The following is a 247,531-nucleotide window of genomic DNA, read 5'->3' as shown; positions in this document are numbered from 1 at the left end:
ACTTATGAACTGCCCACATCATTGGGCCCAGTGCCAGGATTCCAGGTGGTCAACAGCTGTTTTGCAAAGAGTGGGATTCTGGAAGAATCGCTCCCACCTCAATGCCCCATTACCTTTCTGCTTCCTCAAATTTGCAACTTGCTACCAGGCATTTTCTGAGCAGAATGCTTTGTCTGCATAAATCCAACCCCTTCCCTTGGCTTAAACCAGCAATCATTGAAGCCTCCACGTGGCCCACTCTGGTCTGGGATGAAGGAGTGCCCAGCTCAGGCTGCCTGCCTGTCCCTGAGGGTAGACACAGAGGCCAAGCCAACACAAGGAGACAGGAGTCCAGCAGGGAAGACTGGTGTTGAGTTCAGGAGTTTTGCTAAATAAATTTTAGAGCTGGTGCCTCTGAGAAAACCCTTTCATAGAGAGCCTCTTTCCTGGAAGGAGAGTGACTGAAACTGCAGTGGAGCTGACTTTCCAGCCAAAGTAAAAAGCAGGCCAGCATCCCAGCAGAGCCAGATTCTGCTAAGTAATGCTTGCTCTCAATCTTTGCTCTGCGGCTACAGCTTTGAAGAGAAAAACTGTCCCATCACATGACTTACAGAGTTTATTGTGACATGACAGTTTCTGTTGTGTCTTGGTTATTCATCAGAAACACTGAGCTCAGTGGGGAAAGCCCCCATGTGACCAGGGCACACGGGCCAAATCACGTGACCAGAGGTGCCTGTGAGCCAAGCATTTCTGCGGATGACATCACACCCTTGCTGATTGCCCAGGTGTTTCACAGCCTCCCAGGGCTGACACGGAACTTGCATCATTTCTGATGCTTGGCTCTTTAATTTGTTTGTTTTTGGTAAATAGTAAACCTGGACTGGAGTTGGGGGAAGTTTCTGAGACAACCAGATTATAAACATGTTCTACAGAGAACTTCGCAGGACTTAGACCTGGCGCCATCTCATTTCTTCCAGGCTGACACCCTGAGGCAGAGGAAATGTTGGTGTCCAGCTCCTCTTGCGTCAGTCCCGGAACATACTTAAGATTCTGACCCTCTTTGGATCAGCCACAAAGGCCCAGGGCCAGGCCCTGCTACCTCATATGCTTTTGTGTACCTCTTTCCCCATTCCCTTCTTCAGAGGGCTTTGGTGCTGGGGGACCCTGATTCCCCTCCTTCCCTCTGCTTGTGTCCATTTATTTTCCTGGAATCAGAGCACAGCCTTCCACCCACATACTCACTTTGGATCCATGAGCAAATCATTTCACAGGCCTATGGAGGGCCAGGTCTGGGGTGCCTGCAGAGCTCCCACCTCCTCCATGACCTCACAGGAGAGGAGACCAAGGCTGGCAGGGCAACTTCCCCAAGTACCCAGAATGAACTACTTAACCCTGGACAGGGCTCTGGAACGCTCTACTTCAGCCTACACATTGAACATGAACTTGGGCTGGACCATCAATGGTTTCTGAGCAGGAGTACAGGGACCAGAGCTGTGTGTTAGAAAGTAGATTCTGGCCCTGCATGGAGGAGGACCGAGGGGACAGAGCCAGGAGGCAGAGACTAGTTAGGCGCTGCCTGTGGAAGACATTCCTAGGCTACAGTCGACAGGTCTTTGTCACCGATGGGCTGGGAGCAAGGAGGAAGAGAGAGGCAACACAGTTTTCTCACGTCAAGACCCCACGGGGCCTGTGCAAGATGTGGCCAAGGGCGCTGGCTATGGGGAAAGAAAGGGAGGCCCCTGTGAGAGGTTGGCTGTCTGAGACTCCTTAGACATTAGCAACAGGCTGGATATAGAGAATTGCTTTAACCTGGAATGCTGTCGGTGCTTTGGGGAAGGAGAGACATTTGGTATGGGGGTTGAGTGTGCTTAATCTCAGGGGCGGGTGGGATATATTGATGTCAGGATGCTCAGTTGGTCATTCCACAGTGTAACGTGTATCAAAACACCACACTGGCCAGCACAATGGTGTGCACCTGTGGTCCTAGCTGCTCGGGAGCCTGAAGCAGGAGGATCGCTTGAGCCCAGGAGTTTCAGGCTGTAGTGAGCCATGAAGACACCACTGCCCTCCAGCCTGGGTGACAGAGCAAGACCCCAACTCAAAACAAAAATCACATTGTACCCCATAAATAGATGTAATTATTTGTCAATTAAAAATTTAGTTTAATTTTTTTTTAATATGCAAGCCAAGTGCCCGAGATGGAAAGTGCCCATTATGCACTGGAAGGGTGCAAGCAAAGTCTGTAGAACTGACAGTCAGGCAGAGAAGGCTGAGATGGCCGAACCTGCAAAGAATGCAGTGCCCTGGCCCCCGGCAGTCACCCCAGGACCCAGATTGTGCACATGAGCTTGGTGCCACACTTGGTTCGGGCTTGCTGGGGAATGGAAAATTCTGGTCCATTCCACCAAACCCTGTCCCCTCCCAGAACCTACATCCCGACTACTTCCCTACTGATTCCTGTGATTCCCGATCTATGCTAGGACTGGGACCCAACAGAACTGTTCCCGTATGTGCCCTACCTGCTAGCAGACCAGCTCCTTTCTGAGCCTGGGGCCCTGTCCCCCTTCTTCTAATTCCCCACAATGACCAGGACAGAGCCCACATGGTGTGTAGCGGAGGTCGGTAAGAAAGTGCTGGGGGCAAGCGCACCACGGGATACTCAGAATGTCCAGACAGGGTGCCTGAGGCCCCATTTCCTCCTACCAGGAATTTGTGCTAGGTCCTGCCAGCATAGACAGTGACTTCCCTAACTTCCTAGTTTGGACAAGGTCAGTCAGTTCAGGTAGCTGCATGATTCCCCCCAGGCTATTTACCTAACCAGCTGCAAATAGACCAGATGCCTGGATTCTGGGTGAAGGGGCAGGAAAGAATTGTTTTTATTCAGACCTCTCAGCCCACCTGTCCCAGAGGCTCCATTTTATCAAATGTTTTCCAGTTCCTATGGCGACCAAATCACAGAACCAGGATTTGTTATTGTTCCAGGGAGAAAAGGGAAGGGCCACACCATAGGGCTGACGTCCATTTGTCCGTGTCAGCCAGGTGCTGAGTCACCCAGCCATGGTCTGGTGCATCCACGCAGTCACTTCCCTGTGGTCTGAGGCTCCCACTGGTCTCTCTTTGGCAAGAGGTGGGTCCCCTGTCCATGACTTTCAGCAAGCATGCAACAGAGCACTCCTGCTGTGCCACATGCTGCCCTGGGCACTCCAGGGCAGCTAGCAGGGTGGGAGGGAAGCCACTGAGGGGGGCACAGTCCTGCCTTTAGGGAGTGAGAGCTTATAGGGAGGCATGGTCCCTGTCCTTTCAGAGCACACATACATATTCACAGACAGTTTCTAGGGCTCCCTGTCAATTGGCTTACTCAATGACCTCAGCCAAGCCCCTTGACCTCTCTAAACTTCATCTCTTTATGCACAAAATAGGGAAAGTCGTACTATCTCATCAGATGGCTATGGGAAAGAAATGAGAGTGCCAGTGAACTGCATACCACCGTATCCAGCATTCTACAAAGCGCTCAACAAATAGCCATGTATGGTTATTGCTGACGGGTAGACCCTGGCCACACATCTCTGGACTGCCTGGAGGTAAAGCAGAGGAAGCTCCTGCTACTCCCCAAACACATGTGCCACCCACCTCACCTGCAGGGCAGCCATGGGAGGCCACAATGCACACAGCCAGCCCCATCGCCCACCACCAGAACTTGAAATAGAAAGCTTCTGTCCTTCAGACAGAGACAAGGATAGAACAAGAAATTTGACGGGTCAGCCAAAGGGGCGGGTCAGCGCAGGTGGTGGGGACAAAGGCAGGCATCTCAGGAGCACCATGGAGAGGTGCTCAGGCCTCCCAGGCATGCAGCAGGTATCTCCGGGAGTCTCCCAGCTCCCTTGCTCCAGGACTGTGCTGGCCACGCACCTTCTGATGACAGTTTGGCTTTCTGGGTAGAATTCCCTACCAAAGAACAGGTGCTGGTGGGTGAACGCAGCCCACTGGGTGGCTGGATCCTCACCGGGAGCGACTGACTCAGCACTCTGATATTTACACTTGGGCTGCAGTGTGAGTCACCCTGAACGCAGCCACCTCCAAGGCTCCTAACCAACTTGGATTCCTAGGCCTACAAAGTGGAAAACTGGCCCCTGGAATGTGATGACTACAGGAAGAAAATGCCCTCTGGGGGATCCCCCCCAAGAGGAGCCCAGCCTTTCCCAAGGGGAGCCTCAGAATGCACACAGGGCCATTTTTCTTACTGACCTCTGCTACACACCATAGCCAGCCCAACTAAGGCCACTCACACTGGGCTGGCCCTAATGCAATGCCTTTCAGACTGCGGATCAAGACCCATAAGTGGGTCATGGAGTCAGTTCAGTGGGTAGGATGAGCATTCCTTAAAAAGTTGACAGAGTAACATATTAGAGGCGGGGCATGGTGGCTCATGCTATAATCACAGCACTTTGGGAAGCAGAGGCAGGTGGATCACCTGAGGCCAGGAGTTCAAGAGCAGCCTGGCCAACATGGTGAAACCCATGCTAATACAAAAATTAGCTGGGCGTGGTAACAAACACCTGTAATCCCAGCTACTCGGGAGGCTGAGGGAGGAGAATCACTTGAACCCCGGAAGGTGGCGTTGCAGTGAGCTGAGATCACACCATTGCATGCCAACCTAAACAACAAGAATGAAACTCCCTCTCAAAAAAGAAAAGAATAACATATTAAGAGTGTCTCACAGGGAGTAAGGGTGAGTATTACTTCATGAAATATTGGTGTGTGTATATATATACATATATGTGTATATGTGTGTGCGTTGTGTGTGTTTATGTACACAGTACCTGGATACATTTGAGCCAATGCCCCTGAATAAAAAAACAGCACATTCTAATTGAATAGTGTCTCGGAGCATCTGATAGACACTATTTACAAAAATGGGACAGGATGTAGGTAAATCATAAGGGACAGTGGGGCTTTCTAAACACCTTTAGGCTTGAAGGCTTTAAGGAGGGAAGTGCTTCCAGAACTTGGAGACGGAGAGAATGATGTGGAAAGAGCGGCGATCATCAGGTGAGGGATCAGCCAGCCTATGGCAACGCCACTGGGGAGTAAATACCTCCCCCTCCCTCTCTCTGCAGTCCTGCCAGGCCTGCTCCTCACTGAACCCAAGGGAAGCTGAGAGCAGGGGAGCCAGCAAGGAGGTCCTTAGGTGGAAACGTCTGGTATATAATGTGTGCGCGGGATGCAGGGTAAAGTGCAAGGGTTTTCACTATGGGTTTCAGTTAATGACTTTTTTTTTTTTTTTGAGACGCTATTTTGCTCTTGTTGCCCAGGCTGGAGAGCAATGATGAAATCTTGGCTCACTGCTACCTCCGCCGCCCAGGTGCAAGCGATTCTCCTGCCTCAGCCTCCCAAATAGCTCGGATTACAGGCACACACCACTGCGCCTGGCTAATTTTTGTATTTTTAGTAGAGATGGGGTTTCATCATGTTGGTCAGGCTGGTTTTGAACTCCTGACCTCAAGCGATCCACCTGCCTCGGCCTCCCAAAGTGCTGGGATGGCAGGCGTGAGCCACACTGTACCTGGCCATTTAATGACATTTTAAAAGCAATACCCTACAGGCACATGTCTGACACTGAAATTACCGCCAGAAAGAAGCCAGGCACTTCTGAATGCCCCAGGTCAGGGTCAGCCACACTCAGCAAGGCTTTGGGTGGCTAATGGCAGCTAGGAAATGGCAGCGGAGAGGGAGCTCAGCACCACATTCTCCAGATGTGCCAGCGCTGAGCAGTCACCTTCACCCAGACACACACAATGGCACTGAGTCCCGCCCACGGTCTCCACGGGGCCAGGGGCCGAGGGTCACAGATGCGAGGAAGGAGCGGGAGGGTGAGTAGGAGAGAGGAACAAAGGGGCCTGTGGTCACCAACACCCACGCCACGCCGGGCAGTTACCTCAGCTCCTCAAGGACAAAGGGCAGAGTTCTATTTCTGGCTCCCTGGAGGAGCAGGAGAAAATGACGCCCTTGTGTTCCGCACACTTGCGGTTGGCCCACCAATCCTTGGGCTACGGGTTGTGGTTCTGGACTCCCACAATACGGTCTCTAAGCCTTCGTGTTCACAGCCCACATGGCTGCTTGAGGCTTGGTCACATGCTGGGGATCTCACGTGTTCCTGACCAAGCGTGGCCAGGCTCAAAGGCTGAATCAGCTGGTGCCAGTAGCTGGACCCAAAAACATGTGTGACTGGAGAATCTTAGACCATCAACCACAAGTCCACTTCATACCCTTGCCAGGCGGCCCAGTCTAGAGCTGGGTATGGAAGGACCACAGAAGAGAGACTCTTCTGGAAAGGAAATAATTTCCTCTAATGATTAAAAAAAGGGAGGGGGGAAACGAGTAATCCGTGTTCAGGATAACAGAGAAATCTCATTTTCCCGTGCTGTTTCCTGGGGAAATAGAATGCAATTCTGCCCTTTATAGAGTCGGGTTCCTCCTGGGTTACTCATCTGTCCTTAAGGATGAGTTGTTTATTCAAGAGTTAATAAAGCTGAGAGCTTTTTGCCCTTTGAACATTCCTCCTCCTTCAGGATCTCTTGGTTTCCCTCTGCCATGCTCCTGTCGCTGGTCAGGGCTGGAAGGAGCCTCAGGTCCATAGGTAAAGGTGGCTCCTGGACTGTGTCCTCTCCTCCCCTGAAACCCACAGGGCCTTGGGCTGGATCCTCCAGCTAGATCCTGAAGATGCCCTGAGGAAATGGCTCACCCACGCCAGGTTTTTGAAGTCAACCAAACAGAAAGTAGTTGCTTTACTACTTAATGAATCTTAACAAAGACTGGAATAAACAGTATAGGAAGGGAAGAGAGAAAGCTCAAGAGGACCAGCCTCTTCCGGTTGCTTGTTCATCAGCTTTGACCAATGACCCACTGGAACCAGAGTGTCCATGTCAACATCTGGCTCGCATCACTTATTACCGCCCCACCTCATTCTTCCCTGCTCTGCCATGATCCGAGCGGTACAAACTCCCTCTCTGTACCTTCCACCTCCCTCTCTGCACCCACCACACATGATCCCTCCACGTGGTCCGTCTGCCCCAGTAAATTGGAGAGACCCATCAGACGGCAGCAGCTTTCCTTCTTCATTTCATCTTGTCCCTGTCATCCGCAGCAGTGCCTGGGCTGTGATAGAGGCACTGTGAAATATGTACACGGTGGGCAGGGTGAGATGGCTCATGCCTGTAATCCCAGCACGTTCGGAGGCTGAGGCAGGCGGATCACTTGAGGTCAGGAGTTCAAGACCGCCTGACCAACATGGTCTCTACAAAATACAAAAATACAAAAATTAGCCCGGCATGGTGGTGCACGCCTGTAATCCCAGCTACTCGGGAGGCTAGGTAGAATTGCTTGTACCCAGGAGGCAGAGGTTACAGCGAGCCTAGATCTCACCAGTGTACTCCAGCCTGGGCAACAGAGAGAGACTCCATCTCAAAAAAAAGAAAAATGTACAGGATGAAAGAATTAGTTAAATATTCATTACAGCTAAGTTTTTCCATGAAAAGAGGGAAAAAAAATGAAGAGTCAGCCTGCTTTCAAAATTTTCATTTTTTTGACAGTGCAAAACTTTCCTTTCATGCACAGCTGGATTTTTATAAAACAAACAAAACAAAACAAAATGCCTTTCTTATTCCAAGAAAATCTAACCTAAGACCCAAAATAATTTTTTTTCCTTTTTTTTCTTTCCTTTTTTGAGATGGAGTCTTACTCTGTTGCCCATGCTGGAGTGTGGTGGTGCAGTCTCGGCTCACTGCAACCTCTACCTCCCAGGTTCAAGTGAATCTCCTGCCTCAGCCTCTTGAGTAGCTGGGATTACAGGCACCCGCCACCACACCCGGCTAATTTTTTTCTCTTTTTAGTAGAGACAAGGTTTTGTCACGTTGGGCAGGCTGGTCTCAAACTCCTGACCTCAAATAATCCGCCCACCTTGGCCTCCCACAGTACTGGGATTACAGGCGTGAGACACCACACCCAGTCTAAGACTCAATTTTTTTTTTTTTTTTTTTTGAGACGGAGTTTCGCTCTTGTTACCCAGGCCGGAGTGCAATGGCGCGATCTCGGCTCACCGCAACCTCTGCCTCCTGGGTTCAGGCAATTCTCCTGCCTCAGCCTCCCGAGTAGCTGGGATTACAGGCACACGCCACCATGCCCAGCTAATTTTTTGTATTTTTAGTAGAGACAGGGTTTCACCATGTTGACCAGGATGGTCTCGATCTCTTGACCTCATGATCCACCCACCTCGGCCTCCCAAAGTGCTGGGATTACAGGCGTGAGCCACCACGCCCGGCCAGACTCAAATTTTTAAAAAGCAGCATACTCAAGCAAGGTTGCCACATTTAGCAAATAAAAATACAGGATGAAAGGAAAAACAGAACGGTTCCTCTACTCACATAACACTTCTGACATCAAATGTGTGAGGTTTTCACACCAAGCAATTCTCTAAGTCTCTGAGGACACTGAGTGTCCTACAGTTTAATTCAATTCTGACACTACTCAAAGTCAGCACAGATCCCACAGGTTAAGGACTCAGTCCCACAAGACTGCCCCCGCTTCCGACACCAATCACAACTACTGGGTCCCTAGCTTATCCACACTTCCGTCCAACTTGGCTGCAAGTCAGGAGTTCCCACAACCCCTTCTTCAGCTTCAATAATTTGCTACGTTGGCCCACCGAACTCAGGGAAACACTTTACTTACTACAGTGGGTTTATTATAAAGGATATTATAAAGGATACAAATGAACAGCCAGATGAAGAGGTGCTGGATATATCATCTCAGCTACTCAGGAGGCTGAGGCCGAAGCATACCTTGAGGCCAGGAGTTCAAAACCAGTCTGGGCAACATAGCAAGACCCCATCTCAAAACAAAAAAAAAAAAAAAAAGAGGAGGGAAGTACTGTACATAGCGGGAGGTCCAGGGTCCCAAGCACAGAAGCTTCCATTCCATGGAATTGGGCTGCACCACCTCCCAGCATGTAGAGGCATTCACCAACCCAGAAGCTCTCTGAGCTCTCTCATCTAGGGTTTTTATTTCCATTATGCAGGCATGACTGGTAAAAATCATGGACCATTGTTGACTAATACAATCTCTAGCCCCTATCCCCTTCCCAGATTTGGGAGGGAACTGAAAATTCTAATCATTCTTTGGTCTTTCTGGTGACTGTCTCCCATCCTGAAGCTTTCTAGGGGCCCCCAGCCACCGGTTATCCCATTAACATACAAAAAGACAGGCATCCCTCTGGAGGTTTCAAGGGTCTTAGAAGCTTTGTGTTAGGAATTGGGAATTGAGACCAAATAGTGTAACAAGAGATGCTCCTATCTCCCCAATCACTCAAGAAATTACAAGGGTTTAGGAGCTCTGTCCAGGAACTGGGGATGAAGACCAAATATCTATTTCTTATTATATCACAAAATCACCCAGGACATCCAGTTAAGTTTGAATTTTTTCAAAAATAATTTGTAAAGATCCCAAATATTGCATGGGGCCTATTTATACTAAAACTTTGTCTGATTTTCAAATGTCACTGAGTGTCCTCTGTTTTGTCTGACAGCCCCTCCACCCAGGACTGTGCACACCTGGGGTCCCAGAGGTTCCCGGGGTCTGTGCAGTCCAGTTTCTAAACCACAGTTTTAGGAAAAAGTGTGGCTCTCTCATTGTGCTTCCCTCTCCTGTCCCTGGAGCTGTTCTGCTTCTAAGCAGAGCTAAGGCTTCCTTCCCCAGCAGGAATGCCTGAGACCCCAGCATCTGTGTGGACTTCCAGTTGAGGAAAGTCTGTGAAGCAATGGATTCGGTTTCCTGAAGCGCTGGAGTGTTTCCTTCTTTTTTCTTCCTGAGACAGGGGCTCACTCTATCAGCCATGCTAGAGTGCTGTGATGCGATCCCAGCTTACTACAGCCTCGACCTCCCGGGCTCAAGAGATCCTCCCACCTCAGCTTCCCAAGTAGCTGGGACTACAGGTATGAGCCACTGCGCCTGGCTGGAGTGTTTCATAAGGGTCAAAATAACTCCATATGCAGCCAACATTTATGACAAACAACTGTATCAGTTCACACAATCACTTCAAGCCAAACAGATTGCTTCATACCCTGTTTCCATGAAGTCCCCCTTCTCCCTGATGGGCATCTGCCTGTCCTGGGCAGGCACATTATAAAACCGCAGCTGCCTTGCTTTCCCCTTCCTGCTCCCCAGCCCTCTGCTTCTGGGGTGAACAGAGGAATGACCATGCCAAGCCATTCACTCTGGTTCTGTTGTGTGGATACTGGTGACTTCTGTGGCAACCAGTGCTAGAGAGGACGGGGCAACTGACACACCTCTCTCTCTTCACTCCCCTCACCCCAAAAAAGCAGCAAAGGGACTTCCTGGATAATCAAATGAACTCCAGAGTGCCGTCCAGAATGAGCTTATTCTAGAGAGGGGACCTGTGAATCTCCGTAGAGGACATCTGTTGATTTTTGTCTGCCCACATTTGAGTCCCTCCAATGTGAGGGAGTTCCCCAGGGGGTGGTCTCGGCAGGAAGCGGACAGTCTTCTAGAGCCCACGTGTGACCCAGGCTCAGCCCACGGGATGTTCATGCTGGAGGCTTTGACTCTCGAGGGAGAGACGGGCAGTTAGAGGTGGTGCACACCTGTAGTCCCAGCTACTCAGAAGGCTAAGGTGGAAGGATTGCTTGAGCCTGGAGGTCAAGCCATGGTAATGGGGTAAAGAGTCCAGCAGTCCATGGCAATTGGTAGCAGCACTCATACGGGCATCCTGACCCCGAGGCTAGTGGCTGTCACTAGGTTCTTAGCTACCTGGCCTTCAGGGTGTTCCCTGCCCATTTTCCCAAACCTGGTTTGCCAGACACGAATCAGTTCTGTAAACCATCCAATATTCTTTCTCATCAGCTCGTTCTTAGCTTGAGTTAGCCAGAGTGAGTTCCTGCTGTTTGCAGCAAGAGCACTCACAGATACTATCTACAGGTTGCCACACTTCACCCCTCTCATTCACTGCCCCGCTCCATGGTGATGTTAAACAAAATGTATAGGAGCCCATTGTTTTGGACCGAGGTCCTGCACTAGGCCCCAACAGACCAAGTCAAAACAGAGTCACTCATGCTAAGTGTTGCATAATCAAAATGAAATTTTAAGGAAGCAGGAAAATCCCCTAACAGACCAGGTTTTCCTAAAAACAGGAGATTTACAGCAACCAATCGGAAAGGGCCCAGTCAACCTGAGCTGGCATGATAAGGCAGTCCTCTTTCCTTTAATCCTTATAAGGAAAGCAACCTGATGTTAACCCATCTGCTTTTTTGTGGTATTCTGTTTCCTTGTTCCTGCTCAAAGCTACCTTACAAAACCAATGGATCTGTCGTGCCCAGTGGAACTCCCTCTATTTCAGAAGAGAGGGCATCTGATTCCTGATCTCTAATAAAAGCCAGTTAGGGCTGGGCATAGTGGCGCATGCCTGCAGTCCCAGCTACTCAGGAAGCTGAGGCGAGAGGATCACTTAAGCCCAGGAGTTCAAGATTGCAGTGAGCTATGATTGCACCATTGCACTGCAGCCTAGACAACAAGGTGAGACCTTGTCTCAATTAAAAAAAAAAAAAAAGTTGGGTGTGGTAGCTCAGGCCGGTAATTCCAGCAATTTGAGAGGCCACGGCTGGCAGATCACTTGAGCGCAGAAGTTCAAGACCAGCCTGGGCAACATGGCAAAATCCCGTCTTCTACAAAAGAAATAGCTGGGCCTTGTGGTGTGCACCTGTAGTCCCAGCTACTCAGGAGACTAAGATGGGAGGATCGCTTGAGACTGGGAGGTCAAGGCTGCAGTGAGCCAAGATCGCACCACTGCACTCCAGCCTGGATGACAGAGCAAGACCCTGTCTCAAAAAAAGAAAGAAACACCAATTAGATGTTTCACTGTGTTGAAATTTTATTTTTTTAACAGTGCCCTTGGTTGGTCAGCTCTGTACATAAGAGTGAAGATGGCGTGGCAGATGCCAAGAGACCCGCAAAGGGGCCGTGCAGCATTCGGGGAGTGAGGTGCAGGGGTGTTGGAAAGTTCAGGGCGAGAGGAGCAGGAAGTCTGGGCCAGCCCAAGCCGGATGCTTGCCTAACTCTACTGCTCTCTAGTGGCCAGAGTCGGGAAGCTGGGCAAACCTTTCAGCTTTCCTCCTTAGAACAATGTCAGAGCAAGTGGGAGCACAGAGGAGAAGCTCCCTGCTCTACAGGTCAGAGGACACAGTGCTTCCACTGAGTGTCATAATTCTTTATAAAGGGACCAGCCCAGCTGGCAGGGCAGTGAAAGGCAAGGCACAGAAAATGCATGGGCAAAAGCTTGGAGACTTGAAACTGTATTGTACCATCAGAGGATGAAAGTTATTTGCTAGGACCAGAAGGTAGAGTGTGGAGAGGGTGGTGAAGAACGGGTCTGAGAGGTGGGCTGAGGCTTTGCCTTGAAGGGAGTTTGAAATGCATCATTGACCATGGAAAGCCTTCCAAAGGCTTAAGCAGGGGCATAATATAGGGATTCCTCCTAGAAAGTAACATTATCAACTTTGCACTTTGGATCACGCCTGTAATCCCAGCACTTTGAGAGGCCGAGGCAGGCAGATCACGAGGTCAGGAAATGGAGACCATCCTGGCCAACATGGTGAAACCCGGTTTCTACTAAAAATACAAAAATTAGCTGAGCATGGTGGCATGTGCCTATAATCTCAGCTACTCAGGAGGAAGAGGCAGGAGAACTGCTTCAACCAGGGAATCGGAGGTTGCAGTGAGCCCAGATCGCACCACTGCACTCCAGCCTGGCGACAGCATGGTATTTCGCCTCAAAAAAAAGAAAAAAGAAAGATCATTCTAGCAAGAGTGTGCAGTATGGAATAGAGAGGCTAGTAGCTGAGGCCCTGCCTTAAGCAATGTCAGTGGAGACAGAGGAAAGAGACCTATTCATTCAAGACATAGGCTGGGCATGCTGAAATTGCAAAGCTGCACACGGAAACCCACATTCTCTCCTTTCTGCACAACATAGAAGAAACCCACTGACCTGCCCACACACTTGGAGGCCCAAAATCTTGACCAGCGCTGGCGAGAGTCGGAGCCTGATTTGTGTGGGTAGTTCAGCTGCCTTCTTTTTTAGCATCGATAACTGGCATACTGATTAGGTAACAACTCCAAGAATTGAATACTATTACATCCCCATGTTATAGGAATAAGGAAATTGAGGCATAGCCAGGCAGATTCCACCCAAGGCCAGCTGGCTCCCGAGTCTATCCTCTTAACCATTTGCTGTTTCTGCCTCTTTGTGCCGATCACACAGCAATGCTCACAATGCTCAAAACCACTTTGGGGAGTGTTTTGCCTCTAACTGACCTCTACCTTGCTCTCTAGCCTCATTCAACCTGTTTCCTGCTCCCTGGAAGTCATTTGATGGCTAAATAAATCCCAGTGAAATGTTAACTCTGAAGAGAGGCACCTCCTTCCTTCTCCCCTGAACCCCTCTTTCTGCTCAGAGTCCTGGTGTTTGCCACAGTGTCTGTGGAAGGTTCATGGGTGCAGGGTCCCACATTAGGACTCACAGGGAGGGCTTAGCCTCTGACCTCGGAAAATTCAGTCCCCAGGGGGAGTTGAGACAGATGAACTATTCAGTCTGTTCCTTCTTCTAGCTATTAGCATCTTCAGCAAAACTGGTGTTTTTTAATGTAGTTTGAGATTCTCTAAATTGTTTTCATGACCCACTAACCAGCATCTCAAATCACATTTTATTTAAATGAAATTGAATAAATACAAAATATCAAGTGTGTTACATATAGTACAATTAAGAATTGTTTCAAGAAAATTTGTTTTAGTTGTGTGTATCTGAGTGTGTGTGTATGTGTACATACTTGATTACAATATAAAATATATATTTTACTGTGGGTCCAGTCAAAAAGTTAAACATTTCTAAATGTTTTCTTCCTCTGGCTTCACAATAATTGTTTGCAGCAGTTTTACAAACAAAATGCTTTGTTCAAGGAAAAATGCAAAAAGAGTTTTGACCCGCAGACTGCACCCCCTGTGAAGGAGCAGAGGAGCCAGGCTAAGCCAGTGCACAGAGGAGAGCGCTGGCTCCCGACGCTGCAGCAGAGCCAGGGCTGCCCAAAGCGCTACATGGACAATAACTGGCTCACACTGAGGGCCCCGCTCCTCACCTGCCTATCTTTTTTTTTTTTGAGACGGAGTTTCGCTCTTGTTACCCAGGCCGGAGTGCAATGGCGCGATCTCGGCTCACCGCAACCTCCGCCTCCTGGGTTCAGGCAATTCTCCTGCCTCAGCCTCCTGAGTAGCTGGGATTACAGGCACGCAACACCATGCCCAGCTAATTTTTTGTATTTTTAGTAGAGACGGGGTTTCACCATGTTGACCAGGATGGTTTCTATCTCTTGACCTCGTGATCCACCCGCCTCAGCCTCCCAAAGTGCTGGGATTACAGGCTTGAGCCACCGCTCCCGGCCTACCTGCCTGTCTTAAGCCACCTCCGCTTCTCTCTCTCTCTCTCTTTTTTTTTTTTCAATAGAGATGACGTCTCACTATGTTGCCCAAGCTGATCTCAAAACTCCTGCCCTCAAGCGATCCTCTCGTCTCAACCTCCCGAACAAAGTGCTAGGATTACAGGCATGAGCCACTGCATCTGGCCCAGTCACCTGTTCATTAAAACCCCAAGGCCCGCTTCTACTCAACCCGAGGTCAAGACTGGCCAGAAGGCGTGCAGATGCCCTCTTGCCTATTCAGCTGTTGCCTACTGAAGCCTGGTCTGCAGCTCCCACTGCACCACTCAGGCCACTGAATGGGGAGGAAAAACCACGGAGTGGTCTTAAGCTGTTCTTCTGCAGGCTCTTAAGCATTTATCTCTAACCAAGCAGGCCTGGCATATTTATTGAATTTATTTATTTATCATTACTGTTGTTATTTTAGAGTTGGAGGTCTTGCTATGTTGCCCAGGCTGGTCTGGAATCCTCCCACCCATTGCTTAGACTAGCTGGCAGCCCACGGGTATACCTCAAGCGATCATCCTGCCTCAGCCTGCCCAAGTACTGGGATTACAGGCGTGAGCCCTGCGCCTGGCCTTGAATGCATTGAACTTCTTCTTCTGTGTGTCCCAGGCACGGACCCACTTGCTGTGAATGGGAGAGTCTGGCCACGGCTCACTGGCCTGTGGGTTAGCAGAACTGATTTGGCTGCTTCTCAGAGGCCCCTCCAACCAGAGCTGCACCTTCCTTCAGGGAAGATGACCTTCTTCCAAAGGGCCCCTCTCAGACCCTGCAATCACAGGGATGCCTCTGTGTGGAAACCACATGAATGCACTCATCTTTCCTCCACAAAACTGACACTCCTGAGCCCTCCATCTGGGCAGAGTAGATTTGCTCTTATCCAAGAAGCAAATATTCTAGAAGTTAGAGAGAGTGGGGCCTCAAATAGGCAGCCTGGACTGTCATCTCAGATCTGCTTACGAAAGAACGCCTGTGGACAGGCTGTTTAGCATCCCCAGCATCCATGGCCTGACCTGTAAAGCGGAAGACAATAATAGCTCCTATTTTGGCAGGTTACCATGAGAATAAAATGAGCTAATACAGGGAGGCAGGTAACCCAATACTCAGCATATAATACTCAGTAAGTGCTCACTAAATACTACCTACCATCATGTAATGACTATGGTTATTATGACAGGCTCCAGGCAGCCCCAGAGTGGCCATAGGTCTGAAAATCCCACAGAGCCCCTCCTGGTTGATTCCCCAAATCCACGTCTCCATCACCCTCACTGACCTTCTCCCACTGTGAGGCCTCTTGACTCCCACAGGGCCTGCCTGCTGTCTTACCTCTTTGTAGCTCACCTCTCTTCTCTACTCCAAGGCTGGCTTTGAGGAACTCTGGCCCCACAGTCCCTGCCACAGTATGAACAAGATAACGTGGGGTCTGGCATGAAAGGACCTGAGTTCAAGTCCTTGCTTGGCTGCTGCCTGTAGGGAGGCATGGCTGTATCCTTCAAGTAAATCAGGACAGGACGGAGATGGGTACCAGGTCTGAGACCTCACCAATGAGGATGGTCTCACCCATCAGGCAGGGCCCAGGGCCTAAGGTCTGTGGCCCTGGCTCCTTGATGCAGGTGGAAGTAGCAGCTGGGTGTCCAGTAGGCAGAAGGATGCATCCTGGAGCCTGGGCGTGGAACCGGGAGCAGGCAGGCAGCCTCTGTCCATCTCCTGGATAGGGCTCAAGGGACCCACAATGGAAGCAGGACCTCAGATTGAGGGAACTGAGGCTGGAGCCCAGACACACAATCTGGGCGAGAGAGTTTCTGTGATGTCTTGTTTTTGTGGAAAAGTCTTGGACACACACACTGGTAGCTGAAGGTTCACCATCTGCAGAATCCACATGGGGACAGTCTGTGAGCACCAGTGATGATGAGCCCAATTCGGGGATTCGCTGCAGTGACCCACCTGGGCCCTGAGCCCTGGTCAGCCTGAAGGGGCTGGACCCTTCCCTTCTAAGGCTGCTGTGTAGGGAGAGGCTGTGCTGGTCCTGGGGGCTTCCTGCCTGCAGATGGTTGTGGGCCAGTCAGGACAGAGCCTGCAGCTGGCTCCACAGTCCTGGAGCTAGGAGGTGGGCATGGGAAATGGGCTCACTGAATACTCACCGTATACTGAGAGACATTTGTCTCCTGAGCACCCTTTTACTCCTCTAGAAGGTGAGAATGGCATGTCGCTGAGATGAATACAAGGAGTGTTTTGCAAACAGCTGAACTGGCATTCTCATAGTGTCATTAATTATCCCTGGGGTAAGTACACAAACCCTTTTCATGTTAAAGATTTTACAAGAATTGCTACAATCTAAAAAGAATACAACAAACTGGGAAAGTTACAAAGGTTTCTGAAATCAGAAAAGGCTTCTGAGCAAGAACAGCATTGATGATTACTCCGGCCATGGTGGGGATGAGTGTCTACATTGGGAGAAAGAATGATTTTGGCTCCAAACTGGCAACAAAACGGGGCTTTGAGTTCTTCTGAACCAGGTGACTGCCTGCCCCAGGGCTTGGCCAGTGTTCGGGGATGGGGTCTCAGTGGTTAGTCAGGACCACAGCCTGAGACCTCCCTGCTCTGAGCTAATCCTAGGGCACCTGGGGAAGGCCTTCGGCCAACATGGGCAAGGTCGACAGTGGAGCAGGAGAGCTGGCTCCACACCACCCTTGGGGTTAAATGAGCTGAGGCAGGGAAATGGCATCAAGCCAGCGTGGCTTGTACGTTGCAGAGAATCTTGTGACGTTGCAGTGTTTCTATATCCCCCCATGCCTTCCATCCTCTCAACTAGTCTGCCCAGTTATTACCTCATATTTATTTATTTATTTATTTATTTATTTTTGAGACACAGTTTCACTCTGTCACCCAGGTTGGAGTGCAGTGGCACGATCTTGGCTCACTGCAACCTCTACCTCCCGGATTCAAACAATTCTCGCACCTCAGCCTCTCAAGTAGCTAAGCTTACAGGTGCCCATCACCATGCCCGGCTAATTTTTGTATTTTTTGTAGAGACAGGGTTTCACCATGTTGGCCAAGCTGGTCTCAAACTCCTGACCTCAGGTGATCCACTCGCCTGGGCTTCCCAAAGTGCTGGGATTACAGGCATGAGCCACCACTTTCTGCCCTATTGTCTTGTTTTTAACGGAAGAGACAAATAAGACTCGGACAGAGTGATTTGCCTAAGGGTACACAGCAAGCTTAGGGCCACGTTAGGAGACCCTCTTTCTGTGGTGTTTGGAGGGACAGAGTCCCAGGACGGGGGCAGGAATAGACCCGGGCTGCAGCTAGGAGCTCAGTTGAGTTCAATGAACCAGAGCCTGGCAGGTCCGACCCCAAAGGTAAATGGAAAATATCTCACTAGATTAATACAGCATCTGGTGTTGGCACGTGGGAGATATGTCCTTTCTTTTTATAGTTTTCTGTATTGATCTGAAATTTTGTATAAGCGAGATTTACATTTACAATTAGACAAAATAATCGGATTACAATCCAGGAGTTGAGCGGCTGGAGATCCCACCCACATGTGGCTAAGGTAGGGCCCCTCACCCACCAGCTGCTGCCCTCGTGGGCAGGTCTCCGGTCTCATCATACCGGAGCCCCCCTGAACGCCCTTTCCCGGAATTGATTTCCAACCTCCAGTTCTCTCGGCTCAGCCTCCCTTTTGGCAGTCACGGCTGCCCTCCCTCATCCCTCGAGGGTTTTCCAGAGATCCTTTGCACACAGTTCCTTGGCAGAGATTGGGGGATCACATGGCTGAGTGACCGTGTTTTCTGACTCATGGAATGGAAAGAAACCCTACACACAAAAGCAGCACACAGGGCCTCTGTTGCGAGTTGAGATAACTACTCAGTGTGGGAAGTGATTCATCCGAGACTGCCCGGTGAATGCGCGTGCTTGCCGGGCAAGGGCAACACTGGGCTTCTCAGGCCGTGCCCCTCCCAGGCAGACCAATGAGCCCGGCAGCGCTGCCCGAAAGGTCTGGGGCTGCCATGGACTCATGGAGAGGTGAATGAGGAGGTCGCAGACAGTGGCTGGGGATGGAAGGTGAAAAAGTTAGAAGATCCAGGTTGGGAGAATTTGAGGAAGAAAGTAGTCAGACGGGAGTGGGAAGACTAGGATCCCAGGACACAGGCTCCGACTTCACACCACACCCAGGCCCACCAGGTACAGCAGACACGTGCTCGCCATTGTCGGAAAGGATCTAATAAAACATTGATTTATTATTAATACAAAGGTCAGGTACTATCTAAGTCCTTGACCTGTGCTATCCCACTTGATCATCCCAACAGTCTGAAATTCTGTCCAGAAACATGAAATAACTTGCCCAAGATCACACACCTACTAAAGAAAATTCTAACCCAAATCATCTGGCTCCAGAGTCTGTGCTTTAAACACAATCCCTCTCCACAATGCCGCCTAGAGAGCTCCTGCTGTGGGCCAGACACTGCCCTTCACATTCATTACTGATTTAATCCTCACAGCAACAATGCAAGCAAAGTATTATTGCCCCATTTTATTTTATTTTTTTATTTTATTTTACGTAATTTTTTGTTTATTTGTTTCTGAGAAGGAGTCTTGCTCTGTCACCCAGTCTGGAGTGCAGTGGTGCCATCTCAGTTCACTGTAACCTCCACCTCCCAGGTACAAGAGATTCTCCTTCCTCAGCCTCCCGAGTAGCTGGGACTACAGGCACCCGCCATCATGCCTAGCTAATTTTTTTTGTATTTTTAGTAGAGATGGGTTTCACCATGTTGGCCAGGCTGGTCTCGAACTCCTTACCTCAGGTGATCCGCCTGCCTCAACTTCCCAAAGTGCTGGGATTACAAGTGTGAGCCATTGTGCCCAGCTACCCCATTTTACAGATAAGAAAACTGAAGTTCAGGCTGGGCACAGTGGCTCATGCCTGTAATCTCAGCACGTTGGGAGGCTGAGGCGGGTGGATCACCTGAGGTTAGGAGTTCAAGACCAGCCTGGCCAACATGGCGAAACCCCATTTCTACTAAAAACACAAAAATTATCTGGGCGTGGAGGCACATGCCTGTAATCATAGCTACTCGGGAGGCTGAGGCAGAAGAATCACTTAAACCCAGAAGGTGGAGGTTGCAGCGAGCCACGATCATGCCACTTCACTCCAGCCTGGGCAACAGAGTGAGACTCCATCTCAAAAAAACAAAACAAACAAAGAAAACTGAAGTTCAGAAAAGTTAAGTAGGTTACCCAAAGCCACCCAGCTAGTAAGTGGTGACGTGGGGACTCATCCAACTCATGTAAAGTCCGTGATCTTCACCACAGCATCTGTGTTCCTGTCATTTTCTGGGACGGTGCTCCTCTTTTCTGAGTCCTCCACCAACTCACCTGTGGTTTGAATTGGTTGGAGTTTAACTGAATAGTAACGGCCACTTGCTTGTTTTCCATGGCCTGGTACGTGCTGTAGCTAGTAGAGGACTGTCCGTGTCCGTGAGAACCAGAGGACCTTCAGGAGAGAAATCGGCCACTGCCACACCCCAGCCCGTTAGGAGGGAGCCAAGCTGCTGACAAAGGGACCTCACACCCCTCCCTCACATTGCCTGGACCAGCTGGCAGCCTACTGGGGTGGCTTCAGGCAGCCTCCCCAGCAAGAAGGAGAGGGATGGAGGGCTGGCTGGAGGAGCACATGCGGAGCACTCCTCAAATGCTTCCTAGAGGTCATGCAGCCAGTGCCAGAACCAGTTCCTATTAACCCAGAGGAAGAGACTTCTGGGAGGGGGAGAGATGCCTGGGGACAGAGTGGCCTTTTATCTTTCAGGTCACTCTGCTGCAGGGTCCTCACTCCAGCTTTCTCACCAATCCTCCCCCTACACCAAAAGATCATCTCTGGGTTCAGGTCACCCACCTAATTCCACTGATGGATTTGGGCTCATTTAATCCAAACTCAACTCTATTTCAGCCAGAACCAGGCACCTCTAGCAAGGTAGCTTTGCAGCAAACAAAAATGTACGAAGCCAAATAATGCAATCCACATTAAGAGAGCTGGCTTGAGATTACCTGAGCTGGGTTATCCCAGTCATTGATGCCCCCATGCATGGAAAATTAACCCCTGAGTGTGTGATGTGGACTGTCACCTGGCAATGCATGTTAACAGGCACGCCTGCAGGTAGAATGACACTTAAACACAGTTCTTGGCTTTCCCACATTAGGAATTCTTATGGGGCCAGAGGCTATTGGTGAGCAGGGAAAACTTTCCTTTTCTTTGTACATTTGTTGTTTGCACTTTTTTTCCCCTGTGATCAGCTATGACTTGTATAATGCAAAGATATTTCTAAGGCTCCTGACAGAGGCAGCAGCCCAGGGTGCACGTGCAGCCTGCGGCTCGCTGATCTCCAAACCCCTGGGTCTTAGCAAGGCTGACAGGCCTTCTGTAGGGAGGATGGGGGAGAAAGCAGCCTAGGAAGGAACTGCACATCTGCGACTCCCTCCTGGGACCTGCGAACCCACCCTTTTGCATTCCTTTGCAGGTCACCCTAACTGCCACATCCAGTCCTGATCTGCCATCTGCTTCTTTTCCATTTCTTGTGGGGCATTTCCCAGCCCACAATGTAATGTAAGCTCCTCCTGAGTCAAAGTTTCCCCTCTTCCGGGCCTCCTGCCCAGCTGACGTCCTGGGCCAGGCAGGCCACCCTCGTTCCACTTCCCCTGGGAAGACACCTGGGTCTCGCGCCTGCCCTGGATTAGGGTGGGCAAATTAGTTCATCCAGGACTAGAAGAGTGGAAATAAACAGACTTGTGTCTTGGGGCTGCCTCTAAAAGGCCCAGTGTTATGCCCAGCAGAAAAGCTCACCTTCCCCTGAAGCCCCTGGAGCCATCTCAGGATGCCGAGGACCACCTATTCCATTCCTGACAAAACCCTAAATGCCCACACACTGCCCAGGTTGGTAGGTCTGGCCACGCTACCATTTGGATGTGGGTTGTCCCAGCCAAAACCCATGTTGAAATTGGATCCCCAGTGTGGTGGTGTTAGTGGGAGGTGTTTGGGTCGTGGGGCAGATGCTTCATGAATAGGTTCATGAGTGCGTTCTGACGCTCAAGATAATAGATTGGTTCCCGAAACAGGGTTGCTGAAAAGAGTCTTGCTTCCTCCGTTTCTCTCTCTTGCTTCCTCTCTCTCCATGTGATCTCTGTGCACACACTCCCCTTTCACTTTCCCCATGAGTTGAAGCAGCCTGAGGCTTTCACCAGTGCAGCTGCCCAATCTTGAGCCTTCCAGCCACCAGAATTGTGAGCCAAATAAGCCTCTTTTTTAAAAAAATAAATTTCCCAGCCACGGGTGCTCTGTCATAGCAACACAAAATGGACCAAGACAGGCCAGGACCTCCCAAGCAAACTCTGCCCATGCCTACGTTGGTGACTGTCCCATTCTTCTCAAGCTCAGCCCAGAAGCACCAGGCCAGGGGCTGCCCCAATACCCCAGGAGAGCCCTGACCTGGCGACTGTGAGCAGAGCCACAGCAGCACCTTGCGTGTCAACAGCACTCATCGGTTTTCAGAGCACACTGGCAGCTTCACGGTATAACCCAGTGAGGAAGGAGGAGCAGGGGTGTTACCTCCATGGGTCCCATGGCTGGTGAGTGGAAGCCAGATTGGAGCCCGTGCCTTTGGACTCCTAGGTAAAGGCTCTTTCCTTCAGAAAGTGGCACTTCCTGGTGTACATCATGTATCTGGAATCCCCAACTTCCCGGGTCTGAGGCCAGGGAAGCACCAGCGGCCCATCTCTCCACTCCCTTTCAGCGTGGCTCGCGTGAACGCTTGCAGCCTTGAGCTAGCCCTGGACACTGCCTTCTCCAACTGGCGACAAGCAGAGGCTCAAGTCTGGATTCCTGCAGAGACATGGCCACTGGGGTCCCAGCTTCTGGAAGGTGATCCTGGGCTCCTCCCTCCAACCCTCCAGCCCCTGGTTGACAGCTGTGAGTATGGCAGGAACAGAAGGAGGCTGTAGGTTTAGAATAGGGTGAAGGTGTTCTAAGCTTTGAAGCCACAGAAGCACATTTTTCAAATGCAACTAAGTACAACAGCCCAATCAAATTGGAGGAGCTGCTTGACTGATGTAGGTTAGGGGCTGGGCCCTGCCTCCCCAACCCCCAGCAGGAGTCACCTGCAAGGAATCCCTAGGCCACGTCATCAACGCATAGTTTGAAAACCATCCCAGAATGCTCCTGGCTGAGAGCTCCCTGCCTTGGGGGAGCTGTTTTTTTTAGGTTCAACAGCTCCTCTCCGCTAATCAGAGTCCTCGAAAGCGCATTTGGGGTGGCCTCCCTGGGCAAACCAGACTGCAGTGGGAGAAAGACAGAAAGTCAGAGAGTGGGGAGGGGGCAGCTCTCTAATTCTTCTCCTCCAGAAATCCTGCCTGGGGCCCAAGATGTCCCTTTACCTGTGACTTCAGGACAGTCAGTCAGGACCATAGATCAAATGTCCAGAGGGAGGAAAAGAAATGATCCTTGCCCCTAGGAAGCTCCAATGAGGACTGATGGAGAGTATGCACACACACACACACACACACACACACACAGGCACACACACACGCCAGTTCAAACAAGAAATCCATCGAAGCAAGCCCAGACCCCAGAGCCTGCAGGGCAACAGGCCTCAGCGAGGGGCTGCTGACGCAAAGGCAGGGGCCGAGTCTTCAAGGAGGATGCATGCAGTGAGGAAAGAAGATGCCTGAAGCCACCCCGGCTACCAGGAAGGGAGGTGCTACAAGTGGCCAGGGCCACAGCGTGCCAGGCAGAGTGTGCCCTGTGCCAGGGATGGGGCGGGGCACTTTCCAGGAGGTATCCAAAATGATCCCAGTTGGGATGTGTGAGGGGCAGCCGTGGGAGACAGGGAAGCTAGCCAGAAGGGACCCACAAGCGAAGGCATTTATCTGGGGGAGGAACTCACTTGCGATCAGCCCCTGGCATGTAGTAAATGTGAATAAAATGATGTTTGAATGAGAGAAAGCAGAGAGGGAGGGAGGGAATGGCTTCCTTAGCCAGATAATCCTTGTCCTTGAGGGAGGGAAGGACGAAATGAAACCATTGTCAATGAGGATTTATTTTTTCTGAATGACTTTACTGAATAAAGCTGTTTGGAGCTTGTAAAGATGAAACGCTTTAAAAGAGACAGAAGGGAGAATTCTGGAGAAATGAGTTCAGGGAGCTTCCCTTTTGGTGTCAGTTCCCTGCAGCTTCTGAGTAAGCACCTCACTCTCCCCAGAGGATACCCAAAACCCAGTGACAAGGGCTTCCCAGACGAGCCACCCCTTTCCTCCCACACAGGTAGCTGGGGGAAGGGTAGACAGGAATCCGAGCTTCCCACAGAGGACAGGCCTCACATGTCCCCGGAGGCACTGACTGTCAGAACTTGTATGCATTGACTGGGTGGCTCAGAATCCCTCTTCCCAAGATCAGCTCTGGCGCCGTCTTACCCTCACACCTCCTTCCTTCTCAGCGCTGGGAAGGCCCTAGTCTGCCTGGGAGCCAGTCCTCAGCACTGCCTGGCTGGGACCCATGTCCTCCTTTGAGCTTCCTGGAGAAAGAATGTTCCCTATGACCTCTGTTTATCTACTTTCAGAGCAGGCTGGCTCAGGTAGAAAATGAGGGGTCCAGTCAAACTTGGGGTGTTCCTAAGGGCAAGAGACCGCACTGTGCCTTACAGAGAGCATCGTGGGTTAGGTAAGCTTCGTTCAGGCATGAGTTATGGTCCAGCAATCATGAGCCAACAATAGAGAGTAAATGAGGTGTCTTTACATGGAAACTCACAAAGCAAGGTTAGGTGTTGATGAGTAGTTAGTATCTTCCCGGCTCCACCTCACAGGCTGTGCCTAATGCTCCTTCTGGGCCACTCCCCATCCTCACTGCAGCTGGACCTGCTGGGACAGGGCAAACAAGAGTGTCTGAGGCAGGGGCAGGGTGTTCAGCCACCTGGTCATTCTTAGGCACGCATGGATCGGGGAAGAACGAGGGCTGCTCAACACACACGTTCCCAGTGGGGATGGAACAAGGCCCGCTAGCCCACTGGCTTCAGCTCTCACACCGCAAACAAGTATGCTTTTTGCGGGCTATTTGGTGCCACGTTTTTCCTGTTTTTGTGCTTTGTGTTGGCAATTTCCCTGTTGAAAATGTCCCCTAAGCACATTCGAAGCAACCTGGACGAGACTGGACACTATTATTCTAAGTCAAGTGAGTCAGGAATGGAAAACCAAACATTGGATGTTCTTACTCATAAGTGGGAGCTGAGCTATGAGGACTCAACAATAGAGAGTAAAAAACGTGTCTTTAATAGAAACACACATAAAACAAGGCTATGTATTGGTTGTAACCAGAGGCAAACAGGAATCTAACCCTGTGTTTCCCCTAGGAGCAAAGGTTCAGTATCTGCTAATTCAGTGTTCACAGAGACTTTATAAAACATAACTACTGTGAAGAATGAGAATTGACTCTACAGATACCTGTGCACCTGGGCTCACCTGGATTTAGTGAGCCAGAATTCCCTGGGCTCGGGCCCTGGCACCTGAGCTTCTCAATGTTTCACAGGCAATTCTGATGCTGGGCTCGCATGGGAACCGCCACAGTCCAACCTCAGAACAGTCTGCGGGTCCCTGGACAGAGGAAGATGATGATCTCAAAGCATAACTTGTGGCCACAACAGTGAGGTGGTGTGTAACACAATGTTGTGTGGTGAGCACAGGGCTGACTCAGTGTTAGGGATCTGGAGACTCTTAGTGACCTCAAGCAAGTCATCCGACATTCAGGGCCTCAGTTTCCCCACCCACAACATGAGGATAACAACACCTGTGCACAGTGGGGTGTTTGCACAGGGGAGATTCTGGCACATCTTATGGGCTGGGATCCCAGGAGTCCACTGGTGTGAGAGACTAAGGATGAGAAATAGTTCATCCCAAGAGAAAGACAAGAGGTCTTGGTCCAAGAGTGTTGAGAGCCTCTCTGGGGAGGTCCAGGAGGAAGGACAGCTTGGAGGACCACTTGGTGCAGGTCACTCAGGTCAGCCTCTAGCCTAGTCCTTGAAGGCTTGAGCCTAAGGAAGTGACAGGGAAGGCTGCTCACCCAAGAATCTTGGTGAGACCCGGGGAGAACATGGCCACTCAGCGTCAGAACTGACACGTGGCCCAAGGCAGACACAGGTGTCTCCCCTCCAAGGAGGGCACCATGTACCACGGCTGTCCGGGACACTCTGTCAGGGAGGAAATCTTCATGGGCGGCATACCTCCCTCCATCTGTGCTGTAGCACCTTCTCGAGCTCTAGAGGCACTGAGGGCAGCTGCTGCAGATGCCACCCCCGATCGCAGGAGTTGGGCAGGTGAGGAGTGAGCTCAGGTAGAATGCTTGCTGGGAACATCCCAAAAGGGAGACCCAGAGGCCCTATTCAGAGGCTGGGGCAAATGCAAAGCCTGAGAAAGACTGTAGTTCCATTTATGTGACCGGTTTCTACCCCAGACATGTATGGCTGGGGAGTAGGGGTCAGAATCAGCCACCATTCAGCTCTGATTCACTTATTTCCACCTGATAGCTTTAATAGCTGTGCTGATCACTATCAGAGAGTTTTTAAACGGTGCAGAGAGAACCAGACACAGGGGCATTTTATATCAGTCCTTTCAGACACACCTCTGGCAGAACAGGCAGAATTGACAGCAGGCTCTGAACTCCCACTGGTGGGGCTGGGTCCCACTGCCTCCCTCTGCAAACCAGAACCAGGTGGGACCTATGGGGGTCTGCAAAGCACTGACAAATTCTCCCAGTGAGGCTGGTCCTGGCAGAAGAGGTGTGCCCGGTTCTCTCAGAAGCCTGATCTGTGCTGTGTGCCAGCCATTGTTTATCCTCCCAGCCTGCCTTTCTGTCAACACTTGTATTTTGCACAATGTTTCTTTGTTTGCTTTGGGTTGAGAAAGTGTATTTTTTCTTATTCACAATAGTCAAGATATGGAAATAACCCAAATATCCGTCCATCAACAGATGAATAGGTAAAGAAAATGTGACAAATACACACCACGGAATATTATTCGGCCTTAAAAAAGAAGGAAATCCTGCCAATGGCAACAATGTGAGGAACCGAGAGGGTATTATACTAAGTGAAAAAAGCCAGACGCGGAACGACAAATACCGCATGATTCCACTTAAATGGGGTATCAAAATAGTCAGACTCACAGAAGCAGAGAATAGAATGGCAGTTTCCAGGGGCTGGGCGAAGGGGAACTGGAGAAATTTTGCTCAATGGGTATAAAATTTGGTTATGCGAGATGAGTAAGTTCTAGAGTTCGGCTGAACAACACGGTGCCTGCAGTTAACGATACAGAATTTGCACCCTTTAAAATATGTTAAGAGGACCGATCTCATACTTAGTGTTCCTACTACCAAAAAAAACCCACCGAAACGCAAAAGAAACTTTTTGGAGGTGATGCATATTTTGGAGGAAATTTTTGGCGGTGATGGATATGCTTAATACCTGAATTTTGGTGATAGTATCACAGGTGTATGCGTATATCCAAACTCATCAAGATGTACTCTTTATATGTATGTGATTTTTTTGTATGTCTATTATACCTCAGTAAAGCTTTAAAAATGATCTAAACAAAAAGAAACTGTGTTCCCCCCCACACCACCCCAATCCAAACACAGAAGAGTTAGGCAAAAGGAAAATCTATAGTGGCAGGGAACTGCCATGATTCTGCCTGGTGGGCCACGTGCTTTGTGAAAGTTTTGACACATAGTGTTCATTACTCTTTCTTCTAAGACCCTTCCCCTCCCCCTCCTCACCTGTGCCCCCATCACCCGGAGTTGCTCAATCAGTCCTCAAGGACTACATGTGTGCGGGGCTCCCAGCACTGTCCTGCCACATAGCAGGTCCTCAGTGGATGCTGGGTTCCTTGTCCTTTCTTTCCTTTTCTTTCTTGGGTTCACCTTGCAAAAGGGAACCAGTCCTCAAGCCTGTAATCCCAGCACTTTGGGAGGCCGAGGCGGGTGGATCACAAGGTCAAGAGATCGAGACCATCCTGGTCAACACGGTGAAACCCCGTCTCTACTAAAAATACAAAAAATTAGCTGGGCACGGTGGCGCGTGCCTGTAATCCCAGCTACTCAGGAGGCTGAGGCAGGAGAATTGCCTGAACCCAGGAGGCGGAGGTTGCAGTGAGCCGAGATCGCGCCATTGCACTCCAGCCTGGGCAACAAGAGCGAAACTCTGTCTCAAAAAAATAAAAAAAAAAAAAAGACATCTGAGGTGGGGTTGCCTGCCGGCTGGTGTTGACCTCAGAGTTGGGGGTGATGAAATTAGTTCTACAAGTGTTAGAAAGACTGTAAACTGGATTTAGCTGCTGCCAGGGGAAGGAACTGCTGCTGCCGGGGTGAAGTACCACCCGAACCGCTTACAAGAACAGGAAGTAAACAAGAAAAAGACGGCTTCCCTCCAGCTTTCCAGTATTCTTCTAGCACCCCCTACCGGCTGAATCTAACAGGAAGCAGCTGCCAAAGCCAAAAGTGGCTTGCCAAATCCCAGCCCTACCATCACAGAAGAGAGAATAGAAGACAGACAAGTGTGCCGGGAGCTGAAGCCTGAGCCTGCTCTCATGCACACATGTGTGTGGACACGCCCACACATACTCACAGGTATACCCGCACCTGGACCACAAGCACCCTCCCCACAGACTTGATTGTGGGTCCTACACCTTGGGTGTCACAGCAAAGTCAGCAAACCTCAAGGCACTGACTGCAGAGACCTTTCTGATTCTGAACCTCCAGCCTCAAACATCACCCATCATCGCCCCATCCCCAAAGAGCCACCAGTTTGAGTCTTTTCTATGAAAAGGAAGCTCCAAGTTCTCCATCTCTGGAGAGATACCTGGGCTTTCAGGTAGAAAATGTCAACAGCGGCCACCCCATGTCCTGGAGGGGACTCCAGCAGAGGACCAGTGCAAAGCAAGCTCTGCACTCAACTGCCCAGCGTGTAGTGAACACAACAGAGCTCATTTACCAACAGGAGGCACAGGCTAAAACCATTCTTCTGGTCTCTGTTAAATCCCGGCTTATTCCGTCTTATTAGGTCCCTCTGCCGTCCCGTTGTTTTCCATCACTGTGCATAGGTGTGCCCTTCAGAGCACATGTCACAGGGTGCAGTGTTGTTTTTCTCTTCATAATTTGCTGACTGCCAATCTCCTCCTCTAGATTGGTAACTCACAAGAGCAGAGCCATGCCAGCTTCTTCCACCCCTGCAGACTCAGGGCCTGGCACAAGTGTTTGTCAAGTGAATCTATTAAGAAAATAGAAAATGGCTCTAGAGGCATTGAGATAAATGGACAGGTGATTGATCTATAGATTGGAGCGCATGTGGCATAACAAACTCTGAGGACTGTTGTGGAAGGCCATTGCTCTCCTGTCCTACAAACCATCTCCAGGTAAAGAGGACAGCAGGCAGGATGAGTGCTCTGCCATCGTGGTGTTTCTGCTGTGCTTGTGGCCCTGTATGGCCCTGTACACCCGTGGGGATTAGGGCCTGAACCCAAGATTCTCCCCTCATCCCAAGTTCACTTCCACTTCTTGGAAGGCATGGGGCTCATTGAGTGTTAGAGCTGGTGGAACCCCAGAGATTACAGAGGTGGCTCCGTATCACCATCACCTGGGGAACGCTTAAAAACCCCAGTGTCTGGACACTACCACTAGTTTCCGATTCTTTGAGGTCCACAGTTCAGTGCAGCATAGTGGATGCCCAGAAACATGAACTCAAGTCCTAACTCTGCCACACACACCGTACGATCTTGGCCAAGTTACTTGACTTCTCTCTGCCTTGATTTCTGTAAAATGGAGATAGCAATATCAGTCTCATAGGCATGTTGTGATGTCAAAGTCAACTCTGTATGTGAAGCTCTTGATGCAATGCCTGGCTCAGAGTAAATACTAAATAAATGTAGCTATTATTGAAATTATTATCTCACAACTACTTAGCGGCTGGCGTGGGACGAGCCTCCTGATCCTGGATCCAGTGTTCTTTCCAACACGTCACTCTGAATGTGCACACAGCCTTCCCTCTGAGGTCAGACTCGGCAAAGCCAACATATAGTTGCTATCCCTGGGACCCTTTAATCAAACCAAATGGAACAGAGAACTGTCCCTGAGAACGAAAGAGCAGATCTGACCCCTGGGAAGCAGAGAGCTAGAGGACACAGGAGTTTGGCAGTGCAGCTTTCAGGTCCTTTGGGAAGCCATTTGGCTGCTCCTGTTAGCATTTCATTATGGAAATACTGGGAACCAAAAATAGAAGTTCTTGAGGGAGCTTAATCCTCTGGGCTTTACAAAACAGCTGCTGGAGCATTTCAGGAATCGACCACCAGGGGGCACTGTCGTCCCATGCAGGCAGCTGCTGGTGGGTCAGACCAGGACAGAAGTTTCCAAGAAAAACCCAACACTCTTCAGCAATCTACCCTAGCCTGCCTTGCTCAGGCCTCTGTGGCTGCGATCCCTGTAGATCTCTACAGCTCCTGGTCCTAGAGAAACCACTTTGCAACTCAGCCCACCGTTCTCCTCTTTGGGAACCCGTAAGAGCAGAGCAGTTTCCTGCATTTATTTTAATCAATTCTTCCTCCCACCTCACCCCAACACCAGGACCTAGGGCAGTGATGGACATATAATAAGCATGAAATATGCATCTGCTTTGTTGATGGATGGATATGTGAAATCAGATGTGACAGACAAATTGTGGGACATATCAAAGAACAAAATTTCAATAAATTGAATTTTAACGGTCTAATCTGCCTTTATTAACAATTCATGAACTGGGCAGCATCCAGTCTACAAAATAAAAAGGAACTCCCATAAGCTGAGCTAAGGGCTGAGCTGTATAGGCAGAAAAGGCTGAAGAAAGCCAAAACAAGGAATAAGATGCAGATGGGCCATTTCAAAGTTACTTTTCTTATTGAGGATCTTGATCTTGCTAGCTTAATGGGATATGACTATCAACTCTATTCTGATTTCTCAGAAGCTCAGATCTTACAAGTAAATAGCTTCGTTTTTGGTTTCGTGGTGTGGAATCTTAGTGTGAGTGACTCCATTTTGGATGCGTCTGTTGGAGCCTAATGCAGGAGCTCAGTCCAAATAATAGCCTCCCATATATTTTATTTAACAGAAGGAAACTGCTTGATCTTTGAAGGAATGGCAGAGAGAGTGGAGTGGTATGAATCAGACAGAGGTTATGAGTGACAATTAAGGGGAGGGTCATGCATAAATGTGAAAGGGGAAGAAGTGAGAGGACTCAGGCAGGAAGGCAACAGATTTATTTCAGGGATCCTGAGTAGGAAGAGAGTCCTCAATGCCGAGGCCAAATCCAGAAACATGGGGGAGATGAGACAAAGGAGTCCCAGGCACAGCTCACATAGCCTGGCTCTTATAATGTCCATCAGGACCCACTTAGACGAGAGGCAGGCTGGGGCAGCGAGGCAGAAAGTCGGCTTCAGCTGGGAGGGCGAGGACAGGGTGGAGGTAACCGCAGCCCCGGGGATGCAGCGAACTCAATATTCCAGGAGGTGGGGGGATGGCAGGGGAGCAAAAGCCGGCAGCAGCCTGGCTGATGAGGCTACCCTGAGATAGCTGCACCCACCACCACCCCCACTGGAGACCTTAGGCTTCCGCTCCCTGACACCTCAGGGTCACACTCCAGGCTCTGCCTCCAGTCCCGCTTATGTCTCAGCTGCTGGACTTTCCCTCTCTCAGGATCTCCTAGAGCCTGGCTTGGTGACCCTACAGAGAGAGTGAGGGGGTGGCAGCCCAGGGACTGACAGGGACAGATGGTCTGGGCTGATGGGGCAGCTTCTCCAGCCTGTTAATTTCTCTTTGGGCTTCAGAGCAGGTGGTCTCTGGGAAGCCATGAGGCTAGGCAAGGCAGGTCAGAGGTCACCCTGGCCAGCCAAGATTCAGAGAGTGAGCAGTGAGGATGGCGTTTGTTTTCCTCCCAGCCTCGAGGCTTTCCTGGGCTGCCCACCCTGGTTACCATTTGCTGTGGTGGTTGCCAGGGGAACCACTTACTATTTTTATGTATTCCCCAGATGATGAGGCTGCGGAAAAACTCAGGCGAAGTTGGTCCAGGAGTAATCCTGGAAGCGATGCCCAGGCAGACTCTGCTGGAGACTTGGATGGAGGGTAGGGAGCCGCTCTGATGCTTCAGGAATCAAATGCACATCCGTGAGTAAGGAGTGGAAGAGGGCTGCAAAGAAGGCATGTGCCCTGGGTGAGGGAGCACCAATCCATTGGCTCATTCATTCACCACTTGTTCATTTGCCCATTCATTCATTTTATCACACATCAAAGGTGCTGGGCTTGTGCTACATGATACAGCTGTGAATGGGGCAAGTGCATCCCAGCCTGAACAATTACAGTTCAGTGGGATCTGACACCACAAGGCATGCCGCCTCGGAAGGGAGGCCTCTGAGAAAGCTTCCTTGAGGAAGTGCTATCTAAGCCAAGATAGGGTTTTACATGCAATGTAGGCAAGTGGGAAGAATAATCCAGGCAGAGGAACAATAGCATGAACAAAGACCCAGGGGAGACTGTGAATACGGCACCTTCTGGAACCAAAGTCACTTAACTTCTGGAGTCAGGGATAGGGCCCAACCCAGGGGAAGTGGAAAGCTGTAGAGACCCAAACCGTCAGGGAGTAGGGGGTAAGACAAGCTGCACCACAGTGGTACGCCCAGGCACACCTGCTATTAGGCCACCGGCAGCAAGACTGCAGTCCCAGCAAGGTCCCTGGGGGAGAGGAGCAGGCTTCCCCATTGCCCTTGGGACTCTGCGAGAAGCTATAGGGCATCTGGGAAACCCGAGACTCTGAAGCTGTGTGAGGGAGTCTTCCATCAGAGGAGCCGGGTTAATGTTCTCAGTTCTGGGCTGGGCAGGATGCATCCAGCGATGAGGAAGAGAGAGGGCACTGCGGCTGCTCATCCAGACTTCTTCCAAACTCCAGCCTGTTGCCAAGACCCTGGACACGTCCCTAAACGCTTTCTGCTCACCTGTGTCCCTGCACCTGCTGGGAAGTCCAAGATGCCCATCAGTGCAGGAGGTGGGAAGTGGGATGGAGAAAAAAAGGAAGAAACAGGGAGAAGCTGAGCGCCCCGCAGGTGTCAGGAGCCTGCTGGGCATATCACACACACGACTGCACCGCATTCTAGCACCAGCAAAAGAAATGAGTATTTTTGCCCTCATTGTAAAGATCAGGAAACTGGGGCTCAGAGAAGCTAAATTACTTCTCCGTGATCATACAGGTACTGAGTGATGAAACCAGGATTCAAACGCAGATCACTCTGACCCTAAGACCTGTCTCTGTCCATAAGGCAAATGTGATTTGCTGCATGCACACCTGCTACTTGACCGAAGCACTGCAGATTCAAAGATTAGACGCAGTCTCTTTTGTGAGACTCAAAGGAGATAACGTGGGAAGTAACCATGGTAGGTTGTATTTTCCCAGAATGGCCCCATGCCCCCTGACCTGAGGTGGGACTCTATGCTTGCCTGCCTTGGTGAGTAGAAATGATGCTGTCAGACTTCAGAGGCTGAGGAGGGACAGTCCTGCCACCATGCTGTGAGAGTCACCCAGGGAGAGGAGTAGAGCTTCTGGCAGCCAGCAGCACTCGCCAGAAATGTGAGTGAGCCCTCATCATTCCATCTGACACCCAACACAGACATCAGGGGCAGACAGGCTGTGCCCACTGCACCCTCTCATTCCCTGGCATGCAAAATCTCTGAGCATAATGAGTGGCTCCATCCTGAGTGATGTCATCATAGTGACGCTACTAAGTTCTGGGGCAAGTGGTTACACAGCTATAGTAGCTGGAATGAGAACTTTAGAAACTGTAAACTGCTGTCCACATGTAAAATGCTATTAGTAAACCTGAGTTTGGCACAACAGGATTGTGTCGGTATCTGAGGAAGTCAACTTGTGTCTCAGGCTGAGTTCCTCCCAAAAGCGGAAACTGCAGCAGAGGTTTGTGTGCAGGAACACACGTTTATGAAAGACCCACGGGCTCAGGCATAGGGAACTGAGAAGAACGAAGCTGGGAAGGAGACTCAGCCAGTCCAAGGCTGTGTTGTTGAGCTGACACCGCTGTGGACAGCTGAGGCTCAGTATCATTAGAGGCCTTCTGAGGAACCTGCAGAATGAGCCTCAGGGCTGTGGGGAGAACGTGTCTACTCATCCCCTATTAGCTGCAGGTGCCCCCAGAGCATGTTAATTCCTTGCACCTGCCGCTCTGCAGCTATCCCAGAACAGCTTGAGCAGCTCTGCCCAGCAGAGGAGCCCAGGGAAGAAAGCTAAATCGGGCACTGAGAGATTACAGTTGGGCTGACAGGCTGTGAAATGGAGCATGAAAGATGACCGACACAACATGGCATTAAATAATCCTCCAGGCAGTGATTGCATTTGATGTCCTGGATAGAGGCCCACAGGGCTAACTTCTGCCTGGTCGGTCACTTTGCCCACTAGCCTGCCCAGGCCTCTCCAGTTCAGCCTGTGCAGTTCCAGGCCTGCCTGAGCAAGGCCCTAGTGTGCTGGAAGCTATCATCCAGCAGAGGGACCAGCTGCATTCTCTGGGCCCTGCAGGTCATCTCTGGTCATCACAGTGATCCAGGGGAGGACCTGGAACCAGGGCACTCACTGCCGCTCAGGGGCCAGGTTCCAGCAGTGGATTTCCAGCTTCAGCCCCTCAAAGCAGCATCTCTGGAGGCTGGCAGTGCCCAGAGGACCATGCTTTTTGGAGATTGGGGCTTGAAAAGCAGCCTTCTGAAGGAAGACAATGTAAAGGGTGAGTTTGCTTTGTTCAGACCCCTGGGTGGTGGTGGTGAGGAAACCCACTGGAGCAGGTGCCTGAAGGTATGGGCTGAGCGTCTAGAGGTCTTGGGTCCAGGATAGGGCTGAGGCCTGGCCCGACCTTAGGCCAGATGACCTCTGCACAGCCTGTATCTCTAGGGACCTGGTCTGCTGGTCAGACCCCTCTGCCCTGCTCTTCTTTGAGACAGTCAACTCCATCACTAACCCTCTGGGACATTTAATTCTTAGCAGTTTTTTGGTTTTTTTTGAGACAGAGTCTCATTCTGTTGTGCAATGGCATGATCTCAGCTCACTGCAACCTCCGTCTCCCAGGTTCAAGTGATTCTCATGCCTCAGCCTCCTGAGTAGCTGGAATTACAGGTGCATGCCACCGTGCCTGGCTAATTTTTGTATTTTTTAGTGGAGATGGGGTTTCACCATGTTGGCCAGGCTGGTCTCGAACTCCTGACCTCAGGTGATCCACCCACCTCGGCCTCCCAAAGTGCTGGGATTACAGGCATGAGCCACCACGACCGGCCCTTAGCAGTCTTATCTCAATGGTTTGAAATACAGAAGCAGTACCACACAGGAGAACCTCATTTCTTTTTCTTTCCTGTTATATGGCATGAGGGCTTCCCCAACTGCAAGCGGGGAAGGCTCTGTGTCCCAGGCCCCAGGAGCTCAGAGAGGGAAGGGTACTGATCAGCATTCTGGGGTGCAAGGAAACACGTTTCCTGTGAGAGAGCAGGGAGGGGCTACACCTCAGCAGAAGAAATTTAAATGTGGAGAACTTCACAAATTACACCCATATCAACAACCGAGCACCAATGCAGACCAGGCATTGAGCTTCCTGTTGGAGATGTTGAATTGGAACTTGCAGGGACTAGCTAAGAACCCAACCCCCTGCGCTCTTCCGACATCCTCCCTCCTTCTTCATCCCAGCGGGGCACATGGCCCTCAGCTGGGAGGAGGCCTTGACTCTGCACCGGTGCCGATCGTTCTTAGGTTTGCCCAGGACAGAGGGGTTTTGTCTTCCAGGATAAGGGACTTTCAGTGCTAAAACCAGGAAAGTCCCAGGCAAATCAGAAAGTTTGGTCACTGTAGGAGAGTGTGCTGGGCCCTCAAGACGCTCCTGTTTGAAGGAGACAGGCTCACAAACAGCAATCACAGCAAAGCAGGTGAGTCTAGGCTAAGGGGCTCACACAGGAGGGAAGGCTTCCTGGTACGGGTGCACCTAGACTGAGTCTTAAAAGCAGGATATGAACCTTCAGAGAAAAGAAACCATTATAAAAAGTCATAGGAGCAGGGGGCACACGAGGCAGACACTTCGGGCCTCCCAGGATCTAGTGAGACTTTCTTCAGGCCCTGCAGACCTCAGTGATGCAGATTCTCAGGCCGGCCTGTGCCCCCTCCCCTGGGGTTGCACCCATCCTTTCTGGAACCCACATAGGCTGCCAATTTCTTGCACACTGTCCAGGTCGGCTGGCAGCCTTTGATGTGCACTCAGGGAACTAGGCAGGGTTATCCTGGGAGGGGTGGTGAGCCTGAGACCACGAGGGAAATCTGCTTTCTTGGGGGAAGAGGTGGGTGTGGGGCAAACAGTGGTGTTGGAAAGTTCCCAGAGCCTGAATTTGGAGACCTTGACCCACTGCAGAAATCTGTGCCTAAGGAGGGGAATTCTAGCCACCCTCCCACCCCCACATTACACGGTGATGTAGGGAGTGGTGGGCACATAAGTCAAAGAAGTCAGCTCTCAGCTGTCCCCAAGGACTTGTACGCCATTTGTATTTACTTGTACATCCTGGTTTGGAGCAAAATGTCCTGGTACAGACAACCTTGGCTGCATGAGCAACTTCTAGAATTCTAGGCCAAAAGTCCTAACTGATAAGTTCCAGCCACGTTACTCTTGGATGCTCATCAAGCTCTCATCTTCTTGAGCGCGACCCAGAGGTTCACCTTTAGACTCCCCAGCCCTGGAACACATTATAGGTCAAAGCTGGTCCTCAAAAAGGATCAGAGTTCTCCTCGCGATGACTGATAAGGCATAAGGTGGTGTCTCAATGTGTGCCTGAGCCTGTCTGTATCACAACTTCCTGAGCAGCTCACTATAAGCACTGTTCCAAACCATGTTCTAGAAACGCTGAATCGTAAGCGCTAGGGGTGGAATCCACATTTTGAACAATCACCTTAACATATTCTGCTTAATGTGAAAATTCTCTCTTGGGGGCAGTTGCTATCTATTTTAATAAAATACAAGCTTTGTGTCAAGGAAATTAATCTCCACTGTAAACTGTCCAGGATCTGTCTAACACACGTTTCTCAGCCTCAGCATGAGTGAGATTTCAGACCAGATGGTTTTGTCCTGTGCATTACAGAATGTTGACCAGCATCCCTGGCCTCTAGACGCCAGTAGCACCCTGCAATCATGACAACCAAATATTTAAAAAAATGTTGCGAGACATTGCCCAGTGTCCCCAGAGGGAAAAATCCGCCCCCTCTAACAAAAGGAACTTCCTCCTAAAATCTGACCTCAGTCCAGCATAAGGAGGGTGCCTCCCCGTTCTTGGAATGACCTCCACCAGGTTCTGCCCACGCTGACTCCGGCCCTCGTCACCAATCTCCAGCTGCACATGCACTGAAGCCAGTTCCCACCCTCACTCCGGCCCTCACTCCAGCTGGGTCTCCTGGCTCCCTTCCCATCGCCCGCCCTCGCACCTCATCACTCTCCATTCCTGCCCCATTGCCTCAACACCTCCTGCCAGCCAGCCCCGGCAGGACTATGGGAGAACACAGCCCACCCACTTCCAGGGAGTACTGATGGGGCTCCAAGGAGATGGCCTCTGGGGAAGAATTCTCCTTTTGTAAAAATGAGACGTTTATTTTTGTTTTGATTATAAAGTGAACATGGTCATGGTTGAAAATTTGACAAGTACAGAAAAGCATAAAGTAAAGGTTGCACAAATTCCACTGCCCAGCCAGCCGATGCTGACATCTAGGAGGCATCCTACTTTGGCTTTTACTGACCCCTGGTGTGAGGGCAGGGGTCCCCGGGTAGACAGAACCCTGACTAAGGACAACAGGAGGCATTCGCTCTTCTAGGGTATCTGTTTTATTCATATCTGGGTGGCTCAGGGGCTCCAGGTGGCCTGTTTTTCAGGAGATTCAGCATGTAGTGTCTTCCTGCCTCCCTCCCAAGAATCTGCTCCTGCAGGTGGAACATCAGAACTCATCCTTGATGTCAAAATGGGGCTGGTCTTCAGGCTTGAAGTCCAGGTTGGGGCTGCCGTCCTCATTGAGAATTCTCCGGGCCGTGTAGCCGACGATGGGGTATTTGGCTTTGTACACTTTGGTGAAGATGTCATCCAGGGCCTCCAGTTCCATGGCTGTGAGACCCGTCTTGGGGAGAAAAGCCCAAGAAAGACAGGGGAAGGGGTAAGTGGATGGTGTCTGGCACTGGCCTTGCTCCATCCCTGCCATGCCCTCCCACATCCCTAACGCAAGAGAAAGGATATCTCAACAAACCAAATAACGGACAAATGACCTAAGAGACACTGCTTTGTGTGTGCTGGGGCGGGGGGTCGTATAATGTAAGGGGAGCAATGCTTCATCACACATGGCGGTTTGACTGATCAGGGATGAAGGACTCCAGAGAGCACCGTGACCATGCTGGGGTGGGGCGGGGCGTGCCCTCCTGCCTCTGCATTCCCCTCCTCTCCCCTGATTAAGCCTCCCTCTCTCTACACTCCTCCCATTATACGTTTGGCACCTCCCCCTTTCTTCAGTTCTTCATTTGTTTTTGTAATGTTGTGGCTTATGAGTTTGGCTCATCTCAATTTATCTCAATGTCAGTTTGATGTTGAATACAGTTGGGGGAAATTCCAGCCTTACTGTTGGGATTATTTAGACCTTGAATAGGTTTTAAAAAAAAATTTTTTTTTTTTTTTGAGACAGAGTCTCTCTCTGTCGACCAGGCTTGAGTGTAGTGGCGCTATCTCGACTTACTGCAACCTCCACATCCCGGATTCGAGCAATTCTCCTGCCTCAGCCTCCCAAGTAGCTGGAATTTCAGGCACGTGCCACCATGCTCAGCTAGTTTTTGTATTTTTAGTAGAGGCACAGTTTCTCCATGCTGGCCTGGCTGGTCTTGAACTCCTGATCTCAGGTGATCTTCCCACCTCAGCCTCCCAAAGTGCTGGGATTACAGGCATGAGCCACCACGTCTGGCCTAAAAATTTTTTTAATGCTATTTTCTCCTTCACAGAAATATGAGCATAGAGGGAGCCCTTTCTTCCCAACCCAGTTCATCCACGAAGCTACCAAGCATGGCAAGGGGAATGGGTCTCAGAGACTAACAGCAAGGCTGTAAGGGGCTGAGGGGACCGGGTGGCAGGAGCAGACCACAAGGAGCATTAGGCTGTAAAGCAGGTTGAGGCCAAATTGTGATGATCATTGAGTTGGATCACAAGTTCATAAGAGTTTGGACTTGACTCTAGGCCACAGACAGCCACGGAAGGTTTCTGAGTAGGGATGACACAGTCGGATAATCTATTTCAAGAAAATGGCTGGCCACCACACCAAGCAGACTGAAGGGCAAATAGGCTAGTTAGGAAGGCTTGCTCTTGCCCAGAGGAAAGAAAAGAAAAGGAAGAGAGGAGGGGAGGGGAGGGGAGGGAAGGGAGAGAGAAAAGAAAGAAAGGAAAGAAGAAAGAAAGAGAAAGCAAGCAAGCAATGGACAAGGAGGTAGAGCGCCTTGCCAAAGGCTTATAATCTGGCTCACAGTGTCATGTGTGAGATCTGCAGGATCCAAGGACATCTTGGCTACCCCTCTAGTGGAGTCCTTCCCGGTTAAGGCATTGTAGGGGGCGCCTCGTCCATAAAACTCTGTAATAGGGAGGAAGGAAGAGACATGAGCATGGGTTTACATGCCGAGTAACCAGGCGCCGCCACATGGGTTGCTCCCAAGGCCCTCACCCAGTCCTAAAAAAGGCTGCAGGCCCATGGAGAGGCAAATCAATGGTGACACAAAGTCCAGTAAGCCACCCCAGCAATTAGGTTAGATGCCGCTCATTCTAAATGTGGAATAAGTCACACATGGAGGCTGAGCGGGGATTTTCAGAAAATACAGAATGACAATAGTACCCCCCAACCTCTTTTTTTTTTTTTGAGACGGGTCTCTCTTGCCCAGGTTGGAGTGCAGTGGCACGATCATGGCTCACTGCAATCTCCACCTCCCAGGTTCAAGCGATTCTCCCACCTCAGCCTCCAGAGTAGCTGGGACTACAGGCAAGCACTACCATGCTCAGCTATTTTTTGTATTTTTTGTGTAGAGATGGGGTTTCACCCTGTTGCCCAGGCTGGTCTTGAACTCCTGAGTTCACATGATCCGCCCACCTTGGCCTCCCAACACGCTGGGATTACAGGTATGAGCCCCTGTGCCCAGACCCCTCTCTAGCTCTTTTTTTTTTTTTTTAAACATAAGTGTTAATAATGAGAAAATAGTCTCTTAAAAATATTAAAGATGCAGGCTGGGCGCAGAGGCTCACACCTGTAATCCCAGCACTTTGGGAAGCCAAAGCAGGAGGATCGTTTGAGGTCAGGAGTTGAGCCCAGCCTAGCCGACGTGGTGAAATCCCACCTCTACTAAAAATACAAAAAATTAGCTGGGTATCTTGGAGTGCCCCTCCACGATGGTGCATGACTGTAATCCCAGTTACTTGGGGGCAGAGGCAGGAGAATCACTTGAACCCGTTGAACCCAGCAGGTGAAGGAGGTCACATTACTACACTCTAGACTGGGCGACAGAACAAGACTCTGTCTCCAAAAAAAAAAAAAAATACAAACAAGAAAAATGTTGCATCTTCTTAAATATTGGTGGAAGCCAAGTCTATTTCCATTCAGCATGTTTGTTATCAAATAATAGATGAACCACTACAAAACTACCTCCAAGATACTATTTGTAGTTACATTAAATGGCACTAAAATGTTCTGTGATGTTCTATAATGCCAAGTCTTCACTAAAGAACACTTCTCTAATTGCTTCAACTAGGGTAAATCATCATTTGAATTTGATTCTACCCAGGCACTGGAAAGCCATGGAAGGCTTTTAAGTAGGAGTATGTCATAATCAGGGGGAAAAAACGCTGCTGAAGTAAAACACTGACAAAGATTAATTCAGTCTGCTCACTTAAAATAGAAGGAAGGCCGGGTGTGGTGGCTCATGCCTGTAATCCCAGCACTTTGGGAGGCCAAGGTGGGTAGATCACAAGGTCAGGAGTTCAAGACCAGCTTGGTCAAGATGATGAAACCCCATCTCTACTAAAAATACAAAAAAATTAGCCAGGTGTGGTGGCAGGCACCTGTAATCTCAGCTACTTGGGAGGCTGAGGCAGGAGAATCACTTGAACCTGGGAGGCGGAGGTTGCAGTGAGCCAAGATCACGCCACTGCACTCTAGCCTGGGTAACAGAGCTAGACTCTGTCTCAAAAGTAAATAAATAAAATAAAATAAAATAAAATGGAAGGAAAAGGACTTGCCCAACATTCCCTCCCTTTCCTTACACCTCCAAGTGCTGCTCACTCTGGCTTCTGTGCTCCCTGGAAATAAAATTCAAAATGTCACAGCACTTACCCTTTCCGGAGGTGACATCAAACACCACTCCCTTCACTGCCAAGTAGATGGGCTGATCTTCCTAGAAAGCAGGGGAGAAGCTGTGAAGAGGAGGGGAAGAGCTGGCTCTTCCAGTGTAAGTTAGTAAATTCTCCTCCCATCACAAGCTGAGCAAAGAGCAGGGGGTCAAGTCCCAGTGGCCTTCTGTTAAGCCTGGTCCTTGGCAAGCTCACCACCTGCCTGGGCAGCATCATGCCCACACACAGGAATTTGGAAAAGTCATAAAGTCTCATGACAAGAATGTGGCAATCCCCTCCTTTATAAAGAAAATCAGGGACCAGGTGTGGTGACTGATGCCTGTAATCCCAGCACTCTAGGAGGCTGAGGCAGACAGACTATCTGAGGTCAGGAGTTCAAGACCAGCCTGGCCAACATGAGGAAACTTCATCTCTACTAAAAATACAAAAATTATCTGGGTGTAGTGGCACATGCCTGAATCCCACCTTCAGGAGGCTGAAGCTGGAGAATCGCTTGAACTCCGGAGGTGGAAGTTGTAGTGAGCCAAGATCGTGCCACTATACTCCAGCCTGGGCAACAGAGCAAGACTCTGCCTCCAAAAAAAAAAAAAAGAAAAGAAAGAAACTGAAGCAACTTCATAGAGATGAAAATTCAAAAGAACAATAAATGAATTACTTATCAGTCCAAATTTGCTTTATCAATGTACATACACAAATGTAACTGATACGAGTGTGATCTATTTATATTTTGCTTCTTATAGGTAACATTCCTTCATATAAACATTGCCACCGAAATGACTGTCACTTAAACAGCTCCATGGGGCCCCATCTTTTTTTTTTTGAGATGGAGTTTCACTCTTGTTGCCGGCTGGAGTGCAATAGCACAATGTTGGCTCACTGCAACTTCCGCCTTCCAGGTTCAAGCGCTTCTCCTGACTCAGCCTCCTGAGCAGCTGGAATTATAGGCACCCGCCACCATGCCCGGCTAATTTTTTGTATTTTTAGAAGAGATGCGGTTTCATCATGTTGGCCAGGCTGGTCTCAAACTCCTAACCTCAGGTGATCCACCTGCTTTGGGCTCGCAAAATGCTGGGATTACTGGCATGAGCCACCACACCCGGCCTAGGGACCCATCTTATATTAGTAATATCGTGTACTTATTTGTTTAGGTAGCTTTCTATTTTGGGCATTTGGGTGGTTTCCAATCCTTAGAACTATAAATGGTAGCATTGTGAATACTATGTTTCTATAAATTACTTTCTAATTTGGTGACTTATTTCATTGAGGCTTTTATTAAAAATTTCTCTCCACCCAGTCAGTGCATAGGAAAGTGACCTATTTCAATATATGGAATTCCTGGGTCTAAGTATATGAACAACTTAATCACTGTTTATATTTTATTAGTTTGTCCTGTGACAACATTAAGCCATTTGTAGTGCTAGAGATATGTAAGCAATGCTGTTTCCCCACCGTTCTACTAACAATGGGCTTTAGACTCTTTTATGGCTCTATCAGCAGGCATAAAATGTTACCTCTGAATTTCCCCACCAAGAGTGAGTAACACAGAAACAGATGGAAGTTTTCTAACTTCCATCAAGTTGGGCTCAGGCTGGGACAATGGGTACAGTCCCAAGACACCCAAGACCAGATCTCTCTTTTGTCTTGGTGACATCAGAGGTGCAGGGGCATCAGCCAGGTGGCTTACAGCCCAGGCGAGAGTGGGAGTCGAAGCTGGCTCCACAGGAATCTCAGGCTCTGCAAGCACCTGCTGCTTGGCCTTCTCTTTAGTGGGGGAGCAGTTTAGGGTTCTTGCTCTTGTGGAGCTTACAGTGAAGGGTCTTCATGACCCCGTTTAACAGACAGAGGAACTGAGGCTCAGAGAAGCTAAGCAACTTGCCCAAGGAAACACACCTGACTGCCTCATAACCTGTCATATGAGGGGCCTGCTTCTCTACCTGTCATATGAGGGTAACACCTACTTGCCTCAAGGGAATGCTGAGGAAAACAGTGAATGTAGCACCTAGCAGGCAAAACAAAGGAACTCAGTAGAAAGTTGCCTTTTATTATTCCCAAACTGGCCCCTAAAAACAGGCCCTAGAGGACTGCCATTGACTCTGGACACTTGCTCCACCTCACCCAACAAGGGTCATTTGAAATGGCCTATCTTTCCTTCACCGGGAGTCCTTGTTCCTCAGTTTTGATTGCTTATCAAGTGGTGTTATGTATTTACATCAATTTAAAAAATATATTATAGCTATCATTTAACACCAGTATTTCGTCATACTTCCATTCTGTGGCTTTTTCCTTGATACTTCTTTTATTTTTTTCTTTTTTGAGACAGAGTCTTGCTCTGTCACCCAGACTGGAGTACAATAGCACAATTTCAGCTCACTGCAACCTCTGCCTTCCCAGTTCAAGTGATTCTCCTGCCTCAGACTCCTGAGTAGTGGGGATTACAGGCACATGCCAACATGCCCGGCTAATTTTTGTATTTTTTGTAGAGACAGGGTTTCGCCATGATGGCCAGGCTGGTCTCAAACTCCTGACCTCAAGTGATCCACCCACCTCGGCCTCCCAAAGTGCTGGGATTATAGGCGTAAGCCATTGTGCCCAGCCGATACTTATTTTCTATGTGCAAAGAGCCATACAAATATAACATTCACATACATAAGATAAACAAAAACATGCATCTTATTACCACTCTTTTTTTTTTTTTTTTTTGAGACAAAGTCTCACTCCTTTGCCCAGGCTGCACAATCTCGGCTCACTGCAGCCTCCGCCTCCCAGGCTCAAGTGATTCTCCTGCCTCAGCTGGAATTACAGGCGTGTGCTACCACACCCTGCTAATTTTTTTTTTTTTTGTATTTTTAGTAGAGATGGATTTTCACCATGTTAGCCAGGCTGGTGTAGAACTCCTGACCTCAGGCAATCCACCTGCCTCGGCATCCCAAAGTGCTGAGATTACCGGTTTGAGCCACTGCGCCCAGCCAACACTCTCCTTTTTCGGGGGGTAGGGGGATGGAGTGTCACTCTATTGCCAAGATGGAGTGCAGTGGCACGATCTCGGCTCACTGCAACCTCTGCCTTCAGGGTTTGATTCTCCTACCTCAGCCTCCTGAGTAGCTGGGACTACAGGTGCCCACCACCACCAAGCTGGCTAACTTTCTGTATTTTAGTAGAGACGGGGTTTCACCACGTTGGCCACGATGGTCTCAATCTCCTGACCTTGTGAACCGCCCGCCTCAGCCTCCCAAAGTGCTGAGATTATAGACATGAGCCACTGAGTCTGGCCCACTCTCCTTTTTCTAACAGTAAAATCTTTATCTCCTCCTTAAACTAATTACTTTAAGGTGTAAGCACTAAGAGAAGTCAAATTAAAGGGGAAGAAAAGAATGTTTAGCATTTTTGAGGCCTCCGAGTTACATAAATACCCTGCATGCCATGCAGAGGAATGGCATTATCAGTAAACAGAGCTTTATCAGTAAACAGAGCATGCTGTGGTTGTGAGTTCTGACCCCATGTAGATGGACATCCATGGACAGCACAGCCCACAGGCACAGACTCTCAGGCCCAGGAAATGGCAACTCAGAAGGTGGAGGGTGGGAATAGAAGTGATACAGAGACAGCAGGCACAGTGGCTCACACCTGTAATCCCAGCACTTTGGGAGGCTGAGGTGGGTGAATCACTTGAGGTCAGAAGTTCAAGACCAGCCTGGCCTTGGTGAAAGGTGAAACATGATGAAAACATGTCTCTACTAAAAATACAAAAATTAGCTGGATGTGGTGGCAAGCACCTGTAATCCCTGCTACTCGGGAGGCTGAGGCAGGAGAATTGCTTTAGCTCAGGGGGCAGAGGTTGCAGTGAGCCAAGATCAAGGCATTGCACCCCAGCCTTGATGACAGAGCAAGATTCTGTCTCCAAAAAAAAAACACACACACACAAAACAAAACAAAATTAGCCACTGCACTCCAGCCTAGGTGACAGCAAGACTTTGTCTCAAAAACTAAATTTAAATAAAATAAAATGACTTTGTGAGGCAGGTATTACTATACCCATTTTTTACTACAAGCTGCAAAAGGTTGGCGTTCAAGTTTTCAATAAGGAAGAATTGCCCTAGGAAGGGCATAGGCTTAGAATCAGACAGGTGTGAGTCTGAATCCTGACTTTTTATTTACCAGCAGAGAAACCGTTGACAGGTTATGTAGACTCTAAGCCTCAGTTTCTTCACCTGTAATCCCAGCTACTCAAGAGACTAGGGCAGAAGAATTGCTTGAACCTGAGAGGTGGAGATTCCAGTGAGCCAAGATCGTGCCACTGCATTCCAGCCTGGGCAACAGAGTGAGGCTCCGTCTCAAAACAAAAAAAAAAAACCAAGGGTCTTTTCTCAGTCCTCATCTTGCAGTTCTGGCACTACTGCCGTAACCTCAGTGGTGAACTCTCTCTTTCCTTAGATTTTGTGCCAGTGGTCCCAAAGATCATCGGGTCAGTTGGAGAGTCCCTAGAAGGAAGATTCCAAGAACTCAGCATATAGTCTACTCACAGCTGGGAAGGAAAAAGAGGTAGAATCTAGGTGAATCTACGTGCAGGCTTCCTATGCTCTCTCCCTCCCATGAGGGGTCGCACAGAGCACACACTTCCCGCCTCCAACAAAACTTGGCAATGTGTGCCATCCTTCTGGCAGAACATTCTTCTGCTAGAGAAGCCCATTATAGTCAGCACCCAAGGTTTTCACTGGAAGCTGGTCACACAGGGAACCCTCTGCCTAGCATGTACAGTGTTCAATGCTACCCACACCATCTGTATATACAGCCTAGGCAAGTGAGCCACCCGTATTGGGTAGAGAAGGGTGAGAAATCCAGACACCAGACAAGTCCCACCCTTGCAAGCAGGCTTTTCTAAGGACAGCAGGCCTGTCATGTTAACTCTTTTTTGCACAGATGCCCAGACTCTGAACCATCTGGTTCCCTCTGCTACCCCCCAAAAGGCACCTCTTAACATCCTCACATCCCAGTCATGTCTCCCTCCCTCCGTGTCCTCACTGACTGACTCATGGTTCTAATCGGCCTCTTCACAAATGATGCCCAAACTGGCATCATTGCCTAAAGGCTAGGTTTCTGATACCCCCTTGCAATCCTAGTCCGTATAAATCCAATTAACTCAGGAATTAGGGAGACCAGGCCAGAGGGTTTTGAAATACATAGGGCCTCTTCCTGCTCTACCACTAACAGGGGACAGGTCTGTTTCCTTATCTGTAAAAGCAGGAGATATGTTCCTGCCGTCTCTGAAATGCTATGGTACTATGACCTCCCCTAGTTCCGTTCCCCTGCTCTGCATATAGTATCAGCCCCCCTGTGGTCCTTGTCATGAGCAGCATCTTGTTGTCACATGACACAGCCATCGTACTGGTCCCCACCAACCCAGGTGGACAGGTGGTTCTGAGTTTTCTGGACGCCTCTAGACTATTGATTGACGTGTGTGGGTATGGTGGGGGAGATCTCTAACCTCCAGTTCCCCCTCTGCGCTGGCCTCCAGCTTTGGCTGAGCCCCAGGACACAGGCACTGAAAGTGGGTTTGAGGAGTCCGATGCAGAGGAGGCCTGGGATACAGAGGCAGGAAAAGGAAGTGCAGGCAAAGACTGGTTTATCCCAGGACCTTCCCCAAGTCCCACCTAACCCAGGGAGCGGGCTTTGCTTCCCTCCCTCGGTCCCCCGCCACTCCTCACTATACGTGGGCACAGTAAATGCCTCGGCTGATACTAACATGAAAACCAAAAAGTTCTGAGGTCTGTACGCAGATCATCAACGTAAAGGCAGCTAGAAGGGGAATTTCACAGGGACCGAGGGGGAAGCTCAGGGTAGGGTGTGCGGGCAAAGCGGGGCGCTCCAACTGTTGAGGACTCTCCCTCACCCCTGGGCCATCCGTCCGGGCCTGGAGAGAGGAGGCCCAGCGGGCCCGAGCAAAGCGCGGAGCCAAGGCTCCGGGAGGGGGCGCTCGCCGCGGGCCGCGCGTCCCCCAGGCTTCCTCAGCCGCGGGGGCCTCCCAGGTCTTCGCCCGGCTCGCCACAGACCGGATGCGACCCCGGGCACCTCGGCCCGCGCCGCCCTCGCCTACCTCCTCCCCGCCATAGCGGGCCAGCTCCTCCTCGGTGAAGAGCCGCACCGGGGGCCCCCGCTCGGCAGGGCGCGGCGTCTGCCCGGCCCGGGCTGTGGGCAGCCCCGGGGCCAGCGCCAGAACCAGGGTCAGCGCTGCCAGCGGCCGCAGCCGCCGGCCCGGCGCGGGGCCCGCCATGGTGAGCACGCAGCGCAAAGAAAGGGCAGCCAGGGCGGCGGGGCCGGAGCACGCCCGCCCTGCGGCCCAGAGTCCCGCCCCAAACCCAGAGCAGTCCCGAGGGCGGGGAACCGAGAACCCCCGACGTCCGCGAGCCTCCTGCGCCCCGGGGCGGGGCCGGCCGGGCTGCTCGGGCCGCGCAGCTGGAAACCTGGGAACTGGGATTTTACCCCTAACTCCTAAATCCAAACTACAGACTAGAAGTTACCAAAAAATGTCACAGCAGTTCCTTAATCGGGTACAAAGATGACAGAGCCCGACATACCAGCACCTAGGAATGTATATTTCTAAAATAGGACCTCAACTGTATTAATTTGCTTTTATTTTTGGCTGATTTTTTTCTTCCTAGTTGTGTTTAAGTTTCTGGTTCCCAAGAGATTTTTGCAAAGAGTAGGGTGCTATCACCGATATGCCCTGAAATAATAACAGCTAACATTTGTGCAAAACTTTGCTCATTACTTTATGCAACAGATATTTTTTGAGTACCTCCATGTACCAGGTCACTGGGGACTCATCGCTGAACAAGACAGATCCATGCCCACGTGGAGCTTACATTGTATACGCAGATAGACAATAAGTAAGATGCTAAGTAGTATGTTAGATGGTGTGAATACTAGGGAGAAAAAACAGAGCAAAGAGATAGGGAACACTGGCATGGCCGTTTTATTTTTTTATTATTATTTATTTTTGAGACGGAGTCTGTCGCCTAGGCTGGAGTGCAGTGGCGCAATCTCCGCCCACTGCAACCTCCACCTCCCGGGTTCAAGTGATTCTCCTGCCTCAGCCTCCAGAGTAGTTGGGATTACAGGCACCCACCACCATGCCCAGCTAACTTTTTTTTTTTTTTTTTTTTTTTTTTTAGCAGAGATGGGGTTTCACTGTATGTTGGCCAGGCTGGTTTTGAACTCCTGACCTCAAGTGAACCATCCATCTTGGCCTCCCAAAATTCTGGGATTACAGGTGTGAGCAATGATGCACGGAAATTGAATGGTTATTTTAAATAGGCAGATTAGGAAAGGCCTCACTGAGAACATGGTATTTATATAAAAATCTATGGGAGGCAAAGGAGAGGGTCTAGAGGGAAGAGCACTTTGGTCAAAGGATCAAGCACATAACGAGGGTGCCCAGCTTGCTGGGGGAACAAGGGAAGGGAAGAGGGTAAGGGGGTGGGGTGGATCTTAGGGGGCCTCGTAGGTTATTTTCAAGACTGGCTTTTACCCTCAGTAAATGTAATAGAAGAATTAACAGAAAACAGGTCTCATTCCAGACCTGAGAGCAGGTTCTTAGATCTCCACAGGAAAGAATCAGGGCAAGTCACAGAGTATAGTAGTTAAAATAGTTTATTAGAAACTACTCCGTTTCTAATAATAGTACTACTCTATATCTGAGTAGCATCCTTGCTTGGAAGTAGTACTAAGCAAGTAATGCTTGTATAGGAGCACCCCTGCCTTACATGTAATGCTTGCCTTTATAGGGCTAAAGCTAGTGTACTTTATTACAAAGGCCTATGATCAGCTTGTGACAGACTATTAGTATTGTTATTCTCTTGTGTAACTTGATTTCAGGGAGACTTTATGGGTGTACTGTTATCTTTAGAGTGAAACTGAGTTTAAACTTAGTTTTAACTTAGTTTTAAATCAAGAATCCCTTTTTCCATTTTCTCATTTCCTCAACCATAAACATCTTGTGATGAAGAGTGCCCTAACTTCCTGGGAAAGTCGCCCCGCAGGTTTGGCTTTATCTGGCCTTTATTCAAGTTGGAGTCATTCTGGTTAGGACACTTCTTACATAATTCCCTCCTCCTTTATACAAGGAGACCCTTAATCCTAAGGGGTGCAGAGGGACAGAGATCCATCTTCAGTAACTTCTTCAAGCTGAACAGAAGCAATGATATTCCTGCCTAACCATTAGGATCCCTTTGCCTAAAGTAGAGAGATAGCCAGTCAGAAAGCACCTGTATGGTGAAGACCAATCATACATAATTCTAAGTCCCGGACAAAGGTGAAACCTAGAAAATTATTATGTTAAATTTAAAGAAGCATTGAGTGAGCTTAACTTTTATTCCTACATAAAAAAGTACGATTCAGTATATTCCACAGCAACAAAACAGAATGAATAGAATTATCCCAAGCATGCTAAACAAAAAAAGTTTCCCCAGGACTAGGCAGTTGTTAGAACCAAGCTGATACGGGGTCAACTGACAATGGCAGTGGCAGAGATGTGGATGTCTAATTCTTGTGAGATATGCACAACTGACAGTGTCAATGGCAGAGATATGGATGTCTAAGTCTTTTGTGGCCTGAGTAATATTATGTGAATAGTCTGGAATATATACATAACATTGCTTTGATTACAAGTTCCCCCTTTGCGCTGCTGTTAACATGTCCAGAGCCATACAGTTTCATAAGGCTATCTGTCTAATTTGAAATGTTTCTTCAGTCGAGAGGGTAAGGGCATGGCCTGTATTATTGAAAACTGTAGCTGTGTTTAACTACGGCTTTGGCTTGAAGCTCAATGTCAATTGTGGCTGCCTGTGGGGTGAAGATAGCCAATGGGTAAAACCACCAAGAAGCCTGCTTTTGTCACTTATGATGAGCTCTTACAGTTTGCCAGTTAGAGGAGAGATTCTAATCTAGTGAGGGAGGATATATCCTGGGAGATGAGGATGACCCCATGTACATCTTCCAGTCCAATTATAAGGCATGTATGGCCAACCATGTGGCCCACATGCCCTTAATCAACCTCAAGGAGAAATATAAGCACTTAGCCATGAAGACTCATCTTGCCATCCCACCCGCATTTGGCTAGGTACAAGAAGGGTGCAATTATAGTGTTGGGGTAGTGACCATTCCATATTACAGGTTTCAGTGTGGCAATCACTGCTATCGTGTCTTTGAAAGCATAGGGACACTGTGCCTAATACCTGAACTTAGACAGCTGTCATCCATTCGTCATGTACAGTATAACTTAAAGTCAGAGTGGAGTTTAATTTTTTAATTGAATAAAAAAGGGGCTTCTTTGTTTCACTGTGGGAAGGGAAACACTGGTCCCTGTGTTTCTTTAGTAAAAGGGAAAAAGGGTCGTTTGTTTACCCCAATCGTAATAATTTCCCCATATGCTCATAATGGCTGGCAGGATGTGCCAGGGCAGCCTGAGGTGGAGGAGGCATTAGTTCCCTGCATATTCAGCAGTTAGTTTTGTTGTGTAGGGAGGCTAAAATTTGTGCCCATTTGGCAAAGAGATTGCTTCTTAGCTGATTCCAATACATGCGCAGAATTAAGATGTTAATCCAGATCTTTAAGTTATTCGTCCTTCTTGTTTCTTCTGAGCAGGCACCGGAGATCAGTGCTTGGTAATCAGGAATAAGTGAGATCAGTCTGTGTTCTGGCAGCCCTGTGGGACTTCATAAGAAATGGGTTTAATTTGAGAACAATGAACCCAGCTGCTTATTCCTTGAAGTGTAATTACAGTTGGGGTACTAAGGAGTACTTGGTAGGGTACTTTGTACAAATACTTTGGGGAAAGTTGATCTACTGGAGACCCTTCCTTCCAAGTTTTTAATAGAACCCAGTTTCCTGGCTGGATTATAACATGATTTTCTTCCTTAGGTGGGGGGAGGAACTCTCTGATTTCCATATTCAAGAAGAGCTTTTTGCACCTGACCTAAGTTAATAACATAGTTCTGTAATTTGAAGGTATCTATATTTACTAGGAAGTCTGCAGTTAAGAAAGGACTTCCATACATTATTTCAAAAGAGCTGAGCTGCAAGTTTCCCTTAGGGGCAGCCAAAACTAGCAACAAGGCCACAGGCAATAGAGACAAATAGGTTTCTGATGTTTCCTGGTATAACTTGGCAAGAAACTCTTTAAAATTTGATTGGCCCTTTCTGCTTTTCCTGCAGACTGAGGCCTCCATGCTGAATGAAGGCGACACTGAATTCCTAGAGCTAATGATATACTTTAGGTTCTTGGTGCTGTGAAAAATGGGTCATTGTCACTCTGTAAGTTTCTAGGCAGCCCAAACCTAGGGATTATTCCCTTTAATAAAAATTTAGAAACATCAGTTGCCTTTTCAGACCAGGTAGGAAAAGCTTCAATCCAACTGGTAGAGGTATCAATGAATATTAATAAATATTTGAATCCTGGCCAGGCGTGATGGCTCACACCAGTAATCCCAGCACTTTGGGAGGCTGAGGCGGGTGGATTAACTAAGGTCGGAAGTTCAAGACCAGCCTGACCAACATGGAGAAACCCCGTTTCTACTAAAAATACAAAATTAGCTGGGTGTGGTGGTGCCCGCCTGTAATCCCAGCTACTCGGGAGGCTGATGCAGGAGAATCGCTTGAACCCAGGAGGCAGAAGTTTTGGTGAGCCAAGGTCACGCCATTGCACTCCGACCTGGACAAGAACAAAACTCTATCTCAAAAAAAAAAAAAAATTGGAATCCGTCTCATGGGGGTATTTTAGTAGAGTCTATTTGCCAATCTTCACCTAGGTATGTTCCCCTGTGCCAAACGGGCTTTACTAAAGGAGGAGGTAAAGGTTGATTATTTGGGTTATTTTGGACACATAGTTCACAGGCCCAAGTCCCTTGTTTTACTGTTTTAAGAAGGTCTTTTCCTATAAAAAGACAAGACATTAATTGAAATAGTCATTTGGGAAGACTCTCTTCTACTTCTCATGAGTAGAGTCATGCACATGTTTAACTACTTTCCATTGATCAGCTTTTTAGTATGCACATGTTTAACTACTTTTTTAGATACTTTTTAACTACTTTTTAGATACTTTTTAAGATACTTTCTAAAATACTTTTTTAGTATGCACATTTAACTACTTTCCATTGATCAGTACATATAGCCTGTCATTTTCATCAGTTAGCCATCTGGAAGTATTTAAAGTTAATCCATGGGTTTTAGCTCATTCCTGTTCTTCTTTCATATACTCTGGCGTTATCATCACCAGGGCAGTGGATATCAACATGCCCACAAAGTTGATTGGCTCCCTTAATGCAGCTGCAAAAGAATTCCCTTTTATTATAGTGACATCTCCTTTCTGATGCCCCCTACAGTGACTCTCTGCAACCTCCTTTGATAGCAGAATGGCATCTAGTAGATTTTAGATTTCCAAGTGGTATTTCACAGGGGAACCCTTAGCAGTTTGGAATACCTGTTCCTTCCAAATGATAACATGAGCATGATGACCAGAAAGGCATACTTGGGGTCAGTATAAATGTTCATTCTTAAATCATTTCCCAATTGAAGGACTATGGTAGGAGCCATTAACTGCTTTTTATTTTTTGAGATGGAGTCTCGCTCTGTCCCCCAGGCTAGAGTGCAATGGTGCAATCTTGGCTCACTGTAACCTCTGTCTCCCAGGTTCAAGCGATTCTCCTGCCTCAGCTTCCCAAGTAGCTGGAATTATAGGCACCTGCCACCATGCCAAGCTAATTTTTGTATTTGTAGTAGAGATGAGGTTTCATCATGTTGGTCAGGCTGGTCTCAAACTCCTGACTTCAGGTCATCCACTTGCCTCAGTCTCCCAAAGTGCTAGGATTACAGGCGTGAGCCACTGCACCCACCCATTAACTGCTTTCTGAGCTGAGCTAGAAGCTGGTAGAGCCTGGGCTTCGATTACCTCATGCTGGCTGACAACAGCCTACCTGGCTCTCCAGTTTCCCTGATACATAAAACCATTTGTAAACCATTCTATTTCAGGATTGTCTAGTGGCTCATCTTTTAAGTCTGGCTGGCTGGAATAAATTTGCTCCATAAATAAATTTGCTTCATAAGTTTGCATGCAAGAATGACCTAGAGGGTCCACAGACTCAGGTAGATAGGTAGCCGGGTTTAAGGTTTGGCGTACTTTAAGAGTAATATCAGAAGTGTCTAAGCAATAAAGCCTGATACTTTAATAAGTATCTCTTGGTTATTCATAGGTATCCTTTAGCTTCTGCAACCTCTTGTACTTGGTGTGGGGTCAAAACCTCCAGATGTTGTCATAAAGTTAATTTGTTAACTTCATCTGCCAGAAAAGCAGTTGCTGCAACTGCTCTGGGACTTCTGGGCCATCCTGAAGCCACATGGTGTAATTGCTTAGAAAAGTATGCCATCAGTTATATTATTGTGGAGTTTCCTTTCTGATCTCCTAGTTCTGGACAGGAATGTGCAGGGCTGTTTGTTGTTTTTCAGCCACATAAAGGAAGACTGGTTTATCAAGACTGGGGATTCCTAAGGCTGGAGATGTACTCTTAGTATTAAAAGCACGTTTATAATTGTTATCCCAATCAGAAAGATCTGAGTCTGCTCCTTGTAGAGCCTCATCTGCCCAAATCTGGGTACCCATAAATGGCAGAATCCTGCCATCCCTAGGAAAACCCGTAATTGTTTTCTAGTTTGGTGTTCTGGAACACCCAAAATAGATTCTTTTTGTACCAGGGCTATTTCCCAGGTGACAGGAGTTAAGATGTATCCCAAATACTTAATTTTTTGAGTTGAAATCTGGGCCTTGGCTGGGTGTAATGGTTCACACCTGTAATCTCAACACTTTGGGAGACTGAGGTGGGAGGATCATTTGAGCTCAGGAGTTCAAGACCAGTCTGGGCAATATGGCAAAATCATGTTTCTAAAAAAAAAAAACAACTTTTTTTAAAATTAGCTGGGTGTAGTGGTATGCACCTGTGGTCCCAGCTACTTGGAAGACTGAGGTAGGAGGATTGTTTGAGCCCAGGTGGTGGAGGTTGCAGTGAGCTGAGGTTGTGCCACTGCACTCCAGCCTGGGCAATAGAGCCAGACCCTGTCTCAAACAAATAAAAAGAAATATAAGCCTTGTGCAGCGAGACTCTATATACCCATTAGTTCTCAGAAAATTTAACAGCATAATGGTGTTATTGTCTGAGTCCCTTTTGGTTGGGCTAGCAATAAGCAGATCATTAAGTACTGAATAATGGTGCCCTCATCCAATCATAACATTTTAAATTCTTTAGCCAATGCATTTTCAAATAAATGAGGGCTATCTTCAAACCCCTGGGGAGGAACTGTCCAAGTTAATTGAGAAACTAAATGACTATGTGGGTCAGTCCATTCAAAAGCAAAGATGGATTGTGAGTCAGGGTGCACCAAAATACAGAAAAAGGCTTCCTTAAGATCTAAAATTGTAAACCAGTTAGCATCCCCAGGGACCTGGGCTAACAGCCTGTAGGGATTGTATATTATAGGAGGTATGGGAACAATACCTTCCTTGACAATCAGGAGGTCTTGAACAAATCTATAGTCTCCATTTGTCTTTTTAATTGGCAAGATTGGGGTATTACAGGGAGACTCAGAGTCTCAGCAAACCAAATTGCAGAAAGTTAGTTATTAATGGCTGGATTCCTCTTTGTGCCTCTGGTCTCAGAGGATATTGTCTTTTCTAGGGAATATGGGACACCAGATTTAAGTTAAATACAAACTGGAGGATATTTAATGCCCTCCCCAGAACTGAAATGTCCCAAATCATAGGATCTACTTGGGAGGTTACTACAACATGCAAGCTAGCTGAATCTCTATTAATTTTTCTCCTTTGTCATGGAGAGAATTAAAGCAATTCCTCATCCACCTTGTGATCTCTGAAAGAGACTACAGTTTGAAGCCGGGTTAATAAATTTCTTCCCAACAGAGAGGCAGGGCATTCAGGCATTAAAAGAAAAGCATTGCATTAAAAAATCATCTAGAATATCTAAGTATTTTTCCTCTTTTGCTTTCATTACATATGCACATGCACATGCTTGTTATAAGTTTTATCCTGACTAAGCAATAAAAATGCTTGAACATTGAAGTATACTATTAAAGGCTGTAGTTCTATTAGGTGGCCATTTTTCTTGACTTTCCAAATAACATTATTATTTTGAATAATAACATTATTATTTGGCCCCATTAGAGACAAACAATATTATATAAAAATATAAATTTCTTTTTCCTAAGCCCACCTAATTTAAATTGGTCCCAATACTCTAATATGTACCCTAGAGGTAAACTTTTTAGGATTAAGGCTGTGTTACCCATAAGGGGAGCAGGTAAAGGGGAAAGTAGAGATCTTCATGAATGAGGTTGTACTGCCACTGGCCGAGCTCCACGAAAAGGATGAAAGAGATTTCAGAGCCAAATGAGCAAGGGAAAATGAGCATGTGGTCACAATTTTTTTTTTTTTTTTAAGTAAAAATAGAGACAGTGTCTTGCTATGTTGCCCAGGCTGGTCTTGAACTCCTGAGCTCAAACAATCCTCCTGCCTTGGCCTCCCAAAGTGCGAGGATTACAGATGTGAGCCACTACACCCGGCCCCTGTGGTCACTTTAATTCAGCTATTCATATTACCCAAATAAGGTAAATGAGAGAGACCATAATAGGAGACGTGACAAAAGAAATGTCTCACTAAGGGAAATGACACAGAACCAGAAAGGAATGTCCAGGCTCAGGACAGTGACGGACAGAGGGTGAGACTTACATGATTTTGATGTAAGTCTCTCTCTCTCTTACTATCCATAACCAAGAAGTAAAGGTCATTTGATTGGTGAGCAGATAAAAAGGAACTGCTCAAAACAAATCTCCAATTCCCTATCCTAGAGCAAGAAAAATGGAAAGTATTCTTTTATTTATTTATTTATTTTTATTTTGAGATGGAGTCTCACTCTGTCACTGGGCTGGAGTGCAGTGGCACAATCTCCATTGCCTGCAACCTCTGCCTCCCAGGTTCAAACAATTCCCCTGCCTCTGCCTCTCAAGTAACTGGGATTACAGGCACCTGCCACTACACCCAGCTCATTTTTTGTATTTTTAGTAGAGATGGGGGGGTGTCACCATGTTGATCAGGATGGTCTCGAACTCCTGACCTCGTGATTCACTCGTCTCCGCCTCCCAAAGTGTTGGGATTATAGGCGTGAGCCACTGCACCCTTTTCTTTCTTTTTAAATTTAATTTTATTTTAAGTTCCAAGATACATGTGCAGAAAATGTGCAGGTTTGTTACATAAGTAAGGGTGTGTCACAGTGGTTTGCTGCATCTATCAACCCATCACCTGTTTATGCTCTGTCTCTCCACACTAGCATGAAAGAGCCACAAAAGCCAGGACCCAAGGGTACCTTATTCATTTCTGTATCCCAGTACCCAGCACATTATATTTGTTAAGCTATGTTTTATATTTTATTAGCCAGTATCTCCTTCAAATGTGGGAGCCCATAATTTTCCAGTTTGGTCTTACCAACAAAGACTAGAGAAGAATGATAGGGTTGGAATAGAATTCTCTGGTTCCTTCTAGCTCTAATATTCTATGATCGCGTGAACTTGTTCTATCAAGTACCCTTGTATTAACACAATAAGGAATTTAATTAGTGGTCTGCTGTTGTTGATTTGTTTTGGTAAACAACTGTTAAATGAAATGGCTGGAATCAGTGTTCCATTCATAAATTTAACAAACATTTGTTGAGTACCTACAATGTGTTAGGCACTATGTATATTGTCCCATATAACAGATGTAAGAGCAGAAGGCCTGGGATAGGGGTGAGTGTTCAGGAGAGGTGATGGGTACCTCCCATTGCTAATGCTCCAGGAGGTCCAGGGTTCTTTGATATGGCTGGCGCTACTCTGCTTATCACTGAGGAGGGAAGAGGCTCCCAGTGGCCTGAGTGGAGGGGTTACCAAGCTGCAGCTGCAAGGGACACAGAGCAGCATTCACGGAGGCACAACAAGCAGCCTCTATCTGCTTCACCACAAGCAGCTGAGGGCCCCCACACAACAGCTGTTTCAGGCAGTGGGAGGAGAGGAAGATGTGGTCTTCAGGTCCACCCTGCCACAGTGCCAACACCAGATTTTAGGCCACATTTAGGGCTTGAGGCTTCTTCTGTGGCTGAACAGTGCCTTTGGGCTTTCTCTGCACGATCTTTTCTTTTTGCTTACATAGGCCTTGTCAGGCAGGGCAGGGTTTAGCAGTTGCATTCTAAGGCAAGGAGAGGAGGGCTTAGAGTATTGCAAGACCTAATGGTGAAGGTCAGAGCCAGGACAGGAACCTAGAGGTACTCCTGCCCTTGGAATAATGGAGAGAACATAGGCTCTGTAGTCTACCCCTGGATGAAATAATCTTCACTTGATTACCTCTCCACCCACATCCTTTCTGAAACAAAGTACCTCAGTTTCTTCATTTGTAAAAGAGGGAGAAAAATGTCCTCCTACAGGGTTCCTTGCAGAATCAAGGGCATAATGTGAGTGAGAGTGCTTTGTAACATACAAAGTGCTCTCCAGACATTTATTACGGTTCTAAACTGCCAGGCCAAGCTTCCTCTTGCAATTATAGTTTAGGGGCTTCTACTCACCTCTCATCTGACTTTGTTCCACTTTCTACTCCTCTTCTCCGTCCCTCCCCCTCCAACAAAGAGAGGAAGTGAGAGACGCAGAGGCAAACGTCTAAGGACCAGTTTAGCTGGCCCAGGGTCACAGGCAAGCTTTGCCGCCCCTAGGGGTGTAAGGGACGCTTCCACTCAGAACTACATTTCCCAGCAACCCTTTCGCGGCTCCTGGGCGGCAGCGGCCAGGCGCATGCGCCGAGTACCGCCACGCCTGGTCTCCGGGACGCCCTTCTGGACCGGTTTCGCCTCGCGGAGCCCGCAGGTCCAGGTGCAGCGGCCGCAGTGCTGCCTCCCTGCGCCGCGGGCAGTGGCGGTCCCAGGTGTGCCGAAGCTCTGGTCAGTGCCATGATCCGGCAGGAGCGCTCCACATCCTACCAGGAGGTAGGAGGTTGTGAGAGACGGAAGGGAAGTTTCCTGTGAGGCGGAGGAGCAGGGTCCCGGGGGTCTGGGCGGATGCGGGGCGGGGGCGTCGGGGCTGCGCGGCCGAGGGCTCTTCGGAGGGACCGGCGGGTGCGTCTGTAGAGGGTTCCGGGGGTGCAGAGGAGCGGCCCAGGGACAGGAAGGAAGCGAGGTGGCGAAGCGGGCGCCCAGCCTCCTCCGGATGCTGCGGGTCGTTTGGCCGAGGGCCGGAGTAGGGTCCCTGGCGCCGCGACCCGTAAACAGCAGGTGAATGATTAAAGCTACCTCAGGTCCAGCTTTCCGCGCTCCCGGCCAGAGCGGCAGGCTGGTGGCCCCGAGGAACCCGGCGTTCTTCGCAACAAGTGGAGCGCCCGCGCCCTCCTCCCGGCGAGAGCAGATGCGCGGTTGGCGTCGTGGGCATCCTCCCCCTCCAAGCCCAAGACCTCGCGGTCTCCGCGGCTGGTGACAGGATTGATTACCTGTTTTTTTGGTGACCGCCTAACTGTGAAAAAGTGCCTTCATGGACTTTGCTGGTGCTCGTTCCTCTCCGTCTCTCCCTCCAGTCTCACCTCCTCCCACGACTTTACCACTTTTCCAGTTCTTTGTCTTTTCTCTGTCCTGCGCTGCAGGCTTTCCGTCCAGCGCTTCCTTCAGGCCAGCCCTGCCTCCTGACTTCTCCAGCTGTAATTAGTGAAACTGCTCTCCTCCTCCTCCTCCTCTTCTCGGGCCCCAGACCTTGGTCATCTTTGGCAACCGTCCTCTTCTGTGCCCCTCCACCGTGCCCCCACACTGGCCAAGGGCAGGCACTGGTCCTCCTCCAGTTTGTGTCCCTGTGTTTGCTGTAACCTCTGAGTGTGATACTGTGTTACCATCGTTCCCTTCAATCTCTTATGCTCTCCAGATTTGGCTGGAGGCCCTGCCTTGACCTCGGAGCATTCCTTTTTTCTCAGACCTGACGTTGCCCTTGGTCTCCCTAGAACAGTCCAGACTTCTCAGCAAGCTCCCAAAGCCCCGTGCAGCGTTAGCGGCCATGTCTCTCATTACCTTTGCCACCTCCTCACCCATCTAGGCTCTGGCCACGGTGGAAACTCAGTTTTAAAATGTGCTCCTGCTTCTGTGCATGTGCTCACACCATTTTTTTCACCAACCCACTGCCAAACTTCACTGGGTAAAACGCCCCCATAAGTCAAAGGCTACTTCAAGTTCCATGTGCTCCTTGGGGGTTGACTTTCCACACTGGTCTGGCGTTCTGTTTGTCCTTCTCATATGAACTTGCTGCCTTCTGCCTTAGTCAATAGTTACTGCTGTACATATCTCCCTTTGTAAAAAGATTGTGATTCACAGAAGGGCTTTGTGGACTACATAAAGCAGGTGACTTAGCTCTACAGTGGAGGGGGAAGCCAAGTTGAAGGCAGATAAGATTTGCCTAAGGCCTGCCATTTTTTAGTGTAGGATCTTGGCTGGAATCTGGCCTTGGACAGATTTCTGTATTTCTCCTCCCATCCTCTTTATTCCATCTGTTTTCCTTGTCCGAAAGGAGTCTGAGGGATTTTAACCAATGTTGTGGATTCCATGGCCCCTAGATCCTGCACCCTAAACAGTGGGGGAATCCTGGGGAATGAGATGTGTCTGAAAGTTTTTTGGTTGATAGGCACAGTGGACAAATACTAGGGATTTCAAGTCAGAAAGCCCACATCCCCGTCTTGGTTTTGTCTCTCGCCATTTGTGTGACTTTTATCAAGTCACATAAGTTTCCGAGCCTCAGTTTCTTTGTCTGGAAGATGAAGATTAATAAAAGTCTCTATCTCCTAGGGTTGGTTGGGGATTAGATAAGTTGGTGTGGAAAGTGCTTGGCTCAGTGCCTGGCAGATAGTGACCCCACAGTGAATGATAGCTCTTGTTAACAGCGTGTGGGCAGCTCCTGCGTCTAGGGTGCTTTGGGGTCCTAGCTAAGCAGGAACATGAGCCTCACCATCCACACGTAGCCAGCCGTATCTCCTCACCTAGCAGGGCTCATAAAATATTTATTAAAATGTAGGCACTTATCCCGCTTGCAGGGCCGAGGCCCAGGGTGGACTTAGTTTCTCTTCGGAGGCATCTCCATGGTGGAAAGCACTGGAAGGGTCCCTTCCCCTTGCCTTCTTCGAGGCCTGTTCCATACCACCTGTCTCTTCCTTCTTCAAAGAAAGGGGCCACCCAGATAATGTCCAGCATCTTTCTTGCCTGAACCATTCTGTGAGTGTACCTAGCTGTGAGTAGGTTTATTTACTGAGGAGGGGATTTTGCCTTAGGGAGAGTGGGATATACTGAGAATTTGGCCAGGGGCAGGCAAGGAGGTAGGCTGCTTATGGCTGTGGGTAATCAGGGAACTAACTCCCTGGGAGAGTGTTAGCACCTGAAGCTGGGTGAGGCTTGGATTAGGGAACTTTGAGACTTCCTAGAACTGACATCCTTCTCTCCCTTTGGCCAGTGAAACCTCTGGGGACTTCTTTATCTGTGCTCCCACTACTGGCTTATATCTCTTGGTGCCTTCGCCAGCCTCCCTACCCCTTTCCCACTGGTTGCTTTCCGTTTTTTTTTTTTTTTTTTTGAGATGGGGTTTCATTTTTGTCGCCCAGGCTGGAGTGCAATGGTGCGATACTGTCTCACTGCAACCTCTGCCTCTGAGGTTCAAGAGATTCTCCTGCCTCAGCCTCCCAGGTAGCTGGCACTACAGGTGTATACTACCATGTCCAGCTAATTTTCGTATTTTTTAGTAGAGATGGAATTTCACCATGTTGACCAGACTTGTCTCGAACTCCTGATCTCAAGAGATTCGCCCACCTCAGCCTCCCAAAGTGCTCAAATTACAGGCATGAGCCACCACGCCAAGCCCCACACTCAGCCTTTTCTTTTATGCTTGGAGGGCTTTAAACTGGAGGTTTTGCCTGATTATAATGGGCTGGAGTGGAGTCGTGGGGAGGGAGATAGAAAAACAGATGCATAAGAGCTGTTTTTCACTCCTCTCTTGGAGGTGAGTTTTTAATGAAAATGTCTTGAAACCTTAAACACTGATGCTGTGAGCCTGAAAAAATGCTTGAGAAAGCTGTCCCCTCTCCCTTCCAATTCAGGGATGACGTCCCTTCTAAGCTCTAGTCTTAACCTCTCTTGCCTTCCTCCTTCATCTTGCAGAGACTTGTTGATTATCATGGTATCCTTTCCATCCTTCTATGCTTCTCAGTGGTATAATTTCCCCATTTGACAGGTGAGACCACTAATGAAGTGAGGTTGAGGTTGCCGGCTACCAGGTTGCTGATTATAATTAGCACCTAGCCCTGTGATGGACTGCCTGCCTCTCCTGCTTTGTTCTGCTATTTGCAGCCCAAGTTGGTGGACTTCAGCCAGAGTGCCAGAGAGAGCTCTGACACCACCTTCACTGTTCCCTATTCTCTTTCAGCAGACTCTAAGCCACATTTCCTCTTCCTTTGGGAAGTGGTTAAGACCATAGGCTTTGGAACTAGACCAACTTGGATTTGACTCCTGGCTGTATCTTTCCCTGGCTTTGTGGTCGTTGAGTTGTGTTTCCTTAAAAAAGACATGTTGAGCCGGGCGCGGTGGCTCAAGCCTGTAATTCCAGCACTTTGGGAGGCCGAGGCGGGTGGATCACGAGGTCAAGAGATCGAGACCATCCTGGTCAACACGGTGAAACCCCGTCTCTACTAATACAAAAAAATTAGCTGGGCATGGTGGCGCACGCCTGTAATCCCAGCTACTCAGGAGGCTGAGGCAGGAGAATTGCCTGAACCCAGGAGGCGGAGGTTGCAGTGAGCTGAGATCACGCCATTGCACTCCAGCCTGGGTAACAAGAGTGAAACTCCGTCTCAAAAAAACAAAACAAAACAAAAAAAAGCCATGTTGAAGTCCCAATCCCAGGTACCTCAGATTGTGACCTTGTTTGGAAATGGGGTCATTGCAGGTGTAATTAGTTAAGATGAGGACATACAGGAGTAGGGTGGGCCCCTAATCCAACATGGCTGGTGTCCTTAAAGACGATGACCATGTGAAGACACACAGAGAGAACACCTTATGAAGATGGCAGCAGAGAGCAGAAATTGGATGCCTCTACAAGCCAATGAATGCCAAGATTGCTGGCTGTCACCAGAAGCCAGGAGAGAGGCATGGAACAGATTCCCTCACCACTCGCAGAAGGAACCAACCCTGCCAACACCTTGACTTAGACTTCTAGCCTCCAGAACTGTGAGAGAAGACATTTCTGTTACTTTAAGCTGTTCAGTTTGTGGTACTTGCTACAGTAGTCCTAGAAACACAGCGGGCAGAAAGTTTCTTGAGCTTTCTGAGCTTTAGTGTCCTCATCTGTAAAATTGCTGTAATGCACTCTACATCATGTGGTTTTTGGTAACAATTAAGTGAGAAGCAGCTTCTGCTTTCTTATTCTAGTCTAGAAAAGCAAGGCTGACATAGTTGACTCAGTTTTACTATCTTTGCTTCTTCCTTTAGCTGAGTGAGGAGTTGGACCAGGTGGTTGAGAACTCAGAGCTGGCAGACGAGCAGTACGAGGAGACAGTCAAAGTCCAAGGTCCAGATGTCTTACCAGGTGAGTGGGTTTGGTGCTTCGCTCTGCTGTTGCTGCAGTTGGACGCCCCAGTCCAGGCGCCTTGCCAACTGTGGAAGAGGAGGAGCCCCCTGCCCTGCACCCTGGTGTCAGATCTCAAGAATTGCCCTAGTTTTAAAGCTATACATATTTAACCAGCTTTGGAACAGAGGCTGTGTCTAGGCTGGTATCTGTTCTTAACTCCAATTTGAGCCAGTTCCTGAGGCCAGGTCATGGCATACAATGGCAAATGCTTGGATCTTGGTTCTTCTGTTCCTCTTTCCCTTGAAGCTGCTAACAGGTGAGCCTCTAATATCCAAGTCAAAGAAACTCTAATAGGCCCCACCTTTCAGATACCAGGTCTATCCAGTGATGCTGCTAAGTTGGGTAAGCAGGGTCCTGTCAGTCACTTGGCATCTTATGGAGCCTTACAGCAATGTTTGATACTGCTGACTACTTCTTCCTCCCGGATACACGCTGCCCCCTTAGCTTCTGTGATGGAGCATTTCTCAGGCCACTCCTTCCAGGCTCCGTTACGGTTACTCTCACCAGCTCTTAGGCATTCAGTGTTGGTTGCAGGCCCCTTTCTCTTACTCTCATAGGCAGCTCCCCTCAGGCCTGCTCCCCTGCTTCAGCCACACGTGCTCACATGTGTCCCCCATGTTTACATCTCTAGCCCAGAGGTTACCTACAAACTCCAAACTTACATATCCTGTATTTCCAGCTGCCCAGGTGATAGTTCTGCTTGGATTTCCCATAGGTTCCCTCAACTCCACCTGTCCAAAATTGACCTCATGATCTTCTCAGTCCCAGCTTGGTCCTCTTCCAGTATTTCCTGTTTCCAGGAGTGGAATTGCCACTTACTCAGCTGAACTTCAGAGTCACTCTCCCTTCCTTCCTTCCCCTCATCCATCCCCTTTTTCTTTCTCTTTCTTTCTTTCTTTGTGAGAGAAAGAAAGAAAGAGAAAGAAAAAGGGGGAGAGAGAACAGGATTCTTGCTCTATTGCCCGGGCTGGAATGCAATCTAAAAATAGGTATTAAAAACCTCTTTTATGCTGATAATTGTGCTTAGCAACGAAGACAGGAAGGAATAAGGGAAGAAAATAACAAACAAACAGCCAACCAATATTTCATTTAAGTCTGTGAAATGCTATGCAAATGCTGAAGAGTGATTTACTTCCAATTATGTAGTCACTTTCAAAATAGGTATAATATGATACTGAGAAAAATGTATGTTCTGTGGACCTGGGGTGGAGAATTCTATAAATATTCACTAAGTTTGCTTATTCCGGGTCTAAGTTTAAATCATAGATATCCCTATTAATTTTCTATGTCGTTGATCCTTCGAATATTAACAATGTGGTGTCAAAATCTTCCGCTATTATTGTGCGGGAGTCCAGGTCTCTTTATAAGTCATTGAGAACATGTATCTGGGTGCTCCTGTATTGGGTGCATATATATTTATAATCATTAACTCCTATTGTTGCATTGATCTTTTTACCATTATGTAATGTCCTTCTTTGTTTCTTTTAGTCTTTATTACTATTAAAGTCTATTTTGTATCCATCCCCTTTTTCTCTGGCCCTCAGCCATGCTGATCTTTTTAAATTTAGGCTTCATTCCCTTTAACCATAGGGCGTTTTTGTTGTTTATTTCTCTGCTTGGAATTCACTTTCCTTCTTCACATAGTTAATGCCTAATCATTCTTCAGCTTTCAGTTCTCTCATTTTTTTCTACAGAGCCTTCTCTAACCTTCTGGCCAGACTACCTCCCCCCTTCCAGCACTGTCTCGTAGTCCATGTGCCTCTCCTTTCCAGCTGTTGCTGTTGGAGTGGTGCATTTGTTTGTAGTGACTAGTATCTGTCTGTTCTACTACAGCAGTCCCCAACCTTTTTGACACCAGGGACTGGTTTGTGGAAGGAAATTTTTCCACAAATGGAGGTTGGGGGATGGTTTCAGTCTGAAACTGTTCCGCCTCAGATTATCAGGCATAGTTAGATTTTCATAAGGAGTGCACAGCCTAGATCCCTTGTATGCACAGTTCACAATAGGGTTTGCACTCCTGTGAGAATATAATACTACAGCTGATCTGACAGGAGGTGGAGCTCAGGCAGTAATGCTTGTTCACTGCTCACCTCCTACTGTGTGGCCCAGTTCCTAACAGGCCATGAACCCGTATTGGTCTGTGGCCTGAGTTTGGGGACCCCTGTTCTACTAGAATGAAGCTCCCTGAGGACAGAAGACCAGTCTGTTTTGCTCACCACCCTAGCCTTGACCATGTAATAAAGATTTATTGAGTGAATGAATGAAGTCCCAGCCTGACTTCAGCTTCTTGGGTGGGTCCCATCTATTTGTGGGAGAGGGAACAGGACAGGAACTAATGTGATTCTGCCTGCTCCTTAGAGAAGACTGCATGGAAGGGACTGGGCATGGTGCCTCATGCCTGTAATCCCAGCACTTTGGGAGGCCTAGGCGGGTGGATCACCTGAGATCAGGAGTTCGAGATCAGCCTGGCCAACATGGTAAAACCCCATATCTACTAAAAAATGCAAAAATTAGCCAGGTGTGGTGGCATGTGCCTGTAATCTCGGCTACTCGGGAGGCGGAAGCAGGAGAATCACTTGAACCCAGGAGGTGGAGTTCACAATAAGACGAGATCATGCCACTGCACTCTAGCCTGGGTGACAAGATTGAGACTCTGTCTCAAAAAAAAAAAAAAAAAGATTACATGGAAGGAAGGAGGCTGGAAGGGCAGCTAGCATTTCCTGACTGCTTCCCCTGTGCCAGGATCTGTCCTACCCCATTTGCCCCATTTAATTCTCACATCAACCCTGTGAGGTGGTTATCCCTCTTTTACAGATGAGGTCTCCAGGGTCAGGGAGGTTGAGTAAAGCACAGGGAGGTCATACAGCTGGAAAACACAGACTGAATTAAGCTCCACCCAACCCTAAACTTATTCTACTACACCAGTGGTTTTTAAACATTATTTTAAGTGGTGGTAATCCCAATACTTTGGGAAGCCAAGATGGGAGGATCTATTGAGGTCAGGACTAGCCTCAACAACAAAGCAAGATCCTGTCTCTACCAAACAGACAAAAACCAAAAATGCTCATGCAAAACAATATTTTAAGCATTTTTTATTAAAGCCCAATATGTAAAAGATAGTGGCATGGCTAACATTCCCTCTGACACCAGGCATTGCCTCTAAAGCCCTAAGGCTCCAGGGAGAACAATTTGAAAGCCCTGTATATTAGTTTTGTACTGTTTCTATAATAAATTACAAACTTAGTGGCTTAAAAAAACACAAATTTATTATCTTACAGTTCTGGAGGTCAGGAGTCCAAAATGGGTCTCACTGGGTGAAAATTAAACTGTTGGCAGGCCTGAATTCCTTTCTAGGGGCTCAAGGAGAGAACTTGGTCTTTGCCTTTTCTAGCTTCTGGAGGCCTCTTGCATTCCTTGACTTGTGGCCTCTTCTTCCAGCTTCAAAAGCAGCAGTGGCTGGTCAAGTCTTTCTCACATCACATCACTCTGACGCGGACTCTCCTGCCCCCTTTTTCCATGTTTAAAGGGCCTTTGTGATCACATTGGGCCCACCCAGATAACCCAGGAAAATCTCTCTGCTTTAAAGTCAGTTGATTAACAGCCTTAGTCTCATCTGCTGCCTTAATTCCCCTTTTCCGTGCAACTTGACATGTTTATAGGCTGTAAGGATTAACACTTGGACATCTTTGGGAGCCTTTATTTTGCCTCCCACACCTTGCACTACCCTCTTGTCCCCAACCAGAGAGCATAGATGGAGGCGGGAGGAAGAAGAGGAAGGAGGCCAGACTTGAAGTGATGAGCCTTGCCTTTGTGTTTCCTTTCATAGAGAAGTGTCCAGGTAAATTAGGAGGTGGCCCTGATGACCTTGGACCTTAGCAGCCTCTCTTTTGCCTCAGATTCCTGGAGCTGCAAAGCCTGAGATCAATCAGAATAGGAAGCCAGGCCTCAGGCAGAGCAAATTTTGGGTAGTTCATCAACTGGCAAGAGCCTTCCCAGTTGCTTTGGGGGAACCAGATGAGCTGGGCTCACTTTCTAAACCACAGAAGATTCAGATCTCAGTCCATTTGGCTGTCCTAATAGTGAATTGGCTCAAATTTGATGGACTGACACAACTCTCAGAGCTCATTTCCTGCCTCTGAGTGTTTTTTTGTTTTTGTTTTTTTTGTTTTTTTGAGACTGAGTCTTGCTGTGTCACCCAGGCTACAGCGCAGTGGCACGATCTCAGCTTGCTGCACTCACCACCTCCTGAGTTCAAGCAATCCTCATGCCTCAGCCCCTCGAGTAGCTGAGATTACAGGCATTTGGAATCACTCTTGGCTAATTTTTGTATTTTTAGTAGAGGCCAGGCTGGTCTCGAACTCCTGACCTCAAGTGATCCGCCTGCCTCAGCCTCTCAAAATCCTAGGATTATAGATGTGAGCCACTGCACTCGGCCCCTTTGAGTCTTCTAATAGTAATCAAAATAATGGTAATGATGATAATGGTTGCCATTTTGAGGGTGCTTTCATGTACTAGGCCTGTGTAGGGCTCTTGTTTTTTTTAAGATGGGGCCTTGCTTTGTGGACCAGGCTACAGTGCAGTGGTGTGATCATGGCTCACCTCAGCCTCCCAAGGAGTTGGGACTGCAGGCCTGCACCACCATACCCGGCGAATTGTTAAATTTTTTTTAAGAGACAAGCTTATGCAGTGTTGCCCAGGCTGATCTCAAACTCCTGAGCTCAAGCCTGCCTTGACCTCCCGAAGTGCTGAGAGAACTTGGTCTCTTACAGGGGTGAGGTACTGCTCCCAGCCTGTAGGGCTTTTATTTTTTTTTTTTTTGAGAGACAGAGTTTTGCTCTTGTCACTCACTGCAACCTCTGCCTTCTGGGTTAAAGCGATTCTCCTGCCTCAGCCTCCCAAGTAGCTGGGATTACTGGTGCCTGCCACCACGCCCAGCTGATTTTTTGCATTTTTTTTAAGTAGAGATGGACACCATGTTGCTCAGACTGGTCTCGAACTCCTGACCTCAGACAATCCACCTGCCTTGGCCTCCCAAAGTGCTGGGATTATAGGCATGAGCCACTGCACCCGGCCTATAGGGCTTTTTGTATACACTTTATCCCATAATCTTCACAGCCACTCTGCGAGGCAAATGGTTGGTTATTCCTAGTTAATAGCTGAGGAACCCAAGGCACAGACATTAAGGAACATGCTCAGAGCTCATGAGTGGCAGGGCTCAAATTTGCTATCTCCCAGGGTGATCTGCTCTGTCACCTGCTATCTCCCAAGGTCATCTGCTCCAAAAGTATTCTGACTCTGGCTCAGTTGTTCCTAGATGAGAGCTTTCCTGCTTCAAATTCTCCCTTCCCTCTAGCAGATCACTTACGGACTGCTTCACCTGTTATGTGCCAAGTACTAACACCACAAAGAGGGTGAGTAAGAGCCTTCCTTGACTTCCCTGATGAGGTCCTTTTCTCCCTGTGATATGCTTTCCTTTGTAACACTTAGCACAGTTGATAGGTCACATTTATTGAGTGTAATTATTCAGTTAATTGTTATCCACTCCTTGGCATTGCCCTGCAAGTTCTGTGAGGCACACAGATTTTGTCTTCTCCTTTACCGTAACTCCAGTGCCTGGTATGGAGTGTATTATGGAAGTGTGACTCCATAGAAGTCAGAGTTCTGTGGAGTATCAGTACTGTAGGAACTCAGTACCTGTTTGTTCTCTGGGGAAGAGCAGTGGGATTTAAAGTAGGATATATCTCATCTGGGAGCAACTGAGCCACCTGGAATGAATGAATGAGGGTCAAATAAATGGTAGAATCAGGTGCTTCAAAATGAATAAAGGGGCCAGCCGCAGTGGCTCACACTTGAAGGGGCTCATGCTGTGTCTCATCTCAGCACTTTAGGAGGCCGAAGGGAGCAGATTACCTGAGGTCAGGAGTTCAAGACCTGGCTAACATTGGAGATTCAAGTTAAGCACCCAAACGTGTACGGTTGTATTCCAGTTTTATTCTCTGGAATACATAATTCCATACCATAAATGCAGTAAAAACTATTCATTTCCTGTCTATCAAGTGAATGAGAACCACTTTCTGTTCAAAGGGAGAAATGACACCAGACATGCTAATTGAATAAGCAGTTTCTTATTCCAGAGATGTAATCAAACTGAGGAAAACCCTTGGTTAATTAGTCATTATAATCAGTTCTCCCTGGAAACAACTGTATATAATAGGATAGACAAAAAATTCATACATTGGACCTTACCAAAATGAAAACATTGGCTGAGCATGGTGGCTTGCAGCTGTAATTCTAGCACTTTGGGAAGCCGAGGCAGGTGGATAATCTGAGGTCAGGATTTCAAGACCAGCCTGGCCAACATAGTGAAACCCCACCTCTACTAAAAACACAAAGTTAGCCAGGTGTGGTGGCTCATGCCTGTAATTCCAGCTACTCAGAAGACTGAGGCAGAAAAATTGCTTGAACCTGGGAGGTGGAGGTTGTAGTGCGCTGAGATCCTGCCATTGCACTCCAGTCTGGGTCACAGAGTGAGACTCCATCCCCCTCCCCCACAAAAAGAAAACCTTTTGTGTATCAAAGAACACTATCAAGAAAGTGAAAAGACAGCCCACAGAGTGGGAAAAAATATTTGCAAATTATACATCTGATAAGGGACTGGTATTTAGAATATATAAAGAACTCTTGCAATTCAACAATAAAGACAAATAATTTAAAAATGGGCAAAGAGGCCGGGTGTGGTGGCTCAAGCCTGTAATCCCAGCACTTTGGGAGGCCGAGGCGGGTGGATCACGAGGTCAAGAGATCGAGACCATCCTGGTCAACACGGTGAAACCCTGTCTCTACTAATACAAAAAATTAGCTGGGCATGGTGGCACGTGCCTGTAATCCCAGCTACTCAGGAGGCTGAGGCAGGAGAATTGCCTGAACCCAGGAGGCGGAGGTTGCAGTGAGCCGAGATCGTGCCATTGCACTCCAGCCTGGGTAACAAGAGCGAAACTCCGTCTCAAAAAAAAAAAAAAATGGGCAAAGAATCTGAATAGACATTACTCCAAAGAAGATATACAAACCACTAGTAAGTACATGACATAATGGTCAACATCATTAGTCATCAGGGAAATGCAAATCTAAATCACGTTGAGATACCACTTCACATCCACTAGGATGGCTATAAATTTTAAAAAATGGATAATAAGTTTTGGCAAGGATGTAGAGGAATTGGAACCCCCATACGTTGTTGGTGGGAATGTGAAATGGTGTAGCTGCTGTGGAAAATTAGTCTGGCAGTTCCTCAAAAGGTTAACTCCAGAGTTACCCTATGATCCAGCAATTCCACTCCTAGGTATATATTCATGAGAAATGAATACTTATGTCCATATGAAAACTTACATCTCCAACAAACATGTACATGAGTGTTCATAGCAGCTTTATTTGTAATGGCCAAAAGGTGGAAATAAGCCAAATGACTGTCAGCTGATGAATGGATAGGTAAATTGGTACATTCACTCAATAGAATATTATTTGGAATAAAAGAATGAGAAACTGATGCATGCTATAACTTGGATGAATCTTTTTTTTTTTCACTGTAGCCTCCACCTCCCAGGTTCAAGCGATTCTTCTGCCTCAGCCTCTAGAGTAGCTGGGATTATAGGTGCCTGCCACCACGCCTGGCTAACTTTTGTATTTTTAGTGGAGACTGGGTTTTGCCATGTTGACCAGGCTGGTTTTGAACTCCTGACCTTAGGTGATCCACCTGCCTCAGCTTCCCAAGGTGTTGGGATTACAGGCGTGAGCCACTGTGCCCAGCTGAATCTCGAAAACATATTAAGTGAGAGATGTCAGACACAGCCACATATATGATGCCCTTTATGTGAAATGTCCAGAACAGGCAAATCCATAGGGACAGAAAGTAGATTAGTGGTTGCCAGGGAAGGGGAAGTAACTACTCTTGGGTATGGAGTTTCTTTTTGGGTAATAAAAATTTTCTGTAATTAGTGGTGGTGATTATACATCTTGTGAATATACTAAAAACTGCTGAATATATTTACTTTAAAAGGGTAAATTATATGGTATGTAAATTACATCTAAAAAAGAAGAAACAGAACTTACCACACTAAACAAACAAAAAAGGTAGGCAAAGAATTCAGAATGCCTCTTAGCCCAATGCTTCCTGCAAGGTGGAGTTTCACAGGATTACGGCAGACAGCTAAGCCCTTTCCTCTGAGTAGAGGTTCCATGGTATTCTCAGAAACTGAATTGCCCATCACAGATCCCCTTAGTGGATAGACTAGCATTCTGGGGCAAGTTTGGGGTTTTGAAGGAATTCTGTCATGGGTTTTACAAAGCATATAAACTACCTTTCCCAGCAAAATCTTGTGCATTATTTTTGTCTTCCTACTACCCCGAGTTTGCATTCATTTAAAGGATGTATACTTTTAAAGCACATTCATCCAGTTTGCCACAAAAAGCCAGCATTCCGTTTTCTCACTACAGAGTGCGTGGGACATTTTATCAAATATCCAGCACCTTTTTTTTTTTTTATGATAAAGTGTCTAGTTTCAGAATTGGAGTGTTACTTATAGCAAGTGTGGAGGATAAGTAAATAGTTTTACAGTTTTTATTTAGATCACACGCCTATTTGTGGATCTAGGAAAGGCCTGTAAAGAAGCTAAACTTGGCTTCTGTGAGTAAAACAGAAGATAAGACTTTTGGTCAATGGTCCCACAAGAGTAATTGTTTCTAAGTACCTCTACCAGATGAATTACAGTGCTAGAATGAGCACGTGACCTTTTTGTTTTATGCCTATTTTTAGAATTTTCAAAAACATGTAGGGAGAACTTTCTTTCCCTAACCAAGGCTATCATGAAGGCAAAACATTTCAAATCATGTTTAACTGGCTTAATGCAGAGTGAACACACCTGTCTACAAATGCCAATTATTGTTCATCTTTATTATATTCTTCAGCCTGGATGTAGTACAGTTTGTCTTAAAATTTTGCCGGGCCAGGTGCAGTGGCTCATGCCTATAATCCCACCACTTTGGGAGGCCAAGGCAGGCAGATCACCTGAAGTCAGGAGTTCAAGACCAGCCTGGCTAACATGGTGAAACCTTATTTCTACTAAAAATACAAAAAATTATCTGGGCATGGTGGCGTGTGCCTGTGATCCCAGCTACTCAGCGAAGCTGAGGCAGGAGAATTGCTTGAACCCGGGAGGTGAAGGTTGCAGTGAGCAAGATTGCATCCTTGCACTCTAGCTTGGGCAACAAGAGTGAAACTCCGTCTCAAAAAAAAAAAAAGAAGAAGTTTTCCAGGTCAGGTGCTCATGCCTGTAATCTCAGCATTTTAGGAGCCGAGGCAGGTGGATCACTTGAGTCCAGGAGTTCGAGACTAGCCTGGGTGACATGGTGAAAACCCATCTCTACAAAAAATACAAAAATTAGCTGGGCATTGTGGCACATGCCTGTAGTCCCAGCCGCTCGGGAGGCTGAGTTGGGAGGATTGATTGAGCCTGGGAGGTGGAGGTTGCAGTGAGCAAAAATCATGCCACTACACTCTAGCCTGAGTGACAGAGCGAGACCCCACTTGAACCCAGAAGTTCAAGGCTGCAGTGAGCTATGATCACACCAGTGCCCTCCAGCCTGAGTGACAGAGTGACACCCTGTCTCTTAAAAAAAAAAAAAGTATTTCAGACTTCTCTACTTGTTATGAAGTTCTGTTCTTTCAATTAGATCTTCTTTTATTAATGACTGATTCTAAATATTAATCCTTACAGTTGTATAGGGAAAGAGCATTGGGCTAGGAGTCAGGACTCTAAGACTCTCATCTGATTGTGCCAGTTACTGGCTGTGGGATATGGATTGTTGTACAAAGAATGGAGTTGGGCCAGATGGCCTTTTAGGTCCCTATCAACTCTTAAAAATTAGATTCAGATGTTATGCACCAAATCAGTCACTTCAGACTTCCTTCAGTTTTATCTTATAATCTTTTCAAACCCCATTAGAATGTAGTAAGCTGGTACTCATTGCTGCTGCAGTTAATGAGCAGCTCATATATACCCATGGTCCCATTTGGACCATGGGAGTTGGTTGTACTTTCCAAGCTAAATAGCTGTGGGTAGGTTCCTGTACATAGATCCTGTGGTCCTGCAGCCCAGCTACAGCTGACTGCTCAGGGATCAGCACTCAAGAAAGGGAAGCCATCCATAGACTGGGCATAAAGGAGGTCAGTGTCTTGTGAGGTATCCAGTGGAACACCCTATATAGGATACTCCCTGGGGGAGAATTTGAATGCAAGACTCATGGAGAAGGACTTAGTAAAGTGCAGCAGGGTCATGAGAGAAACATGGAAAGAAGGATAGCAAAGCTATGAAGGAGCAGAAATTGACACAGTGTCTAATAACAGTAGGTAGAGGAGAAAGTGGAATCAGGCACAAAAGAAGTTGAGATGAGAAAGAATTGCTTTAATTTCTTTTGGACAACTAGAGCTGCTTTGGACCTTGGTAGCTTAGCTCTCAGCTACCCATTGGGTTTCCCTGGTTCTCACTTCTTGTACCTATAGAATAAACCTCCACTGCCCACAGTAACCTGTTCCTTACAACTTAAAGGGGCCTCACTGACAGTTCTGGAAATTTGCACTCCTGTGTAAAGTAAAAACTTTCTAAAGTATTTTGCCAATAAAACAGCAAGGAACATTACTTGGTTTATAGCTGTACATGGTTTATAGCTGTACATGGTTTATAGCTGTACAAGGAACATTACTTTGTTTATAGCTGTACATGCTTGATTGCACTAGTATTCTCTGACAGATTGAGTTAGCGTGGCAAGACTTAGTTCATCTATTATTTGGGTTATTCATTCATTTGACAGACATGGAAACATTACCTACTATATGAAAGACAGTATATTCTGCCCTCCCTCCATTTTATTTTCAGCATATATTTTTTCAGTTTTATTTTTCAAAAGAGATTATAGTTCTGTGATCTTTATTTTTTCTATTTTCATAATAGAGCACTTCATTTTTTGAAGGGTAGAGGATGCTTTCTGTTTCTTTGGTACCAGTAATTGTTAACCATTGAGCAGGCACTATGTAATGCATTTTGCAACATTCTCTCATTTACTTCTCTCAAAAATCCTGTAAAATGAGATTATTTCAATTTTACATGAAAAATGTAAGGCTTTAGGTACATTGAGTAACTTGTCTAGGACCATGGAGTAGTTAGTAGCAAAGCTGCAGCTGAAGCTCACAACTCTGACTCTAAAGTTCATGCTAAGTCTTAACCACTGTGCAGTACTCTTTCAGTTCAGAAAATAAATGAATAATGAAAACCAAATTATTTCTTTCTTAAGAGTCTCTTTGTAGTTTAGGTGCAGAACTAACATGACCACCTCTACAGAGTCTTTGCTGATAACTGCCACTCTCCCTGTGCTTCCCATTTTTCCTCCAGTTGAAGGAAACCTTATGTTTTATATCCTCACATCTTTCCAAATTCTGTAGTAATCCAAATTTTGGATTACAGTCCATCAGTCCTCCTTTCTTGATATCTCCCTGAAGCACCTAGTACAAAATCTTGCATGTAGAGGTGGTGCTTGACCTTGTGGAAGTAAAGAATGAATTATTTTCTTGTCTTTACCAACCCAGGAGACTGATAGTTTTGTGCTGATTCTGCTTTTGTGCTTTTAAATGAAGTAAAATGAAATAATGATGAGCAGATTTTCTTTTGTGTCTTTGTATTTAAAATCCATTTCCTATCAAAGCATATGGTTGGGTTTGGTTTTTAAACCAGGCTGACGGTCTCTGCTTTTTAATTGAACTGTTTAGTCCATTTACATTTGATGTAATTATTAATATGGCTGGATTTGGCTCTACCACTTTGCTGTTTTTGTCTTTCTGAGGTTTTTTGTTTGTTTGTTTCCCTGTTTTTCTTTTTTGCAAGTTGTAAACTTTACTGTGGAGTAATTTCTGCTATAGGTAGTCGTAATTTTTTTAAGTAGTTTTTTGTTTCACTCAGTTAATGTTTTCAATGCTCTTTACATCTGAGAGTTACCATCTAGTGTCAATTCCTTTTACCTTTCAGAATTTTTGTTAGCATGCATTGTAATGCAGGTCTGCTAGTGATGAATTCTCTCAGCCATTGTGTTTGAAAGTATTTTATCTTCATTTTTGAAGTTTTGCTGGATAGAGAATTACTACTGGTAGACAAAATTTTTTTTCTTTCAGCATTTGAAGATGCTCCATTGTCTTTTGGTCTCCATTGTTTCTGTTCAGAAATTAGTTGTCATTAGTATCAGTGCTCTATATGTGATATATATATATATATATATGTACATGTACACACATATATACATACATTCTTTTTTTAATTTTTCCTCACCCCCTTCAAGATTTTTCTCTTTCCTTTAATTAACAGTTTGACTATGACTTGCCTCAGGATGGTCTTTTTTTACTTATCCTGGTTGGCATTTATTGAGCTTCTTGGATCTGTAAGTTAATGTCTTTCTCCAGTTTTGAGCCATTGTTTTTTTCAGATACTTTTTGTGAGGCATTTTCTGTCTCCAGTTACATGTCATTACACTGCTAGATACTGTAACAATTATCTTGGCTCCATTAGGGGTTTTTTTTCCTTTAATATTTTCTTCAGATTGGATAGTTGCTGTTTATTTAACTTAAAGCCCACCGGCTCTTTTCTGCCACCTTTTGCTATCAAGCCTATAGAGTGAACTTTTTATTTCATTTATTTCTTGTCAGATCTAGAATTTCCATCTATTTTTTTAAATTTAATGAAACGTTGTTATAGTGGTTAGATACACATAATGTAAAACTCATCATCTTAACCATTAAGTATATAGTTCAGTGATATTAAGTACATTGACATTGCTGTGCAACCATTCATCTCCAAAACGGTTTTTCATCCTGCAAAACTGAAATTCTATGTATTTGGCTCTTGTTATTAGTTTCTGTTTCTCTATTGATCTTGTCTTTATTCCTTATCCAGGTGTTTTCCTTTAAGTGCTGTAAAGTACCTCTCTGCTAAATTGCAACACTGGGTCATCTTGGTGTTGGTTTTAGATTGCTTTTTTCTTGAGTACAGGTCACATTTTCTTGTTTCTTAGCATGTCTCGTGATTTTTGATGGAACACTGGACATTATGAATGATGTAGAGATTCTGGATTCTGTTGTGATCTTCAGAAGAATTTTCTTTTTGGCATGTAGTTAATACGGCAAGATTTAAGCTCTGAACTATCTCCACTGCATTAGCGGTAGTTAAAATCTCCATGCAGTTCTTTCAGTTTCCAATTGTTACTTTTTTACTGGCCCCTGTGAGTTCTCCAGCCTGAACATATATTTAGTTGCAGACTTGGGAGGTTCACCACTATGTGGCTCCCTCCCTTTCACGGTTTCTTCTTAACTTTCTGGCTACCCTTCCAGTCCTGAACTTTGTCCTGTCACTCTGAACCATGCCTTACAGGGATTGGCATGTATTCTTAGACAAAAAGCTACAGATTTATAAATCTCACCAAGTACAGTTCTTCTCTTTCAAGGGTAGACTCTCTTTCAATTTCTCCCTGCTTTTGATCATTTCTCCAGTGCCTTCAAATAATTTAAAATATGTTGTCCAAAGTTTATAATTGTTTTCTGAGGAAGGGTGGTGTGACCATGCTACTTTGTCACTGTTGGAAGCCAGATGCCTTTTGGGGCTTACGTTCAGATGCTTCCCTTGTTCTCAGCCTTTTGCTCAGCTGGGCTGTGGAGGACGTAGGGCTTCTTCTCAGGGAGCCCCATCTTCAGCTGAGGAGCAGAGAGGGCACAGGGAGCCCTGTGGGAGTATCTTAGTCAGCTTGGACTGCTGTTAACAAAATGCCACAGGCTGAGTGGCATAAACAACAGACATTTATTTCTCACAGTTCTGGAAGGGAGAAGTCTAATATCAAGGTGCCAGCAGCATTGGTTTCTGGTGAGGCCTCTCTCCTTGGCTTGCAGACAGCTGCCTTCTCATTGTGTCTTTTCTTTTTTCCTGTATGCATGTGCTGCTAGTGTCTCTTCCTCCTTTTATAAGGATTCTGGTCCTGTTGGATCAGGGCCCCATCCTATGGCCACATTTAACCTCAATTATATCCTTAAAGGCCCTGTCTCTAAATATAGTCACATTGAATGTTAGGGCTTCAACATGAATTTGGGCATAGGGGATACAGTTCCATGCATAACAGAGATTAATCTAGCTTCTAGCCTCATGATTTTATGAGGGAGGTAGGGGAGACAGAGTTGTGTTGTACCAATGGCATCAGGACGTGTTTAATCAGTCACTATGTAAATGCAGAATGTTCCAGGCACAGCATGAAGGGCTAAAGATTCAGTTATGGATAAGACTGGCCCCATCCCTGCCCTCAGGGAACTCACAGCCTAGGGGAATAAAAGATGTATAGACATGACATTGCAGAGTGATGAAGTAGGGGACATATAGGGCTCTCTGGGAACACTGAAGAAGGGGTCCCTAAATAAAGGTTAGGAGTTAGGAGAGGCATCCTCAAGGAAATGCCTTTTTTTTTTGGAGACAGTTTGACTCTTGTTGCCCAGGTTGGGGTGTAATGGCGTGATCTCGGCTCACCGCAACCTCCACCTCCTGGATTCAAGCGATTCTCCTGCCTCAGTCTCCTGAGCAGCTGGGATCACAGGCATGCACCACCACGCCTGGCTAATTTTGTAATTTTAGTAGAGACGTGGTTTCTCCATGTTGGTCAGTCTGGTCTTGAATGCTTGACCTTGCTGATCTGCCCGCCTCGGCTTCTCAAAGTGCTGGGATTACAGGTGTGAGCCACTGTGCCCGGCCGAGAAAATGTCTTTCTAAATTAAAATGCTTCCATGGAAGGATGGTGTGACCAAGCTACTCTGTCACTGTTGGAAGCCAGATGCCAAGTAGATACCTTTTGGGGCTTAGGATGAGTGAGGCGTCAGCTGTGAAAGAAAAAAATCAAGCAGAGGGAATGGTAAATGTGAGAGGCTCCTGGCTTGAGAAGGGCATGCCAGAAGAACAGAAAGTCAATGAGTACAGCTAGAGCTGGGAGAATTGAGGAAGTGGAGTGGTGAGGGGTAAGGCCAGAGAGGTAGCTTGAGGTCAGGTCACTTGTTGGATTGTTACTTCCTATCCCTCTAGAGAGGCAACTCCTTTTTCTGTTCTTTTTTTTTTTTTTTTTTTCATTTTTTGTTTTGTTTTGCTTTTAAAATTTTTATTATTTTTTATCTTTTATCTTTTGAGAGTAAACTCCTTAAAGACAGTGAATAAGTCTCCTTCAGCTTGGTGTCCTCTGCCTGGCAGAGATGCTGTGTAGTAAATGTTTACATACCCTTTGCTATGACTTGTGGGGTAAGGTGGAAAGGTTGGGCATGCAGGTGAGGTGAGGTAGGCAAGGGTCTTGAAGTTGCTGGCCATCTCTGGCTGTACCTTGTCCCTGTGTCCTGAGTCACATGGTATTTTGTTGTTGTCAGGCCTGGACAGTGAGTCTGCCTCCAGCAGCATCCGCTTCAGCAAGGCCTGCCTGAAGAACGTCTTCTCGGTCCTTCTCATCTTCATCTACCTGCTGCTCATGGCTGTGGCTGTCTTCCTGGTCTACCAGACCATCACAGACTTCCGTGAGAAACTCAAGCACCCTGTCATGTCTGTGTCTTACAAGGAGGTGGATCGCTATGATGCCCCAGGTAGAGCCTGCCCCTGGACCAGGCTTCAGGGCCCCGGATCTGGGTGTCAGCTGGCAGATACTCCCTGAGCCGCCATTGTATTTGTGGCACTATGGGCAGGGCAAAGGAGCCCAAGCATAGTCTAGGTATAGAGTTCACTCCCAAACAGCTGCCACTGGGAGCTTATTATGTGCTGAGGAGAGAAATAGACAGAGCCTGGAGTAGCTACTGCAGGCTACTGGAGGGGTCAGGGAAAGCTTGGCAGAGAGGTAAGGTTTGAGCTGGGCTTTGAATAGCACATAGCTAGGCAGAGACTGTCTTTGGGATGAGGATCAGCAGAGCTAAAGGTGTGTAGAAGGCAGAGGGCTTCTCTGGAGAGAATGAGACTAACTTGTCTGGGGCCAGAGGACAGGGATAAGGAGAAGCAGGAGTCAAGGCTGGACTGTAGGGTGAGGAGATGGCAGGGGAGGTGAGGCCATTCAAGGTAGGCAGGAATCCTGCCTGAAGAGGGACTCCCAGGCCACACCATATATACCTTTCTTGCCCCACTGGGGTGTCTGGTCCCTGAGTCGGGGAGTCCGCTCTGCTACAGAGCAAGCCATCTGCTACAGGCTACAGGGCTGGCACTGGATGTTCTGGGGGCTGTAGAGTAAATGGGGAAGCATGAGCTGTGTGACGGGCCCTGGCCACCCAGTGTGTGCCATCTGCTCTGTCCACAGATGCCCCTGCATCACCCGTGGGAGGACCTGCTCACACGGCAGAGCCAGAGTCCAGGTGCCCTCTCTCTGGGGCTTCCTGCCAGCCTCCAACAGTCAGGTGTGCTGGTCATGGCTCCTCTACCTGTCCCTTCCTGTCTTGTGTTTGTCCCTCTTCTCTGTGTGTCTGCTTCAGTCTCTGTATCTGTGGGTTTTACTTTGTCTGGTCTCGTAGTCTCTGAAGTCTGTCTGTCTCTGATGCCATGTGCTGCTGTCTTAGCATTGCTCCCCTTGAGGTTGCACAGTTGCTGTCAGTAGAGGTGCCTGGGCTGAGAAGAGGGAGGACTCTTGGGATGTGACTTGCACACTGGGGGCTCCCAGTCTAAGAGACAAAATGAGTTCTGAGGAATTCCACAGCTTAGAGCCTCCCACCGATTCTGCAGGTAGGACTTGGCCCGGAGGGATGACACAGCAGGGCTCAGTCAAGGGACACTCCCTCGGAGGGTGTGGAGCAGGGCTCTGAGGTAGAGCAGGTTTTGATGTGGGCATCAGGGTGGCTGTATCCCAGGATGGCCAGGGGCTGACTGAGGAGGGGCTTGTGCCCTCTGCTAGAGTGGGGCTTCTGAGGCCAGGGGATGTGGCTGCCCACCCTCTGAAACCCTTTTCTTCTCCCTTCCCTGTAGTCATCCAGGGAATCCAGAACACTGGTTGTTGGTAGGTGTGAGATGATTTCAGGGATGTGGTCAGGACTGATTTCTGACACTCGCTTTTCCTGTTTATGCCCCCAGGTATTGCCCTGTACCCCGGTCAAGCCCAGTTGCTCAGCTGCAAGCACCATTACGAGGTCATTCCTCCTCTCACAAGCCCTGGCCAGCCGGGTGACATGAATTGCACCACCCAGAGGATCAACTACACGGACCCCTTCTCCAATCAGACTGTGGTAATTCCCATCTGCCTGAGCTGGGTCTGGGCAGCTGCTCCGTTAGCCCCGCACTCCAAGGGCCCAAGTTTCCTTCTTCCCAGGAGTCCTTCTTCCACTTACTCAATGTGGGGCCTTGGTCCCCAAGCAGACATGTGGCTGTGCCAGGTGGGCGCTTGGCTGTGATTGTCTCGCCTGCATTCAGGGAGGACAGTGGGGCCTCCAGCCTTTGCTGAGTAATGCTCAGGGATTTCTGACAGTGTGGTGAGACCCTGTCCCTGATGGAAGAATGACAGGGTGGGGCTGGTTGATGTAGCGAACTGGGTCCCATACCTGTCTGCTTGACAGAATTGCCAGGATACTTTTTGAAAATATGAATTCCCAGGTTCCATGTGAAGCCAACTGAATCAAAATTTCTGAGGTGGGGGCCTAGGAATCCATAGTTTGAAATAAATATGCCAGTGTAAAGGAGCACCGGTCTGGGGACAAGGACTCCTGGGCTCTGTCCTGGCCGTACTGTCAGGCACAGCACAGTACAGATGGGAACAATGACTGTGGGATGGAGTTCAGAGTGCCTGGAGGAGTGGCACTGCACAGGGTTTCGAAGGCAGGGTAGGAGTTTTGTGTTGATTTATATCTCATCTTTTTCATTTTGTATCCTTGCTTCAGAAAGGATTGAAAGGGGCTACAATGAAGTTTACCAGATCAAATGGCAAAGGAAAGGTTTTCTAGGCAGAGGAAGTCCCACCATGACCTAAAGAGAAGAGAGGACATATTGTACTTGTGCTCCTGGGCACAATTGCAGTTGGTGGGGAGATGTTTCATAGGGTCAGGAGCCCTGGAAGACTGATGGGAGATGAAGCTGTGGACAGAATAATGGCCAGATGAGAAGGCACGTGCATCATGCTGTAGAGCCACACTTGCTCCCTTGGGTAACAGGGAACTGTTAGTGTATTTTAAGATGAAATCACACTAATTTTTTTTGTTAATATGTGTACGCTAGGCTCCCTCCTAAAATCCTACTGAAATGATTCCTGCAAGGAATGGGATAGAACAGACTAGAACATCAGTAATAGCTTTGTACACGAAGAAAGGATATCACCAGTGGACCAGACATTTTGAGGAGCTGGTATAAAGTATAAAAAACAGCTTGGGCCAGATTGGTGGAATAAATAAATTAGAGAAAACCCCTAACCCAAAACAGATGCAGGAGAGACCTGCTGTAGAGGTACAGTCTTTCCTTCCAAACCCCCAGCTTGGAATCAGCACCTTCAGAGAGCAGGGTAGTCATTACTGGACTGCCTGTTGGCTGGGCCAGATGCACCCTATACCCTAACCAGATATGCAGAGCCACTGGGGATGGTTGCTTCTGGGTAAAAGACCCTGGAACCATTCTCTACAGAAGCTAAGGGAAGGTTCTCTGCTTAGGCATAGGAAACAGAGCAGACTTACAATTGAAAAGGAGAGAGAACTAAAGGAAAGGACTCTCCCCAGAGTGAAACACACTGGAGTAATCAGTGTGCTTCCACAGAGCATACTTAGCTTTCCCATGCAAGGGAGAGGCCTATTAGAGAAACTGAAATTTACTACTTTGGAAGAAACCAAAACCCCGGACCTATACTAGTCAAACTAATCCTTCATTCATAAATAAGAATGGAGAATTAATGGTCTCCAGACATTTGCATGAAACCAGTGACCTAAAAGGACCAAGATGAACAAATAGAATGGACTCTAGAATAGGGAAATGAAAGCTAATTAAAACAAAAAGGAAAACAACTTTTAAACAGTTCTACTGTGGAGTTATATGTATAATGGAAGCTCTCTGTATTCGCAACTCTCTTCTTCCCTCTGTAAAACACACTAATGAACACTCGAGGCTGCTTCTGTCCCACCAAGTGCCTACTCTCTGTATGCCCTCCTCTCCCCCAGTTGAAGGGTATATGCTTAGGAGGAGTCAGTGAGGGTCATTTCCAAACCTGTGTAGGCCAGTTGCACTTGTTACAATAGTTACATAATTCGACTACATTTTGTAAAACCCTTGAAATAAGGGCGCAGAAAGAGAGTTGTTTTTATGGAAATGAAGTTGAATGCAGCTACTGCCCTCAGCTCTGAGTAATGGTTCGTCTCCTCCATCACTTCCTTGAATTCAAGGAACAAGCTATAAACAAGCTTGTTCATAAACAAGCTATTCATAAACAAGCTATAAACTAACAGAAGTTATCTCCTCCCTATCCCTCAAGTTTCCTACCCAAACCAGCGTATAGCAGTGGAGGAAGAATAAGATGAGAGCAGTAGACCTCCGATTTGGAAAAGGAAGAAGAAGGGCTCGCAGCTCTGCCTGGCAGCAGTAGTGGAACCCTGCGGGTTGGGACTGGTGAGATGCCTTCTTGGCATGAAGTAAGCTCCTTGGTTTGAACCTGTTGCTACCCTCAGAAAGAGACTCCTGTGTTCTCTGGCCTTGTCTGCTGGAAGGTTCTGCCTTGGTAGTAGTGCTCTGTGGCGATATCTGAAGTGGACATTAGAAAATACGCCTTCCCTGGGGGCTGCACAGCTTGTGCCACTCACTTCCTGCTTGTGTGGTTTTGGAAGCGGCTTTAGGGCTAAACAATCGCAAACTTGGAGGGTAACTACCTTTGTTTGCAGTGAGATTTCAGAAATGTGTAGGCTTCTGGCTGTTTGTATCCAATCAAGTCCATATAAAAGTGACCCCAGTCGAGGGTCTTATCCTGTTATATTTGTAAAATCTTAAGAATTTTGCTAATTTTCTGGTGCTTTCTTTCATGCTCTCAATTTAATGGTAGTTAATTTTTACCAAATGCTCTGGTCCGGCACAAGAATGTGCACCACCTTTCCAGCCTGCAGGATCCTTATCTGTTTCCTTACTGCCCGCCATTTTCCCACCACCCAAATGTTTGGCTGATGCCTCATTTTTAGGTTTTTTGCAACCATAAAACACTTCAGTGTCAGCTAACAAATTGTTTATTAGTCAGAGTATAGGCTAAGCTATCAATAAAAACAAAACCCGCAAATACAGTGGCTGAGATGAGGGAGAAGGACTGAGAACAGTCCTGGCATGCAGGCTCTGTGACATAGTGGGCAGTGCTGCCTCAAAGGATGATCCAGCCATGACTTTTGTCTTGTCACTATGCTGTCTCCTGGGCATTGTTCTGGTCCACGTGGACTGTGTTTGTGTATGGGTGTGTGCGGTTGTGCACACACCCACACCTGGAAAGGTAAGACGTGGAGGGCAAGCAGTTCCCTTTTTTTTATTTATTTATTTTTTAATAATAGAAACAGGGTCTCGCTATGTTGCCCAGGCTGGAGTGCAGTGGCTCTTCACAGGCGCAGTCCCACTACTGATCAGCACAGGAGTTTTGACCTGCTCCGTTTCCAGCCTGGGCTGGTTCACCCCTCCTTAGGCAACCTGGTGGTCCCCTGCTCCCGGAAGGTCACCATATTGATGCCAAACTTAGTGCGGACACCTGATCAGCATAGTGCACGACGGCCCAGAACTCCTGGACTCAAGCTATCCTCCAGCCTCAGCCTTCCGAGTAGCTGGGACTACAGGCACATGCTACCACACCCAGCTAGCAGTTGCCTTTTCGAGAAATGGCATGGAGTTGAATGAGTCTCCTTTTCTTTCACACATTAGGAACTTCATTGCATGGCCACATTTGAGGCCAGAAATGAGGCTCCAGCAGGGCTAGTGGATTCTGCTGAAATCTGAGTTGGGAAAGCCGTTCTAGTACTAAAGGAATAAATGGATCGTGGAAACTGGGGACAGTGCTCTCTGCTGCACACTTAAAACAAAATGGCACAGAAATATTGAAAAATAAATAGATGGACAAAGCTGTCTTGGGAAAATACAACAAAAACCAGAAATGACAATATTAATAGTGTGGAATTCCATGTGCAAAGGTTGAAAGAAGGATGTTTAACATTGATAAGAGGTTCAACTCCATAATCCCCATTAAGATGACTGAACAGTTCCAAAACCTTATGTACAAAACAGCATGCCATTTATATATTTTAAGCAAAACCCATTAGAAGTAAAAAAATCATCATTTTAGAACACGATTTAAACACCCCTCTCAGAAATTCACAGATCAAATAGACGAAAACTAGAAAGGATAAGAATTGAATAGTACAGTTAATAAATTTAGAGTATGTATGGTATGTGTGGGTATACATGTGGGGGCACAAAACTTTGTAACTGACAATGTATTCACTCTTTCAAATATTTGTAGAGCATTTATAAAAGTTAATGTAAAAGATATTTTTTCTAAAATTAATATATAAATTCAGTTTCCATCACAGTTAAAAGTTTCAATGAAGTTTTTTATGGAACTAAGCAGGCTAGTTTTAAAGCATTCTTAGAAGAACACATGTTCAGAAATAACCAAGACAAGTTTGAGGATGGAGAAGAGTAGTAGGGAGGGCACCTGCCCAGATCTCAGAACAGTGGAAAACCACAGGAATCAAACTGGTACAGTACTGGACGAAGACAGACAAATGTGTGGGCTCTGCTAGGGCCAGGAGCAGACACAGATATTGGTTCTATATTGAATTTAGTATAGGATAAAGGAGGAAGGGGAAGAGGCTTTAAAACCTGTCTCTATCCATTGTTTGGGAAGTAGCAGTTAAATCCCTATTTCATACCATATTCAGAGCTTAAAGCCAGGTAGTTTCTAGAAAAGGTTAAAAAGTGCTATAAAGAAAGAGAGAAGAATATTGATAGAATTTTGGCTTTCCTCAGCAAGCAAAACCCAAAGCCATAAAGAAAAGGATTTATAGGTTTCACTACATTAAAGTTTCCATATGACAAATGACACTGGCAACAAAGTTAAAAGAAAAATGACAGACTGGAAGAAAAGATTTGCACACATAACAAATGGAAGTGAACATCCTCGCTAAATTAAGAGCTTCCATAACTCAACCAATGAGAAAAGTGGACAGAGGATGAGCTGCATTCAGCTCTGGTGCAGGGAAGACTCCCCAGGAATGAGCATGCATCCCAGCCTGCACCTGCTCTCACCTGAACACGAGGGTCTGGCCAGTAGTCCCTTTGGAGACCACTGGGCGAGGAGCTATGGGCTTTCCAGTCAGTGCTTCTGCCCTCAGACCTAGAGGCCTCTGTGTGCTCTCACAGGACTGAGATTCTGTCTTTTGTTTCTCTGCAGAAATCTGCCCTGATTGTCCAGGGGCCCCGGGAAGTGAAAAAGCGGGAGCTGGTCTTCCTCCAGTTCCGCCTGAACAAGAGTAGTGAGGACTTCAGCGCCATTGACTACCTCCTCTTCTCTTCTTTCCAGGAGTTCCTGCAAAGGTGGCCTTTTAGAGTTCACAGTAGGCTTGTTGTCTGCTTTTTATCTCATTTCAGCCTTGCACATCTCTGGGCTAGAGACGGAGGGGTAAGGGCAGGGAAGGGAAGGGGAATTCCCAGATGACCCATTGGCCCAGGAAGAGACCTCATGAGCTCGACCAGTCCACTCAACATCTTACCACAAAGTTAAGCAAGTCTGGTGTGGAGGAGCACGCTGGCTCTCCATGTACTTAGTGCTGGCTGGTTCTGGAGAGATCATATGGTCTGGCCCGTTGCCTGGGGCTGCTGAAGAGTAAGGGAAGCTGCCATTGATTTGTAAGCCCCCATGAGGGCAAGTTCTTGTCTCATTCCTTGGTTTCTCCGCAGCGTGCACGGGAACTATGTCTTGCCCTTAGCGAGGGCTCAGTGTGTGTTTGCTTGAAAAAAATACAGTTGGCCCTTGAACAACTTGGGGTTTGGAGTTACCAAACTTAACCACTCTTGCCTGTCCAGTCAAAAATTTGTGTATAACTTTTGATTCTCCCAAAACTTAACTACTAACAGCCTACTATTGACAGAAGCCTTGCCAATAACATAAACAACACATATTTTGTGTGTTATATGTATCATAAACTGTATTCTTATGATAAACTAGAGAAAAGAAAATGTTATTAAGAAAATCATAAGGAAGAGAAAATATACTTACTATTCATTAAGTGGAAGTGATCATTGTAAAGGCCTTCATCCTCATCGCCTTCATGTTGAGTAGGCTGAGGAGGAGGGTGTTGGTCTTGCTGCCTTAGGAGTAGCAGAGGCGGAAGAAAATCTGTTTGTAAGTGGACCCGCCCAGTTCAAACCTGTGTTGTTCAAGCATTTACTGCATCTCTAGGATGAGGATGTAAGCTCTGCCACCTCTCTTAGTCTTTAATTTACAGTGATGAATGTCCACTGACTATCAGGAAGTTCCTGTCTGCTCCATACACACTGCTTTGGGGTCACACCGTGGAGCCTAGAGGGCAGGAGCATGTTCTTCACGTGCCTGAGCTGAGAGGGACTTAGTTCCTACCAGGTCCTGCTGAGCCCAGAGGCTCCATTCAGAGCAAGCAGGGAGGCTGCTCCCCAGTTGCACATGCAGCAAGCTTTCTCCATTCCACACCACCACTTCTTTGTTCTTCCACCCCAGAGCCTGGAGCCTCTGCCTTAGCATCTTCCACCCTTTCTACCACCTATAATTCCCTCTCCCTTGTCTTCCTTCCTCCTGGAAGACTTTCCCTGGGATCTAGACCCCACTCCACGCTCCTTTCGTGAGCTTCCTCAGTACACTGCTGCAGTTTTTACTTGTTTTTATGTTTGCTTTGACTTTGCTGCATCTACACTGTCTTGGGGCTGACGTTATAGGTGTCCCACCTGGCTGAGCGCTCCCCAAGGAACCCTATTCCCCTCTTTGGGCCTTCCAGAGGGAACTGATGGGCCAGTGAGGGCTTCCCCAGGCTCTGCTCAAGTTCAGAGTTCTCTGAGGAGCCGTGAGCGCCGTGTTCTGGGGAGCGTCTGCCAACTTCATTGCCAACAGTTTTGGTAGCAGTTGATAGGAATGATGGGAAGACAGAGGAGGATTTCTCCCATTGGGAGCTTCAGGGATCATGTTCCTGCCTTGAGGCCAGTGACAAGTCCCCCTCCATTTGGAAACCAAATGGAGAGAAAACCGGGATGGCCCTTGCTTTTGTTGGTGACTGACAAACAGCCCTATTGAGGCAGACACAATTTGGAGAGGAGGCAGGGAGTGGGCAGCATCCTGGTTGTCCCAGCAAAGAAACCAGCGTGCACTGTCCTGCTGCCTGCTGCCAAAGCTGGATTGACCTGGATCTTCCTTCTTCTTTCCTTCCTCCAAGCCCAAACAGGGTAGGCTTCATGCAGGCCTGTGAGAGTGCCTATTCCAGCTGGAAGTTCTCTGGGGGCTTCCGCACCTGGGTCAAGATGTCACTGGTGAAGACCAAGGAGGAGGATGGGCGGGAAGCAGTGGAGTTCCGGCAGGAGGTAGGTGGCTCTGGGTTTGCTCAAAACTGCTGGTGACTTTTCCACGTTCGAGTCTGAAGTGGAGGGAAGCTTTGCAGAGAAGGGTCCTTTGAGCAGGGCCTTGAGGGTGATTAGGCATTGGCTGGGATGAGAAGGGACCCCCATGGAGGGCTTCTTATGCCATGCCAGGGAGTCTGTTCTGCAGGCAGCGCACATACCGGCCAGTCTTCACAGAATGCATGTGTGGGGCAGAGATCACTGCGGCTTGCAGTGAGGTCAGTAACTCACCCAGCCATGTCTGATGTCCTGCATCTGGCAGCACTGTGAGAGGCTGGCAGTGGCATAGCAGATTGATTATTTGCAGGGAAGTGAGAGTAAGACACAGTGGTCCCAAGTGTGCATGTTGATCCTTTTCCTAAGATCCTCTTCAGCTCTCACGGGCATCATAGCAAGAGATATCAGGCATATCTTCTGGCCTCTAGGCCAGTGGGCTAAAAACTTTTTGATCAGATTTCCCGTGAGTAAAAACTTTTTGAGCATATACTCCATATACATATAACTTTGCAGGTGATCAGTGTGTAAGTGGACCCGCCCACTTCAAACTTGTGTTGTTCAAGGGTCTACTGCATCTCTAGTATGAGGATACTCTAGTATGAGGATACATCTCTAGAACACACTATTATTGTTCTAATGTTATATACATTTTAACATTCAAAAATAGAAATGTTAAAAGGATGAGATAAAAATAAATACTAAAAAAAGCTAGTCTTTTCCTCCTGCATCCCAGTGGCTCATGATGTGCATTTCAAGCAGAAGGACACACTCCAGCCAACCAGGCCATCACTGGCCAGAAGTTAGGCAGGAGGGGACTGTGTTGGGTTAGTCTTAAACAGGGCCCTTTCATGAGTCCTAGCTCCTCAGTCTGGATACTTGGAAGAGGATCAAAGCCAGTTTTCTTCAAGGAAGTGAAGCTATTTTTTCTGCTTTGGGAAGTGACAACCCCCTCTGGTGATTGGACCTTAAAATATTCCTATTTTGTAAGATAACTGTCATCTCCAAGATTTTTATTTCCAAATTTGCTCCAAGATTCAAGTCCTTATTCAAGTCTTATCTGTCTTATCTGGCCTTTTCTGTCTTACCTGATTCAGGTCTTATCTGGCCCCACAACAGCTCTGAGAAAGGAGACTGTGTTCATTTACCTTACAATTAAGTGCAACCCCATCTACCCTGGCTCTCCTGGTAGCTCCCACTGTGACCCAAAACCAAAGGTTGAAAACCCTTGGGAACCTATACATTTAAGAAATTTTGGCCGGGCGCGGTGGCTCAAGCCTGTAATCCCAGCACTTTGGGAGGCCGAGGCGGGTGGATCACAAGGTCAAGAGATCGAGACCATCCTGGTCAACATGGTGAAACCCCGTCTCTACTAATACAAAAAATTAGCTGGGCACGGTGGCGCGTGCCTGTAATCCCAGCTACTCAGGAGGCTGAGGCAGGAGAATTGCCTGAACCCAGGAGGCGGAGATTGCGGTGAGCCGAGATCGCGCCATTGCGTTCCAGCCTGGGTATCAAGAGCAAAACTCCGTCTCAAAAAAAAAAAAAGAAATTTTAATGCCTTTTATTACTGTCTACATTGGAAGTCTTGATGGTGTTATGGGCGCTTTTGAACAAAACTAAAAATGTGTTTTTAAATCACATTTTAGAGTTTAGAATGCTCTCACATAGGTATTTCCCCATACTGTAGTGACATAGGCATTTTGTTCCATTTTGCGGGTGGCAAAGCTGAGGCTCAGCTCTGATGATGGATACGAGTCTCTGGGTGGAGCTGGTTTCTGCCTCTGTAACCTGTCTGCTCTCCATTACACCACACAGCCTCTTTAGTAATTGACAACCAGATCTCACCAAGCACATCTAAGTCTTTACAGGAAATGCTCAGCTTTGTGGATCTATGCGGCTGTGCTTTGTCCCTGTAAAATTCAAGGATTGAAACAAGGGTTGAAAGTTCAAATACTTGGTTTGAAAACCAAGTATTTTGAAATTTAGAATTTTTATTGCTTTTAATTGTGAGACTTACATGGTAGTTTGAATATGGCTTATTTTTTATTTATTTATTTTTTTTGGAGGCAGAATCTTGCTCTATCTCCCAGGTTGGAGTGCAGTGGTGCGATCTTGGCTCACTGTGACCTCTGCCTCCCAGGTTCAAGTGGTTCTCCTGCCTCAGCCTCCCAAATAGCTGGGATTACAGGTGCCTACCACCACGCCCAGCTAATTTTTGTATTTTTAGTAGAGTCAGGTCTTAACCATGTTGGCCAGGCTGGTCTCGAACTCCTGACCTCAGGTGATCTGCCTGCCTTGACCTCGCAAAGTGCTGGGATTATAGGCGTGAGCCACCATGCCTGCCCTGAATATGGTTTAATTGTGAGTACAGATACCTAGTGACAAATTTCAGTGACAATCCAAAACACCTATAGTATATCACAGATCCCATTTCCCCAGAGAACCATGTAAACCAAGGTAAAGCCTTGGCTCTGCTACCAGTGTTCAGGATCTTGTATATATGAGATTTTTGCCATTTTCTCTCCAAAAGATAGTGTGAGAGAACCACAGTCTACGATCCCCTTCCTACTCTCTCACATTTCCCTGGGAACAGGTGAGGGAAGGGTGCACAGAGGTGGTAACACTGCTTTTTCTCCTCCATATCCAGACAAGTGTGGTTAACTACATTGATCAGAGGCCAGCTGCCGAAAAAAGTGCTCAGTTGTTTTTTGTGGTCTTTGAATGGAAAGATCCTTTCATCCAGAAAGTCCAAGATGTGAGTATTATTTAAGATTATGATAGCAAAACCCCCTTCCCTGAAGCATTTTGGCTCATTCTTGTAGACTGATAAGTCTACCTACCTGTCCTCATCTTTTTTCATAGCACAAATCAGTTCGTAATTTATATTTATGACATTAGTGTTATATATTCTTTGTGTTTGGTCTTGTCTTCATCACTAGACTTTCTCCGTGAAGGAGGGAAACTTTCGTTTTGCTCACCATAATTTATCTGGTATATAGCAGAGTGCTTAGTGCAGAGTAGCTGCTTAGTAGTAACGTTCATTGAATAAATTGAGTAGAAAGCATTAAGTTACTACTATACAGGTTACTGCAGTTGCACGTTGTTCTTTTTCTAAACGGTTCTCTGTAGGATAAATACCTACTACTTGTAGTAAGTCAGAGCAGAACAGCACAAATAAATAACTAGCAAAGCATTAATGCCTTATTTTTAATAAATTGATACACAATGTACCTATTTATGTGGTACATGTAATATTTTGATACATGCATACAAGGTCTAATGATCAAATCAGGGTAGTTGGGTTATCCATCATCTCAAATATTTATCATTTCCTTGCATTGAGAACATTCTTCTAGCTATTTTGAAATATATAATATGTTCTTGTTAAGTATAACTGCTCGACTGTACTATCATATCATCTAACTGTATTTTTGTACCCGTTAACCAGTTTCTGTTAATCTCCTGCTTTCCCCAACCCTTCCCTGCCTCTGGTAACCACCATTTTACTCACTACCTCCATGAGACTAATTTTTTTAATTCCCACATGAGTGTGAACATGTGATACTTGTTTTTCTGTGCCTGGCTTACTTCACTTAACATAATGTTCTCCGGTTTTGTTCATGTTGCTACAAATGACAGGATTTCATTCTTTTTATAGCTGAGTAATATTCCATTGTGTCTGTATACCACATTTTCCTTATCCATTCATCCTAAGTTGTTGATGGACACTTGAGTTGATTCCATATACTGGCTGTTGTAAATACTGCTACATTAAACATGGGAGTGCAGATATCTCTTTGATACACTGATTTCCTTTCTTTCCTCTTTTTTTTTTTTTATTTCATCTTCTTTTTTTTTGGATACACACCCAGCAATGAGATTGCTGGATCATATGGTAGTTTTTCTAGCTTTTTGAGGGAACCTCTATACTGTTTTTTCATAGTGACTTTAATAATTTACATTCCTACCAATAGTATACAAGCATTCCCCTTTCTCCATGTCTTCACCGGCATCTGTAACTGTCTTTTTGATAGTGGTCATTTTAACTGAGGGGAGGTGATACCTTATTTTGGATTTGATTTGCATTTCCCTGATTGATTAGTGTTTTTGAGCATATTTTCATATGCCTTTTGGCCATTTGAATGTCATCTTTTGGGATAAATGTCTCTTCAGAATTCTTGCCCATTTAAAATTGGATTATTTGGCTTTTTTACTATTGAGTTGTTTGAGCTCCTTATATAGTCTGGTTACTAATCCCTTGTTGGATGCATAGTTTGCAAATAATTTCTCCCATTCTGTAGGTTGTCTCTTAACTTTGTTGTTTCCTTTGCTGAACTGAAGCTTTTTAGATTAATGTAATCCTGTTTTCTGTTTTTGCCTTTGTTGCCTGTGCTTTTGAGGTCTTACCAAAAAGATCTTGGTCCAAACCAATGTCCTAAAGCATTAACCTAGTGTTTGCTTCTAGTTTTATAATTTCAAGTCTTAGATTTAAGTCTTTAATCCATTTTGACTGGACTTTTCTAGATAGTGAGAGATAGGGTCTAGTTTCATTCTTCTGCGTATGGATATCCAATTCTCCCAGCACCATTTATTGAAGAGACTCTGCTTTCTCAATTGTATTTTCTTGGTGTCTTTGTCAAAAATGAGTTGGTTGCATATACATAGATTTATTTCTGGATTCTCTGTTCTGTTCCATTGGTCTGTGTGTCTGTTTTTATGCCAATACCATGCTACTTTGTTTACTATAACTTTATAGAATATTTTGAAGTCAGGTAGTGTGATGCCTTCAGCTTTGTTCTTCTTGCCCAGGATTGGTTTGGCTATTTAGTGTTTTTTTGTGGTTCCATACAGAATTTAGGACTTTTTTTCTACTTCTGTAAAGAATGTCATTGGTATTTTATAGGACTTGCATTCAGTCTGTAGATTGCTTTGGGTAGTGTGGACATTTCAACAATGCTAGTTCTTCCAATCCATGAACATGGGCTATTTATCCATTTTTTGTGTCTTCAATTTTTTCATCTGTATTTTACAGTTTTCATCATAGAGATCTTTTATATAAAATTTATATAAAATTTTATATTTTTTATAGCTATTGTAAATGGGATCGCTCCTTTATTATTCATTTTATTCTTGCATTGCTGTAACTTTATTTTAGATTGTTCACAGTTAGCATATAGAAATACTCCTGATTTGGGGGTGTTGATTTTGTGTCCTGTGACTTTACTGAATTTATCAGTTCTACCAGTTTTTTGGTGGAGTGTTTATGTTTTTCAAAATATAAGATCACATCATTTGCAAACAAAGAAAGAGTTTGACTTCTTCTCAATTTGGATTCCCTTTATTTCTTTCTCTTGTCTAATTGCTCTGGCTAGAACTTCCAATATTATGTTGAACAAAAATGATGAAAGTAGGCATCCTTGTCTTGTTCCAGATCTTAGAAGAAAGGCTTTCAATTTTTCCCCATATGATGTTAGCTGTGGGTTTGTCATATATGACCTTTATTATTTTGAGGTATGTTCCTTCTATGCTCAGTTTGTTGAGTTGTTTGAGAGTTTTATTTATTTATTTTTTTAAAGACACAGTTTCATTCTGTTGTCCAGGCTGGAGTGCAGTGGCATGATCTCAGCTTACTACAACCTCTGCCTCCCAGGTTCAAGTGATTCTAGTGCTTCAGCCTCCCAAGTAGCTGGGATTATAGGTGCACATCACCATGCCCAGCTAAATTTTGTATGTTTAGTGGAGATGAGGTTTCACTGTGTTGGCCAGGCTCGTCTCAAACTCCTGACCTCAAGTGATCTGCTCGCCTCAGCCTCCCAAAGTGCTGGAATTACAGTCATGAGCCACCACACCCAGCCCATTAAGAGTTTTTATCATGACAGTATGTTGAATTTTTTCAAATGCTTTTTTACCATCTATTAAAATGATTACATGCTTTTTGTTCTCGATTCTGTTAATAAGATGTATTATGTTTATCGGTTTACATATGTTGAATCATCCTTGCATCTCTGGGATGAATCCCACTTGATAATGGTGAATGATCTTTTTAATGTATTACTAAATTTGGTTTGCTGTTATTTTGTTGAGGACTTTTGCATCTATGTTGATCAGGGATATTGGTCTGTAGTTTTCATTTTTTATTGTGTCTTTGTCTTGTTTTAGTATCAGGGTAATGCTGGCCTTGCAGAACAAGTTTGGAAATATTCTTCAATTTTTTGGAATAGTTTGAGTAGAATTGCTGTTAGTTTTTTTAAATGTTTGATAAAATTTAGCAATGAAGCCATCAGGTGCTGGGCTTTTCTTTGATGGAAGACGTTTTATTACTGCTTCTATCTTGTTACTCATTTTGGTCTGTTCAGGTTTTCTATTTCTTCATGGTTCAATCTTGGTAGACTATGTATCCAGGAATTTTTCCACTTTTAGGTTTTCCTTTATTGGCATATAGTTGTTCATAAGTCTCTAACGATCCTTTGTATTACCATGGCATCAATTGTAATGTCTTTTTTTTTTTTTTTTTGGTCTGATTTTATTTATTTGGGTCTTCATTCTGTTTTTCTTAGTCTGGCTGAAGGTTTATTGATTTTGTTTATCTTTTCAAACAACTAACTTTTCATTTGAGTTTCAGTTTCATTTATTTCTTTTGATCATTATTCTGATAAATTTGGGTTTGGTTTGTCCTTTTCTAGTTCTTTGAGGTGATCATTAGCTTATTTGAAATCACTACCTTTTTTGATGTAGGCATTTATTATAAACTTCCCTTTTAGTACTGCTTTTGCTGATCTCATAGGCTTATATTTTTTCCATTTTCATTTGTTCAATAAATTTTAAAATTTCCTTCTTAATTTCTTCATTGACCTTTGGTCACTAAGGAGCATCATGTTTAATTTCCATGTATTTGTACAGTTTCCAAAATTCCTCATTATTGATTTCTACTTTTATTTCATTGTGGTCAGACAAGATACTTGATATGATTTTGATTTTTCTGAATTAGTTGAGACTTGTTTTGTGGCCCAACATATGATCTTCCCTGGAGAATGTTCCATGTGCTGATGAGAAAAATATGTATTTTGTAGCAGTTGTATGAAATGTTCTGTAAATGTCAGTTAAGTCCATTTGGTCTAGAGTATAGTTTAATTCCAATGTTTGTTTGTTGATTTTCTGTCTAGATAATCTGTCCATTGCTATAATTGGGACACTGATGTCCCCTACTATTATTGATTGCAGTCTGTCTCTCCCTTTAGATTTATTAATATTGGCTTTATGTATTTGGTTGCTCTGATGATGTTGAGTGCATATATATTTATGGTTGTTATATCTTCTTGTTGAATTGACTCCTTTATAATAATTATCTTTGTCCCTTTTTCCAGCTTTTGACTTGAAGTCTATTCTATCTGCTGTAGGTATAGTTACACCTGTTTTTTGTTGTTTTTTTTAAACGTTTGTGTAGGATGTCTTTTTCTATCCCTTCACTTTTTTTTTTTTCCCCCTGAGATGGAGTCTTGCTCTCTCGCCCAGGCTGGAGTGCAGTGGCACGATCTTGACTCATTGCAACCTCCACCTCCCAGGTTCAAGCAATTCTTCTGCCTCAGCCTCTTGACTGGTGGGATTACAGGCATATGCCACCACATCTGGCTTATTTTTGTATTTTTAGTAGAGAAGGGGTTTTGCCATGTTGGCGAGGCTGGTCTCAAACTCCTGATCTCAGGTGATCCACCCACCTTGGCCTCCCAAAGTGCTGGGATTATAGGTGTGAGCTACTGTGCCTGGCCTATCTCTTCACTTTCAATCTGTGTGTCTTTATAGGTGAAGTATATGCTGTCTGGCAGCATACAGTTGGGTCTGGTTTTTAAATAAATTCAGCCACTATGTCTTTTAGTTGAATTTGGTCGATTTACAGTCAATATTATTATTGATAGAGAAGGACTTACTACTGCTATTTTGTTTTCTGTTTTCTGGTTTTGTAACTTCATTCTTCTTATTGTCTTTGTGGATAAATGATTGTTTCTTTAAATTCCTTGCTTTTTATTTTTAATTCCTTCCATTATAGGTCTTTGCTTTATGGTTGCCATAAGGCTTATAAAAAACACCTTGCAATTAAAACAAGTTATTTTAAACTGAGGACAACTTAACTTTGATCACAAAGAAATAAAGAAAAAATTTTTAAAACTACACTTCAGCCTGGGCACGGTGGCTCATGCCTGTAATCCCAGCACTTTGGGAGGCCTAGGTGGGTGGATCACAAGGTCAGGAGATCAAGACCAGCTGGGCCAACTTGGTGAAACCCCATCTCTACTAAAAATACAAAAAAATTAGCTGGGCGTGGTGGTGCACACCTGTAGTCCCAGCTAATCAGGAGGCTGAGGCAGGAGAATTGCTTGAACCCAGGAGGCGGAGGTTGCAGTGAGCCGAGATCACACCACTGCACTACAGCCTGGGCAACAGTGGGATACTCTGTCTCAAAAAAAGGGAAAAAAACTACATTTAAACTCTATTTTGACTTTTTATTATATCTATTTATATTTTTATATTGCCTGTCTCTTAACAGATTGTTGCAGTTATTATTTTTGATCCATCTTTTAGTCTTCATACTAAAGATATGGTTTATATACCCCAGTTACAGGATTCTGATTTGTCTGTGTACTTAACTTTTACCAGTGAGTTTTATACCTTCAGATGATTTCTTGTTGCATGTTAGTGTCCTTTTATTTCAGATTGAAGAACTGCCTTTAGATTTTCTCATAAGAGTTCTAGTGGTGATTAATTTCCTCAGATTTTGTCTGGGAAAGTATTTCTACTTCATGTTTGAATGATTCAGTAGCTTTGCTGGGTACAGTATTCTCGGTTGGCAGTATTTTTTTCTTCCCGCTTCAGCACTTTGAATATGTCATCCCACTTCTTCCTGACATGTAAGGTTTCCATTGAGAAATCTGCTGCCAGATGTATCAGAGCTCCTTTATCTTGTCTGCTGCTTTTCTTTTACTGCTTTTAGGATCCTTTCTTTGCTCTGGCCTTTGAGAGTTTGATTATTATATACTTTAGTGTAGTCTTATTTGGGTTGAATCTACTTGGTATTCTTTGACCTTCATGTACCTGGAATATTCATATCCTTCTCTAGACCCTCTTGTACCTGGATATTCATATCTTTCTCTAGCTTTGGAAACTTCTCTGCTATTATTTCTTTGACTAAACTTTTTACCCCTATCTCTTTCTCTACTCCCTTTTTTAAGACCGTTGACTCTTGATTTGCCCTTTTGAGGCTATTTTCTAGACCTTGTGAATGTTCTTCGTTCTTTTCATTTTTTTTCATTTGTGTATTTTCAAATAACTTGCCTTTAAGCTCACTAATTCTTTCTTCTGCTTGATCAGTTCTGTGTTTGAGACACTGATGCATTTTTCAGTTTGTTAATTGTACTTTTCAGCTCTAGGATTTCTATTTGAATTTTTAAAAATTATTTTAATTTGTTGCATTTCTCTGATAAATTTCTGAATTGAGTCTTTGTGTTTCATTGAAGTTCCTGGAGTTTCCTCAGGACAGCTTTTTTAATTCCCTGAGCAGTCACACATCTCTGTCTCTTCCAGATTGGTCACTGGCACCTTATTTAGTCTTTTGATGAGGTCATATTTCTCTGAATTTTTCTAGTGTTCATGGGCATTGATGACTTAGGTATTTATTTCAGTCTTCACAGTCTGCCCTTGTGTATACCCATCTGTTTCAGAGGGTTTTCTACAAAATGAAAAGGGACTGATTATGAGTTCCCTAAGTGTGTGGTCACTGCAGCTGTTGCAGCACTAGAGGGCAGTCTAAGCCAAGTTACACTGTGACTATCTTGCAGACTTCTAGATACCCAGTCTGATGTATGTGGGGAGGATGAGAGAGAATACCTGGGGGTTCCCAGGCAAAGTCCCTTGCTTCCTTTGATCTCTTTCCCTCAAGGGGAAGGAGTTTCTCTCTGCTCTGAGCTGCCTGGAGTTAGGGAGGGGTAAGGCCGGTACTCCCATGGCTCCTAGACCAATGTAATACTGGGGTTTGCCTAAGGCCACTTCAGTCATCCAGTGATGAAGCTGGCTGGGGTTTGGGTCCATCCCACTAGAGTGGCAGATTGCCTCTTGGCCATGGTGGGTTTAGAAGTGCTGTTTGGGAGCAATGGCTTATAATTAGGGGATTCAGGATTCTTCCTAGTGCTGTGTTTTTTACTGTGGCAGGGCTGGTACTAGGTTCCAAGGCAAAGTCCCTCATAGTCTTCCCTCTCCTTTGCCCAAGCAGGAGTGTTTCACCATGCCGTACTGCCTGGATTTGAGGCAGCTTGTGGATCATATCTCAGACCTATAGATTCCCATACCAGTGCAGCACCAGGGCTGTGATTGCTGTGGCCTAGCTGCCATTGAAATTATCTGGGGCCCAAAGCCACTTTATTGTAAAGTGGGTCCAGACTTGGTTTCCTCCCACTGGAGTGACAGATGTCGCTCTGATCTGGGGTGGGCCTGATACTCTTTTCACGGGCTCTAGCCTGGAATCAGGACCTCGGAATTCTGCCTGGTGCTGTGTGCCCCTGTGGAATTCCGATGCAAAGTCCTAGACTCACTTCCCTCTCCCAAGCTCACAGGTTGTCTCTGCTGCGCTGCCTAGGGTTGGGGAAGGGGTGTGTAGGAAATGTGAGACGCTCCTTTCTATCTTCTTCAGTGTGTCTTTTCCTGTTACTATACTAAGACAGATACTGTGATCTCTCACCTGATTTTTTGGCTCTTATTTAGATACTTTTTTATATGGATAGTTCAATTTGGTGTTTCTGCAGAGAACTATGGCTAGAGGGTTCTCTTTAGCCATCTCTGGCTCCACATCCTCTAATGTCAAATTCTGACTCATGATCTTGGAAGGGCAGGAATAATTGGACAGCTTTGCTAAAGGAGCATTCATGACACACTGTCCACCAGAGCCAGGCCCAAATCTAGTATTAACTGGCATTCAGGTCATCACAATATGTCCTGATGTGATCATGGCTTATGGAAAACAGTTTCATAGCTGAGACCCAAACATGTTAGTTTCCAGCCCCAGGCGGGGATTCTGTGATATGGTTGTGTTTGTTCCACTATCACCCACTAACTGCCACTATTATGGATTGGCAAGGCTGTGTATGCAGAGGGATGTGCAGAGACTTACTGAATCAAGACTAGGGAAATGAGCTTGCAGCTTGTTGTGTAAATGTGTGATGAACCATTTTTTAACCTTCTATATTCAGTATGAGGTACCTACTATGGGCCAACTGGAGCCCAGTACCTGAGGCATGCTTTACTCAGCTTCACAACAGTCCTATAAACACTGGTAGTGTCACCATTTTGCATATGTGAACACTGAAGAGCATACTAAGGTCACCCTGCTAAATTGAGCTTATAAGTATTTTATTTGGGAGACCAAGGTGGGTGGATCACAAGGTCAAGAGATCAAGACCATGATGGCCAACATGATGAAACCCCATCCCTACTAAAAATACAAAAAATTAGCTGGGTGTGGTGGTGTGCGGCCTGTAGTCCCAGCTACTCGGGAGACTGAAGCAGGAGAATCGCTTGAACCCAGGAGGTAGAGGTTGCAGTGAGCTGAGATGGCACCATTGTACTCTAGCCTAGGGACAGAGCAAGACTCTGTCAAAAAAAAAAAAAAAAGCATTTTATTTTTACCAGATAGTGGTAGAAGTCAGAAACCAAAGATAAGACCTCTGCCTTAAAGAGTTTAACATTTAGTGAGAGAACAATCCTCTTGCTTTAAATTATTGATTCCAGACTAGTTTAAATGATAGGATAGGAGTTCATAGGATAAATAGCTCTGCTGAAATCCAGCAAGGGTTTTAGCTTAGTGTTTAGGGAAAGCTCTGAGACTTTGAAGGATGAGTAAATCTAGACAGGAGGAAAGCATCACAGATGGGGAATAGGAGTAAAGGCCTGGAGGCAGGAATCCTCCTCTCAGTTTGGAAGGAAAGATAGCCATTGGACTAGAAACAAGGAAATACTTGAAACTAAGGTAACCATGAGATGGGAACAAGAGGAGCTGACCTTCTAATGGATTGAGTATAGTTGTGGGGAAATTTGTCTCAAATCAAGGTCACATATGGTTGGATTAGGCCACAAAATTAAATATTGCATATCTTATTTGTGCAGAGCTTTTTTGAAAAACAGCTTTCTTTCAGAATCACTTTATCATAGGGAGGGGATAGTATTTTTCTCCTCAAACTGAGCTATAGACATTAAAAGTATAGTCTGAATGAAGTATAGAGTTCTCACAGTTTCAGAACGTGAGTAATTTTCTTACAGTCCTAATAATTTGGGAAGGGCTCTTGACAATAACACTGTAACTTAAGAATCAAGACTGAAGCAAACCAATAATTCTATGTTTGTTTCTGTTTGCCTCACAGATAATCACTGCCAATCCTTGGAACACAATTGCTCTTCTCTGTGGGGCCTTCTTGGCATTATTTAAAGCAGCAGAGTTTGCCAAACTGAGTATAAAATGGATGATCAAAATTAGAAAGAGATACCTTAAAAGAAGAGGTCAGGCAACAAACCACATAAGCTGAAGTCACCTTGTAATGTTTACAGAACTGCCCACATCAATGGGAGTTGTCATCACTTCCACTTTATAAACTGAGCTATCAACAATCCTGTACTCACTTGAAGAAATGGAGCCTTGCTTGGAGGAACAACATGTCAAACTGGAACTTCTAACCTGGCCCCCAAAGAGACTGTGTAGAGCCTAATAGAAAAGACCTAATGGATAACCTGAAAGTTAGTTAAAATTTAAATTATTAATGAACTTTTTAAAGAGCTGGCCAATGACTTTTGAATAGAGTTTGTGGAAGATGCCTTTCTTCCTGTTTGGTTCATTGTATTTTATTAGGTTAAGCTCTAATAGGATAATGAAGGCTCTACTTTTCACCTTTTAAAAGTGGACAGAAGAGTGTGATTTTCTTTTTCCAAAAATCCTGACTATCAAGATGTGCAGGTCATGCTTTGGAGCATATGCACTGTACGCAAAGGCAAAAGCCTGTAACTCTGGCATCATCTGCCATTGATGTCCAGCCTCTGATATGCTCTTTGATTTGTTAAAGGTTAAATGAGACTTTAAACTACTTGAAACTAGTAATTAAGTTTCTTAATGGACTGACTAGCCACCTACTTGTCTGGCTAGAATGTTTGTTGATGTATGAGTTTAGATTAACGTTCAAAAACACTAGGACAGATGTACATAGTAGGTGCCTACTTAGCGTATTTTGATGATTTCATTAACAGGTAAATAAAAGGTTAATACAAAAGGAATGAGTGTGACAGTATGAATATCTACTAAATCATCAGGCACCAATACTCTCATTTGGTGACTTCCAAAAACAAAAAGCTAGTGTGAGTCTGGACTCCCAAGATGGATGGATCTGACTCTCAAGGTATGTTCTAACTGCTTCCAGGGAAGGGTTTATTGGGCATGGCAACTGATGGCAGGTGTCCAGGAAGAGTGACCTGGTGCCCTCTGAGTAAGCTTGGTTAACTCTTTACTGTGTTTACAAAACCACCCATCATCTGAGGAAGGGGCACACACAGTATGACTCTGAAAGCTTTTAGCCTAGCCTTTGACAGGGATGAGTATGCATTTTTAAAAAAGTCTAGATTATTTTTTACATTAAGATTCTAAAAATTGTTTCCAGAGTTTTAAATTGTTTATGTACCTGTTATCTCAAAGATGACTTGGTAGCATTTTCTAAATTTTGTAATCTGGCTTCTGATAATCCAAAGGGAATAACTCAAATGTATGAATAGACATTTTAAATTGTCTTGCATCCAGGAAGAAACTTTTTTGGTTGAATGATTACTAGTGAACTGTGTAAAGAAATATTCCCTGCCACTTTTCTGCTCAACAGAGGCATGAGAATTCGGGTTTTAGCCTAGGTCTCTTTATAAAATCTTATTTTAGCAGGGCAAATGCAAAGCCAGGCATAAAAGCTTACATTAACAGTACTGACAAAAAGGGAGCCGTGTTTTTTTAAAGCATGTCTAACAGTGTTATGTCACTTTTTTTTTTTTTGAGACAGTGTCATTCACTCTGTCGCCCAAGCTGGAGTGCAGTGGTGCGATCTCAGCTCACTGCAACCTCTGCCTCCTGGGTTCAAGTGTTCTCCTGCCTCAGCCTCCCGAGAAGCTGGGATTACAGGCACGTGCCACCACGTCTGGCTAATTTTTGTATTTTTAGTAGAGATGGGGTTTTACCACATTGTCCAAGCTGGTCTCCAACTCCTGAGCTCAAGTAATCCACCTGCCTCAGCCTCCCAAAGTGCTGGGATTACAAGCATGAGCCACTGTGCCTGGCCAATGACTTTAATATTACTTAAATATCTAATAAAATTTGTTTCAATGAACATACTATATTTTCTATATTGTAGAAAGTTGAGGTCAGGTGTGGTGGGTCATGCCTGTAATCCTAGCACTTTGGGAGGCTGAGGCAGGTGGATCACCTGAGGTCAGGAGTTCAAGATCAGCCTGACCAACATGGTGAAACCCCATCTCTATTAAAAATTCAAAAATTAGCCACTGTGGTGGCACATGCCTGTAATCCCAGCTACTCGGGAGGCTGAGGCAGGAGAATTGCTTGAACCTAGGAGGCAGAGGTTGCAGTGAGCTAAGATCACACCACTGCACTCCAGCCAGGGCAATAGAGTGCGACTCCATCTCAAAAAAAAAAAAGGTGAGAGACCTACTAAATGTGCTTTCATGTAAGTACATAATTAGGAAGTGATCGATTTTTACCTTTTCAGAGAAAAAAACCTTTATTGGCTATAACCTCTCAAAATCTACTCTGGCTTCTCTTTCAGTAAAAGAAATATACCTAAACCTTCTACAGAATAGATATTTAGACCTAACCTTCACTTTCCGGAAAGGCAGGTGCTTGCCTTTTCCTTCTCTTTTGTGTAGGATCATCCTTTTAATCACCCAGCTGTGCTGTCGCCAGCTGTCAGCAATACTGGCTGGCTCTGCGTGAGTGTAGAGAATCTGGAAGGAACACCTTAACCTGATGGCCATGACAAGGTGACTCTACAATATCTATTACTTGAGAACAATAAAATAGAAGCCTTTGTACCTTTAAAAGGAAGAATTCTGGTCATCTTCCTTTTGGTACAGTGCTTTCATGATGACCTGGGAGTAGTGTGCAGACCCTATGCTAGAGTTTTTAACTGATATTAAAGAAAGCAGAAGTAAACATCAGTAGTGGATAACACTTTGTTACAGTAATGTCTGCTTTCTTTCTCTCTCTCTGGACAGAGTCTCGCTGTGTCACCCAGGCTGGAGTGCAGTGGCACAATATTGGATCACTGCAACCTCAGCCTCCTGGGTTCTAGTGATTCTCATGCCTCAGCCTCCCAAGTAGCTGGTATTACAGGCGCCAACCACCATGCCTGGCTAATTTTTGTATTTTTAGTAGAGACAGGGTTTTACCATGTTGGCCAGGCTGGTCAACTCCTGACCTCAGGTGATCCACCCGCCTCGGCCTCCCAAAGCGCTGGGATTACAGGCTGAGCCACCACGTCTGGCCAAGAATGTCTGATTTCTAACTGTGCCACAGGCTCCCTGGTCTTCATTAAAAGTGCTATTTATTATGGTTTATGAAAAACTAGCTTCAAAGTAAATCAAACCTATCCTCTAAACATACAAGGACATAAAGATGATGGAGGGATACCCTAGAACTTAGAATTTCCTACAAATATTCTGTAAAACAGGTATTTTCATAAAAGGCTAGAACACTCAACCTTGGCACACAGTCTTCCTATTTTTAAATTAGACTTCATCCCACAATTTGTCTTAAAAGTTTCTATAAATATATGTATGTATGTATATAAAAAAGGGGGGCAGGCTTCTCAGTGTATGCCTAAGCTTAGAGCTAAAAGAAGCAAAGATGACGTAAGGCAAAATACAAACATAGACTTTATTAAATGCTGCTCAATCCCCCAATGAAGATCTTTCATTACAAAACAGTTTTCCACACAACTGCAAGTTAAGAGATTGGAATGGTACTCTGATAACAAAAGATGTGAGAAATACTTGACCAAGTAAAAACATAAAGACCTCTATATAGTCAGCCTTTTCAGAGCTCTACAGAGGAAACCTACTGCATTTCCTTTAAATAAAGCCAGGCAGTGACAACTAGTGCTCTGTATCACCACACTATGGGATTCAAAAAGTCTCCATCCCTGGGTCAAGAGGGACTAGGTGAAGGGCAGGTCCTGAGGACTGGAAAGGCCCTGCCTTCAGCCTTTGAGAGGAAGAGGAGGAATGAACTGGGAGGCAAGCTAAGTAATTTACCTGACCTGCCTCTACCCATCTGTTACCACTGTGGGGAATTGCAGAGGAAGGGGGATATTCATGAGGAACAATCTAAAGAATTCTGGTTTACTTTCCCAGCTTTTATTTATATGTTGTGCTTTAAAAAGCCTGGAGATAGCCGGGCGCGGTGGCTCACGCCTGTAATCCCAGCACTTTGGGAGTCCAAGGCGGGTGGATCATGAGGTCAAGAGATCGAGACCATCCTGGTCAACATGGTGAAACCCCGTCTCTACTAAAAATACAAAAAAATTAGCTGGGCATGGTGGCGCGTGCCTGTAATCCCAGCTACTCAGGAGGCTGAGGCAGGAGAATTGCCTGAACCCAGGAGGCGGAGGTTGCGGTGAGCCGAGATCGCACCATTGCACTCCAGCCTGGGTAACAAGAGCAAAACTCCGTCTCAAAAAAAAAAAAAAAAAAGCCTGGAGATTTAAGGTTTTGCCTAAATTCCAGAGTACAGTAATATCTTTATTGAGGGAGGGGTTAGTGCAGGTAATTCCCCCCATCATATTTCTGGGTGAGACAGAGAGGGGTAAGGATGATACCTTAGTTTTATTTTAGGAAGTATTCTTTTTCCTAAGCTGTAACTAAGGTTTGCAGCAGTGTGAAAAGCACATTATAAAAGGGAAAAATATACAGAGCAGACTACCATACCTATGTGCAACACAATCAAGAATTCAAGTCATAATTCTTACCACTCCCATAATTATCTCACTCATATCATAGATGATAAAATTCATTTCTGTGAAACTTCAGAAGTGACACAATAAATCCAATGATTAGACAAAGGTTACAATACACTGTGGCCATGATACAGCACAGGGCTATGTTTAGTCCATATATTTTTCCATTTACAGTTGCCAGAAAAAAATTGGCCTTTTAATTATACTGATGAGGTTTGTTTTATAATTTTTACATATTTCAAAAAAAGCATACAAAACTGTGCCTATCTGGCAGAGGTGGAAGGATTTTTTTTTATTCGGCACTTGTATTGCTGAGAATACTGTGCATGTTGTAAGCACTATTCTGTTTTTCTAGAGCTTTCTTTAGCTTTAGCTCCTCTAATTTTTTCCATAATTCTTCACGTTCCAATTCCTTCTTTTTCTCTCTGTAGATAAATCAAAATTTTTGTGATCAGAAATTATTTCAGAACCCAAAAAGAGGTGCTGTTTGACAATTTACTGGAGAACACAGGACTCACCCACATTTCACTTAAATCCCTCTGCTAAAGCTTGAGTCCACTTACCTGGAGCACCTAAACTTCTTCCTGTCAGTCTCCTAAATGTACTGAGTCTATGCCCCTCCTGTACCAACTAGATGTTACCATTTGCTTTGTGTCCCCTACACATTATCACTACCATGACACTGTACTTTATAGTCAACAAAGTATTTATATGCTAATTTTCTCACGTAAACATCTTGCGGTTGCTGTAATTAGTCCCATCACTATTACGAAGGCTGAAAGGGCTGGCCGCTAGGTCAGTAGGAAGCACGTCCTTCACCACACCAGGCAGAAGCCACATCCTTTTGCCACTAACAGCCACATCTCTAACCACTAACCAGTTTGTATCTTACTCTCTGTCTTTTACATGTCAAATGAAAACTTTAGTTTCAGTAGTCTCTCTCTAAAACAAAATGAAAGTCAAAATATTTCATATGTCGTTTCAACTACTTAATTTCAGTTCTTTTTTTTTTTTTTTTTTTTTTTTTTGAGACGGAGTTTCGCTCTTGATACCCAGGCTGGAGTGCAGTGGCGCGATCTCGGCTCACCGCAACCTCCGCCTCCTGGGTTCAGGCAATTCTCCTGCCTCAGCCTCCTGAGTAGCTGGGATTACAGGCACGCGCCACCGTGCCCAGCTAATTTTTTGTATTAGTAGAGACGGGGTTTCACCATGTTGACCAGGATGGTCTCGATCTATTGACCTCGTGATCCACCCGCCTCGGCCTCCCAAAGTGCTGGGATTACAGGCTTGAGCCACCGCACCCGGCCTCTTAATTTCAGTTCTAAGGAAAACATTTCTGAATAACTTGAACCAGACTATTCTGAAAGGCTACATGAACATGTAAAACATAGGCTTGTAATTCTACAGTTACAAGTTAAAAGGACAAATCCTTTTAAAGGATTTGCTGATTTATGCAGATAAGAAATAATAATTATATTCTTAGTCATGTGAAATACATATTTTTGATATACAAGTTTCTTATGATCCTTGTCATCTTATTTTTCTTCCCATTGCTTCCTGAGGCTCAAAATGTGGACTTAATTTCTATTCCTGCCTGAATGCTGCTATTTAAAGGAAATAATGCACTGAGTTAGTTATTAATGGACTAGATGGCTTTGAAGAAAGGCTATCCATTTTCTACTTTAAGATAACCATAACTAGGAACTTGTCAAAATAGATCAGCTTTTCTAAACAGAACAGGTAATACGCTTATTAGAAGTAAATGGTAACTATTATCCCCAAATGCTGAGTGGGCTCAGGTACACTGGTCACTAATCACTTAAGTTTAAGACAGCCCTTCTTGAGGTTGAAATAAATATATGAGAAGGAAGTAATTCTTGAGATTATTTTATAGTAATTTATGAAATTCTCAAAAAAGAGGTAATCACTAAGCCATGTTCCTAAAGGCTGATATGTGCTAACATTTATACTGTAAAATACATATTACCGCAAGAACAACATATTAATAGTACCCTAAGCCATAAATATATCATTATGTGACTTCTCTCCTCCCAAAGGAGAACTATGCTGACTTTAAAATACCACCTCTGATAATCTACAAGGTAAGAATTACCTACTGCTAACAAAGAACAGCTGAAGAGGAAAGCTCACTTTGGAAGCCCATGTGGACAAAAAGGATTTTTGTAAATGTAGGGATAAAAAAATCAAATTGATATTTAAAATTCAGCATAAATTATATTTCATATGCAGATGCTAACAGACTGAGGAAATCTAAGGCTCAGAATGAGATAAACAGAGGATTTATGATCCACATTAAAATCATAATCTAACCATTAGGCGAAGTAAATTATGTAACCACCCTCAAAAATAAATGTTACTGCTTTTTCTGCTTTAACAAATTTATAAAAATACTGGGGCTACTTTATCTGGAAATGACTTATGTGTTAAAAAACACTTTCACACTGTAATGTTTACTATAAGGTAATTAACTTCTTAAATATGAAAATTTGAACTTAGGGAAGATACCTTCCTGAACTGAATCACATTCAACTAACATAAAATGTATAGATAATTTTGTAATTCAAAATATCAAATACCTCTGTCTTTCAGCTTTGTATGAGCTAGTAAGGTCATCGAAAAGCTTGCCGTTCATTTCCATTAGGGTTTTCAGCACATTGTATACCAGTGCTACAATGGTCCTGAAATGAAAATGAGCCAGTCCTGAGTTATAATACTGCTAACAGAGAGGAAATGTAACACTATGATCTCAAAAATGGGTTAAAGACTGGCTAATTCATTTAATCAATTTTAGAGATGATAAAACTGAGGTTCAAGAGGTTTGTAATGTGCTCAAGGTCATATAGCAAGTGGCGGTAGAGACAATCTAAGAAAATAAATCCTTTCCACTTTAATGCGTACGTTAAACTTTAAAACATTCGTAGTTATCTTCATTTCTACTCTACAGTCTCATGTCTGAAATCTTGAGTAACAACATTAAAAGAAGACGACAAAGATCCAATTACAAAAACTTGAAGTAGAAGGCAGTTTAAGGATGTTAAAGAAGTTAGAATATATATTACCCTTAGCACTTCAGCTTTCCCCTGGGACAGTGCTATTTATAGAAGTGAGACTGTATACTGGGAGCAAATCAACACAACTCTGCATCAACAGAGTAGTTTGTGCGTCCTCCGAAAATGTTCAGTTGGTCCTCCCAACAGGCTTTGACCACATTCTGGTGCAGAATGGCATACCAGATAGTTCAACCTCCAGGGAGATTTGCAATCTTAAATTGACGTTAAGGCTGGGCACAGTGGTTCATGCCTATAATCTCAGCACTTTGGGAGGCCAAGATGAGATGATCGCTTGAGCCCAGGAGTTTCAATCCAGCCTGGGCAATATAGTGAGACCTCATCTGCCCAAAAAAAAAAAAATAAAAATTAGCTGGGTGTGGTGGTGCACACCTGTGGTCCCAGCTACTCAGGAGGCTGAGGCAGGACTGTGTGAACCCAGGAGTTTGAGGCTACAATGAGCTATGATCACATCATTGCATTCCAGCTTGGGCAACAGAGCAAGACGCTATATCCAAAAAATTTAAAAAATAAACTGATATTAGGACCACATACTGAAGAACACACACACATATTTGTAACTTAATATATTATATATAAAATACAAAACAGAATAAAACTGTGATGTTAACCTTGGAGTAAGTTCTAAATCTATAATAGATTTCATGTATGAGTTAGGAAATCAATGACAAAAAGGTTAAAAGACAAAAAACAAAAAAAAAAAAATATGACCAATACAAAAGATACTTACGGATTCCAGTGTTCTTTGGAAATTTTGTACAAACTGGCAAACATAATTGGTAGAATTTTATCAATGTTCTCCTCAATCAAACTAAGAATATATTCATTATTCCAGAAGTACAGTGCCCTTTCTGCAACCTAAAAAAGACATTTAGAGAAATGTCAAAACTAAAATAGGAAAGAAATAATAGTATAAAATAAAAATGGCTAAACTGAAAACATCATACCTGAAAATGAGAACTGGATACACACTTCGATATCTGCTTGAAAAGTGGCTCTTCAATTTTTTTGAACTGTGTTGGTTCAATGACATCTAAGATTTCTTCAATTTCTCCTAAAAACATCACCTAGGTTAAAAAAATTTTATTTTAAGAAACATGATAAATTATTGAAACTAATATTGAAACCATACAAATGAGAAGGTTAATCTACAGAGTATACAATGGGGAAAAAATGTCTGGATGGCACAGAGTTTACTCTAGCACAGGTCTTCTACCAAGCCTCTGTACATCTTCCGCTCTTCAGCAGCAACGATACAGCCAGCCCAAAGCAAAATGGTTTATAGCCCTGGGATCGACAAGTTCTAGCAAAATGCACTACATTTAGTGAACAAAACTCACCTCTTTCTGACTGCAGGTTTTTGGCCAAAATTTCAGCAGTCCTCTGATCACCTGCAAAAAAGAAAAAGTTTAGTATGAATTAAATGATGAAGCTAGTTAATCCCAGGGTATTTTCCACAGCTGTGATTTTTATCAACACTGATTCCAAAGAAAATCAATACTGCTTAATATATGTGTTTAAGTAGACTTTCTGCTCAGCTTTAGAATTTTATTAATTCAATAAATACTTACTGAGTGCCATTATGTACCAGATACTGTTTTAGATGCTAGGGACACACTAATGTACAAGACAGATGAGGTCTCTGGTTTTCAAGGAACTTAAATTCTAATGGAGGAAGACCAATTCAAGTGATCGATTAAATACATAAATAAAACAATTTTAATACTATGTGCTACTTCTAAGAAAATAAAGGAAAATATAACTTGGGGGGTGACAGAGGGAGGTTATTTTAGGGAGAAACCTTAAGGAACAGATGATTCCTGTTATTTAAACCATTATGAAGCACAAAAAAAGCCAGACAGCTTCCCAGTCTATTTCATGGCTAGCACAATCTTCATAACCAAAATACATGAAACAGAAGAGACTATTTTTATTTTTTGAGATGGAGTCTTGCTCTGTTGCCCAGGCTGGAGTACACTGGCATGATCTCAGCTCACTGCAACCTCTGTCTCCTGGCTTCAAGCAATTCTCTGCCTCAGCCTCCCAAGTAGCTGGGATTACAGGCACACACCACCACACCAAGCTAATATTTTATTTTTTATTTTTATTTTTTAGTAGAGATGGGGTTTCACCACATTGGTCAAGCTGGTCTTGAACTCCCGACCTCAGGTAATCCGCCTGCCTCAGCCTCCCAAAGTGCTAGAATTACAGGCATGAACTACCGTGCCCAGCCTCTATCTTTCATTCTTTAAAAAGCAATTGCCTATCTTCCTTATCTACCCGAAATTAATTTAGTAAAATTTTATTTGTATACTATTTACCAAGCATGAACCATGACTTCTCAATACGTATTGTTATGGGTTTTCTTTTTCTCAATTCTAATGGGAGTTATCATGGATTAAGGTTTTAAGACAGAGTATCACTCTGTTGCCCATGCTGGAGTGCACTGGTACGAGCTCAGATCACTGCAACCTATGTCTCCTGGATTCAAGCAATTCCTGTGCCCTAGCTACCTGAGTAGCTGGGACTGTAGGCTGGGCACACGCCTAATTTTTGTATTTTAACTAGAGACAGGGTTTCGCCCTGTTGGCCAGGCTGGCCTTAAACTCCTGGCCTCAGGTTACCTCCCTGCCTCAGCCTTCCAAAGTGGTGGGACTACGGTTGTGAGCCACCGCACCCAGCCAAGTTTTAATCAACTTAAGAGGTTTATATGGTTTCATGTGTAAATACATGGCTTCTAATTCTTCTGAATTGTCTTTTAAAACTGTTTACAGCTGTTTCTAGAAAAGACTGTGAATCTAAAAGTCAAAAAACTCAAAAGATTAAGGAGTGGAAAAATGTCTTTTGTTCCATTACACAAAGTTCAAATGAAAGGGAGAACACTAAGTATTTAATTTTTTCAAGTATCCTTAGGGATAGTCTGAGACAGTTCATAATATAGGAAGTATATATACTTTAGTTTTAATCCTTCAAACCCTTTGCCTTAACTATGTATCAGGTTGCTGCTAAAGTAATTGTGGGTTTTGCCATTCTAAGTAATGGCAAAAGCTGCAATCACTTTTGCACCAACCTAATACTAGGTAAATATTTAGATTTAACAGGCCTAGAAAGCATTCTCTTCAAATACTTCACCAAGGTTAAAATGTTTTCTATGCTTTTATACTTTTCTGTTTCACCCTACTTCATCTTTTGTTTTTCTTGAATCCTCGGTAAATTTTCATAACTAATTATATTTTCATTCTCTACTGAATTTTCATTCTACAGGCAAATAACAGTAGAATTCAAAGACTTAAACTGCCTTGCTGGTTCATAATCAACCTTTATTCCAATATTACATCATATCTTAATCACCAAAGGCAAGGAAATGTTTTCTATCCCTATTAAGTGGTTTATCATTAATGAGAGGCAAAAATTCAATTACTAAAGACAAAACAAAATTCAAGGGAGTAGTAGTTTTGGGACCCTCAAAGTATGTTTTAATTCCAAAAGGTGAATGAAGATTTAAGAGATTACTGGTGAAGACACTATGCATATAAAATTTCACTGTGGTCATCTGATCCTACCATCACACATCTTAACTATTACATATTAATAGTAGTCTGTATGTTGGTTATTCAAGACATAACTCATGAGAACTCTCCCTTCCTAACTCCTTCTTTGAATGCAGAATTAATCTCACATTTCTTCTTCTAAATGATTTTAGCTCAAGGTACATTCTTACTTCTATTTAATAACTATAAAAGCTATAAAAAGCTACAATGAAATGCTATTAATGGAGACCAAAAACATGAAAATAAATAGAACACTTACTGGCTCTGTTAGTGTTGTATCTTTCTCCAGGAACTGTACGACACAATATGCTAGCTAAAAGGTAAGGGACAATTTACAAATATTACTGAATGAAATAACATTTAATAAGTAGGATTTTTTATACTTAGCCAATATTTTTTAGACTACCTCATTTTGATGAATTATTTCAATATATAAAAATATACTCACAATTGTGAAATTGTGAAATACCTCAATTGTGAAAATATACTCACAGTTGTCTAACTTTTTAGCCTCGAAAGTAACTTCAAGTTCAAAAAAGAGTTTTTAGTAGTAATTTCTGACTATAAAGTTAACTGAAATAAGACTGGAGCTAACAATTTAGTTTTTCAACATGTTTCTACATGTATGCCTACGCTGATATGTTACTCTCTAAATATTAATAGAAGAGACCAAAATCTCTCTTAAGTCTAGGTTATTGCAGCTAGAAGAAACCATTCGGTAGATATGTGGGATTTATTCAAAGTCACATAATTAGGTCAAGGCCTGGACTTAAATATAAGTGTATATCTTACACTTAAAGTATAAGTGTAAATATAGAAGTAATTGGTCTTAATAATGCAATATTTTAAAATGATAATAAAAATTTGGGTAATTTTATAAGCAAATTGCTTAATTATACTTAAAACTGTCACCTCAATATTTTTCAATTTCTCTGCCTTTATATTTGCCTTTGAAATAATATTCATTTCATTTGAAATTTTTCTGAAACTTACCTGAGCATGAAACAAAGCTAATCCTTTTGCAGTATGCATAGGAATAAGAACCTTCATTAGAAATTGTTTATGTTCTGCTTTCAGTGGCAATGCAAAGCCATTGATAATACTGGAGGGAAAGAAAGGCAGGGGAAGGGTTAAGTAGTTACTACTTTGTTTCTAAAAGTTGTCATATCCATGAGTACATAAGGAACAGTGCTCTGCTTCAATCCTGGTGTTGTATGACTGTTCATCTTCAAACTACTTTAGGAAGACTATTTCTATGAAGTCTGTTCCTCTAAGTCATGTGATTCCAAAAGAAAATTAGGACTGTCAATTAATTCCCCAGTAATTTCTATCTTCATTTTCTATCATTTTTTGTCAAACCTGTCACTTTATGCATTGTCACCTTTATTGTTCCCCCAAAGCCCTAGGAGAGTCAATATCACCATATTGTTAGAATGTTCAGTATTTTCTGAAGTACATGGGTAGTTTTTTTTTTACTTTGTTGGATAATCTGAAATTAAGAAGTAGTTCTCTCCACAGTCATTTTCTACTATTAATAAAGGAAACTGAAATCATTCTCTAAATAGTAACAGAGCAGTCTAAAATTCTCTTGTTAACACTGATATGTAGTGAATAAGGAAGGCAAAGTGTTATGGCAAAAGGTGTAAGAATTCAATTGAGACTGGGCATGGTGGCTCACGCCTGTAATTCCAGCACTTTCGGAGGCCTAGGCGGGTGGATTGCCTGAGGTCAGGAGTTCGAGACCAGACTGGCCAACATGGTGAAACCCTGTCTCTTCTAAAAATACAAAAAAAAATTAGCTGGGCACCTGTAATCCCAGCTACTCCAGAGGCTGAGGCAGGAGTATCACTTGAACCCAGGAGGCAGAGGTTGCAGTGAGCCAAGATCACGCCATTGCACTCTATAGAGCCTGGGCAACAAGAGCAAAACTCCATCTCAAAAAAAAAAAAAAGAATCCAGCTGAGAAACTATGTGCTCTATGTTTAAACTCTAAAATATGAAATAATTCCTCCAACCCCAGCTAAGATTTAATACATAAAACATTAAAGTTACTTAATTCTTAAAAAGAACAAAAAAACCTGACCTACCTTCCTAATATTTCAAGAAGTTCAGCAACACCATTGAAATGTTCTGTTTCATATATAAACCTAAATTTAAAATAAAGATAGATGTAATGAAAATGAAACTTCAGAAAACTAAGAGAAACAGGCAGGAAGGTGAAAAAAATCAATCCAAAGGACAGCTATTAGAAACACACAAGCATGCTGTGGGTTTTCTTATAAGCTGTTTTGCCCCAAATCATCAGTTAATTTATACGAATCTTACAAAAGATCTATTTTCTACTGACTACATATGCCTTTGCCAAAACTCGCCATATGTGAAGATAACAGAATATCATTTCACCTGGAATATTCAACTTAATAATTTATAAGAAAGGTAAGTTTTCTCAAAGAAATACTTTTCAAAATAAGAAACCTCTAATTACAGGGAAATCCAAGAGAAAAAGATCCATATGTAGTAAAGCCATTTTTATTTAGAAATTTCTTTAAACCTCTAACTATATGGGCTGCATAGCTTTCCAAGATTAGGGTTGCCTTTAAAGCAGGGGGACATAAATAGAATAGGGCAGGTATTTGAAATGGGCTTAAGAAGTGAGATGACAGAGAACTCGAGAAAGATGTTTCTCTCCAGAGGAGGCAGCTATTACTCATCTCTAATTGTTGCAATGTGGGAATAGTAACCCAATTTTTGCCAGATCTTCAATTAATTAAAACAAACCAAACCTTAAGTGTGGGAGTTGTATGAAATCTCCTGATCTGAAGCAACTACTTAACAGTTTAATATTTATAAAGTACACTTGGCCCTCTGTATATGCAGGTTCTAGATCTGTAGTTGGCATTCAAACGACTACAGATCAAAAATATTTTTTAAAACAAATGCAAATTTAAAATATAGAATAACATCTATTTCCATAGTATTCACACTGTATTAAGTATTATAAATAATCTAGAGATAAAGTATACAGGAGGATGTGTGGACATTATATGCAAATACTATGCCATTTATATAAGGGACTTGAGCATCTTGGATTTTGGTATTAGCTGGGGCCCTGGAACCAATCCCCCACAGATACCGAGGGATGACTGTAAGCAAATGATAGGCCCCATGTAAGAGGACTGCTTGAGTTCAGGAGTTCCAGACCAGCCTGGGCTGTGTGAGACCTTGTCTCTACTAAAAGTAAAAAAAAAAAAATTAGCCAGGTGTGGTGGTACACACCTGTAGTCCCACTACTTGGGAAGCTGAGGCAGGAAGACTGCTTGAATCTGGGAGATAGGGGCTACAATGAGCTATGATCTCACCACTGCACTCCAGCCTGGATGACAGTGAGACCCCTGTCTCAAAAAACAAAAAGAACTTGAATATAAGAAGATATGTAGGAGGAAAAGGTGCTACAAATAAATGATTAATTTACCTGAGGAAAATGTTGTTAATCTGTTTTCTGATGAATGCTCTTAATCCAAGAAATTTCCCATAAATTCGGTGCAGGACAGTCTTCAGGAAGTCACGTTCTCTGGGATCTTCACTATCAAAAAGCTCCAGGAGCTTTAAAAGAAATCTGAGAAATTACTTTTAAAAAATAATTGAGCTAAAGCTTTATTCTAATTTTGATTTTAAAGATTATCCATGAAATATTTTTAAAATTTTTTAGAATTCTGACTTACCACACTGACTTTACTCTTGCTAAGTAATGAACAATCTTAGAGAATATTTTCTTCTCACTTATGTCACTTTAAAATATGACATTCACAATAAGTATAAATATTTCAAAAAGTAGATTTTTCTTTACCTTCCCACAGATTTTAAAATTCAATCCTACTCTTGAATACTAAACAGGTTCACAATTTTGGAGCATTAAAATTTAGGATTCTTAATGTTTTTTGATAGACCCAACTACATAGAAAATCTTAAGTTTTTAGATTGCAAGTCATCAAATAGTTTTAAAAAATATCCATGTGTAAATGTATATTTCTAGTTTACTAGAAAGATGTACACATATAAGGCTTCTTTTTGTGAATTTACAATAAATTCAAGATAGTTACCATGCCAACAGTTGAAAAATTAATATTCAGTTATTAGAATAAAATATTGGCAGAAACATACTAATAGAGTAGAAATCATATATAAAAGAACACTGGAATAAAAGATGAGGACTACTTTTTTTTTTTTTTTTTAAAGACAGGGTCTTGCTCTGTAGCCCAGACTGAAGGGTAGTAATGCAATCACATCTCACTGCAGCCCCGACCTCCTGGGATCAAGCAATCCTCCTGCCTCAGCCTCCCAAGTAGCTGGGACTACAGGCACATGCCACCACCACCAGCTAATTTTTACATTTTTTTGGTAGAGATGGGGTTTCACCATGTTGCCCAGGCTGGTCTTGAACTCCTGAGTTCAAGCAATCTGCCCACCTTGGAGTCCCAAAGTCCAGGATTGTAGGCGTGAGTCACTGTTGCCCAGCCTATAGTTTTCAGCTTAGCAAATAGTTGAAAAATTTTAAACTAGTTCAGCAATCAGCATTCTCCTGTACCTAAATTGGGCCAATCGGCACTCTCTGATATTCTGTACAACTTTTTAGCAAAGCCTGAGAGAGGAGATCTTCGAAAAAGTTAAAGTCAAAATCTCAAATTTCCATTTAAAATGGTAAAGAAACTTAATTTCTTCTGTCAAAAAAAGCAATACTGTATTTTAAACATTGGATTTTCTTAGAAAAATATAAAATACTCTCTAGAATACAAATATCTGTGAAGTTGGTAAGGAATTTTATGTTCTGAACTTTCATGTTTAAAATTACAATAAAGATAGCAAGCTCTGAACCTCATCAGAAGTTCTTACTCCATTTTGTTTTGAATTATATATAATTGCTAACACATGCATCTGAAACCAGAGTGGATGACTTAAGTCATATTTATATACTCCCAAAACAAGTGACATACTTATAGTTTCCATTCTTTGTTTGGTAGGCTAAGGCCTTGATGAGACTCCAGCAAAAAGTATCTATGGAGTATGAGAATTTTTGTTAACATACCTAATAAATTCAGATAAAATTATTCTAATTAAAAATGGCAGCTAGGCGCGGTGGCTCTTGACTGTAATCTCAGCACTTTGGGAGGCCAAGGCAGGCACACTTGAGGTCAGGGATTTGAGACCAGCCTGGCCAACATAGTGAAACCCTGTCTCTACTAAAAATACAAACAAACCTTAGCCCAGCATGTCAGCACACCTATAGTCCCAGCTACTTGGGAGGCTGAGCCACGAGAATTGCTTGAACCCAGCGGGCAGAGGTTGCAGTGCACTCCAGCCTGGGCAACAAGAGCAAAACAATGTCTTAATAAAAAAAAAAACGCTAATCCAGGAGGTAGAGGCTGCAGTGAGCTATGATAACATCACTGCACTCTAAACTGAGAGACAGACTCCAAAAAACAAAAAAGGGGGCGGTAGGGAGGTGGGCAGGCACAGTGGCTCATGCCTATAGTCCTGCAGCACTTTGGGAGGCCGAGGCGGGAGGATTGTTTGAGGCCAGGAGTTTGAGACTAGCCTGGGCAACACAGAGGGACAGTTAATTTTCATATTTTTTTGTAAAGAAGAGGTCTTCGCTGTGTTGCCCAGGCTGGTCTTAAACTCTCAGCCTCTAACAGTTCTCCTGCCTTGGCCTCCAAAATTGCTGAGACTACAGGTGTGAGCCAAGGCTCCAGGTGAAAAAAAATTTTTTTTTTTTTAATTAGCCGGGTGTGGTGGTGCATGTCTGTAGTCCTAGCTACTCAGGGAGACTGAGGCAGGAGCATTGTTTGAGCTCAGGAGTTGGAGGCTGCAGTGAATTATGATCACACCACCTTACCCCAGCCTGGGCAAAGAGGTGAGACTCTGGCTTCTGAAGGGGGCTTACCTACTCAGACACTCAAATTCAAGTTTCTAATGCTGGGTTTACTTGGAATAAATGCTTTCAAATTAATAAAAGGAGCCCTTAATTGTTAAGGTCATCAAGTCTAATTCAAGAATATAATTTAATACGAGTTGACCTTCAGGAGGAAAAGAGTAGAGAACAGTTGTTAGCTAAGTTTCAGTTTTGAATCTATTTAAAGAAATGCATTTTCAAATATTATAATTTAGATAAACAATTTAAAAATAGTAAAACACACACAAAATGATAATCAGGAAGTTATGTTTCTTATTTTAGCTCTGATACTAGTATCTAAATGCTTTTAAGGGTGATTCATAATCTTTGAGCCTATGTTTCTTCATTGATAAAATGAAGAACATTGAAACCAATTATTCTGGCCAGGTGCGGTGGCTCACACCTGTAATCCTAGCACTTTGGGAAGCCAAGGCGGGCAGATCACCCACCTGTGGTCCGAAGTTTGAGACCACCTGCCCGACATGGCGAAATCCCGTCTCCAAAAAAGTACAAAAATTAGCTTCAAACTCTAATTTTTCCAAGAGGCCACATGGAAAATGAATTCTAATGAAGTCCTTTCCATTATTCTTATTTCTTAGTTCTTCAATAAAGCATGTGATTTGATCACAAAAAAAAAAAAAAAAAAAAAAATTAGCTTCGTGTGGTGGCAGGTGCCTGTAATCCCACCTACCCAGGAGGCTGAGGCCGGAGACTAGCTTGAACCCAGGAGGTGGAGGTTGCAGTGAGCCAAGATCGTGCCACTGCACTCCAGTCTGGGCAACAGAACGAGACTCTGACTCAAAAAAAAGAAACCAACCAATTATTCTGTTATAAAGAAAATGCACTATCATGGTCAGAGAGCCTAGTTTAAATACTGATTATCCCCAGCTACTGGCTGTGTGAAATTAGACATGGTCTAGCTCTTTATATAAAAGCACATAAGAATAATGCCTGGCACATTAAAAGTACTCAGAAAATCTTAGTTTCCTTCTTTCTTCTGAAATTCTCTGATTTGAACATAAATTGGAATTATGCAATTGTTTTCTTCTCTTGAAATAATGTCCAAATTTAATAAAATTTTCTCCTGTTCTTCTGTGTCTTAAGACTTACCACCTAACAAATCATTTTGAAATACAAAATCGAAGAATTCTCATACATACTATTTATTAAAGCAACACCTAAGAATACGTCAGAGAAGTGATCTGTGAAAGCACAGCCATATAAACTGCTAAAAGCAATTATTGGGCCTTAGCTTCTCAGATAATTCAGGCATTTAAAGTAGAAGGTAGAAAACAGATCCTGCCCCACCAGTTTTCTTCTTGCTCCCCTCACACCACAAAATAATACAGCAGCCTAAATACCTCAAGCTCTAGACTAACAAAGCACTAAGGTAACTGTTCCCCTCAACCTGTTACTGTATTAAATACAATTTCCTAAGGCATTGTATGAGCTCCCTAATGTATCCCACACAAGAACTGCACAAGGAAATAAACAGGCATTCATTTGCAATTACCAAAATAACATAACTCCATTTAATCTGATTTTTACTCATGATTAAAATGTACATGTTACCGTTAATACACACCTAATACTTCTTTATAGTTTATAAAAAGCTACTTCAGTGGTTGAAGGAAATATTTTAGGCTATGTTCTTCATTTATCAATCCTTCACAGCAACTGGTCAGAATACTTTATATGAGGTCAAGGGTAGTTACGAATGACCAAAATGAGCTCTAATATGCCAAACTTACATTGGTAGAATCTTTATCATAGGGCACATACAAAGGTAGTCTGAAGGGTAGGAAAGGTCCTTGCAATGATTTTAATCTTGGCCTCAGCATCAAGTTCCTCAAGAGGCCTTGCATACTGATAAGTATTTCAAAGAGAAAACCTAGAAAAGTTTGGTCTACTTCACAATTTTCTTTGAGGCCAGCCAATTCCATATAGTTAAAAAGAGGCCTTTAGGCCAGTGCAGTGGCTCGCACCTGTAATCCCAGCACTTTGGGAGGACGAGGCATGCAGATCCCTTGAGGAAAGCAGTTCAAGATCAGTCTGGCCAACATGATGAAACCCTATCTCAAGTAGAACTACAAAAAAAAAAAAAAAAAATCAGCTGGGCATGATGGCACGTGCCTGTAGTCCCAGCTACTTGGGAGGCTGAGGCAGGAGAATCGCTTGAACTTGGGAGGAGAAGGTTGCAGTCAGCTAAGATTGCACCACTGCACTCCAGTCTGGGTGACAGAGCAAAACTCCCTCTTTAAAAAAAAAAAAAAAAGGGCCTTTAAAGTTTTGAAAAGATTTTGAAAATAAAAATGAATACATTCTTGGAAACTGTGAATATGTAGATTCCAAAAATAACAGCTAATATAGCCAGTTTATAAAAAGAAAAAAGGCATCACAATTAACTCTACCTCCTTATGTTCTTAATGATTGTATTTTATCTGTGGTTTAGGAATTGGGTGGTGGGATGCTTAGGTGCAAAAGGAAAGAAAAAGGGAAAGGTAATTGATACTTAATGACAGGACAGGAGCCTGAAGCCCAGACTCTTCACAATTATTCTATCCCTTCTCTCCCCTGTCATTTCAAAGTCTCAATGCTTAAAATATATGTCAGGTTCAAAGACTTACAAATGTAAAACAAAAGATTTGTCCTTGGATTGAATGGTCATACCAAATTTTCTCAGATACAGCAGAAAGGCTTGTTTTTCTGGTATTTATAAAATAACTATGAGAATTTAGGATTAAATAGGATAATTTGATTGACTTCATCAGACATTCACCCTTGATAAAAATATTCTTATACTCTCAGAGCTACTTCACTTTTATCCTAATTGTTTGGCAGTAATATTAAGTGCTGTCAAATTGAAATAAACCATTAAAGTTCTGAAAGACTTTTAACCATAAGTTAATAAATCACTGCTAAGATGAATATAAGAGAATCTAACACAAGAGTTCCTTACCTGTTGTACGAATTTCTGGTCAATGTATCGCTTTGCAATGCTAGGCTGGAAATCGGGGCTCTCCAAAAATCTCAAGAAGAATTCATATACCAACTATGAGAGAAAGTCAAATAAAGGCTAAGATGATGCCTATAGAATACTACCCTAAATTATCACTTCACATTAAAAACACACCTTTCCTTACCAACTTAGTAGGGAGATTTCAGATCTCATTATACAATGTAATGAGTTGATAAAAAAATTTTTTTTTTAATATAGTTTAAAAAAAACTATAGGCTGGGCACGGTGGCTCACGCCTGTAATCCCAACACACTTTAGGAAGCCGAGGTGGGAGAACCACTTGAGCCCTGGAGTTTGAGACCATCCTGGGCAACATGGCAAGACCCCTGTCTACACAAATAATAAAAAAATTAGCCAGGCATGGTGGCGTTTGTCTATTGTCCCAGCTAAGATAGGAAAGTCTCTTGAGTCTGGAGGTTAAGGCTTCAGTGAACCATGAGTGTGCTGTGCCATTGCACTCTAGTCTGGGCAACAGAGTGAGACTGTCTGTGAGACTGTCTCAAAATAAATAAACCCAGAAACTACATATTCATGATTTGTTTTCCTAAGTTGATAAACTTTGAGATTTATTTACTGCTTTACATAACTTGATGCAAAACATTAAATTACAGGAGCTAGAAAATAAGGACACTGCCTATAAAATTAAATATTTCTTTTTTTTTTTTTTTTTCAGATGGAGTTTCAATCTTGTTGCCCAGGCTGGAGTGCAATGGCGCAATTTAGGCTCACCGCAACCTCCGCCTCCCAGGTTCAAGACATTCTCCTGCCTCAGCCTCCCGAGTAGCTGGAATTACAGGCATGCGCCACTATGCCTGGCTAATTTTGTATTTTTAGTAGAGATGGGATTTCTCCATGTTGGTCAGGCTGGTCTTGAACTCCCAACCTCAGGTGATCCACTCGCCTTGGCCTCCCAAACTGCTGGGATCACAGGCGTGAGCCACCACACCTGTCCTCTCTCATCTTTTATAATAACAGAAAATATAAAGGCCACTAAAAAATATAAGTACTTGCAAAATTTAAAAATAATCAGCAAATTAATTGGCATTAATATCCAGGATCTATATATAAATGAAGAAAACTGAACAGAGCTTCCAGAGACCTGTGGGACACCATCAATTATAGCAACATACACATAAATGGGAGTCCCAGAATATGAGGGAAAAGGGCAGAAAAAAAAATTTGAATAATGGCCAAAAATAACACAAAGATTATGAAAAATATTAGTTTACATAATGAATTCTAATTGTAACTCAATAAACACCAAGTAGAACAGTCAAGAAGATTCACACCTAGATACATCATAATCAAATTGACAAAACTTAAAGACAAAGAGATAACGTTTATAGCAGCAAGAGAAAAATGACTTTTCACATACATGATGAGATCCTCAATAAGATTAATGGCTAACTTGTCATCAGAAAACCATGGATGTAAGAAGACAAATGGGATGACATGTTCAAAGTGTTGAAAGAAAAAGACTGTTAGCCAAGAATTCTATATCCAACAAACTCTCCTTCAAAAATGAAGAGGAAATTAAGACATTCCTAGATAAACACTGAAAGAATTTGTCATTAGCCAAACTGCCCTACAAGAAATACTAAAGAAATTCCTTCAGGCTTTTGAAGAAATGAAAGGATGCCATACAGTTTCTCAAATCCACAAAGAGAAATGAAGAGCACAAGTAAAGATAAATATAGAAGTAAATATAAAAGACAGTACAAATATATTTTTATCTATAACTCAAGTATTTTCCCCCTTTACAAGGCAACTGCATAAAGCAATTATTGCAAAACTGTGTTGGTGGGCATGGTGGGTGTAATTTGTATGACAATACCACAAAATAGTGGGGAGGGAATGGATGTATACTGGGCCAAAGTTTTGTATACTATTGAAATTAAGTTAGTATTAAACCAAACTAGATTGTTTCAAACTAAATTGTTTCAAAATTGCTAACTGTAATCCCCAGGACAACTACTGAAAAAAAGAAAAAAAAAAATCAAAAAATATAGTTAAAGAAACAAGGGAATGATAATGGCACCCTAGAAAATACCTATTTAACACAAAAGTGAGCAATGGAAAAGTAGAGGAATAAAAATGACATGAGGCATAGAAAACAAATGGCAAAATGGCAGATGTAAAGCCCATCTTTATCAGCAATTATATTAAACATAAAGGTCAAGCTCTCTAATCATAAAGGCAGAGACTGTAGAAATTATTTTAAAAACATGATCCAACTGCATGCTGTTTACAAGAGACACACTTTAGATTGAAATAGATTAAAAGTAAAAGGATGGAAAAGATATATCATGCCAACAATAACCAAAAGAGAGCTGGAGTGGCTATAGTAGTATCAGACAAAATTAACACAGAAGTTGTGACTAGAGACAAAGGACCTTTTAAGGGCCATCTATGAAGAAAATATAACAATTATAAACATATATACACTTATCAATATGGTCCTAAAATACATGAAGCAAAAACTTACAGAAATGAAGAGAGAAACAGACAATTCAATAATAGAGACTTCAGTCCCCCTTTAAATAACAGGACAGAAGATTAACAAGGAAACAGAAGACTTAAACAGCACTATAAACCAACTAGACCTAACAGACTTCTATGGAACACTGTACTCAACAGTAACAGAACACACATTCTTCTCAAGCACACATAAAACATTCTCCAGGACAGACTCTATGTTAAGCCATTAAATAAGTCTCAATAAGTTTAAAAGGATTGAAATCATACAAAATATATTCTCCATCCTGCAATTATAGAGGCAGTAAAAAAGAAAAACTTTAAGAAAAAAAAGTATATTCTCCAAACATACTGGAATAAAATTAGAAACTAATAAGAAAATTTGGGAAAGTCATAAATAGGTAGAAATTAATACATTCCTAAATAACTAATGGGTCAAAGGAAAAATCACATAGGAAATTAGAAAGTATTTTGAGCCAGGTGTGGTGGTGTACACCTGTAATCCCAGCACTCTGGGAACCAAGTGGATAGACTGCTTGAGCTCAGAAATTCAAGACCAGCCTGGGCAACATGGTAAATACCCATCTCTGCTAAAACTACAAAAATTAGTAGGTATAGTGGCACACATCTCTAGTCGCAGCTACTTAGGAGGCTGAGGTGGGAGGATGGCTGGAGCCCAGGAGGCAGAGGTTGCAGTGAGCCAAGATCACACCACTGCATTCCAGCCTGGGTGACAGAACCAGACCCCATCTCAAAAAAAAAGAAAAGAAAAACACAATGTATCAAAATTTATGGGTTCAAAGACATATATGAGGCCAAAAAACATGAAAAAATGCTCATTATCACTGGTCATTAGAGAAATGCAAATCAAAACTACATTGAGGTATCATCTCACACCAGTTAGAATGGCGATCATTAAAAAATCTGGAGACAACAGATGCTGGAGAGGATGTAGAGAAATAGCAACACTTTTACACTGTTTGTGGGAATGTAAATTAGTTCAACCATTGTGGAAGACAGTGTGGCAATTCCTCAAGGACCTAGAAATAGAAATTCCATTTGACCCAGCAATTCCATTAGTGGATATATATCCAAAGGATTATAAATCATTCTATTATAAGGACACATGCACATGTATGTTCATTGCAGCACTGTTTACAATAGCAAAGACTTGTAACCAACCCAAATGCCCATCGATGATAGAATGGACAGAGAAATGTGGCGCATATACACCATGGAATACCATGCAACCATAAAAAATGATGAGTTCATGTCCTTTGTAGGGACATGAATGAACCTGGAAACCATCATTCTCAGCAAACTGACACAAGAACAGAAAATCAAATACTGCATGTTCTCACTCATAGGCAGGTGTTGAACAATGAGAACATGTGGACACAGGGAGGGGAGCATCACATACTGAGGTCTGTGGCAGGGGGACCAAGGGAGGGACAGTGTGGGGTAGAGAGTTGGGGAGGGATAACCCGGGAAGAAATGCCAGATATAGGTGATGGGGATGGAGGCAGCAAATCACATTGCCATGTATGTACCTATGCAACAATCCTGCATGTTCTTTACATGTACCCCAGAACCTAAAATGCAATAAAATCTATATATATTAAAAAAAAATTTATGGGTTCAAGCAAAAAATTCTAAGTAGAACTGTTCATAACAGCTCTATTCACAATAGCCATAAGGTGGAAATAATTTAAATGTCCATCAACTGATAAGTGGATAAATAAATGTGATACATCCATACAATGGAATAATTCATCCATAAAAGGGAGTAAGTACTGATACAGACTACATTTATGAACCTTGAAAACATTATGCTAACTAAAAGAACCCAGAAACAAAGGCCCACATATTATATAATTTCATTTATATGAAGTATCCAGAATAAGCAAATCCAGAGACAGAAAGCAGACTGGTCGTTGTCAGGGACTGTAAAGAGAGGGTAACAGGGAGTGAGTGCTAATGCCAATGGGGTTTCCATTTGGGGTGATAAAAAAGTTCTAGAACTAAAGAGTGGTGATAGGTTGTACAGTATGGTGAATGTACTTTGTGCTATTGAATTGTACACTTTAAAATGATTTAAATGGTAAATACATGTAACTGTATTTTATTACAATGAAAAAAACACTGAAAAACAGTATTTGCATGAAAGAAAATAATGTTAAGAAAATTGTAAAAGTCAAATATTTTACATAGACACTCGGAATCTAAATGAGAAAACCATGATTTCTGCACGATAGCATAAATATAAAAATACTGCCAATACATAATTATGTTCCATACTTGTATGTGAGGCCAAGAGGCCTCAAGCGTGGGTTCATCCTCTTCTGGATCAAAATCTGGATTATCACTTGGAGGAAGTGTACGGAAGATGTTAGCACTGATCTGTAAAGAAAAAATAATTTTAAATTTATGTTCTTTGTTGTATGTGTAATTGAATTCAATAATGCAAAATGAAATATTTTAAAGATTACTTTAAGAAAAAAGTTAAGTTATGGCTATAACCTTAGTTCAAAATCTATAAACCTCTTCAAGATACAAAGAAGGCAGGTGTTTGTTTCTCTCTTTTCTCTATCCAGTAACTCTTGACTTCCTCAGACCTAAGCTCCTGAAGATTACAGATTGCCCCTGGATTCATCTTCCTTAAATTATAAATTGCTCTTTCCAAATTTTGCTTAAAAAGAAAGAAGGGACCAGGCAAAATGGGTCACACCTGTAATCCCAGCACTTTGGGAGGCCAAGGCGGGCAGATCATTGAGCTCAGGAGTTCAAAACCAGCCTGGGCAACAAGGTGAAACCTCATTCTACAAAAACACAAAAATTAGCTGGGCATGGTGGTGCACACCTGTGGTCCCAGCTACTGGGGAGGCTGAGGCAGGAGAATCTCTTGAGCCCAGGATGCAGGGGTTGCAGTGAGCCAAGCAAGATCACACCACTGCACACCAGCCTGGGTGACAGGGCCAGACCCTGTCTCAAAAAAGAAAGAAAAGAAAAGAAAAAAAGAGGAAGGGGGGAATATAGAGGGAGGGAATAAAGGGAATTTGAGGGGAAAAGTTACTAATTCTACCTGTCTCTAATTTGATTCATTACATCTTTCTACAATTCCTCCCATATTCTAACCTGGCCATATTCTATACTTGCCTTATAACTCAGAGCTTGGTAAAATATATCCATTCTTATACATACATACCATGCTAAGGGAGAGGTGGGCGAGGGCAGAATGCCTTCACTATTATCATAAACATAGTTTATAATACCTCTTGATGATTTAATTTACTGTATTTCATCTACTTTGAGACTTTTAAAAAACATATTAACCTCCTTGAAATCAGGAGGTGCTTTGAGATTCTTCATTTTAGATCCAGTGAATTATAGTATTTATAATTTCATGCTTTACATTATCTTAGTACTAAAGCAAATACATATCCTTTTTCTCTAGCAAAGGATAGACTGTGAACCCAATCTACAATTTTTTTAAGAATAATGAACAGACTGATAGACCAAGTAGTTTAATAAACATTTAAGGCCAAACTACTAAGGGGCTGATCATCTGAGATAAACTATTCCAGAGGTAGAGGATAAGACCAGGAATGTTCAGTAGTGTAAGCAAATTCCCAACTATTCTTGCGAAGTGGCATCTTTGGTACACAAATAACTGCTAATAGTCAATTACTATAACCATAAGACTTAATAAGTAATAACCTAAAATTTGATCAGCCAGAACTCAAAGCCAGTACTTGAGGGCAAAGCTAATTAAGTTTGATGGACATTAATTTCACAAAGAGCAGCATCAAGCCATTGATTAGAATTTGGAAAAAATCTCACAAGAGCGTAGAATTTGTCCTCGAGATCTTATTTATTACTACTGTCAGTAGTAAAAGAAAAAGTTAACCTTGTAGCCAGTAATACAATTAACTGTATATAACAAATATTTAGAAGGGCTTCAAGAGTCTAAAGGTAAGATGACTCAAGTCTTACTCACATATTAAGTACTCATAAATTTTTATAAAATCTATATATACCTACTATGTGCCCACAAAAGTCAAAATAAAAAGTTTTAAAAAGCAACAACAAACACACTCCTTTTTACTTGGACAAAGAAATTAGATCCCAGAATTTATTAGCATGTAGCAGATTTGACTCAAATATTTGAGACTTTAAATTATCTGTCAACAATTTTAGAGATTACTTCTCACAACTTTAAAAATTCCTGAATACAAGCCATTTGAAATCAGTAACAGTGGGAAATACCGCTTTTTCTCCCTGAACTTTTTAAATGATAAAAACTCAAAGAAGTCCATCAATATTTATGTTCTCAAACTATCACTTCCTTTTATTGTTTGTGGGAGTTTAAGAAGCCAATTTCATTTTGATTAATGTTCTCTCTATAGCTAATCTTTACATTTTTTTGAGGCTGGACATGATGGCCCATGCCTGTAAACCCAGCACTTTGGGAGGCCAAGGCACTTCAGTACTTTTTGTAGAGATGGGGCCTTGCTATGCTGGCCAGGCTGATCTTGAACTCTTGGCCTCAAGTGATTCTCCCACCTCTCCCAAAGTGCTGCATTTACAAGCATAAGTGAGCCACTGCACTGGCCTACTTTCCTACTAACACATTTGGTTCTTCACTAAGAACATATTTGGGCGAGGGGAAAGCAATGAAGGCAACTGCACATTATATTTGCTTTTACCTTCCATACCCTGATGTAAGTTTAAATTACGTACTCAGCGACTCTCTAATTAGTCCAACTGAATTTATTTATTTATTTAGAGACAAGGTCTTGCTTTGTCGACCCAGGCTCACTTCAGTCTTGAACTCCTGAGCTCAAGCAATCCTCTCACCTCAGCCTCCTGAGTGGCTGGGCCTAAAGGCTCATGCCACCATGCCTGGCCAATTTTGTTTTTCTTTTTAGTACTTTTTGTAGAGATGGGGCCTTGCTACGCTGGCCAGGCTGATCTTGAACTCTTGGCCTCAAGTGATTCTCCCACCTCAGCCCCCCAAAGTACTGCATTTACAAGCATAAGCGAGCCACTGCACTAGCCTACATTTTTATATTTTGTTAGTATACAATAAAATACAAAAAAAAAAATCACAAATACTAAGCAAAATCCTACTGTTTGATGGAAAATATGGTTGAATTACTAATAAACAGCAAGCATCCTGAACAACCTTACTTCAATAAAGTTGGCTGTAGTTTTTTTCACATCAAATACTCCATTTATTTATATTAACCTCTTACAGATCCTCACTTTCAATTAAATAAAGTGTTATACCTGACTCCCTTACCCACTGCTTAAATGTGGAGATCGTCTTTCACTGGTCTTCTCCTTCCCCTTTAAAAGTTCTCAGTAACGGCCGAGCGTGATGGCTCATGCCTATAATCCCAGCACTTTGGGAGGCCGAGGCGGGTGGATCACAAGGTCAGGAGTTCAAGACCAGCCTGGCCAAGATGGTGAAACCCTGTCTCTACTAAAAATACAAAAATTAGCTGGCCGTGGTGGTGGAAGCCTGTAATCCGAGCCACTCAAGAGGCTGAGGCAGAGAACTGCTTGAACCCGGGAGGCAGAGGTTGCAGTGAGCTGAGACTGTGCCACTGTACTCCAGCATGGGCAACAGAGCAAGGCACTATCTCCAAAATAAATAAATAAATAAATAAAAAGTTCTCAGTAACTATTCACCTCCATGACATTAATTATCTATCAATCTGTATAACCTGGGCCTATATTTTTCTCGTAAGCTCTAGATCTGCAATATCCAATATGGGAGTCATCAGCCACTGTGACTCTCAATTCCCAAACAATTGAGCATGTTTGGAGTATAAGCAATGAACGAATAATCTTTCAAATGAACTATTTTTTAAAATTGTGGGGGGGTGTATTAATTATTGGACATTATTTAAAATCAGTTTCATTAATGCATAATTATACCTCAGATCTTAAATTTATATAAATCTGAGGAACGTAAGTCTAGAGGCTTACCATTTTTACTATATCAGAATACGCTGATTCAACAATTACACCACGATTAGTTGAAACATACTCAACCAGTTCATTCAGTGTTGCTCTTTTAATTTCTTTGCTCTTCAAGTCTGAAACAGAGTCCATGAAATCAAACAGTACACAACACTGCTGCAACTTCTGACAGAAAAGCTCCTGTTGTTCATTTGAAGTGGCATCTATAAATAAAAATGAAGAAAAACTTAGAAATAACCTACTCAGAAGTTACTTCTATATATTTATTAATTCTGTAGAAGCTATTCACATATATAAAACTTCTTCCAGAAATCTAGTGAGAAATGTACCCATTTAACCCCATCATTCAGGGATTTATACTGGACTCCTCTCTCATTATTCACAATTATCAAAAAAAAAAATTTTAAGAGATTTGGGCTTGCTATGTTGCCCAGGCTAGATTCAAACTCCTGGGCTCACGTGATCCTCCCGCCTCTGCCTCCAGAGTAGTGGAGGTCATGTGCCATCACGCCCAGCTAATCATTAAATGTTACTGATTCCGTCTCTTTAACATATGTGAAATCTATCCTTTTTTTGTCATTCCCATTGCCCATTTCAGACTCCACCATGCCTCATCTGGAGTACAGCAATGATACTCTAATTGCTCCTCTTATCTGGTCTCATAACCACTACCACTCCTGACTTACCCTCCAAACAACTTCAAAATTGTGTTGAAATGAGAATCGGTGTCTTCAAGCTCCATGTTTTCCAATGATACCCCAATAATTAAATAATAAAAGTTTGAACTCCTCCGGACTGTATACAAAGTGCAGCTGTCTACTGTCAAGAGTCATCTCTCAACCCTTTCCAGCATGCAACTTCACACCATACTCTCTGCCGTTCCCTGAAGATTACACAATGTTTCCTCTGTCGGGAAGGCCCTTCTTCCCACATTCCAACCTGAAACCACCCTGGGAACTCTACCTACTTACAAAGTTTCAGCATAAGTCCCTTCTTTTTTTTTTTTTTTTTTAATTTTTTATGTTTTTGAGAAGGTCTTGCTCTGTCACCCAGGCTGGAGTACAGTTCTCAAAAGCTTTCCTTATGGTACCGAAGCTAAATTGGTTAGGTTATCCAGTCTTACCCTAATGTGTTTTTGGTGCATATCTCTATTACAGTATTTACTGTGCTATATGGCAATTACATTTTATGTATTCAACACCCCTCAACTAAAAGCAGGAACCAACAGCTAGGCACAGTGGTTCACAACTGTAATCCCAGCACTTTGGGAGGCCAAGGTGGGCGGATCTCAAGAGTTCGAGACCAGCCTGGCCAACATGCCAAAACCCCATCTCTACTAAAAATACAAAAATTAGCCAGGTGTGTTGGCACATGCCTATAATCCCAGCTACTCCAGAGGCTGAGGTAAGAAAACTGCTTGAACCCGGGAGGCGGAGGTTGCAGTGAGCCAAGATTGTACCACTGCACTTCAGCCTGAGCAAGAGACAACATCTCAATCAATATAAGAACCAAGTTTTATTTATCAAATTATCTCTGTCTTTCTCTCTCTCTCTACCTCTCTTTCCCTTTCTAGTATCTAACACAATGCCTGGCATATAATAGGTACTCAAAAAATGAGCCAGTCTAGTGTCTCATGCCTGAAATCCCAGCACTTTGGGAGGCTGAGGCAGGCCTTACTTGAGGTCAGGAGCTTGAGACCAGCCTGGCCAACATGATGAAATCCCCGTCTCTACTAAAAATAGAAAAATTAGTCGGGTGTGGTGGTGGGCGCCTGTAATCCCAGCTACTGGAAAAGCTGAGGCAGGAGAATCACTGGCCAGCTACTGGGAAGGCTGAGGCAGGAGAATTGCTGGAACACTGGGGGTGGGGGGATGCAGTAAGCTGAGACAGCGCCACTGCACTCTAGCCTAGGCGACAGAGTGAGACTCAGTCTCAATAAAAAAAAGTTTATTGTTTTATATTCTACTTATTACAAAAATATGGATACATTGTTATTGATTTGATTCTAACAAATGTTAAATCCTTTTGTTTCTAACCTTCAAAAACATAAAACTTCAATTCTGAACTTTCATATATATAAAAAAGGGCTTCAATTAGTTCAATCACTTAAGTTTACTGAACTTCTGAGAGTAAATTTTAAAAATCATATTCCACACTGATATTTAGCTCCTAATATATAAAACTATGCCTCCATTCAAAACCAGTACCTACTTTATATAAAGACACAGGTAGAAATCTTCATAAAGATGATAACCTAATCAAGAATGCCTATGCTTTGTGATTCCTCCAAAGCAGGAAGTTGGTAAAAATTATCTTGCAGTTATATTCAAGTCGCAGTCCTTAAAAAAGCTGATTGAGATAAAGTACTGCTGAAACGTAGTAGATCAGGTATTCTAAGCTTGCTCACACATTCTTTTCATGGATCAATTATTAGTAAATAATTTTACAATAAAACAAATGTGGATATATTATAATGAACAGCAAAAGTCACACGACTTTTGAAGTAAAAATATGAAGGCGTGAATTTGCTGCAGCTCAATTGTGGCTATGCCAGTAAAAATTTCTCCTAAGATTGTTCCACACTTACAAAGAACTTGTATTAACATTTCCTATTCCAGAATCAATAATGACTCTCTGCTTTATGAAAGCTAAAGTCTATCTATAAACCTAAAATTGGCATTCAGAGTCCACATAATATTGACATGGAGCATATGACATTTTTTTACTATCAGTTTAGTGGAGTTTTTGATTCAGGGTCTTTTTTTTTTTTTTTCTTTTTTGAGAAGGAGTCTCTGTTGCCCAGGCTAAGGTGCAGTGGCATGATCTCAGGTCACTGCAACCTCCACCAAGTTCATGCAATTCTCCTGCCTCAGCCTCCCTTGTAGCTGGGATTACAGGCGTGCACCACCACGCCCGGCTAATTTTTGTATTTTTTTTAGTAAAGATGAGGTTTCACCATGTTGGCCAGGCTCAACTCCTGACTTGAAATAACACACCAGCCTTGGCCTACCAATGTGTTGGGATTACAGGTGTGAGTCACCACACCCTGATTCAAGATCACCTTTTATGGAACTGTACTTAAGTGGGAATATTTTGATGTATCCTTAAAAAAAAAAAAGACCATTAAATTTGCAGCTATTTTTAATACTAAGTAATATGTTAAACAGTTATCTTTATCCCAGAATTAAAATTCATTTTATTGGGGGTGAAAATGAAGCACTAGCTGACAAACATGCTACATATAACCAGCAGTCTTATGTTTACTACCTTTTTTTAATCCCAAAATGGCCATTAGTCATTCTAAGCAGAATCTGCCTCTTCTCTGCAAAATCAGTTGTATCTTGAATGCCCCTTTTCTTAAATCTTCTGGGGCTTTTTACCCTCAAAGTTAAAATGGTTATATGAATTTAATTTCAATTAATACATGATGTCTACTAATACTTAGTTAATGTCAACTAACAAAAAGATGTCTGCTTGATATTGGTACTTAGTTTGAAAACTAGAAGATGGACACCTCTGCTTATGTATGTACTACACACTAAATGAGATGCTGACTATGTGGGCTATAAGAATCCTTCTCAATCCATAGTGTACAGGAAATCCCCATAGTTCTCTCAGTTATTCAGTAATATCTTTATATCGCTATCTATTTTCAAAGATATCTATATCCTTAATATATAGCTTTATTTTATAATATATATCTTTATAATTAATATAAATTCCCTAATAATGATTTGGCAAAATAGTTGCTATACCTTGAGAGGCTGAGTTCTAACAGTTTTAAATTATTTTTTAGCCTGTTTTCCCTAATGCTAATAGTAATACAGACTCACACAAGATCCCACTTCAATTATGTGATCACCTTATATAGTCAGTCCTATTCTCTCCTCCTTCCCACTACCACCTCCTCAAAGTGAAACCAGCCCTCTTATTCTCTAAAGGCCGCATCTTTGTTCCAGGACTTTTGCCTACTTGAAATGCTTTACTGGATTTCCTCCTCTATCTTTCCATATCCTACTTACCCTTTAAGAACAAACTTAAATCTCACATTCTCCACAAAATTCCCCTTGGGTAGGTCAGAATACAATGCTATCTCCCATCTCTCAACATCTATAGAGCTCACAACCTCAATTGCATATTTGAGTACCCATTATCTTTAGGCCTATATTCAACAAATGTTTCTTTCATCAACCATCAAAAGATTTCAGGCTCCTCAAGGGCAAGGATTATTAGCTGAGCACAGCGCTTCCCTTTTATTTCCTTTGTATCTAGGGTAGGGTGTATAATCAACAATCTACCTTGATGGTAGAATTAAATGGATTAACTGAGGTAACAATCAAGAATATGAGTGCATGTATTTCAAAGTGAAATACAAATAGAAAGTATGTTTTTCTAACACTACAGGCTACTTAAGTAGCCTGTGGCTAGCACAAAAGAAGACACAAAATGACTTTCAGGATTGGAAAATAGTTATGTGCTGCATAACAAAGTTTTGTCAACAACAGACCACATATATGATGGTGGTCCCATATAATACCATATAATACAGTAAAGGTATCTTTACTGTACCTTTTCTTGTTTAGATACACATATACTTTTGCAAATTGCCTACAGTATTCAAAACAGTTACACGCTATACAGGTTTGTAGCCTAGAAGCAATAGGCTATACTATACAGCCTAGATGTATAGTAGGCTATACCATTTAGGTTTGTGGAAGTATACTCTATGTTTGCACAATGACAAAACTGTCTAATGATGCACTTCTCAGTACTTAGCCCCATTGTTAAGCATAATCATATTAGGTTTAAGAACACGTTACATATTTTTTAAAAAACACTTTTTCTGGGCACCTAACTCTTGGGTCTCCTCCAGAAAGAAATTTATGTTTTTCATGGTGTATGCATTCAGTAATCCATTCCTTAGCCTAAAGATGCATTTAAATTTGTTTTTGTTCTCCCCCAGAACTACATCCCAGCATTGCATAATACTTGGGTGAGATAAGTCACAACTGAATTTTCCCAAACATTAGACGTATTTAGAAGCAGTTAATATTACAACTCCATTGGCTCTGGGTTAAAACAGAAGTTTCCAATTCTTGATTATTTTTAGGTATTATGGTACAGAAAGATTTTTTCCTATTAAACCCTTCCCATAAGTATGTAACATCTATTGGGCAGTCTGCTGTGCCACGTATTAAAATACAGTACTAGTGCTAACGTTAGTACTTCCTTCATTCCAAAGACAATTCTAAGTGTTTTATATGTACTAATTTAACTCTCCAACAATCCTTTAAAGCAAATTCTGAAAGTCAGAGATGATTTCCTGCCTTCAAAAGATTACAAGCAGTTGAGAAGGCAAGATACAGAACACAGAAAGTAATGCTATCAGGCAAAATGGAAAAGGTACTACCACAGTATGTATTTACCACATGTATACTGACTACTCTCCACACAATCTGAAATCAAAAAGAATTCAAGAGTGCTTACAAGATCAAATATAAACAGAAAAATTAAATCAGAATTAAATGCAAGAAAGTTTTACAAGGGTATCTGACTGCTATATTTAAGGGGTTTTTTTGTTTGTCTGTTTGTTTTTACTAAGTTTCTTGCCAGCTAAGGAAAAACGGTTGTGAAGAGTAGGCCAGACTTTAAATGGTTAACTGAGAGAAGAGATGCTGCTATCACTACTGTTGGCTGGCCTACCTGTAGGTTCAAGACATGCAACATTTTTATATAGGTCAAAAACATTTTTATAGTAGTTATCCTAGTAAGAATAGATGGTAATCATGGTTTTCATTATTTAAAAAATTATGAAATGTTTTGCATTTGTAGATATTTAATATGACCCAACTCAGGTACATTTCTGAAACAGTAACACTGAATTTTCTCATGAGAAAAAGGAGAAAATATAAATAGGTTGAAAAAAGATCAGCCTGTCTTCTTGCTGTATTTCATAAATACGAGTAACAATCTGTAAGAAAAAGAACACATAGGCTGGGTGTGGTGGTTCATGCCTGTAATCCCAGCACTTTGGGAGGCTGAGGCAGGTGGATCATCTGGGGTCAGGAGTTTGAGACCAGACTGGCCAACATGGTGAAACCCCATCTCTACTAAAAATACAAAAAAATTAGCTGTGCATGGTGGTGCATGCCTGTAATCCCAGCTACTTGGGAGACTGAGGCAGAAGAATCACTTGAACCCGGAAAGTGGAGGCTGCAGTAAGCCCAGACTGTGCTGTTGCACTCCAGCCTGGGCAAAGAGGTTTTCTTGAACTGATAAGCTGATGACATATATCTGTTTCAAATGGATACTGATTTCTTCCAAAATGTGTAAATAAATGAGTAAGTAAGGGATGAGTATTTAAGGTCCTAGTGATCTCTATTTAAATGAAGAGAATGTCCTACACATAAACCTGTAAGTATACAGTTGATCTGCATTATCCATGGAGACAAGTTCCTGGACTCCCCCAGATACCAAAATCTGAGGATGCTCAAGTCCCTTATGTAAAATGGTATAGTATTTGCATTAACCTATCTAATGCCTCCTGTATACTTTAAATCATGTCTATATTACTCATACCTAATACAACGTAAATGCTTTGTAAATAGTTGTTGTACTATATTAAATAAGGAATAATGACCTGAAAAAAAGTCTGTACATATTCTGTATAGACTCTTCCTCCCTCCCCTGGAGAATTTTGGTCCAGGGTTGGTTGAATCCACAAATGTGGAACCCACAGATATGGAAGGCCAACTGTATTTTGATCTTCCCAAGTATTTACCAAGGAGCAATTCAGACTACTGTCTACTATTATGGTATACCATGTTTAACAATTTCAAATGCCTGAAGTCTTTATGTTGCCACAAGGAAATTTGACTATACACTTACTTAAGAATATATGTAATGACCTGCAGTATCAATTTGTAGTCATCTCTTCAGCATCAGAGCTAAGGATTTATTAAAATCATTCTTCCAAAAATAAAAAATAAAATTTTAAAAAGCATTATTCTAGAAAATGTCACTAAATCCACAATATAAAAAGCTCTGCATGAATATTACAAAAGGTACAACAAACTGCACAATCTAGAAATTATCTTTAAAAAATATATATGCTTTGCTAAATACATAATTAATTTAAATTTGGCTGAAATATGTGTTTTTAAAGCACATTTTAAACTGTATTTCAATGTATTATGACTGCTACTTGATCTCACTAAAGAATTCTCATCACTGTAAAAATCCCTGCATGGCCTCAAGCTAAGGGAGACTCAAGATAACTCTAGGGAAAGGCAGTATTTCATCTTTGGAGGATTATTAACAAACTTTTTAAAACTCACAAAAGCCCTGCTAGGTTTTTCCTAAATTCTTAATTTTTTTTCCAATATTCAACTTGAAAATATATCTGGCTCACGCCTTTTTTTTTTTTTTTTTTTTTTTTTTTTTTGAGACGGAATCTCGCTCTGTCACCCAGGCTAGAGTACAGTGGCACAATCTCGGCTCACTGCAACCTCCGCCTCTGGGTTCAAGCAATTCTCCTGCCTCAGCCTCCCAAGTAGCTGGGACTACAGGCGCCCACCACCATGCCCGGCTAATTTTTGTATTTTTAGTAGAGACAGGGTTTCACCATATTGGCCAGGCTGGTTTCAAACTCCAGACCTTGTGATCCACCACCTTAGCCTCCCAAAGTGCTGGGATTACAGGCGTGAGCCACTGCACCAGGCCCTGGCTCACACTTTTAAGAAGTATACTGCTCTAGTATACTGTTTTTCAAAGTGTAGGTTGCAAGCCAGGTCACAACCAGAGTTAAGAAAAAAAATCAGAGTGTATTGCACATAAGGATATTATGTCATGGAAGTATGTAAGTTGTGAAATAAAATGTGTTTCTCACTATAGTTCGCAGTCAAAAAGAGTTTGAAAACCACTTTACAAGTACTGCAAGATCCCACACGATACAGCAATGCCCAAGATCATAAAGCAAATTTGTACTCAAGCCAGGATTTAAACCACCTAGAATGTAAGGTGAACAAGTATGAGAATACTGTTTTTGAAATATCAAATGTTCCTTTAAAAACTGTATTTTAAATCCTTACCCACTTAAAAAATTCACAGTACGTATCAGTTAAAAATGGCAATTTTGTTTTTCTCCCCTTCCCTCTAAAATGAGAGTAGATCCCCTTCCTCCAAAAAAGATAAAAACCCACAATAACAGAGAACAGAAGAATAGGCCCTTAGGCAGAGACTTCCACAAATTTCAGGAAAAACTTTAAGCAGGTGGAGAAGTGGTAACTGGCAAAACTAAGAGGAAGTCACATCCTAGAATAAACAGAAGGGGGATTACAGACAAGAGTCCTACAAAACTTCAGATTAGCTCAAGATTAAGAAACATCTAGTGAAACAGAGGAAGACATTAACTGAAATAGGGGGATTAAATAAAAGTCTGGACTTGCTAAAGGGTCTAACATCCCACTCCAAAAGACAGTTAAGCATTCAGGCTTCAGGCGAAAGAAAATTAGAAGGTTCTTTCCTAAAGAAATTGAATAGTGCCGGGCGCAGTGGCTCACGCCTATAATCCCAGCACTTTGGGAGGCCAAGGCAGGTGGATCACGAGGTCAAGAGATCGACACCATCCTGGTCAACAAGGTGAAACCCCGTCTCTACTAAAAAATACAAAAATTAGCTGGGCATGGTGGCACAGGCCTGTAGTCCCAGCTACTCAGGAGGCTGAGGCAGGAGAATTGCCTGAACCCAGGAGGCAGAGGTTGCGGTGAGCCGAGATCGGGCCATTGCACTCCAGCCTGGGTAACAAGAGCAAAACTCCGTCTCAAAAAAAAAAAAAAAAAAGAAACTGAATAGTGCCAGAGAAGGATTCCTACCTTCTTCTAGCATTTAAATAGGTCCCTGGCCAAATTACTCTAAACAAAACCAGATAATCAATGAACCCCAACCCACTCTTACAGTAACTTTTTGTTTATCCAAACATATTAATGTAAAGTAAAAGAGCACCAGACATTCAAGGAGAGACCACAACATGACATAAAACCAAATACACAGAAAAACATGATCCCAAAGGGATAATTTAACACATCACTGAAAATTCAGGAGAAAAAAATAAAAGTTTTCAGATTAGACAACAGTAACAATAAAAAAGTCACCCACAAAGGAATCAGAGGTTAAATATCCATGGAATTACTTATCAGTAAGATTCATGCCAGAAGATAATAGGGCTATCCTATTAGAATTCTAATGGAATCTAGAACTCTAACTAGTCAACTCTCAATTAAGTACAGAGGTTCAGGAAGGGTATTTTTAGACATGCAAATACTTGAGAAATTTACCATCCTCACTACCTTTCTTAGGAAATTATCTGAGGATATGATGTAGCAGTAAGGGAGAAAAAGAAAGGAATGGACTCTAGGAATAGAGAAATGAACATAGCAAAGTAGTAAAAGACTAAAGAACAAGTGGGCTAGATTACAGCAGGAGAAAAGAGGGCCCAGAAGAGTGATCTCTAGGGAGGATCAACAGAATATCTCATTACGTGGAGATTTGAGAGAGAAACTGAGAATATGTTAAAGGTACAAGAATAAAAAAGAGACAACTAGAAACTCCAGGAAAAACTAAAAAACTACAAGAAAAGAAACAACTATATTTTGTGGTTCTGGAACCTATACAAACACACAATATAAACCTCATCCACTGACATTTCACTTTCAGAACTAATCTACAAAGCTGATCATGGTGGTTCATGCCTGTAATCCCAACTACCTGGGAGGCTCAGGTGGGAGGATCACTTGAGGCCAGGAGTTCGAGACCAGCCTGGGTAAAATAGTGAGACCTTGCTCTTAAAAAAGAAAAAAATATCAGCTGGGCGTGGTAGTATGCACCTGTAGTCCCAGCTACTCAGGAGGGTGAAGTAGAGGATCCCTTGAGCCCAAAAGTCTGAGGCTGCAGTGAGCTATGATGGTGCCAACTGCATACCAGCAGCCTGGGCACCTGAATGAGACCTCGTCCCTTAAAAAAAAATAACTTGGCTGGGCCCAGTGGCTCACACCTGTAATCCCATCATTTTGGGAGGCCAAAGCAGGCGGTTCACGAGGTCAAGAGATCAAGACCATCCTGACCAACATGGTGAAACCCCATCTCTACTAGAAATACAAAAATTAGCTGGGTGTAGTGCTGTGTACCTGTAGTCCCAGCTACTCAGGAGGCTGAGGCAGGAGAATTGCTTGAACCCAAGAGGTAGAGGTAGCAGTGAGCCAAGATTTCGCCACCGCACTCCAGCCTGGCAACAGAGCAAGACTGTCTCAAAACAAACAAACAAAACATTAACTTATAAATTAATAGAAAACTTAATCATGGTTATAGAAAATAAATGATATCAACCCTAAAAATGTAAAAGTGAAGGTGAAAGAAGAGGAGAAACTGTGGGGCACTTAACTTTCCAACTTAACTATTAATCCCTTTTTTATATCACTGATTCCATTCATACTGATACTTGAAGGTCTCTGAATGGCCTGTTTGCACATGCACTGATTGGAATGCACTCTCATCATTCTTCATTCTCCTCAGAAGCAAAGGCAATGATCATCCAAACATGTACTATAGTACAAGTATAGTACTTGTACTATAAGCATGGAATTTGAACAAGGGAAGTTTTGTAAATATGTAATGGTTTTAGGTTAATGTACTTGAATTCTCTAACAGCAAAGTATATAATCATGTTTAATGGTCCTGATATTCTTGAAATCCATTAAAGATTTTCTCATTGGTTAATGTTTGGATGGTCATTGTCTTTGCTTCTGAGGAGAATGAAGAATGATGAGAGTGCATTCCAATCAGTGCATATACAAACAGGCCATTCAGAGACCTTCAAGTATCAGTATGAATGGAATCAGTGATATAAAAAAGGGATTAATAGTTAAATTGGAAAGTTAAGCGCCCCACAGTTTCTCCTCTTCTTTCACCTTCACTTTTACATTTTCAAGGTTGGTATCATTTATTTTCTATAGCCATAATTAAGTTTTCTATTAATTTATAAGTTAATGTTTTGTTTGTACTATAAGCATGGAATTTGAACAAGGGAGTGTAGTACTTTTGAAATTTGTCCCCAGATTGACACTTCTCAAGGTTTAATCTACTTCTCCTGTGAATGTAGGCTGGCCCTGATAGCCTGCTTCTAGGCAAGAAAGTATTTTCGAAGTTACACGACGTGACTTCCAAGGCCAGGTCATAACAGATGTGACTTCCAAAGTTGATTCTTCGTGGAAAGATCCAGAGCCACAAAAGTCCTCAAAGTATACAAGGCATACCTCAGAGATACTGCAGGTCTGGATCTAGACCATTGCAATAAAACAAGTATTACAATAACATAAATCACATGAATTTTTGGTTTCCTAGTGCATAAAGTTATGTTTTCACGATATTGTAGTCTATTAAGAGTATAATAGCATTGTCTTAAAATACACATATATATACCCTAATTGAAAATACTTTATTGCAGCTGGGCGTGGTGGCTCATGCCTATAATCCCAGCACTTTGGGAGGACAAGGCAGGTGGATCACCTGAGGTCAGGAGTTCGAGACCAGCCTGACCAACATGAATAAACCCCCTTTCTACTAAAAATACAAAATTAGCCAAGCACGGTGGCATATGCCTATAGTCCCAGCTACTTGGGAGGCTGAGGCAGGAGAGTCGCTTGAACCCAGGAGGCGGAGGCTGTGGCGGGCCGAGATCACGCCATTGCACTCTAGCCTGGGCAACAAGAGCAAAACTTCATCTGAAAAAAGAAAATACTTTATTGCTTAAAAATGTTAATGATCATCTAAGCCTTCACTAAGTCATAATCTTTTTGCTGATGGATGGTCTTGCCTCAGTGTTGATGGCTGCTGACTGATCAGGGTGGTGGCTGCCAAAGGTTTGGTGGTGGCTGTGGCAATTTCTTAAAAGAGGACAAAAAGTCTGCCACATTAATTGACTCTTCCTTTCATGAAAGACTTCTCTGTAGCACGTGATGCTGTTTCATAGCATTTTACCCACAGTAAAACTTCTTTAAAAAATTGCAGTCAACCCTCTTAAACCCTGCAGCCACTTTATCAATGATGTTTATGTAATGTTCTAAATCCCCTGTAATTTCAACAAAATTCACAGCATCTTCATGAACCATAGATTCTATCTCAAGAACACTTTCTTTGCTCATCCATAAAAAGCAACTCCTCATCCATTCAAGTTTGGTTTTTCTTTTTTCTTTTTCTTTTTTTTTTTTTTGAGACAAGGTCTCACTCTGTCACCCAGGCAGGAGTGCAGTGGTGTGATCGCAGCTTACTGCAGCCTCAACCTTCTGGACTCAGACAACCCTCCCACCTCAGCCCCCTGAGAGTGGTTGGGACCACAGGCACATACCACCACACTCGGCTAATTTTTGTATTTTTTTGTATAGATGGGGTCTCACCATGTTGCCCAGGAAGGTCTCCAACTCCTGGGCTCAAGCGATCCACCCACCTCAGCCTCCCAAACTGCTGGGATTACAGGCATGGGCCACCACACCCAGCCCCATTCAAGTTTTATGATAAGACTACAGCAGTTCAAGCCTGCCTTCTAGTTCTCTTGCTGTTTCCACCACACCTGCAGTTACTTCCTCCACTGAAGTCTTGAATCCTCAATGTCATCCATGAATGTTAGATTTCTTCCAAAATCCTGTTAATGTGGGTATTTTGACTTTTTCCCATGAATCATGATGTTCTTAGTAGCACCTAGAATGGTTAATCCTTTCCAGAAGGTTTTTTATTTACTTTGCCCAGATCCATCAGAAGAATCATCTGTGGCAGCTGTAGTGTTATCAATTGTACTTCTCAAGACAAAAGTCAAAACTAGGCCTTGATTCATGGCTGCAGAATGGACATTGTGTTAACAAGCATGAAAACATTCATCTCCTTGTCCATTTCCATCAGAGCTCTTGGGTGACGAGGTACAATATAAGTGAGTAGAAATATTTTGAAAGGAATCTTTTTTTTCTGGGCAGTAGGTCTCAACAGTGGGCTTAAAATATTCAGTGAACCATGCTGTAAACAGATATTGTCTCATCCAGTCTTTGTTGTTCCATTTATAAAGTACAGGAAGAGTCGATTTAGCATAATTCTTAAGAGCCCTGGGATTTGAGGGATGGTTAATGAGCACTGGCCTCAACTGAAAGTCACCAGCTGCATTAGCCTCTAATAAGAGAGTCAACCTGTCCCTTAAAGCTTTGAAGCCAGGCATTGACTTCTCTTGATACAAAAGTCCTAGATGGTGGCCAAGCACGGTGGCTCATGCCTGTAATCCCACCACTTTGGAAGGCCAATGTGGGCGGATCACTTGAGGTCAGGAGTTCAAGGCCACCCTGGCCAATAAGGTGAAACTCCGTGGTCTATTAAAAACATAAAAACTAGCTGGGCGAGGTGATGGACACCTGTAATCCCAGCTACTCAGGAGGCTAAGGCAGGAGAATCATTTGAACCCAGGAGGCAGTAAGATGAGATCATGCCACTGTACTTCAGCCTACATGACAGAGCAAGACTCTGTCTCAAAAAAAAAAAAAAAAAATCCTAGTTGGCATCTTATCGCAAAAGAAGGCTATTGGTCTACATCAATGATCGTAGCCAGATCTTCTGGATAACTTGCTGCAGATTCTACTTCAGCACGCAGCCTCATCTTGCACTTTCATTTTATGGAGATGGCTTCTTTCCTTAAACCTCTCGAACCAACCTCTGCTAGCTTCAAACTTTTCTTCTGCAACTCCCTAACTTTTCTCAGGCTTCCAGAATTGAAGAGTGAGGGCCTTGTTCGGATTAGGCTTTGGTTTAAGGAAATGTTATGGCTGTTTGATCTTCTATCTAGACCACTCAAACGTTCTCCATATCAGCAATAAAGCTGTCTTCCTTTCCTATCTTTCATGTGGTCACTGGAGAAGCATTTCTAATGTCCTTCAAGAGCTTTTCCTTTGCATTCACAACTTAGCTATTTGGTACAAGAGGCCTAGCTTTTGGCCAATCACAGCTTTCGACATGCCTTGCCCACTAAGCATAATCATTTCTAGCTTCTGATTTAAAGTGAGATGTAAGACTCTTCCTTTCACTTCAACACTTAGCAGCCACTGCAGAGTTATTTAATTGGTCTACTCTCAATGTTGTTGTGTCTCAGGGAATAGGGAGGCCCAAGGAGAGGGAAAAAGACCAGGAAGTGCCTGGTTGGTGAAGCTGTCAGAACACAAACAACACCTACCGATTAAGTTTGACATCTTACATCTTATATGGGTGTGGTTCATGGTGCCCCAAAACAATTACAATAGTAACATTAAAGATCACTGATCGGAGACCCCCATAACAGATAAAATAATGAAAAGTCTGTAATATTATGAGAATCTCCAAAATGTGACACAGAGACACAAACCGAGCACATGCTATTGGAAAAATGGGACCAACAGACTTGCTCAATGCAGGTTTGCCACAAACCTTCCGTTTGTTTTAATAAAATAAAACCCACGATATCTGGGAAATGCAATAAAGTGAAGCACAGAACAATGAGATGTACTTGTATGTATACTTCATATTTATATAAATCTAAAATATCAGAGAAATAATAAAATCTACATAGTTGAGTATATAGCCTGGCTTATTTCAATGACTCATTCAATATTAGCAAACTTTGTAAGAACTTTTTGAATTAGAATCTTTAGGAAAATGTTCTTTAGGAAAACTTCTTTGCAGAAGTTTTACATTACATTCTTTAATGTCAATTTATGAAACTTACATAGGAAGACCGTACAACTAGATTAAGAGGTCTTTAAGACAAGTTTGGGTGTTTTAACTCTGTATTATGTATATCTGACTACAGAAATGTCATGGAAAATGAAACCTCCTTCTCAACCACACAGGGATGTTAGTTCACCCTCAACAGAGAATAAATCCAGTTTCCCAAGAAGCATAGTGCTCATGATTAATTTTCAATGTCTGAGTCTACTTCTCTGCCTTACAAACTCAGATACATTTTTTAAAACCATATATAAATATAAATTTCCCCAAGCTCATAAGACAGCAATAAATTCCTATTAATTCAGGATGAGAAACTATTCCCCACATACTACATACTGTATTAGAATATTCTGATTATGTGTTCCCATAGGAAGACTTATAAAACAAGCCAAATCATAAACATAATGATGCCTGGGGTATTCATTTTCTATTCTTAGTAACAAATTATTCTAAAATTCTGTGGCTTAAAACAACTATTAGGATGGGCGTGGTGGCTTACGCCTGTAATCCCAACACTTTGGAAGGCTGAGGCAGGAGAAATGCTTGAGCCCAGGAGTTGAAGACCAATTTGGGCAACACAGCAAGAACTTGTCTCTACAAAAAATTTAAAAATTAGCCAGACTTAGCCAGGCATGGTGGCTCATGCCTGTAATCTCAGCACTTTGGGAGACTGAGGCAGGTGGATCACTTGAGGTCAGGAGTTTGAGATCAACCTGGCCAATATAGTGAAACCCCATCTCTACTGAAAATACAAAAAAAAAATTAACCAGACCTGTGTGGCACACACCTGTAGTCCCAGCTCCTAAGGAGGCTGAGGCAGGAGAACTGTTTGAACCTGGGAAGCGAAGGTTTCAGTGAGCCAAGATCAAGCCACTGTCCTTCAGCTTGGGCATTGCAGCGAGACTCTGTCTCAAAAAAAAAAAAAAAAAAAATTAGCCAGACGTGGTGGCACATACCTGTAGTTCCAGCTACTTGGAGGCCGATGTGGGAGGACTGCCTGAGGCCAGCAGGCCGAGGCAGCAGCAAGCTGTGATCATGCCACTGCACTCCAGCCTGGGCAAAAAAGCAAGAATCCATCTTAAAAAACAAAACAAAAAAACTACCTTTCTCAATTTCTTTGTGTCAGGGATTCAGAAAGGACAGAACAGGGATAGCTTATCTCTGCTCCATGATGTCTAAGGCCTCAGCTAAAGGACTAGAAAGATAGAAGAGGATGGGATTTTGAGAAGGCTAAATCACTCATATGTCTGGTAGTTGATGGCTTTCAGCTGATAGACTAGCTGGGGCTACTACCAGAACCTCCAACATACAGTCTCTCCATGTGGTCTGAACTCCCTCATAATATGTGACTGTGTTCCAAGGGCAAAGAATCTGAGAAGTCTAACAAAAAACAAGCAAGAATTATATTCTTATGAATATAATTATAAAATATTCTTGAAATGCATGAAAGAGATAAATAAATGGAGATATACTAAATTCATGGATGAGAAGAATCAACGTTTTCCCCAATGAATCTACACAAGGAATGCAATTCAGGTTAAATTCTCAATAGAGTATTTTGGTAGAACCATTAGAGTTGTTCTTAAAAATTCATCTGGAAAAATAAAGTGCCAAGAATAGCTAAGATGATTTTTAAGATGCAAAAGGGAAGAGTCATCTTACCACATTTACTAATTAAAACCATATGGTGTTGTGCAGGAATTCATAGACCACTGGGGAAAACAAATAAGGCATTTAAAAACACATCAGTGTACACATACAAAAGGTTAGTATATAAGAGAGTTGGTGTTTTTTTTATAAGTTAGGAAATATTTAAAATTCAATAAATTATTCCAACTATTCATATGAAAAAAAATTAGATCCTTCCTTCACACACAAAAATTAGTTCCAAGAGAATTAAAAAAAATTAATGTGGACAAAGAAATTGGTATACAGAAGGTACAAAAGAACACCTACAAATCATTAAGGAAAAAACCCAAAATCTATGGGAAAAAAAGATCACATAAATGACCAATAATCCTATGAAAAGATATTCAACCACACTGGTAAACAGAAAAATGTAAGTATGTATAAACAGTGTACATGAATTTATACATGAAATGTCATACATCACTTACCCAATGGGTATTGGGTGAGAATGACAAAAAGTGTGGGCAAGACTTCTTCCAGCAGACTAACCCTCCCTATGTACTTTTTAGTGTAAACTACTAAAAACTACACAAAATACATAAAACAATTGTTTTCAGATGCTGGAAGACAGGTAATACAGGACTGTGATCCCTGTGTGAAGGAAAACAAAGCCCTACAACTGCACCAGCTCCCTGTCTGCTAGGGCTCTCCAGACAGAGAAAGCACAGGAAAAAGAAACCCTAAAAGAACAAGCAGATTTAATGAGCAAAATAAAGACTAGCGATCAGGGCTACTGAGGTGGCTAGAATTTGCATAGAAAAGTACTAAAGAGAAGGCAACTATACAGATAAGGAACTTTCTATTTTCCTTATTTATATTGAAGTGATAATTTTTCTTTTATTCTATTTATGTAACAAATCATTTTTTGAATGTAAAACCAGCCTTGCATTCTTGGCATAAATCCTACATGATCAAAATATTTCGTTCTATTTATATATTTCTAAATTCAATTTGTTAAGATTTTATATACAATTTTAAAATGTATGTTCATAAGGGATACTGGTCTATAATTTCTTTTCTTGTAATTTCCTTGTTGGAGTTTTAAATTAGGATTTAGTCAAATAGATATATAACTATTCAGATTTTTGTTTCTTCTTGTGTCAGTTTCAGAAAGTTGTTTATTTCAAGGAATTTCTCCATTTCCTCTTAGGTTTTCAGATTTATTGGCATGATTACATACCTGAAAGCTATGAAGTCCCAGATAAGGCAAAGGTACTAATTACTACTACAAAAAAAGCTAAAATACTAGTCCAGAGGGAGATCAACTTCTGATAAGACAAGGAGAGAAGTTCCACAGACTTACTCGCCAGGGAAACTGATAGAAGTTATGCTTAAAACAGCCATTTACAGCCTCTGAAATGGTCCTAAGGGCAAATAGCAAAAAACATCTACTAAGGAATAGCTATGAAAATTCGGTTAGAATAGCAAGAGCTAGTAGTACAGTCATGCATCACTTAACAATAGAAAAACATTCTGAGAATGCATCCTCAGGTAGTTTTATCATTGTGTGAACATCACGAATATATTACACAAACTTAGATGGTACAGCCTATTACACATCTAGGCTTTATGGTAGAGCCTACTGCTCCTAGGCTACAAACCTGTAAGCATGTTACTGTACTAAATACTATAGGCAACTGTAACACAATGGTATTTGTGTATTCAAATATAGAAAGGTACAGTAAAAAATACGGTATAAAAGATTTAAAAATGGCACATTTGTATAGGACAATTAACATGAATAGAGCCTACAAGACTGGAAGTTGCTCTGGATGAGTCAGTGAGTAAGTGGTGAGTGAATGTGAAGGCCTAGGACATTACTGTACACTACTACAGACTTTATAAACTGCACTTAGGCTACCCTAAATTTATTTAAAACATTTTCTTTCTCCAGTAATAACCTTAGCTTAGTGTAACTTTTTTTTTCTTTTTGCCATGAGGTGTGTTTATTTTCATTATTCATACAAATTATTTCCTATAATATTCTGGGGCAAACCAGAGAATCTGAGAGTCCAATTGGGGGTCCCTTTAGAGACCCACAGACCGGTGGTATCAGCGCAGAGTGCCCAGGTTCACAGTGCAGCTTGTGACTCGTGTCCATCTCGCAGGTGGCTCTTTCTCCATATTAGGACTAGGGTCTCGAAGATGACAGGGGCAGGAAATCCTCCAGGCTCTTAGGAAATTCCACTCTGCTTCTTCTGCTCAATGGTCTCTTCAGTCGGCAGGGTGTTCTCCTGAGTATCCGTTTTCTTTAGCTTGGCCTTATCGAAGTTGGCGATTTCCCCCATGTCTGGTTTGTCTGCCCTTTTTTTTTTTTTTTTTTTTGAGATGGAGTCTCACTCTGTTGCCAGGCTGGAGTGCAGTGGCATGATCTCGGCTCACTGCAACCTCTGCCTCCTTGGTTCAAGCGATTCTCCTGCCTCAGCCTCCCGAGTAGCTGGGATTACAGGCATGTGGCACCACATTCAGCTAATTTTTATATTTTATCTTTAGTGGAGATGGGGTTTCACCATGTTGGCCAGGATGGTCTTCATCTCCTGACCTCATGATCCACCCACCTCGACCTCCCAAAGTGCTGGAATTACAGGTGCAAGCCACTGTGCCCGTCCCCTTGTCTGCCATTTTCTTAAAACAACAGGTATAGTCCCCCGCCAAGTCCGGACTCCTTATGCTCCCCCTACCGTAACTTTTTTACTTTATGTAAACTTTAAAATTTTAACTTTTTGACTCTTTTGCAATAACATAGCTTAAAATACACGTTGTACAGCTGTATAAAAATATTTTTTCTATCAATATTCTATACGTTTTCTATTTTTCAGACTTTTTAAAACTTTTTTGTTAAAAACTAAGACACAAACACACATTAGCTTAGGCCTACACAGGGTCAGGATCATCCACATCACTGTCTTCATATCTCCACATCTCCTTCTAGAATACCTCCTGAAGGATCTGCCTGAGGCTGTTTTACAGCTAACTTTTTTTTTAAATAAGTAGTACACCAGAAAATAAAAATAGCATAATAAATACACAAGCCAGTAATATTTATTATCAAGTATTATGTATTGCACATAATTGTATGTGCTATACTGTTATATGACAGTACGGTTGGTTTATTTACACTGGCATCACCATAAACACGTGAGTTATGTGCTATAAGCTAAAGCTACACATCACTAGGGGACAGGACTTTTTCAGCTCCATTGTAGTATTATGGGACCACCATCCTATATACCACGTCATGGACCAAAACATCGTTATGCAGCACATGACTGTATTTTAACCAAGACAGCTCCTTCCCCCTTGGTTCAGCTACAGAGAAACTCCACTTCAAAGAGGTGCAGCCAAGAACACATGGATCCCTCTATGTCTAGCTCCCAGACATCTTTAGGTAAGGAGTAGGATGCATCAGCATTTCTCATCCTTTCCACAGCTACTTATTGTTGCTGAGGATAAGTTCTAGACAAGTGCATCTGAAAGGCAGGCCTCCTTTCTTCCGCCCAACTTCCACACATGCGACAGAGGCTCTACCTTTTGTGCAGCACTGCTAAAATTACTGGGGACTCAATTACCTTAGCTCTGGTCCATAAAGTATTGATTCCACAGTGGAAGAGGCAAGCCAAAAAGACCTCAGGCTACTGCTCAGCTCCTAAAGCAGGCTTTCAGAGAGAAGCATACCATTGTCCCTACCCCCAGCTCAGAGCCCTGACTCTTGAGATTTTGCTTGGGGGGAGAAGAACCAAAACAACTGACTTCTTTACAACAGGGCATTTTAAAAAATGTTCAAGCCTAAGGGTGCTCTTAAGAACAGTAGAGGTTTTGGTGAAAGATAATACGGAGATCTGTAAATTCAATGAGGATACAGACTAAACTGTAGGCCAGTTATTGTTCAGGAGAGACAAAAAACAAAAACAAACAACAACAACAACAACAAAAAACAGCAGCATGGAGGCCTCCTGTTGTTAGAACACTTACTGACCTTGGGAACTACGCTTTCAAAGGAGCCTGGATTTGATTGGATTAGTTTGTAGAACAATGTGTGCCCCAAAGCATTATTGAAAGCAATTGAGCAATCAGCTGAAAATCAATGGAACTTAACAGCTGGGAGTAGGGTCAGGAAAAGACAAAGAGAACCCTGCCAAAACCACTGTCATCCCAAGGTGCCTGGGCATTCTCAAAGCTGAGGATCAGAGGCTTCTGATATACACACAGTATAGGGAGAAACTACACCCACTCACTTTGGGAGGCAGAAGCAGGTGGATCACAAGGTCAGGAGATCGAGACCATCCTGGCCAACATGGTGAAACCCCATCTCTACTAAAAATACAAAAATTAGCCAGGCATGGTGGTGTGCGCCTGTAGTCCCAGCTACAGTGGGCACTGAGGCAAGAGAAAAGCTTGAACCCTGGAGGCTGGGGTTGCAGTGAGCTGAGATCGTGCCACTGCACTCTAGCCTGGGCAACAGAGTGAGACATATCTCAAAAAAAAAGGAGGGGGAGGGGGCATGGTAGCATGTACCTGTAGGCTCAGTTACTTGAGATGCTGAGGCAATGAGGATCCCTCTGAGCCCAGGAGTTAGCCGCCACGGTGTACTATTATAGCACCTGTGAACAGCCACTGCACTGAAGCATGGGCAACATAGTGAGACCCTCATCTCTTAGAAAAGAGAAGTTAAAACATTTTTGGGAAACTCACAAATATGTGGGAATTAAATGATTCTTAAATAACTAAAGGGTCAAAGAAGAAACCTAAAACAAAATAAAAAACATGCTGAGACAAATGAAAATAAAGACATACCAAAACTTAAGCGTGTTCTGAGGGAAAGATATAGCTATAAATGTCTATATAGGAAAGAACAAAAGATCTTAAATCAATAACCTAATCTTCGCAATTTTAAGTGACCCAATAACAGCCGAAACAATCCTGAAAAAGAAAAACAAACTAGGAAGATTCACACTATCCCATTTCAAAACTTACTATGTAAAACAAGTAATCAAGACAGTGTGGTACTGACACAAGAACAGACATATAGATCAACGGGATAGAACTGAGAATCCAGAAATAAAACCATGTGCCAATTTTCAACAAAAGAGCCAAGACCATCTAATGGGGAAAGAAGTATTTTCAACAAATGGTGAGGAGATAAATGTGATAGCTGCATGCAAAAGAATGAATTTGAATCCTTACGTCATACCCTATATAAAAACTAACTCAAAATGGCCAAAGACCTAAATGTAAAGGTTAAAATTACAAAATTCTTAGAAGTAAACATAGGAGTAAATCTTCATAGACTCACATTTGGGAAATGATCCTTAGGTATGACTCCAAAAGCATGAATAACAAGAAAAAAGAAAATTTAGACTTAATCAAAATTTAAAACATTTGTGCTTCAAAGGACACCACCAAGAAAGTAAAAAGACACAGGGACTTATATCAAGTATATATAAAGAATTCTTACAACTCAATGATAAAAAAAAAAAAAACAATTCAAAAGTGGGCAAAGGATCTAAAGTGCCATTTCTCCAAGATACACAAATGGACAATAAGCATGTTAAAAGACACTTGACCTCAAGCCTGTAATCCCAGCACTTTGGGAGGCCGAGGCGGGTGGATCACGAGGTCGAGAGATCGAGACCATCCTGGTCAACATTGTGAAACCCCGTCTCTATTAATACAAAAAAATTAGCTGGGCACGGTGGCGCGTGCCTGTAATCCCAGCTACTCAGGAGGCTGAGGCAGGAGAATTGCCTGAACCCAGGAGGCGGAGGTTGCGGTGAGCCGAGATCGCGCCATTGCACTCCAGCCTGGGTAACAAGAGCGAGACTCCGTCTCAAAAAAAAAAAAAAAAAAAAAAAAGACACTTGACATCATCAGTCATTAGGGAAATGTAAATCACAACCACAAGGAGATACTACTTCACATCCATTAGGATGGCTATAATCAAAAAGTCAAAATAACAAGTATTGGTAAGGATGTGGAGTGATGAGAACCCTCATATACCACAAGTGGGAGTGTAAAATAGTGCAGCCACTACGGAAAAAAGTGTGGCAGTTTCTCAAGTGACTAAGCCCAGAATTACCTTACGACCAAGCAGTTCCACTCCTATGTGTATACCCAAGAGAAATGAGAATGTATGTCCACATAAAAACTTGTATACAAATGTTCAAAGCAGCATTATTCATAACTGAACAGTAGAAACAATCAAAATGTCCATCAAGTGAGGAATAGGTAAATAAAATGTGGTATAACCATACGATAGAATACTATTCAGCCATAAAAAGGAATGAAGCACTAACACATGCTATAACAATGCTTAACATTATGCGAAGTGAATGAAAGAAGCCAATCACGAAAAACCACATATTATATTATTCCATTCACATGAAATGTCCAGAATAGGGAAATTTAGAGATGGAAAGTAAATTAATGGTTGCTTAGGGAATCCCTAAAGGAATAGAGGGTGATAGCTAAAGGACATGGTATTTCTTTTTGAGATGATGAAACTATTCTAAAATTGACTGTGGTAGCTGTACATATCTGTGAATGTACTAAAAGCCACGGAACTGTATACTTCAAATGGGGAATTGCATGGTATATGAATTATATCTTAATAGAGCTGTTTTTAAAATTTAGTCTAGTTCTGGTCTCTAAAATACTTTCATAGCAAATACCCAAAACATTGCTGAGAGACAGTAAAAGTTTAAAGATCAATTGCAGCAATGCAGCTGACCAATAATCACATAAACTTCATTCCACCACCAAAGTGTATACAACACAGAATCCACTAGTTCTGTCTTTATGGTGCCTATAATTTATAATGCTAAATTAATTAATAAACATTTTCAAGGAACATGTAAATGAAATCCCAAAACCAACACTTAAAATGAAAAAGAGGTAGTAATAATAGCTTATTAAGATGGCCACAGAGGGTTGGTTTTAAGAACAGTTCACCAAACATTTTTTAATGCAATACAGTAAGATAATTTGTAGTTTTCCTGTGTAATGTGGTTTTAATCGTACTGTTTCAAATGCATCTTCCCAGAAAATCTAGTCTATATTCATTTCTCTTAAGATATCAAATACCAAGTAAAAGAACACTGAAATCTTAATATGTTCATTATCATAAACCCTTCCTCTTCTTGCCCATCTTCATTAAGTCAGTGATAAACTAAACTTCTGAGGTGATAACCAAGTTATTTCAAGTTTTTCAATGTTAATCCTCTATATTTAAGAATAAATAATTTGAAGTAGCAGGTATCATTTTAACAAATAATAATTTCATAGCTGTAATTTTCCTTAGAGGAAAACATCCCTAATTACTGCTCCTAACATACTTGAAATCTAAAGTAAGATCTCATATAGGATTCATGCTACAAATTATAGAACAAGCACTGTATCATAGCAACCCAGCAATACCACTACAGTGACACGCTGAGGATGCAATCCAAGATTCTAATTTAAGAAACTGGCACAGAATATAGGACATGTAGCTTTTTTTGGCAATAACCCTAGAACATTAATAACTAAGAATCTAAAATCAGCTTTTATTTGAAACTTTAGAGAGCAGACTATTATAAAGTAACAATGGAAACGTTTATTAACAAATGATTCATAGCACTGTGACTAAATATGACTTATTAAGGTTCTGTGATTTCATTAAAATTGAAAATGGTGGGAAAAAAATTGTAGACATCAATTTTAAGAAATTTGAATACATACATACAAGTTTGAGAATGTTCTAATATATAAATGTATTATTTTAAGAAAAGCCCTACAATACTAAAACTTTCAAGAACATAAATATGTCCATGCTTTAGTCAATTGTCATTCAAATATAAGTATATATGCTACTACTGCTATTTTTTATTTCAAAAAATTAACTGGGCCGAGCATGGTGGATCATGCCTATAATCCCAGCACTTTGAGGGGCCGAGGAGGGCAGATCACTTGAGGCCGGAGTTCAAGACCAGCCTGGTCCACATGGCAAAACCCTGTCTCTACTAAAAATACAAAAATTAGCCAGGCCTGGTGGCTCACACCTGTAATCCCAGCTACTCAGGAGAATTGCTTGAACTCAGGAGAATTGCTGAGGCAGGAGAATTGCTTGAACTCAAGAGGCAGAAGTTGCAGTGAGCCAAGATCACACCACTGCACTCTAGCCTGGGCAACAGAGCAAGACTCTGTCTCAAACAAACAAACAAAAACAAGGTGTTCAAGTCTCTAGAAGCAGGACCTACACTCTACAGACATCCCACTTCTTTCTACAATTATCACAAATGGGCTTTGGGATGGTGGTTGTGGGGAAATCCAAGAACCCTGGAAATTATATAAAATATATATTTTTTTAAATGGCACATTCCTTAAATTAGATTTTCCAAGAGATCCACATATAATCTCCATGAAATTAAATATTTGTACTCTTAGAAATTATTTCCTTCCTTTGAAACATAAGAAACTTATCACCAAGGTTTCAAATGAGTTGGTTCAGTATTTCCAGAAAGAAAAAGTTTATCCAGAAACAATTCTAAATTGATTCTAATATTTTTCATGCCAAAATTTGCTATTTGTAATATTCTATTAAGTGAAAATAATAGGCTACAGAACAGCATACATAGTATGATCCCACTCATGAGAAAATACAGGAACATGCTCAAGAATTTAAGAGAGATTTCCTCTAGGTGGGAATTTTTACTTTCTACCATTGTAAGATTGTCCTTTGAGTTGTGTTAACAGTAAGTCCGTAAGTTTTTATAAAAATAATAATAAAATGGGGTAGTTTAAAATATGACACTTCCCATTACATATTCTTTAAATGAGTTTATTTTAGAAAACCATGAAAACTCAGATTAGCTTATGACTCACAGCAAGTATTGTATTATAACCTAAAATAGTAATTCCTGTTCTATAGAAGAACTTACTTCTCTAGATCTTAAAAATAATTAGTTCTTAAAAATATACAGAGTATCCAGGTGATCTAAATTAAAAACAGATTATCAAAATTGGTAAATACCAAAACCAGTGACTAGATACACAGGAGCTAGGTGAAAGTCAGGTTATTTTTCCCTTTCCTACATGAATAATCAAAATTTCTTATGGGCCGGGCGCAGCAGCTCACTCCTGTAATCCCTGCACTTTAGGAGGCCAAGGCAGGTGGATCACTTGAGATCATGAGTTCAAGACCAGCCTGACCAACATGGCGAAACCCTGTCTCTACTAAAAATACAAAAATTCGGTGGTTATGGTGGTGGGTGCCTGTAATCCTAGCTTCTCAGGAGGCTGAGGCAAGAGAATTGCTTGAACCCAGGAGGCAGAGGTTGCAGTGAGCATAGATCGCACCACTGCACTCCAGCCTGTGAGACAGAGCGAGACCATGTCTCACAAAAAAGAAAAAGTCTTATGAAGGAAATATGACAGTGGTAAATAAATGTATCTTAAAAGCACTTCATTGTTATATTTGCTACTTTATGTTCACGCTGGATTCAAAATTACATTGGTTCATTCACTCACTGCAAGCACAAATCCATGTGGAAAACTATTTAAGGAGATGACATCTAACTCTAATTTCAGCTTGTCTGGAAGTTTTAGTGGAAGAATAAAATCAGTCAAGTGGTAGATGTATTAGCCCAATTGACTTTTACATCCAAGTCTCTGTTATCTTGACCTTTTTTCCTTCTCTCAGATTGAGAAAAAATGATCAGAAAGACAGTGCTATGCTAATGTGGAACAGTATTTTTAAAACTTTCCAAAAACTTTGTGTAAAAGGGGGCCAGAATATACTCAACATTTCCAAAAGAGAGGCAAAAATAAGTAGACAGATTCTAATCAGTTCTTGATAATCTATCATTTCTTCATGCTAATTATAGATCATTATAACTTTGAGTAGTGACTCCAAAATCTAGCTGTGACACAAACGTGCTGAATAATTAACAATTCACTTCATCTTGTTTCTCACTACTCATTCACAAAACAAATGCTCTCATTTTTTTTTTTTTTTTTTTTTTTTTCAGAAAAATTTTAGGTTACCTAAAAAGGAGAGAGAGGACAGTGCTCAAAAGAAGACCTCAAAGAAGATCAATGAAGCATTTTTATATCTGAAGAAATTTAAGAAACAAAGATTCCTTGCTTTAACGGGTCTTAGAAAAATCTATGTTCAATCCTGGCTTACTTGCCCAGCACCTATAATCTAAAGACTATACTATAGTCTAAGGTCTAAAGACTAGAGTCTATAGATTTATAGGTCTAGGTCTAAAGACTATAGTTAGACTAGGTTTAAAGACTTTAGTTAAACTAAAGACTATAGTCTAAAGACTTACTCATTCAGCTTTTACAATTTCCACTCACTCTTCACCTTATGAAAATCTCATTTTCAAATTATCAAAAAGAAACTTATTTCTCTTAATAAGGCTCTCAATTATAAATATTTCTCTGTTACAGTTTAAGGAAATAAGGTACTCAATTTTGCTTCAGTGCAGGCAACAAACATCTTCCATTTAATAGAGGAATCAGCAACCAACTGAGAAGAGCAAGTCATACATGACCAGCACAAGCATATAACCTACCTAGATTTTGTTTTTTTCATCTATAAAATGCTAACCAGTTTAGCATTGCAGGTATATATTACTCAGTTATAAATCACCCTAAAGTTGTAAATTATTGTATGATATAAGATTTTCTTTTTTCAATTTAATAGCTTTTGCTTCATTCTTTCATTCAATAAATATAAAACAGAACTGACTATCTAAATGCTATGTAGGAAGACATGTCTCTTGGGTCTCAAAGCATTTAACATATAGTCTAAAGGCAAAAAACAGGCACTTTAACCTTATTCATGCACTTGTCCCAGCGTATTTTGTGATCTCCTTCATGAACATACTAATGACATCTTGTCATGCAGTGTACACAGAAGACGTTGTACTGAGTAGGGAATAGATAATCCCAATTTAACCAGGAGACTAAGTGGCCAGCAACCCAAACTATCCACGTCTTCTTATAAGCAAATTTGAAAGTCTTGGCAGGCCATTAAAAATTAATATAAAGAATATAGTTAATGTTTAGAAGTCACAGAAATTACCAAATGGGCACTCTGATTCACATATGCAATGGTCTATTTGATATTTATAAATGGGCTTCTAAACAGCATCTCAAATTTAAAATTTCCGAAATATAACTCTGGATTTTCCCTCTAGACCTGGTTCCTCCTCCAGTGTACTCCTTTCTTAGTGGTGGGACACATTCTTACCCAATCAGGTGTCCAAGCTAAAACACCTGAAAGTCTTCCTTGACTCCTACACCTCTGCCTTTCCATTTCCTCCCAAACAATTCATTAACAAGGTCCTATCTAAGATATATCTCAAATGCATCTTTTTCTCTCCATCTTGGGCTACTACCCTAGCTCAAGTCACATAATGTCTTACCTGACTTATTAATCTCCTAACTTGTCCTCCCCTTTTTTTTTTGTTTTAAAAAAATTTTTTAATTTTTTTTTTTAGAGACAGGGTCTCACTATGTTGCCCAGGCTGGAGTTCAGTGGCTATTCACAGGTGCGATCCCACTGCTGATCAGCATGGGAGTTTTGACCTGCTCCGTTTCCGGAGCTGGGCTGGTCACCCCTCCTTAAGCAAACTGGTGGTCCCCTGTTCCCGGGAGGTCACCATATTGATGCCAAACTTAGTGCGGACACCGGATCGGCATAGCACACTACAGCCCAGAACTCCTGAACTCAAGCTATCCTCCAGCCTCAGCCTCCCGAATAGCTGGGATTCCAGGCACATGCCACCACGCCCAGCGCCTCCTTCTAAAAAATCTTGTTCTAGCTGGGCACAGTGGCTCATGCCTATAATCCCAGTACTTTGGGAGGCCAAGGTCGGCAGATCACCTGATGTTGGGAGTTCAAGACCAGCCTGACCAACATGGAGAAATCCTGTCTCTACTAAAAATACAAAATTAGCAGGGCATGGTGGTGCATGCCTGTAATCCCAGCTACTCAGGAGACTGAGGCAGGAGAATCGCTTGAACCTGAGAGGCAGAGGTTGTGGTGAGCCGAGGTCGCACCACTGTACTCCAGCCTGGGCAACAAGAGTAAAACTCTGTCTCAAAAACAAAAAAAATCATATTCTGCTACAATGCATTCTCTATATAGTAGTTATAGTAATTTTTAACTGCCAAACTTTCTGAAAGAGTTGTCCATACTTACTCATTCAGCTTTTACAATTTCCACTCACTATCCACCTTACAAAAATCTAATTTCAAGTTATCAGTCCTCCAAACATCTCTCAAGTCACCAATGTTGTCTAAAGACTAACAAACCCGTGGAAACTTCTCAGTTCTTTTTTTTTTCTTCTTTCTTTTTTTTTTTAGTAAGAGACGGGGTCTCACTATGTTGCCCAGGCTGGAGTGCAGTGGCTCTTCACAGGCGCGATCCCACTACTGATCAGCACAGGAGTTTTGACCTGCTCCATTTCCGACCTGGGCTGGTTCACCCCTCCTTGGGCAACCTGGTGGTTCCTAGCTCCCTGGAGGTCACCATATTGATGCCGAACTTAGTGCGGACACCGGATCGGCATAGCGCACTACAGCCCAGAACTCCTGGGCTCAAGCAATCCTCCCACCTCAGCCTCCCGAGTAGCTGGGACTATAGGCACGCGCCACCGCGCCCGGCCAACTTTTCAGTTCTTATTAGACTTGTCCACAGTTCTCCACTGTTACTACTTTCCCAACCTATCCCCTAGTTTTTAAAGACTTTCTTCCCCTGACAGCCTTGTCTTCACTCTTTCCTGTCTTCTTTGGCCTCCACTCCAGTTGTCTCTCTTGACTCTTGGTTGTACCTTTTTCCCTTACCCATTATCCCAATGTTGGTATTTCTTTGCGTCTTCTCATTCTACCCATTTTCAGTGGGTAGTCGCTTCTACTTGCATCGCTTCAAATGCCACGTATAAGCCAAAGACTCTCAAATTATCTCTAGCACATTGCTCCATATCCAAATAATCCACCTTCCTACTAGGCAGCTTCCCTTCAATTTCCCACAGACACTTCGCCCTGATCAACAAAGTACCATTATCTTCTCCTCCCAAATCTAACGTCGCCATTTTTCCCTTTCAATAAACTGCTATCATACATCCAGTTGCCCAAGTCAGAAATGTATCATTGGCCAGGTGCGGTGGCTCACGCCTGTAATCCCAGCACTTCGGAGGCTGAGGTGGGCTGATCACCAGTTCAGGAGATTGAGACCGTCCTGGTCAACATGGTGAAACCCCATCTCTACTAAAAATACAAAAATTAGCTGGGTGTGGTGGCAGGCACCTGTAGCGCCAGCTACTCAGGAGGCTGAGGCAGGAGAATCGCCTGAACCCAGGAGGCGGAGGCTGCAGTGAACCAAGATTGCGTCACTGCACTCCAGCCTGGAGACAGAGGAAGACTCTAAAAAAAAAAAAAAGAAATGTATCATGTATCACCCTCTCCCCAGGTCTTGCCTGTGACACCACCCCATCCCCACTTGGAAAAGCAACTTCATCTCTTGTCTTGATTACTGTGTCAGTATCCTCACTAATCATTTCCCAGTACACTCTTTATGGTACTGTAAGGTATGAATGCAGTAAAATGCCTACATCCATTCTTCAACATAGCAACAAGCAACATAGCAACAACACTGCAAAAAGACTACGCACTAGACCCTAAATGTTCCACTTCTCTAGTGATACAGAGTATATCACACAGAGATATAGAATATAACCTATATTCTGTATCACAGTTATGTAAACTGCTGGTAATTCCCAAAATATACTATGCTTACTTAACTCTGGGTCTGCATATACTGTCCTTTGGGTGGACCTCTTAGCCTATCTGTCTTGGCCTAACACCTTCTGGCCTTTTAGACGGCCGTTTACCTGTCACTTTCTCCAGGGAACTTTCCTTGATCTCTCCCCTCCCATACCAAAACTGGGTTGAGTCCTTCACATACTCCCTTAACGTTTTAGAACTTATTCTTATCATGACACTTATCACGCTATTTGAAACTGCCTACTTAGAAGTCTGTATTTGCCACCAACTATAAACTCCTAAAGACATTAAATTTGAAAAGAAAAAACATTCATCATTTTATTCACTTTATCAAGTTTTAATCTCTGCAGTGGTTCACCAACATTTTTTTTTCACCAAAATTTTATGCACTATGGAAAACCAAAGAAAGGAAAAGATTTCAGTACCAAATTTTTGAAAATAAAGTATGTGTCTAATTTCACAGCAAACAAACAAAATCTTTTGCCTCTGTCCAATTTAAAGAATGGTAGTACAAGTTTTTTGTTGTTTTAATAAAATCAGATATATATTCCTGCAGAAGTTATATCTCATTTTACTTTTAACTTCAATAGATATATATTTTTTTAAAAGTCCGTCTGAAAAGTTATGTTTTAAAAATCTCCCCAATTTTGCTAATCAAAATTCAGGAGTTATAACAAAAACTGTCTCATTTTTTTCACTTATCAATTTAGAGGCAGGGGATTAACAGTGAGTTCAAATAATCATTGACTTACGGTAATAGCTATAATTATGGAATATCCTTGATACAATGTGAAATGAAGGTAAAACCAATTAGACAAAATATATAATTTTTTAAAAATCTGCATTCTGCTGAAAAAAATACACAATTTTTGAAGCTGTATTTTAGATTTGATACTACTGAACTGCAAGTTCTAAGCCAATTAAAAATTTTGTTTCAGGTATTTAACCTCTTTTAGCTATTATTTAAACAGTTTATTCATTAAGCAAAACCGGAGCGAATAAGGGTTTTAAAACCCCGTACTCTCCTCCCTACCTTAAAGAAAACTTATCTGATTTAATGGCAAGATACTTATTTAGAATAACAAAAGTGAAATCAATTCCCAATGGAGGCTAAACCAGAATGACTTCTGAGATCCCATTAGGCACTGGAAAGCTCAACTAGATATAACATCATAGTAAGGTTACAGTAGCTGCAATTAGCATCACCATTCCAGTAGGAGGAGTGTGTATCTAAGAAATCCCTTGCCTTCAGTATCCAAGTTAGATTACCACCCCCCACCGCACCCCCCCACCCCTGCCAAAAAAAAAATCTCAGTATGTTTCTTCAGGAAACCCAATCAAAATTACAGGATCTCTAAAATTCTTCATTATTCACTTAAAAGGCCCACATAAATAAAATCCTTCAGATAAGAGTTCAAAAAGGCAGACAAAAACTACGCTTGAAACTGCTTATTAGTCAATATCCTGCTCAGAAAAGTAGAGTTTATTTTGCATAATCCCAGTCTGTCATGTCTTTCAGAAAAACATTTAGATTCCTTGTTACATAACAACATACTAAAAGTTTATTATATATTTCAAATCTGTTCCTTTCACTTCCTTCAAGGACATCCTTATAAATATTGCATCTCAAACTCAGAAATTACTACAAACAAATTATTTCAGTAATTTTACATACACATGTCCATGTCTAGGAGTCAACCCAGTATTACTTTTCCTCAAGAACCTTATACAGTAACTTTCCTAGCAACAAACCTATCAATAATGTTACACATCATTCATACTGGTTAATGGCAAAATACAAATAATCTTTTGTTTTAAACCTACATTTACTATTGATTGCCAAGGTATTAAGGACCCAGAATTCATTTACTTTAAATCAAGTTTGTCCAACCCACCTTATTTTTGTGTTGTTGTTGTTCTGTTTCATTTTGTTTTAGGCTTTTAGCAGCCTGAAGCCATGGTTTTTCAGTTTCTGTCTCTAGTGAATAGCAGAAAAGAGGAACGAGGTAGGGGCTTTACTGGCACAATCAAAAACAGAAACTAAGAACCCATGACAATATGCTCTCCCTTGGATAACCCTGCTTTAAATAATCCTGAACCAGTTTTAGGCATAAATGTATTAAAATAAAAAAACTGGGTGAGGCAGTGATTCGCACCTGTAATCCCAGCTTTTGGGAGGCCAAAGATGGAGGATCACATAAGGCCAGGAATTCAAGACCAGCCAGGGCAACATAGCGAGAACTTGTCTATATAAAAATAAAAAACTTAGCTGGGTGTGGCAGCGTATACCCGTAGTCCTAGCTACTTGGGAGAATCGCTTGAGCCCAGAAGTTTGAGGCTGCAGTGAGTTTTAATTGTGTTACTACATTCCAGCCTGGGTGATACAGCAAGACCCTGTCTCAAAAAAATAAGGAAAACCAAAAAACAAAACAGAAGAGAATCAATCTTTGGTAGATAGCACCAAACATCACTAAAAGAAACACAATCAATAAAGGGGAAGGGGTAACGAGAAGACAACCAATAGATAATTTATTCATCAAAACACTGATTCTGTCTCTATGACCACATTTATTATGCACAAAATATCATATTTGGTACCATAACAGGATTTGAGAAAACAGATAATGACTTCTGCTTTCACAAAAAAATTCACCATCTCATTCTGGAGAGAGAGCATCATAACATAACAACTGAACACCCACCCAAAACAACAAATCAACAAACACAAGTATTACTCAAACTGATAGCAGAAAAGACAAAGACAAAATAAAAATATGGAATATAAGCAACCCTGAGTTCTCACTGCCCTACCTTCGATAAAAAGCTGTGGTCAAGATTAAGTTAGATGATAGCCATGAAAACACTCTGGAGAAAAACATTTCTTGATGCAAAATAAAAATAAGGCATGACCAAAAATGCTGTAAGGTTCAAGAATAGTTCTTTTGTTCAGTATCATATACAATGATAGTAGCAGGCCTAGATCTTCAAGAAACAGAACACTGTTGTAAGCATACAGAGGAAACTAGTTTTACACCCAAAAGTGGTTGGAATCATTACTACTTGTTATCCTGAATGATGGGATTAAAATTGGGCAAACCTTTATCATACGTTCTCGATTTTGCTTGCCAGCTCCAAAAATCACAGAGAAAAGAAAATTGACCACCTGGCATCAAATAATAGTTGGGCTTTAATTATGATAACGACAACAAACCAACAGAATCATCCCATCATACCTAAAACTCCAGAATCTAACAGCAGTATCTCCCCTTCAGTAAAGTAGCTAAGCCACAGGGGGCAGCAAAGTTAAGAGAGTCAAATGTAAATAGCAGCAGGTGAAGCCAGGGCAGGAAATGTTAATAGACTGGGTAATGAACCATGAGTATCAGAGAGAAAAGGACAAAGTCTCAATTAATGAATTAAATCAATAGACAGACAATGCTAACCCGGCGATTCTCAACCCTGGCTGCGCATTAGAATCACCCTGGGAGCTTTTAAAAATACTGTAACTGGATTTTACCTTAGGCCAATTAATTTACATCTCTTGGGGATGTGCCCAGGTATTGATTTTGTTTTGTTTTGTTTTAAAATCTCCAGGTATAGGCACGGTGGCTCACGCCAGTAATCCCAGCACTTTGGGAGGCCAACACAGGCAGATCACCTGAGGTTAGAGTTCAAAACCAGCCTGACCTGCTGTGGTGAAGCCCCATCTCTACTAAAAATTAGCTGGGTATGGTTGTGCGTGCCTGTAATCCCAGCTACTCAGGAGGCTGAGGCAGGAGAATTGCCTGAACCCAGGAGGCGGAGGTTGCGGTGAGCTGAGATCGTGCCATTGCACTCCAGCCTGGGTAACAAAGAGCGAAACTCCGTCTCCAAAAAAAAAAAAAAAAAATACAAAAATTAGCTGCCGTTGTGGTACGTGCAAGAGAATCGCTTGAACCTGGGAGTCAGACAGAGGTTGCAGTGAACCAAGAGATCGCATCACTGCACTCCAGCTTGGGTGACAGAGCGAGACTCAGCCTCAAAAAAACAAAAACAAACCAGGTATAGCCAGGATTGGGAACCACAGTGCTAAACACATAAAAACAAACCAGTCTTTATTCCCAGCTTTATACAATTTAAAAAGCTTTTAAAAATGAAGCACAAAAATCTAAATGTCTTATTTTTGTTAGTAAACCTCTTTGAAATCCAAAGCAGCAGTAACTCCTTAAAGACTAATTCATCTTTGTGATTTTATCAAGGGAAAAATGTTATTCTTGCAAGTGAAAATGGCTAAACTGAAGTTGAAAGCAATGAGTCATCACTGATGCAGGAAGACAACTTAAATCTACTGTTTACATGATAGTAACATACTACAATGGTTGCACTATTTTACCAAATACATTTTATTGGATTAGCACTTTACTCAGACACTTCCTAAAATAATCCACACATAAAATAATCCACAATTAAGTATATCCTAAAAATGTTTTAAATTTTTTAAATTAATATTCCATAAGATATATGACAATACTTCTCAGAAAATAGTCCCAAAATTACTAAAATGTTATTATATCGCTTTGTAAACAATTTCTTAACTTCAGATGAATTTGAACTCTCCTCTAGTGCCATCCCAATTGTGTTTAGATGGAATTGATAGTAACTTTGAGAAGTTCTATAAACCTTAAAAGTTGAGTGAGTAGTACTGTTTTCTCTCCACAAAAAGGTTTAGTTATAAAACTTGAGATAACGTCAGTGTTCTTGTTCCGCAATTACCTTAGATCACCTATTCTAGAACACACACACATTTTTCCCCCTATACGGAGGCACTGCAATCAACACCACTATTACTGGCTTCAATACCTTCAGTGGGACCCAGCTGCTAAGAATGGACCAATAAAGAATCTGAGTGCTACTTGGGAAAGTTTTACCTCTTCTGAAGGGGATTTCAATCTCAAAGCCAGTTTCAGTCTGATCTTGCTATTTATTTCCTGGCTGTCTCCTATGAGGAATGCACATCTATGCAATTCTACTGCTTAGTTTGGTCTCTTTGCTTGGTTAAAAAGTCTTATCATAGCTTTTAATATTTTAAAGAGGCTGACTTAACCCTGTTTCCATTTCTACACTCATGCTGAAAGATGTTACAGCTGCACTTCACTTCACATAAATCATATCTGAAAACTGATTATAAATAAAATCATACTTCAAGTACACTAGGAAAGTTTACTATTTAAGTAATCCTATTAATAATCCTTCATTTTAAAATATTTTTAATCTGGATTTTCAAATATTTAAGAGAATGGGAACTAACATTCTTTGACTATTTTTAGGCACTTCAATTATTTCCCTTAATCCCCACAGGCCTGAGGAGATTGAGGGTATTATCCTCATTTTACAGATAAGGAAAACTACTTAGAAAGATTAAAAATTTACCTTTAACCCAGGACTAACCCCAGAGACCCAACTATATCACACTGCTTCAAATTTACGTAAAACAGGTTAACATCACAAATACTGAAATCATTTGACCTAGGTCCCAGTATCAGTTGCAACATCATCCAGATAAGTAATCACAGGCCTGAAATTATTCATTCTTTTTAGGCCTCAACTTTCTCATCAATAGAATGGGAATACTGATCTTGCAAAAAGTTGCAGGGATAACCCAATGAATATGATGTTTGTAAAAATACATTGAGCCACGGATTGTCAAACAACAGTATTAACCTTAGTATAGGTGAAAAAGCAGGAGCTACACAGGAATTAAAGGTTACACATCTTTGGATTGTTTCACTTGGTATGAACAATACTGTTTTATAATTTTAAAATATTTTAAGGTAAAATAATTTTAAAATGCTAAAATGTTATATAAATGTAAGGCATCAACTACTTTACCAAACCAATCCTTCCAGAGTCTTAAACAAAATAGGTTAAATAGACTAAAAAGCCTTCTAACAAGGCTTGTTTATTAAATATTTCCAATTACAAAACAATTTATTCTGAACATTTTGCCATTAAAATCCTACAACCCACTTACTAAATAATTTTGCACAAATAAATTACTTACAGGGGAAAAGGTTGGATTATTCTGTTAAGGCTTACTATGCTTTAAGGAAAACTAGTTGGCACCTTTCCAGTTCAGACGCATGTGGTCAAAGTGTAACATAAGCAGGTTGGTATAAACACTTAAAAGTCTTGGAGTCCATGGCTATCTGAATCACTCCACAGTAAGATGATATTTCAGAGAAGGAAGAAAATTCTTTTTCATACACATACTAAAGTGCTTTCCACTGTTTTTGTGAAGGCCACACATGGAAAAAACTACCACTGGCAGAAAAAACACAACACTGTGGTATCAACTACACTGCCAAAGTTCCAATTGAACGAACTGAATCTAAAAAAAAAATCACTTCCAAGAATGGGATCTGGGGTAAAACAAAGTTGTTCCTATTAGTTTGTAATCCATGTAAGGGTCTTATTTCCTCAATTAAATTTGCATAAATTTATCCTGAATACATAATTTTCCTTATAGTGAATACTGTACTTTCATGCAAACATCTACAATTAATGTAAAGCTCCAATTTACTTTTTTCTTTACTAGGGACTAAATACTATATGGCACCTCAACTTGTTGAATCCTACATCATATAACTTAGATGGCTACTGACTCTATGCATATTTTTGTCAGTCTTTTAAAAGAAAAATGTGGCTGGGCAACATGGCTCTGTGGCTCATGTCTGTAATCCCTGCACTTTGGGAGGTCGAGGTGGGTGAATCACCTGAGGTCAGGAGTTCGAAACTAGCCTGACCAACATGGTGAAACCCCATCTCTACTAAAAATACAAAATTAGCCGGGCCTGGTGGCCAAGCCTATAATCCCAGCTAATTGGGAGGCTGAGGCAGGCGAACTGCTTGAACCTGAGAAGGCGAAGGTTGTAGTGAGCAGGGAGCCGAGATCGCATCATTGCACTCCAGCCTGGGCAATAAGAGAGAAACTCTGTCTCAAAAATAAAAATAAAATAAAAGCAAAATGTATCAAAGCTGCACCTCCTGGCTTGAAACCGAATATGTAATATTCAATTATTTTTATTAAATAGAAGTATAATATTAAGAAGTACCATACTAAGAAACTAGAATATCTTAGTAAAAAGCAAATCAAGCACCAAACCTTCAAACTACAGTTTGACAATTTAATGGGAAAAAAAAAATCAGTAGTATTAAAAAACCTGTGATGTTTTAAATAAGTGTAAAATTTAAAATCTATGAATACCATAGATGATATTCTTTTATAGCTATGACATCATTCAAGAATTAAAGTCTTGGCAATGCCTATCATTATAGTCTACCGTTTTGCTATGTAAATTTTAACAACTGTTGTATGCTAAAGAGCAATGAAATGATAAATTCGATTGTACAGACTAATTCTATCTCAAAACCTCTTTTCAAAAGCCAATTTGATTCTAACTGTGAGATGTCATGATTTAGAAGCACCCCGAGGGTCAGGGACAGGTAGGGTCTGAATAGGGTTCTGGAGCTGTTGTAGGTCAACTATGATTTGATCTGGGGTTTTCTTTAGACTCCTTGCCAAACTAAGGCTGGATTCACAGGCCCAAAGACAAATCAGAACCAGTCTTGCCTTGGAGGGGATGCTGGAGCTTTTTCAAATGAACTGAAAAATCTGCTGAACATTTATCTATTTTAGTATGAACCTTTAGTTTCCCAGCCTTGCAAAACAGATGATAGGAATTTCCGTCAGGTTGCGAATTTTACTTAAATATGTGGGAGCATTATCATCTTGTTCCATCATCACTTCTATCTCATAAAAAGGAACGATATTAAAATTATAAAATTAAAAATTAGTAATACACAACGAATAAACTAGAACACCAGGAAATAACACCGAAAATCCTCTAACCCTAGTAGGAAAAGTGAGCCAAAAAGAGTGCCAAGTTCTCCTGCAAGGCATTAGGCACGGATACCAATTTGAATTCCTGTACAAACCTACAAAGTCCCTGGAATCACTGCCTGGCAAACTAAGTTCCCATTCGATTGCAAAGCAACACTACCTACTCCTTCATTATTTCCAAAGAGACCATGTGTATCGTCTCAGACAACAGAATATTTTAGACCTTTCTATTCGTTGAGCTAAACGATAACATTTAAATCTAACGATCCAGTGAATAAGATACTACACTGGTCACATTTTTAGGCTTGTTCTTTATAAATACATCTAAAGGTCAGCTAACTCTTAACCGTTGTTTGCATTCGGATTCTTGGTCTGATGACTCTTAAGGGCAATCAATGGAAAGTGGAGTTGAGAAAAGGGTGGATGCGGACAGCTTTATAATTGGAAAAGTAAAGGACTAGCTAAAAGTGGCCGAACAGAGGAGGTGACACTCGGGAAAGTGAAGGTCGGGGAAGGTTCGTGCAGTTTTTAAAGCAAGACCGGGAAAGGGCAAGCCTGGAGGAAGAGTGAAGGACTCTACCTCGCGGGACGGAAGATAAGAAGTGCAGGTTAAGCAGGAGCGCAGGTGGGGAGGGGTGTTGGCCTCCCCTAGGATGGGAAGAGTGCGGGTGAGAATTAGAAGGAAAGAGCCAAGACTTCACAGAAAACCTGTTTGAAAGGAGGAGGGGGTGAGGGGACGCCAAGGCATCCTGGGGAACTCGGCTCGCACACTACGAGTCCCAGCTAAGCAGGAGAACCAAGCCCAGGAGGAAATGGCTCTGCTGGCGCAGAGGCGAGCATTGCCAGCCCCTGCGCTCGCTCCCGGGGCTGCGCCCTCGGAGGTTACCTTTGAGCTGGGGCAGCGGGTGCAGCTCTGCCTGGCTGCCCTGACTGCGGAACTGCGACGAGCCCTGGGAGCGCTTCTGCCTCTGCGCCTTGCGGACCGATTTCCGGGTAAAGCCGTCCACTTTCTCCGAGGCCGAGATGGCGGCGCTGGCAGCCCCCGCTGGCGGCGACGACGACGACATCTCCGCGGTCCTGGCGCTTGGCAGCTCCAGCTGCTGCTTGCAAGGCACGGGCAGCGGCGGAGACGGCAGGAGGAGGCGGGGGAGAGGCGCGGGGTGCTCGCGCCCCTGCGCCCCGGCCCCACCGCCCTCCGGCCCCGGGACGCCGCCGAGCTTCTCCTCGCCGCCCGCCAACGCCTCACAGCCACATCTCAGCGCCGGAGGTTCCTGGTCCCCGGTGCGCTGCGAGCTCCCGGGGTTGACGGAGGGAAGGGCGGGGGCGGAGGGGGGTGAAGAAGTTGTTGACTCCAGGCGCGCAGGGCGGGTGGAAGAGAGCCTGAAGTTTAGACAACTGAGGCGAGGACGCGGGGGTGCGGGCGCCCAGCGCGCCTCTCGTCGCTTCTGCCCCGGTCGCCAGCCGGCCGGCCGGCCAGCACCTCAGCTACTGCTGCCGGCGCAGCCAGCCCTGCCTGGAGCCTCCTCCCGGGGCGCTGCCATCGCGGGTCCTCTCGGCGCCGCCGCCGCCGCGGTGCCCGCTCTTCCTGGTCAGCGCTGGCCCTTCATTGCCCGGGGCGCTGTCCCGTCGCCCCGGCCCTCGGCGTGCACACACTCGCTCCTTGCGGCGCTGGGCGGACCGAACCCCCTCCCTCACGCGCCCGTCGGCCGCCCACGGAGAGCCCCCGGCGAGCGACCGCTACTACTTGAAAGGGTGGTTGGTACAGGAAAGCTGGGAGTGTATGCGCGTGTGCGCGCGCCACGGCGCGCGGCCCAGGGAGGGGCCCCGCGGGGGGTGAGAAGGGAGGAGTTTGACTGACAACTTCCGCGGGGTCCCGCCCGCCTCCCGGTGCAGCGGCGGAGGAGGGGTCAGGAAAGCATGCCAGTCCTCTTAGCCAATCGCACAGCTAAGCGGCAGCGACGGCGTGAGGTGCGGCCTCTTGAGACAGAGGAATGGGGCGGGCTGTGTGACGGGCTTCGGCCATAGCCAATCGTAAGTGAAGGCGGCGAGCGGGGTGCCCCTGCGTCACAACAATGTGGCAAATCTGGGAAGGGGGGGAAGCGCCCCTCCATCAGTGGGCACTTTTGCGCTCATGCGCGACAGCTCCAGGCTGTCATTGCTTTCCTGTCTGCGAGAAGACCGGGAAACTTGAGAGGGGTTGTTCAGAGGGCAAAATAGCCTCTTCCCTTCCCTCTCCTCTCTGCTGGCCAATAAGGAACTGAAGCCACTGCTGGGGCGCTGGAGGGCTGGGGCGCGAAGGAGCGCCAGGTGTTACGCTACTGAAAGAGGGCGCAGCAAAGGTCGGGTGGCGAACTAGTAGTGTGACTGACGGGCAAGGAAGCCCTGGGGAAGGCGAGGAGGTGAACTCGTCCAATCATTGCGAGGTACTAGACACCTGGGCGGGTCTTGGCTCCTCACTGGCCCCAAACCGCGTAATTGGTACTTGCGGAATAAATTTGTAACTCTTGGGTGGTTTGGACCCCGCAACTCCAGAGAGCTACTTTCTCGTGGGGTTTGGGCGGTCTAGCATCTACTGCTTCAAAGAGTTCTGCAACTCCACGCCCTCTAAAAATTCTCATTCCCAATTTACTCCTGCTAATTTTCACTCTTCCTTGAGCCAAAGGCCCTCAACTACTCCAACCAGAAGAGTACAAATTCATTGGTCAGTGGTGTGTGGATCTGGAGGTTTGCCATGTACTCTTACCGGGATCTCTTTCTTGGAAATTCCGTCTAGATTTTGAATTTCTTAAGGACAAGGACTGGTCATCTTAGTTTCTTGTGCAGTGCTTTCCATACACTGGCTGTTTATAATTATTAATCTGAACAGTCTGTCTCCCTTTGCGCCAGTGGACCCAAATCTGTAATCCCCTCCCTCGAGCTCCAGACCCTTCGACATAATAAAAATAGCTGTCGTATATTGAAAGAAGCTACCTGATGGATATGTACAGAAGATTTCCAAATTTGGTAGGAAGTTGAATTCTAGACCTAGAACCAAACATACTATCCTCAAAACATTTCCTCCTTCAGATTCACTGGGTGGTGAAATTGTACACAATCCTCCCCAGTCAAGGAGGTTCTAACTAAGCATTTCTGACGCTTTTCTCTTCCTCATCTAGTCAAGCTCCAGATCATGCTAAATCTAGTTTTCACAACTGGCCTTTCTCCCAATGTATACAAAGACCGCCAAACGTAGCCCAGGGCTTTCAAACTCACTGCCAGATCAGTCTTTTTAAGATCACTTTTATATTATCTGCAGGTTTGAAGAACCACCCAGTACCTGCAGAACAGAGTCCAAATTCAAGGCTCTCTGCAATCTGACTCCTATCTTTCCAGGTGTAAATTTCTCCATGTGCCTACACAAACTCTTTTTAGTTCAAGCACATCATTCCACATACTGATCCCCTAAAAGCAGTTATGCATCCTCAACACTTACTCTTCGCTGGTCCAACATCTTGAAATAATCCACTTTTTTCCATCTTTTTGAAACTTTTTTTCTTCAACCCCCCATCTTTTATGAAGCAAGACAATCCAGCCAGAAGTGATGCCTCCCTTCTTTGTGTTTCTATTGAATTTAGTGTCCACACCACTCACAGCTATCATCACATACTGTCTGACGTGGCAGACAGTATCTCTTTCTCCCCTGAAAGTTTGTCAACACCAAGAGAGCAAGAACTCAGTTATTTTATTTTATACCTCTGTTTCCCCCACTGAGCAGAGGATAGACACAATACATATAAGCAGAGGATAACAATCACATTTTTAGTTCTCAACAGCAAAGTTTCTGAAAGTGTGGTTACCAGATCACGTGCATCAGCATTCTCTGGGGTGCTTATTGAAAATGCAGATTCCTGGACCTCCCCCGAACTCCTCTCCCCCACAGAAGTAGAACCTATGGGAAAAGCACTGAGAAGTCTATTTTTAATAACTTCCCTAAGTTATTCTTATGTACACAGAAGTTTGCAACTACTATTCTCTAGTTAATTGGAAGTTATGAAAAATAGATTGTAAATGTCTATAAGTCAGGAGTAGTACTATTTATAATAATTTATATAAAATAAGAAAGGGAGACAAATAGCAGAAAGAAAATCAGTACAATAAAGCAAATTCTATAAGTCAATACAATAGATCATATTCCACGTTCATACTGGAATATGATAAATAATAGATACTGGATAGAATAGATAGAAAATACTGGAAATAAGTTGCCGGGAGTCTTGAACCAGCAAAAACCATCTGGGCTTTGTCTGAAACAGCCTCTTGGGGAAGACTTTTGAGCATAATTTTAAAGATCAAGTCATAACCTGAAAAGAGAGGATGGCATTCCAGATCAAGTCACTAAACATTTTCCGGGGGGAAAGAACAATCTCTCAAGGATCAAATGCATGACTCTATATTACTTATCAATAGAAATCCTATCCAGTCACTTTTTCCACATTTGTACATCAGAAAAAAAAATGACAGCCTTCTCCACAAGGCTGGCATGAGTTTTAAATATGACACAAGAAAGAAAAAACTCAGGGAAATATGAAAATGTTATGCATACATGTATATCATTTATTTTCCATCCACTATTTTGCATAAATAAGGTATCTGGGTCCTAGACAGAGATTTGGTCACAAAGAAACATCTAAGAAAACTGCAATGACAGTACTTATCTATATGTGCCCCTGAAGCAGGAAGAGTGTCTTTGATTCCATGCCATAGAATTTCTGATCCTTCCCATATGTGAAACTCCTTGGTAAAGAGCAATTTAGAGGCCAAGACTTCATCAGTAGCAAATTCCTTGGATGGTTTGTGCTCACATTACTTGACTTCCTTAGTTTATAAACATATATACACTTAATGACCTTATTCTTTTGTTGAGAAAAAATATGCAAGAAACAATAATATCCACAACATCAAAATAATGGTTGCGTAATGGTTTTAAAGAGCACATCACAGAGTGTTCTTTTCAAATCACTGTGAAATTCTCTAAAACACATCCAAGCAAAGTTTCAACTGTCAACATTCCTTAAGAGTCATGATTCCCATACTGCTCCAATAGAACACCAGACCAAGGTGCCAGATCTACAGAATCAAAGAGTAGTGGTATTTTCCAAATTTACACAAATAAAATTTCTCTCATGGCTGGGCACAGTGGCTCACACCTGTAATCCCAACACTTTGGGAGGCCAAGTCAGGAGGATTACTTGAGCCCAGGAGTTCCAGACCAGTCTGGGCAACATGGTGAAAAACCATCTCTACTAAAAATATGGAAAATAGCCCAGCATGGTTGTGTGCACTTGCAGTCCCAGTGATTCAGGAGGCTGAGGTGGGAGAATCACCTGATCCTAGGAAGTCAAGGCTGCAGTGAGCCCTGATGGTGCCATTCCACTCTAGCCTGGGTGAAAGAGTGAGACTCTATCTCAAAAAAAAAAAAAAAAAAAAAAAACTCACATTTCTTTAAAATGTTTGTGTCTTACTACCCACTTTACTATAATCTAAATCAATATAGTATCTGACTTATAAAAATACGCTAATTTTTTTTTTTTTTTTTGAGATGGAGTTTCACTCTTGTTGCCCAGGCTGGAGTGCAATGGCGTGATCTTGGCTCACCGCAACCTCCACCTCCTGGGTTCAAGTGATTCTCCTGCCTCAGCCTCCTGAGTAAGTGGGATTACAGGCATGCGCCACCACACCTGGCTAGTTTTCTGTATTTTTAGAAGAGACAGGACTTCTTCATCATGGTCAGGCTGGTCTCGAACTCTCAACCTCAGGTGATCCACCTGCCTTGGCCTCCCAAAGTGTTGGGATTACAAGTATGAGCCACTGCACCTGGCCAAAAATATGCTAATTTTTAGTGCCCCATTCATTTTTATTTAAGTACATTCGCATTATATAAAATTCAAAAGGAGTAAAAGGGCAACAGGAAAAGTCTCACTGCTACCCCTGTTTCCCAACATCCAGTTCCCGCTTTGGGGACAACCACTGCTATCAGTTGCTTATATATGTTTCCAGAGATGTAACATATTTAATTGCTTAAGGCTTAGCAAATTCACACTTCAAGAAGCTGCCGGAGAGGGCACCAAATCCTAACTGCTATTCCAGCAGAGAAATTAATATTGTTAAAATGTCCATACTACCCAAAGCAATATATAGATTTATCCCAATCTCTATCAAAATTCCAATGGCATTCTTCACAGAAATAGAAAAAACAATAAAATTCATTTGCAACCACAAAATGTCCCAAATAGCTAAAGCAATACTGAGAAAGGAAAAGTTGGAGGTATCATACTTCCTGATTTCAAAGTATATTACAAGCCTATAGTAATCAAAACAGAATAGTTCTGGCATAAAAACAGACGGTAAACCAGTGGAACAGAATAGAGAGTCCAGAAATAAATTCAACCATAAATAATAGTCTCTTCAATAAAGTTGTAGGAAAACCATATATCCACATGCAAAACAATGAAATTGAACCTTTATGCCATACACTAAAATCATTTCAAAATCAACATAGGGGAAATGCTCCTCGACATTGGCTTTGGCAATGATTTTTTTGATATTATACCAAAAGCTCAGACTACAAAAGTAAAAATAAATGGGACAGACACATCAAACCAAAAAGCTTCTGCACAGCAAAGGAAACAATCAACAAAATGAAAAAGTAACCTATGGAATGGAAAAAAATATTTGCAAACCACCTATCTGATAAGGGATTAGTATCCAAAGTTTATAAAGAACTCTTACAACTCAATAAACGAAAAACAAATAACCTGATTAAAAAATGGACAAGGCTGGGTACGGTAGCTCACAACTGTAATCCCAGCACTTTGGGAGGCCAAGGTGGGCAAATCACTTGAGGCCAGGAGTTTGAGACCAGCCTGGCCAACATAGCAAAACCCCATCTCTACTAAATATACAAAAGTTAGTTGGGCATGGTGGCACACACCTGTAGTCCCAGCTACTTGGGAGGCTGAGGCACGAGAATTGCTTGAACCCAGGAGGCAGAGGTTGCAGTGAGCCAAGATAGTGCCACTGCACTTCAACCTGGGCGACAGAGGGAGACTGGTCTCAAAAAAAAAAACGGACAAAAGACCTGAACAGACATTTCTCTAAAGAAGACATAAAAATGGTCCACAGGTATATGAAAAGGTACTGGACATCACTATCATTAGGGAAATGCAAAATAAAACCACTAGGAGATAACACCTCACACCCATAAGGACAGCTATTATCAAAAAGACAAGAGATAACAAATGTTGGCAAGAGTGTAGAGAAAAGGGAACCCTAGTACACCATTGGTGGGAATGTAGCTTGGTATAATCATTATGAAAAACAGCATGCAGTTTCTGAAGAAATTCAAAATATAATTACCTTATGACCCAGCAATCCTTCTACTGGATGTATATCCAAAGGATATGAAATACCACTTCCTAAAGATATGTGCACTCCCAATGTCAAGCACAGCATTATTCACAATATTTCAGTACATGAAAACAAGCTAACTATCCATCAATGGACGAACATATAAAGAAAATGGTATGTATGTGTGTATGTGTGTGTATAATGGGATATTATTTATATATATTTTACATATATATACACATGCATTATATACACTATAAGACATATAATGGAATATTATTCAGCCTTCTAAGAGAAGGAGATCCTGCCATTTGCCACAACATGAATGGACCTGGAGGACATTACGCTAAGTGAAATAAGCCAGACACAGAAAAATATTGCATGATCTCATTTATGTGTAGATTGAAAAAAAAAGATTTCAAATACACAGAGAATGAAACAATGGGATGGGATGAGGAATAGGAAACAGGGAGATGTAAGTCAAAGGATACAAAATAGCATATATGTAAGATGACCAAGTTTAGAGATCTAACATAGGACTAAAGTTAATAAAATTGTATTATGTTAGGGTTTTTTTGTTAAATAAGTAGATCATAGCTGCTCTTGTCACAAAAAGGTAACTATGTAAGATGGTAGATTTATTAATCTTCTTCACTATAGTAACCATTTTACTATCTACTTTTCTAGATTTTTAAAAAGAATTCTAATTCTGTGTTGTCTATTTGGCCACTTTGGAGTCACAAGAGCATACTGATATGACTAGAAGTCATGGTTTTCAATTGCTGTCATTTTTGCTTTTTAACTATAAACTTCTTTTAGTTAAGCTTATTAAGATTAACTTCATTTTTTGTAGGCTATTGTACAGGCTATTGTGTTCGTCAACTAGGAGCTTAGACTAGGTCAGTGGCAGCAGGGATGGCTAGACTGGAGATTTATTTTGGAATAGGAGTATATAGGATTTGCAGATGGACTGAATGTGCACTGTTGGTACAGCAGACGTATTATTAATCCCTGCAGACCTGCTCCTGTACTTATACTTTCTGATTATCACTGAATCATCTTTCCATAACTATGAAATCTTTTGCCCCATCTAAATTAGCTGTAATCAAAAATGTTCAATAGTCCCTGGTCTACCCAATTCTTTACCTGTATAGACGAGGAACCAGGACATAGTGAAGGGGCTCAACTCATGCCAATATACCCTTGTCCTTGCAGAGTGGGATGAAAGAGCCTGATGTTAGCAAACACTCCACACTTTTATTCAACCCTGCAAATATTTTCCAAGTGCCTTCTGTTTGTCAGGCAATATGCCAGTCACTAGGAATGAAGAGGTAGATAAGGATGGGCCTTAAAATCAATCTAGTGAGGAGGGACAACGTAAACAAATGAACAAACAATTATCAGAAATGTTCCTTATGGTGTGGTGGCAAAACAGTAGAATAAAAGATCTAATTTGGTTTGGGAAGAAAGAGAAAATTTAATAGAAAAAGTAGTATTTGAAGTGAGTCTTGAAACAAAACAAGGCCAGACGCAGTGGCTCCTGTCCATAATCCCAGCACTTTGGGAGGCTGAGGTAGGCGGATCACCTGAGGTCAGGAGTTCGAGACCAGCCTGGCCAACATGGTGAAACCCTGTCTCTACCAAAAATACAAAAATTAGCCGGGTGTGATGGCATGTACCTGTAATCCCAGCTACTGGGGAGGCTGAGATAGGGGAATCACTATAGATGAGGTTGCAGTGGTGGTTGATAGGTGGAGGTTGCAGTGAGCCGAGATCACTCCATTGCACTCCAGCCTGGGCAACAAGAGCAAAACTCTGTCTTAAAAACAAACAAACAAACAAAAAACCCACAAAGTTTTCATACGGAGAAGACCGAAAAAAGAAGAACAATGCCTGGTATTCAAGAAATTAGCTTACCACATTTCTCCATCACTATGAAGATTTCTATATCTCAATGAATTTACTTATTCCACACAGCTGTTCCCAAAAAGTAAAACTTCATTGCAAGAGGAGAATGTATGATGCCACACCTTGTGTCAGAATTTGACCTGGAAGTGGACGGGCAAAGAAAAGTAGAGATTAATTTCAACACATAACTGTCCTCTGGGCATATCATAAAGAGCAACGACTGTAAAAGTACTATATGGTTCCTTTGTGTTCCTCTAATATGCGTATTTTATGTAAATCTATAAGTGGTCTTCTGCTTTCATCCATCTGAAGGCAGCATCTAGTAGGTTTTGAGGCAGTCCTTGTCTTAAAATATGTAGCTGCTGAATGTCAGCAACGTATTCTCTCTCATTGGCTTGCTATTTTGGGTCAAATTACTTTAGAAATCCTATAAACTCGCTTTGTCTCTTATGTAAGGTGTTGGCTACAATTTGACAAAATAATACTGGTAGTACTAAGGTTTTTCAGGAATTATTAAATTGGAAATTAATGTTTTCAGACCCTATGCTTTGACTTCTATAGCAAACAGTGTGGCTTTTTCAAAAATTTGTGTATCTGTAGGTAAGTATAAACATAATGTTGGCCAGGTGCAGTGTCTCACACCTGTGATCCCAGCACTTTGGGAGGCTGAAGCTGGCAGATCACTTGAGGTCAGGAGTTCAAGAACAGCCTGGCCAACATGGTGAACCCCGCCTCTACTAAATGTACAAAAATTAGCCAGCCGTGGTGGCGGTGCCTATAGTCCCAGCTACTCAGGAGGCTGAAGCGGGAGAATCACTTGAACCGGGGAGGCGGAGGTTGCAGTAAGCTGAGATTGTGCCACTGCACTCCAGCCTGGGCAACAGAGCAAGACTCTGTCTCAAAATAAAATAATAAAATAAATACGTATAATCTCCACCATAAATTTAACACCTACTATATGCTAGGCACCATTCGTATAAAGAATCTGGCAGAAAGAGATCAAATGAGATCCCCCTTAGAGTCTCTCTCATCTGATACACCTCTCTTTTCCCTTGGGAGTTTGTTCTGGTGACTTCTGCCATGTTCAGGAGCAATTTTTTGTATGCTAGCATCTCTGGAATTCTCCATTCTTCTCTTGTAAAAATCAGTGGAAATTCAAGGCTCCTTTATTCACTCTGTATAAAGACATTGATTTAAAAAATCAAATTAGAATGGATTAGACTTTGATTACCATAAGATCATTGTTCTTGCCTAGCACTTTAAAAATTTTGTGGAACTATGGAGCCTACTACCTAGAAGGAAAATAAGATTATCAAGAGATATAATGGCGCTTAATGTTTTCTTTTCATTCAATCAAAAAAAATTATAGGAGGTAAATTCATTAACCTCCTATAATGTGCTTGGCCTGTTCCAGGTGCTTGGAGTATAGAGATGAATGAGACGAAGTCAGCCTGCATGGAGCTTGCCTCCAGTGATGAAAGCTCAAATCAATTAAAGTCCAACTGTGGAAACAAAGCAGGGAATATGCACCAGAGGAAACACTATGTGACTGCACATACAGGCATTCAAAGTTGCTTAGGAGAAACTCTAGGGTGACCAACTCATCCTAGTTTGTTAGAGACTTTCCCAGTTCTAGTACTGAAAATCCCATGACCTAGGAACCCCATCAGTTCTGGGTCAACCAGGATGGTTAGTCACTGTATAAACTAAACACACAGCAATACATTTATTCAAGGCCTATTATGAGCAAGGCCCATGGCTAAACATTGTGGCCTCTACCCTAAGAGAGCACAACCTCTAGGGGAAGAGATGAGATGAGGCATGCATTCACAAAAGGATAACTTCTCATTCAGAATACTATTTGATGACAGCCAAGATAGTACACTTGGAGGGAGGTCACAGGTGGTGTCTGTGCTCAGGTGGAGAAGACAGAATTCAAGCTGGACCTGGAAGTTCAGGCATAATTACATAAATAGAAAAAAAGATGACAGAGAGCACTATCCAACTGCTTACTGAATGCCTCTTAAACTCAAAGTTCCCAATTTGTTATGTTGACCTCCTCTTCCCCTGTCTCACTGTATCACTGTCCACCAGGTAACAAAGGGAGAAATGATATGATGGTGTGGAAGTAGAAAGAACAAGTCTGTAGATGGGAAGTTAAAGGATGTATTGGCTGGAGAAGATGGTTTTGGGAGGCAACAGTGGGAGGGCAAGCTGGAAAAGGTACGATTATTTACTTATTCAACAAATATTCAGTGTTTATTATTGGCTGTTTTCTGGTCTAAGTTCTGGGTATAGAAAGGAAAAAAATATATAGTTCCTTCCTTCAGGGAGTCTGGAGAGGAAAAGAAAAAGCCCTCCAAACCCCATACCCACCACAGGTAGTATCATAAATGATGTGACAGAGGGAAGCACAGGGGAAGAGTACAGAATCTATGGTGTGGAGAGCAAGAAAGACTTTCTAGAGGACAATAGTTTAGATCTGAAAATTGAAAAACCAGAAGGAGTTATTGAAGAAGACAAAAAAGAGAAAATAATTCCAAGCAGTAGGAATATAACTTATAAGGTGCAGAACCCAGAGAGAAGGGGCTACATCTGGAAACCAAAGGAATCAGTATAAGCTTTCTTCAGTGGGGAGAAGCTGTGTCTATTGAGGGCAGAGTGGGTCATGAAGGGTTTTGTGTGCAGTTATTGGGCTTTATCCTCAAGTCAGTAGGGAGATACTGAAGGATTTTAATAAGCAGGAGAGTGGCATGATCAGATTTGCATTCTAGAAATATTACACTGTTGGCAGTGTGGAGGATGAACTGATTGCAGAGGGCAAGGCCAGAGAAAGGGAGAACTGTGGGCCTGAAGACAAATAGTAAGAGTCTGAGTCAGGCATCTGAGATCGAACGGCGAGATCAGACTCAGGAGATACTGTAAATAAATAAAACAACTTGGTAACTTATTGGGTGTAGATAGGGGTATGGGATACAGAAGAGGAAAGGATGATTCCTAGGTATCCAGACTGAGTGACTGGTGGGCAGCAATGACTGGGAGGGGAGGAAGAGGTGGACATAATAAGTTGGACACTTTGAGAATAAGCAGTTGTACAGACTTGCAGGAAAGAGATCTTGACTGAAGATCGAGATCTGGTAGTCATCAATATACAGATAAGAGATGGAACTCATACCCTTGTTCTCCTGGGTGGAATGTATAGAATCAGGAAAGAGGGTGAGAAAACGCCTGGGGTGCCGTTAGTTGAGAATGCTGCAGAGAAAGAAGATGGTATCAGATTATGGAGTGTCAGCAAGTTCGGGCCTGATCCTGAAGTCAGTGGGGAGATGCTGGAGACTATTTAAACGGAAGGTGTCATGTTGAAGCAGTGTTTTAAGATCACCAGGTGAAGGCAATGAAAGCCAAAGAGATTGGCTGGAGATAATTACAAGTGTCCAGGTGGTCAGGGCTTGAATGAGTGGTGCTAAACAGTGTGTGTCAGTGGCACCCATGGAGCTTTTCCAAGCTATGCCTTCCTGGCTCCCTAATGGATATGAGAATCTTGGGGTGGAAGAGGCAAAATGTGTATTTTGAAAAAAAAAAAAAAAAATCTAGTCCCCTCCTCCTATTCTATCCCCCCTTCCTTGGTGATGAGTGGCTTGAACTAAAAATGGCCTTGGGAATAGATATGAGAGATACTACAAAAGAATACTACACTAGAAAGATTTGACTAAAGATGGGGGGGGGGGCAAGTCAAAGAGAAGAATTACAAATCATGCCAAGGTTTTGAATTGGGTGACCAAATAAACTGGGTCCTTTAACAAAAGTCCAGAAGCTGATCCAGTTTTCTTTAGTGGGAGGAGGTGGAGAGGGGTGTCAGAGGAAGGAAGGGAAAGAGAAGCAAGCATGAGTCTGAGGTTAGAAATGTTGAGTTAAAAGAGCTTTTTAAGGTCGTTGAAGCTGAAGAGCTGGATCTTTATTTTTAAAAAGAGGTGATGACATGTTGTATATTAATTTGGAGAAAGAAGACGACTAGAATGGGCTGACATCCTGGCGTAGGCCAAAGCAAAGAAGGAAATTACACAAACAACACAAGCCTCTTTTTCCTCTTTAAGGAAAAAAAAATCATGACCGAAACAAATGGGCAAAAGATGGCCTGTCACGTGCCTCCACGTTCTCCAGTGCCAAACAGTCAGTAGAACTACACAGGAGAGGACCAGGCCCAGGGTAACCCCTTGTATCTGCTGTGGCCATGGGCCAAAGATCAGGAACAATGCAGCCCTCACTAGTCACAGGGCTGAGTGACTACTCTGGGTATACCACGTGCGTGTGCACATGCACACACACACACACACACACACACACACCCTGCATTCTAAATTCTTAACCACCTTCTAAGCCAAACTATACCTAGATCTTTTTATGATGCTGTTATAGAGGAAGAAAAAAATCAATTTACCAACTGAGCACCTTCTCCTATTTTCAGGCAAGACCTATGCAAAGGCTTCCAGCTTTCCCAGCTTCTTGATTGGTTAAGGCCTCTTCTTACACTCAGCAGATAAGTCCCACTCCCTCACATTGAATTACAGTGATTGTTTCCCAGCTTACTTTGGGTCAAGGATATGGGCTAGGACTGGAGAATGACCTTAGCCTTGTGTAAGATGCAATTTCAATCCTTATACATGTCGGGCGTATTTCAATGTGAATTATTTACATATTGATCCTAAGAGAGAAAGTACGACACCAATTCAATGATTTAATACGACTCTATATCCTTCTGGGTGCTAGGGAAGCAAAGTTGAGGAGGACACAGCTTGTGCTGTCTTGGAGTTTACAGTTTCATCATGAAGAAAAGTCAAGCACACAGAGAACACCATATAATTCAAGAAAAGAAGGGATGTACCGATAAAATGCAAGTGGGGCTAAAGGAGGAGAAATAATATTATGATTGGGGGCTGAAGAACAAGGGACAGGGAGGACCTGGAAATTTAAAACCGACTTTGAAAAGTGCACAGAATTTCAGTGGGTAGCTGGGTAGAGGAAAGAAGAAGAACATTCAGGTAAGGGAAACAGCATGAGCAAGGTCACGGAGATAGGAACACGTGTGGCATATTTGAAGAAAAGCAAATAGTTTGGTTTGGCTAGGGTATAGGAAAAAAGTAGGAGATAAAGCTAGGAACATAGGTTGGGGACCTACTGCCGAGGATTTTAAATGCCGGGGTGAAGAGTTTGTACTTAATTCTTCAAGTAGTGGGAAGCTATTGAAGACTTTGGGGCAGGACAGTAATTGATTAGACCTGGATTAGAGGTTTAATCTCACATCTGTTAACTGGGAGGAAAAGAGGGGAGAAGCTTCAGGCAGGGCAAAATTTTAGACAGATATTTAATATGTCTGTGCACTCTCTGAATAAAGATGCTCATTAACACTTAGAATGAGGGTCTGATACTCAGGAAAAAGGTATGGTTAAGGTCTTTGTAGCCTTAGTTTCTTTGTCTGTTAACAGGAAGAAGAATGCTTACTCTGAGGATTGTTTTGGGAATCAGAAGATAATGCTTTGAAAAACACTTATAACAGTTCCTGACTCATAATGGGCATGTGAGACAGATGTGATGGTACTTGTGGCAATAGTAGCATCAGTAGTAGTTGTACAGTTAGTTCTTCCTTGTAACCCTTTTGTTCTTCCCAGAATTCTGCCATGAGTTCAGAAAACAAAAGCAAATGGCAAACTCTTGCTGTAGCCAGAACTGCCCTTCTCCTAAGATGACCATGACTGTATACTGAGTCAAGCAGTTATACTGGCCTCTCCCCTCCCAAGGTAACCACTCTACTGGGAAAATGCTTAGCCCCTGGCACATAGAGTTCTGTTGAGTGTCTCTTTGTTTTGTCTGTTGCATTCAGACACAGAAGCTTAGAAAAGCTATAACCGCCGGGCGCAGTGGCTCACGCCTGTAATCCCAGCACTTTGGGAGGCTGAGGCGGGTGGATCACGAGGTCAAGACATCGAGACCATCCTGGTCAATATGGTGAAACCCCGTCTCTACTAAAAAAACAAAAAATTAGCTGGGCATGGTGGCGCGTGCCTGTGATCCCAGCTACTCAGGAGGCTGAGGCAGGAGAATTGCCTGAACCCAGGAGGCGGAGGTTGCGGTGAGCCGAGATCGCGCCATTGCACTCCAGCCTGGGTAACAAGAGCGAAACTCCATCTCAAAAAAAAAAAAAGAAAAGCTATAACCCTGGATGGAAGAATGAGTGGAGCTAAAAATATGTAAAATGTTTTTTATTGTTTAGGGATATATAGCGCATATAAATACATACATACACATACAATTTTATATATATGTATATATTCCTAAACATTCCTGTATATATAATGGGAATTGAAAAACCAAATTCAGAAAACTGGTTACTTCCTAGAAGGAAAGCAGGAAGGAAAATATAAATGAGAGAGATACATTGAGGGCTTCAGCTATATCTGAATGCTTTATATATTTTTTCAGCTAGATGTTGGACTGATGTGTGATTATTATATTATTCTCTACACGGATTGTATGTAGAAAATGATGTGTGTATATATATCTCTCTCATTTTTAAATTTTGGAACGAGGAAAGTAGGGTCTATATATTTTAGAAATGATGAGCTTGAGCTGATATTTGGGCACTTACAAAAGGTGAAACTGAATATGGAGAGAATCCTTTGCAGCGTGCATATGATCCAGCCAGCAGATGACTGCCGAGCCTCATGCACCAAAGTAGGAATCCCCAAAAGGAGCTGAATGATGGAAGTGAAAGAGCCTCAAGCACTACCCCCAGAGGTTACCCACCACAGGAAAAGTGACACTGAAGTAGCACCAGCAGAGGAAAAGCTAGAGGAACAGATGGGTTGCTATAACAAAACAAGGGAAATGCAATTCCTTAGATGCTTGCAGGGAAAACGCTGAGACTAGGAAGTAATCTGAGAATAGCAGCAGGGAAGAAAGTTAGAAAGAGAAGACACTTGGACTTCTCTGGAAAATACATGTATTGACTTATCAATTCTAGCGGTGTAAAAAGTGATTGTTATGAAGAAACTTCTTCTAGACGTTAAAATTAACTGGAATTTGACTTGCCCTCTCACTGGTCATAACTAGAAAATTGGCCATAATGTATGAAACAGTTGTTTTCATCGGATAATACACAGTAAGGAATTGTGATCCCTGAGAAAAGAGAAATAAATGAAAAGATCCCTACAATATTGTTGGCTTTCTGCCTAGAGGCACTTTCCAGCTTTCCAGACCACAAAGAAGGGGACCGAAGTAGACATGACAACCTTGCTATGATGAGGACAAAAAAGATTAGAGTTTTAAGGGACTGAGGAGGCTGGAATTTGTGAGAAGACAGAGGTATGCAGAGAAACAGTTCCAGGAATCTGCAATTTCTTTGAGTCTTAGGCTGAATACTAAACTACATAGGATGCAACTCCGTGATACTGGGCAAAAATAAATAAATAAATAGATAAACTCTTAGGGAGCTGTAAAGAAAACAATTTCCTGAGCTCCCACTGAGCTGGGAAACATTCAAGTTCCAACCAGGGAGAATGGAGAGACCTTGTTGAACGCTTGCAGTGTTCAGAAAAACGCCAGAAGGACCTCATGTATATGCAGTAGGACTAAACTAGCCCTAAAGTAAAGTTTACTCTAGACCTTCCCTAACAAATCTTAAAAGCAAGCTTCAAAAAAGATCAAACTGATCTGCTAGTTTTGACCAGAGACCAAGCCATGTAGAAATCCACTATCCAACATCCAATCAAAAATTACCAGATATCCAAAGAAGAAGGAAAATGTGGTTCATAAACAAGAGGGAAAAAAATCAGTCAACAGAAACAGACCCAGAAATGATAGGAGAATATGCGATTGGGTAACAAGAACTATAAAAAAACTGTAACTATTGTCAGTCGGGCGTGGTGGCTCATGCCTGTAGTCCCAGCACTTTGGGAGGCCAAGGTGGGTAGATCACCTGAGTTTGGGAGTTCGAGATCAGCCTGACCAACATGGAGAAACCCCATCTCTACTAAAATTACAAAATTAGCCGGGCATGGTGGTGGGCACCTGTAATCCCAGCTACTTAGGAGGCTGAGGCAGGAGAATCGCTTGAACCCAGGAGGTGGAGGTTGCGGTGAGCCAAGATCGTGCCATTGCACTCCCGCCTGGGCAACAAGGGCATAACTCAGTCTCAAAACAAAACAAAACAACAACAACAAAAAACTATTGTCAATATGTTTAGGACTTTAAAGGGAAACATAAAAATGTTGAGGAACAAAATTGAAACTATAAAAAAACACAATGGAATTTCTAGAGCTGAAAAGTACAATATCTGAAATTTAAAAATTCATTGAATGGGCTTAACAGCAGCTTAAATAATGAAGAAGAAAAGATCAGTGGACTTTAACATATAGCAATAGTAACTATCTATATGACAGGAGGAAAGTGGGAAAAAAAAAAAAAGCTGGGCACAGTGGGTCATGCCTATAATACCAGCAGTCGAGGCAGGCGAATCACTTGAGGCCAGGAGTCTGAGACCAGTCTGGCCAACATGGTTAAACCCTGTCTCTACTGAAAATACAAAAAAATTAGCTGGACATGGTGGCATGAACCTGTAGTCCCAGGTGGGAGGCATGAGAATCACTTGAACCCAAGAGGCACAGGTTGCAGTGAGCCAAGATTGCACCACTACTGCACTCCAGCCTGGGGGACAGAGCGAGACTCTGTCTCAAAAAAAAAGAACAAATAGAACCTCAGCGACCCATGAGAAAATGTCAAATGGTCTAAAATAGTGTAACTAAACTTCTAAAAGAGGGCTGAGAGAACAGAAATACTATTTGAAGAAATAATGGCAGAACATTTTTCAAATTTGATGAAAACTATAAACTCATACATTCAAGAAATCCAACGAATACCAAGTAGAATAAAAATCAATTTAGATAGAAAATGCATTCTGAGTATTTTTAATAATGGAGTGATTTTCTGAATGGACTGGTACCTAAAGGCACTAGTCCAGGGAGGAGAAGGAAAGTTCTGTAAAATGAAGCAACTATACAACTTGTGAAAAAGCAGAAACCCACCTAGAAGGCACAAACACTAAAAGATAATAAAAGAGAAGAGATGGGCCATCTAGAGGAACCAAATACTAGAAGGTATAGATCAACTGCAGAATAAGGAGAGAAACTCATGAGAATAAAAGAATAGAGTGGCATCTTCAGTTTTCAGCCTTTCTTTGTCCCCATACCTCATTTCTGGACAACGATCATCTCAGAACTGAACTTGAAGCTCCATTCTTTTCAACTTTTCCTTGCTTTTATTGAGCCTAGGTCTTTGTGTGTCTTTGAACCGCAACTATTAGAAGTGGTTTATGCTTCACTTGGCTCCTTTTGCTTCTAAGTAGACCCATGCCTCTTCTTTCAGCCTCTTACTTGCCTAGAGTCTTGGTTGGATCTCTTGACCCAGTTTATAGACCTTGAACCTGGGAGGCCACAGGGATGTCTCCTAGCAGCCAGAGCTCCTTGCCTGAGAGGCAATGAGGTGTTGAGGAAGGGATACTGACTTAGAATCAGGATCTGAATCATAGCTTAGCTTCTACCACTGAGAGATATTCTAGAGCTGTGTTGTCCAATATTTGCTAGCCACTGGACAAATGTGGCTACTGAGCACTTGAAATGCGACTAGTGTGACTGAGGAATTGAATTTTAAATTTAATTTTAATTAAATTTAATTTTAATAAAAAACCTGAGATACTGCAAATCATTTTTGCATTAAACACAGTGTAGAAAATATTGTTATACTGTAATGCATCTGTTGGGTGCATGCATAATTTCTAGTATACATATAAACACAAATCTGATCTAGCTAGTATTAATGAATGGATTGGTTTGAATTACTTTTTTACTCACCAATGTAATATTCATGTTTACTTGAATATTTTCTGCAACAACGCAAGTTACAATGATATATGTGTAAGTAAAAATTGGTAATAAAATTAAAATGCTTATTTTAATTTTAATTATTACATAATAAACTAGGTTTTTAGTTTTAAAATGAGTATGGAAAAATTTTAATATTAAAATGAAGACGTTCTACTGGTACAGAATTGAGTAGGGATTCAGTAGCTAGTAAGTACTATGACTGGGACAGTAAAGAAAAGAGACTGGGCTGGGTGCAGTGGCTCACACCTGTAATCCCAGCACTTTGGGAGGCTGGGGAGGTCAGGAGTTTGAGACCAACCTGACCAAGAGGATGAAACCCCGTCTCTACTAACAATACAGAAATTAGCTGGGCATGGCGTGCGCCTGTAATTCCAGCTACTCAGGAAGCTGAGACAGGAGAATTGCTTGAACCCAGAAGATAGATGTTGCAGTGAGCCGAGATTGTGCCACTGCACTCCAGCCTGGGCAACAGAGCAAGACTCCATCTCAAAAAAAAGAAAAAGAAAAGAGACTGGCTGGGTGTGGTGGCTCATGCCTATAATACCAGTATTTTGGGAGGCTGAGGCAGGAGGATCATTTGAGCCCAGGAGTTTGAGACCAGCCTGGGCAATATAACAAAACCCTGAATCTACAAAAAATACAAAAAAATTAACCAGGCGTGGTGACAAACACCTGTAGTCCCAGCTACTTGGGAGGCGGAAATAGGAGGATTACTGGAGCCTAGGAAGTCAAGGATGCAGTGGGCCATGATTGATTGGGCCACTGCACTCCAGCCTGGGCAACATAGCAAGACACTGTCTCAAAAAAAGAGAGACTGGAAGAAGTCAAGTCACAAATTACAAAGTGAATGGCAACTGCAATTTGCTGCAGCAGAGCAAAATTTAAAAGCTGTTTATCTTATTAAAAAAAAATTAAGATAAACAGGCCAGGTGCGGTGGCTCACACTTGTACTCCCAGCACTTTGGGAGGCTAAGGCAGGTGGATCACTTGAGGAAAAGAGTTCAAGACCAGCCTGGCCAATATGGTGAAACGCTGTCTCTACTAAAAATAAAAAAATTAGCCAGGCATGGGGCATGCACCTATAATCCCAGCTACTTAGGAAGCTGAGGCAGGGGAATTGCTTGAACCCAGGAGATAGAGGTTGCAGTGAGCTGAGATGGCACCATTGCACTCCAGACTGGGCAACAGAGGAACAGAGCAAGACTCCATCTCAAAAAAAAAAAAAGTAAACAATAGTACGAGACATTTTCAGCAAATATGTAGTGAACTTGATAAGACATTTACTCTCAACAGTTAAAATCAAAATTAGTTGCCTGAAATTAGAATTATATGCCCAACAAATATTTTAAACAATTTTTAGCAGGATCTGAGCATATAATGTTGTCCTACTAGAAGATGACTTAGATTCTTACACAAAAAAGTCATTTTTAGATAGAGAGGTAATAAAAGAAATCATTTTAGTCATGGATATTTTGTTGGAAAAATATAAGAAAAAATGTAAAATATATTTTACAAAAAGTGAAAGCATGGTACAGCCATTATGGAAAACAGCACAGAGGTTCCTAAAACAATTGAAAAACAAAACTGTCATTATGATCAAGCAACCCCATTTCTGGGTATATATCCAAAGGAAATGAAATCAGTACATGAAAGAGATATCTGCACTTCATTCACCTCAGTATTATTTACAACTTAAATGCCCATTGATAGATGAATTGATAAAGAAAATATGATGCACACACACACAGAGGAATATTACTTAGCCTAAAAAAAAAAGAAAATTGTGCCATTTTTGACAACATAGATGAACCTGGAAGACATTACACTAAGTGATAAAAGCTAGCCACAGAAAGGCAAATAATGTATAACTTCACTTATGTGAAATCTAAAAAAAGTCAAACATAAAAACAGTGAGTTGGCTGGGTGTGGTGGCTCACACCTGTAATCCCAGCACTTTGGGAGGCCAAGGCAGGTGGATCACCTGAGGCCAGAAGTTCAAGACCAGCCTGGTCAACATGGTGAAACCCCATGTCTACTAAAAATACAAAGATTAGCTGGGCGTGGTGGCATGCACCGGTAGTCCCAGCTACTCGAGAGGGTGAGGCAGGAGACTCACTGGAACCTGGGGGACAGAGGTTGTAGTGAACCAAGATCACGCCACTGTACTCCAGCCTGGGCAACACAGCGAGACTCTGTATAAAAAAATAATAATAATAAAATAAAGATAAAAGCAGTGAGTTGAATGGTTGTTACCAGGGACAGAGGGTGAAGGAAATAGGGACATACTGGTTAAAGGGTACAAACTTTCCTTTGTAAGATGAATAAGTTCTGAAGATCTAATGTATAGCATGGTGACTATAGTTAATAATAATGTAGTGTATACTTAACATTTGCTAACAGATTAGATCTTAATTGTTCTTACCACACACACACAAAAGGGTTGCTATGAGAGGTGATAGGTATGTTAGCTTGATTGTGGCAGTCATTTCACAATATATGTATATCAAATCATCACACCATATATCTTAAATATATACAATTTTTGTCAATCATACCTCAATAAAACTAGAGGGAGGAGAATGAAAGCCCTTCAATTAACCTGCCAAACAATTGCCTATTGAATACAAAATTTTTCTAACAATATCAAAATTCAATTGATTTAAGTTTTGGAAAATTATAAGGACTTTCTTTCACTTTGAGAAGTTATGTGATATAAGAGTCACTGCCCAATTAATACTTTGAATGTGTTTTGTCTTAAAAGGCCTTTCAAACTTATAAAAAAACAAGTAGTTACTTTGCAGCCCATTTAGTGAACTCACTGGTGTAGATATTTTTGAGTCTTTTATATCTGTCAAAGAAAACAGTCAGCTAGATATGAAAAACACAGATTCTATCACAAAAAAGGGTTCTCTAGCTATGTTAAGTCAAAAGTCTAGATTTATTGTAATTTTAAAGCAAGAAACTGATATTTCTTGTATTACTTTGTTGCTGTTATGCATATTGAAGATATTTGTGTTCAGTTTTCTAAACTGTCAGGATTCAGTTGTTAAATATATGTGCAAATGCTATGAATCATCAGCTTGTGGAATTGTAGAAAGACATGAAAGAAAATAAATGTAATGATCTTGTGCCTTTTTCCAATGTTCATTGGTTGAGTAGTGGAGGGATCTTTACAAAGGTTTAACATACTGTTAATTCTCATTTAAAATTTTCTTGAAACAGAAGAAATGCTTTCCAAATATTTAATAATAAAAGACCAAAAACAGCAGTGTGATTTTGTTTTCTCATTGATATCACACAGGTTATGAATGAGCTAAATTTGAAGCTCCAAAGAAAGAAAAATCTTCTCTATGACCTAGCTAGACAAGTACAAAAATCTATGTTGAAACTCACATTTGTCATACTATAAATCAATAACAATCTTATACATTCTTCTAACATAAATTAATATGCAAATGTTTATTATAAAGAGCATTATGCAAATTTATTGCAAAAACAGAAAAATATGAATACATTACAATTATTGATGAATATATCATTTATTTTCAACTTATGTAATACCCTTTTGAATTCAATTTTACTAATGAGTTGACACAAGAGTTACTGAATTAAACAGACATAATTTGAAACTGATAATAGTTTGCTTCAAAGTCAAGTTAATTCTTCTAAAACTAAAGAAACCAAATTTAACAATATGGATGCAAATGTTAAAAGAAAATTATTTTTGGTACTCAACTTAGTTATTGAAAAACTTTTAAGTATGTTTGGAATAACTTGGGTATGTGAATCTATTTTTCAACTATAAAGTATGTGAAATATAAATACAGATCAAATATTTCTGATGCAAATTTAGCATTTGAATTGAAATATGCTGTAAGTTTAAAAATACTCGATTCAGAGATTTCACATTAAAAAGAATATAATGTATAATTAATAATTTTTAATACTGATTACATGTTGAAATAATATTTTGGCTGGGCATGGTAGTCCAAGCTACTCGGGAGGCTGAGGTGGGAGGATCCCTTGAGCCCAGGAGTTTGAGGCTGCAGTAAGCTATGTTTGCACCGTTGCACTTCAGCCTGGGTGACAAAGCAAGACTGTCTCTAAAAACATAAAATAAAAATGCATTTTAAACTACTTTGGAGCTATTTGGTTAAGCAAAATGTATTATTAAAATTAATTTTACTTGTTTCTTTTTATTTTTTAATGTGGCTACTAGAACATTTATAATTATGTACATGCCTCACATTTGTGGCTCACATTACATTACTATTAGCAGTTTTGCTTTCGAGGCTTCTGAGGCTGGGCTCTGAAACTAGACTGTCTGAATTCAAATGTCTAGTTTCTGACATTTCTTAGTTGTATACCTTAGGCAAGTGTTTTAACATCTCCACACTTCAGTTTTTCCCATCTAAAAATGGGGTTAACAAGAGTTCTTACTTCACAGAGTTGTTGTAGGAATACTTAAATAGTGTCTGGCATATAGTAATTACCATATGTAATTGCTATTATTATTATTATTATTAACTATATGATCTTGAGAAGTTTCTTAACCATTAATTTACTCATATGTAAAATGGCAACAACAACATCTACCTCACAAGACTACTTCCTGAATTAAATGAGATAAGATGTACAAGATTGCTTGGCAGGAGGTAGGTGACCACCACAACATTGCTGAAACTTCCAGATCTTAGATGGTATTCAGAAGGTTCTGTAATCTGGCTCATCTTGCCACTCTTAAATTCAGTTGTGTGTGTGTGTGTGTGTGTGTGTGTGTGTGTGTGTAGTTGTAAATTATAAGATGCTCTTCAGTTGTTAAATATTATTTTTATTATTCCCTACCATAAAACTCTCCCAGCAAGTATATGTTCCCTAAACCTGCCTTACTTAAAGCCTTCCTAGCCCCACTAGCTTACTAGCTAGACTGAAAACTTGCTTTTCCATGAGGCCTTCACTGTGGACTCCAGCCCCAGTATGATCTCCTAACCCTCTAAATTCCAGAAACATTTCCCCTGCATTGCATATTGTTGTCAGTTAATCCTATACTATCTTGTATTATTGTTTAACATTATCATGTGTACGTCTCCGTGGTCAGGCTAGGGTGACTGTTTTATAACTTATGAATTTCCCAACAGCATATAATAATTGCTCAAAAAATTATTTGGCCACCAAGTGGGAACATTTGGAAAAGTTAGAAGGAAAAAAGGAGTTTTGACCCTGGAGATCTGGGTATACTCTGCAAAGGACAAAAAGTGTCACAGGATAGAGGGAGTTTTATGCAAACGTTTGAGATAAGAATGAAAGGGCTGAATACAACTGATATGGAAAAAGAAGGGCAGAGGTGGTAGCTAAGGACAGAGTAGAGATTAGGAGCAAAGTGGACACCCACCCTGCAGGATAGTCCTAGAACTCAAAGCAGAGCTACATCTTTCCCACAGTCCTCCCAACAGCTATTTCCAGCCACACCCAATTTTAGAAGGTGGTACAAAGACTCATCTAATCAATTGTCTTGCCAATTTCAGACAGCTTATTCTGAGAGTTGCCCTCCTCTTGCTCTGGGAGCTTTCCCCACACCCAGGCATTTAAAGTGTTTGGAAATTCTTCCTTCTGCATGAAGGTTTTGCTGACCACCAGAAAGTGAATGAAAGCAGGTGCTCTACTCTCCTGCCTTCTGAACTCATAAATCCCTCCTGGGCACTCTATGAGGAGAAAATACCCTACCACCCAAGTCACTGCAGAACCTACCATCTCCAAATACAGTGCCTACTCCATAACATAAAGAATCGATGCCACCAAGTTGATTCTTGTTTGGGCCACAGTGAAGGAAAAACGCAGCTAACATGGAGAAAAAGAAACGCTGTTCAACCATGACTCATGGGCTTACCTCCCAACACAAGGTTCAGGTTTGTTATGCATTTCTGTGGCTCCAAGGTGATGGTGAATTGGCAAAAAGAAAGGGAGACAGCATGGTGGAAGTCAGGACAGGTGTCATTCAGTTCTTGTTACCAACTGCAGTATGAGTTGGGCTGGGTATCAACTCATTTGAGTTTGGAAAATACAGACATCCCTTTACCACCTCAAAATGCTATTATTCAAAGTTAGTCTGTTCCCACCAGGCATGATGCACTAATGACAATCACACCTGGAAGGGGACAGACACTATTCCCAGGAAAGAATCACTAATTTCTGGATCTGGGGAAGTAGTATGTATCAAGTCTGGTTACCTTGGCCACCTGGCTCAAGGACATGGAACTAACAGAGACCAGCATACATGGATAGGGACCCAGCTGGCTTGATCTCTTACAATTGCTCTTTAAAAAAAAAAAAAAATCCAACCAGGTTCAGCCAGACTCTTCCTCTCTTTTGAACTTTATTCCGAGCCCCAGGCCAAAATCTGATTACATAATTAGGCACTCAGTAAGTGTTCTCTGATGCTGATTTTTAATGAACTTGGACAATGCTGCTTCCTGTTTTGAAAGAGACAAATCCATTTGAAAAGCTAGCCTGTGCCCCAATACCCACAGCATCTTGGAAATCAAATGGGCATTTTAATCACTTTAGAGGCAAAACAGTCAGATGTAAATAAGTCAAATTTCTTACAACTTTAAGAGGGCAGCTGTTGAAAATAAAAATTTGGTATCAGGATATGATTGTGAAGCCAAAACTAGTACTGGCTGATTGATCTGTCTGTCTATCTACCTATCTATCTACCTATCTATCTATCTATCTATCTATCTATTCATTCATCCTACCTAGTCACATATTATTCTGGGCTAATATCAAAAAGATTACGAGGTCTGGCAAGGTAGCTCACGCCTGTAATTCCAGCACTTCGGGAGGCTAAGGCAGGAGGATTGCTTGAGCCCAGGAGTTCGGGATAAGCCTGGGCAATAAATATAGTGAGAACCTGTATCTACAAAGAATGAAAATATTAGTTGGGTGTGGTGGTACATGTCTATAGTCCCAGGTACTCAGGAGGCTAGGGTGGGAGGATCACTTGAGCCCAGGAGGTCAAGGCTGCAGTGAGCTGTGATTATGCCACTGTACTCCAGCCTGGGTGACAGAGCAAGACCTTGTCTCAAAAAAAAATTATAAATATGCTGACTCTTGAGTCTACCATTTTCCTGAGATTTTAGAATGGCAGGTAAAAGATATTTGTAAGACTTTGGATGGCATCTTCCTAGCAAATCACTTCTCGGTCTCCCAGGCAACTTTAGAGGGCACTTGGGAGTGAATTCTAGGCCATTTAAGTGCACATCAGGCTTGCTGATGTTCCATAGTGGAAGTAGAATTAGGCTGCCTTTCCCAGCATTTTTGGTGTGTGCTGAATAGTACAGGGGACATGAGGAAAAGGAAACGTTGGAAGTAGTGGGCTTGCAGGGAGGAAGGGTAGGCACTGAGGAGGGGTGTTGTTATTTGCCATAAAAGCTGTTCTGTCTTCTCACACTAGATTCATGACTACAACTACAGGATTAAATGCTAACACTATTATTTCCTTGCTTAAAACTTTTCAGCTGAACAATGCTTCCCACTGCATCCTTGGTTTGACATTCAAATTCAAATTTGGTTCTGCCTGTATCTTCAAATTCATTTCTCAACACTCCCTGTCACTAAACACTACTTACAGTTCCCAGTGAGGTGGGATCTCTCTTTTATGCCTTTGCCCAGATTGAGCTCTAAGATTGCCATTTCCCACCGTCTTTACCATCTATCTCCTATGTGTCCTTCAAGATAACTCAGGTGCCACCATCCCTGACACCCTCCTGAGCTCAATCTCCCTCCTCTGTTACCTCTGAGCACCCCAGGCAGATCTCTATCATAGTCAGAGGATACTGTAATCATCTCTTTGCTTTTCTGTCCCTAACTAGACTGGATCATAGACTCTTTGAAGGTAAAACTATTTATTAAGCATCGTTGTATTTCTGTGACTTGTACAATGCTAATCACTTGTAGAAGCTCAATAAATGTCAATGGATTCATTAATTTGGTACAGATTGAGGGTAGAACCATCCCAACCAACTGGCATTACACAATGCCATAGACTAGAGCTGGCCTCATGTCCAGTTCTCACCTGGGCACAAGCCTGGAGCTCCACTGGCACCCTAGGAGCTAGGTCCTGTGTCTACACGCAGTCTCACATTATTATCTCCATCTAGACTTAGAATCTTCAACTCCAAGCTCCATGCTCTCCCTCTTTTGGAAATGTTTTCATTGTTTAAATCCACTTAGTTCTTTTCCCTTTGTCTCTCTGCCCTTCCACCATTACGTACACTATGTTTTGGTTGCATGTTCCTGTCTGTTTTTGCATGCATGCATATGTGTCCTGTCTCCTCCAAAGTTCAGGCCGAAGTTCACAAGTGGCCACAGCTCCCCACCAAGCCCACTGCAGTGCTGTGTGCACAGTGGAGGTTGCCTCCTTCACTGGCCCAGAGCCTTTTTGGGATCATTCACAATTCCTACAGTCTGTAACCATCTCTACAAGAGGCCAGTTTGTATAGCTTCTCATACTATTCATTTCCACTGTATTCTGTGTCCTGTATTAGACCTGTGCTGAGTTACTGAACATTAAGATTTTACTTCTGTCTTGGAGACATCTGATGAGAAAGGTGGTGTGTTGTGACCTCAACCAGCTCAGAACAATTAAATAAATGTGATATCTCAAATGGATTGGAACACCTCTACAATTTTCCAGTATACTTTTTGGGAGAGAAGAAGTAAATTTGGAGCTTGGCCTTTCAGGGACTGAGATATCGGGTCTCTTCTCTTCTATTGCAAATAGAAAGCAGTTTTTATATAAGGGTTGTAACTCTTGTCCATCCATCTGCAGGGCACATGCTTTTATGGGTTATTTATTTAAAAAAATAATTAAGGAGTTGTGTTAGACCATTTTTTCTTGAGACAGGGTCTTGTTCTGTCACCCAGGCTAGAGTGTAGTGGCACAATCTTGGCTCACTGCAGCCTCGACCTCCCAGGCACAAGTAATCCTCCCACCACAGCCTCCTGAGTAGCTGGGACTATAGGTGCACGCCACCATGCCCAGCTAATTTTTTTAAAAAATATTTTTTGTAGAGATAGAGTCTTACCATGTTGCCCAGGCTGGTCTCAAACTCTTGGGCTCAAACATTCCCCCTGCCTCAGCCTACAAAAGTGCTGGGATTACAGGCATGAGCCACCACGCCTGGTCTAAACCATTTTTGTTTTCATCCAATGGTCTGCAGTTGCGAACCGTTGGTCAAAGTTAGGAGTGCTGCCTGTGACACTGGAGTGGATGGAAGTATACTGGCCCACAAAGGGATCAGATTCATGACCTTGGCCCTACTACCACTAAACCAACTAGGATGTCAGCCCAGAAGCCTGGCAAAGATGGAGCTTGGCCACAACTCCCTTGAGAAAGTGCAGACTACTCTGCAGATGACCAATTCCAGATCCCCATGGTTTCTGGGCAGTCTGACCTCAGGTCCTGGTGACCAGCTTCCCCTCACCCCAAATGGCTTCCTGTGTGAAATGGTCTTCCTACTTCATCAGGTGGGAATAAGTCAAGGTAAATGGCACTCAAGCGTGTGTCAAGATGGTTAGGAGGGGCTGAGAACTCGGCACATCTGAGTCTGCATCCCAGTGCTGCTGCTTGGTGCTATCTGGTCTTGGGCAAGTTGCTTAATTTCTCTAAACTTTATTTCCTCATGTTTAAAAAGGGGATGGTGATAGCTGCTACTTCATGTGTTTGCTAGGTGATTTAATGAGAAAAGGCAGGTAACGTGTTGAGCACTATGCTTGGAAGACAGCAGATACTCACTTGGTGGTAGATCTTCTTCATACATTCATACATTCTTAACATTGTGAATAGTAATAATAAGAAGCCGTATTGAAAGTGATGACAAGAAGACAGAGCCGTGTTGGCTGTGGTCTCAGGACACAACCCAGTCGCTCCTGCCTGCCTTCTCCCAAGGTGACCCGTTAGACGAGGCTGCGGTGAGGTGAGAATCCTGGCCTGCATCAGGCTGCCTGGGCATGACCCCTGAGCTGGCAGCCATGGGAGGGGAGCAGAAGGGGCAGGGGAGAAAGAGGGTGCTAGTGGGAGGGCTGGGACTCTGAGGAGGAAGTGGGTTTGTGGTAGGGAGAGGGAGGGGTAAAGAAGAGGGATGGGCAGAGCTTGAGAGGTTTTTAGCAGAAAGGAAGGCAGTTGAGCAAAAAAAAAAAAAATCCACTTGTGTCTTATTGGCCTCTTGCTGTCATTTGCTGAAAACGAGGACTCAGATAAACCAACACAAATCATCTCAGGCCTTTCACAAAACTCAGGCCTTTCTCTTTTTGTATCTTGTGTGGGGCAGGAGAGAGGTGCGGTCTCATCACTGTCCTATCTGCAGCTCCAAAGAAGAAAAAAACAGACTGTGTTTTTCAGATGGTCAGACCATCAGACCAAGCTCTAATGTACCTTTTTCAGCCTAAAAGTCTTGTTGCACAACCTGGTGTTATTTCCACAGGCAACTGAAGTAACTCTGCTCTTGAAATCCTGCCCCACATGACTCTTTTTTTCTTGTTTGTTAGCTCAGTAACTAAATAGTCATGACAGGAAAAGAATCCCCTCGTTCTGTGAGGCAGGGACCTGGGAGGTCAGCAGTACTCTGTGGACATCTCCAGGGAGAGCGCATTATATCCTGTGTACTTAGGAGAGCTGGTCCCCACTCTCAGGGGCCTAGCGTAATGCTCTGTGTCATTCTTCAGCCACACAGTTATTTAGCCGAGAGGCAGCTCGGTGTAGACAAAATTATTCAAGAAGAGCCATGCCCCATGGAACACTGGGCAGGTTCTCCTATCACAACAGGAAGCAAAGTCACAGGACAGCAGGATGTCAAAAGCGAGGTTTCTTCAGCACCTGTGGAGACACCAACTTGCCTCCTCACCCTCCCCCATAGTTTCATCTTTGCTAGATCACTCACTTTTCCAGATTCGTTTTCAGACCTTCATCCTCAAACTTTAATCAGGTTTTATGTGGGGAAGGGGCCGGGTTGATCCCCAGTGGATCTGTTTGATTCTGCCTCTCCTCATCTCACCCCCGAAACGGCCTGTTGTTTGGAATAGTCTGTTGTTTGAAATATCTCAGCTTGGTTGTTCTGTCCTTACCTCATTTTGCACATTCAAAATCAATCCCTCATCCTCATCTCCCAAATCATCTGTTTCCTTATTTCCATTAAACAGGATTGCCATTTATCCCGTTGTTCAAGTACTACTTTGCCTCATCTATACTAGATTCATAAATGGTCACCAGCAGATTCCGCTGATTCTTGATTCATCTGAAATGTCCCTTGTCACTGTCACTCCTGTACAGTACAAGCTTTAATCACTTCCTCATGCCTGGATCTGGGTAACAGCCCCTTCCCAGACCTCTCGGACTCATGCCAGCATTATCCATATTATTCTGCCTGAAACACAGATCGCATCATTCTCTTGTGCACAGAAGCCTCATCACTGACTATAGTATAAGGTCCAGCTGGGCTCCCCACCTAATATTCCCCACATTCCTCTCCAGTCTGGCCACCAACTTCCCCAGGCAATCTCCCATTTCCTCAAAAGATACCCACACTCCTGCCATGCTATCTTAATACCACACTCCACCTGGTATGGGAGATGCTAACACACAGGAAGGGAGAGAGGGAAGGACGGAGGATGGGAGGAAGGAAATGCGCAGCTCCATCTCCCCCACAAACATTTCTTCAGTGGCCCTAGTCCTTGCTACTACACCCTTGTCTGAATTCCTCCATCATCAGTGTCTACACCACTCATTAAAAAACAGACAAGCTATAGGTGATGTACAGGTGTGTTAAAAAACAATAAAAAGCAAACAAGCAAACCACTTTTATTATGAACATTTCCAAACTCACATAAAAACCCCGTAGGACCCCATTGACTAGTTCCAGTAGCCATCAAGCTTGCCATACGTATTTCATCTATCCTCCCTCTACCTCCCCACCTTTTCGCTTTTTGACTGAAGCATTTTAAAGCAAATTATAGGCATTGTCTCAACTTATTCCCAAATATTTTAGCATGTATCTTAGAAAGGGTAATTTCTTCCATCACCACAATGCCAAAATTGATAATTCCTTCTTATCAACAGTCTATATTGAACTTTCCCAAATTATTCTTTTTAAAAGTTCTTTTTCAGGCCCAGGCATGGTGGTTCATGCCTATAATCCCAGCAATTTTGGGAGGCCAACGAGGGCAGATCACCTGAGGTCAGGAGTTCAAGACCAGCCTGACCAACATGGTAAAACCCTGTCTCTACTAAAAATACAAAAATTAGCCAGGTGTGATGGCAGGCACCTGTAATTCCAGCTACTCAGGAGGCTGAGGCAGGAGAATCATTTGAACCCAGAAGGCGGAGGCTGCAGTGGGTTGAGATCATGCCACCGCATTTCAGCCTGGGCAACAAGAGCGAAACTCCATCTCAAAAAATAAAATAAAAGTTAATTTTCAGAGTGGGTGTGTTTTAATCAGGATCCAGATAAGGTCAGGTCCCTTACTTATCAATTGTACTTGGTTATATCTGTGAGGCATCTTTTAAATCCTTCTTTTTTTTGAGATGGAGTCTTGCTCTGTCACCCAGGCTGGAGTGGAATGGCATGATCTTGGCTCACTGCAACCTCCACCTCCTGGGTTCAAGCAATTCTCTGCCTCAGCCTCCTGAGTAGCTGGGATTATAGGCACTTGCCACCATGCCTGACTAATTTTTGTAGTTTTAGTAGAGACAGGGTATCACCACCTCGGCCAGGCTGGTCTTGAATTCCTGACCTCATGATCCACCTGCCTCAGCCTCCCAAAGTGCTGGAATTACAGGTGTGAGCCTCCATACTGGCTTTATTTATTTATTTATTTATTTATTTTGAGATGATTTTGCTCTGTCCCCCATGCTGGAGTGCATCCCAGAGTGGAGTATAGTGGCATGATCACTACTCACTGCAACCCAAACCTCCCAAGCTCAAGCAATCCTCCCACCTCAGCCTCCTGAGTAGCTGGGACAACACACATGCATCACCATGCCTGGCTAATTTTTGTATTTTTTGTAGATACGGGGTTTTTTTGGAGTGTAGCCCAGGCTGTGGTGCAGTGGTGTGATCTTGGCTCACTGCAGCCTCTGCCTTCCGGGCTTAAGAGATTCTCCTGCCTCAGCCTCCAGAGTAGCTGGGATTACAGGCACACAAAAACACCCCTGGCTAATTTTTTTAGTAGAAATGGAGTTTCACCATGTTGGACAGGCTGGTCTTGAACTTTTGACCTCAAGTGATGCCTGCCTTGGCCTCCCAAAGAGCTGGGATTACAGGCATGCGCCACCACGCCCAGCCCTTTAACTCTTTGTTTTGTTTTTTTTGGGACAGAGTCTCACTCTGTCACCCAGGCTGCAGTGCAATGGTGCTCTCTTGGCTCACTGCAACCTCCACCTCCCTGGTTCAAGTGATTCTCCTGCCTCAGCCTCCTGAGTAGCTGGGATTACAGGCACATGGCACCACACCAGCTAATTTTTGTATTTTTAGTAGAGATAGGGTTTCACCTTGTTGGTCAGGCTAGTTACCAACTCCTGACCTCATGATCCACCCGCCTTGGCCTCCCAAAGTGCTGGGATTACAGGCGTGAGTCACCATGCCTGGCCACCCTGTAACTCTTTTTAAGCTAGAATAGTTTCTCCTCTACTTTTCCCCCTAAATTAATTGTCCTGTAGAATGTCTCACATTCTGGATCTACTGATTGGTTCCCTGTGGTATCATTTATAGGCTACCCATTATACTCCCTATACCTTGTCTTGATCTGTTTTTTTTTTTTTTTTTTTTTTGAGATGGAGTCTCACTCTGTTGTCCAGGCTAGAGTGCAATGGTGAGATCTTGACTCACTGCAACCTCCACCTCCCAGGTTCAAGTGATTCTCCTGCCTTAGCCTCCTGAGTAGCTGGAATTACAGGTGTGAGCCACCACGCCCAGCTAATTTTTGTATTTTTAGTAGAGACGGAGTTTCACCATGTTGGCCAGGCTGGTGTTTGAACTCCTGACTCAGGAGATCTGCTGGCCTCAGCCTCCCAAAGTGCTGGGATTACAGGCGTAAGCCACCACGCCTGGCCTTAATCTATCTTTGACCTAATTTTTGTATATGTAATTATAGGCTCCCAAAGAAAAAGTCTTGTATATATGTGCAAATGAGTGTGTGTGTGTGTGAGAGAGATAGAGAGAGTGTGTGTCTGTGTGTGTGTGTGTTTGGCTTCAATGTTACAAAGAGTTTTGCACACACTACATCCTCAGTAAACACCTGCTGAACCACATTTATTAAGTCTACTACCTGAAGAATCGTGTACTAGGGAGAGAGAGAGAGAAAAAATGAGACAGATTCCTAACCTTGGTATTTCTAGTCCTGTTTATACAGGACAGTAGTTCTCAAATGTGAAAGGGCTTATTAAAAGCACAGACTGCTGGGTCCTAACCCCAGAGTTCCTGATTCAGTCGGCCTGGGGTGAGTCCTGAGAATCTGCATCTCTAATAAATTCCCAGATGCCCCTGCTGGCCCAGGGATCAATCTTTAAGAACCATTAATATCAGACATGAGCTTCAAAAAGTCTCCCACAGCCCCTGGTGCCCAGACCACTTCTACAGTACTGATTCCTAGGCTGCCACTTCTGAGATCTCTCTGAGCTCAGTGAGTGGCCTGATTGTCCAAACTTTCTGGTGGGAATGAGCTACCTTGAAGATATGTCCTCATGGAGAGGGTAAGATGATGGGGCTGAGAGTAGGGTAGAAAAGTGGCTTCCTGGTACAGATGAAAACGGTCAGCTAGGTTCTCTGAGTCCCAAAAAGTCTGAGAGGCATGATGGGCAGCAGAGGCCTTTCCCAGGTCGGATCCTGTCAGCTTCAAGCAAGGGTCTCTCAGGGTATAAAGGGTATGCCTGCTCCTCCGCCTCCTACAGTAACTCGCGCCATCCCTGCACAGGACTACCACAGGGCAAGATGTGACTGAGGCTTTTTGCCACTGCCTCTGCTCCAGTATCTGCCATTCAGATATGGAAGGAATAGATGTCCTACGGAAGCAGTAGGCAAAATGAAAAAACTTTAAGGTCTTTTAAGAGCGTACTATTAAATAGAATCAAAGTGACTAAGTAAAAAAATGTTGTTATTTAGCTCAATGCTTCCAACTAGACTTTTTCCATCCCAGGCTTATTTCTTTTCCTGTGGATAATAGCTGTTTCTTAGTTTTCCTTATAATTCCTGTTATTCTTTCTATCCTCTACCTTATTCCTGGGGCGAGCAGATTCCTTTTCCTTCCATCCACCCCTTATATTTGGGCATTTCCCATGTTCTAAACTCAACCGTCACCTATTCTCACTAATAGACTCTCTTTGAGAAACATTATCTACTTTGATAGCTTGAACTTTCCACTCATATGTTCACGGCTCCTCAAAAAACGATCTCCAGCCCAGACCTCTCTCTTGAGCTCAGACCATCATGCCAACTTCCTGCTGGATGTCTCCACCTGATGACGCACAGGTACCTCCAACTCCATACATCTAATCCAACTTATTTTCTCCATCCCAATACTTACCTCTTATCCCCTTGCCTTATATCCTATCCCCATTTCTCCAAACTCATTGATGGTGTCAACAACTCTTGAGTTGTTCAAGCTTGAAATCATGGAGTTCTCTTCAATTACTCCCTTTTCCTCACCTATCCTCACCCTAATTGTTCATCAAGGCCCTTCTTTTCACTCTTGAACTATCTGGATAATTCATTATCTTCTTGCAATCTCCCCTGCCTCTGACTTGGTTCCAATCCTTATCGTCTGTTTCCTGAGTCACTGCAATGTAATAATGATAGCTGCTATATATTGAGTGCTTACTCCGTGTCAGAAACGGTGCTCAAATCCTTATATACCAACTACGACTGTTTTCTGCTGCTATAACAGAATACCACAGGCTGGGTAGCTAATAAAGAATAGAAAATTATTTGGTTCATGGTTCTGGAATCTGGGAAGAGCAAGAGCATGGCACCAGCATCCAGTGAGGGCCTTGTATTTCATCATCCTGTGGCAGAAGGTCAAGAGGGTCTGTGAGACAGAGAAAGATGGGGACTGAATTTATCTTTTTTTCTTTTAGTCTGAATTTATCTTTTTATCAGAAGCCTATTCCTGTAATAAATAGCCCATTCCCATGATAACAGCATTCATCTATTAACGAAGGTAGAACCATAACTTAACCAATTACCTCTTAAAGCTTCTATCTCTATGAAACCATCCTGAGCAATATAGCAAGATCCTGTCTCTACCAAAAACAAAAACAAAAAAAATTAAAAATTAGCCAGGCATGGTGGTGGGCATCTGTGGTTTCAGCTACTCAGGAGGCTGAGATGGGAGGATTGCTTGAATCTGGGAGGGCAAGACTGCAATGAGCCATGATTATACCACTGTACTAAATAAAAAATAAAGGTTTTACCTCTTAAACTGTTGTTACAAGGGCAATTAAATTTCAACATGAGTTTTCAAGGGGATATTCAAACCATACATATACCTTATATTTTTCCTTTTTGTTTGACTGTTTTACAATAGATATTATATCATAATTACTAATCAATGGGGTAGCTATTATCATCCTCATTTTATAGGTGAGAAAACCAAAGGCTTCAAAATACTAAGTAACTAACTTGCCAAGATCTCCTGCTTTTGGGTAAGTTGTGGAGACAAGAGCCTGTATTCTTAAACACTGCCATGTAGTGATATGGTCCCGACCTTGGTGGCACACTAGAGTCACCTGGGGAGTTTTTAAAGACTACCATTTTCCCAGACTCAACCCAGACTATCTGAATCCAAATCTCTGAGGGTTTGGCCTGCCCTTGCGTATTTTTTAATCCTCTCAAGTGATTCTCATGGGCAGTCAAGACTGAGAACCCTTGCATTACTGCCTGTATGCATAACCACTTTCTCTACTCTGAATCTTCCTCCAGACTGCTGTTTAATTGTTCTTTTGAAGCCCCATAGTGATGATGCAACTGTCCTGCTCAAGCACCCCCAGTGGTTCCCCTCTGCCTATACAATAGGGGCCAACATCCTCCGTGGAGCAGCCAGACCCTTCTCAGTTTGCATGCCCATCTGTGAGCCTCCCTTCCCTTACTCTTTACCTGCAGCTACACCACACGCTTGAGATTTCCAATACCCTTGCACATGTTATTTGCTCAGCCTAAAGTGGCCTTTTCTCCTTCCTTCCCACCCTCCTCAACCTTAACGCCTTGACAAACAGCTCCTCTTTTTGCTTTGAGACGCAGTTAAAATGTTATCTCTACAATTTCCCCAGGTAGTATTAATGGCTTCCCTTTTGTTCTCTTTGTAATTTGCCTAATTACTCTGAATTGCAAGCAATTATTTACATATTTGTCCCCCTCAAAAGGCTTTGAGTCTCAAGAAGACCTGTGTCTTGTTCATATTTTTATCCCCATGACAGGTACTCAGTAAATTATGAAAGAATGACCCTTGTCCAGCTGTGCGGCCTACTGCCACCTGCTTCTATCAGGCAGTGGTGAAGAACAGAGTCCCCGGAGTCAAGTGAGTCCAAATCCCAGTTCCGTTCCCTTACTAGCTGTGTGGCCACCTACTTGAGACTAACCTTATCTACTCTATCTCTGGCTTAGTCTTCTCATCTGTAAAATGGGGATAATGATAGTACCTACCTCGTAAAGTGGCCATGAGAATTAAGTGAGGTTACTCTATATCAAGGGACCTGGGACCAGCACAGTACCAGCACATAGCAAGTACTCATTCTCCATTGTTATTATTAGCTTAGAAAACAGTCTTCCAATATACTGATACCACTTATGGAAAATTACATCTGTGTGTGTGTGTGTGTGTATGTGTGTATATGTAGAAATACATGGGAAAATGTCCACTAAAGTGATATTTTGTGGGTTTTTTAACTTATATTTTTCTTTACTGTTTGTTTCACAATAAATATCGATTTTTATATATATACTTAGCCTCTTCAACTTCCAAAATACACCCATACATACACATAAATACTCCAACCCATAATATACATATACAAACCCCACCAACACACACCCACAACCACCCGAACACATGTTCTCCCTCAGGAGGCAGAAACTTTGAGTTCAGATGTGACCCAAGCTCAGGGACATTGAAAACGTGCCTGCATAGCAGGAATGTTTAGACTTTAGGCCATCTCTGGCTCACAGCCAGTAGCGGGGAGCAGACAGTCCACAAGCTCTGGAATAAGAAAGTGGCATGCCTATCCATCCAAGCCTTCAAGTAAACAGCCAACCCAGGTGTCTGGATACAGACCCCCTTATGAAATGCAGGCTGTGGAGGAGAGCCCCACCTATGCTGATTTCTCCCACGGGGTAGAAGTGTAGAGGTGAGGCGTGGAGGGCTGGACCCACCGCACAACACACAGAAGAATGCTGGGAAAATAACTATCTCTCAGATCATGCTGTTCAGAGGAAAAGGAACTAGTACTGTCAAAAAATGATTTATTTTTAGTCCTAAAAGCTTAGGAAATTCAAGAAGAACTGGATGGATGGAGCTAAATCCTACATTTTCATTGGAACTTTCTTTTTCTTTCACTGAAAGAGAAAACTTATAATGACTTTTGAACTGGCTTTAGTGCTTAGACTGCAAATTCACTGTAGTTTTATATCAAATGTATTATCATAATTAGCCTACTCCATGTTAGAGTGTATTGTGACCAAGAAAAATCAGATGCCACAATGACTTCCAGAAGTCAAACCTGCTTTTCTGTTGCCTCAGAAATGAGGCAAATCTTTGGATCTATGTGCCAACCCTGACATTTGGAGAAGAATCTGCGGAGATCCGTAGCAAACAGAACAGAACCCTATCCAGTTTCATAGGGTGGGCACCGGTGCCAGGCCCCAGTTTGGAGTCAGGTAGGGAAGTCACAGCATCAGGAAGAACCTATAGCTGCCCGACTTAAGGCAGCAAAGAAAGGGGCAATCCCTTTGCTTAAAAAGACATGATCTCAGGCTGGGGGTGGTGGCTCATGCCTGTATTCCCAGCACTTTGGGAGGCTGAGTCGGGAGGATCACTTGAGGCCAGGAGTTTGAGATCAGCCTGCCCAACATGGTAAAACCCTGTTTCTACTAAAAATACAAAAAAATTAGTCAGGCACATGCCTGTAGTCCCAGCTACTTGAGAGGCTGAGACAGGAGAATCGCTTGAACTCCGGAAGCAGAGGTTGCAGTGAGCCGAGATCTTGACACTGCACTCCCCTGAAACAATCAGAAGAACGTAATAGCATTCTATCTTGGGCTATAGAGATCCTGTGTTGAAGTTTGCAGAAATATGTAAGTAACTGGCCAGGGCTACCACATACAGACACAGAGGTTGTACAGTATGTGATCTGTACAACTCACCTTCCACACTTAGAATGTATGCTGCACAACTTAGCACTGAATTATATACTGTCTCTGGTAACACAGATGATCCTAATCATCACCAGGCAAATGAGAAACAACTCAGGCAATAAATGAAGAGAAAGTAGCATTAATAATAAATATTTTACTAACTTACAGCTTCCTCTTGTGAATTAGGACCTCAGCTTTCCTTCCATCACCCTCAAATTTCCCAGTTCTTTCTTTTCTAAAATTGAGGTATACGTATGTAGTTACATATCATAAAATGTGCCATTTTTAAGTGTACAATTCAGTGGCTTTTAGTACTTCACAACTCTGTGCAACCATTACCACTATCCAGTTCCAGAATGTTTTCATCACTGAAAAAGAAAACTCCCTACCCATGAAGCCGTCACTTCCCATTAATTCCCACCTCCTCCCAGCCCCTGGCAACCATTAATTTGCTTTCTGTCGCTATGGCTTTGCCTGTTCTGGACATTTCATATAAATGGAACCAAACAATATATGGCCTTTTATGACTGGCTTCTTGCCTTAGCATGTTGTCAAGGTGCATCTGTGTGATCGTATGTATCGGTGCTTCATTCATTCTCCCAGTTATTTCTGGGCAGCCCAGATGGTGGTTCTCATGCATTCAGGCCTAAGTCTGCTCATGCACATCTGCCCCCCAGAAGCCACTGGAATAAGGGCCTCAAAGCTGTTCCCTCTGCCCACTTTGAGGACGTCATTTTCCCACATGGGTTTCATCACTTGATATTCTTCAAACTGCAGACCCTTGAGATGTCAAATGATATTCAGTTCCCATCAATCCTCTCCTCTCTGCACTAGAGACACATTCTGTGCAGACCTGGGGACACTGTCTCTCCCTGCTTGAATGCTTGCACTCAAGAATGGCATTAGGTCATTCTTGCATTACTATAAAAAAAAAACCTGAGGCTGGGTAATTTATAAAGAAAAAAAGTTTGATTGGCTCACGCTTCTGCAGACAGTACAAGGAGCATGGTGTTGGTATCTGCTTCTGGTGAGGGCCGCAGGAGGTTTACAATCATGGTGGAAGGCAGAGGGGGAGCAGGCATCTCACATGGAAAGAGTGAGAGCAAGAGAGAGAGCCAGGGGAGGTGCACACACTTTTAAACAACCAAATCTCATGAGACCTCACTGTCTGTCACTAGGATAGGACAGCACCAAGCCATGAGGAATTCTCCACCATGACCCAAAGACCTCCCACCAGGCCCCACCTCCAACACTGGGAATTACATCTCAACATGAGGCTTGGAGGGGACATCCAAATTATATCACCCAGGTCCTTAGGAAGGCACCATCTTCAACTTTTAATTACATCTCCTTCTGGTGTCTGAAAACAGGCCTGCTCTTCCATTCCCCCATCTCTCACTCACTCTGATCCTAGAGACTTGGGTTAGGAGAGCATTCAAGACAAAACAAACTCTGTCTTCAGCTAGGTTCCCTCAGAAGCACATCTTAAGACAAGAATTGGTGTGGAAGTGATTTTTTTAGGATGTGTTCCCAGGAAAAACCAGTAGGGGTGTGGGAAGATAGAATGGGGAATATATGGAATCCAGAAAAGGATATGGAATCAAGTGAAATCCCACGGAGGGTAACTTGAGCTCCATCCCACAGGGCAGTGACAGTGTAAGTGAGACCTCAGAGTTGGGTGTTGACTCATCGCACCTGTCAGTCACCGGGTAAGGGCTGCTATCCAGGTGTGTAAAGTCCAGACCCTTCAGCTCTCTGTGCCCTCATGCAAAGGGGGTCCTGGCAGCCTGAGAGCAGCCATTTGACCTAGAGATGCAGGAGCTGGCTGTTAGAAGTGAAAGCACAAATTTCTGCTATGCTGTTCCTCAAGATTTCCTTTTCCAACAAATAGATCAGAACCTCCTACATCACAGTGCTGAGCATTTAGTGTTTGTAATAGACAGAGAGAGAGAGAAAGAAGAAAAGAGAGGAAGCTTCACTAGAGGCCTAAAAGTAACTTTTTACATCATAATTTTCTTTTGAATCATTTGAAAAAATAAGAGTACATTATATACATCTCTGGCTAACTTTTCCACTTACTGTACGTACTTTGGCACGTGCAAAAGAAAATGAAACCAGTACCTGCTGGATGGTTGATGTAAAAAAAGGAAACACAGGGGCCGGGCGCGGTGGCTCATGCCTGTAATCCCAGCACTTTGGGAGGCCGAGGCGGGTGGATCATGGGGTCAAGAGATCGAGACCATCCTGGTCAACATGGTGAAACCCCGCCTCTACTATAAATACAAAAAATTAGCTGGGCATGGTGGCGCGTGCCTGTAATCCCAGCTACGAGGAGGCTGAGGCAGGAGAATTGCCTGAACCCAGGAGGCGGAGGTTGCGGTGAGCCAAGATCGCGCCATTGCACTCCAGCCTGAAACTCCGTCTCAAAAAAAAAAAAAAAGGAAACACAGGCCAGACACGGTGGCTCACGCCTGTAATCCCAGCACTTTGGGAGGCCGAGGTGGGTGGATCACCTGAGGTCAGGAGTTCAAGACCAGCCTGGGCAACATGGTGAAACCCCGTCTCTACTAAAAATACAAAAATTAGCTGGGCGTGGTGGCGCGTGCCTGTAATCCCAGCTACTCAGGAGGGTGAGGCAGGAGAATTGCTTGAACCCAGAAGGCAGAGGTTGCAGTGAGCTCAGATTGCACCATTGCATACTCTGTCTCAAAAAAAAAAAAAAGAAAGAAACACTCAGGGAAATCTGCTTCATGAAGTTCAAGGTGATGAAGTTGATTGTCAACAAAGTATCCAATATTTGATAAGCCAGGGATGCATAATAATGTTGTACTTCTCATCCTGGGTGTTAGAGGATCCTTCTCTGGTGTCTGGAATGAATTTCATTTTTTTTTTTAGACAATCTTGCTCTGTCGCCCAGGCTGAAGTGCAGTGGCACAATCTCCGCTTGGCTCACTGCAACCTCCACCTCCCAGGTTCAAGAGATTCTCCTGCCTCAGCCTCCCAAGTAGCTGGGATTACATACATGCGTAACCACATTTGGCTAATTTTTGTATTTTTGTATTATTATTATTTTCGAGATGGAATTTTGCTCTTGCTGCCCAGGCTGGAGCGCAATGGCACGATCTTGGCTCATTGCAACCTCCGCCTCCAGGATTCAAGCAATTCTCCTGCCTCAGCATCCCCAGTAGCTGGGATTACAGGCTCATGCCACCACACCTGGCTAATAATTTTTGTATTTTTAATAGAGAGGGGTTTCACCATGTTGGCCAGGCTGGTCTCGAACTCCTGACCTCAGACGATCTGCCCACCTCAGCCTCCCAAAGTGCTGGGATTACAGGCATGAGGCACTGCGCCCGGCCATGAATCTCATTTTCATTTTCTATACACATAGGAACCCAGGGAGCAGAGAACATAGCTCTCTAACTGACTTGGGAATGCTGCTGAACCTCTTTGTTTTAATCTTTCCTCAACATCTTTGTCTCCCTCCCAAGGTTGATGTAAAGATGAAATCAATGGATATAAAAAGACTTTGAGAAACAAGGTATAATGTATTATTTTAAATGGTCTTTGGATTTTTACAAAGAAATATTGGGTAATGGAGAGGAAAAGATTCAAAGAATGAGACTGAGAAGGTTCCCCTGAGTCCTCAGTGAAGTCCCAGTCTCAGTGGGAATTCACCATGACCCTAGATCTGGCCTGTGGCTGTACTCATTAACCCCACCATTAGCAGCTGCTTTAGACCTTTGAGGCCACAGCTGGACTAATCAATAAAGGTCCATGAAAGCCCCCTGGCAGAACTAAGGTCAGGAGAGAAGGCAAAAGGGGAATACAAGATAGGGTGAGGGGAGGAAACAGATGAGAGAGGGAGAAGGAGAAAAGACAGGGGTGGGGAGTGGGGGGGGTGGGGCAGGGGAAGTGTAATGCATTTATCACTTCTTAATAAATGCATTAAGAAGTAAGGAGTAAAGAACAGACAGGAAACAGAGATGACCATACTGGACAAAGACAGACACCATTAGCAGCTCCTCCTGTGACATTCACAATCTGGACTTCCCAGGCACCCATTCTATGGTAGAGGCCACGTCAGCCACATACTCTTCACAGTCCTGTTCCCAACTCTCAACCTGCCTTTCCAAATTATTTAAGGGGATAAGAATTGGGGAAGGTCTCCAAGAAAATCTGACCTTGACCTCCACAGCTCTCAGGCAGGTTTGAGCAGAAGGTGGCTAGGAGAGCCCGGAAGCGGAAGCCGGAGCCGGCTGGGAAACAGAGGGCCCTCAGTAAGAGTGCCAGCCTGTAAACTGTCCTTTTGTTTTGCAGGCTTTACCGAACACGGTTTTATTTCATGTGACTGTGCTATTTCAGGAGGAGTAAATATTGCCGGCGGTCTGTTTAAAAAGGCCAATGACCTGAAATGTTGTGGGTTTTTTGTCTTTTCTTTTCCATTTGAATTATCTCCAAGAGGCAGGCTTGCCCAAGTATCGTGCGGTTTTAACTCACCGGCTTTTGGTTCTAACTTTCCCTTTTTGTCTCATGATAGGCTGGACTGGCCAACAAGAGAGCAAAAATATGAAGATAAAGAGGCAAAGAGCTGACCTGGGCTCCAGGAAAGAAGCGGGGGATGTCCAGGGTGTAACCCGGAAGAGGGCAGGGAGCCATAGGCCCTCTGCTGCCTTCACTGTTTCCGGAGCTGGTGTTTGACCTATAATTATAGGTTCTTTCCTCTGATTTCCTCTTCGAAAATAGCAACATTCAGACTAAGTGCACAGTAGAAAAAAACACATTACATAAAAGATCAGGGATTTATAAATATGGTCAAAATTACAGGATTGCTACCCCTGTGGTTTAGTTCTCTGAAGAGAAGGTTGAGAAGAGACAGCACAGTGCTTCAAACCTGACTCAGGTCCTAAAATATCTAGGTGTGCCTCTTTGGGGGCCAAATCAGGGAGAGATTCACTGCAATTATTTTTTCACTGGATGTCAAAACATGGTAAAGATGGATGTCCCTGGCCAGGCACATCCCATTCGCAGTATTTTTATTTTCACTTCTTAAGAATTCTCACTCATCATCTAATTGTTCTGCCTCCTCATCAAACTTATTATATCTAAAGAGTAGTTAGGGGTAAAGGATATCCTGGTCTTATCCCACTACCTCCCAACCTTCTAAGACCTGCTTTTCCCCTAGACATTGTGTTCATGTTGGAAACATCATGTTCTTATGTGCTGCAGAACCTGGTCACAGCTGGAACACACATCGGCCCTCCCATTGGGATTTCTTAACTTAGAACAAGTGAAAGATCAGCTAAGTTTATCTTTGGTAATAGAAACTGTCCTATGGGGGCTGGGCGTGATGGCTCATGCCCATAATCCCAGCACTTTGGGAGGCCAAGGCAGGTGGATCACCTGAGGGCAGGAGTTCAAGAGCAGCCTGACCAACATGGTGAAACCCAACACGGTGAAACTCCATCTCTACTAAAAATACAAAAACATTAGCCAGGTGTGGTGGCAGGCGTCTGTAATGGCAGCTACTCAGGAGGCTGAGGCAGGAGAATTGCTTGAACCTGGGAGGCGGAGGTTGCAGTGAGCCGAGATCACTCCATTGCACTCCAGCATGGGGACAAGGGCAAAACTTTGACTTAAAAAAAGAAAGAAAGAACAAAAGAAAGAAAGAAACTGTTCTATGGAAATATGGCCATGGAAATGGAGACAGACAGCCTGTCTGCAGTAAAAGAGAAATGAAGCAACCATGAGTGAGAAACAGATGCACGGTAGAGATAAACGCCTGGCATTCTGAAGTCTCTGGTGCCTGTGGTTCCTGAGGCCGAGCTCCATGTTTTCCTGACCTTTTCTTAGTTTGGATACTCAACCTTTCTGTGGATTCCATAAGCTAATACATTCCCTCTTTTGCTAAACTAGTTCAAGGGGTGTTTCTGATGTGTGTAGCCAAAAGTCTTGACTGAAGCAATACAGTTAATGCCAAGGATTCTCTAGGAGAGTTGATAAAGCAATATGATCAGTGCAGCATCTCAAAACTGGTTTGACAAAAGGGTTAAGGGCGATGTTTATGGTATGCCTACTTTGAACTATCACTACTCTACTTTTCAGAAAGGTAAGTGTTGGGAAGAAGACTGAAAATATCTCAAGCAGCCCTTATGACCCAACAGCTGAAGAAGAGGAGGGGACATGGAAAAAAGCCTGGTGGCCTGGCCTCTGCCTTCATGTGGAATCACATATAAGCTTTCTAGGTAGGAGGTTTCTAGAAGAGACTGCAAGAAATATTTTCCCAGCACCAATCACAATGTTGTAACTCTTACCATTGGATCTGCAATCAGTTAAAACCCATGTTTGCCTCTCAGTAGATTCGTGACTGAGGAAGAGTGACTGGTCAGCATAAAAACCTTTCCTACGCTTAGAGTTGTTACCTCCACACAAAATGATTCCAATCCTCCCTCTGTGTCAATGAGACAAGTATAACAGCCTGGAATGATGGTGTAGAAAAGTCCCTGGACTGTGTCCAAAGACCTGGATTCCAACCAAAGTTTTGCTACCAAACACTTATAGAACTAGCCAAGCCTCTCGGTCCAGTTTCCTCATCTGTTAAATAAGGAATTGGGCTAGATGATCCCTAAAATCCCTTCCAGCTCTCATATGCCATGACTCTAAGGTAAATTACTGGCCTAGAATCATTCTCCACAATGAATACTATTTGCTTTCCACCAAAAACAAAGGGGAAAAAGGAAGAAAGAACAAGAAATTCAGATATTTTGTTTTCTCATATTTAAGGTGAGATGATTCTTTTTATAAAATTAAGATTATTTCTAACATCATTAGATCTTTTAAAAAATAACAGGTTTAGGCTGGATGCAGTGGCTCATGCTTGTAATCCCAGCACTTTGGTAGTCCAAGGTGGGCGGATCATGAGATCAGGAGTTTGAGACCAGCCTGACCAACACAGTGAAACCCTGTAGCTACTAAAAATATAAAAATTAGCTAGACGTGGTGGCAGGCACCTGTAGTCCCAACTACTCAGGAGGCTGAGCCAGGAGAATTGCTTGAACCCGAGAGGTAGAGGTTGCAGTGAGCCAAGATCACGCCACTGCACTCCAGCCTGGAAGACAGAGCTAGACTCCATCTCAAAAACAAAACAATAAAACAGGTTTATTAAACAAGAAATGTATATTTACTGTAGAAAAATGTAAATACTCATAAGCAAAAAGAACTTAACCTACAAAAGCCTTCCTATCAGAGATAGCCTCTATTAATATGTTGTGTATATAAAAATGTTTTTCTCTATACACATATACATTTTTTCCTTCTGAAAATAGGATCAGGCTATTCATTCTGTTTTTCAAGTTGATCCTGACATTTAGCAACATACTTAAAAAAATCTCTCTATGTTAATAAGTACACTTATATAGCATTGATTTTAACAGTTATACGGTAATCTGTTGTTTAGGTGCACCCCCTATGGCTGGATAGTGACATTTATTTTTCACTATTAACAATCTTATAAATATACCATGTGCAAACATGTATGTTTTTTAAGGCTTCTAAGTGCACAGCCAGCAGCAATTCAGCATGAGTAGGGAGGAGGAGCTGTCACATCCTTCTTGCAGATGCATGCATTAGGCAAGCTCTTCCTAACAATCAGATGGTTGCAGGGAACCATTTGATTCCCTATACTATATGACTCCCACCATCTCAGTCACAACTGATGGGACTGGCATCCTTTTCTCCCCTAAAGGCAGCCATCTGGAAGTGGCCCAAAGCCTGTGAGGGGGCAGGAGACCCTTTCCCTGAGAGGAATTCCTATCCTGGGTGGTGGGTGGACAAGCTGAGCAGATTCTCCCTCAAGTCACTCAATATGACACACACACGAGGCCTTTAGTCAGCAAGGGCAAGAGCAAGCAACAGTGGGTTACCCACAGCCTGAGAGAGGAAGGAATCCTATCCAGTGTGATTCCCAGAGCCGCCCTCCCTGGTTGCAGCTAGTTTAACCTGGAAGGTGAAGGGATGGCCTCCAGAGCCAGAGAACCTGGCTTTGGATTCCCTCCATCACTTCCTACCTGGAGGATCTCTGGCTAGTCCCTTTGCCTCTCTGACCCTGAGTTTCCTCATCTGAAAATGAGGAGATCAATACCTACTACAAAAGGTCACTGTGAAAACTAAATAAAATAATATATTAAAAAGCCTTTAGAAGAATGCCTGGTGTAGAACAGGCAGTATTATGCCTCTGCTGGGAAGGTTTGTTTTACCTAGAACCACAGGAGTTTAAAAAGTGCTATAGGTCACTGATATCTTCAAGGACAAACTGGTGACTTCAGATACCCTGCTACTATTAGTTTACTCTTTAGGTGTTTCTGTTTCCTCTACCAGCTTGGCAAACTCCTTGAGGGCATGAGCTTTGTCTTCTGTTCCATTTTACCCTCCACTGTTCCTTCGCAGGGTAAGCTCCCAATCCGTGATTGATTCTGCTGACTGGTGAGAGTGAGAGTGTCTTTTCCTCATTGAGCCAGCACAGTAAGTTTGAACCAGTGTAGTGGGCAGCTGGCCTGATAGCCTAGCTCTCCTCCCTCCATGACAGCCTTCCAGAAGGAACTCTTCCTGGAAGGCGGAGCACAGCGGCCCTCAGCAGCAAGTGGAAGCTTTGTGTGCAACACAGAGCCAGCCAAATTCTTGGGACTGGAAGTTGTCAACTATTTCAGTTTGCAGGCTTAAAAAAAATCCCCATCGAAGCTAACCCAGAGCCTCCTATAGCATGTGCCAGAGCTGACAAAATGTAGAGGTGCACGTCTGTTTTAGGGACTCCTCCCTTCAGGAAGGCCTGCTTCCTGAGAGGGCCTGCAAGTCACACACCCTGGCTTCCCTTTCTGGTGTGTCCTGAGGCTAGAACCCCAGACAAATAAATGGAATGAAGTAATGTAGTCAGTGAAAGTTGTTGGTCCTTCTCACCCCTTCTGTCTCCTCTGAACCTGCCTACTGATCTACCTAGGCCACCAAACATGGGCCTTGAAGGCCTAATTGCCCAGCAGCTGCCAAGACCCTGGCTTCACAGTAGCTGGAGAGAGGCTCAGCTAAACAGGACAACTAGAGAGGAAGGAGATCCTGAGGAGCAGCAGCAAGTTTGGAGCTAAAGGTGTCAGAGCACAGGGATTCAAGCTTTTTTTTAAACATGCCTCTGTCCCAGGTATTAGACTGGGAGTGTTGCATATTAATATGCATACTAATAATATTAAGAGCTAAAACATAGTACACACCATCTGCCAATTACTATGCCACACATTTTACACATATTAACTCACTGAATCATCAAAAACCACTGAAGTAGATAGTGTTATTATCTCTATTTTACAGATGAAGAAACTGAGGCACAGTAATTTGTTTAAGGTCTCCCAGCTACTAAATGGCACACTAGGACATGCACGTAACTCTACTACTATGGTTTGAAACTGTCCCCTTTGAAACTTATGTTGAAACTCACTCCCCAGTGAAACTGTATCAGGAGGTGGAGCCTTTAAGAGGTGATTGAGTCATGAAGGCTCTGCCCTCATGATTGGATTGACTAGTCCATTCATAGGTTAATGGGTTAATAGGTTCATTGTGTGAGTGGGTTAGTTACCACAAGAGTGGTTCTGTTATAAAAAGCCAGGTTGATTCTCTCTCATGAACCCCTCACCATATGATGTCCCAAGCTACCCTGGGACTCTGCAGAGAGTCCCCACAACAAGATGGCCTGACTAGATGGAGTCCTTTGTCCCTGGACTTCTCAGCCTCCAGAACTATAAGAAATAAATCCCTTTAAAAAAGTTACCTAGTCTCAAGTATTTAGTTACAGCAATAGAAATCAAACTAAGACACCAACTGGAAAGCTTTTTCAAGTCTAAATATGATCATCTATACATGTGGAGATTCAATTCTCACAGTAACTCTATAAGCTAGGTTAATGTGGTCTCATTTTACATATGAGAAAACTGATGGGCAGAGAAGTTAAATATGTTCAAGTCCCATAATCAACAAGTGGTGAATATCATGCCAGGCCTGTGTGGCTCTACCACACCCTGACACAAAGAGAAGACATTGCAAAAGAACAGGAAAATGCTTAGTGGGCTTAGGAAAGGAGGCCACTGCAAAACCACAAAAATTGGGAATATGCTACCCTGCTGGAGGTAGCACCCAGGCACAGCAGAGGGTGGAGGCTCCAGAATCAATCTGATTACCTGCCCGGTTGCAACTTTCGAATCACACCAATTATCCAGATTGGTGAGCTGATTTAAATCTGATAGTGGCAGATTTCTAAACGCCTTTTAGAAAGGTAAACCTGGCAATGCTTAAAAACTGGCTCTAAATGCAGACAAATCTCAAGTAGAAAAACCTCCAAGCTTTACACTCTGCTCACTTTCTAAGCCATCTAATTTTTTTTTCTTTTCTTCTCTCCTTCCCAGTTAGGATAATTAAGATCTTAGAATCATAGACCTGGAAGGAACTTCAGAGATGATTTAGTGCCTCTCTGCTTGCTTTAAGGCTACTTACGGCCGGGCGCGGTGGCTCACGCCTGTAATCCCAGCACTTTGGGAGGCGGAGGCGGGTGGATCACAAGGTCAAGAGATTGAGACCATCCTGGTCAACAAGGTGAAACCCGTCTCAACTAAAAATACAAAAAATTAGCTGGGCATGGTGGCACGTTCCTGTAATCCAAGTTACTCAGGAGGCTGAGGCGGGAGAATTGCCTGAACCCAGGAGGCGGAGGTTGCAGTGAGCTGAGATCGCGCCATTGCACTCCAGCCTGGGCAACAAGAGCGAAACTCCGTCTCCAGAAAAAAAAAAAAAAAAAAAGGCTACTTACAGCAACAGTTACCTCCCTCTGTATGTTTAAACCTTTTCTCCCTGACAGAAGAAGGTATGCCCTTGTGAATGGGGCTGAGTGATCAGCTGACAGAGCTATTTTAAGGCACCTGCCTGGAATCTCACAATGGAGGCTGATGCAGAAGCTGCCTCCTTAAAGATGGCTTTGTCTACCAACCCCCTACTACCACCACCACCAGCCCAGGTCCTCACTGGGGAGGGCCAGAGGGTCTACTCTGCTTTTTCCAAACCTGAAGGGGTGCTTGGAAGGGTCACCAGGAATACAGAAAGAAATAGGCTCTGTTAAGGAACTCACATGTAGATAATAACAGTAAGATAAGATTGTGTTAACAGACTCTTGTAAGGAGTTTTATATGAGCACCCAACCCCAAAACTACCAGTGCCTGCAGGGATCCGAAACCTCACCAAGGAGGATGCCCAGGGAAGGAACTGAGGCCCAGGGAAACTGCAGGCCCAGGAGGCCACATGGTTTCTCCACTGAAGGCAGGCAGCACTGGTTTTGCAACCTGACTTTCCCCTTGCTAGTGTGGGTACCTTGACACACCTTGGCATTCCCAGGCTTTATTTTAATTGTGCAGCTGTCTGATTGGGTGGGTCTCTATAGTAAAATGGAAATGATAACGACTACAAAATTGAATTACACTGTAGACAGATTATTTATCACCACTGTAAGGCCGGTCACCTCACTGGGAGCTCGGACACACACCCTCTCCCGCTCCGGGAGCCGGACACGCCCATACCCACTCCCTCTCCGGGAGCTCGGACACACCCACCCCCCCTCACACAGCCTAGCCCTCCCTTAAAGAACCCTGCCAAAATGCAAAAGAAGTCTTGTAAATCTACCCAATAGCATTCGAGTCTTAGCTACCCAATAGCAGTCGAGTCTTGTAAATCTACCCAATAGCATTCGAGTCTTAGCTACCCAATAGCAGTCGAGTCTTGTAAATCTACCCAATAGCATTCGAGTCTTAGCTACCCAATAGCAGTCGAGTCTTATAAATCTACCCCATAGCAGTCAAGTCTTGTAAATCTACCCAATAGCATTCAAACCCTACCTACCTGCCAATAGCAAGGTTGCCTGCTCCCTATAAAACCCCACGTCTGAGAGGAGTCCATGTGACTTCTCTGGCCCCTCCTGTCGAACCGCAGAACCTCGCCCAGGAGCTGAATAAATTCGCATTGGATCTTCTTATGCTGGCCTCAGTTTCTTCATTTTAAACTCTGCAAGAACCCAAGAACCCTTACAACCACCATCAAGCACTGACTGATTACCCAGCTCCTTTTAGATTGAGTGAGTTTGACAAATGGAGTGGAGGCATAGACTGAACTCAGCATTTCTGGGTCCTTCCCGACTGTAGCTAAGTTCCCAGCCATGGTACTGTTGAGGTCCTAAGTTCCCATGGTGAAGATCTGACTATGGCACCCACAGGCACATCAGGACAACAATAATCTTAGTCCCACACCAGTTATTTCTCAACAGAAGCTAACACCTTACATTGATTAAATGTCTGCTAAGCATCAGGCACTCTGATGAGTGCTATATATACTTTGTATATATGCAATCAATCAGGTACATTAGTATGCCTATTTCATAGATTAGTACATTTTAAAAGATTAGGTCACTTGCCCAATGTTCCCCCACTGAACCGTGAACTCCAGGAGAGTAAGAACTGCTTTATTTCTGATGCCTCCCTCAGACCCAGAACAGTGCTAGACACAGGGAAGATGTTCACTAAAAAAAATTCCTAAATGGATGAGTGAACAAGTACTAAATACTGGAGCAAAGAGGAATGTGTTCTCCAGAAAGAGAATGGGAAATACAAATGGCCAAGCGGAGAGGAAGGTATTCTCTAGGCTAACTAGAAGAGCCGTAATACCTACAGCTCTTTTAACCTTCCCTTTCTCCGCGTAGGTTTCCCATTGAGTGTTTTCAATGGGAAATATCTAACTGCTCTGTGGGTGTACACGGCTGGTTGCTAATTTTGGAACACTTGTGAATCCTGGGCCCAGAGTCATGACCAATACTGGTGAGTCATACTCCTCATACAGAGTTCCCTACACACTGGCTGTCAGAAAAAAAAAAAAAAAAAAAGGCAAAACAGAAGTTGCCATCTTGTCGCCTGCTCTAGCTGTCTCATTTTACCTTCTGAAATGATGGAGGAAGTTCTGCTGAGGATTGGGGTCAGGGTAACAGCAGACTTTTGGATAACCCTGTATGCCCAGAAACCTGCAAAGTACACAGGGCCTCTTGGTGGTCTCCTCCTGGATGCCTTGTTTTCTCCTGGAAGATTCCTCCCTTCCACCCCAGATACCACTGTGAACTTATAAGTGGCAGAACCTTCTTTCTGGCAGGCAATGTCTACTGTGCCATCCTAGGCAGGTATAATACATAAAATAGTCTGGCACAGTGGCTCACACCGGTAATCCCAGCACTTCAGGAAGCTGAGGCGGGTAGATTATGAGGTCAGGAGTTCAAGACCAGCCTGACAAATATGGTGAAACTGCATCTCTACCAAAAATGCAAAAAGAAAATTAGCCAGGCATGGTGGTGCACGCCTGTAATCCCAGCTACTTGGGAGGCTGAGGCAGGAGAATCACTTGAACCCAGGAGGCAGAGGTTGCAGTGAGCTGTGATTGTGCCATTACACTCCAGCCTGGGTGAGAGAGCAAGACTCTTCCTCAAAAAAAAAAAAAAAAAAAAAAAAAAAAATACATAAAATAACCTGTCACTTGGGACCATTAGCCTCTTTAATAAAGGACAAATTTCATTCTATACTAGAGAGAAATGTTTTAAAATACAGGTGTCCTGGAGAAAAGAAACATGTTGACTTAAAGTCATACAAAGGTGCAAAGACTTGACAGCAATCCTTTCCGGGGCAGAAAGAAAGCAGAGTGTTCAGGGGATAGAACTCTCGATCACAGGCTATTGGGTACTTCAGATACAACCTGTGGAATCTCATTCAGGTTGAGGGTTATTCAGGCTCATTTGCTTGGCCATGGTAGACGGCTAAGTCTTTGCTTCCCAGTTCTCTTGACCACGAGACATGTAGAGCCAGGGAGAAAAGAGAAAACCCAAACCAGGTCAGTGTTACCTGTGAATAACACCTTGATCAAGTTCTGAGAAGAGGAGTGATGATGCTGAAGGTTAAGTGGAGGTTTTAATTCCTCTTCAGATTTTGACTTTCATAACTCTGCCGTCTCTTTACTGTAGAAAACTGAGAAAGGATAATATTTGAGTATGTGAGGAGGTTCCAGCTGCATAAGCAGATCATGAATGTTCCCAGGGCCAAGTCCTCAGCCAAGAGTGCCCCAGGAGTTTCATTCCTCCTGATCAACCTGGGTCACACAGGCATAAGAACACAGAGAGAATTGGTGCTTTTAAAAATAGATCTGACTTAGTAGTCTTTAGATAACTAAGGATTATGATACGAGAGAGAGCTACTTTGCATCTCCATCTCTGTTAACAGGAGAACTTGACAAAATGGGCATGAAACAAAAGGGATTTGGGCTTGCTAAGTAAGAGCTTCTAAAAGGAAAGAAAGCTACTCAAGAAGAGAATTTGCTTCTCTGTAGCAGGATGGACTCTTACTTGACTGGGATGGTCACTGAAATGCAGCCTACCTTGATATAGAGTAAATCCTTGTTCTTCAAAGTGTGGTCCCCAGATCAGCAGCAGCAGCATCAACTGGGAGCTTGTTAAAGACGCTGAGGCCCCACCCCGACCTCCTAAATAAGAATCTCCTGTCTACCAAAGTTCCCAGGTAAAATGCCTGAACCTTATGGACTGAGAAGTGCTGGGCTAAATGACCTTTGCAGATTCCTCCTGTGGTGGTTAACACTGAGTGTCAACTTGATTGGATTGAAGGATGCAAAGTACTGCTCCTGGGTGAGTTTGTGAGGGTGTTGCCAAAGGAGATTAACATTTGAGTCAGTGGACTGGGAAAGGTGGACCCACCCTCAATCTGGGTGGGCACCATCTAATCAGCTGCCAGCATGGCCAGAATAAAAGCAGGCAGAAGAACGTGAAAGGAATAGATGACTTGAGTCTTCCAGCCTACATCTTCCTCCCATGCTGGATGCTTCCTGCCCTCAAACATCAGACTCCAAGTTCTTCAGCTTTGGGACTTGGACCGGCTTCCTTACTCCTCAGCTTGCAGCCAGCCTATTATGGGATGTCATCTTGTAATCATGTGAATCAATCCTCTTAATAAACTCCCCTTTACATATAAAGCCATCCTATTCTGTCCCTCTAGAGAACCCTGACTAACATACCTCCTGCTTGAGGATTTCATGAGCTGCCTCTAGTTGAGAAGTGGTGCAGCCCCACTGGCAAAGAAGGCATGGCTGCTAGGAAGTGGGAGGCAGGCTGGTATTCTCCTCTCAAGCCACAGCTCTCCGCATGCCTGTTGCTACAGTACACCTTTCTCCTCAACCTCAAGGGTACCACAGCTCCAGGTCCTCTGAACACACAAGACTCCCTGCAGCAAATACCTGGGAGCCCAGACAGCTTGTAGAGATTATCTGTGCCTCCCTCAGACCCATGGAGGACTCCCAGAGCAAGGAGGGAGGTAGGCAGTCCAGTGGTCTCTGCAGATCCTAGCTGTCCTCTCACTTGTAAGAGCTATCTGCATGCCTCCCTGCTCATTTATCTGGGGGCCACAGATGACAGGGAGTGCCAAATTTCTCATCTATTGAAGAATCATAAGGCAACTAATATATTTTTGCCAGAAGGTTTAAAAAAAGTCATTTTTGCATACATTATTCATAAATACCAATGAGAAAAAGAACATCCAAAACTAACACAGAGAGTAAGGGGTCTCAAGACATGGTCAACAACCCTGTTGACTAAGAGGATCTAAATCACAGACACACACACACAGAGTGTGTTCACCCAGTTACTGACACTAACTACTGCTTTAGTCACCTCAGGCTGCTGTAACACAATACCAGAGACTGGGTGACTCAAACAACAGACAGCAATTTTCTTACAGTTCTGGAGGTGTCTTGCAGCCCAAGATCAAAGTGCCAGCAGATGTGATGCTTGGTGAGGGCTCTCTTCCTGGCTTGCAGATGGCTGACTTCTTGGTATGTCCTTGCATGGACTTTCTTTGGTGTGTACCCATGGAGAGAGAGAAAGAAAGAAAGCTCTGGGCTCTCTTCCTGTTCTTACAAGGGCACTAATCCAATCATGGGGCTCTGCCCTCAGGACCTCATCTATTAATCGTATCACCAGGCTGGGGATTAGGACTTGAACTTACGAAGTTTGGAGGTACACAAACGTTCATTCCATAATAACTACCAAGGTAGTAGACTTCAGAGTGATTGTTTTCTAATCCATATTTTTCCCCTCAAATCATATGTTCTTGGCTAATACTAATATTGAGTGCCCTAAGACTGCATGTTAGAGAAATTGAAAATTTTAGATTATCTATCTTCATAATAACTAGTAGTGCTGTAGAAATGCAGTTCATCATTCTCTAAGGTCTCTCTATTCTACCATTGCTGGTGGGCTGTGGTCCTGTGCTCAGGTCAAACGGAAGCTGCACTTAATATTTATTCACAATAAGGACAGCAGTTGAGATCAGGGGCTCTACAGTTAGAATGACTGGGTTCAAATGTGATTCTATGACTTCCTACCTGTGACCTTTCCAAACTTTGATTTCCCCATCTATAAAATGGAGGGAATTATAGTGCCTTCTATCATTGTATATCATTATATAGTTGTGAGGGTTAAGTAATACATGAAAAGCCCTGCTACAGGGTAGACACGAAATACACAGTGGCTATTACTATTGCTGCAGTTGGTATCATTGGATGTTATACTTATGTTTTTCTAGTTCATATGTGTTCTTTCTACTGTCAGGCCAAGATCTCCAAGGAGCAGGGATTAAGCGTCCCTCAACAGACTCCCTCTCATCTTCTTGAGGTTATAAAAGGTCTCCTGCTTCAAGTAACTCGGGGAGCTGCCAACGTAAGGCTCTGCCCTTGGAGGGCATAAGAACTGTTGTGGCCACTTGCCTGTCTACTGCCCCCAAAACTCCTCCAAAGTCCTGGGCACCCAGTAAAACCTGTAGCACAAGTCAGGCCTTTTTTTTTTAGGGAAGTCAAGAGTCCTCTTCTTCCTCCCCAAGCCTCATTGCCCCACTCTGGTGAGCGGCGATCTTCACTCACACTTTGACTACCCACTGCCCATTTCCCCTTACATGACTCTTCACCCCTGAGCACATATATGTCCTGCACTGGCCTTCAAGAGTGATCTTTCACTTCAGCTTTCATTTCTTCCAGGATTCCCTAGAATCAACCATCTGAGCATGTACCTTGAAATGTCCCCAAATTTCAGAGGTAAGTCACTAGTACTTTCCCAGTGTAGTAGGCATCATTTCTGCCCTGCCCCTGTGGGCCTAACCATATCCATGACATCAAAATCTGGTGTCATATCTCATGGAAGACCCACACCCTCAAAGTCCTTCATGCCATTCCCTTTATCAGTGCTCTTAAATATCTTGGCCTGCCAGGTAAAGGCCTATAAAAGGCCTGCTTCTCTTTCAGCCACTCCCAATCAATCTGCAAATTATCTCTTCCAGGAAGCTTCCTGCTTTCTCTCCCAAGCTAAACTGGATTAGGGATCCCTACATTGAGCTCACCCTGTACTTATCTCTATTGTTAACCACTGTATTGGAATGATCTGTGTCTCCATCTGCCTCCCACACTAAACTGAGTTCCAGGAGGGGTGGGGCCATGTGTTTTTCATCTCTGTATCTCCAGCATTTAGACTGTGCCTAATATATAGTAAGCATGCAGTACATATTGAAAGAAAGAAAGAAAGGTGTGGGGGGAAGGAGGAGGGAAAGATAGAAAGCAAGGAAGAAAAAAAGAAGGGAAAGAGGGGAAGGAAAAACAAGGAAAGAATAAAAGCCATAGGAAGGGAGCCGGGTATGGTGGCTCACGCCTGTAATCCTAGCATTTTGGGAGGCTGAGGTGGGTGGATCACGAGGTCAGGAGTTCAAGACCAGCCTGGCCAATATGGTGAAACCCCATCTCTACTAAAATACAAAAATTAGCCTGGTGTGGTGGCATGTGTGCCTGTAGTCCCAGCTACTTGGGAGGCTGAGGCAAAAGAACTGCTTGAACCCAGGAGGCAGAGATTGCAGTGAGCCGAGATCGTACCACTATACTCCAGCCTGGGTGACAGAACAAGACTCCATCTCAAAAAAAAGAAGCCATAGGAAGAAGGAAATAATGAGGATAGGCTGGATCTAATTCTGTTATAATTCCCAATGGCCCTGAACAGTGAAGCTAAAGCCCTTCCTCCTCTATATTTAATCTTCTAACATCTCCTTCTCTGTTATTAGTATAAAAACAAAATTAGTTTATATGGGACCATTAAAATCATTGGCCAAATAATCATGATGGTTCCTGGAGCCCTAGGCCATCAGAAACCCCTATAAAGTCCTCTCTACTGACAGCAGGGCATAAAACCATCATCAAATACAAACATTGAACCTTTTCCTGGTCACAGATACATGCTTTACTCAACGGCCAAGGTCAGTCACTTCTTGTGTACAAGAACCCTCCCTGGCCCAGCCCGCCCCAGCTGACAAACATTTCCACACACATCCAAGGAGAATGGGAGAGGGAGCAAAAAGCTCTTAGGAATTCAGTGTCACCTTACAGGTATCACCACAAATGGAGAGAGGCAGGAACCCAGAAAGGCAAAACAAAACAGCCGGATAACCAAGAAAGTGTCCACGTATGTACACACACACCTACTCAACAGTTTAACTTCCCTAATAATGTTTTGCTCCGATTAATAATTAAATGGCCTGTGTACTTTGAATAGAAGCCAACTACTTCTCAGCGAGGAGAAGTGGTAGAGAATCATATCAACGAGGTCAGCCTGGGACAAAAATGAGCCAGTCCACCATACAGAAAGCTTCTTGCATTCCTTCCCTGTATCTTCTTAACATTTTTAACTCAAATTTGCTTAACTCAAAATTTTCAGTCAAAATTTAGAGGTTAGAGATGAGGTATGGAGAAAGTTCACTTTACCAACTTTGGTCTATTCCAGTCAATTCAGTCATTGTTCTTTTCACATAGAATAGAAGCAATAGTTTAACCCTGAAGCTTGAGCTAAACTCTGTTGGTTGTGTTTGGAAGACAGCTCTCCTTGGCTTTGTGGGCTAACCCCCACGTGTCCTCTCTCTCCCCCTTATGGATACCATGCCATCCCTCTGAACATAGTATATATTCCTCATGATTCCTTGTGGTCAGGAATTTAATTACTGACCACAAATTATGCGGGAATTGCCTTCCAGAAAATTGGGAAAATGAGTGCGATTGTAGGCAAAGATAATCTATTATAGATTACTTTAAAAATAATGTCAGATGTTAATCTTGTATATGGGAAGAGAGGGAAAGATTAAGTTAGAATTAGCAGTAGGTCTGAAGGATCCCAACTAGTGCTCAGGTAAGGAGGGTGGGAAAGAGGGAAAGGAGAATGCGAAGGAAGAAGGCATATTTGGACAAAAGGCATATGCCACAAGGAATCATCCTCCCTAAATCATAGGAGGGCAGGTGCTTCCCAGGAGGGCACCGTGTCACTCTCCAGGTACCCACTGGGCACGGAAGCAGGTGCCTGCCCATGCCTGCCTCTTTCCCACTCTCCTTCTCTGTCTTCCTTCTCCTCTCCCTGCCTCCTTTCCTTCCATCTACTTTTATTGAACACCTGTGTGTTAGGTGCTGTGAAGGTGGTGGAAATATAAAAATAACAGACAAGTCTCTCATGTCCAGTCATTAAGCAGTAAAGCTAGTAACCAACCAGTTCGGCAAGACAACTATACAATCATATCACAGGGCCTGTGTTAATAAATGCGGCGGGGCCCCGTGTGCCTCAGCAGAGGCAGTGGCCATTTCCACCTGGGAGTCAACAGTTGATTTCAGTAACAATGTTGTTCTCAAAATTTCCTCACACCTATAGCTGTAGAATAAAAAGGAACAGAGACATGACAACCAAATGCAATGTAAGAATTTTGATTGGAACTTGTTTGAAAAAAACGTCTGTTAGAGTGGTAGAATGGACTTCAGAGACTCAGAAGAGGGAGGACGAGAGGGGTATGGGATAAAAAACTACATATTGGGTAAAATGTACACTACTTGGGTGATGGGTGCATGAAAATCTCAGATGTCACCACTATACAATTCATCCACGTAACCAAAAACCATTTGTACCCCAAAAGCTACTGACATTTTTTAAAACACACACACACACACACACACACACACACACACACACCTGTTAGAAGACATATTGAGAAACATTTTGGAAAATTTTATATGATTTAGGAATTGGGAACCAGGGGATATTAGGTAATTATCATTAATTTTCTTAAGTGTAGCAGAGTTACTGTGCATATATAGGAGGATGTCCTTATTTTCAAGAGATGTATGTTGAAGTATTTAGGGATGACATCTGTGTCTTACATTGAAAGAGTTTAGGAAAAATATATATTTGGTAAAATGTATACAACTGTAGATTCTAGATGAGGGATTTCAGCGTCAAATTGTACTATTCTTTCAACTTTTCTCCACATTTGAAATTTTTTTAAATAAAAAATGTGAATAAAAAATTATCTCCACTTGCTAGCTATTGTAATAAGGCCCTTAGTAGAGTAAAGCCTTCTGTGTGTCAATTAGCTAATAAATAATCATAACTAACATTTATCATGTGCCAGGCAATGCTGAGAGCTAACATGCATTAACTGCATTATGAGCTTTTCTTTACAGAGAGGGAAACCGAGGCTTGGCAAGTTCTTACCCCAAGACGCACAGATAGTAACTGTCAAGGCCAGATCCCAGCCTGGCTTTGATCTTAACTGCCACCCTCTACTGACAGCCTCCCAGAAAAAACCCTGACATGTAATGTCTGCGTGAAGTAATGGCAACAGAAATCATGGCCATGAAGGGCAATCTGTCAACTTGTGAATGCAAACAACCATTCTAAGAGCCTTTCTTTCTTTGATAGGGAGAAAAAAGGCTCGGGGCTGACAGAGAAGAGGCCATCAGTAAGTGGGGAAAGGGCATGGAAAGAGGAAGTGGGGAAGGGAAACGGCCTCACCTTATGGACCTGCAGTTCTGTGGGGTGAATGAAAGCTGTAAAGCAGGTATTTTTGACTGGAGCAGCAGACAAATGCTTTCTGTTTAGTAGAAAAGTTACTGCAATCAATGCTGCTCCACATCACTAATGAAGGCTGAAAAAAACCCCAGCTGAAAGGTATAATGGTGCTTTCTTCCAGAGGGTTGCTTAAGCAAGGTCTCATTGTGCCTGAAGTCTGTATTACTGACTGGCCGTTCAGGACGTGCAATGTGATTTAAGAGAGCTGGGCTGGGCTGCATTGAGTCAGTTATACCCTCTTACTCAGTCCCCTGTAGGACAGGGCCAGAGAGAGTGGAGGGCAGGGTGTGCCCAGCCAATTGGCCTCTATAGGAATTTCAACCATGACCTCCACCTTATTTGCTCTCTGCTCCAGTCTCCTGACTAACCAGCCAGTGCACGGCACAGCTTGAGATCCACAGCCAGCCTGGCAGGGCCACCATGTAATAGCCCAGGGTCAAGTCGATTTTGCTTTTGGTGTATAAAATGCAAGAACTGGAGAAATCATGTAACAAGTCAGGAGGAGGCCCACATTCCAAGCACCAGCCTTCCCGAATTCAGAACAAAAGCCACTCCTTCAGTGCCCTTTTCTTACAGAGCAGCTTTTCCCATGAGGAGAGCGTTATAACATCCCAGCTTAGTGGAGTGTTCTGAGTTGTTGGGATTAACCATCTAGGCAGTGGGTGAAGGGTCCCGTTATGCAGAATGTGGGGACTGCCTCTGAGATGTTTTTAAAACAAACACAACGTGCCAGCTGATCTCAGTACACATTTCTAGAAAATTCGCAGCCTGTGACATCACAGACCTTCCCTTCAGCCTCGGACCAGCAGCAACACACTCTGAAGCAGGTCTCAGAAGACAAAAAGCTGAAATAACCCATGTTTCCTGCTACACAGAATCCGCTCTGAAAGGAAAAGGAAATTTTACCCAAACTTCAGAAAGCTACAGAAATGATACCCATTTTCACAATCCCAGAAGGAAAGTTGCATCTGAGGGGAATAAAAACAGAGCAATGAGAGAGTCTTTGTTAAAATAAATGGCTTTCACAGGGCATTTTCTCTAAAGGTCGCCCTTGCCTCAAATAGTACTCCTGCCTCCAATCCATCTTGCACACCATACAGCTGTGGGCATCCTGTGAGCTGCTGCCATGTCCTTGCCTAAAAGCCTCAGTGCCCCCACCCCCAACCAACTCACCCGCCCCACAACTGGTCCTCCTTTCTCTGGCTTCTGGAGCAATAAGACCCCCTTCTCCCAGTGAGGGATCTTTCTGAAAGGTAAGCATGAACCAACTCCTCTCTTGCTCAAAAATAGTGGCCTGCTCTCGATTTCCTACAGGATAGAAAGGCACACTTTGGCAGGCGCGCCTGTAATCCCAGCACTTTGGGAGGCCAAGGTGGGCGGATCACCACAAGTCAGGAGTTGAAGACCAGCCTGGCCAACATGGTGAAATCCCGTCCTTACTAAAAGTACAAAAATTGGCCAGGCACAGTGGCTCATGCCTGTAATCCCAGCACTTTGGGAGGCCAAGGCGGGTGGATCCCTAGGTCAGGAGATGGAGACCATCCTGGCCAACATGGTGAGACCCCATCTCTACTAAAAATACAAAAATTAGCTAGGTGTGGTGGCATGCACCTGTAGTCCCAGCTACTGGGGAGGCTGAGGCAGGAAAATCACTTGAACCCGGGAGGCGGAGGTTGCAGTGAGCCGAGATTGTGCCACTGCACTCCAATCTGGTGACAGAGCAACACTTTGTCTCATAAAAAAAAAATTAGCCGGGCATGGTGGTGTGCACCTGTAATCCCAGCTACTTGGGAGGCTGAGGCAGGAGAATCACTTGGACCCATGAGGCAGAGGTTGTAGTAAGCTGAGAACGTGCCACTGCACTCCAGCCAGGGTGACAGAGTAAGACTCCATCTCAAAAAAATAAAAAAGAAAGAAAAGAATTATACACTTTATTTGGCACCTGGGCATGGGTATCAGCAGCCTTCCTCCCAGTCACACAGACTCCTCTGAATGCTTGCCCTGTCTTTCCTGTGTGACATCTACCTGTGCCTTTGCACTCACTGTCCCCCATGTTTAAAATGCTCTTCCTCCAAGTCCACAGAAAAAAAGTAGGCTTCAAGACTTAGCCCAAATGCCACCTCCTCAGTGGAGCCCTCCAGAAGTTTCTTTCTCTCTCTCCCTGTCTCTCCATACACACCCTGCTCACCTCCCCAGCCACACAGGTATCACTCCTTTTTTTCAGGGCTCTGCTCTGTTCTCTGTTCACAGGTCTACCTCCCACACTAGTCTGTGAGCACTCCCTTGGGGAGAGAGCCCATGAAGTGCTCATCTTTGTGTTCCCAGTTCTTAGAACAGCGCCTGGCACCCAGTAGGTGCTTTATAGTCTAAATCCCCCAACCAGCAAGGCCAAATTCTGCATTTTCCAAGTTATCCTCAACACTCCATAGGAAAGAGTTCTGCTACCACACAACAATGTATTCTATATTGCCTATAAATTATTACATTTCTCTCTTCCTGGAGATATACACACACACACATATATATACACATACATACACACACACACACACACGTATATATGTGTGTATATATAGTATATTCTAGGATGTAGGCTGGGCACAGTGGCTCATGCCTATATTCCTAACACTTTGAGAGGGCATGGCAGGAAGATCACAGGAGCCCAGGACTTCAAGACCAGCTTGGATGACATAGCGACACCCGCCTCAACAAAACACTTCTTAAAAATTAGCTGGGTGCAGTGGCGTGCACCTGTAGTCTCAAACACTTGGGAGGCTAAGGTGGGAGGATCGTGTAAGCCCACAAGCTTGAGGCTTCAATGAACCACGATTGTGCCACTGCACTCCAGCCTGGGTGACAGAACAAAACCCTGCCTCTAAAAAAATTTTCTAATTACCAAATTTGTAAAATTTTGTCCTACTAAACTATAATATGCTGTAGGGAAGTCACTTTTTAAAATTCTCTCCCACCCTTCCATCAATCCTTGGGTGTTGTTTAGGATTAACTAATGATTAACTAATTTGTTGACTGACCCTTTAAGATACCAACATCGATTGTTTTAAAATCTGTTAGTTTATGGAAAAAATGTTAGCCTAAAGGCTAACTCCATTTGTCCCTCATACAGAAGCCTAGAATTTCTGTAAGGTTTAGGTTGTATGTTCAGAAGTTACAGGAATGCAGTGGCCTAACAGGATAAAAAGTCCTGGCACTGTGCCTGGCCACCTTCCCCGTTGTCTGTCCTCTTGCTTGGCCTCTTCTCAGGCTGGGCTCTGCTCTCCCTTCCCAGAGCCAAAGGATTCAGAGGCCACCCAAGATTTACACATCGAATTCCTCTCCAATTTTCTTGCCATCACCCTTATGGAGTCTGGCTCTCTGCTGTTGCAGTAATTTTTTTTTTTTTTTTGAGACTGAGTCTCGCTCTATTGCCCAGGCTGGAGTATAATGGTGCAATCTCAGCTCACTGTAACCTCCACGTCCTGGGTTCAAGTGATTCTCCTGCCTCAGACTCCTGAGTAGCTGGGATTATAGGCGCATACCACCACACCCGGCTAATTTTTGTATTTTTAGTGGAGACAGGGTTTCGCCATGTTGACTAGCGTGTTGCAGTAATACTGATCCTTCATCGAGAGGATCTGCAGCTCTCTAACCATGGTTCAATGGCTCTAAAGGGGAAAATTAATATACATTGCTTCTTCCAAAGTGACCTTGGAGAAACTCCCCACCACCACCGCCGCCTGTTGCCACTACTTCAGAAATTCTAAGATGAGATTGGGGAAGATGAAGGATAAGTGAAAAATTCTCCCTTGGCTTCCACCTGCCACTTGTTATCACCAGCTACTGGAAGAGTCCAGTGGCCTGGAAGGCCTTCAGCTGGGATGGTGCTAGTCTTTCTTTTTTTTTTTTTTTTTGTTGAGACAGAGTTTTGCTCTCTCACTCAGGCTGGAGTGCAGTGGCATGATCTCAGCTCACTGAAACCTGCGCCTCCCGGGTTCAAGCGATTCTCCTGCCTCAGCCTCCTGAATAGCTGGGATTATAGGCACATGCTACCACTCCTGGCTAATTTTTGTAGAGATGGAGTTATACCATTTTGGTCAGGTTGGTCTCGAACTCCTGACCTTATGATCCGCCCACCTGGGCGTCCCAGAGTGCTGGGATTAGAGGCGTGAGCCACCGCGTCCAGCCTTGGATGGTGGTATTCTAGGCAATGTCTCCAGGCTGCTGAGTAGAGCAGTTTCAGAATGGCCTCTGGGTTGAAGCCAAAGGAAAGCAGCTGGTGTCTTTATCCATGACCCTCCTTCCATCTCCATGACCCTGCATTATCCACCCATGGCCATCCTGCCACAAATGCCCCCTCAGAGGCCTTAGCAGAGGGCCAAGAATTTGTTAGTTGAAGGAGAAAACTTGTTTCAATGTCAAACTGACATTCCTAAGGGCTCCTGCAGCTTCCCCTACCCGAATCCTTCAGCTCTTGGGCTTGAGTGTTGGTGAGATGGGAATCTAAGTCTGTGCAGCTCTGCAGAGTCAAGGAGTTGCCAGGTATTAAGGACATGAGGACAGAGATGGACACACATGGGCCAGGCCAGCCTGAGAAGGCCATAAAAAGTCCTGGCATTGTGCCCCAGCCATCTTCCCCATTATCTTTCTTAACAACTATATAATAGCTGTTAACCAATGGTGGCCCAAACTTAATTCAAGATCCTGAGAACTCCTTCAAAGGGGAGGAGCCAAGCAGGTACCAGTATCTCAGGGGTTTCAATAGCAGGGATTAGAAGTCAGACTGGGAATGTCTGAGTTTTGGGGCAGGAAATAAAAAAATGAATCTTAGATGAGAAATGCTGAATTATTGGGCAGGTGCTTGGTCAAAGCAGAATACCATAAAGCAGATTGGGAACAAGGAATCAGGATGCTGAAGTCAAACCATGCTTACTAGCTGCAGAACTACCTCGTTGATGGGCTACAGGCTGAGAGTATCTCCTTCCTCCTACCTGGATCCAGGTCTGCTACTAGACCTGGAGGCACACCTGACTTTGCAGGTGGAGCCCTCCCTATGCTGGAGGTCAGCACCTTAAGGACCGGAACCAAGCCTGGCTCACTCTCCACTCAGTGAGTGCCTGATACATGTAGGCACTTGATGAACACTTACTTAGTGAATGACCACTGTGTACGTTTTTGGGGAGCTGGATCAGGATGCCAGGCACAGCCTCTCTTCCCTAGAAGAGCAGTCAGCTCATCCTGCAGGTTTCACCATTACTAGTTACCTACCTGGACCCGTACAGCTCTAGCTTCTGGATTTATCTTGTTTTAACAAACACATCATGCTTGCCACGTGCAGCAAATATAAACCAATTTAATTTTTAACAATCCTTTGAGGTAGGTACCTTTACTAACCACATTTGATAGATGAGAAAACAGGCACAGAGAAGTCAAGTAACTGACCAAGGTTACACAGTGATAGAGCCTGGTTATGACCCCAGGCATTCTGGCTGTAGAGTCTATACTCACAGAGACAAGCATAAAGGTCAGAGGGTCCAAGCCCACCACTATCCACGGTTTAGAATTATGCAGTGTGGATCTGTATGACCCTCTAAAAGTCATTCACCATCCCTAGGCATCCTCACAAGTCTGAGATGCTGGTGGTGACTACAAGATAGGGAAACAATTCCCACTGCCTTTGCTTGTCTCTGACATGCAAATGAGACATGCATTGGTAGAGCATTACCTTGTAGGAAAACTCCCTGGGGCCTTCTAGATTTGGCCACCCATTGCACAGGGTCAGTTTCATAAAGGCAGGCATGGGTGGGTGCGGTCGCTTACACCTGTAATCCCAGCACTTTGGGAGGGTGAGATGGGTGGATCACCTGAGGTCAGGAGTTCGAGAGACCAGCCTGGCCAACTTGGTAAAACCCCATCTCTACTAAAAATTCAAAAATTAGCCAGGCATGGTGGTGGACGCCTGTAATCCCAGCTACTTGGGAAGCTGAGGCAGGAGAATTGCTTGAGTCTGGGAGGCAGAGGTTGCAGTGAGCTGAGATCGCGCCATTGCACTCCAGACTGGCAACAGAGTGCTACTCCGTCCCCACCAAAAAACAAACAAAATCACAAAGGCAGGCATGTAACCTGTGCAATCACACAGGTCTGTGTGTGCTTTGAAGGGCCCTGTGCTTGGTTCAATGCGCTGCTATTGCCATCTTGAAATTCCTAATAATTTTTGAACAAGGGCAATGAGACTTTTATCTTGCATTGGGCCCTATAAATTAGGTCCTGCCTATGCTTGTATGTTGTCCATTAGATTCATCCTGATTTCCTTTCTCTTGCCCTCCCTCTCTAGCCCACAGGAATCAGCCTCTTATAATCTCTGTAAATTCTTGACATTCTTAGGTGTTAGGAGAGCATGCAGGCCAACTCCAGTTCTTAAGAGTCTCTTATTCTAATCTGTTTCTTCTGAAGCTGATTAGGAATTTTTTTCATAACATCTTAGGCTTCTGATACTCACCCCATCCCTCCCACCTTCTCCCCATGTTGACTTCACTTCTCCTGCTTCTGATCTTTCAGCTCCCTGCCAATCCAGGAGTGAGATAAAGGCTGTGAGGGCTGAGGTAGGTTGTTGGCAAAGGAAGCTCCAGCTGAAAGAGAACATCCGAAGTCTTGATTAAAAGAGATTTAAGAGATACTAAATTAATGTGAGGATCTTGTTTAGATTTTGATTCAAAGAAACCAACTGTAAAAAGACATTTTTTAGACAATCAAGAAATTTTGAATATGAACTGGGTGTTAAAGGATGTCGACATATTATGCTTTATTTTGTTGGGTATGAAAAAGGTTTTGTGGTTATGTAAGAAAATGGCCTCATTTCTTTTAGATATCTGTATTGAAGTATTTAGGAGTATTATAACATGCTATCTAAGATTTGCTTTAAAATGCCTTAGGAGAAAAAAGCCTTAGGGTTGGGAAGGAGAGAGATAAAACAAATGTGGCAAAATATTGATGTTTTTTGAAGTTGGTGATGGAATTTCTTATACTCTTTTCTTTGTGTAGGTTTGGAAGTGTTCATAATAGTTAAAAGTGAAAGAGCAAGGAGGCTGAGGCAGGAGAATTGCCTGAACCCAGGAGGCGGAGATTGCGGTGAGCCGAGATCGCGCCATTGCGCTCCAGCCTGGGTATCAAGAGCGAAACTCCGTCTCAAAAAAAAAAAAAAAGTGAAAGAGCAGAGTAGTGACAAAGAGAGCATCCAGACCACAGTGTTTCCAGAAGAGTGGAAGTAGATGTTTACTGTTGTTCTATTTCAGTGGCTCAGAGGAATCTCTCTTGTCTCTAAATGAGCTGTTTTGTGTGTGTGTGTACAACACAACTTTGCCGTTTCCTCTGAAACATAACCTTTGGAGCCGTTTCAGTAACAGTAGGACCGGCTCCACTGAACCATCTCCCCTCACTCTCCTGCCCACCTTCTCTTCTGATAAAAAACTTATAAGGATATGAATAGATAGGAACTACAGAGGAGCAAACTCATGACCTTAATATATTAGACTCCTTACGAACTGCCTCTAAATCCTGCTCCTCCTCTAAATCCTGCTCCTCCTCTAAATCCTGCTTCTCCTCTGGACCTCACTCAAGTGCTACCCTCTGTGACCTTCTGTCCTAATCTCTTCTTCTTGATCTCCCATGGCGTTTGCAGCCCAGCATCTGGTATTTCACCCTCTATTTGGTTCTGAGTTGTTCTCAATCATTTTGTATGACCCAGTCTTCACTCCCCACCAGGCTGCAGTTTTCTGTATCTGCTACTCTAACAACAGGTTTTTAAACAGGCCTATTCCACACTGAGCACATTGCAGGTCATTCATTCATAGGTTCATCCATTTATTCCTCCAATTCTGAGCACTTACTCCAGGCTAGACATTGTACTAGATGCTGGGAATTCAGCAGTGAACAAGATAGACTCAGTCTCTGCCCTGGAGTTCTTTTGGTTGTCGCTGAGAGAGAGAGAGAAAGAGAGAGAGACTGGTACTAAATAACTGTATGACAAAGTAATGCATGGCAGTGGTGGTGCATGCTGTAAACACAGCATCTGTGGTGCCCTGAGTGTGTAGAACAGGAGGCCTGCCCTGGTCTGAAGAGTCAGGAAAGGCTCCCTCAGGAAGCGACTTTAGGAAGGAACTTAAAGGAAATATAATAATTAGCCTGGCACGGAGAGGGGAGGAGCATTCCAAGCAGAGCAAACAACATGGGAAAGGCTCCTGTGGGAAGTAGCTTGGCATGCCAAAAGAAGTTCCATTTTACTGGCATGCAGAGACCATAGTTGAAAATGAACATACTTCTTGAATTGAGATGAATTTTGAGATTTCCAAGCACTCTGGAAGCTGGATTCTTATCAGCTAACTTAGGTTGTTATGGTAATACCCTCCAATTTGTCTTGTCTCTCTGTATGCATGCTCCTTTGCAATGTGATTTTGTCCCTCTTCTCAAAAAGCAGTAGAGTCTGTTTCTCTATCTGCTGAATCTGGGCTTGGCTATCTGACCTTCTTTGGCCAATGTGATGATAGCAAATGTCATGCAAGCAGAGGCTCTTGTTGTGGGAACCCTTCTGGCACCATGTCTATACGCTGCTCCTGGTAGCACTACTTGAGGATGAGAGGCACTACGTGGAAAGAAGCTCCAGCCATACCCACACTCCTAGGATTCCACATGAGGCTGGACATATGAGTGAGGCCATCTTAGACCATCCAGCCCCAACCAAACCAGTTCAGACCCAACTAGCCACAGAATCAACTAGAATAAACATTTGCTATTGTTATGAACTGAATGCTTTAGGCTTCCCAAAATTCGTATATTGAAATCCTACCCCCTAATGTGATGGTATTAGGAGATGTGATATTGGGAGGTAGATGAGCTCATGAGGGTGGAGCCCTCATGAATGGGATTAGTGCCTCTATAAAATATGACCTAGGGAGTTCATTCCTCCCTTCTACCAGGTGAGGACACAACCAGAAGGCACCATCTATGAACAAGAAACCCCTCACCAGACACCAAATCTGCTGGTGCCTGATCATGCACTTCCTAGCTTCCGGAACTGTGAGAAATAAATTGTTGTTTAAGCCACCCAGTTTATGATTTTTCATTATAGCAGCCCAAGCTGACTAAGACTGTTATTTTAAGTCACCAAGTTTTGGGATGGTTTGTTATGAAGAGCTAACTGATACATCATCCTTACATCAGCAAACTCTTATTAACTACCTCCTATGTACAAAGCATTTGTTAGGCACTAGGGATACTATAATAAGTAAAATTGAAAGGTTATAATCTAGTTGGGGTGTTACTCATAAAAAAGTAACACTGCATCTCCAAATGGTAAATACTAAATGAGTTCTCCCAGTAGTGCAATGGGAATAGGGAGGAAAAAGGGATTCCCAAGGCAGACACATTTCTGCAGGAGCGAGGGCGTCAACTTGGTCTTGAAGGGCACCGATTTAATCTTAGACAACTGGAGAGGAGCAGAGGTGGGATCTCCAAGACAGGAGAAGAATAAAAGTAAACACTGTCAGGACACTAGCGAGCAGTCTGATTTGACCAGAGCAGAGGGTTAACACGGAGCAATGAGTGATAAAGTTGGAATGGGGGGAAGGCCAGGCTGGTGAGAGCTGGGAAACTGGGGTTAATATTACCAGATTTAGCAAACAAAAATGCAGGATGCTCAGCAATATCTGAGACATGTTTATACTGAAATATTATTTGTTGTTCATCCGAAATTAAAATTTAACTGTGTAAGTCTTGTGTTTTATCTGGCAACTCTAGTTGGAGTCGCAAACTCAAATGCCTACAGGAGAGCAGGAAATAAAATAAATGAGTAATGGGGCAGGCAACAGAGAGAGGTGGGGACCATGGCAAAACAAGAGAACATTTGTTTCTCTTCATGGGAGCGACCCAACTGCACCTGCCAAGTGTTACCAAGTGAAGGTCCAGTGTTTTCAACCTTTCCAGTTTTTCAAGGCAATTTTGAATTTTGGATTTTTATGTGAAATCTCATTGTTTAATACAAATGAATATTTCAATATTTTAAAAGTCTTTTGTGGGACAAACAAAATATGTCTGTGTTCAGCCTAAGGATTGATGGTTTTCAGTCTCTATGTTAGGGTCCTAAGTGCCTGGGTAAGAAATTTTTAAATGTAGTAATATATGCTCGTAAAAAATTCACACATAAAAGAATCAAGGTGAATGTGAAAGTTTTCCTCCCCTTGCCTCTGCTGAATCATAATCTCTCTTCTCAGGAGAGCCCCCATTAAGAGTCTGGGCATATATGCCAAGAATTTTGAACTTTATTATGTAATCTGGAGGCTGGAGTAAAACCAGAACCTGCAAATTCTAGATATACATTATAGTGGAACTTTTGCATATATATACAAGGAGATACATGTATAATATGGAAATAACATACAAGGATGTTCATTGCTATGAAAAATTATAAATATCCTAATGCTCATTTTAGATACTTTTTTTTTTTTTTTTTGAGAAAAGTCTAGCTCTGTGGCCCAGGGTGGAGTGCAATGGCGCAATCCTGGCTCACTGCAACCTCCACCTCTCGGGTTCAAGTGATTCTCCTCTCTCAGCTTCCTGAGTAGCTGGGATTACACACATATGCCACCACACCCTGCTAATTTGTGAATTTTTACGGGAGATGGGGTTTCAACATGTTGGCCAGGCTGGTCTCGAACTCCTGACTGCAAGTGATCGATCCAGCTTGGCCTCCCAAAGTTCTGGGGTTACAGGCATGAGACACTGCACCCAGCCCATTTTAGAGACTTATATAAACAAACCGTGGTATAGTCATATGACAAAATACTATATTGCAATTAAACTGGATGAATTAGATATTTACATATCAAATGGATATTCTCAAAAACATCAAGTGACTGTAGAAAATATATAAAACAAAATATCTTCTCTATTTCTATTTCTATGTATCTATCCAACTAGTTCAAGTATAAAAACATGGAGCAGATGGAAACTCACCCAACTCATTGTATTAGTTTCCTATTGCTGCTATAACAAATCACAAACTTAATAGCGCGAAACAACACAGAAGTCTACAATTGGTAAGCAGGCTGTGTTCCTTCTGGAGGCTCTAAGGGAGAATACCTGCCTTTTCCAGCTTCTAGAGGCTGCCTGCATTTCTTAGCTTTTGGATGCATCTTACCAGCCTCTGCTTCATCATCACCAACCTCATGCAACATTGTGACATCTCCTTCTCTGCCTCTGACCTCCTGCCTCCCTCCAATCAATAAATACCCTTGTGATTATATTGGGTCCAGCTGGCTAACCCAGAATAATCTCCCCCATTTCAAAATCCTTAGTTTAATTACATCTGCAAAATCTCTTTTGCCATGGCAACATAGTTACAAGCTCCAGGGGTTGGGAAGTGAACATCTTTTGGACGGGGGAGTGGGGGGGCAGGCATTAGTCAGTCATGATAGCATTTAACTGAAGAGAGAAGGAGGAAAATAGGATTGGAGTGATGAACTAAGAGAACATCACCTGCCAGGTTTTCTTTACTTTAAAAAGCTTATCTTAGCCGAGTGTGGCAGCGCGCACCTGTAATTCCAACTGCTCGGAAGACTGGGGCAGTATTGCTTGTACCTAGGAGGTAGAGGTTGCAGTGAGCCAAGATCATACCACAGCACTCAAGTCTGGGCAATAGAGCAAACCCTGTTTCAAAAAAAAAAAAAAACTAAAAAAAAGTTATCTGAGACAAATATATTAAATTGTAATTTTATAATTATGGGTGGTAGGTATGAGTTATATTATTCCCTGTACCATTCACTATCTTTTTTTTTTTTTTTTTTTTTTTCAGAATTCCAAAGAAGATAGAAATGGGGTTAGGAAGGGAATTTTTTCCCTTGTGCTTCTTATCTTCCTTCTCCACTTCAAGGTATGTTGTGCTACTGTATGAATCTACAAGGGAGGAATCAGACTTTCTTTTTTCTAAAGACAGAGCAAGACCTTTGTGTTTTAGATCTACAGTGCCTTAGAGAGCAGCTAGGTCAATGGTTGTCAAACTGCTCAGGGAAGCCCCACATGGGGGCAATACTTCAAGAGGCTGCGTGGCCAAAGGTAAGGATTTCAAAGATTCCTCTTGCTCTTATTCCACCCCTTCCAAGCTCACCTTCCCCCAGTTAAAGCCCTCGCCTTCACCTGTTTTTCTGTTGAAGTGCCACGTCAACATTTGAAATGATGATGTTGTTTAATATGTGTACGTGCATGTACATACATCCACACATGCCTATATACACTCAGAACCACGAATCCATTCCAACCTTCACCATTACGAGCCTGAGGAGTCTGGATTGAGACAGATGAAGTGACTTGCCTCACATTGAGACTATATAAAAGGTGTTACTACCACTTAGTAAATCTCTTTTATTGGTGGGTCAGAGGCCAAGCTGTTGTAAACCCACAGAGGAAAGCCTTGCAATTTTCCAGTAACTGGAATTGTTTTATTTGAAAATATTTCCTGGAGTCATGGATTCCTAAGGCAGGGGTGTGGAACTGAGGAAGGAGGGGGTGTTTCTTGAGGAGGAAAGATCCTTTGTTCATCCTTCTGCCTCAAGATGAATAAAGTAACTACTGAAAAGGGAGCTATCAGGAAGGAGAGGATAAATCATAAATCTTTACTTTTTTTTTTTTTTTTGAGACAGAGTCTGACTCTGTCGCCCAGACTGGAGTGAAGTGGCACCATGCTGGCTCACTGCAACCTCCATCTCCCGTGTTCAAGCAATTCCCCTGCTCAACCTCCTGAGTAGCTGGGATTACAGGCACCTGCCACCATACCCAGCTAATTTTTTTATTTTTTTTTGAGACGGAGTCTTGCTCTTCTGCCCAGGCTGGAGTGCAATGGCTCGGTCTTGGCTCACTGCAACCTCTGCGTCCTGGGTTCCAGCAATTCTTCTGCCTGAGCCTCCTAAGTAGCTGGGATTACAGGCGCCTGCCATCAGACCCTGCTAATGTTTTATGTGTGTGTGTGTGTGTGTGTTTAATAGAGACAGGCTTTCACCATGTTGGCCAGGCTGGTCTCAGACTCCTGACCTCGTGATCCGCCTGCCTCGGCCTCCCAAAGTGCTGGGATCATAGGTATGAGCCACCACACCCAGACCTAATTTTTGTATTTTTTAGTAGAGATGGGGTTTTACCATCTTGGCCAGGCTGGTCTCAAACTCCTGACTTCAGGTGATTCACCTGCCTCGTCCTCCCAAAGTGCTGGAATTATAGGCTTGAGCCACCATTCCCGGCGCCATTTTTAAAAATGTAAACATTTATGGCTGGGCATGATGGCTCACGCCTGTAATTCTAGCACTTTGGGAAGACGAGGCAGGTGAATCACCTGAAGTCAGGAGTTCGAGACCAGCCTGGCCAACATGGTGAAACCCCGTTTCTATCAAAAATACAAAAATTATCCGGGCACAGTTGCAGGTGCCTGTAATCCCAGCTACGGGGAAGATTGAGACAGAAGAATCACTTGAACCTGGGAGGCAGAGGTTGCAGTGAGCCGAGATTGCACCACTGCATTCCAGCCTAGTGACAGAGTGAGACTCTGTCTCCAAAACAAACAAACAAACAAACAAATTAGCCGGGCACGGTGATGGGCGCCTGTAACCCCAGCTACTCAGGAGACTGAGGCAGGAGAATCGCTTGAATGCTGGAGGTGGAGGCTGCAGTGAGCCGAGATCTCAATATTGCACTCAAGCCTGGGTGACAAGAACGAGACTCCGTCTCAAAAAAAAAAACAGCTTTAGAAATTCTGATTCCTCAGAGCTCCAGTGGACAGAGAGATGTCTGCCCTTTGCCTCCTTTTGTTCTCCCTTGCTTTCGTGAGCGTATATGTGTTTTCTCATTCTGTCTTTCTGAGTCTGCTTTCTGTCTGCCTGTCTTTTGTTTTCCTTTCATATTTATTATATTTCATTTGAAGTGAAAGGACAGGCCTGGGAGTCATGCCTCCCCAGGCATGAGGCGTGTGTGGGCTATATCCCAGAGGAGATTTTCTTTGCCAATTGTGGAATGAAGACTGTATCAAAGTTCAGAGGATCCGCCAACACAGAAGAGAGAAACACCAGATGCTTGGGCCTCTAAGCAGAAGGAGCAACCAGCCAGTCCCAAGATACCTGCGTGGCAACGTGATGTGCTGTGCAACGTGCGGCAAGTTGTGAAGAGCCAGCATCTACTTCTGGAAGCTGTCCTTCTGAAGTTTCTGAAAAAACTTTCATCAGCACCTGTCAAATGACTTGATTTCTGAGTGAAGAGCTACATGAAGATGTGCCTTCAAACCAGTCTTTGTACATTATGTTCAGGCGTCATTGAGAAAAGTGATGACTAACATTTCTTGGACATATACTTTGCTGGGTATTAATCTTTATACTGGGCATTTGCAGACTGTAGTGGAACCTATGGGTGGCCTACTCAACTTTTATTTCTCCATTCTTCCTTGCTAACAGAACCCCAATTTTGTTCATCTGTTGTTTTCTTTTGTTGTTGTTTTTTGAGACAGAGTCTCACTCTGTTGCCCAGGCTGAAATGCAGTGGCAGGATCTCAGCTCACTGCAACCTCCACCTTCCAGGTGCAAGCAATTCTTCTGCCTCAGCCTCCCAAGTAGCTGGGACTACGGGCATGAGCCACCACACCCGGCTAATTTTTGTATTTTTAGTAGAGATGGGGTTTCACCTATTGGTCAGGCTGGTCTCGAACTCCTGACCTCAGGTGATCCACCCACATCAGCCTCCCAAAGTGCTGGGATTACAGGCGTGAGCCACCGCACCCAGCCAAGTTGTTCTTAAATAGGAAATATAGGCCAGGCACAGTGGCTCATGCCTGTAATCCCAGCACTTTGAGAGGCCAAGGCAGGCAGATCACCTGAGCTCAGGAGTTCAAGACCAGCCTGGCCAACATAGTGAAACCCTGTCTCTACTAAACATACAAACAAAAAAAATTAGCTGGACGTGGTGGCACACACCTGTAATACCAGCTACTAGGGAGGCTGAGGCAGGTGGATCACTTGAACCCAGGAGGTGAAGGTTGCAGTGAGCCAAGATCACCCCACTGCACTCCAGCCTGGGTGTCAGAGACCCTGTCTCAAAAAAAAAAAAAAAAAAAAAGAAGTATAATGAAATGGAATAAAGAGTGGAAAACCTCCTTCCTCCTCAACTCTTGCATAATTGCTAATGACCTGGTATTTCTGGAAGTTACGTTGGGGAACAGATGGTGATCAGTAAGGGGTCATCCAGAGCTCATTTTGTCATTCAGAGTATGCTGCTTCTCCTTCTGGGCACAGTCCATGGCTGTCCTAGAGGCTGCTGTCAAGGTTGACAGCATGCCCAGTTTTCTTTGGTGCAAGACTACCTGGGTTCAAATTATGGCTCCCGAGCTCCAGTCTGAGAAGCTTGGGGCAAGTTACTTAAACATTCTGTGTCCCAGTGCCTTCATATGTAAAATGAGGGTAACACTAGACCCTACCCTGGTGGGATTCTTGTAAAGATTAAATGAGTGAATATATATAAATCACTTGGAATAGTGCCTGGCCTATTTGTAAACTCAAGTTTTAGCTGACACTATTATTTTTTTCTTCCTACAACACCTACTATTATTAATAGAATAGACACTGATACTTGAAATCACAGTCTCCATGATCCATATGTTGCTTCAGCAGAGGTTAATTCTCCATTCCTAGAGTTGGTGGCTAGTACCATTGGGTGCAAATGAGGGCAGCCCAAAGAAGGGAGCCATTCACAGACTGGCCTGGGGGTGTCCTGAAGCCAAATGAGGATGCCTTCCTTGTTACTTCAAACTCTAAAGGATGAAAGGCTATGGGCTGTTTTCACAACAGAAGCACCTATGACACCCCCGGGGTTCGTGCTGTCTATGAATGGCTCTCTTCTTTGAGCTGCCTTCATGCTACTCTTTTATATGTTGATTATGTACTTCCTGAAACCCCTCACACTGTGCCTAGGACATACAGGTGCCTAATACATTTGAGCCACAACACTATGAACTCACCAGAGAAATCACTTTATGAAAATAATAGCTGTCATTCACATATTTCTTTATAAAGCATTTTCCAAAACCTTATTTATTACATTGTCACAGCTTCTTTGATTATAAGGCAGGAAGGAAAAAAATCTTACTACATTTTCCAGGAAACAAACAAATAAATAAACTGAAGTCCAGTGGGCTTGAGTAAACCGAAGGTTTGTCCAGTTAGTGGAAGTTCGGTCTCCTGAATTCAGGTTTCAGGTTCCAAGTCCCAGGTGTTTCCCATTGCCTGGGGGCAAAACTGGGAAACTGTTGATTCCTCTCCTCCCAACGTCCCCTGTTTGCCCTCTGCTCAGTCAAGCCAGATATGGACAGAGCCACCTTTTAGAGAAACCATAACAAAGCCACCCTTCTCTAAGTGAGTCTCACTGCCAGTGCAGTAACAAGCCACTCCACACGGTCAACAATCATGATGGAGGAGGTGCCAGGAACTGTGCTAAGTGCTGGGGACTTAAAGAGGAATATCAGGCAAGGAACTGCATTCTAGCACACCTGAGAGAGAGCGTGAGGTGTGTGCTCCTAGAAACAGGATAGGAGGCAGCATTGGCCAGAATAAAGGCAAAATGTCAACAAAAGCTCAGAAACACGGAAAATCATAATGTAAATAATGAAGAAACAACTGCAAAGAAAGCTGAACCTGACTTCCAAGCCTCCCTCCTCTGTCTCCATTCCCAGTATTCCCTGTTAGGATGTCTTATGGCTAAAAAGATCTTGTAAAGCTTGGCCATATCTTGAGCTAGAAGCAGCCAGGGAGATTTCCTCTTCGAGGGCTTCCTCCTCACCTGGACAGATGGAGGACTACTGCAGGGTATTTGAGGATGGAATATGGGAAACAGGGAGGAGAGAATCGCTGTGTCTGTCATCTCTACAGACTAAGCCTCAGAATCTCTTCTGGCTTGCCTATGAATTATTGGTTTTATATAATGCGTGTTAATCTGTTTGTGCATTTAATGTGAGAATTAAATCATTCCATTACAGCACTATAAATCAAAGAGTGAATGGAGGGAGATTTCGAAGTGACTCTTCCCCGTCCTGGGGTGGGAAGGAACACCACCACCACCATCACCAGGTCCACCACTCATAGGACTCATCTACCTCTTCAAAAGGGTGCAGCCTAGGTGGGATATTTTTGTTCTACTGTCATAGAGGGAATACTTTTTAGGTTAATAAGAAGGGTTCTAACTCCCAGAAATAGAAGGAGTTTATTTTGCAGTAAGCAGGAAGCCAATGGACCCCTCCCCACTGCCTATCTCTGTTCCAACCAGCTTCCCCACTCTGATATCTCTGAGCCAGCATCAGTCCTCAGTGACCAGCTTACCAATGATCTGGCAGCTGTTCCTCCTGTAGAAAATTCAGTTCCATTTAATGCCAGCTGGACAGCCCAGCTGCTCCCAAGGATGCTCCCAGAAGCTCTGTTTCCCATGTTCTGAGATGTCTTGGTGTCAAATGAAGTGAGGGCTCCATCCTAACCACATTGGCTGACCACTAAGCACTGATGGGCCTAAATTAATCCTCACCACAGGCAAAAAGACAGCTGTAATGATTTCCACCAAACAAATAGGGAAACTGAGGCTCAGAGAGATAACGAGCCTTCCCCAGGTCATATAGCCAGCAAGTGACTGGGCCGAGTTTCATCACAGACCTGTCTGGCACTGAAGCCCATGCCTTTCCCACGACATCACGTGGCCTCTTGGTATTTTTGGCACCACATGGACAAGGACTTAATATTCTGGTACACCAATGCCAGCCAAGGCAGGGGACAAATGTTGCTTGTTTGTAACCCCTCCCCCTCTTGGGAAAATAAGCCTGGGTCCCTGTATTTTAATAAACTCTCCTGGTGATTCCTGGTGAGTTGGTGGTTAAGGACCACTGAACTGGGCATTCATGCTATTGCACCGAAAGATTACTGAGTGCTAACTCTTCAGGAACTTTATATTCATCATCACTTTTAATCATCCTGAAACTCCTATCACATAAAACTAGTTTTATATCCAGTTTTTAAATGAAGACTCTGAGGCAGAGGAATTTCAGTGAACTGTCCAAGGTGCCTCATCGAGAAAGTGGCAGAGCAGGGTTGTCAAACACAGGCAATACAGCTCCTTGGAATGCAGACTCAGTTGCCATTCCATCTGGCCTCCCCATTGAGTCTGCTTCATCTCAATGGGGTCTTCTATAGAAAATGCCTTCCCTCTGGTGAAATGAATTACCTAGTGGGAATAACTCACTAATTACAGGACTGAGGTTGATCGGATATTTTGAGACAAATAAAATGTGTGGTATTTCCCTTCTCTTCCATCCCAGATCAGATGCCACATTCAGCCAACTCCTATACAGATAGCCAGCCCTGCTGATTCCTGGCATTTACCTCCTACTCTTTTGCTATCTGAGTCTCCCATTTTCCCATACAGTTTTGCTTCCAGGAGTCCACCAGAAATAGTGAACGGGTGAAAATGCATAGCAAAAAGAAAGATTAAGAAGCAACCACTTAGGCCGGGCGTGGTGGCTCATGCCTGTAATCCAAGCACTTTGGAGGCCAAGGCGGGCGGATCACCTGAGGTCGGGAGTTCAAGACCAGCCTGACCAACATGGTGAAACCCCGTCTTAAAAATAAATAAATAAAAATAAAATAAAATAAGCAACCACTTGTTGGGAAGCAGTGATACTGTTTTAAATGGAAATTTGCCTGAAAATAGACAATTCAGTCATGTAGACAATAATAAGTTTATGTAAACATCAAACATTCATGCACATTTTATGCAAAAGTTCATGTACCCTCTGTGGTATTTAGTTTCAGAACTTCCTAATACAGCCCAGTGGTTAAGAAATAGGTATTGAGGCTGGGCGCAATGGCTCACGCCTATAATCCCAGCACTTTGGAAGGCCAAGGCAGGTTATCTGGGGTCAGGAGTTCTAGACCAGCCTGGCCAACATGGTGAAACCCATATCTACTAAAAAGACAAAAATTAATTAGGTGTGGTGGCAGGTGCCTGTAATCTCAGCTACTCGGGAGGCTGAGGCAGGAGAATTACTGGAACCTGGGAGGTGGAGGTTGCAGTGAGCCAAGATCGCACCATTGCACTCCAGCCCGGGCGACAACAGTGAGATTCCGTCTCAAAAAAAAAAGAAAAAAGAAATAGGTATTGAAGTCCATCAGATCTGAGTGTGGAGCACTAGCTTTGCTAATTACTAGCTACCTAGCTAGACCTCAGGCAAGTATATGACCTCTCCATCTGGGTTTCCTACTCTATAAAATGAGAATAGTACAGTACCTGCCTCATGAAGAGGCTGTGAGACCTAAGTGAGGAAAGCACCACAGACTCTCCTTCACAGGGGCTCTGGAGGGAAATGGTGACCCTAAGGAGACCCATTTCTCTTCTCTGCTTTCCTCTGTCCCCTTGGCAATCTCCTTTCCTCCCATACAGGGGCACCTGACTCAGTAGATTCTTCTTCCTTCAAGGCAACTAACTCAAAGGACTTGCCTCCCCTCCTTTTATGTAGGGAGCTATGTTCTTGGCTTTGAGACAGATTTCTTAAAATTGTCTTCCACAGTTGCAAGTGACTCAGCCGTTGCTTAGGGATTTAATTAACCAACAATAGAAGGCTTGAAAGAGACAAGCCTCTGGGAACTTTCTCCCTTTCCTGGTTGGCTGTGAGTAGGGTGAGAATGAAACAAGGAACCTTCTAGAACCACACTGTCCAATATGGTAGCCACTGGCCATATGTGGCTATCAAGCACTTGAAATGTGGCTGTCTGAATTAAGATGTACTATAAGATACTCACCAGATTTGAAGAGTTCTATATCCCATTAATAATTGTATATATTTATCACAAGTTGAAATGATTATATTTTGATATATTGCTTTTTAAAAAATGTTTCTACTAAGTCATTTAAAATTATGTATGGAGCTGTTGAATGGCACTATTCTAGTGTTCATGATTTAATAATGAATTAATAACAGCAACACTTACTGAAAGTGACTTTAACATAGATCTATGTCTTAGTATGTTTTATTCTGCTATAACAGAATACCTGAGACTGAGTAATTTATAAAGAATAGAAATTTATTTTCTCACAGTTCTGGAGGCTGGGAAGTCTAAGATCAAGGCACTGGCATCTGGTGAGGGCACTCCTGCTTCATACTTTCAAGATGGAAGATGGAAAGGAAAAAGTGGAGGATGGGGGTAGGGAGAGAGGAAATGGAGAGAAAGGTGGGAGGAGGAATCTATGAGCCCTTCTTATAACGGCATTAGTCCATTCAAAAGGGCTTGAAAGAGACAAGCCTCTGGGGCTAAACACCTCCCATTATGCCCCACTTCCCAACACTGTTGCATTGGGGATTGAGTCTCCAGCACATTAATTTCTGTGGCACATATTCTAACCATAGCAATCTACTTTTACCTTTATGAAGTAGCTATTGTTGTAAACAATGCACAGGTAAAGGCAGCAAAGCCACAATCTATTCAGTGTTTAGACAATCAGCAGGATTGCTTGCTGGAGCAGATCTGAGCTAAGAGACAACCAGATGGAAGAACACTGACTTAGACAGCAAAAAATCTGGCTTCTCGGCCTTGCTATACTACTAAATTGCTGTCTGACCTTGGGCAAATTACTGTACCTCTCTGGACCTCAGATTCTTCTTAAAAAAATAAAAAGTTTGGCTGAATTGGAATTTAAGGGTAGGAAACTCTTATATTTAGCCTACAGGCTACATATAGCCAGAGATTTGTCTGTGTGTTTTGGTCACCAGTATTTTATTATTTATTTATTTATTTACATGCTTTTAGGGAGGAGACAGGCACTCTCCTACAGACTGAGGTTCCTACCACTCCCCTCAGGCACGCACTCTACCACTTCACACACCTATAGCACCAATCTCAAAACGCTGGAGGAATTTGAGTTTGCAACCTTTGGCTGCCAATTTAAACTCCAGGTGAGTATGGAGCAATTGCTGACTCTTACTTCCACTTATGCTAATGCTGACTATTCTAAGGACCTGTCCAAATAAAAAAAGGTCTTAGGTGGTAGTTGCCAGTCTACTCCAGCACAAATGTCTGTTTCTCTGTCTAATCTTCTTTTTGTATGCTACCATCTTGAATTTCCAACAAAAACAGCACCATATCCTCCTGCAGGATCATGGAATATTAAACACGAATGAAACTGAAAAACAATCTATGCAGGACAAATCTTTCATTTTACAGATGAGGAAACCAAAAGAAATTGAGG

At 43.2% G+C, this 247,531-nt stretch overlaps 4 protein-coding genes and 1 long non-coding RNA gene across 10 annotated transcripts; 2 read left to right on the top strand and 3 right to left on the bottom strand.

Annotated features, from left to right (window-relative positions):
* Nucleotides 1-37,436: 37,436 nt before the first annotated feature.
* NENF (neudesin neurotrophic factor) lies at nt 37,437-47,281 on the bottom strand. Its single transcript, XM_012459613.3, has 4 exons — nt 47,081-47,281; nt 40,973-41,033; nt 39,123-39,226; nt 37,437-37,741 (listed from the first exon to the last, which is right to left on the bottom strand). The coding sequence occupies exons 1-4, from the start codon at nt 47,255-47,257 to the stop codon at nt 37,565-37,567; spliced, it is 519 nt and encodes a 172-aa protein (XP_012315036.1). The 5' UTR covers nt 47,258-47,281; the 3' UTR covers nt 37,437-37,564.
* Nucleotides 47,282-57,884: 10,603 nt separating this feature from the next.
* On the top strand, nt 57,885-121,997 carry PACC1 (proton activated chloride channel 1). Of its 5 annotated transcripts, XR_010345050.1 has the most exons (10): nt 57,954-58,049; nt 62,565-62,661; nt 78,182-78,391; nt 79,854-80,005; nt 85,165-85,307; nt 87,173-87,317; nt 89,998-90,105; nt 99,752-100,774; nt 102,260-102,407; nt 120,663-121,997. XR_010345050.1 is itself a non-coding variant. In XM_012459610.2 (8 exons), the coding sequence occupies exons 1-8, from the start codon at nt 58,014-58,016 to the stop codon at nt 99,911-99,913; spliced, it is 1,053 nt and encodes a 350-aa protein (XP_012315033.1). In that variant the 5' UTR covers nt 57,885-58,013; the 3' UTR covers nt 99,914-100,652. The 5 variants fall into 5 exon arrangements, 4 of the variants coding, with proteins under 4 accessions (XP_012315033.1, XP_064239555.1, XP_064239556.1 ...); XM_012459610.2 differs by lacking the exons at nt 102,260-102,407; nt 120,663-121,997 and having other exon boundaries at nt 57,885-58,049; nt 99,752-100,652; XM_012459612.2 differs by lacking the exons at nt 102,260-102,407; nt 120,663-121,997 and having other exon boundaries at nt 57,953-58,049; nt 78,182-78,325; nt 99,752-100,652.
* On the bottom strand, nt 103,279-175,911 carry PPP2R5A (protein phosphatase 2 regulatory subunit B'alpha). 2 transcript variants are annotated; one of them, XM_012459609.2, is made up of 13 exons: nt 175,884-175,911; nt 128,459-128,655; nt 124,763-124,864; nt 119,930-120,022; nt 114,493-114,623; nt 113,108-113,167; nt 112,014-112,122; nt 111,280-111,333; nt 108,810-108,860; nt 108,417-108,536; nt 108,200-108,327; nt 106,978-107,079; nt 103,279-104,805 (listed from the first exon to the last, which is right to left on the bottom strand). In XM_012459609.2, the coding sequence occupies exons 1-13, from the start codon at nt 175,894-175,896 to the stop codon at nt 104,673-104,675; spliced, it is 1,293 nt and encodes a 430-aa protein (XP_012315032.1). In that variant the 5' UTR covers nt 175,897-175,911; the 3' UTR covers nt 103,279-104,672. The 2 variants fall into 2 exon arrangements, with proteins under 2 accessions (XP_012315032.1, XP_012315031.1); XM_012459608.2 differs by lacking the exon at nt 175,884-175,911 and adding an exon at nt 167,467-167,654.
* Nucleotides 139,092-147,249, bottom strand: LOC135277458 (thymosin beta-10-like). The gene has a single exon (XM_064383487.1). It carries the CDS (start codon nt 147,214-147,216, stop codon nt 147,103-147,105), a length of 114 nt encoding a protein of 37 aa, XP_064239557.1. The 5' UTR covers nt 147,217-147,249; the 3' UTR covers nt 139,092-147,102.
* A 37,671-nt stretch (nt 175,912-213,582) lies between the features above and the next one.
* Nucleotides 213,583-227,272, top strand: LOC105722027 (uncharacterized). Its single transcript, XR_001108467.3, has 3 exons — nt 213,583-213,652; nt 222,355-222,411; nt 227,036-227,272. It is a non-coding gene; the product is annotated as an uncharacterized LOC105722027 (long non-coding RNA).
* Nucleotides 227,273-247,531: the final 20,259 nt, after the last annotated feature.

Source organism: Aotus nancymaae, unplaced genomic scaffold (genome assembly GCF_030222135.1).
Source record: "Aotus nancymaae isolate 86718 unplaced genomic scaffold, 86718_ANA_hifiasm-v0.15.2.pri h1tg000032l_0, whole genome shotgun sequence".
Classification (NCBI taxonomy): domain Eukaryota; kingdom Metazoa; phylum Chordata; class Mammalia; order Primates; family Aotidae; genus Aotus; species Aotus nancymaae.
This window is presented reverse-complemented; position numbering and strand designations above follow the sequence as displayed.

Excerpts from the sequence above, each read along its gene's own strand:
- NENF (XM_012459613.3), bottom strand. The coding sequence starts at position 47,257 with ATGGCGGGCCCCGCGCCGGGCCGGCGGCTGCGGCCGCTGGCAGCGCTG. Across the intron at positions 39,227-40,972 it reads TGATGTCACCTCCGGAAAGG|AGTTTTATGGACGAGGCGCC; the intron begins GTAAGTGCTGTG and ends TCCCTATTACAG. Across the intron at positions 37,742-39,122 it reads CAGATCTCACACATGACACT|ACGGGTCTCACAGCCATGGA; the intron begins GTGAGCCAGATT and ends TTTCTCCCCAAG.
- PACC1 (XM_012459610.2), top strand. The coding sequence starts at position 58,014 with ATGATCCGGCAGGAGCGCTCCACATCCTACCAGGAG. Across the intron at positions 62,662-78,181 it reads AGGTCCAGATGTCTTACCAG|GCCTGGACAGTGAGTCTGCC; the intron begins GTGAGTGGGTTT and ends TGTTGTTGTCAG. Across the intron at positions 90,106-99,751 it reads TCATCCAGAAAGTCCAAGAT|ATAATCACTGCCAATCCTTG; the intron begins GTGAGTATTATT and ends TTTGCCTCACAG.
- LOC135277458 (XM_064383487.1), bottom strand. The coding sequence starts at position 147,216 with ATGGGGGAAATCGCCAACTTCGATAAGGCCAAGCTAAAGAAAACGGAT.
- PPP2R5A (XM_012459608.2), bottom strand. The coding sequence starts at position 167,647 with ATGTCGTCGTCGTCGCCGCCAGCGGGGGCTGCCAGCGCCGCCATCTCG. Across the intron at positions 107,080-108,199 it reads TCCAAAGAACACTGGAATCC|GACCATTGTAGCACTGGTAT; the intron begins GTAAGTATCTTT and ends TTTTCATTTCAG. Across the intron at positions 104,806-106,977 it reads TACAAAGCTGAAAGACAGAG|AGAGAAAAAGAAGGAATTGG; the intron begins GTATTTGATATT and ends ATTTATCTACAG.